Source organism: Callospermophilus lateralis, chromosome 20, assembly GCF_048772815.1.
Source record: "Callospermophilus lateralis isolate mCalLat2 chromosome 20, mCalLat2.hap1, whole genome shotgun sequence".
Lineage (NCBI taxonomy): Eukaryota > Metazoa > Chordata > Mammalia > Rodentia > Sciuridae > Callospermophilus > Callospermophilus lateralis.
This window is the reverse complement of record NC_135324.1, coordinates 11,371,819-11,660,176: the sequence shown is the minus strand read 5'-3', so window position 1 is coordinate 11,660,176 and position 288,358 is coordinate 11,371,819. Positions and strand designations below refer to the sequence as shown.

The window sequence follows — 288,358 nt, the reverse complement described above, 5'->3', positions numbered from 1 at the left end:
TCCCTCCTGCTACCCCGCCCCTCTTTTTTTGAGATGGGGTCTCACTAAGTCACTGAGGGTCTTGCTATATTTCTGGGCTGGCCTGGAACTTGCAATCCTCCTGCCTTCGCCTCCTGAGTCACTAGGATTACAGGCGTGCACTACTGTACCTGATTGTTCTTATTTTTTTTTTTAATCACCTTGCATGTATCTGCTCCTTATCTGTTAACATCATCCCTATTTTTCTCTTGAGAACAACATGTGATCTAGATTCAGTCCACATGGTTGGGGCGGATGTGCTTCATCTCTACCTCCATGGTGCATGTTTGACTCAGGCTTGACCAATGAGTGCATCTTATTGCTTTTGCCCCAGGAATGTGATACAATTCAGTCCATGGAGAGCAAGGTCCAAGACATTTTTTTTCCAAATTTAGACCCACAATGAAAAAAAATTCCTGAGAATAGCCAAATTAGGAGAATAAAGAGATGAAAGGTGGACACAGAAATGCTGAGTTCCTGAATCGAGCCACTCCTGAAAGCTAAGCTGAATTTTTCAGTTCATTACACAAGCCAGTACAGCCTTCATGCTTTCTCTATTTTTCATTTCTGACATGGATTGCTCTGTAACCAAAAAAAGTCACAGGAAAGAAAAACCTACAACACCGGCCTCAAGAAAGCGCTGAGTGGTTAGCTGCCTAGCCCCCCTCAACAGGCAGTATTCAGAGGGAGCTGAGACCTGCCTAGAAGCAGAGATGTAACACCCAGAGAGGCCTACGTTGGCCTTGTACATAGTACATTAAATGTAACCGCTGTGGGGTGTATGGAACAAAAGAGAAGGTTTTCTAGTGTCCTATAGAGATGATGAGGACTGGGCACTTTTCTGGATAGCCATCTCGCTACCCCAACATAGCCAGACCACAGATATTCACCCCTCAAGACCTTGACCAGAGTCTACTTACAGTCACTACACTTAGCGGGCTTCAGTGACAACATGAAGGAGTTAATCTTTACACATGCACCATTTAAAGTAACTCTTGGGCGGGCCCAGAACTTGCACTCCTCCTGCCTTTGCCTCCTGAGTCCCTGGGATTACAGATGTGCACCACTGTACCTGATTGTACAGACAAGAGGAAAAAATATAGCTCCACATTTTGCATGCCTCTGCAAAGACAGAATGAGCTCTGAGCTCCCACTCCCTGACATTCTGGTACACACAATTTCCTCTATCCTGACATTGGGCATATAAGTCCTTCCTCTCAGAATGTCCTCCCTCCTCAGCCCAGTTGTCCACATGCCAGTCATTTCTAAGACTCACCTTAGATTCACCTCCTCCAAAGAATCTTCCCTGGTCATTGCAGCCTTGACTCACAACTTCTTTGAGCTTCTATGATGCTTACCCCATACAACCTACATGGAATCCAGCAAAAGAGGTGAGTTTGCATATCTAGCTTGGGAAGAGACTCCTGAGGCTTTATTTCTGTAGTGCTGCTGCCCCGTGGGTGAACACTAAAAGATAAACTGGGGGCTCTTGGCAGATCTAGAAAGGCTCTGGATTTTAGTATAGCAAGGAGGGCGAGATAATATCCTAAGACTCGGCTGTTCTGTAGAGGGCATCCTGGGAAAGGATAAGTGTTCACCAGGAGCCAAAGGGTCTGGTCACTTAGGCCTTGAGTAAAGTAGGGAAGTCGCAGCTTCCTTAATTCCTCCCAAGAGTGAGAACTATGTAGATCTGGGGGTGCAGGGCTGTCAGGTGCCCTTCAGAGGAGATGTGAAAAGAAAGGCTAAACGTGCACTTGTTGAGAGCCCAGAAAGCCAGACTCTAGCAGACATCAAAGAGCCCATGAGATTGCTCTGATAGGCAAGTTCCTAGGAGCACTGCCAACCAGTAATGCACCCAGTGAGAGACGCCACAGAGAGCAGCTGCTGAGGTTGTGGCCACAAACAACAGGACATTCCTTCTTGGAGAGCTGCTTTTGTGAAGAGAACTAGACTCTAGCTAGAGGGTCCCACTGGGGAACTTTATGTGGCAAAGGCTCAACTCCTTACCCTGCAAGCATGCAAGGCTGTGTGGCATTGCCTTCAAGACATGGGTTCTGCACTGGCGGACCTGGGCTGGAATCATAGCTCTGTGGCTGAGTATTGCATGACCTTGAGGAAATCTCTTATCCACGCTGTGAGTCAGTATTATCCTTCATAAAATAGGGATGCAAAATTGTTGGGCAAATAGAACAGGAGAATGCACATGAAGGGTTTTCACTCCACACCTGGTGTGTGGTGGATGATGGCTCAGTAAGTGTTAGGCATCATTATTATGATTGCTGCTGTCCAGGGGAAGCCTGTAGGGATTGGAATCTGTCGGTGTGTCAAAACATCATTCATGGGAAAGAAGGTGTAAGAGAACGTGTTCCCCAGGAGTCTAGAGTATTTGGTAGCCCGGGATTGGCTGGGAGCTCCAGTTCACACTGATTCTTGAGAATTTGGACAGTAAAGACCTCATATTCCTATTGGGGATGTGATCTCTGAAGGAAAGTTTACAGAGATTCTTTCTTGAATTGCTTGTGAAACTTTCTACATTCCTTAGTTATGCTGGATCGCAAACTTCTACAACAGATAACCAAGTCTTTCACTTCTAATTAAATCCATTTAGGGTCTGTATCAAAGTCAAAAGGCCCATACAGATCAGCTGATTGACCCTAAGGGTCTAATGTGGGTAGCCACCATTACTCTCACATCGTCAGAAAAGCCTGCACACCATCAAGAAAATTGTCAGAAGAAGAGACAGCTCAAACAGAGAATGCAGCAATGGAATTGTCCAATGAAGAAATTAGGATTGGAAGCCTTAAAAATATGTGTATCTTTTGACATAGTGATTCCTTTCCTAAGAAACAATCCTACCAAAATAATGCACAGGGTAGATGAAATGTTAGGTGGAAAAGTCATTCTTCCAATAGAATATGTAATCAGGAAATTTTTAAAACAATCTAAATGTGTAAGAACAGAGAATACATTATATAAACTATGTATCTTCTTCCATGAAATGATTTATTAAAAATAATGCTTAAGCAGCATTTTAAAGGTTTAGTGTTTCTGACGTAATGTTTAACAGAAAAATTTTATACAAACTCTGATCTCAGGCTAAAATGCACAGAATATTAATGCTGGTTATTTGATTGGTGCAATCTGTGGTGGTTTTCATTTCTTTATCGATACTCTATATTTTCTATTTCCTAAGTTTTCTGAAACAATAAGGTATTGCTTTTGTAATCAGAAAAATGTTGGACTGTTACTTTACATGATGCATGTGTAAAGATTAACTCCTTCATGTTATCATTGGAGCTAGCTCAGTGTAGTGACTGTAAGTAGACTCTGGTCTTGAGGGGTTAATATCTGTGGTCTGGCCATGTTGGGGTAGCTAGATGGCTATCCAGAAAAGGTGCCCAGCCCTCATCATCTCTCTATAGGACACTAGAACATCAAAACAAAGACCTCTCAACACTCCTCCTGGAAAAGAGAAAAAAATTGATGTCAAACGAACAGGTCTCTCTCCTTCGCCATGGATCTCTCAGTCTGGTTCAGCTGCCATAGATCTTTCAGTGCTCAGACACAGAGCCCTCCACCAAACCCTTCTTGCCCTCTCCACAAAACACCTTTTCCAGATAAAGTTCTGGAAAGCTCCTAAGTGCCCAGAGGCCACAGGTCACCATCTTTGACCCTCTCATCAAAACTGTCTCTTTCAAATACCCACGACACCTGAAAATTAGGTGTATCATCAGTGTCTATGGTAATTACTGCTCTGTTCAAAATAATAAGGATAATAATAATGAATATCTAAAAAAAGAAGTAGACTCATGATATCCTCAGGTATCAGAACAGCTATATAAGATTGTGTATGTACTTATTGGAAACATTACAAATACATGCTTTGTCCTAACACCTCTTTGGAAAAACACAAAATATTTCATAAAATCATCTCTTCTCCTGATACACTTGTTTGACCATGTTTTCCTGATAATGTAGAACAGATGAAAAAGAATTTCTGATTTATTTGCTTTTTCCTTCAGAATTTCAAGAGATGTCCGTTGTGAATACTGATAAAAGGGTTCATTATTATTTTCCTAGATTTTGGTCATCTCTGTGTTAATCAATTCATTAAAAATTCAAGTTAAAAAAGAACGTTCATGGAGATAGAATGCTAATATGCCAGTGCAGAGAAAACAGCATACAATTATTTCTGCAGAAGATCAGTTAGAGAACTATCGAGAGACAGCAAGATATTCTAAAGCTGCTCCAAATACCCTTTCTGACCCTATGACTATTCTGAGCACAAACTCAGGATTTTGGCTTCCTTCACTAACACCTAATGATAAAAAAAAAATCCCCATGTATTATTTATGAGAGCAGAAAAGCAGATAAATAATAGCCTCCTGACACTTCAAAGGAAAATGAAGAAAATGTGAGTAAATATAAAATCAATTCATCAGATATGCTTTAAAATTACAACTGTCAGAGTTAGAAGGAATCTCAAAAGATCATTTTACTCCATCTGCTGATTTCTGCTGATAAGATACCACTCTATCCACAAGAGTGAAAAAATAGTCCCAGAAGGAAAGGAGAAATCTCACTGGTAACACAGCTGATCAGAACCAAAAAGCAAAACAAAGTTAGATCTCAGTCTCTACTACCCTCACATGGGTCCCAATCTACTTCTCTACAAAAAATTATCCTCTCTGGGATTGGGGCTGTGGCTCAGTGGTGGAGCGCTTGCCTTGCAGGTGTGAGGCCCTGGGTTCCATCCTCAGCACCACATAAAATAAATAAAATAAAGATACTGTGTCCATCTACAACTAAAAAATTGTTCTCTCTGGAGAATGTGTACATCATTACTATATTCATGCTACATTTTGAGCACATAATTTGGCCAGTCATTATGTTAGTTAGAAGGAATACAAAAAGAAAACTATATATATATACATATGTTTATATATAACTATATATATATTTTTAAATATATATAAAAGAAATATATATTACTTTATATATATAATGTATATATTATATTTATTATTATTTCTGCAGATCAGTTAGAGAACTATCTAGAGACAGAGAGATATTCTAAAGATGCACCAAAAAATATATGTCATAGGCGTGCGTGCCACATGCACACCCCATGTGTATCATGTGCACGCCATGTGTGTATCACGTGCGTGCCACACATATCATGTGAACCATGTGCGTTCACGTGCATGCCATGTGCATATCATGTGCATGCCATGTGCATTCCATGTGCATATCATGTGCACACCACTTGCATGTCATGTGTGCATCACGTGCATGCCACTTGCATATCACCTGCATGCCACATGTATGCCACGTGAATGGCACATGAATGACACATATATATTTATGTATATGTTTACATATATATGGTTTATATACATATACATTATCTATATATATATATATACACATATATATATATATATATATATATATTTTTTTTTTTTTATAGTCTTAGAAGACCTTACAATCCAGTGAGGCAAAAGTCAACATAAACTAGAGTACTATAGAACACACACACACAGCAATACAAGCAAAGCTCTGTGGGACCATAGAAAAGGGAGAAAGAAATTTCACTTTCAAAGTGCAAAGAAGGTTTCGAAGAGGAACTAAGCCCCGAAGGATGAGTAATAGGTATTCCAGGGTAAAGCAACCCCGAGGACAAAGGAATGGATGTGAATAACATATTTGAGAAGCAGCAAGCATAAAGTGTGAAAGATAGTCCACAGGCAAAGCCAGGCAGCCTTTGGTTTTCCCCAGACCTAATCTGATAAGGCCTCTCCGTCAGGCCCTGTAAAGGGCATCACTGTTTCTCCTCGCCTTTGTCTGGACTGCACCCTCTGTCAGGGAAGCCTTTTCTCTCTATGCCAACTCCCCATTGCTTTTCTTGATGGATCCCTAACTTTACCTCTTCTCCAGCCTCCCTGGGAGAGTTCCTTTGTTTTCCTATAACAATTTTTACATATTTTCTAGAGAGTGTTTTAATTATGTGTCTACATGCAAGTGCATCTCTCAAACAAGCCTGCAAAAGGTCTTAAAGACAATAGGCTTTTAAGTACTTATCTGTTTGATAAACATTTCGAATGAATGAATGCCTGCCCTTTTCTGTAGAAAGCTAGGTGCTGAGGGTGACACAGAGAGAATACACGAAATGAGTTCTTAAGGGAAATAGACACATAGATAAATCATAAGTGGAAGGATAATTTTCAGCATTGAAATCCCCAAGGAAGCATTTCAACCCAACTAAAGTCCAAACGTCAATCCAAAAACTTTCACGTACAACTGCTTTGGCATTGATTTAGAACTCTACCTAGACAGATTCATAAATTCAAATCCTTTCCTTGCTGCATTCTTAGAGCTCATAAAAGGTTATCTGAAAAGGCAGATCCTGGAGTATGATTTAGTTGTATTAAACAGAAGTATAAGAGAGAAAATTACTGTCTGGTCTTTCTTTCATCACTGGGCATGTAATCCATTATAAAGGTGTTAAACTCGTTGGATAGTGTGAAAATGAGAGGAAATGAGTCTACAGACAAAAAAAAAAATGCAATGAGACAGTAAACTAAAATTAATGCTTCGCAAATTCTCAGCTTCTCCACCTTATTGTCTCAGTTTGTTATTCTCATGAATTATCAGAAAGTGAAGCCTAGCCACTGCATCTAAAAATATAGATTTTATTAAACTTCATTATGCAGAAAAGCGCCTGAAGACATTGCTTCTCCTTTGACCTCCTGAGCTACTCAAACTACTCATTCCCGGGGTTAAAGAAAAGTCTCATTAGCTGTACCTGATGTCAGCAGCCGTGTTATTAAACTGCCTGTCACTCAAGCCCCAGGACCGAAAAATACCTAGGTCATCGGATGTTTTATGCCACCCACTTCTCTTTGCAATACAATAGAGAAAATGTAGTGCCAGGAATTGCTATTAATAATAATTACAAAAAAAAACCTTGGTTATTTCTGGGATACCTTTGAGTTAATGGGAAAAAAGCTACTATCTGCCAGGAAACTGCTACACACCAGAAAGAGATGATTGATAGGTAGACGAGAATGTATTAGTCTGCATGAGCTATGTCCTAATCCATTTGGCTGTCTATTACAAAAATATCATAAACTGGGTAGCTTATCAACCACAGAAACTTGGTTCTCACAGGTCTAGAGGCTGAGGAGTGTGCGATCAAGGCATTGGCCTTCTGGGCTTCCAATGAGGGTCTGCTTACTAGCTTACAGATGACCCCTCTTCCTTATGTCCTGACATGGTGAAGCGGCCTGAGAGCTCTCTGGGCTCTCTTTTATGAGGACACCAACCTTGTTCACAAGGGCTCTCCTCATGACCTCATCCCTTCCCCAATACCATCACCTTGAGGATTAGGTTTCAACATATAAATTTGGGGCGCAAACGGATATTCAGACCACGGGAGACTGTCATAACAAAATACCAGACTGAGGAACCCAAACAAAGGAAAACTTTTTTGCTCAGTTTTGAAGTCCAAGATCAAGGTACCAACAAGGTGACTTGTAGGTGGCTGTCTTCTTGCTACATCTTCAGATGACTTTTTCTCAGGGAACACCCAGGGGGAACTCTTCTGGTTTCTCTTCCTCTTCTGATAAAGAGTCCCCTCCTACTAGAGTATGGTACCACCCTTATGACTTCACTGAACCTTAATTAATTCCATAAAGGTCCCAGTTTCAAATACAATCACATTATGGTTAGGGACTCATCACAGAAATTGGGGGAAAAGGGACACGGTAAATAGACAAGGTAGAAGGGACTTGCTAAGGAGGTAGGATTAGGATCAGACTTGGTTGTGCAGAGAGTAAGCCACTGTGATATTAAAAACTGGAAAGTGTTAGAAAAGCCCCATAAAGCTCCAAAATGCTGTATTTGCACACACACACATGCACACACACACACACACACACACACACACACACTCACACACCACAGTGCTTAAAATTTTACATTAGGAGTTGTTGTTGTTGTTGTTTGGTACCAGGGATTGAACCCAGAGGCACTGAACCACTGAGCTACACCCCCAGCCCTTTATATATATATATTTTTTTTTTTTTGAGACAAGGTCTCACTAAGTTGCTTAAGGCCTCTCTGAGTTGCAATCCTCCTGCCTCAGTTTCCTGAGTTGCTGGGATTACAGGCATGTGCCACTGTTTCCGGCTCCTTAAAATTGTACATTAAGCTTTCAACAAACATTCATTGTACAAGAATTCTGTGTCTGGCACAAAAACTAGCTGTTTCTGGAGTATGGTTAACTGAATTCCCAGCTAAAGATACTTACATTCTAAGAAAGAAACTATGTTTTGAGAAAAGTTGTTTTTAACCTGTACTGCAGGTTGAAATTAAAAATTAATAAATACATATTCCATAATTGTTATCTTAAATCTAAATAGCATGAGTGGGTTTGGGGCATCTATATTTTATAGATATTTATTTATTTAAAAATCTCTCTAGGTGGGGATGGGTGTGGTGATGCATGTCTAATTAATCCCAGCTCTTCTGGAGGCTGAGGAAGGAGGATTGAAAATTGGAGGCTTGCCTCAGCAACTTATCGAGGACCTAAGCAACTTAGCTAAACTCTGTCTCAAAGTAAAAAAAAAAAAAAAAATTAAAAGGGGTGGGGATGTAGCTCAGTGGTTAAGTGTTCCTGGGTTCAATCCCCAGATCCCAAGTACAAAAACAAAAAGCAAACAAACGAGAAAATTCCAACATGTCTCCAGGTGATTCTGAAACACGGCCCATATGGAAAACCAGTTCAAACTAGGGCGATAAGCAGTGGCTTTTTCTTCTAAATACGGAGGCTTCTGGAAAATAATGTGAAGATACCACCACCTCATTGTAATTGAACTCTCTAGATGGCTAATAATAAATGACCAGTTCAACATGACATCCTACAGCCAATGTACCATGAGACTAATGGATGACAGAAGGCATAGGTGACTTAAAATAATGTACTGAAACTTAATAGAAGATAAGAAATCTCTTCTTGAAAATGTAAGAGATTACTACTGCCATTTGTGGTAGGTCACCATGACACAAGGCTGACCATTCCCCTTGAAGTGCTTCCCAATTTGGAACCAACGCCTATGTTTCTGTAACTCTCTTTTTTATGCTTTTCATTCCTTGCTTTTCTGTACAAGTTTTTAAGAAGAGGCTCCACAACTCTGTAGGTCTATGGCCACAGGTTCGTGGGGTGCCTGAGTATATGGGGACTAAGGATGATCAAGATAATTAGACTTAGGCCCACAAGTGGGTGGGAATCTAGAATTAACCTTGCCGTCATTTTCTTGGGATAAAGTGAATTACAAGCCTAGGGCAGTGTTGTGTTACAATCTTCCCCTTCACCTCATCCCCAAGCCCTACGTCTTACCTGTTAGATTTCTGTCTGGGTTTCCTGTTCTTTATTAGTGCCTGTAAGGAACCCTGGCCTGCTTGCTTGACCACTGAAATTCTGTCTTGCTATTGCTACCTGCACAGTATCCATCCAGCTAACTGCACTGTTGCTCTCTGTTCACTGGATTCCATCCCCTGTACAGCTAGGCAGGGCCTGGACTACATTTCACTCTTGACATACTCAGGTTGCTACACAGACTCCTTACTTAGACGTTGGTTCTCACTGGGAATGGTTCTGCCTCCACTGGCATGTTTTTGAAATTGTTGATGATACCTTTGGTTGTCACAGCTATAAAATCTGTTCACTTTTACTAGCATTTAGAGTGTGGTTGTCAGGGAAAAGGGACATTCTACAGCAAATGCACCAGATAGTCCACACAAGGATCAGTTGTACTTTGCTCCTCTGCATATTCATGTTGAAGAAAAATCTTTTTATTCATATCTGAGAGGGACTAGATGCTAACATTATTTTAATATAATCCCTAAGTCCTTTTTGTAGTAAGTTATAATATGCATCAAATTTCCCAGAATAGGCTTTAGGGATAGTAAAATCAAGACAAGAATCTAGTTGGAACGTTAGCAAAATGGTTCACTATCCTAAAAATCACTTCACCAATAATACAATGACATTCTTGAGATCTAAGTCACAGGTACAAAGCTCCTACATCCGTTTGCAATTGTTATTTCTACTCTTCCTTTAAGAACAAGTGACTGATTACTTCATCAAATATTTTAGTGTAAACAGCATCAAGCACTTTCATACTGAAACACACATTATGTTAGTTTTAATCACTTTACATTTGCTAAAACTTGATATTAAAATTAGGGAAGTATATTAACTTATTTTCTATGCAAAATTATGAATGTAGATAGAGTGCATTATCTACTGATTATATTTGAGAATGAAGAGGGCATTACCAAATATCTGTTGAAAGAGGAGATGTTAGGTCAGATAGGTTTGAGAGATCAATATTAGTATTTACTCAGGATAAAGTGACTATTCACATAAAACCTGTGTATCTCATTTCAAGGATATCCCAGTATGCCCTTCAACCAAACCTACCCAATGATATATTCCACCCTATAATTTAAAAAGAAATCATAAGTATTATTTGTGTAATTCATTTGAATTAAAAGCTACGTTCTTAAAACTAAAGGCATAGAAAGGATGGTTCATCATTTTTTTAAACCTGTATTTCAATAGTGCTTTCACATGTATTGATTTTACTTCAGATTTACAAAATAGACAGATAATAGAGAAATTGTGTATTTCTATCTCTGTCCTAAAAAAAAAAAAAAAAGAAGATTTCTTGAAGTTCTCAGAGTCTGACCAGTTCAAAGTCACAGAGCTAGCCAGAGAGAGCTGGAATTCGAGTCTACACACTCACAAGCCAAAAGCAGTGCCCTCTTCACATACATAATACTGTTTCTTGGGTGAGACAAATAATCACAGGTGAAAATCAGAAAAAGAACAAAATAAAAGGGATCACTATGAAATGTTAAAAATGCATAAAAACAACTAGGAAAAGGGTGATTTCTGAAAGTCTCAAAGAAAAAATTCAACCCTCTAATCTAAACTATGTGGCAAAGGTAGCTCTTTGGACACATGAATATAGTCTTCCTCTGCAACTCACCACAGCCCACATCTTTAAACCTCCTACAGGCCCAAGGTCATGTACAAATGACTCCCTAAGAAGACACTAGCTGTGCTGCCCTCTACTGTTGAAAAACAAAAAGACCAGGCAAGCAAATGGCCATCAGATTGGCTACCAGTGTCTCTGGCTGACATTAAATGGATATCAGCAGAGCTATAAATATCATTTCACTTTCATCAATGAGCAGTTCAATAATATTTTTTATTTGAATAAACATTGTTACTACACTGAGATCAAATAATTCTTTTGTCTTAAGACATAATCATTATTACAGTTTTTAATTGTTAATTAAAAATCAAAACCTGGATTCTATGCGTAAGAATAGTTGAATGGACATGAATAAACACTTAGTTCTTATAACTATTCTTCAGTTCTTATAAAGTCAGAGCTAAATGAACCTTAAAGATAACAGAGAGGAACCAGGCGCCATGGCCATATCTATAATCCTAGCAGCTTGGGAGGCTTAGGCAGTAGGATTACAAGTTCAAAGCAAGCCTCAGCAACTTAGTGAGGCCTCTAAGTAACTTAGCAAGACCCTGTCTTGAAATTTAAAATTTTTTTAAAAAGGAATGGGGATGTAGTTTATTGGTTGAGCACCCTTGAGTTCAATCCCTGGTACCAAAATAAATAAGTAAATAAAAATAACAGAGAGGCAGCCAAATGGATGTCTACACATGACAAATCAGAACCACAGGAAGCAGCTGTCTGGAGAAATGTGTAAATAAAAATTCTAACACTGTCTAGGATCAGTGAGAAAGAATGCCAGAATTGACTAGTAATGTCTTCCAAGGAAAAGAAAGTGAGATGATGTCCCACAGGCAGCGCTAACACTATCACTGGGTTAAAGCAGACCCCATCCCTAAGCTTGTCTGAGCCACTTATTTTATAGATGAGGAAGTCAAGGGCCAGTGAGATGTATAAAATAGAAATTATAAGAGTCCATTAGTTTGGACTGGACTCCTATATTAAGCAGCAGCCGACCAAACTAATATGGAGTTTAGTCACCAGAGCTGAGCTTTAAATTAATTGCGGAAAGCTGTATAACCAATTAACCTATAAGCAATTACGATGTCTCTATGCCTCACTTCTGTTTTCTCTAAATACTGTCAGATCCCATTGTTGGTTGGACTCCTTTGAACCTGCTTTGTTATTGAGGGTTGCCTGATTCACAAACAGTTTTTTTGTTTTGTTTTACTTTGTTTTGCTTTGTTTATAATTGCTCAGCTCCACTCTACTAAGTTTAATTGGTCCAAGGAATTTTCCTTCTAACAGATTGTCAAAGATCTCACCGATGCTGGAAATTAGGCTAGGTTAAGAATTCAAGCATCGTGTACTCTGGAACATTGTCTTGCCCTGAGATGTTTCTTAGTTAGAGTTCCAGTAAGAGAGCTCCAGACATTCCAGTTCAAACTTCAGAAAGTAAGAAGTAGTGTCTGTTCTCAATGAAGCTTTCAGATAATTCTTTGCTGGCACCAAGGAGCACATGTTCTCCCTCACATTGACTGAAAGCCTTTGTGAAAGGTAAGGGCGCAGGCAAAGCCTTTTCATCTTACAATTGATCTTTTTTGATGATTTGTTCCTAAGAAGCTAGAATTTCCCATTGTGGAGTCATTTCCATGGTTACCTATTGATTTCCTATAGGAAGCATGCTGTTTACACGGCCATCACGTCTTTTTTGTGGAAGGTAAATCACCTTCTGAGTTTTTGCTTTATTTGCAACCTGAGGCATGTAAAAAAAAAAAAAAATGAGCTCTGCAAAATTACCAGAACAAGATAAATAAATGATTCATGCAAGTTGGTTTTGCATGAATAAGTGATTAATCCTCTTTCAACCTTGCTAGTTGAAAATGCAGAATTAATGTCATTCTATGCAAATGGAAGCCCACTTTCCTGAATTCTGACCTAATTATAAGTATTTTGTGAGGCAAAACGTATGTGAAATTTCTCACAGTTTTTAAAAAATCTGATAAGACTGCTACTGAAAATCAGGAACCAAGCATCTCTTCATAAGCCTTAACTGCAGTTGCACATAATGAGATTTGCAATTTACCCTAAAGGTTCTTTCAAAACATACTGTATTTTAGCATTCCAAAGGCATATAACATTAGTGGTACAAATCAGGCCTTACCATCGCTTACCAGACAGCCTAGTCCTTGGTTTAAAACAGTAGCCTGAATGGATTACACTCTTGGAAGCAAGACGCACAGGACACCAGTGTCTCAGTGGACCATTCAATAAATCAATCAAACCTCTCAAGAATCCAAGACAACATCCACAAAATGAAACTCCCTTAACTCAGAGGCATACAATAACAATTTCAGTCTATAGCAATGTGCCTGAGATTTGTGCTAGAGGCTTAGGTCTCTGGCCACAGAGTAGGTAGGGACTGTAAACTTGGACTAATCATGCAATGCCATACAAATCATAAAAATTAAAAAAAAAACATAGGAGGAAAAGATCACCTTGGATTTGAAAATGGTCCAAAAGTCTTCTAGTATAGAAAGTAAGAAAAGTATATTTTGAATTTTTTGAGGAGCAGTGCAGAAGTAGTGAGATTTCAATAGGTGTAAGGGGAAAATTATAATAATTAACATTTAATATACAACAGATATTCCACTAAACACTTTATACTATTTTTTTTCTTTTTTTATAGTGCTGGGATAAAACTCGGGGCCTTGCAAGTGCTCGACCACTGAACTGCACTCCCAGTAATTTTTACTTATTTTTATGTTTTTAATATTTTTTTGTTATAACTGGACACAATATCTTTATTTTATTTATTTATTTTTATGTGGTGCTGAGGATCGAACCCAGGGCCTCACACATGCTAGGTGAGCACTCTACCGCTGAGCCACAATCCCAGCCCCAATTTTTATTTATTTTTTTATTTTGAAATAGGGTCTCACTAAGTTGACCTTGGTAGCCTCCAACTTATGATCCTCCTGCCTCAGCTTCCCAAGAGGCTGGAATTACACTCTTATTTCATCTTCACAACTATCCAATCGGGTGAGTCAGCTATTATGGTACCATTTTTAAAGGGGAAGAGCTGAAGTGAAACAGCTAGTGTCACAGAATCAGTGGCAATGATTTCAATGAAAACTGTTGCCTGAGTCTACAGCCATAACTTTACCATTCCAGGGAGAAACGGGGCACGTAGCAAATTACACAGCAAGAGAGTGGCAGAGGGTACATCACCCAGTGAAGAGACAAGTGGTGGTGACAGGGGAGAAACTGTGCGAGGCTGGATTATGAAGAGCTCTGAATGCCATTCTTGGTAGGAAAAGTCTGGAAAACCGAACCCCAACTGAGAAGGTGCCAATTAATTCAGGTGGTGATGACCTGTGAGACAGAGGCAGTCTTAATCACAAGAATACTAAATGCTCATTACCCAACCTTTTAATTAGCAAAGAAACTACCCAGCCCTGGAAGAGTTATCAGAAAAGAGCCAAGGTTTGATCACGCTGTTCAGGGAGAGAAAAGAAAAGAAATAAACAATCCTCTGATCTCTCCCAGGCAACAGATCTGTCTTTCAGATGTTTATTTATTTATTTATTTATTTTCCCTATCTTCCAGGTCCCTAGCGGAGACAAAAGAAGCAGAAGACAAGTGATAGAAAGAAAAAAAAAAAAAAAAGTAAGGCGGGGGGGGGGGGGGGGAGGGTGTGGCTAGAAGGAAACACACGGTGACTCTCTGCACTAGTTTTCAGTGGTAAGTGCCTGGATCGAGTATTGGTGGAGCTGGTGCCTGGCATGATCATACAGATCTCTTGGCAGAAAGCTTACCTTACAGAACCAGGTCAGGAATAAGGACCTGGGTGTGTGCATCAGCCCTGACGTAGGAAAATGTGGGACAGCCAGCCAGATTCTCTGCCATCGTCTTTAATTGGTGTATGTGGAAATGACACACCAGGGTGTCCACAGAGAGGGCATGGGGCTGGGAATCAGGCAGGTAGTCCTTCCTCCTGAGAAAGGATCACTGCATTTCCCCAAGGTGGCCTGATAAACCGTAGAGGACCCACATCATGTGCTTTTTTCTGTTCCTATGAACTTCAGAATGAGCCACAGTTTCCTGAAAGCCGGCTCTGCCCCTTATTGGATACACAACCTCAGGCAAGTTATTATCCTCTTTGCTATAAAGATACTGTTTTGGTCAGTTTTTTCACCACTGTGACCAAAAGACCTGACAAGACCAATTACAGGAGGGAAAGTTTATTTTGGGGATCATGGTTTCAGAGGTCTCAGTCCATAGATGGCCAGCTCCATTGCTCTGGGGCCAAAGTGGGGCAGAACATCATGGTGGAAGAGTATGGACGTGAGGATCAGGAAGCAGAGAAAGCCACATAGCTCCCCTCACCATGGACAGACTATAAACCCCTAAGGCACACCCCCTGTGACCCACCCATCTCCTCCAGTCACCCTCTACCTGCCTAGAGTCACCACCCAGTTAATCCATTCAAGTGGATTAACGCACTGATTAGGTGAAGGCTCTCATAACCCAATCATTTCAACTCTAAACTTTCTTGTGTTATCTCACACAAGAGCTTTTGGGGGACACCTCATTTCTAAACCACAACAGATAAATTAAAGAACTTCTTCACTCTCGACAACTCAGACAGGTAGGCCAGGTTGAATGGGTGGAGCCACCATTAAGGTCCTCAGCCTTCTGCCCAGCACCAGGCTTGGGCTATAATTACAACTAAAGGGTAGAATGCACCTCTTAGGGGAAGGGCCAGGCTCCTTTTTCCTAGCTGCTAGGGTTGCATTGATTGATTGGGGGAAAGGAAAGAAACTGAGACCGCACCTTCAATGCTACTCATATTTATTGAACATCCAAAGCTGTCCACTGTGCTTAGAGCTTTGTATGTGTCATCTCATTCAATCCCCCAAGAGTCCTGTGGATCATTATCTTTGCTGTACAGACAAGAAAACAGAATTTCAGGAAGATTAAGTGACTGGCCCAAATCCCCCTGGAACTGGCCCTGGCTCCAAGCCTCAGGTAAACCAGGGCGCTGTTCTGTGAACAACTACGCTCCTGCAGCCCTGACCAATCTCGGGACTGTTCGGTCCAGACAAGGATAGCCTGCAGCCTGTACATAGGTCCCAACCGAGAGGAGTCTGCCCCCGCCTTCCCTATGGAGCAGAATTTCTGAATGCCAATTCAATAAATTATGCCACCACTTTCCAATCATGAGGCGCTGAAGTGATGTGGCAATTACAGAGAAATAGGAGACGCCTCTCCTGTCCTCAAGGAGCTTGTGAACTAGCCTGAAGGTGGCAAGTAAACAGATCACCGCAAGCAAAGTCATCTTATGCTGAGATGTATTTGAGCAGAGCCGATATAGAAAGGAGGAAGGAAATGAATCAGGAAAGAGACACTGAGGGAATGTGTGAAGAAAGGAAGGGAGGAGGGAAGGGAGGGAAGAGAGGGAGGTAAGCAAGAGGCCTCTAAGCACATATGGAGGCTCCCCATTTCCTTACCCTCCATTCTCCCAACATTTGGTTGTAGATGCCCTTACTCCTCTCACAGCCCTGCTGCAAACCCTCCAGTGGTTTTTCTTAGGATGGCCTAGTCCTGCATGAACTGGCTCCAGACTTCCTCTCTGGCACAAATCCTCTCACACTGGCACCTTCACCGTGCCTTGAACACACACCGAGATCACTCCTGGTTCTCTCCACCCAAAAGGCTCCCCCACCCTCTGCAGTCACACATGCGCTCTGCTTATTACCCTCTCATCATTCTGGTCTCTAAAAACATGTTGCTGCTACAGAGTGGCTTTCCCTGACTCCTCTAAAACTCCCCTCCCACCCTCACTCTCCGTCTCCTCGCTCAATCGTATTTTCCCCTGAGGCACCAGTCACTACTTAACTTGATTTGTATTGGTTCCTTGTCTGTCTACCCACCTCTCTCCCAAACCGTCAGCTCCCTGAAGGCAGTGATGTCGTTTATTTTTATATATCCCCAGCGTTTAAATAGTACCTGGCAGATAATAACTGCTCAATTAAATGTTTATAAATACGCCAACAAACCTGTCTTTATGAACAAGGAAACTTGTTGGGTTCGTGAAAGTTCAAGTCACAAAGATGAACCTACCAACTTCAGGACATGGTTACACTCTTCCCTGCCTCATGCCTTAGGCCTCGAAATTCTGTCATTCTGAGACTCTGTTGACTGATCTATATGCATCCATCGCTTCAGAAGGGCCCTCTGGGGTCCTCCTGTTTAAAATTGCCCCACCCCACTCCCAAGAACCCTTTATCCCTTTACCCTATTTTATGTTCCCCATGACGCTTAGTGCTTCTGAAGTCATCTTGTTGTTTGTTTACTTTTTATTATCTTCCCTACTAAGATGTAAGCATCATGAGCAATGAGACCAATGGGACTACTTTGTTCTCATTCGCTGCCCACTTAGGGCAGAACAGTAGAGAGTAGGAAAAGCCATGAAAAACACACCAATAAATGAACGAGAGTGTGCACGTAGATCTCTTGGCACCATACTTAGCCCATAATCAGTGCTTACTCGCTATGAATTATTTATTTATTTTTTAGTAGTAGAGATGGTGAGAGTGGTCATACTAAAATTTTAATAGGAAAAGATCACAGAACAATTTCAAAGGCTAAAGGAATATTGTGAAATAAGTGTTGGCTTTTCTTAGACGGTATTCCCTAGGTAATTTTTACCCAGTAGTCTGTGTCCTGGGCAAAAATAGTGCAGTTTGGCCCCAGCCACAGGGCTTCCGAGAAACTCTTTCTTTTTTGGGTCAAAACTAGTGTGCTTCAACCAAGAACGCAGCTTCTGATACCTTCCTGTGCAATTCACATATTTATTAAGCACATAAACATTTCAATTGCAGGAATAGAATCTAATGTGCAATTTAATTTGGACTGAATTTCTTTACTCTCTACCCAGACCTGACAAGTGTAGCTATTTTCACATGCAACCAATGATTTTGTGGCGTTGTACATGACTACGCCTGACTGGCAGAAAGCAAAACACCAAGATCAAGGGCCATAAAACTGAAAATAAATAAAATGTGTGGCCTGAAACTTGTACATGTTTTTTTTTAATTCTAAAAAAATGTACAAGGTGTTCGTTTACATATCTTTGGGACATTTCCTTACTATTCCTGATCTCTTAGTTTGATTCTAGCTTGCCATAGCACCTTTTTTAAAATGTTTAAATTATTTTTTATTTAGTATTTGTTGTTTTAAGATATACATGACAGTAGGGTGTTTGACATATTATACATACATGGAGTGCAGCCCAGTCCAATGTGCATCCCATTCTTGCGGTGGTACATGATGTGGAGTTACATTGGTTATGTATTCATATATGAAATTGGGAAAATTATGTCCAATTCATTCTACTATCTTTCCTATTCTCCTCCCTCTTTCCTTCCCTTCATTCCTTATTGTCTAATCCAATGATCTTTATACTTACCCTCTCTATCCCCCCTTGTTATGGATTAGCATTGATGTATCAGAGAGAACATGGGGCCTTTGGTGTTTTGGAGATTGGCTTATTTCACTTAGCATGATAGTCTCCAGTTCCATCCATTTACTGGCAAATGCCATAATTTCATTCTTCTTTATGGCTGGGTAATATTCTGACTAACACGTTTTCTTTAATTTATTTCTTTTGCCTAATATCTCTGGCTAGGGTTTCAAGGACTATGTTAAATAGAAGTGGTGAAAAAGGGCATTCTTGTCTTATTCCAGTTTTTAGAGGGAATGCTTTCAATTTTTCTCCATTTAGAATCATGTTGCCCTTGGGTTTAGCATGCATAGTTTTTACAATGTTGAGATATGCTCCTACTATGCCTAGTTTTTCTAGTGTTTTGAACATGAACAAATGATGAATTTTATCAAATGCTTTTTCTACATCTATTGAGACAATCATGTGACTCTTGTCTTTAAGACTATTGATGTGATTATTTATTTCTATATGTTGAACCAAACTTGCATCCCTGGCATGAATCCCTCTTGATTATGGTGCACTATCTCTCTCTTTTTTTTTTGTATGTGATTTTATGGGATTTTGTTAAGAATTTTTTGGGGGGGTCTATGTTCATCAGGGATATTGGCCTGAAATTTTCTTTCCTTGATATGTCTTTGTCTGGTTTTGATATCAGGGTGATACTAGCCTCATAGAATGAATTTGGACAGGTTCCCCCATTTTTTATTTCATGGAATAAGAAGTATTTGTATAAGTTCTTCTTTCAAATTCTGGTAGAACTCTTCTGAGAATCCATCTAGTCCTAGGCTTTTCTTAGTTGGTAGACTTTTGATGGTGTCTTCAATTTCATTGCTTGAAATTGACCTGTTTAAATTTTCTATGTTCTCCTGTTTCAATTTGGGTAGTTCATGTGTCTTTAGAAATTTGTCGATATTATCGTGACTTTCTACTTCACTCAAGTATAGATTTTGAAAGTAGTTTTTGATTATTGTCTGTATTTCAGTAGTGTCCATGGTGATTTTCATCACAAATTTTAGTGATTTGAATTTTCTCTCTCATTTTCTTCATTAACTTGGTTAACGGTTTATCTATTTTATTTATTTTTTCAAAGAACCAACTTTTTGTTTCATCTATTTTTTTGCAAAATTTTTTGTTTCAATTTTATTGATTTGGGGTCTGATTTTAATTATTTCCTGTCTTCTACTACTTTTAGTGTTGATTTGTTCTTCTTTTTCTAGGGACTTGAGATGTAATGTTAAGTTATTTAATTGATGACTTTCTATTCTTTTAAAGAATGTGCTTAATGCAATGAACTTTCCTCTTAGAACAGCCTTCATAGTGTCCCAGAAATTTTGATAAGTTGTTTTGTGATTCTCATTTACCTCTAAGTATTTTTTAATTTTGTCTCTGATGTCTTCTACTATCCATTGGCCATTCAGTAATATCGTATTTAGTCTCCAGGTGTTAGAGTAGCTTCTATTTTTTATTTTATCATTAATTTCTAACTTCATTCAATTATGATCTGATAGAATGCAAAATAAATCACTATTTATTTTGTGCCATGGCATATTTTGAAACACATGTTGTATGTGATTTTTTTTTAAGGTTTAAATTTTGCCTTGGGATAGGTGCCTGTAGTTTTTATTGTATTGAGTAGTAACTAAGTTTGTATGTTAAGGAGTAACTTGAACTGCTGAATTCAAGATTAAAAAACATGCATATTTTTAATTCATAATCTAGGATAAGGTTTATTCTTCTAAAAGACAAAATTTAAAAAGTTAAATAACTTAAACAGTTAAAAAAAAACTTTAAAAGTTTTGATAAAATCACAGTCCTGGGGCTGGGGTTGTGGCTCAGTGGTAGAGCACTTTCCTAGCACGTGTGAGGCACTGGGTTCGATCCTCAGCACCACATAAAAGTAAATAAATAAAATAAAGGTCAAAAAAAGAATGCTTTAAAAAAATCACAGTCCTAATATACAGAAAAATGAAGATAACATTCATGTCTTCAAGATTCCTTTGCAACCGCTCAAAGAGGAGAGGGTTACTTCTGGACACTGGTATAGATCTTGTCTTTATTTGGGGTGATTGTTTGGACACAGCTTCTATTGCAAAGAATATTCCCTCTGTCCATGCATACCACACCCACCTCTGACACTCTTCACAACCATTCCTGAGAAAAAGAGGCCAGGAGGTAAAGAGTGCCATAGAGGGCAGTGAATCTGCAATAGCACCACCAGGATTCCATTCTTGACTTTGGAGCAGGTAAGATTGGAAGGATGGGGTAGGAGGACCAGAGTGTTGACTCTTTTCTCAAAGACCACTCCCCAGCTAACTACCTATCTTTGTTCTCTGTGCTTAACCATTTGACTTGAGAAGGAAAGTTTAATATGTCCCAAACTTTCTCTTGAATCAAGTCTCCAAGGAAAGAGACTGAATCTCTGTAAAGCACCAAGGAAACCTCCACTGGTTTAATGCTCAAGAGAACTAATCTTGGTGGATGGTGGCAAGTCTTGGGGACTCCTGTCCCGGAGCCTGTGATTCTGCCCATCATGGGGAGCAGAGGTTTTTTAAAGAGGAAATTTAGAGAAATGATATTAGAGAGGAGGCATCAGGAAGGAGAAGATCAGGGAGAAGAAGGTTAGGAAAAAGAAATTCGGGGAGGAGAGAGTCAGCGAAAAGAAAAAAAAAATCATTTGTTTTAAAGCTGTAAGGGATATAGTCATCAAAGCATCAAATGAACCCCTGTTACATTCCCCCACTGTCAATTTCTAGCTTCTACTTCTATGGAAAGTGAGTAATGACATCTCCAAGCTACTTTCTGTCAAAAAGGGAAGCTGAAGGGAGTCTGCAGAATGGAAGGTTTCTACTTGTTGTAGCCATTCTCTCTTCTGGGTTTTTGTGACATAAGTTGCAAAGGGAGGAACAGCATCAGAGCAGTAAACGGAATGACATACTCACAAGGCCATTTATGACAAGGGTACTTGGAATGAGGTAGAGAAGACCCAGTAAAATAGACTTAACACCTCTCGGTATCCAAGAGAAGAGGCTAGAGAACCAGTCAGTGAGGCCTATTCCCCATCCCATCCAGAATGGATGTGTGGTGGTCCAGGGTCTGTGGTAGCCAGGTTGCTCACTGCCTGATCTTTTCAATACCGGTCTCCACCTGTGAGGAGGTGGTGATATAAATGCAGCAGGAGGTATTAGCAATAGCACAAACTCTCCCTCGCCCAGCTGACAGAAAGTCCAATGCCATGAGGTTATCTAGAACCACCTTGGCCAAGGAGTCCGGAGAAGTCTGTAAATTTGAGATGGACAAGGCGGTGCCACTGGGCAAGGTGATCAAAGTTTTTGACAGATTCCGGAGGATGCAGTGGTGTGCCCCAATTCCCCAGAAGGGTAATAAATATTTATTTCATAACTTAAAATCTCTCTCCTCCCTCTTGGATCACGTGACCCTCTGGACAAAACATGTAGTGTGTGTGTGTGTGTGTGTGTGTGTGTGTGTGTGTGTGTTCCAAATGTCTCCATGTGTGCAATGTGTGTGTCTGTGTGTCCATGTGTGTTATAAATTTCCACTTACATTACATGGCATTTTGAGGTGGTAAAGGCACAGTCATATCTCCACAAAAGCCAGCTATGGTATTCTCAACACTACAAGCTTTTTATGACACCTAGGTGGAGACTACCAGGATGTCTGGAAGACTAATCAGGGCTACACAAGAATTTCCTGTGGCAGCATCTGTAGATCTATGGGAAGCTGTCTCTGTGTCTTACGGTATTGTCACAAGAGTCCGTGGATGTGTGGTTCCCTGTTCTTCCCAACTCCTCAGAGCTGGGCAGGCTCTTCAAATAGAAAAGCTTTCGAAATGATCCAGATTGTACCAGATCCCCTCCAGACACACATATTTCCTGAAGTAAATGGTGCTGAAAATCAGCCTATCATAGTACCATTATCAGAAAATGTGGAGTAAGGCCTGGCCTAATCTACAATCAAAGTTTCTGCCTCAGTTTCTTGATTGATACCACATTATCCTTTCCTGTCTATAGCCCTATCCATAATTCCAGAATAGCCCGATTTGCTATCAAATGTGGCTTGGGGCACAGGCCCACATGTTCCCCTCTGATCAGGACACAGCTAGCAGCAGAGCTGGGATTCGAAGTGAGCTCTCCAAGGTCCTGAACACGGAGTTCTTATGGGCTCATTTGTTTCTCTCCTCACCCACCAGCCCCACAAAAACGAGATATTTTTGAGTCAGAACCCACAATACATCAGAATGTGTTCTTATCTGGAGACAGGATCTTTACAGAGGTAATCAATTTAAAATGAGGTTGTTAGCATAGGCCCTAATCCATTATGAATAATGTCCTTATAAAAAAGGTAAAATTTGTACATCAATAGAGGGAAACTGATGTGAAAAGACACAATGAAAAAAACAAAACTCAGCCATCTACACTCCATGGAGAGATGTCTGGAATAGATCCTCCCCTTATAGCCCCCAGAAGGAACACATCCTGCCAGATTCTAGCCTCCGAACTGTGAAACAATATATTTCTGTTTTCTAAGCCATCCAAATGGTGGTACTTTGTTATAGCAGCCCAGAAATCTGGGTCCAGAGTTACAAATTGCAAGTGTATGTCCCTGGCTATCAGTTCCTTGCAGCTGTCCAAATGTACAGTTCACAGCTTAAGACGACTGTGTTCCCAGGGTCACATCATGGTATATTCTCACACCAGACAGCACATACTCTGCATGACCTCACACAGTGCTCCTGACCAATCTGAGGATGGACAGAGTCTAACACACAGAGCAGCCACAGAGATGGTCATAAAACACTTGTTCCACGTGATTAAACTTCAACTACAAATTTAGCTAAGTTATCCCCAAATTAAAAGACTATAAAAGAATGTTAGGAAGGCATTACTGGGTTTGATACAGTGCTTTTTAAAAGAGACAAAGTCATGGTGTACAGGTAATTTTGTAATCACTGAATTGCAAAATCAAAGAATGAATTTATGTTTAACCTATCAGGAAACTCATCTGATTATGATTGGGCAGATGTTTTAATTGTCTGTGGAAGGCTGCTGACTCTAGATACCCTGGATATATACAACACTGTTTTTTTTTTTTTAATTCCGAATGCCTAACAACTAAAACTGTCCCCAAATGGAAGGAGTTTCATCCTCTAACATTACTGGCACAGAGATTTTCAACTAAATATCCACTCTAGTTTATCCATCCTCCTGCATAACACTTATTGTGTAAAACAGGCAAAGTCCTGGGCATCAGAGGAGTAGAAAAAATAGTCAGAATCCTATCATTCTTGCTCTCGCAAAAAAGCTTAGATGCTTCTAGGAGAAATAAGATGGGCACATAGCAAACTACAGCATAGAACAGAAAATTATTAGTGTCACACACAAAAAGGAACAGCTAAAATGCCACAAGAGGTTGGAGGCATTTAGGAAGGAAGACACTGTGGGAGTGGTGACATTTTTCTAGATGAATGTCATTATTGGGGAGAGAAAATGGCATCAGCCAAGAAAGAAAGGCATTGAGGACTGACTGGAGTACAGGGCATGTTTAGAGGAGGCAGGAAATGCACTTAGAAAGGTCATCTCTATCTCATTTACAGAGGGTTTGAACAACTGCGTCAGGAAGGCAAGTTTTGCTCCAAAGAACAAAAGCAGCCAATCAAAAAAAAAAAAAAAAATGACCTACAGAGGTGCTGCCAGAGAAATTCCAGAGGTAAGAAGTCACCCCATGAGGTGTCTCCTTTTCAGACCACACGAGTCTCTGGATTCATGCTAAGGAAAGAGCAATCCTTCATCACAGACACAGACCACACAGTGCAGGGAAGCTATAACCTAATGAAAGCCCAGGTATGTCTTAAGTGCTCCACAGGGAATAGAAAATCCAAACCCAAGGCGACTCTTCCCTTGTCAATGATTCTCCTGGGCAGGAAGCCAGTTCAGAGAGGTCTTCAGCTTGTTTTCAAATCACAAATGACAATTTCTTAGCAGGAAGTAATATTTTTCCACTTTTTCTCACTCCTTGACACATAATTGGTAGACTCTCCCAATACCTGATGGTATCGTAAAAAAAAGAGCTGAAGGGAAAATAACGGCTGTGAGTTGGAAGGAATAACCTAAACTCTAGGATCTCTGACCTGATTAAAGGCATTTCCAGTGAAACGACTACTTACAAAGCAACTAGGAAAAACTTAGAAAATTTGTCATAAAGAAAGGTGGTACAAAGAAATGTTCCCCAAAACGGTGATTACAAAATGGCAAAGCCAGACCGAGAAAAGGTTTGTGTACTCTGTGGCCTTCTACCTAAAATCACCCCAGTCTGAGATCTCCATCTTTTCCTGCCTTACAAATTGGCTAACTCTATTGCTCTACATACATACTCTGTGCCCAAGGACAAACTTTAAGTGCGGTTTGCAGAAATGTGTCAGGAGGAAACATAAATATGCAAAGACAAGTGCAAGAGGATGTTTACTGAAGCATTACCTAAAATAGAGAAAGAGTGGAAACAATGTAACTATCCACCAGGAGAGGTTTGCTTAAGGATAGTATAGTAACAAAGAGATTCTCACTCAGCCAATAAGAATAAATTAGATGCACTAACAAGAAAAGGTGCTCAACTGTCGTCCATGAGTCCATTAAATAGGGATTAAAAAAATAGAATGAAAATAGTGTGTTACATGAACTTGGATCAAGTTAGAAATGATTGTCTTCTGGAGGGTTGGGAACTGGAGGGTTGCGAATCGCAGAGAATCCTTCATTTTCTAGTTTGTACAATTCCGAATGGTTTGAATTTTGTTACAATGAACATGTATTCTCTTTATGATTAGAAAAAGGGTATTTCTACCAGAAAAAAAGATTTTTTTAAAAAAGGAGAATGTAATCCTTCACTAAGATTTCCAGATGTAAACATTGCTTATATTTGAGATGATTTTAAGATCTTTTAAAGTGTGCTGAAAATAACAATGGAGTATAAAATAAGTTGCTCAGCATAGTGGAAAGAAAGCTGAACTGTGAGTCCAAAGTCTTCAGTTATGGGTCCCACTTCTCCATTCTCTCTCTCTGAGCTTCAGCTTTTCTCATAGATAAAGTAAGTTGCTACAGTTACTGACTCCCAAAGTCCCTGCAGGTATTAACATGTCATTATTCTAACTGGAAATAAACATATCATGGATTCAATTCTTCCTTGTTAAAAATGGTCCACAATGAGGCCACAAAACTGCTATAATTCAAACACAGGTGGGACTGGTCCGCCTGAGCACTCAGAAGAACTGAGTTCTACAGTGGAGTAAGTTTCCATCCTAGATTCCTGAGTCACAGCACATTCTAGGTCACTAAAGAATGTGAGGGTAAAGGGAGTCACATAATCAGAAGTTCTGCCAATAATTCTGGAGTCATCACCTTCCTCAACATGCACACATGTCATTTATTAGATCGCAAGCTAACACCAGAGAAGTCTAGGGACCTGTGCAAAGTCTCACAGTTAATGGGTAGAATATTCAGTAAGAGAAACATATCTTGACTGAGTCTAATACTCTTTCCATCTCACAAATTTCAGGCTAAGCAGATGAGGTAAGTTCTAAACAATGCTTTGATCTTCCTCCACAGCCCTCAATCTGATAAGTCTGTGATACCTCCTGAAGCTCAGTACATTTCTCTGAAACCGTAATACAGTAAAATAAAAAGTCCATTGAAAAAGAATGATTTCCATCCTGCACTTCCCACCCTCATACAGGTGGACACACTGCTATATACCTATTTCCTATTTTGAGGATCCACATTCAAGGTGTGGATCAGTTATCCTGTCACTTGCAAGGGTAAGAAAAAAAGTACTTTGAGGTTGACTTAAAAGTGTGAAGAGCTGTATTTAATAGAAAGATCATAAAAAGATAATCAATAGAAGACCTAGGTTTGAGTCTATGTTTGCCACTTAGTTGCTGTAGGACCATGATAGATGTAGTAAAGGTTTCCAGGGCTGGTTTCCATATATATAATCAGGAACCACTCTTCATTCATTCCACACATACTTGTGCCTCTGATTCCAGGCATAGCACTAGATGCAAGGGCCATAATGCTGAGTCACACCAGACCCATTCAGCTCATGCTGTCATGGAATTTGTGGTCTTGAGAAAGAGTTGAACATGAAAATCATGCAAACAAATGGATGATGATTGGAAGACAAAAAAAATTAATGAGCAAACAATGCTTCCAGTTGGATCTGATGGATGACTATTGATTAACTCAGTGAAAAAAAGGGAGAAGCCAAAAGGAAGTACATTTCAGGAAGAAGCAGCACCTTGTTCAAAGGCGCAGGGGTAGCAGGAAACAGCTAGTTTATAGAAATGGCCACTGGATAGTTTAAATCATGGGAGTGAGTGCTATAGCATATCTGTGAGATGATATAAAACAGGGCATAGAACATTGCTTTAATTATTAAAGCACAAGATGTAGTAGGTGTAATAGGAAGGTAAGAGTGTACAAATCATTTGAAAGAACTCTGCCCCTAACACAAAGACAGTACCGAAACATTCACTGGTACGGTTGAGTGACAAGGGTACTCTGATAATAAAGAGGGAATGGTTTTTAAAAGCACTAGTGACTTTTTTCAAGTTGAAATGTTTCAGCAGAAAAAAACCAAAGATATAGGTTTACCATGCATAAAAAAGGGCTTGCCTTTAGGGGAAATAAAAACCAGACAGCATGATTTGCCAGTGATATCTACTGCAGAAGCACCAAGGGATGTCAGCCCAGCATGATGCAGTTCGGGTGAAAACGCAGAACAGCCTTTATCAGCTTGTGCTCAAGTGTAGCTGCTTGGAAACCATTCAAAACCCAGAGTCATAGGTCAAGTCCCAATTACAGAAATTACAAGATGACTTTGTCACAGCTAAAATTTCTTCCACAAAGTGGATATTTTTACTTTGAACTTGCATGAAAGTTAAAGAAAGTTATCAAGAGAATTGATGGGTCTTTTCGACTTTCTTAAGAACACTGTTGGGGAAGGTACTAATGACTCATAAATGAGGGTGACAGAATGTCAGCTCCAGTAAGGATATTAATTAAAAGAAAATTGACTGTGGACTTTTCTGCAGGTTCAGACTGCTAGATCAGACCCAAACCCAAAGGAAGGCAGAAGGTCAAGGTGAAATTCTTTAAGCCAGAAAGTGGATTAAGGTTTTGAACAAGATATATGAAGTTGTAGACCTTGGACTTTTTTTTACTTATAAGAAACTCAAAAAAAAAATAACCATCTAAAACTTAAGTGGCAAGGAATTTATAGAAATAACATATCAGACAGCAATCCCATGACTTAATACAGAGTAGACCCATGTAAATTTTCTTTGACAACGTGTAAGGCCAAGTAAATAAAGGGAGCAAGGGTATAAAATCTATTTTGACTTTATCAGTCCTTTAAATTCTACAATGCATGCAGAACACCATGTAAGAGAAACACTAGACCATACCACAATGAGGTGGGGAGAAATTTATACTTGACACAAGAGTAGCTACACACCAGAATAAATTACCTTAAAAGATTTAAATATGCAAAAATAAAGCCATTCAAAAACCGAGTATGTACTACAAGCTTTAGAAAGGTAAATTGGAATTTTTTGTTTATTTTTATTTTTTTATTTTTGAAAAATTCTGAAAGAGATGCACTTACTGTTTCACCTGCAAATGAACACATTTCTGAATATCAAAAGCGTAACCCTCAACAGAGACCAAAAGCAGACTGGGGAAAACACTGGGGGCGGGGAGGGGGGAAACATGACACTATATTACCATTTTTAGAATAGAACAAGGTCAATAAGCTACCAATGGAGGGGGCTAGGTAAAGAATAATAAAGACAGTGGAATTAACACAAATGCCTGCTTGGCTGATGAGGTTTTGCTTACATCATTGCTTTGATACCTATGTGTATTTATTACTTATTGTAATATAAAAGTTAGGTCAAAGCAGCTTAAACAACTGCATGATTATTATCTCATAGTTGTGTGAAGTAGAGATCTAGAAGCAGCTGAGCTGGCTGGAGCATTAGTCATCTGCAGCGTTGATTGGGGTGAGAGGTTCCATTTCCAAGATGGCTCACATGCATGGAGGATGGCAGGGGCCCTCTACCTCACCACACAGACCTCTCCATAAGCTGCTGGAGTACCATGATTTTTTTTTAAGTATTTGTCAGGTGCCTTCAAACTGCTAGAACATTACCCTGGCAAAATCAATTTGAAACAGTAAACCTCATAGTCACAAAGAACACAAGAAATTGTAATATATTTCAAAACTAAGCAAGATGGGACATGCAATTTTCAAATTATGCTCTCACCTCTTCACTCCAGTATATCAATGAGCACTGCACTAATGGAAATATAAGAACTCTACTCGATAGCTGGAGGGCTGTCAATGGATGTCAAGATACTTCTAACCAACATCAGACCTATGTACAGTATGTCAAAACAAATTTCCAAACATGATCAGTAGTTTTCCAGCTAGGACCAACCCAAGAATCACCCACCAATGCTTGAAAAGCTTAGATTTGAAGTCTGAAAAAAATTTTGTAAATTATTTCAAGTCCATTCTATGTACAAAAGATGGTACTAGCCTATCACTCTGGAGTGTGAATTTTACAATCAACAAATGATTGTGGAGTATCTGTTAGAGGTCAGGCACCATATTGACTCTTGAAGAACAAATATTTTCTTCATAGGAAAAATAGGCAATGAACAGGCAAACAAATAAATAAACTAAATAAGACTTGTTCTAAGTGACAAAGGGGATAAGCAGAAGGCTGTGACAGACAAGGCTGGGAGGAGAGAAGGGGAATGGGGATAGGATGCCTCTTGGAGATGATATTTAAGCTGAGACGTAGAGGAGGCAGCCACCTACAAACCCAGGAAAACAGGCTCGGTCCAGTATTTCAGAGTGGCAAGTGGCAAGGCATGAAAATGCTGTTCAATATCCTGCATGAGTCAGATGGCAATTTGGCTGAATCAAGGAGCCAAGGAAACAGTCCCTCAAAGTAGAAATCAGAGGCAGGGGCCAACCTGTTCTGGATCAGGCTTTATGCTAAATAGAGTGGGAAACCAGCAGAAGGTTTTCATCAGGCAAGCACCAAGGTCAGATTTAAATTGTAGTTTGTGGCATAATCAATTAGATCTGTGTGTGTGTGTGTGTGTGAGAGAGAGAGAGAGAGAGAGAGAGAGAGAGAGAGAGAGAGAGAGCGCTGCTAGGGAGGAAGAACCAGGCAGCCTGATTTGGCCCACACAGGGATTAGACCCTTGCCCTTGTTCATTAGATTAATGCTATTTGCACTGGACTCTGAAATAAATGCAGCTCTTGCTACTGATGGTTAGTTTGTCCTCATTTACTTAAGGTGAAAGGTCTTATCTTCGTGACTCAGACACAAATCCTGCTGATCCTCCTAATTAAAAAGTTTTCAAACAATTGATATATTGGTTATGATGAGCCCAGAAACACCAGATAATCCTTCTGCCATCCATCTATATGCTAGGACTTCACTGCCACCATTCTCATCATTACGGGGGGTATTCTTTAGTCTGATTTTCATGACACCATCTGCCATGTTCTTTTCTCAATTTTTTTTTTGGTAAGGTGACTGCTCGGTGATTATGAATATCATATCTGAGATCTTTTTATAAATAAATCCCGGACAGTGACTCAAGGGGAAAGAGTCATAAAAATGTATTGACTGACAAGTTCTATGGACCACAGACTTAGGAATGCACTAGAGGTTAGCCTTGTTTTACACCAAAATCAATAATGCAAGTAACAATGGAGGTAAAGTGAATATGTGGTCATCTTAGTTTGCAGCAAATTGACTCATTTTAGCATCCTTTCTAAGCCTTATAATTTTTTCATCAGTATAACTGGTTATACGCTGTGATGTATTAAAGGTGGAAAGAGTGATTCTGAAATGAAACTCTCTCCACTCACCTTACCGCTATCTATCCAAGACCTTCAAAGCTCTGTTTCCTATGAGATAATGTCTCTAATTACTCCAATCACATAATTTATTCACTTTAAGTGAGATCATGTGGGTTTTGGCATGAGACCATTAGAAAACAAGCGTGTATCTTATTTTGTTTTTCATTTACCCTAACCCTCAAATAAATAAAAACACACAGAGACAAAGGACTTGGGTGCAAGGAGTTTATTTTGAAGAGACTCTCAGGAAGCAGCAGTTAGGGAATGGGGGAGAGGAGAAAAACAGAAAAATTGGAAGAAAAAACAGCAGCAGGTGCTGGTACTGGGTGTGGTGCTCAATTCAGTTGGGGGCTAATTCTCAAGGGACTGGGTAGAGTGTACCCAAGAATTTCCTTCTGAAGGACAAGAGGCCTAGACATTTCTTCCTTTGTCCATTGGCTGAAGTTTTCTCCAGGGCATTAACTCCCCCACAGTTCTATGCTGCCCAAAGGTAGCCTTCGACAGTTTCAGAGGCTTTAGGGAAAAACCTTGAAGCAAAAGTATAGATAAGCGGAAGGCACAGAAGATGGGAGGCAGCCATCTTGCCTGGTAACTGTCCAGCACAAAGGCAGCTGAAATCAGTGGTAGATGGAGGGCATGTGGCTTAGGGTACAAAAAGCGTCTGCTTACGGCACAGAAATGATGTTGGTAATAATAACACTGGAGATACAAACTAGCATTTCTCTTAGTATCACAGAAAGACTGGCTCATCATCTGATCAGGATCTGAGAACTGTCCCAGTGTTAAATGAGCCCTCTGTGAGCATTAGCTGGGACAATACAGAAAATAAAGACAAGGTGCCAAACTCTCAAGGAGCTTACAATCTTATAGGGATTCTCAACAAACCACAGACATAGGACTATATAACTGATGGTTTTGGATACAGAACAAGTAAAGAGGGTCATGAAACAGTAAAAGGATTTCATTCTGGAGTCAGAAAGACAGAACTAAAACAAGTCCAGGATCTGCAGTGCCACCCTGGACAAGGTGTGTACTGACCTCATGTCATAAGTTCTTCATATGACGACTGAAAACGTGATGTGTCTGCTGCTTGAGGTCCTGGGAGAATCAAGTGCCTGTAAAGCACTAATGGCAACGTCTGGCAAATAAACAGTAAGTGATGGTTATTTTTGTGAAAGTTAAAAAAGAAATTTCATGGAAGAATGAGATTTAGAGGAGAAAAGGTGGATTCATCTTCATGTCAGCCTCTCTTACTTAAATATAAATGTCCCTGAAGTTACATTATCTGAGGAAGAACTATTTATTTTAAGACTGGAAGGCAGGATTTTATTTAAAGTTTCAAAAATGCAGCACAAAAACTGCAGGGGCTTTGGAGGGACACCAACATGATTTCAAACCCAAGTATCATGCCACTGCATTACCTTGGGAAAATCTCATATGGCTCTGTCAGTCAGTTTTCTCATCTATAAAATGGGGGTGATGTCTTTCACCTGCTTCATAGGGCCACTGTGAAGAGCAAAAGAAAATATTTCTGTAGGGTTATCAACACTTTTTAGAGCCTCACAAGGGTTGTTTATTGCTACTCACTGTTCATTCAGTGGACACTGTTTAAGCACCTACTGCATGTAAGGCAATGTACTAGGTTCAAGGGGGAAAACAAAAGACAGGGTCCCAATAGTCAAAAATCTTCCAGGTTAATGTTATTAATACTTTAACAAGTCCAGCCATTTAAAAAGACCCAAACTTGCAAATCATCCTAATATCAAATACTATTATCCTAATATCAAATAGAGGGAGACAAGAAGTAAAGGAGGAAAGAAAGGAGAGAGGAAAGAAACTAAGCTGGTTATCTCTGCGACAAAGTTCCTGGACATGCAAGATAATGGGCTCTATATAAATTCACGTCTGCTCCAGGGTAATCAGAAATCAGCAAAGTGAACTGAATTCAGAGAAGGTACAGGGACCAAGAATATATAAGCCCAACCTGCCCTGGCTTTGGAACAATAACAATGCTGCTCTTTCTCAAATTTTTAATCCAAGTACAAACAGGATGAAATGTCTATCGTCGACTGCCTCGAAAGGAAATAATGTCATAAATTTGGTGCGGGAAGAGAAGAAAAACGAATTCTTACTATCTTGTTCCTAAGATATTGCCTTGCCAAAACAGAATGGGGCTACCCCCCAGCAGATAAATCTGAGCTAGCACCCCAATTTTCTTTCAATTAAGAATGACTCTCAGGATAAGCATGTTCTTGACAGTTGTACACTCTCCTTGGGGCCCTTCCTTCCTTCCATCTGCAGAAAAAACACTTGACAGTTCATAAATCACTTTAATGTCCTTTATCTCACAATTTTCACAAGAACCTGGAAACCCAAATCTGGTCCTGTTTCCAGGGCATTTTCCATACTTGTGTGTAGACTCTAAGGAAAAGGAAGATGGAAATCTGCAGAAGTGGAAAGCCCTGACGACAGGAAGCAATTTGTCCTCAGAGACCTTGCGGGCCTCTCTGAAAGCATAATTCCCAGCTAAAGAAGTGGTTGGTAGCTCTCACTCTGCACCTTCCTTCCAGGCAGTCAGATGTGAAATCCTTTATGAACATGGAGCCTGCTCCATGAACAGCATCATTAGAGTCAAGACAGTAAAATTCATTTGAAACTAATTGGTGAGTAATGAAGTTGCTAAGGTTTATGAGCCTTGCACTAACACTCATACAGAGGTACAGTGTCAACAATAAAAGTGTAACCACTGACAAAACTTGCCTTCTGTGGAGGGAAAAAAAACAAAAAGCAGGCCTTTTCCGTAGCCTGGAGGCAAACACAGCATTAGACAATTTCAGAAGCGACAAGATCACTTTCTCTTGCTTGGTCTTCATAGAAAGAACAGCTTCACCCTTAGAAATAAGCTTTGATGACTGGATAATGGGACAGAGCAGGGGGATGTGTATACATCTCCTCCAGTTAAGTCTCAAGCCTCGACAGAAGTGAGTGTGTCTATGTAACCATCCAGCCTCAAAAGCAGCCGTGGTCAGAGGTAAAAGTTCCTTTCCTCATTCAACTATCTGCTACCACAGGGGGATGCCAGAAGGGAAGGAGATTTTGAGCAAAAAAGGAACTACCTTCAGTGGGCTTATAAGAATGCACTAACCTCCTCTGCACATCCTTTTATGGTTTAGATATGAGAAGCTGCCCAAAAGCCTGTGTGTGAGACAAACAATGACTGGATTATAAAAGGTAAGACCTAATCAGTGCACTAATCCCCTGATAGGGATTACCTTGGTGGGAATTGTGGGCAGGTAGGGTAGGCTAGAGATGGTGGATCCCTGGGGGCGTGCCTTTAGGGTTTATGTTCTGTCCTTGTTGAGAAAACATAGTACAGGCTCTCTCGCTCGCTCTCTCTCTCTCTCTCTCTCTCTCTCTCTCTCTCTCTCTCTCTCTCTCTCCCCCTCCCCCTCCCCTTCCTGGGTACCATGTTCCCAGCTGTTTTCCTCAGTCACACACTTCTGCCTTGATGTTCTGCCTCGCTTTGTGCCCCGAGGAATGGAACCAGTTGTTTATGGACTGAGACTTCTGAAACTGTGAGCCCCCAAATAAACTTTTCCTCATCTAAAATTGTTCTTGTGAGGTCTTTTGGTCACAGCAGCAAAAAAAAAAAAAGAAAAAGAAAGAAAGCTGTTTAAAACACAGTCACCCCAGATAGCTGAGTAAATGAATTCCTTGAGTCCTGAGGAAAATCTATTACCAAACATTTACTTTTGTTTGTGCTTAGTAGGTATTGAGTTGTTTGCCTTAAGAGTATCGGCTAAGGAAACCAAATGTTTCTGAGCATCCGTCCTAGGCGGTTCTAGAAAGTTCTGGAATCCCCACTGAGGAGGAGCTGGTCTGCAGACTGCCTCTTGAGTCACGCAATCTAACACAAGTCACACACAGCTATTTAGCACTGAAACGTCGCCAGTCCCATTGACCCTTGGTAAGTATGAAAATCACACCAGATTTTGAAGTCTTAGCAAAAAAATAATGTAAAATATCACCATGACTACTTCTATGTTGATTATATGTTAAAATAATAATAGTTTGAATAGAGTGGTATAGCTAAAATAGATTACTGAATATATTATTAAAACTAATCCCACCTCTTTATACTTTTAAAAAATGTTTCAACTGGAAAAGATCCAAATTACAAGTGTAGTTTACATGTAGCTAAAGCATTATATTTCTATAGGAGTTGATGCTCTGTTGGGCATATACTTATTCCCCTCAAACACTATTAAGCCATTTAGATAAGTTTAAAAGAAAGATGGTATAAATGTCATGTTATAATTCCCTTGTATTCAAGTAAGTTGGAAATTGTTTACCTGCTCTCTGATGTGTTTTGAAGATAGAATACAAAACAGTATGTTTGTTTGCCTGGCTGTTTTCAGCAATTTGATCTTTCATTGGCTGCAGTAGGTACAATATCTGTTTAACGAATCTAGGGAGTCAGCATTGCATGATGGGATAGGTAGATGTTTAACTGCAACATTTCAGGAGAATACTCAGAGTTCAGCTCTTAAATGTGATGCTGATGAATCTAAGGTTAAGCATTCCACCCCCATCCAGACACACTTTGCTTAGCTTTTTTATTTATTTATTGAACCAGGGATGCACTATCAACCTAGATTTGCTTTCTTGCAAATGTTCATTCTTGGTCACAATAGGGTCAGTGAAATAATGGTACTGTGCACTTATCAAATCCATTACCACCTTTACATATAAAGAAAAACATAATTTTCGTTGGTATAAAAAGAGTTTTAAAAAAATGTGTTACAAGTCACACAAAGCCCAACTATTAGAAAAGGTGTTGTATCTGTTCCCTCATTTGTTTCAAAAAAAAAAAAAACACATTCTCAAGCTATGAAACATTTAGATTTGGGCCACTTAAATCTTATCTTCTTAGGAGATTTAGAAGATCATATAGAAAAGGATTCACTTACGTGCTATGGCTTCATATTGTTTTTCAAAAACTCACTATTAAGAAACTCAGTACACTAAATTCTTGCATTATTTTGATCCTTCAAATTGCCAACAGGCAGTGGCTATAATTGTGTATAGGAAAAACTAGAGTCCAGAGACCCAGACCAAAAGCTGACTCTGCACTGCCATCTCTGTGGAACTGGAACGGGACAGTTCATTTCCCTCTCTAGTTCTCAGGGTGCCCCAATGTAAAAGCATAGTCCAATCCTATAATGAAAGCACTCTAGCTGACCACCTTGAAGAGCCACGTCCAACATCAACTTCTCTTAATCCACTTTCCCTTTATTTCTCTTCCAGTGCAATCAAGGTGATGCCTCATGAATTTGGCTGACCTTCATTTTCAACAGCTGTGCCAGGCAGCTTTGGAGCCATCTCCCGTCTCCAGTGGCTTTTGCACCTGCAGACTGGCTGGCTTGAGATCCTGTTTTCTGCCTGCCTTGGCAGCGGGCTGGAAGTGAGAGCTGTTGCCTACGATTTTCTCTGAGCCTCCTGTCTCTGGTGACAGGGCCAGAAGATACCTAAGGGGCTTGTCAACAGCTAAGACTGTCTCTTTCTGCTCATAGCTCTGGGAATTATCTTGGCTAGGCCTAGCTGAAGATCTGCCTTCTGGAGTGAAGGTTGACCTTTTATAAATACTGACCTACAAGAAAGATAGAGAAAAGTGGTCCCACTCTAACTTCCCTACCTTAATGGATCAATAGAATCTGGACAGGAGGGCTAGAATAATCATACAAAAGGTAACAATGAGCACGTACTGCAGACTAGAAACTGTTAAGGACTATATGTGGATTTCTAATTTAATCTTTAAAACAAACCTATATCATAGGTATTACTATCATTTCCATTTTACAGATATGGAAGTGGAGGTGTAGAGGAATATTATAACTTCCCCACAGATTCATAGCTATTTAAGTGACAGAAGTAGGATTTAGAGATAATGTAAATTTGCTTGATTCTCGTCTTTAGATATAGGCCTACTTTACTATCAGGATTCTATTCCCCCTCAGAATGGATTTTTGGAAATCACTTTGCTGCAGAAAATGTTGGGTATGCTTGACTTGATCGTTTCTTCTGCCTGAGATGCCTAAAATACCTGAACAGTTGGGCATTGCTTCAAGTCCATTGTGAAAGCTAGATATCACCATTCATTTCTGAGATTCCTTCTAGTTTTGTGGCAGGGTGGCAGGGTGGCAGGGTGGCAGGGCGGGTGGGGGCGTGGCATACAGAAACCTCACCAGGAAGCAGACAATTCACAAATTTCTACACTTCAACCTTCAGTGCCAGTAGGCATAGAAAGTAGTGCTTCCCTAAGCGTGCCCCTGAAAATCTCCTTGGAAGACAGAGAAACCTAGGACATTTCTGCGTTTATACTCATCTGCCTATTTTTATCCTCTAAATGCATTTGATAGCTGCTCCTCCTTCCAAAGTAATTCAGATCATGCTACAGCCCCATGGACCATAAATCATTCTGAAACAGAACTCTTTCTGGGGCACGCCAATGTTTACTCAGGGGACCAACCTTGAAAAATTACCCACCAATTGTGTATTTCAGTAGTCTACTCCACACAGAGAACAACTTCACATAGAGAACAACCTTCAGCATTCACCCATTTTTTTAGCACCATATTCTGCTCAGCTTTCCAGAACTACCTTTGGAATCTCATCTTTCAGGAAGGAACCTGTACTTAGTAGAAGAAATAATAAGAAATCATGCTCACCAGCAGCTCTGCTAAGGAGAAAGCATGAAGATTATTAAACCTCCAACCCTCAAGATATGATTGCTTGACATGTGCCAAGTTCACCAGAACCTTACTGCATTTCTCAGATCCAGGACCCATCTCTGAGCCTTCTCCTAAGCTGGCGCTGACTTATCAGGTGGCGTCTGCCAACAGCCTGTGGCTCATATTTAAAAATGATTGAGGGCTTCTATGACAGCTTTCCACAATCAACTGCAATTTCACCACACCTAAGACCCTCTAGATCTGGACCCTCACTTAGAGAGACAGTAGAAGAACTGGTTATTGACAAATAATAATAACTACTTTATGTTTACTTGCTGCAGGCCAGACATTATATATATATATAAAAATCTCCATTCTGCTGACAACATAAGGAAGTAGGTATGATAACTTCCATTGCTTGAGCTGAGTGAATTAAAAATTAGATGATTTATCCAAGGTCATAATTCAGTACCCAATGGAGCACCATTTGAATGGAAGTCTCCCTGATTCCATATAATTCTGCTATATAGTTACTACCTCCAAATAGAAGGTAGGAAACTTGGTCCAAGTTCTAGAACTGACAGCTGGGAAATCTTAAGCAACCCTACTTAATTCACTCTGGGTCTTAATTGGTTCAGCTACAGAATGGAAATAATGCTATCGAGTTTTAGTTTAGGATGCAGTTCTGCGAATTAAATTGCCTGAGTAGAAAAATACATCCTTACAAGCTGGGCTACCTTGAAGAATTCAATTAGCTTTGTCTCTAAAATGGGAATAACAGGAGTATCTACGCCAGCAGATGTTGAAAGAACTAAGCAAGACAAAAGAAGTGGAGTATTTGGCTTTAGCATATGGTAAGCATTCTTCATCATCACCACCACCACCATCTTATCATTATAAGGATTTATTTTTCTATCTTACTTCACAAGATGTTTTTGAGAATGGAATAAGAACATGTAAAAACGTGTTGAAAACAACGAAGATCTATACAAATATAAGGAAATTACACACACACACACACACACACACACACACACACACACACACACTCCATGCATGGAACTTATAATAAGGACTTGGGCTGGGGCTGTGGCTCAGTGGTAGAGCGCTTGCCTAGTCTGTGCGAGTCCCTGGGTTTGATTCTCAGCACCACATATAAATAAATAAAATAAAGGTCTATTTTCAACTAAATAAATATTTTTTAAAAAAGGAACTTATAATAAGGATTTAATTGTAATTATGAGAAAGCTCTAGGCTCCTTATTTAAACTTCAGGAGTCTGTAATCTAATCTATTCCAGAATAAACAATACAAAATTCTTCTACTCTGTGCTTACGTATGAGTGAAAGAGAACAATTGGGTGACAACTTGAAAACTCTCTATGTTTTCTTGTCTTCCCCCTCCCCCGGCTTATATTTTTATTTTTTAATGTATGCATAGTTCTTGTACATATTTCTGGATTGTTAAATGATATTTTGGTACATGTATACAAAATGGAATCCAACCCCATTTTTCCTTTTCTTATTTGTTCTAAAATTAGTAATACATGAGAATAGAATGCATTTTGGTACAGCATACATGGATGGAGTATAATTCTTAATTCTTCTGGTCATACATGGTGTGGAATCCCACAGTTGTATGGTTATATATGCACACAGGGTAATAATGCCTACTTGATTCTACTGTCCTTCCTAACCCCATACACCCTCCCCTCTACATAAAGTAACTCTATTCTTCCCTGCCCCCCTCTTACTGTGAATTAGCATCTGCATGGCAGAGAAAATGTTTGGCCTTTGTTTTGGGGGGATTGGCTTATTTTTCTTAGCATGATATTCTCCAGCTCTATTCATTTACCAGCAAGTGTCCTAATTTCATTCTTCTTTAATGCTGAGTAATATTCCATCATATATATATGCGTATATCATTTTATTTATTCATTCATCTGCTGAAGAGCATCTAGATTTGTTCCAGAATTTAGCTGTTGTGAATTTAGCTGCTATAAACATCAATGTGGCTATATCCCTGTAATATGCTGATTTTAAGTCCTTCGGGTATAAACTGAGGAGTAGGATAGCTGAGTCAAAGGGTGGTTCCATTCCAAGTTTTTGAGGAATGTCAATACTGCTTTCCATATGGTTGTAACAATTTGCATTCCCACTAGCAATGTGTGAGTGAACCTCTTTCCCCAAATCCTCATCAACATTTATTGTTGTTTGTATTCTTGATGATTGCCATTCTGACTGGGGTGAGATGAAATGTTAGAATAGTTTTGATTTGCATTTCTCTAATCACTAAAGATGTTGAACATTTTTTCATGTATTTGTTGAATGGTTGTATTTCTTCTTCTGTGTAGTGTCTATTCAGTTCCTTGGCCCATTTATTGGCTGGGTTATTGTTTTTTTAGTGCTAAGTTTTTTTGAGGTCTTTTATATCTTGGAGATTAATGCTCTATCCTGAGGTAGATGTGGTAAAGATTTTCTCCCATTCTGTAGGCTCTTTCTTCACATTATTGATTGTTTTCTTTGCTGAGAAGAAGCTTTTTAGTGTGATATCATCCCATTTATTGATTTTGATTTTACTTCTTGCACTTTAGGATTCTTATTAATGAAGTCAGATCCTAGGTTCTAGAATTCATAAATGAATTCAGCAAAGTAGCAGGATATAAAATCAACACTGATAAATCAAACACATTCCTATATATCAGTGATGAATCTATTGAAAGAAAAATTAGGAAAACCACCCCATTCGCTGTAGCCTCAAAAAAAATATATTTGGGAATCAATCTAACAAAAGATGTGAAAGACCTCTACAAAGAAAACTATAGAACACTAAAGAAAGAAATTGAAGAAGACCTTAGAAGATGGAAAGACTTCCCATGCTCCTGCATAGGCAGAATTAATATTGTCAAAATGGCCATACTACCAAAAGCGTTATACAGAATTTGATGCAATTCCTATTAAAATACCAATAGCATTCTTCACAGAACTAGAAAAAGCAATTATGAACTTCATATGGAAAAATAAAAGACCCAAAATAGCCAAGGCAATCCTTATCAAGGAGAGTAAAGCAGGAGGCATCACAATACCAGAACTTAAACTATGCTACATGGCCTAATAACAAAAACAGCATGGCACTGGCCCCCATACAGACACATAGACCAATGTACAGAACAGAAGACACAGAGACAAACCCATATAAATAGTTATGTCATACTAGACAAAGGCGCCAAAAACATTGCCTATTCAACAAGTGGTGCTGGGAAAATTGGAAAGGCACGTGTAACAAAATGAAATTAAACTCCTATCTCTCACCCTCCATGAAAGTCAACTCAAAGTGGATCAAAGATTTAGGAACTGTGAACAGAGATCTTGTGCCTAATAAAAGAAAAAGGAGGCCCCAAACTCCGCATTTTAAAAATGATTTTCTTCTTTGCCTAGCTGAGGTGCCAGAGAGGCTCTATAATTATAATGGTATTTAGCTGGACATGGGAGAGCAGCCCAAATCCAAAGATGCATGATATCAGATGTTTCAGTTAGGGGTAAAGTGTGAAAGTTTTCAAGATCAGAAAAAATTCAAGTATCTCCATCTAAGAAGATGAAATTACAGGGGCCATAGAAGATGGAAGTTTTATACTACACTGTCAAATCCCAGCAAGTTCATTTATTGGTATCGAAGTTTCTTGTCTATCCAGCTGTTAATAGTACTGACCTCACAGTGTCACCAAGTGAGGTAAGGCACTCAGCCTAGAAAAGTAATAAATGATTCATAGACATGGTCATGCTATCTATTTGCTGAGGTAATTGTTCCTAATAATGTTTCCTCCAACTTCCAGTGAAATATTTGCCAGCAAAAAAAATGTTAAAAGGGAAAAAGATGTGAAATGAGGAAAAAGTTGTAAAACCAGCTGCAAGAAGGTGTTCGTGCCTCAATAAGACTTGGTCAGAAACATACATCTCTTGAGACAGACTTGAAGGTACTTGTTTGGTTCTCCGCCCTCCGGTGGAAAGTAAAATCTCCCAAGCTTCTAAATACACGCAGTTCATTTTCTTCTTTAAAGTTGTTCCAGGACATAAATACAGACAAGGGGTTCCTGGCACCAGCATGAGAGCTCATCTTACAGCTCAACGTCATGGAGGTCTAAACTAGGCATGTTCCGGAGATAACTGATCAGATTCAAATCCTAGCTTTTAATTTGATCACTATTAATTTGATCTTTGGAAAATTATTTAATCTAAGCCTCTCTTTTCTCCCCTATAATATGGGGATCATGAAACAGGGACACTAGGAGAATTCAAGGAGACAGCAAATGTGTAATAGGCACATTGCCACAAAATGTCCATGTCCCAATTCCCAGAACCTGTGAAAATATTGGAAAATACGTGCCAAAAAAGAGGTCCTATAAATGGAATCAAAATTTCACCGTTTCAAATAGGGATTATTGTCCTGGATTATTTGGGTAGATTCTATCTAATCACATGGGCCAAACAAAGTAAAAGAAAGCAGGAAAGTCGTCTAGAGAAGTGGCAGCACAGTTCCAAAGCAAAAGAGAGACTCAAGCCCGCCCCCCATTGGTGAGTTTGTGAACTGAAGGAGGAGGCAATGAGTCAAGGAATGTGGGTGACCTCTTTAAGCTGAGGATAGTCATCCGTTCATAGCAAGAAAAATGGGGACTTCAATCCTACAACGGCAAGGAACCAAATTCTGTTAACAACCTAAATTATCAGGAAGCAGATTCTCTCTTAGAACATCCAGCAAAAAATGCAGCCGTTCAGACACCTTGATTTTTTTTTTTTTTTTTTTTTTTTTTTTTTTTTTGCTCAATAACACCTGGGTTGGTCTTCTGGCTTTTTGAACTATATTAATAACATTTCTGTACGTTAAGCTCTAAGCGTGTGATAATCATGGTTGTGGTGGAAAAGTCGTACAGAATGTCAATACTTAGAATGTCAAGTACTTAGACTGGCCTTTATAGAGCAAAGTAAAAACTAATTAAAAATCCAGCAATTTGATGATAATGATGATGTTTGTCATCCAGAGGATGACCACAATGAACTTTTAGGTTCCATCTGAAGTTCTGAATATTAAACCTGCCTATAATCACAGTAGTAACACTTTTGAAGACTTCCCATTGGTTAGCTATTATACTGCATGTTTTACACACAACAAATTCTTTTATCAAAGCCTCATAATTGTCCTATGAAGTTCATATACAATTATCTCCACTTTGAGAATATAAAACTAGAACTCAGCATTCATTCCGTATTCTACTAGAATCTGCTCTGAGTGATCTGTGTATGCAGAACTGATCAAGGACATAAATTCCTAAGTGGGGGGGGATTCATAGTGTCCCCCAAAAGATGTAAATACAGCACAATGGGTTGTTTCTTTATTGGACACACATGCTTTCTATTCGTTTCTTTCTATTAATGCCTAAAGCCATACAGTTGGAGTTCTTTGAAATCAAGTTACACAGGGAGAAACAGTAGAACTTGAAATTCTTTAAGAGATAGAAAGAGAATTGTGCTCTTTGAGCAAGACAACCCTAGCTGTGTTCCTGCTGAGCCCAAAGCATGTAAGTTTTAAATAAGGGAACCAAGCCCAGATTCTCAGCAGCTTAGGAAACATGAAATGGAATTCACGTGGACTGAGACAGAGTTTAGAAATGGGATGAAATGTGCAGTCTCCTGTGATCAAAGTTTTACAGGATGATTTTACTCTTCTTTCCTCAAGCAGAATCAATCTTAAGTCTCTTGTTATATAATAAAAAGTTTTAATTAACAGGTGGACACCAGACAAGTTGGGTTCTCCATATACTGCAGCTAGTATTTTTTTAATGCTTATAACATTGTTATTTTTTTAATTTTAATTTGTTATATATGACAACAGAAATCATTACTATTCATATTACACATACAGAGCACAATTTTTCATATCTCTGGTTGTACACAAAGTAGAGTCACATCCTTTGTGTCTTCATACATGTACTTAGGGTAATGATGACCATCTGCAGATAGTATTAATGGTATAAAGGTAACAGGACTCTGGAAGATATTTTAAAGGACCATGGAAGGTATGTTAAAGAGGCAGGGTGTTTGGGATTTGAATGTATAGGATTGAAAAATGAATGCCTTGGTTGTGACTCTAAGCTATATAATGGTCTATGTGACATGTACAAAGTGACTTTATCTCCTGAAGATTTTTAAATATAAAATTTATAAAATGGAACAAATAATATTCATCAATAGGTTGTTTTAGCATCGTAGGAAGCACGATGTGTAAAACACATAGCCCAATACCTGGTACACAAGTCAGCTACTTAATGCTCATGAGAAGAATGAGGCACAAGAACATGTGTATGCGAGAGTTGTCATTCACACATAGAGATCTAGTGTGTAGATATTAATAAAGTCCTTTTATGCACAATAGCTTATTCAGGTCTTCTACAAACTGATTATCATTTTACTATTGTGTGGCTCTGCCATGGGAAAGATACTACCACTCCAGATGCCAGGGAGAGACCTATTCCCTGGATCACATTCTCATCAAGTCCTGCTGAGAATTTTCTGGCGATTGGTGGAAGGCAGAGGAGACTGGGAGGTTCTGGGGGGAGAAGATCTGCATGTGGAGCCCTGTAACTCCACTGACTAAAGGCAGCTGGAGAAGGCACTTTCTTACTCTGTCCCTTTGAAATGATACTCATAAATTAATCCATGAGGGAAAACAGAATTAGTAACCAAGAGCCGCTTGGACTACAGACATCTCACACAGCCCCACTGTGAGGAGACTCTAACATGAAAATTTGATGCTGAATGTCTGTCTCTATCACAACAAAGTGGAAGAGACTTGCTCAAAATAAACAAAGAAATAAAAAGCTAACGAATTATCAGAGTACTCAGACAAAGCAGAACTGGGAAGCTCTTTATTCCACTTGATGCTGGGGATCAGTGAGGCAGAAAGAAGAGGCCACAGTGAAAACACACACGGAGTCACATGGAAGTAGGTCACACTGACCTGGACACTCTGGGAGCTTCAGAGTATGAAGATGACAAGGTTCCAAAATAAACACAGCTGAAAATGTCCAAGGAGACACAAATCAGAGAGGTATATCACTAACAAAAGGAAAACAGGTACACTCAAGTATGCTCCAACTAGAATATAACGTAGGTATATTTGAAAGATTCAGATCTAACTGTACAGGAGAGTGACCCGTTGGCATGAGCAAGACACAATACGGAAGTAGAATGTATGGAAAAAACACTTTTATTTTCAAAGAATGAAGTCCTGTAGCAAAGGTGAAATCAAAATTGCATTTCAAAATTGTCTCTGCGGTCCTGATCTTCTCATTCTGGTCACCTTCATTTAATCTCTATAATAACACCTAACTGGTCTCCTTGTCCAGCTCCAATTTTAACTTCTCATATCTACCATGCTAGCATTCTTCCTAAAATATACAAGCGGCTAACCCACTGGAATAAAAGTTCCCACACACCATTGCAAGATGTGCCAATAAGGGATGGAACAATAGTAAATGCACAAGTTCTTGTACATTTCATAGAGGAAAACCAATTGTTTCCTTAAACTGATATGTGCCGAAGATGAATAAAATATATTATTTAAAGATAAAAATAGAGCCCCTAGAAAAACCAATAGTATAAACTTACCAAATTAGCAGTGGTGACTCATTACATATTCATATACACAAACGAATCAATAAAAACACAAACCACATAAAGCAAAGAAGACAGCAAAGGACATAAAAATAAATAAATAAAGATATGTGCTCATACAATAAAATGCAATAAAATGACAGCAAAACTAAGCATGTTTACTTACTATGGCAACAGATATAAATGCCATGAACTCAAATATTAAAGAAAAAGACTTTCAACTACGTTCAAAAACTTAATTCCAACTAAAATATTTTCTGCAGTCTGAGACATACATGTTTTAACATTCAACATTTCAGAACTCAAATGTTGGACATTTTATGTTCAGGTTTCGAGTAAAAATGAACCTTTGTTTTTTATGAATAATTGCTATTCAACTAATAATAAATTGTGTAATTCTGGGAATTTTAGAATATAGTAAATGCTGTCAGATTTAAAACAAAATGATTCAAAAAGATTCAGAGTGAAATGATGGCTAAGTTTTACCAAGCAAATGAAAATTAAAAGAGTACAGAAGTTGTGATATTAATAGCAGACAAAGCTGAATTCATGTAAAAAGAGCATTAAGGAGGATAAAGAGATTAACTTAATAATCCACAATTAAGACAGAAACTTGAACATCTATGAAACAAGCAGCATATTATAAATGTACTTAAATTTTGTTAAAAAGGAGACATTCACCTAAATACAATAGGAATGGAAAACATTGAAGCACATCCTTTAACTCCTGTGAGTTCAAATGAAAAAAATTAAGATAAAGAGTTGAAATAATGTAGGAAATACATTTCATCTAATATATCTCATAATCCCATAGTCTAAAAATGGCTCTATGATTTCTTTTAAGCATGCATAAGAAATTTATAAAAATTAAATTTATATGAATTAAAAAGGTAAGAAAGTCAAAATCCTCAAAATAATTGGTCCTGATGATTATAGCTATCAATAAAGTATTATGTACTTGAAAATTTATTGATAAAATAGATGGTAAGTATTCTCACCACCAAAAAGATAACTATCCAAGCTGATGGATATGTTATTAGCTTGTGATAATCATTTCACTATCTATACATCAAAAATATCAGAGTGTACTCCTTAAGTATATAGATTTTGTCAATTATACCCCAATAAATTTGGAGGAAAATAAATAAAATCAATGGCTCAAGTTATGTTACTCAGAATTAATCGATTCATGGACTCTTTATTTAATCCACTTTTTCAGGCCCTTTGCTACCAAAACTCATTCATTTTACAACATACTATGAGCTGTTCTTGGATAGGCAGAATTAATATTGTCAAAATGGCCATATTACCAAAAGCAGTGTACAGATTTAATGCAATTCCTATAAAAATTCCAATGACATTCTTCATACAAATAGAAAAAAACAATTATGTAATTCATTTGGAAAAATACAAGGCCCAGAATAGCCAAAGCAATCCCTAGCGAGAGAAGTATGGCAGGAGGCATCCCAATACCAGATCTTAAATAACAAAGCTATAGAAACAAAAACAATATGGTATTGGCACCAAAGCACATATGAAGATCAATGGAACTGAACAGAAGGCACAGAAACAAACACGCATAAATACAGTTATCTCATACTAGACAAAGGCGCCCTAAATATACACTGGAGAAAAGATAGCCTCTTCAACAAATGATGCTGGGAAAAGCGGAAATCCATATGTAGTAGAATGAAATTGAACTACTGTCTCTCTCTCACCCTGCACAAAACTCCACTCAAAGTGGGCCAAGGACCTAGGCATTAGACCAGAGGCCCTGCACCTACTAGAAGAAAAAGAAAGCCTAAATCTCCATCATGTTGGCTCAGGAATCGACTTCCTCCACAAGACTCCTAAAGTACAAAACGTGAAATCAAGAATCAATAAATGGGATGGCATCAAACTAAAAACCTCTTCACAGCAAAGAAAACAATCAAGAACATGAACAAAGAGCCTACTGAGTGGGAGAAAATTTTTGCCACCTTCACCTCAGATAGAGCATTAGTCTCAGGATATTCAAAAATACTTAACACCATAAAACAACTAACCCAATCAATAAATGGGCAAAGAACTAAACAGGCACTTCACAGAAGAAGAAATAAAATGTTCAACAAATATATGAAAAAAATGTTCGACGTTTTAACAATTGGAGCAATGCAAATCAAAACTACACTGAGATTGCATCTCACTTTCAGCAGAATGGCAATTATCAAGAACACATGGGGCTGGAGCTGTAGCTCAGTGGTAGAGCTCTTGCCTCACATGTGTGAGGCACTGGGTTCAATCCTCAGCACTACATAAAAATAAATAAATAAAGATATGTGTTCATTTACAACTAAAAAATATTTTTTAAAAAAGAATATAAATAACAATAAATGTTGGCAAAGATGTGGGGAAAATGGTTCACTCATACATTGCTGGTGGGGCTGCAAATTGGTACAACCACTCTGGAAAGCAGCATGAAGGTTTCTCAGAAAACTTGGAATGAAACCACCATTTGATCCAGTTATCCCATTCCTCAGTATATACCCAAAGGACTTAAAATCAGTATACTGTAGTGACACAGCCACATCAATGTTTATAGCAGCTCAATTCAAAATAGCTAAGCTATAGAACAAACGTAGGAGCCCTTCCACAGATGAAATAATAATTGTGGTATATATACACAATGGAATATTACTCAGCCATAAAAAGAAATTAGTTATGGCATTTGCCAGTAAATGGATGGAACTGGAGATTATCATGCTAAATGAAATAAGCCAATCTCCAAAACACCAAAGGCTCCATGTTCTCTCTGATACTCAGATGCTGACTTATAATAGGCCTACTGGCAGTGGGCTGTGAAGGTTCACTAGATTGGACAGGGGGAAGGGGGTAAGGCATGGAGGATGGCAATAGGAAAGACAGTAGAATGAATTGGACATAACTTTCCTGTGTTCATATATGAATACATGAGCAGTGTAACTCTGCATACAACCACAAAAATGGGAAGTTATACTCCACGTATGTATGATTATGCCAAGATACATTCTACTGTCATGTATCACTAAAAAGAACAAATAAAATTTTTTTTCTTTAAAAGCCAGCCTTAGCAACTTCATGATGCCTTATGCAACTCAGTGAGACACTGTCTCTAAATAAAATACAAAAAAAAAGGGGCTATAGCTCAGTGGTTGAGTGCCACTGGGTTTAATCCCTGGTACCAAAAAATACATACATAAATTAATTAATTAATTTGTCATGACAGTATAAAAACAGTCTGAGTAAAATGAAGTTTACCAGACACATAAATAGAAGATTGGATATAAAACCTATAGAAACTAAGATTTGATTTAGCAGCAGTAAGTCATGTGAAAATTACACACTGGAAACTGGTTTTAGTAGGTAGTAAGCTTAATATGATTCAACAGTGTGCAATGCTGTTGTCGAAAAAAACTAATCCCATGTTCCTGGGAGTTTGGTAACTAGAATCAGAGAAGCGATCTATTCCGATTTCAGCTTGGGAAGAGAAGTGTTTTTATTGACCTCCTTATAGAGTGAAGAGGGCACTGAGTTCCTTGTAACCAGAAATGTTTGAGGGGAGGCAGAGCTATGGTCTGGACCATTTTTTCACATTTCACAGGATTAACCCCACACTGGAATGTCCTGTGGTCTGCAGTTGACATCAATGGTCAAAGAGTGAGTGCCTCCCTGGGCACTCAGGTTCAGCCAATGCAACTGTTCCTTACCTGAGCACACCAGGGGACTAACTTCTTATTTCCTTTCAGGCCACACCCTGGGCAAGCTTGCGCCCACAGATCCTGGTCAGGGAGAAGCAGACTGCGTGGAAATTGCCACACAACAGCAGCAGTTGGTAAAATCTCTCTAATGCGACATATACCTGAGTTGTCTCAGACGCCTGGCATATTAATGGGCCTGACACCAGGGTGGGGAAGGAAAGTGGCTGGTCAGTAGCATATTCACAGGCAAGTGCCATTCCCAGGGTAGGGAAGACCTCTTACGAGACAAGGGCAATCAGGGGAGGCATCTCCAGCATGATGCTGGCTACCCACAAACTGCCTTCTTCTTTTGCCTTTTCTGCTAAGATAGAAGGAACATGGCCACTTATGGAAACTAGAAGCCAGGGCCTCTTTCCTCTTTGTATTTTCTCCCCCCCCCCCACGCAAAAAAGGGCCTGAATCACTGACATGGCTCTTTTAGACCACTTGAGTGGTGCTGTCTCAGGCTCCTCATCTGGAAGTTTTATGCCTTTACAAAGACATGGAGTCCGTCAAAACTACCTAAAATGCTGAATTAAGAAATATTCCAAGTGTGGTAGGAGAAAGTCTAGTCAACTTTGAGTCAAAAGAACTCTTATCCTTGTGAGTTTGGAGAAACAATTTTCCCCAATTCAGCCATCCTAGCCGTAAAAGGGGAGTAATAAAACCTATCTCGTTACCTTATTTGCTAGTTTCGAGAAGCAAATGAAGTAAGAGACATGAGGAAGGACTTACAAACTATAAAATGCCACACAAATATAAATTAATGAAACAAAGTAAACCCACTAAGTCATCTGATCTTCTTTCAACAACCCCAGGAAATGGACAAGTTATTATTCCCTTTTATTTGGCAAGAGGCAAAATAGAAACTAAAAAGGAACAGAGTATTTGCTTAAAATCCTTCAGCATGGAGGTTTCTCAGAAAACTTGGAATGGATCCAGTGGAACCATAAAGAACAGCCCTTTCCCTGTTCTTTATGGATCCAACAGCTGCCCAGCCCTCTCCCTGGCTCCTCTACCTTCTTCCTCTACCCCATATTTTATTCACCTGTAGTAAAGAATGTGTACTCTTGAGCTGTCTTGAGCTTCAGCAAGTAGGCTACCCAAGCAAGTTGAGCATCCTGTGTCCCATCCCCTCCCAGCCGGCCACCTGTACTGCAAATGCTTTTGGTTGTTTCCCCCAAATCAGCTTCCGCCCTTTTTTGGCGACACACAAGCCCCTTTTCCTCTGACCTCAGGTTGGAGGAGCTAATAGGACAACAACAACAGAAAGACCAGAAGGTGGGAAGAAACAGGGATTGGGACGTCTGTCCCCGGGAGCTCTCCCAGTCTCAGCACTGTAGAGCTGATAATGGCCGGATCCTCACAAGTTCAACTCTGGTCTAGAGCTCCTTCCACAGTGACAAGTCTCCTGGGACAGCATGGACACCACCAGGTCCTCATGCTCACCCCTTGCTCTTCAGACCTAAGCAGCATCATGAGTCTCTACCAGTGCTGATCCTTGGCACCCCATTATCTCTCTCTGGGTGCCTCAACCTAGTCCAACAAATCTCTAAGTTATGCCTTCATTCCCTTCACTTAAAATTTTCAGTTATAGCAGGTGCGGTGGCGTACACCTGAAATCCCAGCAGCTCGGGAGGCTGAGGCAGGAGGATTATGAGTTCAAAGCCAGCCTCAGCAACTTGGTGAGGCCCTAAGCAACTCAGGGAGATCCTGTCTCTAAGTAAAAAATAAAAAGGGCTGGAGATGTGGCTCAGTGGTAAAGAGCCCCGGGTTCAATCCCTGGTACAAAAAAAAAAAAAGAGAGAGAGAGAGAGAAAAGAAATTTCAGTTAGGCATGCCTTCTGTTTTCTGTTAGGTTTCTGCTGGAGAAACTCCTGTTTTCCAAACTACTTGTTCATAGGCCTCCTGGTACATTTTTACCACCATGTCTCCAATTCTTCTCTGAGCAAGTTCCTCACTTTGTTCAGATTCTACCAACAGGAAGCCACAAACCACTTCTTTCTCCCCCAGGTACCGGGTCGCCGTGGGTCTGCACCTGCCCTTTCCCTGTTCTTTATGGATCCAACAGCTGCCCAGCCCTCTCCTTGGCTCCTCTCCCTTCTTCCTCTATCCCATATTTTATTCACCTGTAGTAAAGAATGTGTACTCTTGAGCTGTCTGCTGTATAATTTGAGTTGAGAAACAGAGCATTAAGGCACTCTTTGTGTACCTCCGGGGAAACACATCCTATTCCAACACTGTGCTTCTTTCAACTCTAAATTTGTAAACTATCCTTTAAACAAAAAGGTAATTTCTGCAGAAAAGGATAAAAAAAAATTGACCACCCTATCAGTTTTGCCCTCAAGGTTACACCGACTATTCCTGCAATCAAGCCCATTCCTTCAAGACTAGATCACAACTGTTACTGGGCACAAGGGCTGCTAACTATCTCCAAGGCTGCAATAAATCAGTGGCAACGCTGTTTTCCACCATCAAAATTTACAGCGGACACAGACACAATAGTCATTTGGACCTCCAGGGTGCCTTCTCACTAAAGACCATGAGTTCGGTGGTTACACATAACCTGTAATAATGGCCTTGTCTTCCTAGAGTGTGATTGAAGAGAAAGAAATAAAAATACCCTTGACTCCTTTGCATCTAAAGGCTGACATAAAGTTCAGGATTTTAAGCCCTGTCTCCTCTCCTTGCTGTGAAAAATAATGATCTCTTGATCTCTGATTGTCATTCAAACCATGGGCCCACAAAGCCAGCATCTGTCACCTCATTGGCCTTTTCTTCCTAAATGTACAGCCTGTCACCAAAAGGGAAATGGGCACTGCTAGTGAGGCTTTCCAAACCGTGTTGGCCATGAAGCACTGACGATAATTACCAACAAAGTGAAACTTGTGCCTAAAATGTTGACTTCACTGGCCTACAAAATAACTGGTGTTTTTCTCCGGTTCGAGAGTCTGAGACTTTGTAAGTTATTTTATGACATTTTGGCTAGTGATCACAGGTACAAATCACCCATGCTCAATTAAGGAAAGATGAAAGTTCAGCTTTCTATAATTAAACCAATAACTTGTTCAGCCTTGGGGCTAGAATTAAATATTAAGGATTTGTGTGTCTTGCAATCCTCCACCAAGAATTAAAGAAGCAAATGCTGCTATCACAGGCTGACTTCATATCAAGACCTTAACCATATTGAAAATTATTCATGATGAGACTCTTAGACAATGAAATAAGTCATTCTCGTCCTCTGCTTGCAATAAACGACTTTCTTCTTCACTATGAGGTTTTGAATAGTGGATCACTCAGATCATTCTTGGTAAGTCAGTCCAAATATTTTCTTTAGATTATGCTGTGGATAATACATGAAATTTAAGGACTTAAAAAATACTTGACGAAATATTTTAGCTTAATAAATAAAGCCCAACGACCAATCTTGCAACTAATTATCCTTAGCTTTTATTTCCACACTTTTATTTCCACACTGGTAAAATGCCTTGTGATGGGAAGTTTCATGTGTCCCCTGTACTAGGCTGCTGTCCTCACTTATTCAATCAAACGCTGATCTAGGTATTGCTGTGAAGGTATTTTGTAGATCTGTTGACTTCAAAGCAATTATTCTAGAGAATCTAGGTGGGCCTGACTGAGTCAGTTGAAAGTCCTTAAAAATAGAAATGAAACTTCCCTAAGGAAAAACTCTTCCTATGCCTTCAACTCATGCCCTAAAATTACAGATTCCCCTTCCTGACAGTCCACCTCAAAGACTTAGGAATTGCTTAGCAGCCTCCACTTGTATAAGCCAATTCCTTACAATATATGTGTGCACCTACCCATCTTACTGGTTCTTTCTCTGGTTATATCCTGACTGATAAATAAGAATAATAATGCCTATTCTGTAGCAGTACTATGAGGATAAAATGAGATCATGCACATGAAAATTATGTTAACACAGAATAAAATCAGGAAACATATGTAGAATTACCATTTGATATGACTAACTCAAATCCAGCTAACAACTCCATATAAACACTACTCTTTCCTAAAAGATCAGACCAAATCATTGTAATTTCCAAATACTGCAAATCCTATTACATGCCAAGGCTACTTTGCAATACTACCAAACTCAGCTTCACAGATTTGAAGACCAAGACAGATTGTCACACCCAAAGCCACAAGCATCCAGATGTGGTAGTCCCAATGAAACCCAGTGAACTTGAGGCAGAGTGTCTTTGGGGATGGATATCAGAGGTCAAGTCTAAAGTGTAGGGGTAAGGTCTGTGTTCAAATAGGAATCTGGACAAGGCTGAGATGAAGACAGAGAACGAGTTCAGAGTCAGAGCTACAGGACTGAAAGTTAAATGAACTTGGTAAGGAAGAGGAAGGGATCTGCTTCCAGACATAGCTCGGCTCTCGAGGAGCTGGGCGAGGTGAGGGGCTGTGAAGGAAGGACTCCCAGCCCAAGTGCTAAGCCAAATGAACTTCAGGCTCAGGGGCTCCCATGCTAGGAATCTCATGACAAGTGGCACCTAACTCATTTCTTCCTCCAGGTCACACATCTAGGTTATGTGTCCAGCCTCCCGTGCATTAAGATCTGGGTGTGACACTGGGTTTTCACCAGTGGGAGACGGTGGAAGGGAGTTTTCCACTGGTGGAGCCCACACACACCTTCCCACAATTCCTCCGGCTCTTTGCTCCTCTGGTTGAGTAAATGGACCCAGCCCTGGGACAGTCTTAAAAGCCACATATGGAAAACAGAAGAGTCATGGAAAAAGCCTGAGGCCCTCAATCACTCCTGGGAGGAAAGTCATTCAGGAGAGCTAATCTGACTGAGAATGTGGGATATCAGATCATTAGATTATTAAAAAAAAAAATCAACTTTCATTGTATTCAGCCACTGGTAGTTTTTTTTTTTTTGGGGGGGGGTTATCTGCCAGATCAGCCAGCTAACAAAATCTATTACCAAATTTGGCATGCTGTTGCCACAAAAACTTAAAATGCACAGCATTGGTTTAGTCAGCAGATGGCAAAGAAATTGATAGTGGAATCAGAAAAGATAGAAACTCGTGCTCTTTAGTAACAAAACAACCTGGCGCTGAAGGGTATCATCTAAGCCAACCGCCAATTTAGAGGCTTGTCAGAATAAGACGATGGCCACCATTTAAATCTTTATGAAGGATTTCCCTCTTTCCTATCTATTTCCCACTCCCCACTTTACATTCTCTCGTCGGACTGCTTATCCCAGTGGATGCTCCCACCCTTTCCTCTTCCCATGCAAATCCTGTTCTTCCTCAAGGACAGAGCTGGCTTCATATCCTCACAGTACTTCCAGAATTCTTTAACCCATGGTGATCCTATCCCCTTCTAAATATACTATTTAAATCACGAATTTGAATATTAAATCACTGTCCTGCACTTTCTTGTGATACGCTAGTGAAGCTGTAAACTTGTTTGGGGAAGGGATCAAATCACATGGTAACTTTCCCCCACCTTGATCTTGGCAGAGCCTTGAAAGAGCATAGAGTGTTGTAAAAATGTATTGTAGTTCACTCTATATTTCGTTATAAGCAACAGTTAGCTGACATGTTGTGGAAGAAAAGATGGTGATATAACACACTGGGAAAGGCAAACAGATATCTTCTGAACACTAGTTCCAAAGGTGTGCCGATGTGGTTGCCTGGACCACTCTAACAAGATACTAAAGCCACACCCAAGCTCCAGGAGACAGAGTTGCATCATCTACTAGCAGTTTCTGCGAGGGCATTGGGTAGGGATGTGGCAGCATCAAGTTCTACTGCTTGGTATTATAACCAGTGAGTAGGTATCAAAACCTTCAAGGCTTGTGTAGCCGAGCACCTGACAACAGCAGATGTCACATTGGCACCTCATTTTACCTAATATTATATTCTTAATCTTATGTCCCCATATCTTCTCTTTTCCCAGTTTTCTTCATCTCAGTAAATGGCACTTGGTAAATTCAGCTGCTCAAGGGAAAATTCAGGGGTTTGCCCTTGATTATTCATTCCCTTTAGTCTCTCTCTCCCAATATCCTGCCAATTCCTCTCTTCCCCGTGTCTCTCTGGGTCTTAGGGATGGAACCCAGGGTGCTTTACCAGGAGTTACATCCCAGTGCTTCTTATACTTATATTGGCACAGGGTCTCACCAAGGTACCAAGGCTGGCCTTGAACTTGTGATCCTCCTGCCTCGGTCTCCCAAGTAGAGGGGATTACAGGTATATACCACTGCACTTGGCTGACACCCTATCACTTCCATCTCCAAGACAGAGATTCACTTTGTCCATTTTGTTTCCTCTCCTCCACTCTATCACCATCTCTCAACCAGACTACTGAAATAGACTCTTAACCGAAGTTTAAACTCCTAACTGGTCTCCCTGCTTCTATTCTATGTGAAACAGCAGAATGATCTTTTAAATCATTAATCAAGTTTTGTCACTCCGGCACTTGAAACTTCCCAGTAGGCTTGCTTAGCTTTGTCCTTACATTCCAATTTGAACTTCAGAAAGTGGCCTGAACCTTATACAGTTTGCCTTGCCCACCTCTCTCTGACCTCATCTCAAACCAATGTCACCCTGGGTCACTGGGCTTCTTCCACACTCCACTATAAACACATTAAGCATATTCCTCCCTTTCAAACTTTGACATTGAATTTCTTCCATCTGGAACACTGCTGCCTTAGATTTTTGCTGGTACCTTTAGATATTCCAAGTCTAGCCTTCAATGCCACCTCTTCCATGAAAACTCAAGCTCACTGTGTTCATCAATGTACCCTGTTCACCTTTGGAATTATTCTTTGGTTTTTTTTGCATTTTATCTGTCTCCCTCACAGTATCATTAGCTCCATAAGAGCAGGGGCCTTTCCCAATGTCTTCCTTGCTATATCCCCAGCACTGTGACCTTCGTCATCTCATTAGCCTTCTCAACCTTTCTGTTCACCATTTTTAAGATAAGGACTTGAGATTCCAAATTCAATAGAGACAGACTCTGACATTCTTTGCATCTGTGGTTCTAAGGAGAGTTTAGAGCCCAGAGCTTCCCAGATGTTAACATTTCTAAATGCATTTTTTAAATGGAGTCAACCCTCTTGGGCAGCCCAGTGGGGAGGTCATAGCCAGCCAGCAAGAAGGAAGTCGGGTAAGTTGAACTCACACAGTTCCTTTGCCATGCCTCTCCACCCCTACTGAGGAGATGCAGATCATTAGGTACTAAATGTGTAGTGACTTGTCACCATTAATTGGTGGGTATTAATACCATAAGGAAACAGTACATTTCAGGCTGGACTCAATGACATCAGCCCTTTGCAGTAAGACAAAGCATTAGGAGTTTGAATCTAAAGCAGTACCAAAAAAAAAAACCCAGAAATTATGTTTTCCTTACTGGTAAAAGTAAACGTTGGTTTCTAGTTATATTGAGCATTCCCTTAGTTTCTAGGATCTGTGCTAAACACTTTATGTACCTTTATCATTTAATACTTACCATAATCTCACAGAATAAGCCCTAATATCATCCTTTATGAGTGGGGTAACTTATATACAGAGAAAAGATGTACCTTGCCCACGTTCTCAGGACTAATAGTGATGGATCCTGGATTTGGACTGGAGCTGGTCTCATTCTGAACCCTGTGATCTTAGCTACCAAGTAATGCTGCACGTGTCTTATTATGATGATTTCATCACATAACCGCAACTCCTTTTATTGAAATGTTTTCCATTCCTCCAGTCTGAGCCAAAATGCCATTTATTCCATGAAGCCTTTCCTAGCTCTCCAGACAGACCCACTCTGCACTCACCATAGGGAACCAATCACTTAAGGAAAGAAGATCACTAACTAAATGTCATTGAACACATCCTATACGTAAGGCACTGTAATGGAAAAAAGCTTCTGTTAATCTCAGAAATGTCCTGTGAAAGAAGCATTAGTATCTTCTTTGGAAGTTAAATGACTTGAGAAAGGTAACAGAATCAGACTTCAAAGGAGCAGAATCAGACTTTAAACCAGGGTCTGCCTGATTATCAAGCTGAAAGCATTTCTTCAAAGTTGCTATGAGATCTTCATTATACCCCAGAAATAAATCCATCTGTTATAAACCCTGATAAGATCATGTAGCTCTTCTTTATTTTTGTAGTTCTTTTGCCAGTTATACTTTCACACATATTTGTATGATTGATTTAATTTTCTTTTTTAGGCCTAATTCCATGAGGAAATTACCATATTTCTTTAGCTCTGCTAAATCCTTAGCACTTGGCCAATTTAGGAGTCATGGACCTAAACAAATATGTTTTAATAACTAAATGACTGTGTACCTTTTATTGTCACATATATAAGTACAGCCCATCCTGGCTAGACTGTAAGTTCCCTGAGGCAGGTCACCTGCCTAATTTATCTGAGTCCCCCAGAATGTCCTGTACATCACAGAAACTCAATAAGCATTTATTAAATGACTTTGCTTATGAGTCTGTATCATTTGAATTCCTATATTAGTCAACGCTTCTAGGTGGGCGCTGGATAAAACCATAGAGTGAGGGGCTGTGGCTGTATCATTGGTAGAATGCCTACCTCGCACGGGTGAGGCACAGGATTCGATCCTCAGCGCCACATAAAAATAAATAAATAAAGATATTGTGTCCATCTACAACTAAACAATACTTTTAAAAAAATCATAGAGTAAGAAGGCCACATCATTCCTGTACAGAAGTTTGTAGTCTAACCGTTATAAGTCTGAAAATCAGGAGAAAGGAGCGGCGACATGAAACTCATATTGCACAATCGGAGCGGGTCAGAAGAGCATAAGTCCTGCTGCTTTTGTTAGGAACATCTTGTTGCATGAGAGGGAAGATGTGTTTCTCACACTGCATAGACATTGCAGGCTGGCGGAGGGTGTCGCTCTGTGCCATCCTACTTCCAGGACTCAAGCTAACAGTGTCACTCCTTGAGATGCCGGAAGAAAATGGAGCAAGGCAAATCGTGAACAGCTGTGAAAGCTTCCAGCTGTAGGCGGCTGACTCCGTCATGTTTGAGGAGGTGAGCAGCGCCCGCCCACTCCACAGCAGGAGTGGAAGCCAGAACACTGGGTGGGTGACACTCGTGACCTCCACAATAAAAGATTGCTTAGAAGGAAACGTTGAGAAGTGGTCCATTTAGAACCCAGCAAAAAATAGAACCAAAGCAACAAATTGTTTCTAAACCACTAAGATTGGTCATCTTTCCCTCAGCTCTTCAACAGTGGCTCTCTGGGCATGAGTGTCCTTGTGTGGAAAATGGGGGGTGAGGGATAGAATTTCAGAGCTATGAAAATGTGATGATATATATAAAATCGCCCATTTCAGGGCGTGACACCATTTATTCCTAATTATTAGTCTTTGGGGAAATTAGTATTGTCTTTGAGACACAGGAAATACTAATTCCTCCGGTTATTGAGGTAAAACTACCTGCTCACCTTCTAAGTTTGACGATTTTATTTTGTTGATATTAATGATCACCTACTTTCAATACCAGAACTCAGATAGTTTGGAAAGAGATAAATGTACCATATTCTAAGGCAACAGAAGATTCGGGGAAGGAAGGAAGTAGAAGAAAACTGTTAAAACAACTGGAAACCACCTGTCCGTCCCAGGTCGACCCAAACACCTCCGTATGGTAACTGTACACATTACCCCAATTCCTCTATCCTTCTGCTCCATCCCCTATCTTCACAGCCCTCCTGTGCACGGGGGCTCCGTGCAGGACCAAAGCTGTGCATATTCCCAAGGCTTCTTCTACAGCTAGGCCTCGGGAGCTACAACAAGAAGCAAGGGTTCTTGCTGAAGATGCACAGGGACACTGCTGTCCTGCCATCCTTGCTCAACCACATGTGTGATTCAGGAGTTTTAAAGGGCAAATAGTCCCAAATTAGATACTACTACATTCCCACTCCTATCCCTAAGTCCATAGGAATGTTCTCAGGATAAGGGAAGCATGGGTTAAAGTTGTGATCTTTTTAAATAGATGCGGGTAAATACCTGTGAAAGAGCAAGCACCCCAGTCTTTTCTTCCCTCACATTCTCACTGAGAGTCCTCAAGGATGCCAGGAAAGTAGGCTATGTCTGCTAGTGATGGCATAAGTCGGGCAATCAAAGACCACTGCTTACATGTTCTTCTCTGTCTTCTCTACCTTTTTTGGGGGTTGGGGGGAGGCAGCGCCAGGGATTGAATCCAAGGGTGCTTAACCATGGAGCCATATCCGCAACCCTTTTATTTTATGCTTTTTAAAAAATTTTGAGATAGGGCATCATTAATTCCTTAAGGCCTTGCCAAGTGGCTGAGGCTGGCTTTGAACTTACGATCCTGCTGCCTCAGCCTCCTGAGTCACTGGGATTACAGGCATGTGCCACCATGCTGGCTTCCTCTTTACACTAATGGAATGAGAGGAATGGAGACTGGCTCCCACCGAGAAGAGACCTGGCCTTATGGCTTCATTTTCCTTCCTTCTATCCCTGCAGTATAACTAGTAAAATGGCCCAAAAGTGAGTTCAATACTGAACTTAGTATAATGAGTGACACAGAACAAAAGAGAATCAACTAACCACCATGTGGCACTTTAATTTAGAAAATGTTTTTGATCTTCTGTCTCAGTCATCTGCATAGCAGCCTGTATTTGTTTCCCAGGGCTGCCCTATCAAAATTCCACTAACTGGTTGGCTTCAAATGATAGAAATGTATTCTCTCCTATTTCTGCAGAATGAGAAGTCCAAGATAAAAGCCCCGGAAAATTTGGTTTCCTGGTTTATAGATGGTTCTTCTTTGCTGTGTTCTCCCAGGGCAGCCCTCTGGGGGAGCCCATTCCTGAGGGGACCCCCACAACCCATTCACCTCCCAAAGACCCTACTTGCTAACATCATCATCGTAGGGGCTAGGACTTGAACCTGTGAATTTGGGGGTGGACACAAACATTCAGACCACAGCAAAAGGGGTGGTAAGTATCCTCCTCTTCCTGGAAATGACCTGTGAGTCAGAGCTAGCTCTCTGGTCTGGACACACAAGCTTGTTCCTCCTCCTATCAGATGCTTCTCAGAGAAAGTGCAGCTCCTGGATACTTGCAGGGACACTACTTTAACACCAAACTACTGGGGAAGCAAAGATGCTCCCCTTCAAATGCAAAATTCTTAATCTAGATGCTGATTTGAAAACACTGCTTAATAATCCATTATTTCATTGGCACCTGTAGTCTTCTGTTTTTGCACATAAAATCTGCTTCTCGCTGTACTGCTGAGAGACAGGCTGAAAAATTATTGTTTGAAAAATGAGAAAACAAGGATCAAAAAGGCCCAGAGGAATGCACAAATTTGCAATACAGTCAGTTTCGAAGTTAGGCTAGAATCCCGGAATCTCTTCTTCCTCTGAAAAGCCTCCATTACCCTCCTCTGTCCTCGGTGACATAACCTTGGAAATTGGAGAAAGAGTAGAGACATCCGTAAGATTTCAGAGTTAGAAGGAAATTAATCCTATTTCATACAGAAGGGAGAATGGAGGACAAACAACTCCCAAGACACATACTAAAATATTGAACAACTGTCACTGCCCCCACACAATCTGTGTCAGTTAATGATTTCACCTTTCTGGGCCTGGGAATTTTGAAATATGCATAAGCTTAGGGGAAAAAAAATAACAGCTATGAAATCCTTCCAACAAAAAGTAAAAGCTACATCATAATCACTGGCTCTGAAGTAATTTGGAAGTCCTACAGTCCCTATTCTGCAGGTTAAAAATGGCCATCCTTCACGAGATTAGTCTCTACCAAATCAATTTCCAAAACAATCAATAGTAACACACTCAAAAGAGGAGTGTCTGAGAAATAATAAAGACCGATAAAATGAATCACATCAGAGAAAACTCAAGCATGACCTTTTGAGCAATACCATTTGTTTAGTTGATGCTCTGTAAGATAAATAACTTTAAAATAAATGAACACGGACCAGTAGTGATAAAAAGACTGTATATGAGCATAATTTCAACACAGATCCCTAGATTAACTTTCAAAGCAATCACACCTTCCCCTGAAATAGCACAGCTTCAATTTAAAGAATGTATCACATAAATGAAAAAAAAAAAAACAATGTTTTAAAATTTCAATGTGGGGTCCAGTAATAATCAAAGAAAACTGAAAATTAGTAGAAACTGAAAAATTTGTTGACTGTAGCAAACAATCCCATGACGATCCACCACCTTGTCAAATAATATTTCTTTTATTGGAGCTCTAGCATCTGTTTGAAATCGGTCCAAAATGCCATAGCAAACAGTTCAATGTTTTATTCAGGTATATGTTTTTGTGCCTGATTTTAAAGAATCTTTACCCTCTGCCCTCCATTTATCTGTCACAGTCTCTTAGCATCAAGAACATGCCTCTTCCTGGCGTCATGTATTATTTATAAGATACATCATGCCCAACGCAGATAATGCACTGAAGGCCTGTCATCTCTATACCCAACCTTCTTGACCCAGAATCCCAGAGAAACTGATAAATAAGCAACTAGAGCAACAATAGCAATGACAATAATGATACTACTTAGCAAGTACTGAGCTTTTGCTTTGTTCCAGGCATCACATTAAGGATTGTATGCATAATGCTATTTCATCTGCACAACTGCTATACAGATATTTTAATTATCCAAATTTCACCCGGAAGAAAATTGAGACTCAGAAAAATCCTCAAGACCACACAACTGGCATACCCTCAGATCTTCCTGATCCCATTGCCTTAGGAACAGCATTAACCAATACACTGGGAGGCTTCCGTAGCCACCTCTTCTCAGGACCTGCGGGCGAAACAGATACTGCAGTGGAATGATGGCCCTTTCTTCACCCAGTGTGTTGCTGATGCCCTCCTGCTAACCTGCGGACTGCACACAGCAACAAAGAATTGGGAATGGCTGGAAAGTGCCATGGTGTGTGGCATCGACATAAAAAGAAATGGAAAAAATATGAAAAGGAGAAAAAAAAGTACAGACAAAATTAGAAAAACAATGTTAGCTCAATTTTATGAAGTGTTTACTAGATTCTAGATATTCTACTGAATTATTTTCCTGTGTTAATGAGCTGACTCCTCATGATAGCTCTGATTATTTACCTATATTGGAGGTTCTGCATCTCAGAATGGTGGAATAGGCCTTGCTGGGCTATCCCAAGGGGTTGGCAAGAATGGATTCCTTCCTGCAGGCTCTAAGGGAGAATCCATTATTTCACCTCCCAGGATCTCCATATCCCAGGGTTCTTACCCTCCTCCTCTGTCTTCAAAGCTAGCAACCTCAGACCAACTCTTCCTCATGCAACCATCTCTTTATTTTTTTCAGTTTCCTCTTACACTTTCAAGGACTCTTGTCCATATACTGGGCTTGTTTCTATAATCCAGGATACCCGTTTTTTCTGGTGGGCTGAGTAGTAATCTTAATTTTATCTGCAATATTAACTTTCCTTTGCCATGTAACCTAACACCTTGACAGGTCTGGGGGATTATGATATAGATGTCTTTGGGGTGCATTATTCTGTATACTATAGTCTGCCTTCTGACCTCCCCAAAATTCACATCTGCCCCAAGCTATAAATTCAATCATTCCCGTTATACAAGGATTATCTGAACTTTCTCTATTGGAGGCCCTGCCATCAAAACTCAGAAGCCAAGTCAATTCATTTGGCATAAAATAAACCAGAAGTTTAAATACTAAGATATTAACCGTGTTTATCTCTGGATGGTGGAATTGTGAGTGCTTTTGGTTTCCCTCTTACCATGTGTTCCATAATTTGTTATAACAAGCATGAATAGCTTTCATACTCAGCAAAAGTTATTAAAAAATAAAATAAGTCCAAATGAGAGCCAATAGAGGAATGTGCAGAGTAGCGAGGGAGCAATCAGAGTCGCACCACCAGCTTCCCTGAGGAAGGGAGGGAACTAAAAACCCTCACTTGAGAGTGGGTTTGCCAGGTGGACAAATGGTAGAGTCTTGTAAGCCAACCCAGACAAAAATGGTGTCAGGGAGATAAACTGCAGGGGCTGGAGGTTGGTTACTGGTGCAGTTTTGCCTCCCCTGGCTGTCACTCACTGCAACCAGCGTGAGTCAGGGGAGGAGAGTTGGCTCACAATGAGAGGCTTAGATCTGATGGAAACCACAGGAGGATCCAAGACCAGTGACGCACAGAGGTATGACAAAGGCCAAACTTGTAGATTTGTGCAAAACAGAAGAAAGAGCGCAGAGAAGCAAGTTCAAGTCCTGCCTTCACAATTTACAACTGTGCTAACTTGGGCCACTGTGGTCACCTCTCCAGCTCTCCATTTCCATAACTCTAAAACATCAATGAGACTGTCGCCCTATGCTCCACACGGGTGTCATGGGAACAAATTACACAGTGTGTGTGAAGAGCACTTACTGAACTGCACAGGGTCATCATGGAGGAGGAGGGAGGAATCTGTGACCCATAAAGTAGAAGCTAAAGTGGCCCAGTGGGGTGAGGAGTGGGGTGAGGAGGGAAGTTGCAGGTGAGTAGCAGGTAGACCCGCATGTGACTAACTGCTGAGGACAGATAACTTCAAAGATATCAACATGGAGAGGCTGATTAACTTGTCTCAAATTACACAACAATAAATGGTGGGGTTGGAACCTTTTGGCTGGGCTGGGCTGGGGTGTGGCTCAGTGGGAGAGCATCTGCCCAACAAACTGGAGGCCCTGGGTTCAATCCCTAGCCCCACAAAATGAATTCCTTGAACCCGCTGGCTTCAAATTCTGTACTCTTTTCTCTGTTTGTATCACTTTATGAAACAAGAAATTCAAGGGTTTGAGTGGCAGAGTAAGGATTAGAGACTAGATCTATAAATAAGTATAATGGGGTGTTTTCTCTGTTGTAAGCACTTTGTATAAAATAGTTCACTAAATTTCCCCCGTATCATATAAAATAATTGTCCCCATCTTTATAGAGGAGGATACTGAGGCCTCAAGAAATTAAATGTAACACAAGACCACAGAGATAGGAGGTGCTCATGCCAAGATTCAAATCCAGGATGTCACCAGAACTTGTGTTCACAAACACCAGGCTACACTGCTCATGAGCAGGTGTGCACACACATGCCTTCTGCCAGACTGCCCTACACCTACATCCATTATCAAGGGTCATATATATAAAAAGTGCTCTTGAAATATTTGTTAAGTTCAGAAAATGCTTTGTGCTGCAGGATTATCTTGGGTCATGGTACAAAATGAAGTTAGAGGAAGAAGTGGGACATTCTGGGTAACTGGGTATGGAAAACCCACATCCAGAAGGGACAATTGAAATGGCCAAGGAGGGACATGATAAAGAAGGTGTCGAGGTTCAAGAAACCAAGGGGAACAGGTGGATCCTTCCAGGATGGGGAGGGAGATGGGGTGGGTTAAAGGGAACCCAAGGCCAAGGAAAAGGAGGGATTGAGGAATCACATAGGAGATGAGTTCCTAGAGATAACATGGCAACTTAGTATCTCTAATTATACAAAAGAAAATACAAAACTGAAGAAAATGGGATTGTTGGAAACAAATTGGGTCAAGCATGGTTCCTCAAAAGACATTCTAGTAGAAGATAAGTTTTCAACACATATTCAAAAAAGATTTAAGCAAAAAACCCTCAGTAATTCTAACCATTGACCCAGTGCCCCTTTACCAGGCAGTCAGGTTTAGTTATTAGCTTTAATTCCACATTTCATTTTCAATTTATGAGATGTAAATCTGGGAGGCTTTGTTGGAAACCAAGGAGGTAAGATTACTCTAGCAATTACTCCCTAATAATATATGACTGCACTTGACAAAATAGGTAAATAAAAATGCTTTTCTTTTTACTAGAGAGGGAGCTGTAAAGAGGGCATTTAGGACAACATATTGGAAAGACTGGTTTCTCTGAGTATATACTACACTTTTATGAGCCATTTCTAAAGGCCTCTAGAAAAATCCCATGTTATGATTTGAATATGAGGTGTCCCCCAAAAGCTCAAGTGTGAGACAATACAAGAAGGTTTAGAGGAGAAATGATTGGGTCATGAGAGCCTTAACCCAGTAAACTAACCCCCTGATGGGATTAACTGCATGGTAACTAAAGGAAGGTAGGGTGTGGCTGGAGGGGGTCAGTCACTGGGGGCATGCCTTTGGTGTATATGTTTTGTATCTGGCGAGAAGAGATCTCTCTCTGCTTTCTGATATCACGTGAGCCGCATCCCTCCACCACACTCTCCCGCCATATTGTTCTGCCTCACCTTGAGCCCTGAGGAATGGAGCCTGCTCTATGTAGACTGAGAACTCTGTACCGTGAGCTCCCAAATACACTTTTCCTTCTCTAAAATTGTTCTTGTCAGATCTTTAAGTCACAGCCACAAGAAAGCTGACTAAAACATCCCACAAATATACTCGTGTTAAAATCAAACGGAAAGGCAGCACTGCATCCTCCAAAGAACTCCAGCCTGTCAAATTCAACAAGACACTAAGAGGGACAGACAATGCCACTCGGTAGGAGAGTCACATTGCCTTCACCGGAGCACCCAACATAACATGGTTTGCCATCTGAGGTTCCTAGAAAGCAGTGTACTTTCTCTACACGGTTGCCCACTTCAACTGCCCCTTCTATTTCCTGCAGGAAAACAGGCCCTTGGAAGTGGCCATTCTGGCAATGAACCCATAAGTCCTCCACCATCTTCTTTAATACATCTCAAAGGGCAACTTCACGATACTGAAGAAGATGGTGCAAATAGTTTGGGTAAGACTGATCACACAGACCTCTTCAAGCTCTACAAGTATTTCAGCAAAATGAAGAAGAAACATTGTAATGCGCCCCAAAGTCACTCATTTGTTTTATTCAACAAACTTACCTCTTACTGGGTGGCAGCCACTGTGGATATAGAATCAAATCAGTGAGCAAAAATGGAAACAACTCCTTCACTGAGTTCTAGTATGGAGGGAAGATGGGCATTTGTGTACTAATCACACAAATAAACATAAAACAGAAATTATCATTGTTTTATGAATTTAAAAGACATCTCTGTGGAAATACTTTTGAACCAAGCTCTGGTAAGTAAGTCACAGGACATCAGGGCATGGTAGGAGTGGAGTACTAGATAAGAAGAGTCTTCCTAGAAAAGGAAAGACCGTGTGCAATGGCTTTGCAGCCAAAAATACCAAGCTATATTCAAAGTGCAGGTTCCTGGAGCCCAGAAAGAATGAGGGGCTGGGGCATGAGCTGAGGCTGGAAGGAAGACATCGTCAAACCATGCCAAATGGAGGATTGGGGTTCTTCCAGAGCAGTAGGAAGGCACTGAAGAAGAGGTTGGTAGAGAAGGCCTGAGATGCATCAGATTCACATGGTAAAAAATCCTCCTGGCTGCTCAATGGTAAACAAATCGGTAGAGGCAAAAGAGAGTGACAGAGCAAAAGAGGTGGGGTTAGGATAGAGACCAAGGGGTTTCTGAACTCCCATGATCCCATGTGTACACAGAGTATCTAGACGGAGCAGTGGATGGCAGTCATTTAATCCGTGTTTGCTCATACAGAAGAGCACTGTATGGTGCTTGTCAGGACACAGGCTGGTAAAAGTACTGATGGTTCAGCCAGGATTTCTGGTTTTGAATCCCAGAAATGTCACTGTGCACACTTGTACAAGTTTTATAATCTCTCTGCCTCAGTTTCTTTTACCTATAAAATGAGATAGTGCTACAGGTTCCCAAAATCATCAGGGCCTCGGGTTTCTTAAAAATCACAACTTTTGGACTTTTAAAAGGTCTGATATTATACTAACTATTCTGTTAACACTTCCTGCAGAGTCTTGGGCAAGATCTCATAATCAAACACATTAATATGTTTTGAAGCAAAATGTATGATTACAAACACTATGTGGGCTAGATAAAGATCATAATAAATAGACTCATGTCACTTCAGATCAGGTTTTGCCATCAAATGAGTTTGCCTCAAAGTTTCTTTAGATTATGTTTTTTTCAGAATCTTTGGAAATTCAGCATTGCAAGTAAGGGACTATGAACCTATAGGATCTCCTTCCTAGAGTTTCTAGGAGGAATAACTTAGTCATTTTTGAGTTCCTTGGACCAGTGCCTATAGTAAATGCTATAGAAGCATCTGTGGAAGAAGTAAAGCTCTTGTGCACCAACTACTGGCTGTATGAACTTAGAAATTACTCATCTGTCAGACACAAGCCATGGTAGGATGACCTCTGAGGTCCGTCCATTCTCAAGTTCCCAAGACACTGGAGTACCCTGAGGAATGTCTATTTCCATCTCTCTGTGGAGAAGTCAGAGGAGGACCCTGAATGCACTCCTGACCCGATAGTGATGATGCCACAGCAATTTCACACCCTGCCCTCCCACAGCTTCTGCCCCACTGGTGGGTACAGTTACAATCAGACCCTACTCTGTATTTACTTCTCCTGTAAGGCCATCTAACTGTCATCCTCCTGGACCTCAGCCTGAACAGTCTTGGCGTCCCTCATGGTACCAGGCAGCCCTTGAATTCTAGTCACCAATATGTATCACCAGGCTCCCAGAAAGAAAGACCTCTTGGGCCGAGCACAACCCGAGCCCAGGAAATGGAAACCAGTAGCTATTCTCACTGTGCTTGCTATCAAAGGCACCAAGGATCGGGGCAAAGGTAGCATCAAGGAGCCTAGCCACAGGACTTTGGGAAAGTCAGACACTTAACTGTGAAGAACCTTCTTGGTTTCCTTAAGTGCAATGTCAGGATAATAATAATAATAACAGAACCCATTCTGCCTTCTTCATGAAGCTGCTATGAGCACCACACAAGGTATACTGTTAATAAAAGCAAACTTATAGATTGTGGTTTATTATTATCATCACCTGTTGCCTTACCCCTGAAATTCTTTCTGTAAGGAAAGATGTTCTAGTTATAGGTAATGTCCTGGGAAAAGAAAAATCTGCCTTTCAATGCTTTATTAAAGAAGGAAATGAACACAAATTGAGGCCTTGCCACAGGCCAGTCACTATTCTAGATTCTTTTCCATGTATGTTATCAGAAAACTTGCTTTTGTGGACAAAGTCATCATATGCTTCATGAAGTCAGGGACTCAGAGACAGAATCCAGGCGATGAAATGCATGTCTTTAACCACTGGACTCTCTGTGATCCTGAGACTCTGCCACAGATTTTTAATGAGCAAGTGCTAAGTGTCTTTGCTCAGATCATTTCTTCAAACTATCTCATCTGGAAGAAAGACAAAACAACATGGGACACAACAAAAAGTGATGGGCATCATTAAACCAGTGTCCAAAAGGAAGCACAGAGGAAGAGGCACCTAATGGTCATTTGCCATGTGGAAATGAAAAGGTAGCTGAACCCTGGTACAGCTCTCCGCCCTCCCCCACAAGTCTTCCCAGTAGCTCTGAGTTGGATATGTCAAGTTCTACAGCAGAAGGAAAATCAGCTCCTATGTGCCCGGCCTCACAATTCCCCCCTCCATGTCAGAGGTACTGGGGAAAGCGACCTTACAGACCTAATAGTTTCTGCCACGTTTCAGACGCTGTTTTTTCACTGCTTTTTGCTTCTTTGGGCTACAATGAGACAGAGAAGCAATTACCTCTCTGTCTGTTCATCTCGACGCCATGCTTCACTGGCCTAGAAAGAAGAGGAAATGGGAATAGGAAACTAAAACCAAAGACCTAGAACCTGAAGACGATGTACAAAGTGTTTAATTCAATGAGATTTGCATGGAAATCTGCAGTTAAAGTTTCTATCCTCCTCCGTTTCTTAGAAAAACTTAATTGCATCTGACTAAGGCAGGATGATTTTAAAATATAACACATTTAAGGTTCAGAGAGCCTAATGTATCTATATGTTGCATTTATAGAGTGATGTGCACTTAATAAAGCATATTTCATACATCATCTCATTTATTTCCTAATGTAGTGCTAATTCTTTAAGCAATCATTTGAATTTCTAATTTAAGAGGATTTGAGAGGGAAAAAAATAGATCATTTTGAGTGCCCACCAAGTGCTAGCCATTGTACTGAGTGATTTGCATTCATTATCTTTAGTTCTTCCAACAACTCAGCAAGGAAGACACATCAGTCAGGATCCCAGCAGAGTTTAAAATCTCCCAAGGACTGCAGAAGTAGCCGAGGCGAGTATCAACACTCAGGAACTCAAAGAAGGTAGAAAATGGCAGCAGGAGCTATGGCCTCCCATGAAGTGAAGGAGCCAACCCTTGTGATACAATAGGGAGAAACCCAGGAGCGTAGACACTGGGAACCCACTGAGCACCGGGCCTCTGATTACTGCTTCCCCTTCTCTCCCTCCCCTCTACTGGCTGAACACAATTGGAACAGGAGGACCAGGGATCCCAGTGAGGCAACCCTTCAGCCTCATGACCACAGAGGTAGGAAGGGGTGTAAGGTAGGAAGGGGTGAAAGCATATCTGGAAAAGAAACACAGTCCCCTCCTCCTCTAACACCAACCCCCTCCATCTATTTTTATCTTTCCTCCACTTGAAAAAATGCCAGATCCAGATGAGATGACGTCAATTGATTCCTCTTCCCAAATGACATCTAAAACCAGCGACTACCATGTTCTCACAAATATGAGAAGAATAAAAAGGAAGGAGGGGTAATATAAGGTCTGAAGTGATAAGCATAGCAGCCAGCCTTCCTCCACCACTGTTCCATGCTCCCCATACCCTTGACCTGCTTCTCCACTGGACAGCGTTCTTTACTGATAAGGTAACCCTAATCTTTATTTCTGAAGGATCTCAATTCTTGGGCAGTTTTGTCATTAATGCATTACTGTAGTTGCCCACCACCTAGGACAGTTGGGCAGAGTACCGCAGGCCCACAGTGAGTTCCAGACATCGTCCTCTTTGTACCCACTGTATAGCAATAACCCATTTCCCCCTGTCAGTCAGGATCTGCCCCTGAGTACAGTGACCCCTTGTCTGTATAATGGGTCAGCAACACAAAGATGTCCAAATGGCCAGGAGCAGATTCAATCTCCAGTTTACCAGAATCATGCTTCTGTCTCTTTTGGAAGCATTCTTTCTTAGGGCATTAGATCTTCAGCAGTTCTTCCAACAGGTTATTTGGTGTGTTTGTAAGTCAGGCCACTCCTATCTTTATTCTAGTTTCCCAGACCTGACCATAAGGCATGGCACCATATTTGGGCCATTAAGGCTTATATACCACACCATGGAGCATCCATCCTCACTGTCCAAACTCAACCTGAAATCAGGGCCAAAGATGCCCATTGACTTGGTGAATAGATTTTTCTCACAGAACACAGAACAGAGTAGAGATGAATGAAGAATACAACCAGAAGATAGAGGCATCCAGCTCTACATATATTAAATCCATTATTTTTTAGTAAAAGAAACTAAGACTCCAAAAGGCAGAATCATTTGCCTGAGGTCACACAGCTAGATGAGGAAACTGAGACTCAAATCTTTATTCTAATGCTTATGTTCTTATTTAAGATGCTAACACTATGTGGAAGAAGAGAAAGCCTCTCAACTTCCAGTCAAGGAGAATTAGGTTCATCTGAGATGCAAACCAATTACTAGCTTAAAACACTTCCTTACATTGGTAAGTAAAAATCCAAAGTTCCCTCCTGTGGTCACCAAAATTAAATCTTAAAGATTATGATGAGCAAGGGATTCAAAGAGCTCTATTATCTTGCTCAGTGGAATGTGTTCTTAAAAGATGGCTTTACCCCTAATCATCAGCCTTCACAATCAGTCTCTAGTACAGAGATGTCTAATGGGAATATAATGTGATCTATATTAGTAATTTCAAATTTTCTAGTGTCCTCTCTTTAAAAGGCAAAAAGAAAAAGATAAAGTTGATTTTAATAATGTACTTGAACTGAATACATTTAAAATATGGTGATGTGCTACCTAGTGGCCTTTTGTTTGTTTTGTAAAGCTGGGCCACTTCAATGTTTTTTTACAACTTAATAAAAAAAGAGAAGTTCTCTGGATAATTGCAGATACGTGTAAAGATGTGTGGAAGCACTTAGAAATATTAGTTGAAATGGAAGTTTTCCTAAATGATTTGTAGTCTTCAATGATAATAGGAGGTTAGTCTGAAACTGCTATCAAATCTGCATTTATACATTCGTCATTTTTAGGATTATTGGTAATAACATCCAAATATTGCACTGGGGACTCGGCAATATTTTTCACACCCAGAAGTAGCAGGCAAAAGGTGGCTTTCAGTTCAGAATGGGTTACATGGGCCTTCTTGAGATGTAAGCCCATTGGTCTAATGAATCTTTCATTTTTACCATAAAGCTGTCTCCAACAAGACAAGCTTCAGTAGCCATCGTCTTCCATACTTTCTTTCCTCTCTTTCTTTTACTTATGTGTTTTTGTATCTTTGAATGTTCATGAGGCCCTAAACCTTCCTCTTTTCTCTTTTTCTTTTCATGGTAATCCAAACTGTATCCATAGCATTTAGGTATAATTCAAGATAATCATTTTGTGACACGGTAAAAGACATAGAACCTCCAGGTAACCCTCTAGGGTATAAATATGCTCTCAGTTTTGAGGTTTCAGAGGCCAGCAGCTGACTCTTTCCAAAACAGGAAAGTCATAGTGACAGTTTGATCACCAAGGGACCTCATATACAACGGGGATCCTGCAAGATTATATCACCTTGTAACATATGCTCCGTCACGTTCACACAACAACAGGATTGCCCAACAACACATTTCTCAGTACTTATTCCTGCTGTTATGCAACACATAATGTATTACCATCTTGGCAGGTAATCAATATAAAAATGTTCTTGGGAATTTTATGCTAAATCTTCAAAATCCATTGTTTATTTTATAGTTAGAACCTCTCTATTCAAACTTGCCATGTTTTAAGTGCTCAATAGCTGCATGTCGCTCACAGCTACCTTATTGGACAACATCTTTCAAGACACAAGAAGGCCCTCTATTTGATGTGTGGAGGCAGTCCTGCACTGGGGCCTGAGCTCCTGCATGGATCTCACATTTTAATTAATTCTGCACTGGGCCACACAAATTATGTAGCCAGCCCTGTGGGCAAGCAGGCTCCCTTCCCCTTGCATCTACCTATGGCACACATTACTGATTGCATATGGCACTGTTTCCGGCTAAAGCCAAATAAGAATTTGGGAATCCTTCTCAAAGTAGCACTGCAAGAAGCAATCCAAATAGACACATGAGTTAAATATGTGGATGCCCCCCAAAACAAACCACGCACATAGAGGGGTACTAGCATTCCAGGAAAAGAAAATAACAGCTGGTGTGTGCCAGGGTACTGAATAGCTCAAGCTGCTGAACTACTTGAGAACTATCCATTGCCTATGAACACACCATCCTATCTCACATACCAAACAATATAACAAGAGTTAGTTTGACAAACCAGGTAACTAGACTCACATGAGTTGTGTGTGTCATTAGTTACAGAAATGACAGGATTTAGAGCTCTTTTTCACTCTATTAGAGCAAAAGACTTTAAAAGATATAATGCAATAAGTAATCAATACTTACAGGGAGATTATTATGTACTAGATGCTATTTTACTTTTTAAGTTTTATTTGCCTATATTAACACACTTAATCTGTGCAAAACCCCTGTGTACTGTGGCTATCTCATTTCTATAGATGAGGAAGCTACCAGTACATAGCTCACAGTCATCAGCCTGTCAATAGCAGGACCCCCGAAAGGGAAGATCCAATGTTTAAACTCTTAAATCTCTTCAAGGAGTCTCTGCAGAAGGTGTCTGTCAAAAATGCAGCCATGTTTTTCCAAAGTGCTGTGTATGGATGGGTTTCTTGTACACACAGGGAGAATGTCCTCCTCCATGTGATATATTTTTTTTTTTTTTTTTTGCCATTTGGACCCCAGAGCAGTTCTACTAGAGCTACCTTGTAATCCCTAATGAGCAATTTGCACTCCTTTCATCCCTTCCCACACTAACCACAGGCGTGCAAACTCAGTCCAAGAAATAATGGTAGTCATGACACCAGCTCAGAAGGCTAAAGTGCCCTGTATGCCAGTTTTATTAATATTCCTCCCTTCAATCCTTAAAACCAACTAGAATCTTTGAGCTGGAAGGGTCCTTAGAGATCATCTAATCCAGGGATAATAAAAAGGCTTATGTCACATGACCACTTTGGCCAGATTGACTGGTAGTGGGTCCTTGTAGCGACATGATGAGAATGATTTTCAGACTGTTTGGAGCTGCTGACCCTGGGCACATAACCGACTTTCAGGGATGAGAGTAGGGAGGGGAGAGCAGAGGCTCCTGCGCTATCCTGGCAGCATAGCCCAGCACTTGGGAATAGGGGATCTGGCGGCAGATTTCCTCGGATCAAAATCTTGCCTCACTGTTTGCTGATAGCAAACTATTAAACTTCTCTAACATCAGTGCTCTTATTTGCAAAATAAAGACAGTAAAATCTACCTCTTAGAAGAGTTGTGAGAATTTAATGAAATGATAATTAACACGCTTATTGGAGCATCTGGTTTACCTTAAATCCTCAACACAGTATTACTATGGATTGGCAATGAGCGATTCATGGTATCGGGCATGGTTTCTGAAGGTGACAGTAGCAGCAACAGTGGCATATTTATGCCACTTACGATCTAGTTCCACTTCTTAAAACATACAGATGAAGATGCTGGAGCTGCAGCAACTATGGCATTGTTCCCCAAATCACATATATTGTCTCCTTCAAAATTGGGGGCACTCAGGGAACACTGTGTGGAGCCCATGCCTATGATAACACCCAGTAATCCAATGCAATTCTGGAAAAGTCACTGTTCCCTGGACTTTAGTTTCCTCATCTGAAAAAATTAGACTCCAATTGATTTCACAGAGCATTTATTCCCAGAAGTTCTTTATGAACCCAGACATCTCATCACAAAATCATGAAAAGTTAATTTCTGTTTTACTATAAATTACTGAGATGTCTAAACTTGTTTGGAATTCCTGCCCATGCTCTGAACTCACCCTGGCTCTCCTTGACCAGACAACAACCCTCTCTAAAACCTTAGTGGTGCCTCATAAATCCTGGCTTCCCCTGACCAGATAACAACCCTCTCTGAAACTTCAGCGGCACCTCATAAATTCTGATGTTGGGATCTGAATTTACTCTCTACCTTGAAATATCATGCCATGTAGATCATTAGCCTACTATCTGCCTTTGTATTATGCTTGTCAAAATCCTTCTCAAGACACCCCCCTTTGCAACTTTTTGTGCTATAATACCTTGTTCCTGGAGAGCTGGGGTGCTGATCTCTAGCCCGGGTTCGGGAGAGACAGTCACAAGTGACCAGCTTTCTTTGTGTACACAATACAAGCTTGCTTTAATTTGATTTAAAATTGGAGTTGGTAGTTTTTTCTTTGCATGGTGGTTCATCAGTTCTGTATTTCCAGGAGTTGAGGATCACTCTTACCCATAGTTCAGGGGATACTACAAACCACAACCCTTTCCTTCCAGTTCTGACAGTTTTACTCTTAAATAATCACCTGGGTGTTCCTTGCACAAATACACATGCACATTCCATTCCCTTTGTTCTCAGAGTTCAGGTTTTATTAACAGTGGCCACAGCTGGACACCAAAGTGTTACACCATTAAATTTGCAGGATGCCTCTGGGGGTTCTACTGAACTATAACCTGCGACAGTCACATCAGCAGCCTTCTATTTCTTCTTCAGCAGGGGCCAAGCTTAGCTCCCCTCTCTCCCAAACTCAGACTTCTGCACCTATGATAAGACTTTCACTATTTTTTTTAATTGAGTTCATTACACAAGTCCACCACACTTCAAAATCCAAGGCAGAATCTTAAAACACTGGTCAAAATGAAGGTTTTTATTCATTTCTGATAGGTACCTACTTATCATTAAATGCCCAAATAATGTCAAAAAAGGGAGGGCAAAAAATCAGTATAAATTTAACATGATGTGTATATATGTGTGTATATATGCATACACACATATATATTATGTTTATGGCAGAAATAACTATGTATTATAAATTACATATTTTTACTAAACTATTTTATATCGCTATTTCAAACACTTTGTAGCTCAGGAATTGTAATACCGCCTTGGTAAGCCAGGGGTCATGCATTCAGATTTCATTAAGACCTTCCCTATGTACTTTGAAGAAATATAACACATATATTAAGAATCTGTACTCAAAAGCCACATTACCTGGGTTTAAATCCTGACTCTCACTTGCTACTTGTGACTGTGAGCAACTTTTTAAATTCTCTTATCTCTGTTTGCTCACCTGAAAAATGGGAGTAATGATGATGATGACCTCATCAGTTTTTTCAAGAACTCAATAAGGCGTTTATCCCAGGGACAGCCCATAATCAATAGAGATCGATCAGGTCAGCCCTCTGGAAAGGATGACCTTGGTCATCAACCTTTTTTTTTTTGCCTTCTATTTTGCTGACAAAGAAACTAAAGTTGAGAGGAGAGCTGCTGCTTGCCGTTTGAAGAGCAGGCTGAGATAGAACACTATGGAGTGGCAAAGCTAGAACCAAAATCCAGGTTTTATTCCAAACCTCGGAGTAACTGCTTTCCCCAAGCTGTGTTCATTCTGTCTCGTTTCGTGGAAAGACATCTGCCTACCTGCTTCACTGCCTGAGGAAGACGCATGTCATATTTTCAATGCCCAGCAAAATTCTAGTACATTCAAAATAAGGTCTGAACGAATCAAATTCATTCATCAGTTCTTCGCTTTGTACATCTGAGTTCTTTTGGATGTTACAAAGAAACTGAGAACCCGTTATTTCATTCTCAAGAAAACACTGTAGTGTAGTAGCTTAAAGAAAGAGCTCTGGAGCCCAGATAATATGCGCTCAAATTGTACTTCCACCACTTGCTCGTTAATTTGATCATAGCCAAATACAATATAAGATATAAAAAAAAACAGATAATAACACCTCTGTCACAGGCTTCTGAGTAATAAATTGGATAATATTTGATCGTCAGTTTTATGCATCAACTTGGCTAGACTGTAACACCCAGTAACCCAAACCCTTCCAGCTGTTGCTGCAAAAGTATTTCATAGAAGTGATCAACATCTACAATTGGCTCTCTTACAAATAAGGCATCATTTCCTTAACCCAGGTGACCTGATCCAGTTGAAGCCAGAATTAGATAGGAAGTCAGTATAGATAGGTAAATCGAGTCAGGTAGGATTAGGGAGGCCAATTTGAGTGAGTCCCAGAAGTTGGCTACTGCCCACTGAGGGATTGAAGGGTTAATTCCTTCCGAACTCTTCATCCACTCTATCAAGATAACCTGTGCCCATCCAACCTGTTGCTAAGGTCCTGGGCTGCTCCATCCTGCCCTTCCCCCTTCAGCCCACCTTTTTCCCACCTCGTGGCCATCCCATGGAGCATTTCCTGGGCCTAGTCACATAAGCAGGAAGGAGAGAGATAAGGGGAAGAGAGCAGGAGAACAGAGGAAGCCTAGGACATATAAAAAAGGAAGAACACCTTACTTCTCGGGATACCAGGATACCAGGTGTGGCCTCCTTCTCCCTCCTGGGAGAAGTCTGTTACCCCTTAAAATAAACCCTGCTCTATATGCTTGCCTCGATGTGCTTCTCTAATGTCATACTCCAACCTGTGAAGGAACAGAACTCCTCCCTGGTAACCATGGATATCACAGTCAGTTGAAAGACAATAAAAGCAGAACTGAGGTTGTTTAAGGAAGAAAATACACACACACACACACACACACACACACACACACACACACATCCACCCTGACTCTTTCTCTAGTAGAATTCTGATACAGTATGTAAAGCATATTCTGTGGCTCATAGCATGTAAAGAATGATAACTGCTAATAGTGTTAGCAATATTTTTATTTGTTGAACATGTAGCAAAAGCCTTCAACACAGTCATTGTAGATATTACAGGTATTTTTTTCCTAAAGTTTTCCTGAAGGAATCATGGCAGCAGCTAAGTAGAAAAAAATTTCACATAAATAGATATTGACAAAGCAAATTTAGGAAAATATTAACATTTAGAGATCTGGTGAGGATTCTTTGTAACACTTCTACTTTTTTAATATGTGAAATCATCTTCAGTCTGAGAATAGTAGTATATGTCTATAATACCAGCTACTCAGGAAACTGAGGCAGAAGAATCACAAATTCAATGCCAGCCTGGGCCCCTTAGTAAGACCCTGTCTCAAAATAAAAAATAAAAAAGGCTGGGGATGCTAGAATTTGCCTAGCATGAACAAGGCCCAGGACTCAATTCCCAGTACAAAAAAAAAAATAAATCATTTTAACATAAAATGTTACAAATTTTTTAATAACAAAAATTGAGAGAATTAAAATAAATTTTTTCAACAGATTTACTCTGTTGACAACCCAAGTTCTAAGAAATAAGGATGGTTGATGTGAACATGAATGAAAGAGATTAATAGAAAAGGTTTATTGTAAACATTTTAAATTTACTTTACTATTAAATAACCGATTCAATTGCCCGGTATTGCACAGTATTATCTCTATGAACTTTCAAGGAATAAAAGTTCAAAAAAAGAGAAAGTGATTATATCTTGTTTGGGGAGATTGGAGAGAGAATGGGTATCATTTCACTTAGGGGAAAAAAAGTGAAAGACGGGAAAGGAGGGTCTCTCAGACAATGGAAAGAGGCTGACTGAAGTCAGTCTATTTTAGATGATGAAATCTATTTAAACTCTTATTATAAGTGCCCAAGCAGATGAATGGCCAGACCTGCACACTGCCCAGCAGGGCTCTCTATATATTTGAGTCCCTCCTCCAAGCACAGGGCTAAGAAGTTTATTTAGAAAAATACCTAAATATCTCCTGGGTCTAGATACCCGAGACAGAGGCAGGCCCTTCTGTTGGATCAAAGCATGCCCTGTGGCTAAATGTGCCCAGACTGAAAAGGCAGAAATCCTGGGCCATCTGTTAGGGCACAGCTTTGTTCGCATGCTTCACTTTTGATTAAGAGATCACAAACTGACTTGTTATTAATATTGTAATTCCAACTTTGTTGGCGGCTACACAATTGGAACCTCACGGACAGCCTGCCTACCCTTTAAACATGACATTTGAGCTAATACCCTGTCCTTTCGCCAAGACACACATTACTGAAAATCACTGGAATCTGAAGGCAGTGAAAGTTCAGCAATCAAACCCAGAATCCTGATTGCCGTCAGTCAGTACCCAGGGTGAGATGTTCCATTTGAGCTTGTGAGCCGACGTCGGAGGACTCGAGCTCATCACCAGGGCACCCAAGACTGTGCCCCAGCATGACTGTCAAACAAAGAAAAGTCTATGGGCCTTGTCACTTCATCTAATTCCCCCAATCTTCTGCTATCGTTAGCTTCCATTTACAATCTGCTCCCAGGAGCGCATATTTCATCCAAAATTAGGGTTTTCAGTAGAACTTGTAACCTCTGACTTCTTTATTTCAAGTATTCAATGCCTTATTAGATACTGTACAAAGCTATTGAGACACCACTCTTACCCTCAAAGAATTTATGACCTGGGAGAGAGCTAAAACATAAACAGAACCAGACACAAGTATAACATCATCTTTGGCCCACGGGGTATTCCAGAAATGGACTTTGTATGGTATTGGCCATAAGATAATGGGTTTTCTCAGGTCAGATTTGGGACAATTTTTGACTTTTTATTTGTAATTTATACTTTAGTTAATATTTTTAAATATTTTTAGTTGTAGACGGACATAATACCTTTATTTTATTTATTTTATTTTTATGTGGTGCTGAGGATCAAACCCAGTGCCTCACACATTCAGGACTAGTATGCTACCACTGAGCCACAACTCCAGCCCACTTTGGTTAATTTTTTGATGGTAAATGTGACTCATTTTTACCAAAAAAAAAAAAAAGTTATTTAAAAGAAAAGGACCCACTGATGAAATGGAACATTTTTTTCTTTTTTTCCTCTCTTTTTTTAATAGGGCATTTTGGTTCTACATAATCATGGAGTTCATTTTGGCATACTGGCAAATGCACATAACATAATTTGCTCTTTTTCAATTCCCAGTACTATCATCTTTCCCTTCCTCCCCCTGATCCCTCCCCTTGGCTCTACTGTTCTTCTTTCTATTAATTTATTTATTAAATGGTGCATTATAGTCATACATAGAAGTGGAGTTCCTTGTGATATAGTCATACATGCACATACTTCAGTGATTTTTAGTCTACATTTTCTCTCCTTTCCCATTCCTCCCCTTTCCCACCTGATTTGCTTTCTCTCCTCCACTATTCTCCCTTCTATTTCCCTGAGATTCCCCTTTTTAAATTCTTTATTTCCCTCTTAGCTTCTACCTAGGAGAGCGAATATTCAACCCTGACCTTTTGAGACTGGCTTATTTGCCTCAGCATAATGTTCTACAGTTCCATCCACTTAACAGAAAATGAATTCCATCTTTCTTTATAGGCTAAAACTCTATCATGTCTATATACCACATTTTCTTTATCCATTCACCTGCTTAGGAACACCTAGTCTGGATCCATCATTTGGCTGTTATGAATTACAGTCTTAAACATTGGTATGTACGCATGTATCACTGTAGTATGTGGATGTTAGTTCTTTTGAATAAATACTGAGGAATAGGATAGCTGTCTCATATGGTACTTTCATTTGGGGTCTTTTGAGGAATATCCATACTGCTTCCCAGAGTGGCTGCACTAATTTGCAGTCCCATCACCAATGCATGAATTACCTTTCTCCACACAGCCTCACCAGCAATTATGGTTATCTGTATTCTTTTTTTTTAATATACCTTCATTTTATTTATTTATTTTTATGTGGTGTTGAGGATTGAACCCAGGGTCTCGCCTATGCTAGGTGAGCACTCTGCCACTGAGCCACAACCCCAGCCCCACTATCTGTGTTCTTGATGGTGCCATCCTAATGGGAGTGAGATGAAATATCAGTGAAGTTTTCATTTGATATGTTTTTGTATTCAATTTGCCAAAATTTTATTGAGAATTTTTGCATCTGTGTTCATTAGAGATATTGATCTGAAGTTTTCTTTCTTTGATGTGTCTTTGCCTGGTTTTAAAATCAGGGTGATATTGACCTCGTAGAATGAGTTTGGAAGTGCTGCCTCTTTTTCTATTTCCTGAAATAAATGGAAGAGTATTGGTATTAGTTCTTCCTTAAAGGTCTTATAGGACTTGGCTGTGTGTCCATCAAGTCCTGGGGTTTTCTTGGTTGGTAGACTTTTGATGGCGTTTTCTATTTTATACTTGAAATTGATCTGTTTAAATTGTGTATGTCATCCTGATTCAATTTGGGCAAATTATATGACTCTAGAAATTTTTCAATGCCTTCAATATCTTCTATTTTATTGGAGAACAAGTTTTCAAAGTAATTTCTAATTATCTTCTGTATTTCTCTAGTGTCTGTAGTGATATTTCCTTTTTCATCACGTATGTTAGTGATTTGAGTTTTCTCTCTCCTTCTCTTCCTTAGCATGACTAAGGGTCTGTCAATTTTATTTATTTTTTCAAAAGAACCAACTTTTTGTTCTGTCAATTTTTTCAATTGTTTCTTTTGTTTCAATTTCATTAATTTCAGCTCTGATTTTAATTATTTCCTGTCTTCTACTGCTTTTGCTGTTGATTTGTTCTTTTTCTAGGGCTTTGAGATGTAATGTTAAGTCATTTATTTGTTTACTTTTTCTTTTTTTAAGGAATGAACTCCATGAAATGAACTTTCCTCTTAGAACTGCCTGCATAATGTCCAAGAGATTTTGATATGTTGTATCTGTGTTCTCATTCACCTCTAAAAATTTTTTAATCTCCTCCTTGATGTCTTCTGCAACTCATTGCTCATTCAGTAGCATATTATTTAGCTTTTATTTCTTATTTTATCATTGGTTTCTAATTTCATTCCATTATGATCTGATAGAATGCAGGGTAGTATCTCTACATTTTTATATTTGCTAAGAGTTGCTTTTGGCATAATATATGGTCTATTTTAGAGAAGGATCCATGTGCTGCTGAGAGGAAAGTGTATTCTCTCGTCAAAGGATGAAACATTCTATATATGTTAGTTAAGTTTAAGTTGTTAATTGTATTATTGAGTTCTGTAGTTTCTTTGTTCAGCTTTTGTTTGGAAGATCTATCTAGCAGTGAAAGAGATGTATTGAAGTCACACAAAATTATTGTGTTGTGGTCTATTGATGAACGTAGATGCTCCATGGTGGGGGGCATATATATTTATAATTGTTAAGACTTGTTGGTATATGGTTCCCTTGAGCAATATATAGTGTCCTTCTTTATCCTTTTTAATTGACTTTAGCTTGAAGTCTACTTTATTTGATATGAAGATGGAAACCCCTGCTTGCTTCTACAGTCCATGTGAATGGTATGATTTTTCCTAACCCTTCACCTTCAGTCTGTGGATCTTTTCCTATGAGATGAGTCTCTTGGAGGAAGCATGTTGTTGGTTCTTCTTCTGTTTGTTTGTTTGTTTGTTTATCTAATCTGCGAGTCTATGTCTTTTGATTGGTGAGCCTAGGCCATCAACATTCAGGGTTATTATTGAAACATGATTTGTATTCCCAGCCATTTTTGTTTATTTTTGGTATTTAAAGTGACTTGGTTTCTCTTCTGATTAGATTTTCCTTTAGTGTAATACCTCCCTCTGCTGATTTTCATCATTGTTTTTCATTTCCTTTTCTTGAAATATTTTGCTGAGGATGTTCTGTAGTGCCGGCTTTCTAGCTATAAATTCTTTTAACTTTTGTTTATCATAAAGGGTATTTATTTCATCATCACATCTAAAGCTTAGTTTTGCTGAAAATAAGATTCTTGGTTGGCATCCACTTTCTTCAGAGCTTGGTATATGTTGTTCCAGGATCTCCGGGCTTTGAGGGTCTGGTTTGAAAAATCTGCTGAGATACGAATTGGTCTCCACCTATATGTGATCTGATTCCTCTCTCTTAAGGCTTTTAAGATTCTATCCTTATTCGGTAGCTAGGCATTTATTTTCATTCTAACGTGCCTTGGTGTGATCTGTTGTAATTTTGTATATTTGGTGTCCTATAAGCCTCTTGTATTTGGTTTTCCAATTTGTTCTTCATGCTTGGGAAGTTTTCTGATATTATCTCATTGAAGAGATTGTGCATTCCTTTGGTTTGAAACTCGGTGCCTTCCTCTGGTTTGAAACTCGGTGCCTTCCTCTATCCCAATAACTCTTAGATTTGTCCTTTTGATGCTGTCCCATAATTCTTGAATGTTCATGGTTTCTTACTATCTTCACTGTGTGATCAACTTTATTTTCCAGATTGTATACTTTGTCTCCGTTATTTGACTTTCTTTCTTCCAAGTTTTCTAGTCTGTTGGTGATGCTTTCTATTGAGTTTTTTATTTGGTTTATTGTATCCTTCATTTCAAGGATTTCTGACTGAAAGTTTTTGGTTTGTTTCTTGAGAGTATCTCTCTCTCTTGAAGTAATCTTTTGCTACCTGTATTTGCTCTCTTATCTCTTTGTCTGTATTTGCTCATTTAGGTCACTCTTTAATTCACAGATCATTTTATTTATGAACCTTCTTGACTCCTTCTCTGACATTTCATCAACTTCACAGTCCATGGGTTCTGTTATTATAGTGTCCTGGTTTGTTTGGGGCACTTTCCTCCCTTGTGTTTTCATGTTGTCTATGTGTCTTACTTTCTTGAAGCATGGATCTGAGATATTATAGTTTTTTCCCTGTGTTCTTGTAGTACCTGTGCAGATTGTCTGTACCTCACCTTGATGTTGGGCTTCCGGACCCTGCTGGTGTCCCTCAATGTATGATACTGCATCTAAATGTGGTGATGGCAATAGCTGAGGTAACTCGAAGTAATATTTAAGGTGCCCCAAGATGGAAGCAATGTCTTACAGAGATGGGGCTGAAAGGGTGGGCCTCACACTCTTTGGGATGCCTGCTCTCAGATGCAGCTGCTTCTAGGCCCTGTCTGTTGTCAAAAAGTTAGGGTCTACTGCATGGGGAAGGCTATGGCAATGACTGCCATGTTCCAAGATGGAAGTGGGTTAGGCTTAGACTCCCAGGTGAGGGGGAGGGGTGAACTTGAACCTACCCTGGACCTGGGTCCTGTACAAGTTGGTGTGAGCAGATCTGGGCTGGGCCTGGGCTCCTGCAGTAGTCTGCTGGTGGTGAGAGGCAGTCCTGTGCCCGAGGCTGGGCTCCAGTGGATGTCTGCCCCATCGGTAAAGGGGTAGACCCAGGCCTACTGTGAGCCTGGGTTCCACACAGGCTGCTGTGGGTGGATCTGCAACATTAGTTCTTCTTTAAAGGTCTGATAAAACTCAGCTGAGCATCCATCTGGTCCTGGGCTTTTCTTTGTTGGGAGGCTTTTAATTGTCACTTCAATCTCATTGCTTGATATTGGTCTGTTTAAGATTTCCATATCCTATTGGTTCAATTTGGGCAAGTCATGTGTGTCTAGAAATCTGTCAATATTCCCTAGATTTTCCAACTTACTGGAATGTAAGTTTTCAAAATGAGTTCCTAAAGACCTTCTGCATTCCAGCAATGTTTGTGGTGTTATCTCCTGTTTCATCTCTAATTATGTTGATTTGGGACTTGTCTTTTTTCTTTGGATTTGGTTGGCTAAGATTTGTTTATCTTTTCAAAGAACCAATTCTGTTGCATTGATCCTTTATATTTTTTTTATTCTCAATTTCATTAAATTTGCCTCTAATCTTCATTCTTTTCTGACTTCTTTAATTATTTCCTGGTTCTGATTTTAATTATTTCCTTTTGGAATTGGTTTGTTCTTGCTTTCCTAGGACCTTAAGATGTAACAACTGTAATCTCAGAAACCCCGGAAGCTGAGGCAGGATGATCACATGTTTAATACCAGCCTCAGCATCTTAGTGAGTCCCTAAGCAACTTAGTGAGACTCTGTTCCCAAAATAAAAAAATAGAACAGAGCTGGGATGCAGCTTAGTTGTAAAGGACCCCTGCATTCAAATACTGCCCCCCATCCCCCACAAAGTGTATCATTCAAGCTCCATGTGTTAAAACATTTTCTGTTATAATTTCATTTCTTTATGGCTTGATAAAATGCAAGAAATTATTTCAATATTTTATATTTCCTAAAACTTGTTTTGTGTCCTAAAATATGGTCTATTTTGGAGAAGGTTCCATGTATAGCTGAGAAGATAGTAAATTCATTTGTCAATGGATGAAATATTCTATACATGTCTGCTAGGTTCATTTGACTGACAGTATTTTTCAGATCTGAAAAGTCTTTACTTAGTTTATATCTGAATGACCTATGACCTATTTATTAGTGAGAGGGGGTGTGTTGAACTCACCCAATATTATTTTATCAGAGTCTATCTGGAACTTTATGTCAAGTAATGTTGGTTTTATGTAATTAGGTGCAACAATATTTGGGGTACAAACATTTGTGATCATTACATCTTCTTGTTGATAGAACCCTTTATCACTATGACTTTCCTTGTCTCTTCTGATCGATTTTGGCTTGTGGACTCCTTTGTCAGATCTGAGAATAGCTACTCTGGCTTGTTTTCAGTCTCCGTTTTATAGTATATCTTTTCCAACCTTTCATCTTCAGTCTGTGAATGTGTTTTCCTGTTATGTGAGTCTCTTGTGAACACCATATTTTTGGGTCCTGTTTTTTAATCCATTCTGCCAGTCTCTTTTAAATGGAGTGTTTAGACTATTTACATTCCGTAGAAAGAGATGATTATTATTTCCTGACATTTTGATTTATTTCTAATGTTTTATTCAGACTTGGCTCTCCTTTTCTAAGCTACTCTTCTAGTAAGATTCATTCATTTGCTGGCTCTGAAGTTTGACTTACATTACCTCTACATAAAATATTTCTTTAAATATTTACTGTAGTGCTGGTTTAGTAGTCATGAATTATTTTAGCTTATGCTTATATGGGAAGGTTTCTATTTTATCTTCAATTCTGAAGGATAGCTTTGTTGGATGAAGCAATCTTGGTTAGCAAACATTATCTTTCATAGCTTGGTATATATTATTCTAAGACTTTCTGGATTTTAAAAAATCTGGTCTGAGAGATCAATGGTGATTCATATTGGCTTACTTGTAAATGTGACCAGTTGTTTTCCTCTTGAACATCTAAAAATACTACTACCCTTATTCCATATATTAGACATTTAATTATAAGGTGTAGATGTCATAGAGATTACCTTTTTTGATCTTGTCTACTTGGAGTTCTGAATGTCTCTTGTATTTGAATATACATCTCAATCCGAAGATCTGGAAATTTTTCTGATTTAATTTCAATGAAAAGGATATACATGTTCTTGGTTTTTAATCTTACTGTCTTCTTCAATGCCAATGATTCTTATATTTTGTCTCTTCATGTCGTCCTGGATTTCTTGAATATTTTGGTCATGGTCTCTTATCATTTTTATTGTTAAGTTTTCAAGATTGTATGTCTTGTCTTCAAGATGTGAAAATTTGTCTTCTGCATGTTCTTTTTTTAAATTGATTTTTAAAAATAAAGTGAAATGCATGACAGTGAAATGCATTACAATTCTTATTACACATATATGCCACAATTTTTCATATACCTGTTTGATCTACTAGTGATACTTTGCACTGAAATTTTAATTTGACTTATTGATTTATTTAGTTCCAGGATATCTGTTTAGTTCCTTTTCAGGATATCTATGTCTTTATTGAAATTATCTTTTACCTCCTGTATTATCTCTCTTAGTTCATTATATCTTTTAGTTTGTTGTTCATTTTAACCATCAACTTCTTGAATCCTTTCCTGGCATTTCATCTACTTTGATATCTGAGGATTCAATTTTTGCTGGGTTATAGACTTTTGGAGGCATTTTATTTCCTTGCTTTCTCAAGTCTTCTGTATATCTAAGTTAAGATTTGCCAAATCTTCTGGGATAGATCGTTCTCCCACTGTTAACTGGAGGACTCTCTAGTAGGATGCTTTTACTTTATTATGTGTTACTAGTCAGGGAAATAAGTCTGTCAAAGAGTCCAATGTGTTCTCAGTATTTAATCAATCACCCCACTTTAAGGAGAGCTAATAATCATCTATAAATACAACTACAGAGTTTTTTTTTCTTCTTCTTCTTGGAAATGCCTAGGGCACTTCAGAAGCCTAGCTTCAGGGACAAAAGATCCAATCCCAGAGCCTGCAGAAAAGTGATGCGGCAACTGCAGGGTCTGGGTTTTCTGAGTGGAAGATGGCAGAATTAAAATGGCACTTTAAATACAAGTAACAACAAATGTTGGCGAGGGTATGGGGAAATGGGTATGCTCATACATTGCTGGTGAGACTGCAAATGGGAGTAACCACTCTGGAAAGCAGTATGGAGATGCCTCAGAAAACTTAGAATAGAACCACCATTTGACCCAGTTATCCCACTCCTAGATTTATACCCAACAGGACTTAAAATCAGAATACTATAGTGACATGGCCACATCAACATTTATAGCAGCTCAATTCACAATAGCTAAGCTATGGAACCATCCTAGGTGCCCTTCAACAGATTAATGGATAAAGAAAATGTGGTACACATTCACAGTGGAATATTACTCAGCCATAAAGAAGAATGAAATTATGGCATTTGCTTACGTGAATGGAACTGGAGACTATCGTGCTAAATAAAATAAGCCAATCCCAAAAAACCAAAAAAAAATGGCACTTTATAAGTGAATCTAATTTGAGTAGTAAAATTTAACCCCACTCTATAGCCTTTGGAAGTCATTATAGGAAGAAAGGCACCTCTTCCATAAACCTGGAGAAATTCACAACTCCCTGCTTCTTATTCTTAATTATTCTGTCAGTGAAGTCCAAAAACATGCAAAAGCATAAAAGCCGAGGACCTGAACCAATGGGCAGACTATGGAGGAGGGTACACAGGAGGACGTATTTTGAAAAACATTGTTTGCCAAAGAGAGAAATGTCAGCTAGCAAGTACTAGCTTGTGGCTCCAACCGGCCTGAAAGTGTCCCTTCACTTGATAGTCATTGAAGCTGATGGAATGATGTCTTCTTAGAGGAAATAATTCACCTCTACTACAGAGAATGTGCATGCAATGAAACTCTTCCAGACACAGATCCCTAGAAGAATATATGCTGAAATTATATGGCTGAAATAAAACAAAAGCTTTCCCAGAACCAAGGCAAAGGGCTGAAGTAGATTGAGAAACTGAACACTTAAATTTCTTCCTGATTTTGGCACTTAGACAATATGTGATCCAGGGAGCCGCTGTCAGGTTTAATTAGCAATATGGCTGTGTATGTTGGGAACATGATCACCTTGCTCTTATTAAAATTTTACAAGGTTAGATTTTAACTCTTGTTAAAGTTCTCAGTATCTTGCAAAAGCATATGGTTCATCCCTAGAGATGAGACAAACAGAGTGCCTTTATTCTTTAAAATGTCGATCCTAGCTTTCCCTGCTTTCAACATAAACAGGCCATGTTTCAAAAAAAAAATCTCAAATCTTCAAGTGTCCACAAGTCAGTGAAATGAAATTTGCACATTATATGTCTTAATTCATCCATTCAAGAAATTGGCATTGCCTGTCCATGCTCCGAGTATCCATTCTCTGTATATAGAAGACAGAAGATTAATTCTATAACAAAGACTCAGAAATAGATTAGGCATAAACCAACCACTTGAGTAATAAGGGCCCCATCAAATAGGGGAGCTGAAACATAGTTTTGGGGCACTGAGTGATTATTGCAAATGTGATGAGATCAAGAACACAAGTTTCACAGGAGTCCAGGTAGAAAACAATGTATGGGACTGGAAAGGATTACCTAATGAACTTCTTTGTGTGCTCTGTGAATCTCACAAAGACATAGCCAAAATGTCTGCTTTCTATGAAGGGTAGATTTGAGGAGCTCAAAGTGTGATTTTTGCCAACTGGACCATATACATTTGGGGGCTAGCACTTAGACAACAAAGATTAAGTTGGGGGTTGTCACTAGTGTGGATCTTTCTTCATTCTTACCCCATGCACAGCTCAAACTCTAAATGAACAAATACTCAAGTACATTTGTTAAAGAAGCATCAAGTTGTTAGCCTGAAATAGACACTCCCAGGTCTTGTTAACAGTCTCTTTTGTCACATTCCTGAAGTCTCAAGAACCCTAAGAGAACCACAGCCCATTCTCCCAGTCATTGAATCCTCCCCATGTTCTCTGCCCTTCTCTTAGACCACCTGGGACAGGACCAATGTCACATGACAACATGTGGAAAACAAGAACGCTAAAGAGACTTTGGGTTCTTTTTCTACTTTGTTCTCCTAATTTGTTTTTAATTAAAGAATTACATGCAACTTTTTATTAATTTATTATTTTAATCAGGTATATATGATAGCAGAATGCATTTCAATTCATTGTACACAATTGCAGCACAACTTTTCATTTCTCTGGTTGTGTACCATGTAGCAATATAGTGTCACACCATATTGCAGTCATTCATGTACCTGGGGTAATGATGTCTATCTCATTCTACCTGATCCTGTGCACCCTCCCCATCCCTTTCTCCCCTTTGCCCAACCAAAGGTCTTCCATTTTTCCCATGCCCCCCACCCCCATTATGGATCACCATTCATTTATCAGAGAGAACATTCGGCCTTTGGTTTTTTGGGATTGGCTTAGTTTGCTTAGCATAATATTCTCCAACTCCATTTATTTACCTGCAAATGCCATAATTTTAGTCTCTTTTAATGCTGACTAATATTCCATTGTTTATATATACCACAGTTTCTTTATCCATTCATCTACTGAAGGGCATCTAGCTTGCTTCCACAGTTTAGCGATGGTGAATTGATCTGCTATGAACATTGATGTAGCTATGTGCCGTGACCAGTGCAGCCAAACTAGCAGGTTCTGGTGAGAGGTGGTGGGAGATTGGAAGAATAAAGACTAACACAATCAGATCTGTTTAGCTGGGATCGGGTGGAGTGCTGCTCTCTGATAAAGCAGTGGATCTAAAGAATTATGCCAGCAATCTTTATTACATATGTCTCATTAATTAGATTAAAGACTACACAAGCATTATTCTTTGTCTTTGTGAAAGTTACGGAGTTAGCAACATTATGCAGCTTATTCCCCAGTTACATTCTACAGTTGCAATGTACAATGTTAGGAGCATTGTGTAGTTCTCAAGAAAGCCCATTGTTTAAAATTACTATTATGGGGGCAGGTTCAGGAGCAGCAGAGCCAGTGAAACATTGTGGTTGTCTTAGCAAGAGAATTCCTTCATTCCCAGGAGCTGTGTGCCTGAGAACAAGGTCAAGGCTGATAAGACTCTAGCACAGAGCCTCCTCATGGAGGGCATTACCATAGCAACCAGGCATCCTGCACCTTTGCACAGAAATTTTCCCAGACACCAAGCATGTCACAGCCATGAAAACATTAGGGACCCCAATCTTAGACACTGATCTCCCAATCACTGTCACTGCTCTCCACAGCTACACTACTATAGTATGCTGACATGCAACTGTTTTAATATAAAGCACCAAAGAGGATAGAAATATTATTTTTAGACAGTGAATTGTATGTCTTTTTTACAGAAAAAGAAAATGCTCCAACAATGCTCCATCAGTGATATTGATACCAATCATTCCTTCCCTCCTCCCTCTCTCTCTCTCTCTCTCTCTCTCTCTCTCTCTCTCTCTCCAAACAAACAAATATACAGACTACAGGATCTAACACAAAAAGTACATAAAATTGAAACTTGTAAGCATCTGAGGTAAAGTTCAGTCCTGAGAAACAATCAGTGTATCCCCTGGTGCAAGTTAACGCCTATTGCCTCCAACAAGATCAACAACTCAATGAGGCTGAGGTTTTAAACACCGAGAACACAAGAACAAGGGTTATTAAACAACCTAAGCTGATTAGGCAAAATGTACATCACTGAACCCATGATATTTAAAACACTAAAACAATAGCTCTGCCATGTGTATACAACCCAGAATCAGAAGGAAGTACAATTCTCTTCATTAAACTAGAGTACACAAAAACCTGTAACAAAGAAACCAAAAGAATCCCCCAAATCACACTTACTATTTAAGCTTCTTCTGCACCTCGTTCAGGTCCTCTGTGCCCTTGGAAAGTCAATTCACCTCTCTGGAACTCATTTTCCTCTGTGAAAGTAAGAGGTTAGATTAGATAATATTTACAATGCCAAACAGCTGCAAAATACAACACAAGAGACTTAGCCGCCCTGGCCTCTAACACCTGCTCTGTGTTTAACCTTCCCTGAGCCCCAGAATTCCTCATCTATTAAACGGAGACAAAATCACCTTCTCTGCTTTTTTTAATGGGCTAAACACCATCATATTGAAAGTGGCTAGAGAACGGTCAGATAAATATATGAACAAGAATTATTGTGATTGGGATATTAGAATTAAATAGAAAAGATCATATCTGCCCCCCCCCGTTAATTTCCAAAGGGAAATCACAAGGTGACAAATGGTTGATGAAGTTACTGGAGAGTCAAAGTAGGGTAGTGAGAATCAGGAGACAACTGCCAATAGATGCTCCAATAGCAACTTTCCAATAGACTTCCAACTTCCAATAGACTTTCTGTGTGACCTCAGGCAAGGCACTCCGTCTGATGACCTCAGCTTCCTGATCTCACTGATACGGAGCTGGGCAAATTATCATAGAGAAGCTTCGCTGAAAGCTTACGAGGGACCATGCTCTGCTTTCCCAGGCCTTCACTCAGTCACATCTCTAGGAGTCACAGCTCGAGGAGGCAGGAAAGATGACCACTCCTGCTTCACAGGTGACGTATCTGGCATTGCACAGGTATCTATCTTGATGAAGTCACCTGATGCTCAGTGACAAGCAGTAGGTCTGATTCTGTGCCCACGTGCTCCATCTCTAATCTGAAATTCTCAAATGTGTTGGCCTGAGGACTCCTAAAAATCATTGAGGACACTAAAGATCCTTGGCTTAGCGTTACACCTCCTGATGCTTATGATATTAGAAATAAAAATCAAAAAAATCAAATACTTAATTCATTTAAAAACAATAATAAACCATTATCTGGATTATTACTCAGCCATAAAGAAGAATGAAATTATGGCATTTGCCAATAAATGGATGGAACTAGAGAATATTGTGCTAAGTGAAATAAGCCGATCCCCAAAAACCAGATGCCAAATGTTCTCTCTGATATGTGGATGTTAGCCCACAATGAGGGAGGGTAAGGAGGGGAAGAATAAAAGTCCATTGTATTAGACAAAAGGTTAATGAAGGGCAGGGAGAGGGTAATTAATCAGACATAAATCTCCTACATTCATATATGAATACACAACCAGTGTAACTCCACAGCCTGTACAACTACAAGAATGCAAAATACATTATGCTGTAATATATAACTAAAAAAGAACAAATATTAAAAAATTCTTTTAACATTAACAACATGTTTTTTGGGAAAAAAACTATATTTTTCTCAAAAAGTAATATAGTCATTACAATGTCGTTATTTTGGTTTTACAACCCTCTTTAATGTCCAGCTTTATACAAGGCAATGAGGGAAGTGGCAGTTATCTCCCCACCCCATCCCCCAAATCCAGTAAAAACAAATATGATATAAGCAAACCGAAAGGAAACTAGAAAAAAGACAATTACAATTATACCAGCACCATTTTAACATTTATCTAATAAGCATCTTAAATTTCTAAATTAGAAGGTCACCATGTTTAGTGAGTGAAATGGAATACTAATCATAATGGGATTCTAAATTGCATTTTATACTTCAGTGATAATCCCAGACAAATCAACCGTTACTGGCAATTACTGATCATTTATTTTTTTGTTAACAGCTTGAAAAAGTTTCTAAAGGGGAATTAATGATCAGGAGCTTGACTGGGGGTGGGGGAATGCATATGCCTCTCTGATTCTAAGAAGGTGGAAAACAAATCTTCCTAAGCAGAAGTAAGACCTCAGGGAGAAAGTGATGACTGAATTGGATGGACCAGCCCGCAGGGTTTGGTTTGGCTTCCAGGTGACCTTTGAACTCAGTATTAGGTACGGGTCTCCCTGAACACCTGTGGCTGACTCCCATCACTTCCTCCCTAAGCCTGCGCCAGACCATCCCTTCTTCTCATCTCTTCCTTCCATACTCCATCCTCAGGCAGGATAAGTCTGCTTTTTTTTTTGGGGGGGGGGGTTTATTTTCTTAAATTTATTTGTTCCTTTTAGAGATACATGACAATAGTGTATTTTGACATATTATATATGCATGGAGTATCACTTATTCTAATTAGGATGCCATTCTTGTGGCTGTACATGATGTGGAGTTACCCTGGTTGTGTCATACGTGAACCTACAAAAATCAGGGGCAATTCATTCTACTGTCTCCCTATTCCCATCCCCCTCACTCCCCTTTATTCTCCTTTCTTTAATCCAATGAACTTCTATTCTTCCCTCCCCACCTTTTATTGTGTGATAGCATCCACACAGAGAAAACATCTGGCCTTTGATTTTGGGGGGGATTGGCTCATTTCACTTAGCATGATACTCTGTAGTTCCATTCATTTAATGGCAAAGGACCACATGTCATTCTTATTTTTGGCTGAGTAATATTCCATCGTGTGTAATTACCACATTCTCTTTATCCATTCATCTGTTGAAGGGCTTCTAGGTTGGTTCCATCGTTTGGCTATTGTGAATTGAGTTGCTATAAACACTGATGTGGCTGTGTCACTGTAGTATGCCGATTTTAAGTCCTTTGGGTATAAACCAAGGAGTAGGGATAACTGGGTCAAACGGTGGTTCCACTTCAAGTTTTCTAAGGAATCTCCATACTGCTTTCCAGGTAGTTGCCCCAATTTTCATTCCCAACAGCAATATGAGTGAACCTATTTCCCCCTACATCCTTACCAACATTGTTACTTGTATTCTTCATAATTGCCATTCTGACTGGAGTGAGATAAAATCTCATTGTAGTTTTAATTTGCATTTCTCTAAAGACTAGAGATGTTGAACATTTTTTTTCATATATTTGTTGACCATTTTGCTTTTTGCAGCACCATGAAATTGACATTGAACCTCAGGGAACAGGCAAAAATAATATTCTAGTTTCCTTTCCCTCTGAGATCCACGTTCACTGAAAGAGCATTTATTCACCCACCAAATGTTTTCTGAACAACTATCAAGTATTTTTATCTCCTCCAGGTCTTATGCAAATATCACTTAATAAGCAAGGTCCAGAGTCATGCGTTGATCACTGTGAACACCACCCACATCACACTTCCCTATTAATTCTCCCTTTCTTTTTGCTATAATATTTACTGATGGATCAGGTCTGTTCTGCTCTTCCTCCTCTCTTGGTGGAGAGTATTTAACTTTTCCTTAGTGAAGAGAATTTGACAAGAGAGTCTTCAAGTTGGCTAACCATGCAGACTCCCAGCCTGACTCCAATCTGACAGAGACTGGTGTAGGGGAAAATGAGAACATACAATGTACAGTCAAGAGCTTTATGTTCAAATTGTAGGACCCGTCCAGAACTCTAGTTAAATGTGTGTCTCACGGGATGGGGCAGAATGTCATTTAAAAAGAGAACACAATTCAAGTCTAGAGTGAGTCAAGAATTGGACTAAGAAAATCATGCACGTCAGGCCACTGATGTTAAGTTGATAAACTTTATGACACAAGTGGCCAAATGAGTGGATATAGAATAAGATATGGCTGATATAAATCTGGAAGAAATAATCAGGAAGTAAATTTGGGCCTATGCCTTCAAATTCTTCCATGAATAAGCCAAGATTTAGAGATAGATATTGATGAACATAGGCAGTACTTTGCAATTTCATAGCTTGGTTTCTGGCCCTGATTCTGTCATCCATAGTTGTACTCCTTGGATAAGTTACTACTGAGTCTGTACATTTCCTCTGTGTAGAACAGAGATATTATGGATTTCTTTGTCAGATGCCAATCACGGTGATTAAATTAAATTAGATTGAACAAGGTGATACCTAACACATAGCAAGTTTTCAATAAGTGTGTGCCCAAATTGATATCTGTTAAGAATTTATTATATACTAATTAATATTTGTTAAGAATTTATTATATACTAATCACTCTTAGGCCCAATAAAAGAGTGCAAAAAAAAAAGTCTCTGGCCTCAAGAAATCCTCAATGTGGAAGAGAAGCAGACTAGTCAATAATTCACTGGGATACATATAGTACCAGAACTTTACAAACACAGAGAGCAAATTCCTAAGAGTGGTTGATGAAAGAATAATGAAAAAAATTGCAAAGATAGCAAGCAATATTATGATAAGTCTAAAGGAATGAGTTAGAATATGCAGTATTAATAAAAAGAAGTTCTCTAAGCAGAATGAATATCACATGCAAAAGTATGGATATTTAAGGAACAATCTGGGAATTGCATAGTTCAGTGGTAGACGGAGTATAGACTATAAAGGGAAAAAAAACAGCAGAAGAAATAAATGGCTGGAAAAGTAAGAAACAACCAGATTTTGAACTTCATTATCTCCTCCTCCTCCTCCTCCTCCTCCTCCTCCTCCTCCTCCTCCTCCTCTTCTTCCTCAGTCCTTCATCTTCTTTTCCCCCCCTTTGCTGTACTGGTGATTAAACTCACAGCCTAAAACATGCTTAGCAAGTAGTAAGTGCTCTGCCGCTGAGCTATATCTCTACCCTAAAGACCTTGGTTTTTCACATAAAAGAATCAGATGAAGACAATTAATTCTAAAGTAGAGGAAAAAATTTCAAAAGGTTGAATTTATAAATTATAAATTATATTCTGTTAATAAAGTGGCCTTCGATGCCAGTTCAAGGAGTTCGAATTTCAACACAGGGGCTATTGCAAAGGTTACTTGGCTCTAAAATAGGGTAAAAAACATTGAAATTCCACTGCAGGTAAAGTGGGCAGGTATATGTTCAAAATGGGAATTGAGAAGAAATTCAAAACAAGGTAAAGAGCTATGAAGCTAGTGTACATCCAAGAAGAACAGAGTAAAGCCTTGGACCTGAATTGTGACCACGGGAATGAAGAAGACACAAATCCAATAGACACCTGAACAGATCTGATATTGAAAATAAATAAGAGAGAGAGAGAAAATTGCCTGTAGGACATAAGGTTTATGAAAGATGTGTGATGATGAGATCACATTGAGGGTAGACCATTTGTTAAGGGGGAAGAAACAGTAGAGTTGAGAAGGGTACCAGGCTTTTGGTGCTGAGATTTTTATTCATCCATTCATTCAAACAACACTATTCATTTGCACTCACCATGACAGGCTAATATGAAAGGGTGCTATAGACAGACAGACAGAGGGCATAAATACAGATCATGAGTCTGAACTTGGAGCCTAATAGGGGGGGATACAGGAGGTACCTAAGTAATTATTAAGACAAAGTAGAACATTATACATTTAATAAGAGAGATTTCCACGTTGTGAAAAAAAATGGCTTCCAATTGGGAAAATCAGAAAGGCATTATGGAAAAGTTATGATGTAAGCTGGGCTCTGAGGTTCATCAGACTTGGGGTGACTCTATGCCCCACTTTACCCAACGCAGTCCCAATTATGCCTTTTGTCAAGCATAAAGATCAAAAGCACCCCCCTTTTCACTCTCTAAATTGTGGTTAGTTTAAATAATAGATTATGTGGTTGCCCTAGGCATAGTTAAGGGGTACCAGCCTGTGCTCCTAATAAATGTCAATCGGGCTTGAAAACTAAACTCAAAAGTCTGTTAGCAACATATTGTCTACAGCTAGGGAGATAATGGCACTGCTCTTCTTGGTCCTGTTTATCTACTGATTTCTCTGTTCTCCTGTAGGATAGGGAACTAGATTCAAAGAGAGACCAAGTTGTGAGCTGACTCCAAGCTGGGTTAATGCTCATTTCAACCCAGAACCCTACTTTGAGAAAGCATCCGTAGAACCAATGGTCTACAGAACACACTTCAAGAAACATAGGACCTCTAATCAACTGACAGTTGGGGTGTGTACGTGTGTGTGTGCACATGTGTATGATGAGGTATTGATCATTAGTAAGGTGGTTCTATGTATAACAGGGTCTAGGTTAATTCTGTATCACCCACCATGTAAAGTACTTATGTGAGCTAAATCTGTCTAAAAAGCAAGTCTTAATACTTTCTTGGTTCCTCGATGAAATAGGTATGGAATCAAAACTGTAAGATTTTATACAGCCTCTAGTGTATCCACGGTCCTAAACTCTACATTTAAAACTCTACAATGGCTTAAAAAATCCTGACCATGGATACCATAAGTAACGGAACAAATGGTGTTCTGCTTTCTGGTTGAAAAAGATTATTGTCCAACCCGTGTCTATGAATGTAAATGCCAGAAATCTCAGCAGCTATAGAAAACCTAGTGCCTTTGAAAGTTTTCTTTTGAAAGCTCTAAAGAATGAGATTGATGATAGAATCCCTAATGTCTCTCTCTCTCTCACTCTTTTTTTTTTTTAAGTCACACCATACAAGATTTAAGAGCTAAGCCAGAAAACATCAAACGACATGTTCAGAATTGTTCAAGGAAAAACACTGATTTTTTTTCTTTTGCCACCAACAAGAAACACTAAAATTTTTACAAAAGGTAAAATGAGATATGACTAGCAGAACGTCTGCTAAAAGATGCTGTTATACCAACTGCCATAAGCAGATCAATAAAAAACAAATTCGTATTCCTGACTGCCTGGAAAGAAAAAGACCCTCACAAATCCATAGCACATGAAAGGAAAATAGTGTTAGCAAATAATGAATATAAAACTGGATCCCAGTGACCTCTGAGCCTATAAAAATCAAACACATTTTTATATAACCATTATTTCTTAGTGGAGCTGGTAGTAGGTGACTCTGGTATTCACTGAACAAAAAGATAGCAAGATATTCTTTTATCATTTTAAGGCTTGACTTGGCCAATACAGATATCTTTTGTGGTAACAGAATTTTCAGTCTTTAAAAGGGGAAACTACCTCACCATCAGCAACTACCACTGCTAAGCATATAAATGTATTGGGGATTCTATTGTTCACATTGCAAAGGCACAGCCCACCTTTCATGGGAACGTGTTATCTTAGATTTGTAATGTTCTTATGATCTTCTAAGCGAATTCATTGACATTATTACATTGGAGTTTCTCAGAAAACTTGTGAGGTAGTCAAGGCTCAGGAGACAAGAGCCACATCAGAGAAGAAGCCAAGCATGACCAACTCAATCCCATGCCTGAGAATGTACAGCAGGTGCAGTCAGGATGGCCACTCAGGGCCCCTAATTCCCCATCAGAGTCTTTCTCCAACACGAAAGCCGCCAAGCAACCGAGTTCTCTACACTTTCTCCCCAGTACCAAAATTGCTGCCTGCCTCTGTCATAATAAGTTCTAAAATGAAGAATACTTAAAGGTTTATCTTCACCTCATCCAACACTGGGTGAAAGTGGAGATGGGCAGCTTTTTGTAGGTCTCTGATACCAAGGTAGCAAACACCAGTGTCTGGGCTGAGTCTTCACACAGTCATATACATGCAGCCTCAGAATACAAAGAATCCAGATATTAGGTTACCATGAGAGCCAAGGTCATCAGGAAGCCACATGGCCACATGAGAAAGAGGGGTAAATGCTATAAAGATTAGACCATAGGAAAAACTCTGGAGGTATCTCAGCTGAGGGAGGGATCACAGGTAGGAAGTGTCTACAGAGACCAGGCAGCTAAGCTAGTGAGAGAAGCAGACTGGCTTGTCACTCACCGTGAACCAAGCAGCTCCAGCTAAGTGTTGCCATGCAAGATCCCGGGCTTCCTGCTGCCAAACCTTCCCCACCATTTTTTTTTTTTAAAGAGAAACTAGATTATTAGGAGGAATTTGATTTACAAATATTAGCAACTAACTTTTAAAAAATTAACACAGCATAGACCACACTAAACATGCTGTTGATTAAATCTGGCCTGTGAGTCAGACTCAGCCTGTGGACTGACAATTTTCAACTTCAAGTTTCAGTTTAAAGCTTCTGTTTTAATCAACAAAACGTCCTTAATCCCTTTTGGGTTTGTGATGGATTATATCTAATTGCTCAAAAATGTCCAATGCAGGGCTGATAAATGCACACTACAGCTTTTACCTGTTCACTGGGATGGGGGGATAGGGGAGGCAGCAGGAATCTATCTACTAGAAATTTATTCTTTCTTTAAAATACCTGGATTTATATTTAAAGTTCACACCGTTTTTGCCTTCTATTTCACAATGCCTTTGTTGATCCTTTTAGCTTCAAGGAAGACCGTTTTCACCCCAAATCTTCTAGTAAAATTGACTTCTAAGAAAAATGTGCCACATTTATTTTATGGCTACCCAAACCTCTGTTTTCAGAAAAACAGCCCTAGATTAAACCAGAATTCTCTCAAAAGTGCCACCCTTCCCCACCTCCAGCTGTCTTTGCACCTCCAGCGTTAGCTCCAGCTATCCATCAGAGTGACAACAGCCAAGGCCCAGGGGCTGATGTGGCATACACAAAGACAGACACATTCCCAAGCATTCTCAGGACTCACTCAAAATGCAGCCTGCTGGCCTTGCTTAATCTGATCAACACCCCGGCTGTTGTCAGAAACAATGGCCATGATTTTTCAGGCCTGGGCTGGCCTCTTGCCTTTCAAAACAATGCCACTGCCAAAAAAAGTCTGGAAGAATAACTCCTCTTGGCCCCAGGGTTCAGATTACAAAACTTCCTTTCTCTCACGTGGCCTCACTCCACTTTGATCTTTAATGCTGGTGTTCGCCAGGAAGTGGACTTTAGAATAACTCAGTGGGAGAGCGTCAGATGGAAGGTGAGGCTCCCCCCACCCCCCCAACAGTGTCCCTCAGGGCAGGTGCTGAGGGATGGCCCTTGCCAAGCCACACTTGGAGTCCTCTGGTCAGAGGAGCAAGAGAATTAGGAAATATCCTAAATACTTAGAAGCCCTGTCACTCCTAAATCAGCTGATGCCTCTAACAAGGTAAATTATGGACCAGCATACACACACATGTCAAGGCGACAGACATACACGAACACACAACATGCTACATTCAAATCTGGCCACGCCTGAAATATTATTTGTCTGCTCCACTTAAACTTTGCTTTTCAGTCTTCTACTTCTGAGCAGATTCTTTAAAATATTCCCCTTGTTATTCTCTATCTTCTAACACCAGAAATGCCCTTTGTGTGGCAATGACTGATGAATCCCAAAAGCAAAGAAACCTGTCTCCTAGGAAAGCTTTCTGGGCCCTTTTTTTTTTTTTTTTTTTTAATGCACAGTATTCTTTACCCTTGGAAGTTGCATGACCATGCTAGCTATATGTTGGTACAGAATTTTTACTTTGAGACCTTTGGGATGCTTCCCCTCTATCTGCCAAGAGCATTCAGCAGATAATTTATCCTTCATGGTTTCAAACCAAAAGAAAACAAAATTATATATTAGAGATTAAAAGTGCCAGAAAAGCAGAGTTAACTTACCTCCATTCACAGGCTAGAGAGGAAACCACAAAGGAATTTCTGACAATTGCAATTTGTCTTAAATATGCCAATACACTGTTCACATTCAAGACTCATTAAGCAGATTTGTAGCATTCACTTCACATCTGATGTACTAGAATTCAAGAAAATAGATTTTTTTAACCCATTTGTGACAATGAAGCAGACTTCAACCATTGCAGACCTGGGCAAAAAGAAAATCAAGCCTATTCTCTAGGAGTCTGGAGGCACTGTAAGAAGAGATGAGAATCTGTCCTGATATAGTATTCAGGTAATAGTGACTAGAATTTCTGCTTCCCAATCAGGAGATAGATGAAAACAGATAGTCGAAGACCTTAAACACCTCCTTATTATACACTTCCCCACCCCTTCCCCCAGTAAGATAATTGTAAGAGGCGGTAGGGGGTGCTAATCTGTGATTTGGAATCAAAGACTAGATTCTGTTTTAGTACTGATATCATATGGGGGGAGTTACTTTACTTCTCTGGGCTTAAATTTTTTCACCTTGGGCTGGGGATGTGGCTCAAGTGGTAGCGCGCTCGCCTGGCATGCGTGCGGCCCGGGTTCGATTCTCAGCACCACGTACAAAGATGTTGTATCCGCCGATAACTAAAAAATAAATATTAAAAAATTCTCTCTCTCTCTCTCTCTCTCCTCTCTCACTCTCTCTTAAAAAAATTTTTTTCACCTTTAGAAGGAACATAATATTACACACTTCGTAGGATTATTATAAAGATAAAATAAGATGGTGTACAATTAGCATCTGACATGTAGTAAATGCCCTGCAAATGTTTTTGTTATTGTGTGTGTTAACGGAGGGTTACTGAGATTCAAATGCTCTTCCAGGTTCCTAGGAACAATCTAGCTCTCTTCTGCAGCCTTCTCTCAAAAGTCCAACCAGGAGCCTCCAGTTACATTTTTCTGATTTGAGAGAATGTCAGTATTGTCCTAGGAGCCAATAAACGAACATTAAATCCTTTAGTGACCCTGTTAGATACTGCTTGGGTCACATGAAAAACCTGTGCCTGTGTTGCACAGGTGAGAAGTAAAAGAAAGTGCATCTTACACACTTTCATCTTCTTCTACTATCTTTTCTTTCACTCCCAGCCAAACTTCTCAGGAGTTGCTCATATTCATAACTTGTCCTCATTTCTCAACCAACTGCTACTTAAGGTGGAACTGTCTCAATAATCAACTAGACGCCATTACGTGTGTGAGTCAACACACAGAAAGTGCATAAATGTTGACGACTGATATCACTCACAGGCAGAAAGAAACCACTTTATAAATTATGGACAACAGCACAGGGTCCACCCTTCCTCCATTCATGGTTGCAGACATGTTTTATGCTGAGTATTACATGCCGTTTTTCTTTTTTTTTTTTTGTCTTTCTTTTTTTTTTTTTAACATGCCGTTTTTCAAGTAGGCCTCAGGATATTTTCCAGAAAGTGTCGACTGCTGTTTTCTCCTCTGTTCTCTGATTTCCTTTGATACTGCTTCATTGGCTAATTATTTTCTACCTATAATAACCATATCAGTACTGTTCAACACATAACCAACTACATGACTCTCTCCCATCTTTTTTGAATCCATAGAACTTTGATACAGATTTTTTTCAGAGAGAAGTGGAAAATATGGCCAGGTGTGATGGCACGAGCCAGTAATCCCAGCAGCTTGGGAGGCTAAGGCAGGAGGATCGCAAGTTCAAAGCCAACCTTAGCCAAAATGAGGTGCTAAGCAACTCAGTGAGACCCTGTCTCTAAATAAAACACAAAATAGGGCTGGGGATGTGGCTCAGTGGTCAAGTGCCCCTGAGTTCAATCCCCAGTACCAAAAAAAAAAGAAAAGAAAAGAAAGTGGAAAAATATGAGTTCTGCTGGAAAATTGAGTTTTACTTAAGATGTGTCTTGCATATCATCATTTCTGGTCTGTGCATCTTAATGTCATTAAATCTATGCAAAGCCTTTCCTGGTGCCAGGCTGTCATTCCAAACTTGATTCTGAAAGACCAGGTGCTTGTCAGAAGCACCAATGAGTTATGTTAGACAGAGCTTCATACTTGTAGGTGTTGATCTGGAAAGCTGTGAGAAACAGCTCAGGGCGGAGATGTCTCCAAGAAACCCTTAACTGAAGTAAGATTCTCCAGACTGACCTTTTGCAGGATATGGAAACCCCACGGCGGTAATAGCACAGTCGAGCCTTCCCTTTGCCTACATGGCCCATTCCCACCATGGCAAGGAGTGAGGGTGAATTCTTAATTTCTAGTCATTCATCAAAGTCTTCCTTGATAAGGTCTTGCTCCTTCTTCAAAGTTCATCTCACTCAAGTCTAAATAAGAAGAGGACTTAAACTACGGTTTTCTAATAGCTCTCACTATGTTCTCTATTGTGTAGCGTCATTGATGGAGTACTTACCATCATGGTTAGCATGTTTATCTGCCCGACCTTTGCGACTCTACCATAAGTTCTGGGAGGTCAGAGTTCACGTGCTGTCCATCCATGTGCACTCAGCACAGGATCTGGTAAATCCTCAATAAATTAATGTGGCTTAACTGATACAGTAAAGAAAGGAAGTAGGGGAGAAGAAGACAGCCAGGAAGGAAAGAAAGCAGAATGGGAGGAATGGAGGGAGGAAGGGACAGAAGGAAAAATGGATTCACATGCAATTCTAAGAATTTTTCAGAAAATTTTGTCTGTCCTCTGAAAGTACGTGACCTAGTTGAGTAAAGAGTAATATGTCTCTATAACAGGAGCCTCATACAAGGTGATGTACAATCACACAGTCTAGTGTCTGGTCTCTAAGAGGAGTGAAGGTGAAGGTCTATGGGGCTGCAGAACTCAAAGAAGACTTTTAAAAAAGAAGATAATTTTTTGCCGAACTTGAAAGAAGTGGAGAATGTCAAGTCCTACAACGCTCCTTGACTCTCTACCTCACTTCTTGTATAAGACATTAATAATTAATGACTGTTAATTCATGTGCTATAAATGAAAAACACGGTAACTGCGGCTTGGTTTTCCTGGACTTGAAGAATAACTTTCAACATGATAGAGAATACACTCTAACTTTTTTTTTCTTTTTAAAAAATTTATTAGTTCATTTTAATATTATTATATATTACAGTTGATTTTTTTTTAAATTAATTTTTATTGTAGGTTGTTCAAAACATTACATAGTTCTTGATATATCATATTTCACACTTTGATTCAAGTGGGATATGAGCTCCCATTTTTACCCCATATACAGATTGCAGAATCACATCCATTGCACAACCATTGATTTACATATTGCCATTCTGGTGTCTGTTGTATTCTGCTGCCTTTCCTATCCTCTACTATCCCCCCTCCCCCCTCCCCTCCCCTCTTCTCTCTCTACCCCCTCTACTGTAATTCATTTCTCCCCCTTATATTTTTCCTCCTTTCCCCTCACTTCCTCTTGTATGTAATTTTGTATACCCCTGAGGGTCTCCTTCCATTTACATGCAATTTCCCTTCTCTCTCCCTTTCCCTCCCACCTCTCATCCCTGTTTAATGTTAATCTTCTTATGCTCTTCCTCCCTACTCTGTTCTTAGTTACTCTCCTTATATCAAAGAAGACATTTGGCATTTGTTTTTAAGGGATTGGCTAGCTTCACTTAGCATAATCTGCTCTAATGCCATCCATTTCCCTCCAAATTCTATGATTTTGTCATTTCTTAATGCAGAGTAATACTTCATTGTGTATAAATGCCACATTTTTTTTATCCATTCGTCTATTGAAGGGCATCTAGGTTGGTTCCACAGTCTTGCTATTGTGAATTGTGCTGCTATGAACATGGATGTAGCAGTGTCCCTATGGGAGAATACACTCTAACTTTTAATGGATATGCTTATGACATGTCATGCTCTGTGCTGGAGGTTGAACAAGAATAATGTGATCTCATCCGTAGACAAACCACGATGATCATGTCTACTCTACAGGTAAGAAAATTGAACAGAGAGGCTAAGTACTTTGCTCCAGATCACATCACTGGAAACAGCGGATGTAAGAATAAACCCCTGATGCTTGGAAAATCTGGAAAAACAGAACCAGATCCTCCACTGTCCTCACACATTTTTTCATTCCAGTGATGAGAAGATGAGAGAGGGCGCCAGTATTTCCATTAAGGCCTCCAGATCCACTCTCCACTCTTTGTGTTGCTCTGTACCCCAGCACCTGACCTATGGAAAGTGCAGCTCTGTACCTGCTTTTGGCTTCTCGTTGTATCAGCCAGTAGAATGCATGGACAGAGGATTGGACAAAAGAGAGGTCAGGATGTGCATTCCCCAGGTCCCTGGGCATCCTCTACTAAGGTACAGAATTCTGCTAGTCAGTCTCTCTACGTATATACAGCTCTCTTTCTCCCTCCCAGCATGGCCTTACTCCCTGTCTCCCATGCCTCCCTGCTTTTTCAATGCTCAAATGTTTACTAAGAGTCCATTAATACCATTATGATCCAGCAATCCCACTTCTGTGTAAACATCCAAAGGAAGTGAAATGAGTATACCAAAGAGATCCCTACACCCGTGTTCACTGCAGCAGGCTGCAAAAGGCAAGATATGGATACCACCTAAGAATCCACCAGATGGATAAATGGATAAAGAAAATGTGGCCCACATACACGATGGATCATTCAGCTTTAAGAACGAAAGGAGATACGATTATTTGTGACTACATGGAAGTCATTATGCTGGCTGAAATAAGCCAGACACAGACAGACAAATTTGGCACCATCTTAATTGTGTGTACAATTAAAAACAGTCAAACTCATAGAAGCAGAGGGTAGGACGGTAATTAACAGAGATGGGGGTGGAGGGGATCAAAGGGTACAAAGCTTCTACTAGTAGGAATAAGTTTTTGAGATCTGTTGCACAGCACAATCACTATAGTTTATAACAAGGTAAGGTGTACTTCTTTTAAAAAAAATCCCTTTATTATCCTTCCTCAATTACACAACTTAAGTGTGCCATCTTTTTTGTAGGGACCCTGACTGATATGGGTGATGATATAGGAATTGAAATATTAATGTCCAGATTTGGGACACATTTTAAAAGATGTGACACACCAAGAGTAAAGGTTGACATAGAAAAGAGAATAACATTTTTTTAAAAAAAGTCATTCTGAGATTTTTCAGGCCTAGATAATCTGAAAAATGATGATATTGACAGAAATAGTGGCATTTTCAATGGGGGTTAGCAGTTTCTAGGATACTGTGACTATTTGTCTTTTCATTTGAATGTTTGTTTCAGAACTACAATTCTTCTGTTAAAAAGAAATATAATAATGCAGAAAATAATTGAAATATCCACATTCTAGTTCTATAGAAGGTTTTTATTTTATTATCAAATCTAAAGCTTAATTTTGCTGGATACAAGATTCTTGGTTGGCATCCATTTTCTTTCAGAGCTTGATACATGTTGATCTAGGATCTTCTAGCTTTCAGGGCCTGGTTTGAAAAATCTGCATATATCCTAATTGGTTTCCCCATATATGCAATCTGATTCCTTTCCCGTGTGACTTTTAATATTCTCCTTATTCTGTATATTAGGCATTTTCATTATAATGTGCCTTGGTGTGAATCTGTTGTGATTTTTTACATTTGGTATTCTGTAAGCCTCTTAAAATGGTTTTCCCATTCATTCTTTGTGTTGGGGAAATTATCTGACATTATTTCATTGAATAAAATGCTCATTCCTTTGGTTTGGAACTCTATGCCTTCCTCTATCTCAATAATTTTTTATTTGGTCTTTTTATGCTCTCCCATATTTCTTGAATATTCTGCTCATGGTTTCTTAGCATTTGCACTGTGTGATCTACATTCTTTTCAAGATAATATATTTTGTCTTCATTGTCTGATATCCTGTCTTCCCAGTGGTCTAATCTGTTGGTGGTGCTTTCAATTGAACTTTTAATTTGGTTTATTGTTTCTTTCATTTCAAGGATTTCTGGGTTTTTTTTTAAACTGTCATCTCCCTATTGAAGTCATCTTTTGCTTCCTGTATTTGTTTACATAGCTTTGTTGAAACAATCTTTTGCTGCCTGTATTTGCTCTCTTACATCATCCTTTAAGTCACAGAACATTTTAATTATGTACATCTTGAACTCCTTCTCTGTAATTTCTTCTGCTGCGCTGGACAATGATTCTAATAATGTGGTGTCTTGATTTGTTTGGGGCACTTTCCTCCCTTGTCTTTCATGTTGCTTGTATGTCTTCCCTTCTAGCACTGTGGATACAAGGATTCTGTTTTTACCCTGTAGGCTTATAGAGTCCCTGTAGGGTTCCACTACCTCTCCTTTGAGGGTAAGGACAATGTTAATAGATCCCAACATAAACAGTATACAACCTTAAAAACAATTAGTTGCTATTAAGATGTTTACACTTCTGTCACAATGTATAGCAATGGTGAATTTAATTATTATCTACAATATAATTAGCAAACTATAAAAGGGTTTATAGTTTCTGATGGTGGACAAAGAACCGAGAGTAAGGTATAGGATGATATGCTGAGCGGGTAGGAGGTGAGGATATAGAGTTATTATATCTTAGGAAGTGTGGAAGAGAAATCTAAAGAAGAAGGTTAGTAGCAGGAGACTAGAGAGGAAGTATTTTGGGTAGACAGGTAAATGGGAGGGCAGTAGAGTACATAAAACAAACACACATGTATATTAAGAAAAATAAAAAATGTTAAAATAGCAAAAATTGGAGGGAAAAAAGAATATACAACATAACTATAATCCCATTTTTGTGTAATCCCTTTTGTGTCCCAGTTCTCAAAATCCTAATTCACGCAAAGTACTTAGTTTTGCATATGTTGGGGATGTGGGTGTGGGAGAATAGGGAAGGAGAAGAAGAAAAAATCTTGAAACAAGGATTGTTTTGGTTGGAGAACAGTATCTTTCCTGCTTCCCTGCTCATTCAATAGATGGGATTGTCTGTTATTAGCTGCTATCTCTGCCCTCTGGATGGTGAAGGTAATCAGGGTGTCACAGTGCTGGGTTAGTGGCCACTGGGGAAAGGCAGGAGTTAAAAACTGGGTACCTGGCCAGCCAGAATTCCAAAGTGGGAATTGCCCCACTAAAGATGGTGATGAAGGTGGCCCAAGATGGAGGTGTCTGCTTTCAGCGGTGGGGTGTTGGGTCAGGTGGAGGGAGCCAGGTGATGGTGTTGGATGTGGATGATGTGTTCAGAGACAACTCTGTGGCGTGCAGCGTGTGGTTTTGGCTGTCTTCAGAGCCTGTGTGAAGTTCCCAGATGAAGGCAGGCTAACACGCAGAGGGGACTATCTTTGTTGCTGCAGAGTCCCAAGATGGAGGCAACCGGGGTAGCCCCACGTTGGTAGATGGAGGTCCACACAGGAGTGGGGCCAGAGTTCCTGCATGTGGGTAGCTGCTGTGTGTCCTGCATGGAAGCAGCATCTGGGATTTTTGCTCAGGTGGGTGGCCAAAAGTTCTGCGTGAGTGCTGATGCCGATGGTCCTACTTGGGCACCCAGTAGTGCTGCATGGGCGAGTAGTTGGGAGACCTACTCTGATGCTGAGGCCTAGAGCCCTGCATGGGCACAGTGGCTGTAATTCCTGTGTGGGAGCAGGAATATCACTTGCGGAGAAGCAATAGTCTCACTACTTGAGTCCCAGGTTCTATTCTACCCACCTCTTTTACCAAAGAAACATCTATCATGAATTTAACATATATCCTTAAAGTCTTTTAATTCTTTATATAAATACATGTATGCTAGTTCAATATGATTACTCATAATAATATGATTATAAAAACTTATGCATTAGATTAATACATGGGCAAATTACTATTTCTGTAACTTGAAAACTTGAGATTTTCACTTAAAATTGTGTGTTAGAGCTCTAGTCAAGTGAACATATACATTTATTTCCTTTCTTTTAACAGTTATGCAATAATCCAATATGAGTGTCATGTCTTCCTTGCTCTTCCACAGACTGATTTTTCACTTCAAAAAACAATACTTCACAAGCTGGCGTTGTGGCTCAGTTAGCAGAGCACTTGCCTGGCACCTGTGAGGCACTGAGTTCAATTGTTGGCACCACAAAAAAATGAAAATAAAGGCATTATGTCCGTCTACTAGGAAAAAAAAATTAAAAAATTCAGTGAACCTCCTTGAAATAAGTTTCCTCAGGAAAATTTCTCCAGAGTTCTTGAGTCATTGTTGGAATAAGTTTAGAAAAGGTACAAAATAAGTTTAGAAATCTTGATTTTGAGGTGCTGTACTCTTAGGCATCAAAATGGGATTTTAACAGTAATTAGAAAATATCAGTTCCCCAGAAGATAAAAGGACAAAGAACAGAAGATAAGGGTATTTGTGTTTGCAGTAATTTTTTTTTCCAACCAAAGGATCAGAATATCTCTTTATCAGGTGGTAAACTTGGACCCTTACAATTATTATCTCATTTAATCCTCATCTCTACCCTTCGTGAGATAACTGAAATTCACTAATGCCTTATTATAAATAATAGTCACTACTCCACTACAATTTCCATTTTTATCAGAAAAATCAGGTAGGAAATTCCAAATGTTTTCAGTGAATTCTTTTACAAAATCATCTTCTCCATTCTAAACACAAAGTAAAGCCAATGATAAATAAATAAATAACAAGTGAGATGTAATATGTGGAAAAAGTAAAAGCTAGATAACCCACAAACTAGTCAATCCCAGGAAAGATCAGATATTGACTGTACTTGAACTTTTAACATTAATTGTCCTCACAATGAGAGTTTCCTGATCTGAAGCAAAAATGTCTTTTCCGCCATTGACCATAGATGTCAACTTGCATCAGAAACCCTCAATAACTCCAAACAGTGAAATAAATCAAAATTACCCTAGGTAAACATGGGCCACATGTATTAGAATCCCAACAATAATGCTACATTTTCCCAGAACATGATAGTTTTAGGACAAATGCAAAATATTTTTTTAAAAAATACACACATGTCCCTCCAACGCATTCAGAAAGAAGGTCAATATTACTTAGAGAGGCTTTATGGGTTTTCATTTGTTTTCTGATGAGTTATTTCTTCAGTTCATTCTTCTGCCAGTTCTTAGCTTGGCCCCCCAGTGGGGGGAACAAAAGAGCATCACCTTAGGACCACCAGCATCAGCCAATGCCTCAGGAGTTGGGAATCATTCCCAGTCTGTGAACATGGAGAAAGCTGTAAAGGAGCTATGATTTGCCCATTTTTTCTCTGCTGCCCCAAGGATTACATGGGGAAGAGAATTTTCCTTAGGAGAGCAGTGTCCAGACTTAGCCTTAAGGATAGAGGCAGTAATAATAAAGCAATAACTAACATTTTTCAGTGGGTTATTACTTTATTTACTACTCACAGCAGCCCAGGGAGGGAGCTATCGTTGAGGTTCGTGGAGCTGCCCAAGGATGCAAAACCAGCAAATGTCAAAGCTGAGATTGACACTGAGGGCTCTGACTCTGATCCTTCTCACATAACACTGTCCTGCCCAGCCAGCCATTATGAGGTGTCTGGTAGATGTCTGTAAAAATAGGTCTTTCTGTATGAAGCGCTTGCATTCTGTGATTAGCCATTCAGCCCTCTCATGGAAGAAATACTCTCTACTCAACTGCACACATAAAGGGCCCATATTTGAAAAAAAATCTTCAACCTAGTAATTCCATTCTTAGGATTATTTAAACAAACAATAATGAGATATTTGGTGTAACATTTGTAGCACTATGTTCTGTAATAACAAAAAGAAGAGCCAGGAACACACTGGGAAGGCCAGGAATGGGATGAAAGGAAGAAGAAACAACTGCTGGAAATAACCCAAATGCCCAACAAGAGGGGATGGACTTCAGTATAGCAAAAGATAGAACAGTATTCTCCAAGCCACAAGTTATAATTCATAAGGGGTGAAAATATTACGGTGGGTCAAAGTCAGAAGGGTTTTTTTTTCCCTTCACAAAAGAAAATAGTATGAAATAGAAAAAAAAAACAGAAGAGAAAATAATCAAACTGCATCACACCTTGTGAGGTAAGAATTATCTCAAGAATCCTCTCTCTTTGTAAATACAGCTGTGCATGCATACATCAACAACTTTGTGGGTAAACATCAATAACTCTTCGTGTCTAAGAACACACATTGTTCTCACTTTACGGAATAGTGGGCTGGAGGGAATGAGAAGACATCTCAAGTTCACTCTTCTCTTTCTCCAGATGTTTCTACTCATGCTGCTCATGGGACTGTTACCTCCTGCCCCCTTTTGTTTCTTCCTTTCACTGTCAAACCCCCCAAGTTTAGCTTCTTCTTACCCAAAGTAACTCAGACTAGCTAAGGTGACTTCATGAAGTGTGTTCACTTGACATGGGTCTCATCCATCTTTATGTGGGTCACTTAAGGTGTTCTCCATGAAGCACAGCCGATTTTAAGCAAAATCATGGAGGGAAAATTCTAAATTATAAAACCAAGTACAATATAAAATATATATATATTTAGTGTGGGGCCCAGGCAAAAAAAATCAACTAAATACATTAGCCTAGGTTGTTATTCATTCATTAAAATTTACTTGCAAGAAATCCTGGAGGATGTATAACAATCTTAAGGAAAAAGTAGGTCACCACGTGGTACAAATATTACAATGGGAATTATTGAAAATATGAATGTATGTAGGTAGGTAGATGGGAGGAAAGGCATAAGCAAACAGCAAACCGCAGCTGTCCTGAAGAGACGTATGTGATTATTATCCCTGGTTGTATATTTTATTTCTAACTTGAGACCAATAGATCTTTCCATAATTAACTCCAGTTCAAATTTGCCTTAGACTCTGTCAATAATTCTAGTAAATACAACAAATCAGAATGCACTCCAAGCAGACCAAGAGCCAATCTGCTTAAGGAAACTTACATATGGAACTGGAATTCTAAGAACATAAAATCTGCTTGGTGGATGAAACATAACATTTCTAGAAGCAACAACATGTTTCTGTTCAAACATACGGCGGCTCTGGACATATGCAAATGCTGGGAGAGAGGACCAGTGGAGCTATCCATTGTTCATTTACACTTTAGTATGAGCTAGTGTACCTGGTCCCTTCCAATAAAAAATGTTAGCATGCATCAAGAGTGGATGAAACTTCTAACGGCTCCTAAACTAGTGAAAAGAAATTGTGAAAACAGGCACTGGAAGGTACTGAGATGTTTGTTTTCAGTGCCTACTCCTCCTTCTTTTCACTTTATAATTTTTCCTCCATGATTTTTTTTTTTTTGCTTAAAATTGGCTGTGCTTCATGGAGAACACCTTAAGTGACCCACATAAAGATGGATGAGACCCATGTCAAGTGAACACACTTCATGAAGTCACCTTAACTAGTCTGGAGTTGCTTTGGGTAAAAAGAAGCTAAACTTGGGGGGTCTGACAGTGAAAGGAAGAAACAAAAGGGGGCAGGAAGTAACAGGCCCATGAGCAGCATGAGTAGAAACATCTGGAGAAAGAGAAGAGTGAACTTGAGATGTCTTCTCATTCCCTCCACCTGACTACTCAATAAAGTGAGAACGATGTGTGTTTTCAGACACTAATAGTTACTGATGTTTCCTAGGAAGCGGTTGATGTTTACCATGAACTCAAGTCATTGTAAGACTGTTATGGTTCTTGCTACCCCACAGGATCTGGGTGAATCTTCTTATCAAGCAACTGAACACCAACCTGCAGAGTTCCAATAGCTAATGTACACGGCAGGATGAGGTCTTCCAGCCTCACATCCACTTATTTCCTTCTGGTCCTCATCACCGATGAAGAAGATATATTTTAGTAAAGCTGATTAAAAAGAGAGAATTTTAAAGGAAGAATGATGAAAAGGGGCCAATAACTAAGAGAAGACATGAAAGGCTTGTTTGGAAGATGTGCCACTCTGAAAACAACATGGAGTCAGCAGTCTCTCTTCATGTGGGACAATTAAATCTACCCCCATTCCTGGATCAGGATCCGGGGGGGGAAAAGGTCATCATGACCTTGATTTAGGGTGGGAGGATGGGAAAAAACCACTGAAAACTACTTCAAGATTCAAACACCTCCCCCAAAGCTAAGGTAACATACAAAACATATTTTCCTTCTCTAAATTTTCTTTAGACATGTGGAATATGGATATTTTCAAAGTAACCTATAAATATATATATACAAACACAAACATTAAAGGTCATCCTTGTATAAAAGCTACTATTAAAAAATGCTTAATGTACTTTTCCAGATCAACCTCATCTGTTGATTCTTGGTGGAAATTTTATAAGCTGAATTTCTTGGGTGGAGACGGGGAGACATCCCTGATTTAAACTGAGGAACTAAATATCTAAATTCAAGACCTAGCTTTCCTTGTTACACCTTGAACTTTTTGATCTAGGACAGATACTACCAATGAATAAAGAGAAAATTACTCACATTGGGGAAGGGCATTAAGTCTTTTGAGTGAGTGAGGTACCATGCAGAGATCTCAAAGGCAGAATCAAGGCTTTTATATTCTCTGTCGCACCCCATGTCATCTATAGTACCAACCCCTGGTGCAAAAAGAAAGAGGAAATGAGCCTAGATGCTCACGAAATGAAAGTACCTTTAAATTCTAAGTGTAATTTCCCACAGTTTAAGAAAGATGATTTTTTAAAAATTTAGTTTTGATGGAAGTGTACGTGTTCATGTGATCTCACCATTCTTAAGGAACAGCCCTCAGTGACCAAGACACCAACTGTCACTAGTCATTGTAAACTGCTGTTTGCATTTTATAATACCTTACATTTTAGAAATATATTAAATGACCATCATAAAGATTAATAAGACCCCTATCAAGCTAAACCACCTGATGAAGCTACGTCAGCCAGTCTGGAGTTACTTTGGAAAAGAAGAGGCTGAACTAGAGGAGGAGGGGCTGGAAGAAGTGTTTAACTTCTTGGTTAATATTACATGACACAGAAATATTAAAGAAATCATGTGCATTATTCACACACAGACACATGTACATTATACACACGCAATCACACACACTCACACACGTTTAGTTCATAAAAATATCAACTGCCTCTAAAATATTTTCCACCTATTTTAAAATATGTAGCCTTTGTTTATGGAAATAATATAGTCCTTGGACTAGCTGAGCAGAATGTTCATTTACTTCTTGCTGATTTTTTTTATGTTTTAGCTAACTACATTCTTTCCATTTTTGAGACCATTTTTGAATGAAATCGTCTTATGTTTTACTATAAATACCTTGATGCTATAAATTTTCTAGACATGAAACTATATTTTTAAAAAAACACTGAAAATCCATTTTTTAGACAAATAACTAAATCTGGAGAGATTTACCATTTGGGCTGGCAGATCTTCAATTGCAGAGCTCCAGCATGGAAAACAGTTTCTGGTGTTTAAATATTGAATTTGGTGAACAAGAGACCCTGGCATTTATCGGATTGAATGGAAACAAAAGAAGGTTATTGTTATTTTTCACAACCGCCTCATCTGCAGAGCTCTCAAAGTCTTTCCAAACCCCTTATAGCATTACGTCATTTGATTCTCAACATTTGTCCATAATGTAGGTCAAGCCAGGGTTAGCATCATTTCCAATTTATACATGAAGATACTGAAATACCAAGAGGATAGGTGACCCATACAAGGTCACACAGAAATTCAGAGAAAGGATCAAGCCAGCTCCCCTGGTTACTAACTTAATTGGTCTTCTAATACATTGCTTCCTTTCTCCCACATCAAGGACTACCTCTCTTAAACGTGCTTAAGAAATGTAAGTAAGAAGAGTGATGATCATTCCCCTGGATTCATCCTTCTCCTTTGCTCAGAATAAGTAATTTCCAGCTACTAACAGACCTGCAAATTTTCCCACGGATGCCCTGAAATTTTCAAAAGAGATATCCATTGCACAGGGAGGCCTGAGGATGCTTTTGGTTTTGTCTTCCCATGTCCTCGTTTGATCTATTAAATTTTGAACTCAATGTGTCTCTGAAGGTGTTTAAGATTCAGTGCTCAAATCCCAAATTTCTCAAGGGTCAGTGAGTCAAATTCATTTACACTTTATCCCTGAGTTTCTTTCCTTTTTATTCCCACTTTTATATGAAAAGCAATAAACCAGTGACCCATGCTTTTCACTCAGAGACACTTTGGTCTGTACTTTAATCACTCCTTATCCGGTGCTTCACTGTAGGGCATCGTGCTGGAAATAAGGATTACACAACTATTTACTTCTCTCTGGACTATTCCAGCAATTTCTATCAGGTCAGCTCAATACTAAGGTAGTTGGCAGTTATGAAATCATGAATCCAAATCTGCTACCACTTGGAAGGCAAATAAGGTCAAATATGCAGGATCACAAAGGACAAAACAAAATCTACTTGGGGTTTTGTATAAAACAAAGTTCAGGAACACCTAATAAATGCTGGGTGAGAAAAAAAAACTTATATGATTCTATATTTATGATTCTATATTTAGAATCATAAAATGGAAAAGTCTACAGTCATTAGAAAGAACGATATAAATCTAAGTTTACTGACCCAGAGGGTTGACAACTTTACAAAACTGCATATAGTGACTTCATCTTAAATGTTACCGTGCCTAAAAGAAAAATCTGGAATTTTTAATCCTCTCCTAGTAGGGGTAGTATGGATTGCTTTTATATGTTTAAATTTTTATTTATACTTTCTAGTTCTTCTCTAATGAATTTATTCTTTATTAGTTTGTAAAAATGGGAAGGTCAAAGCCAAGCTGTGGAAATTTAACTAAAGCAAAGGTGAACCGGGACATGGACTTCCCTTCCCCATCTTTCAGACATGGGAAGAGTTACAGACCAAAACAGATGTACAGGGAATGATTTCATAGCAGGAAATAAAAACTTATTGCTGGGGAGCAATTTTAATTTCTGATCCATGCTAATTAACACTAAGAAAATATAAATAAGTCAGCAGGAAGTTAAGGGGAGCATCTTCCTTATCTTTTCTGCAACTTATTTTCTTGGTCATTTCTTGATCGACGTTAGGAGCAAAGATGTGGCTCAACAGACAGAGCTCTGGACATGGATTCAGAAGGCCTTTGTCACTCTATCAGCCTCTCTTCTTCATTGGGAAAACACTTACTACCTCTCTGAGTTTTTATTTCTTTATCAAGAATGAGGACAATAACACCTAATTCTTGAAACTAATACAAGAACTCCCTGAGAAAACATGAGAAATTTCGGAACATGTAGCTAGAACTCCAAAGTGTAACTTACAGCTGGGCGCAGTGGCACATGCCTGTAATCCCAGCAGCTCACGAGGCCGAGGTAGGAGGATCACAAGTTCAAAGTCAGCCTCAGCAACTTAGTGAGGCTCTAAGAAACTCAGAAAGATCCTATCTCTAAATAAGACATTTAAAAGGGCGGGGGTGGCTGGGGATATGGCAAAGTGGTTAAGCACCCCTGGGTTCAATCCCCAGTATCAAAAAAAAAAAAAAAAGTAATGATTACATATGATTCTTTCTCCCGATTTTACTTTAGTTTTCTGCTCTGTCTGAAACAGAAATTAAGATATCATGACTATTATTAAATACATCAATTCTTTCTCAGTTTCTAGGATAGCATTGTCCTCTACTTCTCTTGGAGTTCAACACCAACATCACCACTGCTGGCTTTTCTTCTATATTACATTAAATTTTGATGTTCCCGCTTCAGTTATTCTCTTTTTACTCCTCGTCTTCTTGATGGATGACCTTGCTCCCAAATTTCAGCTGCCACTCTGTGAGCCAATGACTGCCAAATCTCCATCCCAAGAGCTACAGTTCCATTTGTTCCTATCTTCATCCAAAATCCTACAAACACCTCAAACTAAGCACCTGCAAATTTCTACTCATTATTTGCATATTACCCTCCACCCCCAAATCCCAAATCAAATCAGTCTCCTACATTTTTCATCCAACGTAATGACTGACAGCCCAGCTAGAATCCATGGGATCACTCTCAACTCTTTCCTCGACCTCCAGATCAGACAGAGCTTTCTACCCAGCCTGCCCTCTCTGTCGTAGCTTAGACCTGTCTGTTCTCTTCCCATGCTATTCTCTTCCTCCCCAATCCATCCTCTGCACTGCTGCCTGCAATCCCTCTAACAGTCAAATCTAATCTCATTCTCTCCTGCCTAAAACTATTCATTGGCTCCTTATCGGTACAATTTTCTTCTCTGGCCTTCATCATCTGATTCTAACTTATATTCCACACAATCTCTCCCAGGCACAATGGATGTGTTGGGCCTTTTTATCACTCTCTTCTGGTTCCACTGCCTAGAATTCTCCCCTCCGACTTCTACAAATACAAACTATTTCATCGAGGCCTGGATGAGATGTTATTTATTCTATAAAGACATGCAAAGAACATCCGCCCATGGCCCTGTGTCCTCATCCCCTGCAGGACAGGCTCTGGATCCGTGGGCTGAGCCCTACCACCACACACACCATTAATTTCTCAAAGTATTAGGTAACGGCTAAATACAGAACTTAACGGAAGTGGCTATACAGAGCAGGAACCCATTCAGCGTATTCTCAAACTGTTCTCCCTTGTTGCTGACTTCCCACAGGTTGTACAGCTATATCCTGATGCTACATCCTCTCGGGGAGTTGTATTCCAGAAAGAAGCTGCCATCTTGCCACATGGTCGCCGTCCTATACTTGGGCTGACATCACCATCTAGCTATGAGCAGGCTCTTCTGGTTCACAAACCAAACAGCCCCTGGGTAGGCATGTCCTCAAGAAGGGAGAACGCTGAGTCAGGGAGCAATGCTCCTGAGTAATGTCTCGCCTTCAGATTTCCAGTCACAAAAAGTCCATTTTCCGATACCACTCATATAAAGTTGCCAGTTTTGTATCATAACATATATTTATATCTGTCTTTGCCACTGAACTGTGAGCTTTCTGAAATCAAAGGCCATCTATTATTCATATTGGCACACTCTGGGACAAGCCCAGCATTTGGCACCTAGTAGGACACAATAAATTGTGTTGGAAGAGCAAACCTCATCATACACATTGCTTTCTGGAAAATGTGTTAGGTCTCAAAGTCTATTCGTAATTTTAGCTTTCTATAATTCGGTGAAGGATATAGGCTTTAGAAAAAGGTATTTCAAAGAGATAATCTTAGGCAGCTAAAATTACAGGATACTTGTGATGGTCTTGCACAACCCGGGCCTGGAATACCATCTTATGTGTGTTTCCTAGTGGGAAAATAATCATGATACTGCCTGGCCACCTGGAGTCACAATTACACCTGTGGGACACTCAGGTGAAAGAGCCAGTCAAAGAAGGCAAGGGTCCCTCTCCCACAGCAGGTTTTGGGTGGAGATGTCTACAGGTGGGGATTTCCAGGATGCTCTAAGGAGGATGTTTGGGCAAGGTGAGTCTGAGCAGGTCACTCTAGCTGGGCTCTCTGGGCTGCTGGCCCTATACTCAGGCCTCAAACCTGTGACATCAGGAACAGTCACAGTTTGAAGTCAGACATTCTTGGGTTCTAATTTTGGTTCCATTTACTAAGGATATGACCAGGGCACTCTGCCAAAAATCTGTGAACTTCTATATTTTTTTAATTAGGAAAATGCAGAATTATTATGAGGACACGAGATGAAGAATCTTACACACCTAGCATTTATTGGGTAATCAGTAGATGATAACCTAGGAAATATCTGAACTAGAAGAAGAACATATGTTATGGAAAAACACTGGAACAGACTTCAGACCCAGGTTACATACAGGAACACTGTGACCCTGGGCCTCTCACAAGATCACGAAGCAGGTGGCTCTCTCAACTGTATATTCAAGACATTAGTCTTGACTATTAAGGTTTGTGTTCCATCCATCACCTAGCATTATAGATTCCATATATTTAATTTTATTTCTAGTTTCATAAAGAACATAATTTTTAACAATAAAACAATTGAGGTCAGAATGATTAACTGACTTAGCCAAGCTCAAACAGCTAGGGAATTCCAAAAGATGGGAAGTAACATCTATGAATCTTTACAACGCACTAGGTTCCATGCACAATTCTTGGATCCCAATGGTCTCAAAATGGGAATTGTGCAGAAGTGATACCACAGTATAGCAGAGACTATATTAATAGAGGCACGCTATCCCATTATTCCTAGCTCCCTGCAAAGCTAAGTTCCATATTCCGCATTCAGTGGCCACTGAATAAATATTGCTGATGATCAGACAGAGATGGAGGAGTTAAATGGCATCCGAAAGTTTTGCTGAATTCGGTTTTGCCTTTTTTTTTTTTATTATTTTTGTTTCCAGTTTTATCTGTAGAAAGCAAGGCATTGGCCATAAAACATCCTTCCTGTTTCTCAGCTATAACTGCTGACAAGGCTTGAAATGAAACGCCTGTATAGTAGTTGTTGTATTGATCAAAGAGTTGGAAGAAAGAATTAAGGCATTTTCAAACTTTTGTGGTAAGCAGAAGTAGGAAAATAGCAGAGCGGAGGGGAAAAACCCCTGAACTGGCCCTTATGAGACCGCCATTCTGGCCCCACCCTTGTCCTAACATTCTGTACAAACGTGGGGAAGTCACCGCCACGGTTTGCACCTCAGTTTTCTCTGTACACTGTGGAAATGGACTACAGGCTCTCTGAGGGCTTTTTCTGGTTTGTGGTGTACACGGGATAGAAGAGGCTGGGATCCGAGTGGGAGTTTCAGCCACACAGCAGACATGCATCAGACATGGGGAACACGGCCAATGGCTGACTATGTGGTGATGGTTTCTCTGGGATCTAGACCTGCTTTCCCCATTTTTACATCCATGCTGGCACTTTTCAGATTCTGTTCCTTTTCTAGAAGCTCTGCTTTCCTCATTTATTCAAGGGAATGATGAAGACTCCTGCTGATATATTAGATAAGAAACTTTGGATTAAACAATAACCCCTCAGAAACTACATCAATTTCTCTCCCCCCACCCCTTTTCATTCTGAAAAATAAAAATCCCACTTCTGATCACATTAGCTTTACAGATCGCCTCCCTTGCACTTACGGAGACAGAATAAACAGATTTTTCTTTAAAACAGCATCAAGACTGTACAATTCCACCCTTAAGAAATTCATAAAAGCATGCATATGCCTGTTTAATTCCACGCTAGAAGGAGGATTTTTGCCTATGTCTTGAGAAGTAGGAGAAGATAATAAGTTCAGTTTGGTACAAATAACATTTGAAACACACTGTTGTTCTCCTTCCTATAAATACAGACTGCAAATCTCATTAATCAGACTTCATTTCCTCCCTTTGTGAATCTAAGATTTTAATTGTTCTAATCCCTTCCCTGTTGATTTCTTGCTGTAATTTTACGCAGCAGCAGGTCACCTCTTTCTTTTTTTCAGAAATACATTAACACTGTGCCGAAGTCCTAAATAATATATTTTTTAATTGGATGGAGAAAACAGAAAAAAAGAAAAAAAAAAGAGGAAATCAACTCTGAAGTTCAGGGACCTAAAAATAGGCTTATCCAAAAGGATACACGTTTATTCATTGAGAACTGATGTTAATTAGCTTTGGCCTTGACAACCAAAAAGAAAACCTCAAGATTCCATATTTACGAATATCTCTCCACAAAGAATCACTGTATTAAAAATTCTACATCTGTTTATTTGGTATCCAAAAATATTATCACAATGCTTAGTGTTTGTCTACTGGAAGGTAATACCTTTTACCCACTCATATACACATAAAGGGTTATTCTGTATAATACGGAATACATGAAAATTGCATTGACTGGAATTCCAACAACTATAATTTTCAGTTGTTATTCTGCTGATAACTGTGTGATGCTGAACAAATCATTGAGTTCCTTTAGGCCTCATTTTTATCATCTGTAAATAGCTATAAAACAGTAAAAGATCATCTTAGTAAACAATTTTATGATTTTCTCAAATGCGACTTTAAATACCTCTTAGCAAAATAGATGCTTTCCGTGTGTGTCGTGAAAAAAATTGGAGACGGTACAAAGCTATGCTATACAACAGTCACAGCCATCTGAGGCTATTTAAGCTTAATAAGAGTAAAAAGAAAACAGAATAAATTCAGTGCCTCGGATGAACTCGCCACATTTCATGTGCCTGGATAACTGCCGGTGATCAGTGGACAGAGCAGATGTTGAACATGTCCATCACTACAGATAGCTCCATTGGACAGCGGCTGGTATGAAATGACAGAGAAGGTACTGGGCTTTATTATCTTTACACAATCCTGGAAGAAATGCTTCTTTCAGTCCTTCAACTGAGTATTCCAATAGACATCAATCCACTGATGAATACCCACTTGGACATTCGACCAGTTACACATCTGCCAAACTTTACTTCTAATCTGCCAGCTTCCTCCTTCATATTCTTCAGAATGTCATGAGAGATATTATCAAATCCCCTCTTGAAATTCAAGTGCCCAATGTATGTTGTCAAAGGCTTTTGTAACTCTATTTTAAAAAAATAAATAAATTCAGAGTCTCTTCTGCACTTATCATGAAGCTATTCCAGGGTCTCACGCCCGACTTCTATGAAGGCACAAACCATCCCTAGAACTAGTTCTCCCACTGTCTTCCTCTGGTGAATACCGTGCTGACCAAACGTCTTTCAAAACTGTTTTTAAATCTGAACTATAAATATGTCTATTCCCTTTCCAGTTTCCCTCGTGTCCCAGGGCTCCTCACTGACAATCGTCCAGCCATTCCTTTGTACCCAGAGACATGATTTGTTGATTCTAGACCATTTTAAACTCAGTTAAAATTAGGTGCGCCTTTGTGGATTTCAGCTATTTCTTCTCCATGACTGTTCAAGTTTGAAAATAATATTCCTTCACATTTATTTTCTCTTCCCCATTAGTTTAGGTTTTCCTAAATTTTTCTGTTACTGATGTACAGTGATTCCCTTCCTTACTCTTCTCCCTCTAAACACAAGGATAAATAGAATTTTTTTTTCTTCTTATCCTTAGAACGCTTTGCAAATCTTGGTAAGTCTCAGCCTCGAACCCATCTGCCAGATTTCTTAGGTTTAATTCTTCGTTAATAAGCCTGTATTTGTTAAGATCGTGGTTGCACAATAAGAATGTAAGAATAAGGAACAAACACTTCACAGGAGAAGAAATACAAATGGTCAAAAAATATATAAAACAGTTCAACTACTTAAAACAATTTTTTTTAAAAAAAAGCAATGGCCAAAATAATAATCCTCAACATCTCTGGCAATTAAAGAAATGCAAACTAATACTACACTGAGATACCATCTCACTCTAGTCAGAATGGCAATTATCAAGAATATAAGTAAAAATAATTGTTGGTGAGGATGTAGGGAAAAAAAGTCTACTCATACATTGGGACTGCAAATTAGTGCAACCACTCTGGAAAGCAGTCTGGAGATTCCTGAGAATATTTGAAATGGAACCACTATTTGACCCAGTGATCCCACTCCTCAGTCTATACACAAAGGACTTAAAAAGCAGCATACTACAGTGACACAGCCACATCAATGTTTATAATGTTTATAACAGCTTAACTCACAATAGCCAAGCTATGGATCCTAGGTGTCCATCAACAGATGAATGGATAAAGAAAATGTGGTACATATACACAATGGAACATTACTCAGCCATAAAGAAGAATGAGATTATGGTATTTGCCAGTAAATGATGGAACTGGAGGCTATTATGCTAAGTGAAATAAGTCACTCCCAAAAAAAAACAAAGGCTGAATGTTCTCTGTGATTTGTGGATGCTAACCCAAAACAAGGGAGGTTGGGTAGGGGAATAATAGAAATTCACTGGACTAGACAAAGGGAAATGAAGGGAAGGGAGCGGGAGGGGAATAGGAAAGACAGTAGAATTAATGGGATATAATTTCGGAGCCTTGTATTTGAATACATGAGCAGGGCAACTCCACATTATGTACAACCACAAGAGTGTGAACCTAAATAGAATAAGTTATATTCCATGTATGCATAATTTTCCAAAATACATTCCACTGTTATGTATAACTAAAAAGAACTAATAAAAATAAGAATGTAAGAATACATGGATATTTCCCCCTCCACCTCCTAACAAGGTGAAGAATACAACTACTTCTCAGGGAGGACAAAAACTGACAGATGAATAGGGGTCAGATTTCAAAAAGGGCAAAAAGTCCTGCTTGTTTAAGGTACAATATAAAGAATATAAGAGACAAGTTAAATTAAAACTCTGAATTCATCATCATTAAAAGAAATATTTTTTTCAATCCTGTCAATATCAAAAGTGACTCACCAGCCCAGCATGGTGGCACGTACCTAAACTCCCAGCTGCTGGGGAGGCTGAGGCAGGAGGACGGCAAGTTCAAAGTCAGCCTCAGCCATTTAGCAAGTTCCTGAGCAACTTAGCAAGACTCTGTCTCAAATTTTAAAAAACTAAAAAGAAGGGTTAGGGATGTAACTCAGTGGTAAAGTGCCTATGGGTTAAGTACCCAGCACCAAAAAATAGAGTGACTCACCAAAAGCGGCAGTACTCTGACCCCTTAAGGTCCCATGTGTACTCACACTTTTATCTCTGGTATTCTTCCCTTAGAGATGAAAGGTCACCAACACTTACAAGAGGCTAATTGATTCCACATCTTAAGGAAGACCAAAGGTATAATTAGTTTAGAAATACACTGTTACAGAAGTGTAAGAATTCCTTTCAAGAATTCCAGAGGGCAAAGGAGCCAATTTTAAGAGGCTTATTACTGAAAATTTTGAATACATGATAATAATAACTAATTGAAACAGGTTGGAAGGTATAAAGGGCCCTGGGGTGGATTTGTCAAAGGCCGTTCCTGCATCTATCAAGATGATCATTTGATTCTTGTCCTGGGTTCTGTTTTATGTAGTGAAATACATTTACTGATTTGCATAAGTTGAACCAAACTTAGCTCCTTGCAATAAAACCCACTTGACCATCTTGTACTCTTTTCTTCAGAAAAATGTGGCTAAGATTTTATCTTTAAAAAAAAATTGGTATCAGAGATTATTCAACCCAGGGGTGCTTAACCACTGAGTCTTATCCTTTTTATATTTTATTTAGAGACACGGTGTCACTGAGTTGCTTAGGGCCTCACTAAGTTGCTGAGGCTGGCTTTGAACTCGTGATCCTCCTGCCTCAGCCTCCTGAGTCACTGGAATTACAGGTGTGAGCCACTTCCCCCAGCTTATTAAGGATTTTTACAACTATCCATCAGGAATTCTGGTCTGTGTCTTTGCTTCCTTGATGTGTCTGTTTCTGGTTTTGTCATCTGGGTGGTCCTGGCTTTTCTAGAATGTACTTGGGAGTGTTCCTTGCCTTTCAACTCCATGGTGAGGAAGATGCCATGGTGTTAGTCTTTTAAAGGTCTGGTGGAATTCTAGCTGAGACTCCCTCTGGTCCTGGGCTTTTCTTTGTTGAAAAGCTTTTAGTTGTTGCATCAATCTCACTGCTGGATATTGGTCTGCTTAGGTTTTCTCTATCTTCCAGGTTTAATTCGGACGGGTGACGTGTATCTAGAAATCTGTCAATGTCGTCTAGATTTTGCAGTTTATTGGAGTATAATTTTCAAAATACTTTCCACTGATTCTCTGGATTTCTGAAGTGTCTGTGGCGATGTCTCCTTTTTCATCTCCCAATTTTGTTGATTTGAGTCTCTCTCTCTCTCTCTCTCTCTCTCTCTCTCTCTTTCTCTCTCTACCTCTCTCTCTCTCTCTCTCTCTCTCTCTCTCTCTCTCTCTCTCTCTGTAAGTCGACTAAGGGTTCATCAATCTTGTTTATCTTTCAAAGATATATCAAGAAATATAACCAAGAATCAATAAGTGGAACAACATCAACAACTCTTTGCTGCATTGATCCTTTGTACATTTTCTTTTATTCTCAGTTTCATTAATTTTGTTTCTGATCTTATTTATTCCTTTCTTCTACTGATTCCACAGAGACAAACTAACATAGTTAAAGTCATATGATACTTGACAAAAGTGTCAAAAATATATGTTGGAGAGAAGATAGCTTTTTTAACAAATGGTGCTAAGAAAACCAGATATTCATATGTGGAAGAGTGAAACTAGGTCCCTGTTTCTCACCCTGAACAAAAGTCAACTCAAGGTGGATCAAAGACTTAGGAAATAGACCAGAAACTTTGCAACTACTGAAAAAAAAAAAACAGGGTCAACCATCCAACATACTGGTGTAGGCACTAACTTCCTGAACAAGATCTCTAATGCTCAAGAAATATAACCAAGAATCAATAAGTGGGACAGCATCAAATTTAAAAGCTTCTATATAAAAAAGGAAACAATTAAGAACACAAAAAGAACCTACAGAATGGGAGGAAATCTTTGCCAGCTACTCTTCCAACAGAGGAAGAGAATATTTAAAGAACTCAATAATAGGGGCTGGGGTTGTAGCTCAGTGGTAGAGTGCTTGCCCAGCACATGTGAGACACTGGGTTTTATCCTCAGCACCACATAAAAATAAATAAATAAAATATTGGTATTGTGTTCATCTACAACGGAAAAAAAAACTCAAAAATATCCAGAATATTTAAAGAACTCAAAAACATAAAATAAAATAAAATTAAGTAACCCAGTCAATAAGTGGGCAAAAGAGCTAAATGACATTTCTTAAAATAAATACAAATGGCCAACTAATACATGAAAAAATTTTCAGTTGGGCATGGTTGTGCATGCCTGTAATCCCAGCAGCTTAGGAGACTGAGGCTGGATCACAAGTTCACGGCCAGTCTCAGCAATGTGGAGTTGCCCTAAGCAACCTAGTGAGGCCCTATCACAAAATAAAAAGTAAAAAAGGGCTGGACATGTGGCTCAATTGGTAAAAGCACCTCAGGTTCAAATACCACTACCAAAAAGAAAAAAGAAAAAATGTTCAATATCTTTAGCAAATCAAAACTACAGAGATTCCATCTCATCCCTGTTGGGATGGCAATCATCAATAATACAAATAATAATAAATGTTGGCAAGGATGTTGAGGAAAAGTCCACTCATACATTGTTGGTATAACTGCAAATCAGTACAACCATTTTGGAAAGTGGTATGTAGATTCCTCAAAAGACCAGAAATAGAAGTACCATATGGCCCAGGTACACCACTCCTCAGTATTTATCCAAAAGAACTAAAATCAGCAAACTATAGTGATACAGACACATCAATATTTATAGCAGCACAATTCACAACACCAAATTATGGAACCAGCCCGGGTGCCCATCAACAGATGAATACATTAAGAAAATGTGGTGTATATACACAATGGAGTTCTACTCAGCCGTGAGAAGAAAAAAGTTATGGCATTTGCTAGTAAATTGATGGAAGTGGAGAACATCATGCCAAGTGAAATAAGCCAGGCTCAAGAAGTCAAAGTTGAATGTTTTCTCTCACATGTGAAGGCTAGAGTAAAGTAAGGGGGGAAAGGGGGTGACTTCTAGCTCACAAAAATAAAAAAATAAAAAGATCAGTGGAGTACAGAAAGAAAATTGAGGGGGAAGGAAGAGGGGCAAGAAAAGGGAAGAGATGAAGAATGAACTTGACAAAATCACACTATGCACATGTAGAAATATACTGCAGTGAATTTCACCTTTATACATATACACATGTGTGAATGTACACACACACACACACACACACACACACGTATGGTACCAATTTAAAACACAATAAATAGAAGGAAGACCAGTAGAGTAGAGGAAGGGAAATAGTCCCAGAGGGTAGAGGTCAGGGGAAGAGGAAATCCTGGAATTGGAATGGAAGAAATGAAATTCCTTGCACGTAGGACTATGTCAGATGAAACCCACTATTATGAATCCCTAAAATGCACTAATAAAAGCATTTTTAAAAAAGAATGAAAAGACAAAAAAAAGGCCATGGGTACATAATGATGCTCAAGCAATAAAAATTAAGGTAAAGAATGCAAAAACGGGGCTGGGGTTGTGGCTCAGTAGCAGAGCGCTTGTCTGGCATGTATGAGGCACTGGGTTCGATTCTCAGCACCACATATAAATAAAGAAAATAAAGGTCCATTGACAACTAAAAAGATATTTTTTAAAAAAAATGCAAAAACATAGTGATACAAATCTAGAGGGTTGAGATGGATGACAATCAAAACCAGAATTTCACCCAGAGAGTGGCTGATTACAAGGTAAATGGAATATCCGACCTCACAGGGTGCCCACTTCTATAGTGAGAGCATTAGTTCAGAAGCAGTGGGATCCTGAAACTGGAATGGGAACATATGGGAGGACCCTGATGAAACTGGGGACATTGAACCCTAAGCTTTTCATCACTAGTAGAAACAGTCTCTGCACAACTCTCTCTCTCTCTCTCTCTCTGTCTTTCTCTCTCTCTCTCTCTCTCTCTGTCTTTCTCTCTCTCTCTCTCTCTCTCTCTCTCTCTCTCTCTTTCTCTCTCTCTCTCTCTCTCTCTCTCTCTCTCTCTCTCTCTCACACACACACACACACACACACACACACCCCTGTTCTGAGGAGATTAACCATACATTGCCCGAGGAAACTTAAAGGCCTCTCCCAAGGAAGTCAAATTGCAAGACAGGGCTAATTCTCCCCTGGATCCAGACCCACCACTCTTCTCAGTTTCTAAATCTATAACTAGAGTCAAGACCCAGGAGGCCCCTAAAGAAGATGTACAGAGCAGACCTGGTGGTGCATACCTATAATCCCAAGGAATTGGGAGCCTGAGGCAGAAGGATCATGAATTCTGGGAATCAGCAATTTAAGCTGGGGATGTAGCTCAGCTCAGTTATAGAGTACCCATGGATTCATTCAATCTCCAGTACCAATAATAATAATAATAATAATAATAATAATAATAGAGAGCAAAGTGTGACCATCTATTAATATGAGGCCACCAAGCAGAGATTCTGCATTTAATGTTGCAGCTCAGGGAATCAGAAAGGATAGTGAATGACTGGTCAATTGGCTGAAATATGAAGCAAAGTGTGCTACGTGTAAATGAATTTGAAATGTCAGGGCTGCCTAGGATGAGAGGAAGAGATTCTAAGGCTTAGAAAGATTAGACTGGTGGAGTGCATATGTCTGTAAAGATCTACTCACTCACTCTGAGAAGGTCCAGGGGATACATGCTTCATCAATACTTTGAGAGAAAATTTGTGAGGGGAGCCCCAACATTCAGGAAGAACTTTATGATTCTCTTCCCTGGAGGCCAAAGTTTACAGCAGGCACTGCTGCCACCGAATTAGGAAACCTAAGTATCGTGTGATAACTGGGTCCCAGAGTGGGAAGGACCACATAATGGCACCCACTTTCAAAGGCAAGGTAGGCATGGTTATTGTAATAGACGACAGGGTCAAAAGAGCAATCAGCATCGTCTGACCTATGGTGTTGGCTGAGTTGGTCGCCGTGTTCCTAGAAGTGAAATAGATGGGAATCTGGAAGCACATGTTGGAGATGGCTTCGCCAAACTCCCTGTTCCAGATTCTCTCACAGATCATTGTCTAGGGGAAAAGATTCTCACAGATTGGCTCAGATCGCCTTCTCTGTTCCAACTTGCCATGCCCACAAAACAGAACCACTGAGGAATGAAATCGACAAATTATGCTACGTGCGTGTATAGATGTATCACAGTGAATCCCACAATTATGTAGAATCACAATGCATCAATAAAAAAAATAAAAAGAAAGAAAACAGAATCACATGTATAAAGAGTGTTTCTAGGAAGCCATGTCCATAGCTTTGAGAAAAAGTTAAGGGCTTCAGAATAAGGAAAGGTACCCTCTTATAATACAGCTACTTTCTCTGTACAAGCCTAAATTACTAAAAGTATTCCACGCAGTTTGCCTCTTTCCTTTAGATACTGAGACCACTATATTATAATTACAAGCTGTCTTTGAGAACTGTCATCCCTCTTGAGCCATTGTTTAGCATCTCAAAATCCTTTTACCAAGGATTCTTTATATCGGACTTCTTAAATTCTGGGGTTCAAATCTGGCTCTGACTAAACTCCTCTTGTCTATGGTAAACTCAAAGTAGGGTGAATAGATTTTTCCCAAGGTTCCTGCTCTGTGCCTAAAAGGCAACTTAATTTCAATAAGAATATAAAACCAGCAAATATGTCAATAACTGAACAACACTTGGAAAACTAGATGATGGAGATATAAAGCCCAAATGCCTTTGTTTAACTAATTCACATCATTAAATTGATGGCATAATAAAACCTAGCAACAGAAAACAGTTAAGTACAAGTGGAGACCATAAATGACAGAGTCCAACGTTAGCAATGCCTTTCCCCGCATGTCCCATGGAAATAATAGGGTTAGCCATTATAGAGTTCCATTAATGTATTTTGATTTCATGACAGAGTGCGATATTCAAACTTACTTTTTCTGCAAATGTTTTAAGTTGATTAAACTTCTTAAAGATGATTGGGATAAAGGAAAGCAGAAAACATCTTTTTCTTATTGTTTATGTGGTTTTTACTGAGACCATTCTACCAGATATAGTACTGATGCTTTTATTGTTATTAGTAGGTATCACTCTGCGGTTACTATTTTTATAAGCACAGAAACTTCCTTGATCAAAACAGACAGGTGTTCATCAAAAGTATTTTTGCAAATTAAATTGAGTTGAGGGGCTGGAGATATGACTCAAGCGGTAGCATGCTCGCCAGGCATGCGTGCGGCCCAGGTTCGATCCTCAGCACCACATACAAAGATGTTGTGTCCGCCAAAAACTAAAAAATAAATACTAAAAAATTCTCTCTCAAAAAAATATTGAGTTAAGACAGCCAGGATTCTAGGTACTGATTCAGAAAATGTTTATTTTACCTAGCATCTCACTAAAATTACAAAATTGATATGGTTGACACTTGAAAATTTTTAGTCTCAGAGTAACCTACCTACTTAACATAACATAACATGTTGTCAAAATTTATGTTATAAGTGGGTTTTGCTATGGAAATGAATTTTTTGCAGTTATGTCATTTTTAAGGAACTTGTTAGCAATTATAGTCATGTTATTCCTCATTCAGCTGGCATCTAGAAGACTTCGTTTGCCCTAGTTGAAGATGGTACACTGCTGTAAAAGAAAAGGACCATCTTGACAGTGGTGTGCCAGAGCTTGAATGTACTGTCTCAACAGGGACGATGGTTACATTTCTAGGAATTTTGAAAGACTGATGTCAAACACAACTATTATTAAAACAAACAAGAAATAGAACTTCCTCAACTTGATAAAGGACATATCCATAAAAACTGCACATTCTTACTCCAAAAAAAATCATCCTTATTTAAAGAATAAAACTTGCCCCCTAACATCAAAAATAAGACAAAATGTTCACTTTCCCTTAACTGCTTCTATTCAACATTGTACTAGAAGTTCTAGCCAGGACAATTTGGCAAGAAAAAGACATAAAAGGATTCAGATTATAAAGAAAGAAGTAAAACTATCTCTATTTGCAAACAATATGATTCTGCACATAGAAAATCCTAGGAAATACACACATACACAAAATTAGAACTAATAAGCAAATTCAGTTCTATACACAAAAACTAATTGTATGTCAGTACACTAGCAATGAACAATCCCAACACAGAATTGAGAAAACTTCTTACTTCAAATAGCATCAAAAAGAATAAATACTTAACCTATTTTGTCTCTTCATCCCAGATGTAGAATACCTATAAAAACTTAATTTGAGCAACAAATATACCACTTAATGGTAAATTCGAAGTACTTGAGTATTTATAATGCTTGCAGAACTGAAAATGTGGGTCTTGATGAGTTAAGAATAAATCTTTGGCACATGTCTATAATCCCAGCAACTGGAGAGGCTGAGGCAGGAGGATTATGGAGGCCAGCCTGGACAACTTAACGAGACCATCTCAAAATAAAAATTTTTATAAAGTTCTGGAGACATGGCTCAGCAGTAGAGTGCCCCTGGGGTTTAATCCCAAGTATCACAAAATAAACAAACAAACAAACTTTAAAATTTTTTAAGTCTTTGCAATGAAACATGTTAGAAAGAAATTAAAGACCTAATATATGGGAAAATGCCCTGTTTTCGTTAATCAGAAGATTTAATATTATTAAGATACTAGTACTACCTAAAGTGACCTACAGTTTCAACATAATCTCTATCAAAATCTGTGTGGTAAGAAGTTAACTTTATTCACAAAAAGGTCTAATCTTTATCCTCGGGTACAGGAAGTTCATCTTTATACTTCTGGAATGTTCTACCTATTAGGAGCATCTCTGTTTGCCTGGGGCTTTGACTAATGGGCTGTCTGTTATTGTGACTTGTGGTGGGGATATACTATTATCAGTTCCGAACAACAGAGAAAATGGAGACTAAAGGTGTCGGCCTGAACCTCCAGAAGGGGCTGCAGAACAGAAGTTAACAAAAGCATGTGATCAAGCCCCAGTAAAAACTCTGGACACCAAAGACTCAGTGATGAGCTTCATCGGTGGCAAGACCCTCTGAACACTGTCACTCATACATTGTAGTGGGAAGAAAGTAATGCTCTCTGAGACTCTAGAGGGAGAAGATGGCAAGAGATTTCATATGTGCACTCCTCCTAGATTACTCATCTCTTCCTTTGGCTGGTCCTAGTTTTTATCTTTTTGCTATAATAAAATGTAACCATAAGAACTTTCCTAAGTTCTATGCATCATTATTGAATTATAAAATCCGAGGCAGATATAAAAACCCTAAACTTTTAGCCAGCTTGTGTGCTGTTCTTAAGGCTCTTTATGTGCATTGTTTGGCATGTTGGGTTTATTATGTCATGGTATGATAACGAATACCTCTTCCCAACCTCTGTGTTGGTTAATTTTCTTTTATTACTTGAAATTGACTGTGTATTTATATTACAGAAATCAGCAAATGGCATGAATTTGATCTTAATTTTTTTTGCTGATAGTGAAACCATTAACAATACAAATTATACATAAAATTTTAGTTCATGTTTGGTATCGACTATAATGATACAGATCATTACATTGTGAATAGCATCAAAAGCCAGGAAATTCTCTTATTGATATTCAAAAATTATTATCCACAAAGGGGAATGAAGGAAAAGGAGGGAGGATGGGATTAGGAAAGACTGTAGAATGAATGGAACCTAACTTTCCTATGTTCATAAATGAATACACGACCAGTGAAACTCCACGTCATGTATAACCACAAGAATGGGTTCGAATTAAAATAACTCACACTCCATGTATGTGTGTCAGAATATACTCTACTGTCGTGTATATCTAAAAAGAACAAATTTTAAAAATTTTTAATTATTATCCAATTCAAGCAAAGAAATCACTGACATCATGACAAAAGAATAAATTTCAAACATTTCACTGTTTAAATTTCACATTACTCATTATTGTAAATGAAAATATCAACCAATGTTCAAGTCAGAACTGCACTCATTCATCAACTGCAATCATATGATTGCAAGCATTCAGAAAAAATCAACAACAGCATTCTGTGAAAATCAATTGGCTATATAAAATTTATAGTAGAGTATTATACATCTTATTATTAACTGTAAATTATATTCTGCACATATTTTATGTTAGCAAAATGCAAAGTAAATTTACATATGTGCATATACATTTAATACACACATGCACACACACATAATTTTGGGGGAGAGAGTCAGTTGTTAATCGTTTACCAGCATATTTTAGTGTTATTTTCCTAGAGGAAATAGGTCTAGTCGTTTGATAAACAATTGCACAATAAGTTTAATTGCACAATTGCCTTTAATAATTTCAAGATGTAGAAGACAGACTGACAAGTAAAACATTCACCTTTGATGTCTCCAAGTTCTCCAGCTTTTCTGAAAGATGATGATAGACTAGTTCTGCAATGACTTCAGCCTGCTTTTTAGACAGACTATAGAATTTATTGAATTATCTGAACATGTGCATGTGATATATGTACTTCAAAAACAAGAAATATTCTGTCTCTTTTAGCCACTCACACATATCCCCTTTGCAGGAGTCAAAAATAACTGAGTCATAAATGACCTAAGGCATTTCTGAAATTTCTCAATTCATTTTTCTCTTGCCTCTTGCTAGGCCACTATTTTTACCTACTTTAAAACTCTTGGCTCTGTGTCCTAATTCTAGCCAGATTCTAGTCCTTGGGCTGAAATTCATCCTAATAGAGATGGTTAGCAATCTGTAAAGACTAAAGTCAAAAACCATATTAGGAGTAGGGGAGAGGGGAAAAAATCCAAACCCTAGAAAACAGAAAACTTGCATTTCTTGGATTTTCTTTTTACCTGATAAGCAAATAAGGGACTATTTTAATACATTCTCCTGCTGACCTTTAAAACCATCCATCCTTATGTATGGCATTAGAAGCACATAATGAGATTAGTATTTAGAGATTTATGAGAATAGGTCAAGTTAGTCACAAGCACAGTTTCATTTTGGTTCACTGTATTTTCCGCCTTGGCATTTTGCAAAGCAAAATCTGTGTACTGGTTTCAAAGAAATGCAGCAGCGAGAGTATTGTGCTGACCTTTTATCTCATTTTTCCCCTAGTGTGGAGGTAACCATCAATAAGCATTGTATATATTGGAATTAGGCATGTGTGTAAACAAAAGGTCTCCTGAAATGGCCAAGAGGGAGAAGAAATTGAAATCCAATTCAGATGGTCTTTAAGATGACCCTCCCGAAAGGCAACCAGGATTGTGACCTTGCCACTTCCCAGAGGAAAACTGACCACAATGGAAGACAGCCACCCAGGACAGGAAGAACAGGATGTGCCTCATCTGACTCTTCATCAAGGGTTACTTAAATGCCAACTCAATTCAGGAAGTTGACATTGATGATGGCAGCTGAAGTCATCTCTCCTTCCTTGGAACACACTATCCTGCTTCTAGGGCACTTGGGGCACCAAAGGCCAAAAGTGTTTGGGTGAGCAGAAAAGTCCCCCCATTTTTTTTTTTTTTAATTTGAGGGGATTCGCAAATTAAACCATGCAGAAGTCTACCTTAAGTAACCACTAGAGTGGTTTTTCTCAGAAAACTTCCGACTCTAAATAAAGATCCACAATCTCAAACAAGGGAGGCTATTCCTTAGCCAATATCAAGTCCTAAGAACGCAGAGATTCAACCAGTAGAAATGTGAAAGACAGTCACCTCTTGCTCTGATAAACTTGGGGACTCTGGAGGTAAGGGCATCTCTGCACAGAGGTTATTTGTGTCCCTGAGCCTAGATCAGCTGTTTGTGCAAGGCTGGTAGAGGGGGGAATCATGTTTGCCTCAGGAGTTTATTGCAGGCAAATTATCCCTGGAAAATACAGCTAGGAAAAGTGCTGACCAAACAACATCTATATTTACAGTTAGATATTCATTAAAGCAGAAAATGCCCACTAAATTTAGAGAGATGCTAAGTGCCAGATTCAAGAACACACCAGTGCAGAAAAGTTGGCTCAAATTTGCCCCCAGTGTGTACCAGGGATGAATAAGTCACGTTGCACAGCAATAACTTCTCCCAGGTGACCCTGACTACAAGATTGTCAAATGTACCTTGCAGAAAACAAGCTTTGTTTTTTTCCCAAGGAACATGATGAGGTCAGATAGTAGGATTTTAGGCAAGGGTAGTACCAATTATGTCTGAACTGCTGCAATTTCGATGGGTGGGCCTCGACGAGAGTAATCTTCTAGTATCTGATATTCTCAATTGTTTTGACGTATTATGTGGCCAAATGGTATTGCAAGCCCTTTCTATGAAAGAAGCAATCATTTTGTGTATGTAGACTAGCCGAATCTTAGATTTGAGAACATGCAGAGAAAAGAAGCACTGATGTGTCTTCTTCCTTCTTACATAAGAGAAAACTAGGCCCAGGGAGGTAGGTAATTTCCCCAAGATCATAAAGTGAGAGTGTTCACAATTCCTCAACCGTCAAACTCTTTCTACTTAAATTATGATTCACGAAGCAGTAGCAGCTGTATCTGGGAGCGTGTTTATAATGCAGGATTTCACGTCCCACCCCAAACCTGCTGAATATTTAATCCACAGCCTAAAGAGAGCCACAGTGATGTGCACGTACAATAAAGCTCAAGACGCATCAGACCAAGCTGTATTGCCTCTTTCATGTGAACCCTGCTCTTACTATGTTCATAGTTTGGGAATCAGGTCCAAAGAAAAGAATGTTTGTGTTGAAGATGAGAGGCAATAGAAATAGAAGACTCTGGAGAGCCTGAGACACTTTAGAAAGGTAAAGGAAGATAAAAGATAAAGAGAACCATGGGAAATTTGGGCCCTGAGGGCACCATCACGTTTTAAATCCTATAAGAGAAGAAAATTCTAGATCTGGGCAAAGAAGGTAAAAATGGAATAAAGGGACCAGAGATAAATTTTCTCTTCTTTTTCAATTTTTTTCTACAGGCCTTATCATTAAAAATACAACTGTATTTCCATATTAAACCTTAAGAAAAACTAATGAGATTGGCAAATGCCTACTTCTCTCTAAGTCACTTGAGGCCATAACCAGCCAGCTTTCTTCTGATTTTTATAACTGATATTTAGAATGATGATTCTGTAGCGTGCAAAATCTACAAAGTCATCTGGCCATTATGTTTAGTATAATTCAATTATAAGTAAGTTTTGTTTTAATTCTTGAAAATCAGATATGTGTGACAGCTTCATTTATTTTCAGCTAATTAAAATCCCTGTTCCAAAAAACCTAACAAACCATGGAATTTTTTTTTTTTTTGGTACTTATGATTGAATCCAAGAATGATTTACCATTGAGCTACATCCTCCCCCCCTCCTCCTCCCTCCCTCTCTCTTAATTTTGAGACAGGGTCTCCCTAAGTTGCTGAGACTGACCTCAAACTTGCAATCCTCCTGCCTCAGCCTCCTGAGTCGATGGGATTAAAGGCATATGCCACCGTGCCTGACCATGGAATGATATGAGCAATCTTAAAAGATATTGATTATAGTCCCACATGTGATACCCGAATCCTCCAGACACATGTTCATTGCCGGGCCTCAGAACAGGAGAATGCTTGACATTGAATGGGTACTCAGTAAGTATTAGCTGAGTGAATGAATAAATCCCTCGAAGCTATCTTCCTCCCAGCTTCCCCTGAAATGGAAACTACATGATTCTGATACTTTGTGGGGAAAATCTGCTTATCAGAAATTCCTCCTTGACATTCTGCAAATCCTTCCTTCTTGCGGCTCATCTCTAATCACTCTGGTTCTGGACAGAACAAATCTGTTCCCTTGCCTATGTGACTACCTTGGGCTATAAGCAATTACAATGCCTGCCCAATCCACACCTAGACCACTTTTGGATTACCTCTGTCTATGTGTATCATGCACGGTTGACTCTTGATAGATATGAAGTTCATGGTCAATTTTTGCCTCAAGTCTTCTATGATTTCTTCATCCATGCACCAAAAACTAATGGAATATATTCAAACCTGGATCCAAGAGTTCTGGGGTTTCGGGTCTCTTGATGAATGGGTTCTGGTTGTTCCATATACAATACCGACAGAGGACAAGCATGAATCAGCAGGGGAGAAATATTTTAAGATCCTTCCCTTAAAAGGCTGCCCAGCCCCATTCATCTCTCCCTTTTTCCCCTTCTGCAGCATTAGGCACAGTTACAAAGAACCTCACTGATTCCAATTCCCTGAGTTCCATTTTCAGGAAGGCATATTATGATTGATCTCACTGTGGCTAACTGAGAGGGAAAATCCACTGGGTCTCCCTGGGCTGCCAATTGGGTCTCACTGTGAAGCCCTTATTCATTTCAGCCGACAGGTACTTGACCTTCCCAGGTCCTGAGACCGTCTAGCATTCTGCCTGAAACCACAAAGTCATAAGTGAACCCTGGGAGGGTTTTTAAACAAACCAGAGGGAAAAAAACAGAGCAAATGAGAGAGAGGAAAGAAACAAGAAAGGAAGACCACGGTGGAAACACACAGAGAATGAAGGGAGAGAGAAAATGAAGGGGGAGCAAAAATTGAAGGAACCCTTAGGGGAAGGAACAAGAGAGAGATGGGAGCTACCGTCTAAGAGGGAGAGTGACAGAATTTCCAATGGAGAGAGGGGTGGGGAAAAGACACACAGTAGAAGTCTAGCATTTTCCAGCCTTTGCAATGGAATCAACATGTCAGCATATGAAAAATTGGCCTAGAAAATTTGATAGTTGTAGATAGCGCCCAGGCTCTTGGGAGATCAGAAATCAAGACCCACATAAATCATCTGCCTAATCTCTCACTTTATAGGCAAGGAATCTTGAGACGTAGACAAAGGAAGTCCCTTAACTCAGCCAGCAGCTGCTTGGTATCAGCACAGACATAATAAATGACTCACCTAAAAAATTGCTTGTGGCCAGAATTTATAGCCTTTTCCTAGCCTTTCTGAACATGACCAGAGCTATGTGCCAAGGCTACCCAGAAATTATTTTAGAAAATAAACTACGGCCACATAGAGTGACTAACTTACTGCTGTGTGGAACCAGATGCTTCCTGATTATGGTCGTGATATAGGATGTAGATAAAAAGAACACCATTACCTCTTTTTCCTGTGCTCTGAAGCCAGCAGAATGATCACACCAATAAGGACTCGAATCAGAGATGGAAATAGTCCTATAATAAGCAATGATTTCCCCTTCCCTGATCATAAGTTAGCCAGCTAACCATGAGGCTTCTAAATTCGATGCCTCAGCAGGAATCAGCTAATGACATTTTTTTTTTTTTCCACCTCAAGATAAGCAGCCTGCACTATACTAGGAAATCTCACTCAACTCTATTCAGGGAAATTGAGGTTGGATGAAATATAAGCCTCCTATGCCATTTTTTTTTAATGAAGCATTTTTTTAAGTTTAATCACAAGGTTCAATATGAGCATCTCCACACATAGGTATGGCTCCTACCCGCTTCTTTGAACAACCATTTCTTTTAATCTAATCTGAAATCTTTGAATGCAGAATTAAATTTCCCCCTAGCTAATCAGGCAGAGAAAGGCTACTGCTGAGACAAGAGTTCAGATAACTATCTTTCTCTCCAGCCATAATCATTTGCAGAATTTCTCACCCAAGAGACGGGGGTTGATTTTTATGGGCCGTTTTGATATGGTTATAAGTAGTGTTTCATGGATTGTTTTTATAAAAGTTCTTGGCTTCAGTGTATTTGATGAAAAACAAGCACAAGGAACTAAGGTCAGAGTGCTTAGGCAGATGAACTATTTCCCCAGGCTCATCCAGAGAACTCCTGCCTCACAGAAAGCCATTCTATATGTAAGTGGATATGTATACACATGGTCTTATAAAATAATGATAATAATAATACAATAAAGCAGCTGGGTGCAATGACACCTGCCTATAATCCCAGCGGTTCAGGAGGCTGAGGCAGGAGGATGGCGAGTTCAAAGCCAGCCTCAGCAAAAGTGAGGTGCTAAGCAATTCAGTGAGATCCCATCTCTAAATAAAATACACAATAGGGCTGGGGATGTGGTTCATGGCCAAGTGCCCCTGAGTTCAGTCCCCAAGACCCCCCAAAACATACAATAAAATAAAATGATAATAACAGTAAAAGAGATGAGCAAACTGCTTCTTGTACCAGGCCAGATAGTAAATATATGAGCCATTTGGGGCCATGTGGGCCCAGTGAACCCAGGGGCACTGTACCTCTGAGCTGCAGTCCCAACCGTTTTTTAAAAAATTTTATTTTGAGATAGAGTCTCACTAAACTGCCCCGGGCAGCTTCAAACTTGAGATCCTCCTACCTTAGTCTCCTGGAATTAGAGGCTTATGCCACACTGCTCCAAGTAAGAGTTAACAATTTCTTAATCTGGATTACCATAGATCCACTTGGCAGAAACCACAAAATTTCATGTTTTAAAGGACCCTGACACAGGTAACACATCAAAGCGGAATTTACTTACCCAAAGTTAACTCTACATGCTATAAATCCAAAAAGAGAGAAGGAAAGGGAAAAAAAACTAACAAAGAGTATAGAAATTAACCTGTCATTCCATTTAGTTCAACCTAAGCAAGACGGAAACCCAAGATAAGAGGAGTGAGCTCTCCTGTTTGCTCAGTCACTAACTTTTCCTGATTCTACCCCTTGAGTTCCTCAGGAACTCTGGAACTCTCTAGAACTTTCATCCCATGAGTACTGTGTCCCCACAATTCTCTAGTTGCAGGGTTTAAGAATGCTACGTCACTTTCTTAGTGTGGGGCCCATGAACTACTTAATCTGGTGTTAAGCTGAAGAAGCAAACATCCATCATCTCCAAGGCTGGAAAGGAAGGGAGAATCACTGACCTCTCTGAAAAAAGTTCAGGGCTCCCCAAAATGGTGTCTCCTCAAAGGATTTTCAAGAGCAATTCTGACTCAACACCATTTTCTCCATCAGTGATTTTAAAGCCTACTCAGCATAAGATGCAATGCCCAGCTCTGTTCAATGCCTAAAACCTCTCTACCAAATCCCCACCCAGCTCACTGGGCTCATATAATGAGATAACAACCGTAATAGGAAGCGAATGACTTCTGGAGGCCATGTGTTCCTTTGGTGACCCACTTCATGGGGAATTTATTTCTCAGACTAATCACACATCTCTATGCTCCCAAAGCTTTGGCGGTACTACAGAAAATCCCCAAACAGCAAGCAACTGCCCCTGGCTTGGTACCATTGAAGTCTAAGGCTCTATATATATATATATATATATATATATATATATATATATATATATATATATATATTGCTATTTCCAAAATTTGCTGATAATAACACTATTTGGGGGTAAGGAAGGCTGGGAGCTCCCCACATATGGTATTGCTCCCTGGCCTGGGGATCTGCAGCTCTACTGTGGGCTTAGAGGAAAAACAGAGTTATGATAGCTGGAGGCCAATCGAGTTCTTGCTTTGGTTAATGCTAGGTCTCAACTGATTTATTTGTTCTGTGAGAAACTCATCTCTTCAGTAGGCCCACATTTATAACAGCGGATTTCCTGGGAGAGCTGAGATAGTTAAAAGTTAGCTTCTGGATATTTGGACTACTGATTTGTACGTTTAAATACCAAAGGAAGACTGCAGTGCATTGTGCAGCCTTACAGATGTCTGTAGATTAGAAACTGCTCTTGTGATTATCCCAATTTTATATCTAATAAGGAAAGAAAGCAACAGAGATGCCCATTCATCTATGCCTGATCAAAAGACGCACTTGGACTAGGGTTGGACAACCCTAAGCAGAACAGGCCTTCCCAGGTAATCATGGTGACCATATCACAGTCACTGTTATCTATTACCCTCAAAATACTCCTCTACTTGCTAGATGGCTTCTGAAGCTCTATTGATGAGGAAAATGTTTTTCCCCCTAATTTAAAGTATTAATGAGATAGAAATGCAAGCATTCGTGATCCAAGTTCATATATGAAATGCGTGAGATCCCTGTCCACTCCCCATGCCCAGCCCTACCCTCTCAAACCAAACCTCAGGAACTCCACCCAAAAGCACTACTGAGTAATGTCACTGTTGCTGGTGGACTTATGAGTACACAGAACATATTTCTAGAACTTCCTCTAAACCTCGAGCTCTCTCCCTGAAAATGTACTCAATTTCTCCAGCTTGCCTTTCCCTCAGAAATAAAAAATTCTGTCAGTTTGCAATCTCCACCCAACATAATAAAAGTTAGTTATAGGCATAAGCTAAGCAAAACTCTCATTTTTAACCTGGTCTTCTGAATACTTTAAACGAGCTCTTGGGACCCTGGGAGGTTATAGCTATACTTACTTTTGATGCTCAGAAGTCAGGTGGTTATGAACAATTCACCCTTCATTCTCACAGGGTATTGGCTCCAAGACCTCCAAACATAGCAGACCACAGATGCCCAAGTCCTTTATATAAAATGGTGTAGTATTTAAATTATATCCTCACATATACTTTCAATCATCTCTAGATTGCTTATACCACCTCATATACTGCAAATATTGTGTGAATAGTTGTCATCTTGTACTGTTTAGGGAATAATGACAAAGGAAAAAGTCCATGCATGTTCAATATAGATGCAATTTTTTTTCAAATATTTTTGGTCTTCAGATAGTTATTCCCAGACATGAAAGGTCAACTGTATATCAAAACATCATGTTATACACTTGAAATAAATCAAATGCATTTTTTTCTGATTTGTGCAGTTAACTTCACTCCAGATTTCTCCTTCACAGGCAAACATACTCAGTCAGTTACTTTAAGATTTCCTTTAGTAAGTCACTGTTCAATAGTAAAGGAATTTCCTATAAATAAAAATTACAAGTCAGCCCTAAAAACATATTTTTACCATCTTTGTTTATTTTAATCATTTCCTATAAATTGAAGTTTAAGACTCATGCCATTTCCTTATTCAAATGTAACTACAATACTATGCAACTTCTGTGTACAGTTACTATCGAACATATTCCATTTTTATATGTTACGGCCCATCAGTATGATTTCATAGGTGTTGGAGGGGGGGTTGTTTGTTTGGGTTTGTTTTTTTAGAGAGATAACATCAGACCCACAGGATTTTATTAAGCAATTTTGAATTTAAAAGAATATGGTGTTCTACATCAGATAGAACACTAATCTCCAGGATATATAAAGAACTCAAAAAACTTAACACCAAGAAAACAAACAAACCAATCAATAAATGGGCTAAGGAGCTGGACAGGACATTTCTCAGAAGAAGATATACATTCTATCAACAAATATATGAAAAATGTTCAACATCTCTACTAATTATAGAAATGCAAATCAAAACTATTCTAAGATTTCATCTCATACCAGTCAGAATGGCAGTTATCAAGTATACAGTCAACAATAAATGTTGGTGAGGACATGGGGGAAAAGACACACTCATACATTGCTGGTGGGACTGCAGATTGGTGTAACCAATCTGGAAAACAGTATGGAGATTCCTTAGAAAACTTGGAATGAAACCACCATTTGACCCAGCTATCCCACTCCTTGGTCTATACCCAAATAACTTAAAAACAACACGCTTATAGTAATGCAGCTACGTGAATATTTACAGCAGTTCAATTCACAATAGCAAAATTGTGGAAGCAAGCTAGATGACCCTCAATTGAAGAATAGATAAAGAAAATGTGGAATATATACATAATGAAATATTACTCAGCATTAAAGAGAATAAAATTATGGCATTTGCAGGTCAATGGATGGAGTTGGAGATTACTGTGCTAAGCAAAGTAAGCCAATCTCAAAAAAATCAAAGGCCAAAAGTTCTCTTTGATAAGTGGATGCTGATGCATAATGGGGAGAGGGCAGGCATGGGAAAAATGGAGGAACTGTGATTGGGCAAAGGGGATGGAGGGTGGGGAGGGTGCATGAAGGCAGGAAAGATGGTGGAATGAGATGGACATCATTACCCTAGGTAAGTGTGTGACTGCATATATGGTGCGATGCCACATCATGAACAACCGCTGCAATTGTGTACAATAAATCAAAATGCATTCTGCTGTCATATATACCTGATTAAAATAAATGAATTTTTAAAAGAATATCGTGTTCTTACTGGAATTATTTTCTAAATAATTTGATGTATATTAAATTAATATCATTCTTAAAAAAAGAAATGTGTGAAAAAAAATAATTCTAATGGGAGGCAGGGTATTCAAGTTCCATCCTCATCTTATCACTAAGGAAAGTGGAGCCTGGGTAAGCCATTTGCCGAGGCTCTCAGCTCTGGTTATACAATTTGGACAGTAGTCTTTTCATTCATTCCTTTAACTTGCAAAGATCAGGTAGTACAGTGGGTTGCTAGCGGCACAAGCCTAGCAGAGCCCTGTGACAGTGCTATGCCTGATGTAAATGACAGGGCACAGTGCCAACCCGGTCTGAGGAGTCAGGGAAGCTTTCTCAGAGGAAGAGGTGACTCCTGAGTGAGCCGTGTAGAATGCACAGAGGCACCCAGATGAAAAGTGGGCCAATTCTATAGAGAATTGGCACTCTGTGGGAAGGCACGAGGTGGAGATTCTGGGCCCAGCTTCAAGGGTTTCTGTTTTCCTTCACTAAGAATCACAGTGAATGACGCTAGTCCCTGGGAATCCCAACCAACCTGGAACCCATGAGGGGGCTCTCCAGCCATCAGTAGAATTTCTCACAGTACTCATTCATTCCTTCATTTATTCACCCAACCATGCACTAGTCATTTGACATATATTGTCTTTTCTGATCCTCGCCCCAAACCGGCAAAGTAGAGGATGTCTCCATTTTTCAAATAAACAAAAGAATTTTATCACCATTAAGTTAGTTGTCAAAGATCCCACAGCTATGAAGTAGCTGAAACAGAATTCTACCTATCCCCCTGACGTGGGTTCTTTCCAGGACTCCACACTACCTCCTTCATTTATTTAAAATATATACACTTGGGCTGGGGATGTGGCTCAAGCGGTAGCGCGCTCGCCTGGCATGCGTGCGACCCGGGTTCGATCCTCAGCACCACATACAAACAAAGATGTTGTGTCCGCCAATAACTAAAAAATAAATATTAAAAACTTCTCTCTCTCTCTCTCCCTCCCTCTCTCACACTCTCTCTAAAAATAAAAATAAAAAAATAAAATATATACACTTATTCTTTGCCTACTGTGTCCTTTCTGTTGTGGAAAACAGGTCCACAGATTCAGATTTTTTTTTTTTAAGCAAGAAAGAAACACAGATTTCGCTCGACTATCCTTCCTATTCCCACATCCCCTTCCCTCCCCTCCCTTCACTTCCCTCTACCCAATCTAAGGTAACTCTTTTCTTCCCTAGTGTCCCCTTCCTTATTGTAAATTAGCATCCGCATATTGGAGTAAACATTCGGCCTTTGGTTTCCTGGGGGATTGGCTTATTTTGCTTAGCATGATATTCTCCAACTCCAACCATTTTAAAACGAAAGTTTTGCTAGGGATATAAGTCAGTGGTAGTGCACGTGGTAAGTATGCACATGCCCCTAGGTTTGATTCCCGGGAACTTAGAAAGTAAAGAAAGGAAAAAATAAAATTGGTATTTTTCTAAGAATTGCATAGTAGGTAGGAAGGAAAGTGAAGGGTGCTCACTAACCAATAGCTGGGCAACCACCACATCCCAGTTCCAGAACACAGCAAAATAACAGCTCTTCTGAAGGGTGAGTACAACTTAACCAAGACTCTGAAAACCGGCCTGTGGTCAACAGGGAGGGAAGTAGCTGAGAACCCTGGAAGGAGAAAGAAGACTTCTGGGGCTCAGGAGAGAAGGGAAGTGAACTTTTTTAGTTCCTATGGGCAAACTTCAAAAAAGGCTATTTGAAAAGAACACAGGTGACATTCACTCGAAGGGGTACACGGCGTTGGTCCAGGGAAACATGGAGGACTTAATCTTTTTTGCTAAGACCTCAACTAAGTCTCTGTAGCTCCTGACATGAAACCTGTGAGGGAGAGGCTTTTACCTCACTCTGGAGGCTAAGGTCCATGCCAAGCACAGCACCAAGTGAGGGCTCAGAGGGAGAGGAGGACATTCTGTGGGGTCATAAAACACGTAACGGGTGTAGGAGATGGTGGCTGCTCCTTTCCAGAACTCCTTCCTGTGTTTGAGGAATCTCCATTTAAGAGGTTTTTATTGGGGGTCAAGGAGAAAAAAAATATCCTCATTTCTAAGAGCTAAAGATGCTTGGTACTTGCTTCCTCCGAATCTCTTGCCACAGGCAGATGATGTGCACATATCAGACACTGTCTTAGAATCTTTTGAAGAAAAGAGATGAGAGACGGCACCTCCCCTCCTGGCTACAATACATTAAAAAAAAAGTCACATCCATGAAGTGAAGAAAAAACAGCAGTGCAAACTGTGACTTCCAAGATTTAGTGGCGGCGGCAGGGGTTTTCTCTTCAGAGCCACACTATCGCATGATTTGGGTCTTTACAACAAATGCTCTTCAACATTGATTTAATAATCTAATTCCTTTTATGTGCAAGCCCGGAATTCTCTGTCGTTGGCATATAAAACCCTAGTGGATGCAATGGGCGTTTGCAGATCTGGTCTGTTTCACGTCTCTGAGCTGCTTCTGGTATCCTTATCCCTTTCCTGGGAGGGATTTGCTGTAACCCCCAATTAAACAGGAGATCAAAACCGGTGTACCTACCACAGAGGCTCTGCCTGTCCCTGCCCTCCACATATACTCTCCACATCTGAACAGTCGGCGCGTCACAGATGTCATTCCCCTAACATGGTGAAGTCTCTGGGTATGACACATGACCAAAGCTGAGCCCAACAGTCCAACCTCGGATTTTTGTTTCTTACTTGCAGTTATGAAGGGAAACTTGTACGACAGAGAACTCTAGCAGTTTGCCTTGTGAACTATAAAATGGCCTAGCGCCTTTGCCTTCTCATCACCATGAAGTAACCTGCTTCTAATATTTCTGACACATAGATTCCTGCAGAAAGGAAGAAAATGAGATTCATGGGAATTTTAAACTAGCCTTCTTCTCTCATTTGACAGATGAAGAACTTCAGACCCAGAGAGAGGAAGTGATTTGCCAAAGGCTACACATCCTTTAGACACCAGAACTCAAATCCTCTCTACCTCCTGCAAACACCTGCAAATGCTTTCTATCCTCAGGTATGCTTTAACCTTGCAGCTCTATTTAATACATAATGTAATTATATACATAATTATATAATGATAATATATAATATAATATGATATATAATATACACATAACAAATATATAACCTAATTATATATTATAGAATTAGATTATGTATCATATATTATATAATATATAATTATATAATAAATATTATATAAATATTATATGATTATATAATGTATAATTATATAATATATAATTATATAATGACATATAATCTAATTCTATAATATAAAATTAGATTATGTATTATTGATTATGTGTATATATATATATGTATATGTGTGTGTATATATATGTATATATATGCTAGAATAAAATCTTTCTGAGGCGAAGGGTACTCCTGTTTTGTTCTCCCCTGTATGTCTAGTGCATAGCAATATCCAGCACAGAGTAGACACTCAAAAAACATTTTAAATAAATTAATGAGTTCATTTTCCCCACCTTCTAGGTAAAATAGTGCAAACATGAGTGATTAAGACCACTAATTATAAAATGCATGTTTCACATGCAAATGAATTACAGCACTAAAATACTTTGAGAGTCTCTCATGTTTTTCAGAGTTCATCCAGCGAGAAGCCTTAGACACGTTTTGCCTGCATGTGTCTGTGCTGTGGCAGCCTCCCATGTCCAGAAAGCAACCTCGAGCCTTCATCCTGGTGGCTTGAAGTCAGTCACCCATCCCCTGTCCTGTGGGCCCACCCCCACCCACTTAATAGCCTGGTGTCTGGTTGTGTCAAAGGAATAGTTCAGGGAAAATAGTAAGTTGTTTAGCATCGCAAACATCTCCAACCTACATTCCTTACTTCCCTACCTCCCCACTGGGCCGATTCCTTTGGGTGTTCTTCATTCCCTTTAAGTTAGGAGCCACTGCAGGGAAGGGGACTTTATCTTCCCTCCCCATTTCCTATAGTATTAGTCCTTGAAAGTCACTCAAGGTTGCTTTCTAAGTGGACTGTTTATTATGCATGAGCTATGGTGGAGTATTTCTCAACATTTTGGTCATTATCCTCTCTCCACTTCATGTTGGAAAAAGTGATTTACTCTTCTTTCCCCAAAATATTCTGAATCAATGGTTTTCTTCTTTGTTTTTTGTTTTTGTTTTTGCCTTTTTTACTGTAGTATCTCATTTAATATTTATGTTTTAAATTTATTCTAATACGTTATACATGACAGACTGCGTTTCAATTCATATTACACATGTATAACACAATTTTTCATATCTCTGGTTATACACAATGTAGAGTCACACCAGAGCACTAATCTCTAAGATATTAAAGAATTCAAAAATCTTAACACCAAAAAAATAAATAACCCAATTAATAAATGAGCCAGGGAGCTGAACAGACACTTCTCAGAAGACAATATACAATCGATCAACAAATATATGAAAAAATGTTCATCATTGCTAGCAATTAGAGAAATGCAAATCAAAACTACTCTTAAGATTTCATCTCACTCCAGTCAGAATGGCAGCTATTATGAACACAAACAAGTGTTGGTGAGGATGTGGGGAAAAGGCACACTCATACACTGCAGCCAATATGGAAAGCAGTATGGAGATTCCTCAGAAAACTGGGAATGGAACCACAGTTTGACCCAGCTATCCCACTCCTCCATCTACACCCAAAGGACTTAGAAACAGCAAACTACAGGGACACAGCCACATCAATATTTATAGCAACACAATTCACAATAGCTAATTTGTAAAACCAACCTAGATGCCCTTCAGTAGATGAATGGATAAAGAAACTGGTATATATACACAATGGAATATTACTCAGAATTAAAAGAGAATAAAATCATGGCATTTGCAGGTAAATGGGTGGAGTTTGAGAACATAATGCTAAGTAAAATAAGCCAATCCCCAAAAAATCAAATGCCGAATATTTTCTCTGATATAAGGATGCTAATTCATAAAGGGGATGGGGGGTGGAGCATGGGAGGAATAGACGAATTCTAGATAGGGCAAAGGGGAGGGAGGGGGAGGAAGGGGGAATGGGAATAGAAAAGACAGTAAAATGAGATGGACATCATTACTCTTCTTTGTTTTAAGTCATTATATTTTATCTTCAGAGTCACTGTCTCAGAATCGCTCACAACAAAGAGAGGTCAATGTTGACTTGTAGATCATCCTGTTATAATTGGCCCAAGGAGTTGCTCCTCCCAGCATCCTACCCTCTGATCCTCAGGATGATTTATGTTCTAGTTCCACATGCCTCTGCTTATCCCTACACACTCCTCCATTAATTCCCTTTCCCAGCATAAGGCAATCAGGATGATACGTCCCTGTTGTATAAATGAGATAGAAAAGCATCTATTAGCAGTCATTTTTGTTACAACAGGCCTACATTCTAGAAATGACCACTTCTACCCTGTTATAAGCCAAAAACTATGTATCCTTCTGGGCATTAAGCTCACAGCATATTTTCATATTCAAGTCATATATCCCATATTGTATTCTCTATCTGCACTCTGTGGGCCTGGCAGCCCTGCCCAGTTCCTGGAATGAAGGAAATTGAATATGTCACCAAAAAGCATTGATTTCACTTTGGCTAATGTCTAATTGCTAGACAACCCAGGAGAATTCAATCCGATGGAGTTCAACTCAAGAAGCATCTATAGCCTGTACCAGGTATGGAATTCAGCATCCATTGCAATTATCAGTGGGACAAAAACACAATCAGTGCCTGCAGGGAGCTTATTCTGGTCTACACGTATACATACATAGCCAAGCTGCTGAGATACCCAAAAGAATGTGGCAAGTTACAATGGAGATATACACAAAGGTTCTGAAGCTAGTGAAGGAAAATTGAAAAATGGGGACTGCTTCACAAAGCTGCAGAGTCACCACTTTAGAGAACACTTCTGGCACTCCACAACTGTGAAGTTATTATTTAGCCCGAGTGGGCCAGCCCAAAGGGGAAGAATGCCCAGGATGGATCATAAATGTACAAGTGTCTGATGTAAAGTCACTGGGTATTGAATTGAGAAACAATCTGGAAAAATTCACTGCCTATCTCTCTGCCAAGGAAATACAGCCTCCGCCCTCCCTCCCCAGCAGACTGTGAGGGTTTCCAAGCCACTTCTGTTAGCTCACTGAATAGAAGATCACAAACACTAACAAACAATTCTCTCTCCTTGTTGTCATCACACCAAAGAAATGGACTCAATCTTCCTCCTGCATTTTTTTTTTCAACTTTTCTTTTCATGCAAACAAGATAGGAACTGAGGGAGGGAGCAAAGGAGGAGAAAGAGGGAAGGGAGGGAAGAAGGAAGGAGGGAGAGTTTATAGACTTTGTAGAGATGTAAGAAAATCTATTTAGTGATCTATGTAGCTCTCAAAGACCTTTTATGGGGCCCTCCTTCATTTTTCTTTGGTGATACTTGGTGTTCTTTTATTGATACCAATACGAAGCCACTTTCTGAAACATTTCTGTGAAACGACAGTCCTGCGGCTCCTTCATATGGGAGGAAACGGAAGTCTTAGGAAGGTAAGTGTAGGCTGGGGTGGAGTCCAAACAAGGACCAAGTTTTCCAGACTCCCCAATCTACGCTGCTCCAGCTCCATGGCTCCATATTGTACAGGGACATTAAGATTCGGTTGTGCTAAATTCTGTTTCTTAATTTTTAGGATCAGTCTTCCAACAGAGAGCTGTCATTCTTGTATTTCTCTATCCTGAATCATTTCCATCCTGAATTTTTCTATCCTGAATTATTCTCTAAAGAGATGGGGATAGCCATATTTATTCCACGTCGGAGACCACCTTGCCATGGAACACACACATACACACACACACACACACACACACACACACACAAGCCTGTACAGATTGAGTACACCTTACCTGAAATGTTTAGGCCAAATTTTAGGGTTTGTTGGTTGGTTGGTTAAGGGGTTTTATTTTTCCAGATTTTTTTCAGAGTATTTGCATATATATTATGAGACATGATGGACATGAGAACCAAGTCAGAACATGTAATTCATTCACATTTCATATACACTTAAATACAAAGCCAGATGGTCATTAATTTTACATAGTATTTTAGGGTGGCTGCAGTTTGATATCAACATTAAGTTCAATGTGAAATTTTCCACTTGGGATGTCATGTCAGTGCACAACAGGTTTCAGATTTTAGAGCATCTAGAGTTTATATTTTGGGGCTAGGGATGCTGGACCTGTGGCCAGAACCAACTGTGAGAGACCAAGTAAAAGTCTGCAACACTCTCAGAACCCATGGTACTCTGATGGATGGTACCAGTGGCAAACCAGAGAATATACTCTGCTCGTTTCTTCTACAGGGAGCACAGCAAAAAGGTCAAGTAACGAAGATCTGGGATTTGGCTTGCATTTCTAAGGAAGAAAAGGCGTAAGTCCCTTGGTAAGGACTATTTTTGATGTTGGGGAGTGGTAGACAGGGCATCTGCTGATCATTTTCTTCTCAGAAAGCCCAGTGTAGGACTGGGGTTGTAGCTCAATGGTAGAGCACTTGCCCAGCATGTGTGAGGCACTGGGTTTAATTCTCAGCACCACATTAAAAAAGAAAGAAAGAAAAGTCCATCAACAACTAAAAAATGAATAAATAGAAAAGAAAGAAAGAAAGCCCAGCATACAGGGAAGCCTTCCAATAACAGAGAACTAGAATTCTGTGCCCAGTTCTACCCAGAGTCTCTCAATGAGTATTTGTGGGGCTCACAGAGGTTTAGAACACTCTCGGATGTTTGGCAGGGACCATTATCCAACAGACAGAGCCTCTGCTTTTGGGGAGTTGTACAGTGTAGTAGATTATATTCCTTCAACCAGAGCGAGATTGACTGCTAACAAGAACTAGGAATGTCTCCCTTTCCAAATGTGATTGTAACCATCATATGCTAAGTGCTAGATTTTGGAACTAGTATATAAAAACCTCTGGTTATTACTGTCCCAATCTTTCCCAAACACTCCAAACTTCAATTTCATCATGCCTCTACCCTACTTAAATATCTCCAGAGATGCTGATTTGCCCAAGGATGAATATAAAACTTTATAGCCTGGAGTTCAGACCTTTTATGATGTGACGAAAGATGGGACAAGATCTGTCCTCTCTAGCACCAGCTCTGCTCAAGAGCAAGACTGTTTTCTACACTACTAATCATTAATCTGTTATAGAGTAGGTGGCCAATAAATATTATATGCAAATGAATTTCAGAATGAGATAAAAAACAGAACAGTAGTTAGAAACACAGGCCTTCTCTTCACTTACAATATATGCATTTTTCTGTGTGCATACCACAGTTAAATAAAAGAAAAAGTTTTAATGAGCTTCCAAACTAGTCTGAGATAAAGTCCCTGCACTGCCATTTTCTGACACTGAGCAAGTAGCTTCATATTCTACCCTTCTGAACTTCATCTGTTAAAAAGAAGATATGTTAGTATCCAGAGTTGTGGTAAGGATTTAGGGAGATGCATGTGAAGCATTTAGCACAGTAAGAGTTTAGCAAATAAAGGCCATAGTTAACATGCATGAATGAATGTTAATCTCCATCTTGACTCTAGATACGTCTTCCACTTACTAAACACACACTGTGTATCAGCAATTCTGTTAGACACTGATGCAGGAACTTTTGTTAAATTCTTACTGATTGCTTTAGGCTCTCCTAACATTTTCTATGCAAATAATTATTTTTTTCTCCCCTTTTACCCAAAACAAACAAACAAAATAGATTATCAAATTGAAGCTGTTGTCTGTTTCACTGAAGGAGGGCAAAGAAATCTCTGTGCACCTTTCCCAGAGGTAAATAATACATCTTGTACCAAGGAAAAAAGATAGTGCTTGCAAATTCATATGGGAAGTTTCTATCTAAAGAGCTACTGTTAAAACTAATTCCCTTCTTTCATCACTGATAAGTGATTTGTTTCAGTAAGACATTGGGTTTCTAACCCCCAGAGCTTGTCAATGCCACTTTATGAAAAATATAGGTTCACAGATGATCAGGTTAAGGTGATCCTAGGGTGAGTCTTAATTCAATATTACCAGTGTCCTGATGAAAAGGGAAGTTTTGGACACAGGGAAATACTCAAAGGGAAGACAATGTGAAGACACACAGGGAGAAGGGTCCACGTGACCAGAGGCATCTATAAGATAAGGAACAACAATGACTACCTAAAAACACCAGAAGCTATAAGGGGAAAGAAAAAAAAAATCCCCATTAATATTCCAAAGGCATTTTCACAGAAATATAAAATGTAATTGCAAAATGTTTATGTAACCACACACATACACAAATAAATAAATAAATAACCAAAGCAATCTTTAGCAAAAGAAACCAAATTGGAAGAATCACACCACCTGATGTCAAAATATACTACAAAGCTACAATAATCAAAATGGCATGATACTAAGATTGAACACACAGATCAATGAAACAGAGCAGAGAGCCTAGAAATAAATCAGGGTCAACTAATTGTTGAGAAGGGTATCAAGGACACACAACAGGGAGAGAAGAGTCTCCAATAACGGTGCTGGGAAAACTGGAGATCCCATGTAGAAGAACGAAATGAGACTCTATCTCACCACAGATACAAAAATTAACTCAAAATGGAGCAAAGACTTTAACACTGAAACTGTAAAAATGACTAGAAGAAAGCAGAAGAGAAAAACTGCATGACATTGTTCATCTATGGTAGTGCTACTACCATAGATGAACTAGCAATCCCACTAATCATTACATATCCAAAGGAAATTAGATCAGCATGTCAAAGAGGTGTCTGCATTGTATGTTCCTGGCAGCATCAATCACAACAGCCAAAACTGCAATCAGCCTAAGTTTCCACCAACAGATGAACAGATAAAGAAAATGTGGTGGTGTACATACACAGTGGAATACTGTTCTGCCTTAAAAAAAGAAACTGTGTCACTTTCAATAACATGGGGTGAAGTCTATGTATTTATTTGTGTATGTCAAAGGACACAAACTTTCAGTTAGACAGAAAGAATAAACTCTCAAGAGATCTATTTTATAACATGCTGACTATAATTAATAACAATGTTTACATCTAGAAATAGCTAACTGAGGATATGTTAAGTGCACCCAAAAAATTATGTGAAGTTATTTATATAATAATTACCTCAATTTAATCATGTTATGTATTTTTTTCTTGTGGAACTAGAGAATGAACCCAAGATTGCTCTACCACTGAGCCACACCCCCAGCCCTTTCAATTTTGTTTTTGTCTTGAGATAGGGTCTTGCTAAGTTGCCCAGACTGGCCTTGCCCTTGTGATGCTCCTGCCTCAGCCTCCCAGGTAGCTGGGATTACAGGTGTGCACCACCACACTCAGCCATAATGTGTACATATTTCAAAACATCATTTTGCACAGATAGATACAATTTTTTATTCATCAATTTAAAAAAAAATTCAAGTGAAGAGGAAGAAAAGATTCTTCTACAACTATCAGAGAAATCATAGCCTTGCGGTCATCTTAATTTTGGACTTTCAATTTCTAAAAGTGTGAGATAAATTTCTATTTCTTTCTTTTTTTGCATTACATTCATAATTTTTTGCATTATAATTCTTAATACACCTTAAAACCACAAATTTCTATTTTTTTAAGCCACACATTTCAGGGTACTTTTTCATGGTACCCCTAACAAACTAATGTACTCACCATTATGAATATCTTCTTTGGGGCTGATAATCTGCAGAGATTGAAAAGCTCCTATAGAATATGTCAAAAGCATAAGGGCTCACACAGGTGGCACACTCAAGAATGAGGCTAAATGACAAACAACAGCTTTTAAAGTAAATAACGGGCATTAAAGGCGAGCTAAAGTGAGGTGAGAATCTGACCTTACCATCAAAATGCACTGATAAAAGAATCTATCAGGATTTATTAACTAAGCCAGTCTCCTCTAGAAGTTTTAAAGAAGGTCTAAAATGATAAACCAGATCTCCAAGAGGAATGAAACAAACACCAAGGATGCCAGAGAGCTGAGAACAGAACCCAACAGAGGTTGGCAATATGGCCTACAGGACCAAAGCTGCTCACCAACTGTTATTATAAATAAAGTTTTATTGGAACACAGCTATGCTTATTTATTAATGTATTGTGGATGTCTGTTTCCAAGCTACCATGATAGAACTGAGTTATTGTAAGGGAGACTGTGACCTGCAAAGTCTGAAGTATACTGTCTGCCTCTCTTACAGAAAGAGTTTGCTGAAAAATGATATCAGTCAAATGGGCACCAGAATCAGCAGGAGGAATTGTTCAAATTCAGATTGTGGGGGGTTTCAAGATGGTGGAATAGAGAAGGTTGCTTTACTGGCTACTCCACAGCATGAAATTAAGAAAACAGATTGGCAGCCTCTCGGTAAGTGAGGTACTGGAGACCTTCAGGGACACTATAAGTCCACGGGGTAGAAACTACTGCCTCAGATCCACACTGTTAGATGGGCAGATGATGGAGTTGTCTGAGATCAAGGACTGTGGTGGAGCTGCAGATGTTAAGGAGTTAACATCCTCCGACCTCTTGGCAAGCCAGAGCAAGCAACAACAGTAGACTGTTCTCGGGACACACTCAGTTGACATGGTCAGACTTGCCATAAGTTCCTCTTGAGACTGTGGATTTGTTTCATGATTTTCCCTTGTGGTGGAGTTATTTTAGGGAGTGTTCCTGTTATCTTCTGCTTAGCTGCTAGCATAGATCTAGTGTAAAGATTAAGAAAATAAGTGTAAACATAGCATTGTTTTTAAAAAAGGTATTTTAGTATTTTGTCTGCCTAACCTCAAGGTTGCATTCCACAGTTGGAAACTTACTGTAAACTATAATATGCTGTGCTTGCCAATAATAAACATCCTTAGCTGCACCAAGCTTTGGAACCCCTGTGTCCCTTCTTTCGTCTCACTTGGCTCTTCAGTCCACATCAACAAGTAGATAAAATACAAACAATATGAAGTAGCAAGAGAAAAAACAAACCAAGATAATGCCAATAATAGAATACATTGGCACCACAGTGGAAGAAATGTCAGAGAAGGAGTTTAGAATGTACATAGTTAAGCAGATCTGCAAAGGAAAGGACAATGTAAGGTCTGAAATCAGAAAGAAAATACAGAAAGTGAAAGATCACCTCAATAAAGAAACAGAGATTCTGTAAAAAAAAATCAAGCAGAAATAATAAAAATGAAGGAATCAATAAACCAAATTAAAACTTCAATGGAAAGTATGTATCACCAACAGAGAAGATCACTTAGAAAACAGAGTTTCAGGCAATGAAGAAAAAATAGATAATTTTGAAAACAAAGTTGACCATGGAGAAAAAATATTAAAAGACCATGAACAGAACTTCTAAGAAACAATCTGAAAAGACCAAGTTTAAGATTCATTGGGATAGATGAAGGCTAGGAGATACAAACCAAAGGAATGCACAATCTTTTCAATGAAACGATATTGGAAAATTTCCCAAATCTAAAGAATAAAATGGAAAATAAAATACAGGAGAATTACAGGACCTCAGCTATTCAAACTTACAACAGACCCACAGTAAGGCATATTATTATGAAAATGCCTAAAATACAGAATAAGGATAGATTTTAAAAACCTGCCAGAGAAAAATGACAAGTTACATTTAGAGGGAATACAATCTGAAGCTCAGCTGATTTCTCAACTCACACCCTCAAAGCTAGGAGGTCTTGGAAAAATATATGCCACGCTCTAAAGAAAATGGATTCTAGCCAAGAATATTATGCCCAGCAAAATTAAGCTTCAGAATTGACAATAAAATAAAAATCTTTCATGATTGAAAAAAAAGTTAAAAAATTCACAACTAGAAATCCTGTTCTACAAAACATACTCAGTAATATATTTCATGAAGAAGAAATGAAAAGTAAAATTGAAAACCAGCAAAGGGAGTAACTACACTAGAATAATAGTCAATCAAAGGAAACTAATTCAAATTAAAAACCAGATAAATCTAAGTTACAGGGAATTTATTAAGAATAATAATTTATTGAGAATAATATTTCTCAATAATAGCATTGAATATAAGTGGCCTAAACTCATCAATCAAAAGACATAGGCTGGCAGATTGGAATAAAAACCAAGACCCAACAACATTCTGTCTCTAAGAGACTTACCTCATAGGCAAAGACATTCACAGATTGAAGGTAAAAAGATGGGGAAAAAACATATCACTCACATGGATCATGTAAATATGCAGGTGCTCTTAGCCTCATGTCAGATAAAGTGGACTTCAAGTCAAAGTTAATCACAAGGGACAAAGAAGGACATTTCATACTGCTTAAGGGAATTATACATCAACAAGCCATAATAATCATAAATATTTTTGCCCCAAACAATGGAGCATTTACATATATCAATCAAACCCTTCTCAATTTCAAGACTCAAATAGACCACAACACAACTATACTGGGTGATTTTAATACACTTCTCTCACCACTGGATAGATCCTCAAAACAAAAACTAAATAAAGCAATAAAACTAAAAAATACAATGAATAATTTAGACATAACAGATATACATACAGAATATTTCTTCCATCAATAACTGAATACACTTTCTTCTCAGTGGCACACAGATTCTTCTCTAAAACACACCATATCTTATGCCACAAAGCAATTCTTAGTAAATACAAAAAAAATAGAGATGATAACTTGCATTCTATCAGGTCATAAGGGAATGAAATTAGAAATCAATGATAAAATAAGAAATAGAAGCTAAACTAACACCTGGAGACTATATAACACACTATTGAAGGACCAATGGATAGCAGAAGAAATCAAGGATGAGGTAAATGAGAACACTGATACAATAAAGAAAAATCTCTGGGACACTATAAAGGTAGTGCTGAGAAGAAAGTTCATCACATTGAGCTCATTCATTAAAAATAAAGAAAGTAAACAAATGACCTAATATTACATCTCAAGGCCCTAGAAAAAGAAGAACAAATCAACACCAAAAGCAGTAGAAGACAATTAAAATCAGAGCTAAAAATCAATGAAATTAAAACAAAAGAAACAATCCAAAAAATTGACAAAACAAAAAGTTGGTTCATCAAAAAAATAAACACAATTGATAAACCCTTAGCCAAGCTAATGAAGAGAGAGAGAGAGAGAACTCAAATTGCTAAAATTCACAATAAAAAAGGAAATATCATAACAGATACTACTCAAATGCAGATGATAATCAGAAACTATTTTGAAAATTTGTACTGTAAAAAATACAAAATTTGAGGGGCTGGGGATGTGGCTCAAGCGGTAGCTTGCTCACCTGGCATGCGCGGTGCGCTGCGTTCAATCCTCAGAACCACATAAAAATAAAATAAAGATGTTGTGTCCACCGAAAAACTAAAAAATAAATATTAAAACTTTTCTCTCTCTTAAAAAAAAAATACAAAATTTCAAAACAGGTAAATTTCTTTTTTTTTTTATTTATTTATTTTTTTTCATCTTTCATACATTTGATTCATGTGAGTTATGCTTTTCCATTTTTACCCCAAATACAAATTGCAGAATCACATCAGTTATACATTCACAATGTTTACATAATGCCATATTAGTGACTGTTGTATTCTGCTGTCTTTCCTATCCCCTACTATCCCCCCTCCTCTCCCCTCCCATCTTCCCTCTCTACCTCATCTGTTGTTGTTCCATTCTCTCCCTCCCCCCCTTTTCCCCTCACAACCTCATATATGTGATTTCGTATAACGATGTGGTTTTCCTTCCGTTTCCATGCAATTTCCCTTCCCTCTCCCTTTCCCTCCCTTCATTCGTCTCAGCTTAATGTTAATCTTTTTCTCATGCTCTTTCCCCCTGTCAAAACAGGTAAATTTCTAGAGACACATGACCTACCCAAATTGAATTAGGAGGACATAGAAAAGATCAATTTCAAGCAGTAAAATTGAAAATCCATCAAAAGCCTAGCAACAAAGAAACGCCCAGGACTAGACAGATTTTCAGCTGAGTTCTACCAGACCTTTAAAGAAGAACTAGCACCAATCCTCTGAAATTATTCCATGAAATAGAAAAGGAGGGAACCCTTCCAAACTCATTCTATGAAGCAGGTATCACCCTGATACCAAAACCAAACATACATCAAGGAAAACTTCAGACCAATATCCCTGATGAACACAGATGTAAAAATTCTTCATAAAATACTGGCAAATCACATACAAAAACATATTTAAAAAATAGTGCACACAATCAAGTCAGGTTCATCCCACAAATGCAAGGTTGGTTCAAAATACAGAATTCAATAAACGTAATTCATCACGTCAATAGATTTAAAGACAAGAATCACATGATTCTCTCAATAGATGCAGAAAAAGCATTTGACAAAACACAGCATCCATTCATGTTCAAAACACTAGAAAAACTAGGGATAGTAGGAACATACCTCCACATTGTAAAACCAATATATGTCAAACCTAAGGCCAACATCATTCTAAATGAAGAAAAAAATGAAAGCACTCCCTCTAACAACTGAAACAAGACAGGGATGCCCTCTTTTACCACTTCTTTTCAACATACTCCTGGAAATTCTAGCCCAAGCAATTAGGCTAAAGAACAAAATTAAAGAAATTTAATTTAAATTTAAATTTAAAGGAATTATGATTTAATAAATTATAGGAAAGGAAGAGCTCAAACTATCCCTATTTGCTGATAACATGATTCGATATTTAGAAGACCCAAAATCTCCATTCATGAACTTCTAGAACTCATCAATGAATTCAGCAAAGTAGCAGGATATAAAATTAACACCCATTAATGAATTGTGATCCTGTACATCAGTGATGAACCAGCTGAAAGAGAAATTAGGTAAACTATCCCATTCACAATAGCCTTTAAAAATAAAATATTTGGGAATCAATCTACAAAAGAGGTGAAAGACTTCTTCAGTGAAAACTACAAAACACTAAAGAAATACGTTGAAGAAGATGGAAAAATCTCCCAAGTTCTTGGATTGTCAAAATGGCCATACTACCAAAAATCTATCCAGATTTAATACAATTCCTATTAAAATTTCAAGGAAGTTCCTCATAGGAATAGTAAAGGCAGTCATGAGATTCATTTGTAAAAATAAGAGATAAGTCCATTTGATGGAGTAGTAATTTGAATGGAATAATCCATGGTCACTGTAGGCAGGTAGCATGTGGCCAGAGGCAGTAGGTTGGTGGGGATGTGTCCTTGAGGGTAATATTGTGCCCCCTGTTCCTCCCTCTCTTTCTTTGCTTCTAGACGGCCATGAGCTAAGTAGCTTCCTTCTGCCATAATGTTCTGCCTCATCTTGGGCCTAGAGTAATGGACTCGGCTGACTATGGACTGAGACCTCTGAAACTGGGAACCAAATTAAACTTTTCCTCCTCTCAGTGGTTCGTAGTAAGCATTTTGGTCACGGCAACCAAAAGCTTACTAACACAAGATCCAAGTGTAAACACAAAACCACTGATGTTCATGTGCACCTCCTACTCATAGCCTAAAGGTAATTTTATGCAGTATTTTTAGTGTGGCTGCATTTTAACTGTGACCTGTCTCATAAGGTAAGGAGTGAAATGTACCCCTTGTGGCAGCCTGTTAGTGCCTATAAAGATTTGTATTTTGGAGCATTTCTGATTTCTGATTTTCAGTTGGGGATACTTAACCCGTACTCAGATATCCTGAAGGAGAGAGGCTATCCTGTATTCACATATTGCTGAATGAACACCTTGATCCATGTGACCCGCTTCCTCCATCACCATGCACAATTTTTGCCAACTACTAAAGATTTTGCCACAGTCAGCAACAAGGAATATTTGCAGATGCTTTGCAATCTATTCTGGGATTCTCTAACTCACAGGGAAGTCCTCTCATCATGCATTTGACAAAATGTTGATCAGCACCCAGGAGTCTGTAAGAAGTAGGTCCCCAGAACAGGAGATAAAGCAAAAATTAAAAGGTAAATCATCTTTGAGGTGTTGGTTAGTTGATAGTTAGACTTGAGTTTCATAGATGTGTCTAGATGGACCAAACAAATTATAGGCAAAATCATCAGAATGATTCAGGCTGAATGATTTCATCTAAATAAGGCAAGACAAAGAACTGAGTTGAAAATCACAAGAACAATTTTACTATTTACTTTCCTGAACGATGCAATTCGAGAAGTGATCTCTCGCTCTGAAGAGAACCCAAATGAACTTGGGGAGAGTATATCATCCTATGACATGGTAGCAACAGGAAGCGGAACACAGCTCTGCTCGTGCCTAGGAAACTGAACTAGGTCTTGAAGAGGGACTGGTGTTTCAGGTAGGTGGACTTGTGGGGTGAAGATGACATGGAGTCAGAAGAGTGGTCAGAAATGAGACTGGGGTCAGATTATGACGTCCTTCCAGGCCAGGCTGATGACAGCACACTCTGCCCTTTAAAAGCACCTTGAGGTCATTTTAAAAGAGTGACGTTTGTCAAGTGTGTATTTTAGAAAGATCACAGTGAAGGCAAATCATGGGTTGAATGTGGCAAGGACGGAGGCTGGGAGGCCAGTTAGAAGTTTCCTATAGGAAATAAGATTTCAAAGAGGACAGTGGCAACGTAAGGTTGGAGGGTACTTAAATTGAATGTTGATGTAATTTTAAATATTTGGGAAATTCAATCAGTAATATTTAGTAATTGCTTAGACTTAAGGAACCAGAGGAAATGGGAGTTGTTAAAGACGATTCTCAGATTTCTGGCTTGGGGAAATTGAATAGTGGCATCAGAACCAAGACTGTGCAGCTCACATAATCTGCATAACAACTCTGAGACACACATGATCATGAGCTGTTTCACAGATAGAAACGTGAGATTCAGACAGATTAAGTGATTTGCCTAAGGTCACACAGCTAAGAGTGAGTTTTATAGCCCACAGTTTTCATAATGATAGTTAGCCTAAATTCCTTATTTTACTAATAAGAAATTGTGACTCATGTGAAATTGTGTAGGCAGTTAGTATTAGGCAGGATCAGATTATGGTTACATAGTCTAGAAATTAAACTCAGCTTCCCCATGTGGATGGTAAGAATTCCACTAAAATTTAGTTCTCTTCAAGTATACAGGGAAAAAGAAGCTTGTAGTTCTCAACAAAAAATAATAATACATTTAATGCATTAATGCATTTAGTTAGTTCTGGGGGTTAGAAAATCAAGTATAAGAGTGAACGTGTATTTTAGGTAACTGCTATCCACATCACAAGATGACACAGGGAGTTTTTTCTTCACAGAGAATACTGGAAGAAAAAACTAGGGTGCTGCCAGGAGTGTCTTCCTTTAGTGCTCCCAGTTGAGGGTGGTCCTCTGACTTGTGCTTGGTAAATGTATTAGCCAGGGTTCTCTAGAGGAACAGAATCAACAGGAAGCGTAATCACGAAAAGGGAGTTTTATTAGACTGGCTTATGCAACCAGAAGCTGGAGAGTCCACAGTGGCCGTATGCAGGCTGCAGAGCTGGAGGAACCAGCAGCTGCGCAGTCCAAGAGGCTGAAGCCCCAGAACTAGAGGGCTCAGTGGTGCTACCCTAGTCAGAGACCAAAGGCTTCTGGAGGATCACTGGCAGAGTCCACTTTAGAGGAGTGAAGAAGCCAGCGTCTTATATCCTCAGAGGATCCAAGCAGCAATCAAGAACCCCTTCAAGAAGAATCAAGCTTGCATCTGCTCTGCTTCCTTGTTTTTCCAACTTTCCAAGCCATCATCCTACTGGACAGCACTGCCCATGCTTAGGGAGGGTCTCCATTTCAATTGGCTATCCCACATGCCAATCATTCCTGGACACACCCTCATTGACATAAGCCTCTTAATCATTGACATCTCTTAATCCAATCAAGTTGACAATTCGAATCATTACAGTAAATGACACCCTTTAATTCATGCTTTCCTTCATTTTATGTCGTCAGTTAGAGCATTTGTTGCAGGGAGCCCCCTCCTCCCCACCTCCACTCCCTTACTCATTCCTGGTTAGCACCATGCCAGGACAAAACCACTGCCACCAGGGCTCCCAGCTAAAAACCACTAACTAGTGATTGAAAAGACTGCCTGAACAACACTCTGAAATCTAAGAAGCAATACAAAATAACCTTCATGTTTGGGGATTTCACTATATTTAAAGCAGCTGGACAGAAAGGAAAGGAAAGTCTGAGCCCCAGTTTTAGCTCTGCCACTGGCTAGGGGTGTGACCTTGGGATAAGCACATAAATTCTCTGCATCTCAATTGCTTTGCTTGTAAAATGAAGGTCTGGACCAAATGATGTCCAAATTCCCTTCCAGTTTTTAATTCTATGATTCATGAGATTCCCAGTACCTCTCTTTATTTCTATACAAGAGGGTCACCTATCCTGGGTCCCATATTTAAATGGCCCTGGGACTAACTGAATGAGCCTACACTTGGACCTGCTCCAAACAGCTAGGACTCCAGAAGTCTCTGGTGGTGTAGGCTCAAATTTCCACATGCATGCATATGAGGGCCTCAGAGGACCAGGTAGACTGGGATTGGGAAGCACAGACCACTGACTCTGCTACTGAATGGTACCCTGAGGAGCCCAGAACTCAACTTTCCAGGTCATTACAACATCTATTAATGGAAGGGAATAGAATGTATTTAATAGCCCAATTTTCAACTTTGAAATATTTAGGAATACAGTGAGTGGGCTTCCATTTGCATTTTTACCTAGGGCTCTGAAAATGTTAAAGACTGCCCCAGAAATCTGTATTCAACTGTCTTCCTCCTAAACGTGGCACCATGGTACACCCCTGTATCCCCAGCTACTTGGGAGGCTGAAGTAGGAGGATCACTTGAGCCCAGGAGTGCAAAGCCAGCCTGTGTAACATAATGAGACCCTATCTCTAAATAAAATAAAATAAAGAAACTGGCTTTCCAGAGTTCTGTAAGTTTTAGTCAGTACAAGGTATGAATAAATTTGCAGGGTGTGGTGGGCACAGGGTAGATGGGGTATACATACATTAACTCAGAGTCTCAAATGGTCATGTATCTTTCAAAAATAAAATATTATGTGTTATGGTTTAGATATGAGGTGTTCCCAAAAAGCCTGTGTATGAGACAATGCAGGAAAGTTTTGAGGTAGTAATCCCTGATAAGGATTCAAGGAGTGGTAACTGTAGGCAGGAAGGGTGCCGCTGGAGGAGGTGGATCATTGGGGGTGTGTCTTTGGGGTATATATTTTTTTAGCTGAGCTTAGACTCTCTCTGATTCCTGGTACCATGTCCCCAGCTGCTTTCCTCTACCACACACTTCTGCCATAATAGTCAGCCTCATCCTGGGCCCCAAAGAATGGAGCCAGCTGTCTATGGACTGAAATCGGGAGCCCCCAATAAACTGTTCTTCCTCTAAAATTGTTCTTCTCTGGTTGTTTGGTCACAGAAATGAAAAACCTGACTGCAACACTCTGCTTATTCTTAAACCTCCTAAGTTATTTTATGGCCTTTCCACAGAACTCACTGTAAATCACTAATCTGTGCATTGTAAATCTAACCTCAGAGTAGTATCATTAATGAAGTGTTGAAAGCTATTTATACAATTATTCTCTTTCCCACTCCCTTTGTCAAAAGGCAAACAGAAAATTGAGTTCAGTGGGTGAAATCTGGGGCTCCAGACATGCACTTCCACTAAATGATAAGAAAATCCTAAGGATCCCAAGGAACAAGAATAAATTCAACAGGCTTTGTTTTGTAATATACCCTCCTCCAACTCCCCAAATACCCATCTTCATATTCTCCTCACTCTTGCTCTCATTCTGACTTTTACATTCTTTTCATACCTTAGACATCAGCCTCTAAGCAGAGAAGATTCGCCTGAGAAACTCCTTAATGCTACCTGGTCCCAACATCTTATCCTGGCTCTCAAATCACTCCAGCTACAGTCAGTCCTCCATATCCTCTGGTACAATAAATGTGTATTCAATCAACCTTGGTTCAAAAATATGCGAAGAAATAACTGCATCTGTACCAAACATGGACATATTTTGTTCTTGTTATTATTTCATAAATAACAACTATTTATATAGTATTTACTTTGTATTAGGCATTGTAAGTAATCTAGAGGTTTAAGTATACAGGAGGATGTGCATAGATCATATGCAAATACCCATTTTACATGAGGGATTTGAGCTTACACATAGTTTGGTACAAAGGGGGCCCTGGAACCAATCCACCAAGGATACCAATGGACTATGTTAGATTATGTCCGTAGCTCTCAGCCTTACTCTGTACACCTTTCTGCCCATCCTCCTACTCCCATTTTTTATTTTATTTTCTTCCTGGGCTACTCCCTGCTCCCTGTAATCTTAAGTATTTCATTATATTCACTAATATTAAAATGTTAAGGGCCAATAGTAATGCTATCACACCACTGATATTTTTCAACAGAAGTTCCAATACCTCATTTGGGTGTTCTCAACATTAATGTGCTGAAAAGTTGCCGAGAGAGCTTGTTAAAATTCAGATTTCCTAACTGGGAATGGAACCACCATTTGACCCAGCTATCCCTCTCCTCAATCTATACCCAAAGGACTTAAAATCAGCACACTACAGAGACACAGCCATATCAATGTTTGTGGCAGCACAATTCACAATAGCTAAGTTGTGGAACCAACCTAGATGCCCTTCAGTAGATTAAAGGATAAAAAATATGGTATATATACACAATGGAACATTACTTAGCAATAAAAGAGAATAAAATCATGGCATTTGCAGGTAAATGGATGGAGTTAGAGAATACAATGCTAAATGAAGTTAGTCAATCCCAAAAAACCAAATGCCAAATATTTTCTCTGATATAAGGAGACTGATTCATAGTAGGAAGGGGGAACAGGGGAGAAATAGATGAATTCTAGATAGGGCAAAGGAGTGAGAAGGTAAGGGAGGGAGCATGGGGTTAGAAATGATGGTGGAATGAGATGGACATCATTATCCAAAGTACAGCATCCCTTTATGTTCAAAACACTAGAAAAACTAGGGATAACAGGAACTTACCTCAACATTGTAAAAGCTATATATGCTAAGCCTCAGGCTAGCATCATTCTAAATGGAGAAAAACTGAAGGCATTCCCTCTAAAATCTGGAACAAGACAGGGATGCCCTCTCTCACCACTTCTATTTAATTTAGTCCTTGAAACACTAGCCAGAGCAATTAGACAGACAAAAGAAATTAAAGGCATAAAAATAGGAAAAAAAGAACTTAAAATATCACTATTTGCGGACGACATGATCCTATACCTAGAAGACCCAAAAGGGTCTACAAAGAAACTACTAGAACTAGTAAATGAATTCAGCAAAGTGGCAGGATATAAAATCAACACGCATAAATCAAAGGCATTCCTGTATATCAGCAACAAAACTTCTGAAACGGAAATGAGGAAAACCACCCCATTTACAATATCCTCAAAAAAAAATAAAATACTTGGGAATCAACCTAACAAAAGAGGTGAAAGATTTATACAATGAAAACTACAGAACCCTAAAGAGAGAGATAGAGGAAGATCTTAGAAGATGGAAAAATGTACCCTGTTCATGGATAGGCAGAACCAACATCATCAAAATGGCGATATTACCCAAAGTTCTCTACAGGTTCAATGCAATGCCAATCAAAATCCCAACAGCATTTCTTGTAGAAATAGATAAAGCTATCATGAAATTCATGTGGAAAAACAAAAGACCCAGAATAGCAAAAGCAATTCTAAGCAGGAAGTGTGAATCGGGAGGTATAGCGATACCAGATTTCAAACTGTACTACAGAGCAATAGTAATAAAAACAGCATGGTACTGGTACCAAAACAGGCAGGTGGACCAATGGTACAGAATAGAGGACACAGAGACCAATCCATAAAATTACAACTTTCTTATATTTGATAAAGGCGCTAAAAGCATGCAATGGAGAAAGGATAGCATCTTCAACAAATGGTGCTGGGAAAACTGGAAATCCATATGCAACAAAATGAAGCTGAACCCCTTTCTCTCGCCATGCACAAAAGTTAACTCAAAATGGATCAAAGAGCTTGATATCAAATCAGAGACTCTGCACCTGATAGAAGAAAAAGTTGGCTCCAATCTACATATTGTGGGGTCGGGCTCCAAATTCCTTAATAGGACGCCCATAGCCCAAGAGTTAATTACAAGAATAAACAAATGGGACTTACTTAAACTGAAAAGTTTTTTCTCAGCAAGAGAAACAATAAGAGAGGTAAATAGGGAACCTACATCCTGGGAACAAATTTTTACCCCTCACACTTCAGATAGAGCCCTAATATCCAGAATATACAAAGAACTCAAAAAATTAAACAATAAGATAACAAATAACCCTATCAACAAATGGGCCAAGGACCTGAACAGACACTTCTCAGAGGAGGACATACAATCAATCAATAAGTACATGAAAAAATGCTCACCATCTCTAGCAGTCAGAGAAATGCAAATCAAAACCACCCTAAGGTACCATCTCACTCCAGTAAGATTGGCAGCCACTATGAAGTCAAACAACAATAAGTGCTGGCGAGGATGTGGGGAAAAGGGTACACTTGTACATTGCTGGTGGGACTGCAAATTGGTGCAGCCAATCTGGAAAGCAGTATGGAGATTCCTGGGAAAGCTGGGAATGGAACCACCATTTGACCCAGCTATCGCCCTTCTCAGTCTATTCCCTGAGGACTTTAAAAGAGCATACTATAGGGATACTGCCACATCAATGATCATAGCAGCACAATTCACAATAGCTAGACTCTGGAATCAAACTATATGCCCTTCAATAGATAAATGGATAAAAAAAATGTGGCATTTATACACAATGGAGTATTACACAGCACTAAAAAACGACAAAATCATGGATTTTGCAGGGAAATGGGTGGCATTAGAACAGATTATGCTAAGTGAAGCTAGCCAATCCTTAAAAAACAAATGCCAAATGTCTTCTCTGATATAAAGAGAGCAACTAAGAACAGAACAGGGAAGAAGAGCACGAGGAAAAGATTAACATTAAACAGAGACGAGTGGGGGGAGAGAAAGGGAGAGAGAAGGGAAACTATGAAAATGGAAGGAGACCCTCATTGTTACACAAAATTACATATAAGAGGTTGTGAGGGGAAAGGGGAAAAAAACAAGGGAGAGAATTAAGCCACAGCAGATGGGGTAGAGAGGGAAGATGAGAGGGAAGGGGAGGGGGGATAGTAGGGGTTAGGAAAGGTAGCAGAATACAACAGTCATTAATATGGTATTATGTGAAAATGTGGATGTGTAACCAATGTGATTCTGCAACTTGTATTTGGGGTAAAAATGGGAGTTCATAACCCACTTGAATCAAATGTATGAAAGATGATGTGTCATGAGCTTTGTAATGTTGTGAACAACAACAACAACAACAAAAGTACATGTATGAAAACAGGAATGGTGTGAATATACTTTATATACAAGTGAAGATATGAAAAATTGTGCTGTATAGGTGTAATATGAATAGTAATGCATTCTGCTGTCATATGTAACAAATTAGAATTTAAATTTTTTTAAAAAAATTCAGATTTCCTCAGTCCCAGTATATAGGTTCTATTATTGAAGGCCAGGGGCAAGATCTAGGGGTCTGTATGTTCTATAAAGTATCTGAAAGGGCTCAATGAGACATAATAACTTATAGAAATTATTTTTATAGTGCAAATTTCAACATGATGGCAAATGGCAAGACAATGGGAAGATTTTCAGTGTTTTTATTAGTGCATTATAGTGACACATAAAAGTGGAGTTCATTTTGACATAATAATACGTGCATCAAATATCACTTGTCCCACTTCAATCCCCAGTAGTTCCACTTTCCCTTCCCTGTTTCCTTCCTCTACTCTAGTGATCTTTCTCCTGTTTATTTATTGTTAGATATGCATAAATGTGGGATTCACTATGGTATGTTCGCATGTGTACAAAGCATGCCTTGGTCAATTTCACTCCACCGTCTTCATATCCCTCATCCCCTTCCTCCATGCCACTGATCTCCCTTCTATTTTCAAGGGATCCTCCACACCCCATTTGCCCCCCGTCGATCTCATGTTTTCTGCATATGAGAGAAAACATTCCACTTTGGACTTTCTGAGTCTTATGTCACTTAGCATGATGTTCTCCAGTTCCATCCACTTACTGGCAAATGACATAATTTCATTCTTTTCATGACTGAGTAAAATCCTCTTGTGTATATATACCACATTTTTTACCCGTTTTTTGTATTGATGGGCATATGGGATGATTTGATAACGTGGCTGTGTGAATTGGGCTGCTATAAAATTGCCTATATCACTGTAGTGTACTGATTTTAGTTCATTTAGGTAAACATCAAGGGGTGAAATAGCTGGGTCATATGGTAGTGCCATTCCTTATCTTTTGAGGAATTTCCATACTGATTTCCAAAGTGCTTGTACTACCCCCCAAATCCTCTACAACACTTATTATCATCTGTATTCTTTTTTTTAATTTTTTTTTTTTAATTTTCGGTGGACACAACATCTTTATTTTAGTTTATATGGTGCTGAGGATTGAACCCAGTGCCCCGCGCATGCCAGGCAAGCGCGCTACCTCTTGAGCCACATCCCCAGCCCCATCATCTGTATTCTTAATGATTGCTATTCCAACTGAAGTGAAATAAAATCTCAATGTAGTTTTGACATAAAATTTCTGATTGCTAAGTACATTTAACTTTTTTTATATATTTTTGGCCATTTCTTCTTTTGAGTAATGTCTGTTTAGTTATCCTCCCCTTTTTTTAAATTGGGTTGTTTGTTCTTGTGTGTGTGTGTGTGTGTGTGTGTGTATGTGTGTGTTAAGTATTTTGAGTTTTTTTAATAAATTCTGGATTTAATCCCCTGTTGGAGAAGCAGCCGGCATAGATCTTCTCTCATTCTGTAGGCTCTTTCTTCACATTCTTGTTTCCTTTGCTGTGAATAATCTTTTAAATTTGACATCATCCTGCTTATTGTTTCTTGGTTTATTTCTTTTTTTTAAGAGAGAGAGAGAGAGAAGAGAGAGAGAATTTTAATATTTATTTTTTAGTTTTTGAGTTTTGGGCGGACACAACATCTTTGTTTTGTATGTGGTGCTGAGGATCGAACCCGGGCCGCACGCATGCCAGGTGAACAGGCTACCGCTTGAGCCACATCCCCAGCCCTCTTGCTTTATTTCTTGAACTTTAGGAATCTCATTAAGGAAATCAGTGGCTGTGCCAATAGGTCAGAGTTTTGATTCTATGTTTCTTCCCAACAGTTGCAAAGTTTCTGGTCTAATTTCTAAGTCTTTGAACCACTCTGATTTGAGTCTTATTCAGGGTGAGAGATAGAAATCTAGTTTCATTCTTCTACATATGGATATCCATTTTTACCAGAACCATTTGTTTAAAAAAAATGCTATCTTTTTGAGGCTGGGATTGTGGCTCAATGATAGAGTACTCACCTAGAACGGGTGGGACCCAGGTTCCATCCTCAGCACCACATAAAAATAAAGGCATTGTGTTGTGTCCATCTACACCTAAAAATATATATTTTAAAAATAAAAAATAAAAAAGCTATCTTTTCTACAGTGTATGATCTTAGCTCCTTTGTTGAGATGACTATATGGGTTGGTCACTGTGTGTTCTGTTCTATTACATTGATTTTCATATCTGTTTTTGGGATGCCTCCTGCATGGGTTCTTCTTACTCAGGATTGCATTAGCTATATTTTTTTTCTTTCATATGAAATTTAGGACTTTTTCTAGTTCTGTGAAGAATTTCATTGGTATCTTGACGGGGTCTGCATTGAAAGTGTGTATCATTTTCAGTAATATGGCCATTTTGAGAGGTGTCTACCCAAGAATGTGAGAGGTCTCTTGGTCTTGTAAGGTCTTCATCAATATCTTTCTTCAATATTCAATTATTCCACTGTAGAGATCTTTTACCTCCTTAGTTAGCTTTATTTATTCCCAATTATTTTTTTAATGTTATGGTGAACAGATAGTTTTCCTGAGTTCTTTCTCAGCGAGATCATCACTGGAGTATAGTGAACCTATTGATTTATGTATGGGTTAATCTTATGTCCTGCTATTTTGCTGAATTTATCATTTCTAGAAGTCTTCTGGTGGAGTTTTTTTGGGGTCTTCTAGATATAGAATCATGTCATCAGCAAACAGAGATAAGTTGATGACTTCTTTTCCCATTTATCCCTTTAATTTCTTTCCCTTGCCTGATTGCCCGGCGAGTTTTGAGACCAATTTATTGAGTAGGAGTGGTGAGAGTGAACATCCTTATCTTGTTCCTGACTTTTGAGAAAATTCTTTCAGCTTTTCTTCATTCAGTGTGATGTTGGCTTTGGGTTTGTCATATATAGTGATTACATTGAGGTAAAAATTTCTTCTCTCCCTAGTTTCTTCGGCATTTTTAACATGAAAGGATCCTGGATGCTATTGAAGGCTTTTCCTGCATTTATTGAGATCATCATGGGATTCTTGTCCTTAATTCTATTTACATTTACAGATTTGCAGGTATCAAACCAACCTTCCACCCTGGGAAGAAACCCACTTGATCATGGTATACTATCTTCTTATTGTATTTTTTAAAGTGGCTTGCTAATATTTTATTAAGTATTTTTACATCTACGTTCATCAGGGTTACTGGTCTGTAGTTTTCTTTCCTTGATGTGTCTTTTTCTGGTTTGGCTATCAGGATGATACTGGCTTCACTGAACGAGTTTGAGAGTGTTCCCTACCTTTCTATTTCATGGAATAATTTGAGAAAATTGACATTAATTTTTTTTAAATTCTGGTAGAATTCAGCTGAGAACCCATCTGGTTCTGGGTTTTTCTTTGTTGAAAGGCTTTTAATTGCACTTCAATTTCATTTCTGGGTATTGTTCTGTTTAGGTTTTCTGTACCCTCTTGGCTCACTTTGGGCAGGTCTTATGTGTCTAGAAATTTGTCAATATCTTCTAGACTTTCAAGTGTATTGGAGTATAAATTTTCAAAAGAGTTCCTAATGATTCTCTTGATTTCAACAATATCTGTGGTGCTATCTCCTTTTTTATCTGTAGTGTTGTTGATTTGGATCTTTCTTTTGGTTAGTTTGGCTAACCAAACTAACCCATTAACACATTAACCTTGTGTATCCTTTCAAAGAAACAACTCTGTTGCACTGATCCTATGTAATTTTTTTAATTCTCAATTTTATTAATTTTGGCTCTGGTCTTAACTATTTCTTGTCTTCTACTGGTTTTGTAATGAGTTTGCTCTTGCTTTTCTAGGCCCTTGAGACCCCAGATGATTATTCATTGGGGATCTTTCTGGTTTTGGAACACTTGAATGCAAGTATTCAATTCTTTACACTTTCCTCTTAGAACTGCCTTTATACTGTCCCAGAGATTTTGATATGCTATATCTCAGTCCTCATTTGTTTCTGAGAATTTTTTAAATTTCTCCTGATCTCTTCAATGACACATTCCTCCTTCAAAAGTGTATTAGTCACTTATTAAGATGGTTTCTGTTGGTCAGTATTAGTACCATGCTTTAACAAAAAAGGCTCACATCCTCAATGGAGAACACTTATCACAATGACCACTTATCACCATTTTTCATATGAGGAAGACTGAGGCACCATACAGGTAGCTCAGCAACTCGGGTGGCCCAGGTCATGAGTTTCCAAGTGGTCCTTCTGTCATTCCTAAGACAGAGTCGTCCCAGGGTTTATCTTGGACTAAGAGCTCTGGTGCATAATTTGCTTGAGAAGTTAGAATGTGAATGCTTACTTCCTGCCACCAGTAAACTGGAATGAGGGAATTTGTTGGTTTGGGAATTTGCCTCAATTACCCAAAGAAGTATTCCATTCCAGGTACCCAAAGGAATTATGCTTATGTTGAAGGAGCAGATTAGAAACTGCAAGCTTGATGTCAGAGGCAAGGCCAGTTCAATGTACTACAGTCCCATTGTATGGAGTTAAATATAATTAGTAAATAACATTGTATGGGGCTTTGAAATCATTGCAGCCAGATTAAAATAAAAATATAATACAGTAAAAACAAAAGCAAGTTCATTAAAATCTAATCATGTCCTTCTCCTTTATGTATTAAAATTGGAAGCTGTGAGTGATGCCTTTAATTACAGTCCTGATGTTTTAGCTGCTGAGCAGTTTATTTAAAGTGACAGAGTCATTTTCTTAGTACATAATTACTCCTACTGAATTTGTTATGTAAACAACTAGGAGACTAATAATTCAGAAACAGAAGTAAAATTGATAGCACCCACTAGATAATAATCTTAATGTATTTATTGCAGATTGCTGATTCAGACCTAATTTAGTTTGAGAGTTAACTAATTAGAAAAGTGCTACAAGCTCATGTCTTCAACAAGATTTGTACCTAAAATCTCATGGTGTTAAAAGCAAAAATATCCATGAAAACACTGGGAAAAAACCATTGAAAATCAATACCAGTATGATTTCTCTATTCTCTGTAAACCTACCTATATGATTCACCATATCTAAGACCAAAGAGAGGAGGTTAAATGCAAATCAAGTCCTCATTTTAAAAAATGGGTGTTGGTCCATAAGTTAATGAACTAATTTATCAGTAGTGATACCCCAACAAAAGAGTCATTAAAGAAAAAAAGGTGAGAAAGTAGATTCTCACACTGAGTGAGAGGCATGGTTTCAAGATGGTCCTGAAGATGGCTTTAATAGTCTACAATCAATCTCATATTCAGATCATAATTAATTAACTTCAGTTTCACTTCTCTGTATTTATGAAAAGCAATTTTATCTGGCTTTAAAAATATGCTAGATATTTCCCTATATGCTTTTAAAATCAAATCCAAAATGCTCTGCAAACTGCTTTCTGATTTAAAAAAAATTATATGGGATTGGGAATAGAGTGATATTTACCTAGCATGTATGAGATTAGTGGTATGATCCCTAGCAATTCCAAAATTAAAATAAAATAAGATGTGGTCATCCTATGTCATACAAGGAGACTTTGTTGGTAAAATTTTGTCATGAGGTGGTTTAGACCCATGATGCACTCATATGGTTTTACAGTAAAGAGTTAGGACTTTTACATGTTATGCTCCTTTTATGTCAGTGAATTTTCCCAGAGAAATCACATACACAGATTTCAAAGGCATGGTGCCTGGTGACTAAACAATCCACAGCTGAAATTTTTTAGAGAGATTATCTGAACATCATATATAATCCCACCTTACTATTTTTACATGTTCAAAATGTTGGCATAAAAACTCAAAATAACCAATAATGGGCAAATAATGATCTTTCAGCTATAGGAAATGGTGATGGACTTGTTTCATTTTTCCATTGTTTCTTTGAACCTAATGACAACCAAAGATGCTGGTGAATTACTTGATATGCGATGCATCATCCTACTTCAGTCCAGTAACTATAAAGAATGCTTTCATGCTTTCTGTTTTCAACAGATATCGACTGAGAGTCTACAGTGTTCTCAGCTTTGGTTCTAGCAAACAGAAAAACCTCCCTTCTTCCAATTGGATAGTACACATTTTGGAGGCCACTCCAAAATTAATATCAATGGTGAACGTTAATATTTAGAAGAGAAACAACAAAAGTAATGAGAGATGTCACAATTAACTGCCATAAAGTTTACGATGATTATAAATAGTTCAATTGTAATAAATGCTGAAATAGTGAGAATATAACTTTCTGATAAAAAAGAAGAAAAAGGTTTTATACATATTTCATAATTGCAGGTATGTGTGAATTACTGGGGTTATAAGTTATGCTGGCTTAAATGGATCTTCTTGTGCTTTTTCAAAAAATATTTTTAATTGTAGATGAACACAATACCTTTATTTTATTTATTTATTTTTATGTGCTACTGAGTATTGAACCCACTGCCTTACACGTGCTAGGCAAGCGCTCTACCACTGAGCCACAACCCCAGCCCCAATCTTCTTGTTCTTGTGTAGCCAGGAATGCTCCTTCATGGAAAAAGCTGTAGTAGGTGGAACAAAATGGAGCATTCTCAAACTCAACTGGATGGAGCCCTAGATGCATCACAGGCATCCAGTTTTTCGCTGGCTCTCTCAAACCACTTTGACCGGGGTTCATTTTTCCTTTCCTTTCATTTTCTCACAGATTATCTCTTTCTCACAGATGACTGACCATGCAGAATTGAATGTATTCAATTCTAGCGGCTCTGGAGGCTGAGACAGGAAGATCACAAATTCAAAGGCAGCCTCAACAACTTAGCCAGGCCCTAAGCAACTCATCTACTCAGGAAGATCCTGTCTCTAAAGTTAAAAAAAAAAGGCTGAAGATGTGGCTCAGTGGTTAAATGCCCATAGGTCCAGTTTCCAGTACAAAAAACAAAAAGAAATGCATTGAAGACATTGCAAGTTTTATATTTAATAAATATAGTGTGTTTATAATGTTGGCACCAAGACATTATGATGGTCTGATGGAGCTAAAGGTTCATGCTAATGGGCAATGCAGTATGACACAAGATACCAAGATCCTTCAAGAACATAATCAGAACCTGAAGATCAACATCATGAAATTGGAGATCAAATTTGTTGACAGGTTCAATTCTACCATTTTTTTTTCAATATGATTCTAGTGATGTGGGCTATTACAATTAATAGGAAGAGTTGAACTGGAAGCGAAATATAAAATGAGGAGCAGACACATAATCAATACAGTGGTTTATTATTATTTGTTGTTTAAGTCTACACAAATTCAAATACATCTTACTCAGTAAAAAATTAACAGTAATAATAATAATTTAAATGATGTAAGCAATTCAGCCTACAGTTTTACTGAGCAAGTATGTGGCCAAGAGTGAATAGGAGGTAAAATGCATGGATTGATTGTTCTCATTTCCTTCATACTGAAAAAAAAATGATTAAGAACAATTATATTGGGTGTTCAGAGATAACACCCAAAATTCTACCTTACCTGCTGACCACAGAAGATCACTTATGTGAGATGCAAACTCACTATTCAAACTCTGTTTTAGTCAGCTTTTTCACTATGATCAAAAGACCTGACAAGAACAATTAGAGGAGGAAAAGTTTGTTTTAATTCTCACAGTGGTTTCAGAGGTCTCAGTCCACAACAGCCAGCTCCATTCCTTGGGGCCTGGGATGGAGCAGAACATCATGGTAAAAGGATGTGGAGGAGGAGAGGAGGTAGGACATACCAATCAGCAAGACGAGTGAGCTCCACTCTCCAGGGACAAAATATAAAACCCTAAGTCAGACACCCAATGACCCACCTCATCCAGCCACACCCTCTCTGCCTTCAGTTACCATTCAGTTAATCCCTATCAGGAGATTGATTCACTGGTTGGATTAAGGCTCTCATAACCCAATCATTTCACCTCTAAACCTTCCTACATTGTCTCACACATGAGCTTTTGGAGGACACCTCACAACCAGACCACAACATTGATCAAAAACGTGAAAAAGTAAATAGTCCATTCACAGAACGTCATATATTCATAATCTGAGGAGAATTGCTAGAGATGTACCCATTCACGCTCTGCTTTCTTCTTTATGTTACACTGATATAATTTTACATATTTCTAGTGAAAATTTAGATCTACTCCGAAATCAGATACCAACTAAAAATCACCCTGCAGGTAATACCAATATGTTAATAGCACCTTTCAGCAGCTGATCTGTTGGGACTATATGATAAGATGGTGGATCATTGATCTACCCAAAGAATTAAGTTGTAATGTAACACAGACATACACCTTCACATCAGGAAGCACCCAAGTTAACCTTCCTTCCTTTATTCTAAGACTTGCACTGTACTGAAACATGGATTTTCTTATTCAGACATTTGAATTCTTGGTCAAACATGATTATTCATAATACTATGAGTTTCTTAAGGCTGGGGAGTAAGTCTTGTTCACTGACATGATTCCAAGTGCCTGGCAATCGTAGATACTCAGTAAGTGTTCAGTGAACCAGTGAACAGAATGGTGAAGTTAAAACTGAAGATGATAGAATTTGGTTGGGTTGGGGGTCCTGATAAATGAAAATCAAAGTTGCCTTCAGTGTGCAAGTGCAGAAAACCCTGCAGCTATGCACACCCACCACTGGTAATACGAAATATAGCATATCTAACTGTTTGATTGAGTACCTGTGGACTCATAAATTTACAGACTCATAAATTTCTTCTAATTTTAAATATGGTGTCCAATGATAATTTGCCTTAAACTTCTTTTGAACCTCACAGCACCAAAATATTTTTTTAATTGAACAGTATTTTCTGACCATACACCCAGACCTAAATATGTATTTCACTGTGATAGCATAATGTTGGTTATCTTTTGAGTGAGGTTGATGCTGATCCCTCATGATAAAACTTTTAAAATAAAAATAACTATTTTTTAAGAGAAGTTTTAGGTTCACAATGAAGCTGAGAGGAACACACCAAGATTTCCCAAGTAACCCTGATCTCCCTCCAACACGCTTAGCCCATTACCCATCGACATCTCCCCACCAGGGTGCTCTATCTGTTGCAACAGATGAATTGACATTGACACGTTATAAGCACCAGAGTTTACATTAGGGTTCAATCCTAGAGTTATGCATTCTATAGGTCTGAACAAATGTATAACAGCACGTATCTACCATTTTAGTATCAGATAGAGTAGTTTCACTGCCCTAATAATCCTCTGTGCTTTACCTGTTCAACCATTCTCCACCCTAACCTATGATAAAACTTCTTTTTTGTACATGTTTTTATTTCTCCAGAAAATCTCATTCAGGCTGGGCCTGATGGTGCATGCCTATAATCCCAGCAACTTCGGAGGCTGAGGCAGGAAGATCACAAGTTCAAAGCCAGCCTCAGCAACTTAGAGAAGCCCTCAGCAATTTAGTGAGACCCTATCTTAAAATAAAACATAAAAAGGGCTGGGGATGTAGCTCAGTGGTGAAGCCCCTTTGGGTTCAATTCATGATACTATTTAAAAAAATTAAAAACAACTCATTCAGGACAGACTTCTTGGCAGCAGGTTTCCACAAAACATTCATTTAATGAGGTTACAAAGGTCATAGTCTGAGACTATACAAGGCAGTGTAGTGTAGCGTTTAAGAGCACAGACTGGCAAAAAGAAGAACAAATTTATGTCATTTTCAGGTAAATGGATGGTCTAGAGAACATCATGTTAATGAAATAAATCAGTCAAGGGTTGTATGATTTCTCTTATATGTGGAAGCTAGAGAGAAAAATGGGTGGAAACAGGTTTTATAAAAATAAATGGGGAACTAGTAGAGGATAGGAGTTGGGGGAAGGGAGGAGAAAAGATAAAGAGCAATAAAATTGGCCAAACTATGTTTTGGGCATATATTAATATTTAACAACAAATCCCACTATTGTGTTAATTATAAAGCATCAATAAAAAGTACAACATAAAAATAAAAATAAAGATCACAGGCTGGAGGAAAAACTGTTCAGGGTCATATCCTGGCTCATCTCTTAACACCGATTCGCCATGAGTAATTTGCTTAACCTCTGTGAGCCTCATTTCCTTATCCATAAAATGAAGATAATAAGAACAATGACCTCAAAAAGTGTTTTGAGGATTAAGTGAGCTCACTCATGTAAAGCATTTTGAATAGTGGAACATGGTACATTCTAATTGTACCACAGGCTATCTTAAATGCTTTGCTTTTATGAATTTGAATAAACACAACTAATAAATGCTACATGGAATAAATGTTAGCTATTATTATTAAAGTTTAACTACATAAATTATCAATCCTTCACCATCTAACCCATAAAAATAATAATTTTTATGAGTTTGATCTGATGTTTTATGAGTTGCAGATATATAAGTAATTTGTTTAAAACAGCTCTGATAAAACAGAAAACAGAGGAATAAGATAAATATATCAAGTCCAAAATATTAATCCATTTGTAACTGTCTCTGAGTACATAGGATAAGCATTCCTAATCCAACAACACAAAAAATAAAACTCTTTGAGCACTCACATGATAACCACAAGTAGAAAATTCTATACCGGTGACACTTTGTTTCATGTCCGAAATTATTTAAAATAGTGTATAAATTACCTTTAGATTACATGTACAAAGTATTTGTGAAACATGAATGAATTTCATTTTTAGGCTTGAGTTCTATCCCCAAGATTTTCTCATTGTGTATATGAAAATATTCTGTAAAAATCTGAAATGAGAAACAGCTCTGCACCTAAGCATTTCAGATAAGAGATAGTACACTTGAAATACCCTGGGGGTCACATTGTGTTTGCATCTCCCAATCCAGGACAGCGATAGTAAAGTCAGGTTGGGAGGATACAAAATTGGAAGAGGAAGAAATATTCCTTTTGCAGCACCTGCCTGCATTTCTCTGACTATTCTCATATCATTGCCCATTAACCAACTCAAGTTCACTTTGTCCATCTAGGCAGTTGGTGAATGCCCATGGGGAGTGATCCCAGGGAAATTTTGAAAAGGTAGGTATCTTAAAATCTCTAAAACTGAAACTTGAAATCATCATCATATGGGGGTCAGGAATAATATTCCCAGAGGATTCTGGATAAATATACATCTACCTTAGCAAGATCATACTTTATCCATTCAGTGACCACTACACAGAGTCTCAGCTTAGCTAAGAGACTGCTGATGGGATCTGTGAAGGAGATGCATACCTTGTGATGAAAAACTTAATGACAAAAGTTAAAATACACAAACTAGGGTGAAATAACGGGAGATTCTGGACTAAAGACTGAAAGTGGGAGTAAGGGGAGAAAAATAAAATTAAATGACCTCACCTTACCTGGGTGGACACTATCTCCTTGTGCTCACCCTAATCCTGTCTACCTCTTTTTTTTTTATTGATTTTATTTTTTAAATACACCACAGCAGAATGCATTACAATTCTTATTATACATATAGAGCACATTTTTCATATCTTTGTATATAAAGTATGTTCACACCAATTCATGTCTTTATATATATACTTTGGGGTTTTTGCATTACAATTCTTATTACACATATATACCACAACTTTTCATATCTCTGTTTGTATATAAAGTATGTTGACACCCAATTCGAGTCTTCATACATGTACTTAGGATAATGATGTCCATCACATTCCACCGTCCTTGCTGATCCACCCTTTAGATCAGAGAGAACACCTTTCCAGTCCTCCCACTAAGTGCCTATTCTTCGGCTGATCTAAAATCGCCCTTTGCCTAAACTGAGATTACCCCAACTGCCTTCTTCTGACTAATATAAAGTGGTTGCTTTCATCTGAGCATCTGCAAAATCAATTTTCTTCACCCTTCACTTTGGAACACATGGTTAAATCTAGCTACAGTAGCTGTTGTGCTTAACACCAGGGAACTGCACTCAAGTCTAACTTTTCCAAATAACCATGGATAATTGTAAAGATTCTCGGTCCCACCCTAGAAAAAAGTTCCTCTGCTGAATGATTAACAATTTTTTAAAAATAAGAAACAAGTCTTCTCTGAGCTTTAAACAGTTTTTAAATGAACTTCAGAATCCTTATTGGGAGTATTTTTTTAAATGAACTGAATGCAAGCATTAACACAGAAACAGCTGGATGCTAATCATTTAGCTGGCAAAAAGTATATTACATGACTGATAGAAACACCAGGGAAGCACGGGGGAAATAAGAACTATGTGTTGGCAACAGCAACATGTCTGTAGGTGGCTCCAAGTTACCAAGTAGGCTTTCATTACGAAAAGCAGTCAGAAGCAAAGGAGTTGTTACAGCATCCTTCTAACCTCTGGAGAGTTTACCATTTGAGGAATCTCACCCCTTGAAGTCTGGTAAGGAGGAGCTTTGACAATTCTGAGGAGTACACCACTAATAGAAGCTCCATAGGCATGTTCAGCAGAAAAGTGACCAAGGATAAAAGTAACAGTTCTCAACATTCATAGAGTACTGTACCCACCGCCCTCCTTTTATCTTGTCAAGAACAAAGAGGTTCAAGGATATTAAGGGACTTGTTCCAAGGTTGAATAGGTAACAAATGACAGAGGCCAAATTTAATTCAATAAAACTAAATGAACTTCTATTGACTTCCTACTCTGTGCTAGCAACTTACAGCACAGATATAAAAAAAATAATAATAAGTCACAGTGCCTGCCTTCAGAGAGTTTGTTGCCTGCTGAAAACAATGCATATGCATTCATGCAACCACTGTATACTGAGGGTCTATTATATTCCCTGAGTGACTGGGTTGCTGGGAAATAAGCAATGTCCAAAGCACACCCAGTTCCTGCTACCCTGGAGCATGCACTCTAGAGAGGTCAGCAAAAGGCCAAGAAATAAACAAAAGGGTTGAGTGATACCAACTCAATAAAACAAGGTAGCACCATGGAGCTGGGAAGGTGCTACTATGGATCAAGAAAGGTCCTTCTGAGGAGATGACAGTTTATCCAGGTTTAACAGACACGGAGCCTGAAGATCCTGCATCAATCTTGTTGGAAGGAAAACACCAGAAAACTTGGCTTGAGGCTGCATTTGTATAGAAAGCAAGTTGTCTTGCCTTGATTTTGCCTCCATTTGGAATGGGTTTGGGGGAAGCTAATGAGGAACACGGGAATAGGAGAGAGGCCAAAAGTTCCTCCCTCCCAGCACATTCACACCACAAAGCACCCCCTGGGTGTGGTCACACAAAGAAACCAACCTGGTGTGTTTGAGAAACAAAAATCAAGAGGCAAAGCCTAGCAAGCAAGGAAGCCATGTACAAAATGAAGGAGAAATAGGCTGCTGGCACAGGTGCTTGCCAGCCATGATATGATATCTGCCCTTTGTCCCATTAAGAAAAGAAACCAGCAGAGGATTTTGAGGTAGGAATGGTCCAATCTGCTTCACCTTTTAAAAGGAGAATGCAAACTACTGCATGAGAATAGATTGAAAAGAAGCAAGACTAGAGGCAGGCAGACAGTTAGGAGGTGAAAGATGAAGGTGTGGCAACATATTTCAGCAATAAAACAAAGGACTTGCTATAAATAAGGTGTGTGCAAGATGAAGAGGAAACCAGGTGATTTCTAGATTTCTGAGTGGAACATATTGGTCCGTGGTGATGGTCTATCGGGACTGAGAAGACAGAGAAGAAAGAATAGGATTGTTTTTTAGCAAGAGTGGATCAAGAAATCTGTTAAGACTGGAGATGTCTATTTGATGTGTGTAAAGGAATTAGAGTACAGATTGAGAACTGCTACTGAGATGGAGGCATATTCGGAATCATGTGAAACTCGGAGGGAAGAGAGGTAAACTTGGAGAAGGGAGGTCACGGAAGGTTTCACAGAGTTTATGCTTGTACATTTGAAAACACTTAAGAAAGGGGCCAGGGGGTGAGAACTGAAATTTGAGGCAGAGGGAACAACATATGCTCAAAGGCAGGAGGCACACAAACATGGTTCAGACGGCGCTTTGCCCATGTCCCACATCTGTCTCCTCAGAGCAGCCTGGGGCTTCTAGGCCCAGGAAATCAGTGAGAAAAGAATGCAAAAGGAAGTTCACCACCAGAGAGTGCTCCAGGAGGAGCTGGCAAGAGTACTAAATGTGAAGTGAAAAGCCCTGGGTTCCAGTTCCAGTACTACCACAAACCAGCTGGGCAAGGGACTTCCTTTGTCTGGGTTTATTTTTGCAACTGTAAAATAGGTTGTAAAGAGGGCTGGGGTTGTGGCTTAGTGGTAGAGCACTCGCTTAGCATGTGTGAGGCACTGAGTTCGATTCTCAGCACTGCATATAAATAAATGAATAAAATAAAGGTCCATCAACATCTAAAAAATTTTTTTAATAAATAAATAAATAAGTGGTAAGGCCCAGTTGTTTGTAAGGCAACCTTGAGGTGGAGAAATCCATATAACAATGCTTAGTAGTCATCTAGTGTCTCTCACACACAGATACTCTCCCTGCCTCTCTCTGTCTGTCTTTGTGTGTGTGTGTGTGTGTGTACATATATACATAAACATTAAATATATACAAACACAAATAAATTAATCCTCCATCTCATTTCAAAAAAAGATTTGAGGCAATCTAAAGAAATGCTTACTGTTGTGTAATAAAGACTCTGTCTAGCTTTGGTTGGCTCCTGGGGAATCACTTCTAAATCCTTGGAATTTTCTGAGATAGAAATGACTCCTTGCATCAGACCTCTTGTATGCTGATGAGATGACTCTAGGCATAGATCCCTGGAAAGGCCAGTTATGAGATTAGAGGGTTAGAGATTGGAGTCAGTCCAACCTCCAGGGAGGGGAGGAGAACTAAAGATTAAGTTCAGTCACAGAACCAGATTTTCAGTTAATCAATGCAATGGCCACAGTTTGGATCTGTAACGTTCCCCACCCCCCCAGGCTTGGTCCACAGCCTGGTACTTTGAGAGATGGGGCCTAGTGGGAGGTCTTAGGTCACTGGGGGCCTAAGAGAATATTGGAACTCCACTCTCTTCCTCTTTCTTCACTTCCTAGCCTCCTGGAGGTAAGCATCTTCTTCGGTCATATATTCCCATGATGTCCATGGACTGAAACCTCCAAAAGTGAGGTTCAAAATAAATCTTTCCTCTTTTTAAGTTATCTCAGGTGTTTTGTTACAGTAATGCAAAGCTAATACAGAAATAAAATCCCAGTTAAAACTCTGGAAATCAAAGCTTATGTAAGCTTCCTGGTTGGTGAACATATCAATGTATCAGGAAGCTGATGGGTCCTGTTTCCAAGAGGACAGATATGGAAACTCTGCATCAAGGACCCTCCCAGACCACACCCTTTGTCTCTTTAATGAGCTGGTAGGCAGCCTTTATAGTAAAACTATTGTAATTTTAAGTACAGCATTTTTCTAAATTTGTGAATCATTCTAGAAAATTATCAGACCTGAGGGGGGGTCATAGGAATGCTTGAAGAAATTGCAAGCATGTGAAGTGATGACCATCTTTTAGGGGGACAGTGCCCTTGACTTGTGGAGCCTGGACTAACTTCAGTTAGCATCAGAATTTTATCACAGCATTGTAATAACATACATGAAATTAATAGCTACAGCCCAGAGAAAGAAGGACATAGAAATAAAGTGATAAAAGTAAGGCAGTTACTACTCATATTGCAAAATAAATTTGAAAGCAACTTCATAGTGATTTTAGAAGTAGCATGATATGATGGTTATGAACACAGATTTCATCCAAACTTATAGGACTCAAATGCTGTCTCCCGATAACCACAGGTTAGTAACTTCACCTCTCAGAGATTTCTTACCATTATCTACAACATGGAAATGATAATAATACCTATTTTGTGGAATTTTTAAAAAATTAATCAATTCATAAAAAGTGTTTAGAACAGTGTCTGTAACATAAGAACATGCAATACTACATTAGCTATCATTATTAGGAAAAACCATAACATAGGTCAGTGTCAACACATTAAAACACAATTTAGTCAAAGTATTCTTTAAATGCGCTCCAAATATGAAACACTCTGTCTACTGTAGCATTCTCAAATAGAACTTTCTGCAGTATAATGTTCTATATCTGTGATTTCCACTCTGAGAGCCCCCAGTCATGCATAGAAACTGAACACCTATGAGTATTATAACTGAGAAAGTTCATCCATCAGGCATAAGCCCAGAGAAGAGGCCACCATCCAGCACATGTAGGTGAGCCAAGGTAATATTTGCAGATATGGATAAGTGTAAGTTTTTCCCTCAGAAAATAGTCTGGGGTCTGGTGATATAGCTTAGTGGTAAAGCACTTGCTCAGCATGTGCAATGTGCCCAATATAATCACCAATACAAGGAAAGAATCCACAGTTTACCACAATTTATAATAATAAGAGATCCCAAAGTTTTATATGTTCTTATCATATCGTGTTACAAATTAAAAGAGGAAAATGCATATAATTGCTTGGCACATTGCCTTGCATAGCAAATAGATTTTTAGCTCTTATTATCATTATGGTCATAATTATTCTATGATATAAAATATGTCTGCAATAATTACAACCTAAAATAAAATCATGGAAGCAGATATTTAAAAGCTCAATACATTGCACATAATCTCAGGCTGGGGTGTAGCTCAGTTGGTAGAGAACTTGCCTAGCATAAGTGGGGCCCAGAGTTTGATTCCTAGCACTCCTGTTAATAATAATAATACAGAATCTCAAGTAATGTTATTACTAATGAACTTTTCAAGATCAGCTAGTGGTAAAATGTAACCTGTAGGAAGTAAGTGAGTTAACATTTTTGCATAGGATTTTTAGATCTTGGCCAATTAAGTGCTAGTGAACCTTTGCCAAAACTGATGATTTAGCCATAAAAGCAACTTATTTAAAGTAAGGTAATTAGATCACAGGGCCACTGTCTATGGAGGCTACTGTAAATTTAAGAAAATAGAACTATATCATCAGCATTTGAGCAAATGCTTATCTGTCTTTTTTCTACTGCAGAGTAGCATGATTTGGCTCATCCAGGAATAATATAGAGTCATTAAGATACACATTAAAAAAAAAGAGTCTGAAACATATTGTGTTGTTTCTCTTTAGAGATAGCTAATCTGTTGAGAAACTGTCTCTAATGACCTGGATTCTGGAAGTGGTATTAGGAGACAAGGTACAACTTCCACATAAGTAGCCAGGGGTATATATCTAGGGCATAACTAATTCCTGTGCATAAGCCAAGAGAAGGTCAATAAAATCAACATTTTCAAGGTTCTCAAAAAACTGAAGCACAAACTGATGAAGCTTTTATTATACTAGTCAATGAGGCAAGAATTCTGCCTAACGCCCAGATGTTTTTCCTACAAAATATTGTCCTGAGACACCCAGACCTGCTGTTTACCAAAAAAGGAACTGGCCTACATTTAAATGGAATAATTTGGAGGAAACAGAAAGCATTTTTAGTAGAATCACTAAGTATGGTTCTAGGCAGGTATTTACTCCTAGGTAACAAGAGGAATATAGACCCGGAGGTGAGCACATCACAGAGAGCAGTGCCAAATATTCCAAAGGCAAATGCCTTCTGCCCGCCCGTGCTCTATGTAATCAGAGACTATTACTAGGACCCGGATGAAGGTCTAATTTCAAGGCAATTGGTGAAGGTTTTTCAAGTTGGGAGTGTTGTTCAACATCACTCTTGTTGAACACTAAGAAATGAACAAAGAATCCTACGGTATTCATTTCCTCTGCCTTGCTTATCAACTCTGAAGCACACCAAGATCAACAGGGCAGCAGTGTGGTAAAGAAGAATGAAGAGATTGGTGCTTTGAGGTACCAAACACCACATAGAATAATTTAGGGCATGTCAGTTATAGAACAATAAAAACCACCACATAATTAAATGGTGCATCAATCAGAAATATAAAATACAAGGGAAACATGCCAATGGAATGTTTACATATATTAAAAGGAAAATTTCTTTGACCAAGTAAATTTAGAGTTTATTTGAGCCAAGGAAAACAAAAACAGACCCAGCAAAAGGTTTGCAGAACCTCAACCAACCACAGGATCAGATAGCAAGGCATAGAAATCAACTTAACTGGTGATAGCCTAGTTGACCAGTCATTTAGTTACAGCTTAACTAGTTACTTGTTTGCAAGCTAATCAGGCAGGTGGCTATAGGGCCTTCTGCAACCAGCCAAAGCTCAATTACTGTCATTAAACTCTGTTGGTTAAGTCTGTTGTACCCAATACAGATGCCTAGTCCAAATCCATGGCCTCTCACAATTTTTATTTCACAAATATTAAGAACTTATTTTTTTCTCACATAAAAGGAAGTTCAGAAGCATGCAATTGTGGGTTCAGGTTTAATTCACTCCAGAGCCTCTGAATTGCCCTGTTATCTCCCTCATGGCCCCAGGTTGGCTGCTACAACTCCAACCACAAGGTCACATTCCAGCCTAATGGAGAAAGAAGGAGAAAAGGTGGCGCCTATTAACAGTCCATTCCTGAACCAAAACTCTATGCATGGTCACTGAGGTCTAACCATAGGCAATTGCCTGGCAGGCTTCATGGGGGTGGGGGAACTTCCCTTCGCATACCAGACATGACACACAGCCAGTGCATTCCAATTTTCTGGAAGGAGTTGCAATCAAGGAGGATGTTGCGGTACAGGGCTAAGATGTGCCCTCCCACTCCCATCCCAGCCAGCCATACCTATAGGCATATCTGCATTCCTAGCCCAGGCACCCCCAATTCAGAGGCCTCTTTTTCAGAGGCTGTGGCTGAGACTTCCCAGGCACTTCCATCAAGATGTCTTTAGGAGGGGCCTTGACACTTTTCTCCACTTTGACTTAGTACTTTTCTACTCCTATCCCTTCCCTTTCCCTGGACCCCTGTGTCCATAAAACAGCAGGACTCTTCTGTTTAGGCCTCTTCAGCAACAAAAGAATTCCCCCAAATGCATGCATCCTTGCTCTATGCTGTGCCAAAGGACGGGGGAGCAGTATAAGGGAGCCAGCTCCACTTTTTGCCTCTTGCTTGCCATCACAACAAAGACTTAATTGTTACTCTCCGCTTGCCTCATTGCCCTAATTGGCCACTTAAAATATGGCAGCTGGATGGGACAACAAACCTTCTCAGAGACCCCCACAGCCAACTTCCACTCCAGCCTCACTGGCCTGAACTGAGACACACATAGCTGCCCTTAGATGAATCGTGTCTATGTGAGAAAACATTGATCAACCATCAGTGAATGCCAGAATTTGGAAACATGGAATTAGGAGTTCAGAAAAGAAAGACGTTTAGGCTGAGCTGCAAGGAGATGGTTTCACAGAAAAGGTTAAACTTTAAACTGTGCTCCAAAAGATAAATAAGGTTTAGAGATGAGAGGGCATGACAGATGAAATAGACAGATTAGGGAAAGGTTCTGAGGAAGGAATGCACTCCTGGGACAGAAGAAACCACTCTGCTTCTCTGGAAAAGAAAAAGTCCAAGAAAGTTTTGGGGGTTTTGTTGTGAGGCTCTGGGGACGGAGCTCAGGGACATTCTACATCTGAGCTACACTCCCAGAACTTTTGGCTTTGTGACTAAGTTGCCCAGGCTGTCCTGGAATTTGCAATCCTCCTGCCTCTGTCTCCTGATTCTCTGGGATCACAGGCATGTGCCACCACGCCTGGCAGAAATGTTTGATTTGGGAAGTCGAATACAGTTGCCCTCCAGGGGATGGCAGAGCATGCCACTCATTGGAGAATCTTTAGCAAGTCTTACACTGGAAGAGTAAACTAAGAAATGCCTGTGAAAGAGCTGCTATTGTCTCTCCACACACGTCAGTAAACATTTATGCACAAGAAGTGGCCTTAATACGTGCAGATTACACTTTTCAGGAAAAAAAAAAAAAACAAAGTAAAACACAGCAGTGGGATCCAATGAAGAGAGCATCATTCTGCCACCGGCTGGGCTTTGCCTCCCACTGTGATCCACAGGGTATCTACTCACAGAACCAAAGCAACATATGGCCTTGGAAATGCAAGCCTCTGATCTTAGAATCAACAGAGGACTCTTTAAATTAAAATATCAAATCAAAAATGCCCCTGAATAACTATGTGTTTGAGTTGTGTTTCAGGCGTGTGTGTGTGTGTGTGTGTGTGTGTGTGTGTGTGTGTGTGTGTAAAGAGAAATGGGGGCATTGGCCAAATGAAAAAAGTGTATTCAATCATTAGAGCAGATAAGATCAAGGCGATGTTTTCCCCTAAGAGAGTGTTTCTCCGGCTCCTTATTAATTGGCAGTGAAGGTAGAAACAAACAGTGGTAATAAAACCAGGGAATGGGGTTCTTTCATGACTCTTGTTACAACTCCTACGGAGTAACATACGGATAGACACCAAGAAAACTCAACGGCCAACATCTTTTCTGCCACACCTAAGTGAGCTCTCCCCCAGAAGGGAGTAGAATCTCGGCAGAGGTCACTCCTGAAGCAAATCCTCTACTGATTTACAAGAGCTTGCCTTCAGGACGGTTCCCAACAGTCTCATTTTAAAGAAGAGGCTTTTCTAACCCCAATTGGCAAAGTGACTGTTCCCGAAAAATGAAAACGTGGGATGCGGTCATTATGCAACCATGCTGGAGGTGGACGGAAATAAAGCATAAGCCTACAACCGTCACCTCTGAAAAATGAAGAGTCTGACATTGGTTCAGCAAAAAGAAGACATTTTAATTACTATGCCTCCCTGTGGCCTTGTCTTTCTTGTTGTGTGCTCAGCTGGAGTGGTTAGAGGAAAACCTGAGGGACGCCTCCCCCAGAAGCCTCCCCGGGCCTCACTCTTCACTAGCAACCGTCTTCACCCAGGAAGAGAATCAGCATGATGTCCATCTGCTCTGGGGGCATCATCCCTCCAACCACCACCAGGAACTACACTGTTTTTGTTTCTTTCTTTTTTTTTTTTTTTTTTTTAAATAGCAAATTCTACTCATCTTAAAGGAAACAAAAAGAAGCGATCATTTATAAAGAAATCCAAGTTAGTCTCACTGGTGATTCAACTCCCTCTTCTGAGATTTATCCTTATTTAAAAACGTTGCCTATGTCAAATATACTACTGTAAAATTCACCCACTTGACGTGTACAAGTAAAATGAGTTCTGATAAATGTACACAGTTGTGCAACCATCACCACAATCAAGCTTTAGAACATTTCCGTCACTCAAAAAGTCCCCTAGCATCCATCTGCCATCAATCCCTGTTCCTGTTCCCAGCTCCGGGCAACCAATGATCTTTCTGTCTCTGCCAATGATCTCTCTCCATAATTTGGCCTGTTGTATAAATTTCGTATACATGGAATGATGCAGTAATGTACTCTTCCGTGTGTGTCTAGTTGCTCCTACTTAGCCTGTTTTTGAACTTTATCCACACCATTACATTTACAAGTAGTCTGTTCCTTTTTATGACTGAAGGATATTCCGCGGTACAAAAAAGCCACATTTTGTTGATCTATTTGCCACTTGGTGAACACTTGGACTATTTCTGATTTGGAGATTTGATGAATAACAGAAACATTCAGGGCTGGGGATGTGGCTCAAGCGGTAGCATGCTCGCCTGGCATGCTTGTGGCCGGGGTTCGATCCTCAGCACCACATACAAAGATGTTGTGTCTGCCGAAAACTAAAAAATAAATATTAAAAAATAAAAAATTCTCTCTCTCTCTCTCTCTCTCTCTCTCTCTCTCTCTCTGTCTCTCTCTCTCTCTCTCTAAAAAAAAAAAAAACATTCAAATACAAGGCTCTGTGTGAACACATGATTTCATTTCTCTTAGGCAGGTGTATAGAAAAGAAATTCCTGGCTTATATTGTAATTATTTGCTCAACTCTCTAGGAAACTTCCAGGTAATTTTTCAAAGTGTTGTACATTTTCCATTTTCATCAGCAATGTGTGAGACTTCTTCTTCATTATCTCATTTTCTTTATAATCTTTATAACATTTGACATATTGTGTCTCTTTCCTATTACATATATTTTGGTGACTGTATAGTGATAATTCACTGGGATCTCAATTTGTGTTTCCCTAATACTATGATGTTGAACATCTTTTGTTACTCACAGATCTTTTCTGGTGAAATTTCTAGTCAAATTATTGGCCTTTTTATAATTGGATGACATATCTTTCAAGTATTTAATTCTGTGTTCTTTTCATATTCTAGACAAGAGTCCTTTATCAGATATATAATTTTCAAATATTTTCTCCCATTCTTTTTGTTTTCCCCCCATTTTTCTAATGACATCTTCTGTAGAGCAGAAGTCTGAATTTATCTACTATTGTTCATGTTTCTTTGTGAGTCCTAAGAAATATCTGCCTAATCCAAGGTCACACATTTTTTTCTCCCTTCTTTTATTCTAGAGGTAACTATCCTTCTAACTCCTACATGTAGCTCTTGGATCCAATTTGAATAGAATTTTGTGAAATAAGTGTCAAGGTTTGTTTTATTTTGTTTTATTTTATTTGGATATAGGTACTGTAATGATTAATCTCAGGTGTCAATTTGATTGAATTAAGAGAAATCTAAATGGCTGGTAAAACATTATTTCCAGGAACACTTGTTGGGGTACTCCCAGAGGAAATCAGGCTATGACCAGGTGGACTGAGTGGAGGAAGATCTGCCCCCAAAAAAACTTTATTGTAAATTCTGAAAACCAGGTAACCATTCAAACTGCATGTGGTATAGACAGAACAAAGGAGCAAAAGAAAAAAAATGAATTCACTTTTTCTTTTCTAGAATTAGCATACCCTTTTTTCTTTTGCCCATGGACAACAGAATTCCAGGTTCTCCAGCCTTTGGACTCTGAGACTTACACTAGTGGCACCCAGGTTCTATAGATTTTAGCCTCAGTCTAAGCTAAACCATTCATTTCTCTGGGTCTGGAGCCTTCAGGTGTGGACTAAGCCATGCTACCAGCTTCTCAGATTCGCTAGCTTTTAGACAGCCTATTGTGGGACTTCTCAGCCTCTGTAAACATGGAAGTCAATGTTCCCAATAAATCTATATATTTGGAGATATATATCTCTCTGTGTGTGTGTGTGTATACATGCAAATGCAAAACATGTATCTATACATATACATATAATATTCCTTTTTCATAATGCCATATTATTCAGCTATAGATAGGTGGATGGATGGATACTTAGATAGATAGGCAGAAGATAGAGAAAACCAATGGGATATATACATATTTCATATTGGTTCTGTCTCTCTGAAGAACCCTGACAATACAAGCACTCAATTATTCCAGCATCATTTATTGAAGACTATTTTTCCACTGATTTCCCCTTGTAATTATGTCAAAAAAGTGATTATATATGCATAGGTTTATTTCTGGGCTCTATTCTGTTCCATTGATCTATAGTTTATGATGCTAACGAAACTGTCTTGATCACCATAGCTTTATAGTAAACTTTGAATACCAAGGAGCCTAAATCCTCCAACATTGTTCTGTTTTAAATTTTTTTGTTGCTTATTCTAGGTACTTGGCATTTTCATTTAAATGTTAGGATTTGTCAATTTTTATTAAAAGCCTGTTGGGATTTTTATAGAAATTACCTTGAATCTATAGCTCAATCTGAGGAGAACTTTAACTAAAATGAATCTACAGTCCATAAACACACTGTATCTCTCCACTTGTTTAGGTCTTCATTAATTTCTCCTAGCAGTGTTTTATAGTTTTCAATGTATAGTTCTTGTAATTTTGTTAAATTTTTGCCGAAGTATTATATTCTTTTTTGTTTCATAGTAATTGATATTATTTCCTTAATTTTAGTTTTGGATTTTTAATTCCTAGAATATAGAAATACAGTTGATTTTTTCCATATTTATCTTGTACCTTGTGACCCTGCTAAACTTGCTTATTAATCCAGGTAGCTTTTTGGAGGATTCCTTAAGATTTCCTACATACAAATTATATTACATGTGAATGAAGAGAGTATTACTTCTTACCTTCTAATCCAGATGTCTTTAATTTCTTATCTTGTCTTATCACACCAACCAGAGTCTCCAGTGCAAAAGTGAATAAAAGTGGCAAGAGAGGCATTCTTGTATCCTTTCAAAGGAGAGAAAACATTTAGGCTATTAATATTAAGCATGATGCTATCTTGTGGCTCTTTACCAAATTGAGGAAACTGTCATCTCCAGTAACCTGAATCCCACCCCATTATTCAAAGTTCAACTTCCTACAGTTTTAACTACCCACAGTCAGTTGACTTCTGGAAATATTAATATTATCATGACTCTTTTGAGAGAGACCACATTCACATAAATATTACAGTGTATTTTTATAATTGTTTTATTTTATTAGTTATTGTTGTTAAATGCAAAACATAAACTAAGCTTCTTATGTACACATAAGAAAAAATTATATATAAATTATATATATTTTTATATATGTATATACATATGTGTATACATATATAAAAATACATATACATATATGGATACATATACATATATGGACCCTGTATAAGGGTCCAATACTATCCGCAGTTTCACGCATGCATGGAGGTCTTACAACATAATCCCAATGAATAGGGGAATTACTGTGTTCCTCATTTGTCAAAAAAGAAATATACCATGAATACATATTGGATATTTCAAATGTTCTACTGTTTCTGTTGAGATTATTATATGGATTTTGTCCTTTGTTCTATCAACATGATGCATTATACCATTTGATTTTTTGATAATAAGTTAACCTTGCCACGTAAATAGATGAGAAGTCACCACTCCATCCTAACAACAAGTAAAAGGCCAGACAAACTGAAAAATCAACAACTCTTCTTAGATCCATCAGAGAAGTGAGGTCACAAGGCAAACCGATGCCTTCCAAACTAGAGGACACAAAGGGAGATACAGAGAAGCACAATTTACTAGAGCAGAAACCAGTATCCAGACAGGAAAACCTGAAGCATAATTGAAAATTGTTGGGGGCTCAGTATGGCCAAGTCTAACAGTTCAGATCTCCAGAGGGCCAGATGCAGTGGCACATGCCCATCATCCCAGCAGCTTGGGAGGCTGAAGCAGGAGGCTTATAAGTTCAAAGTCAGCCTTAGCAACTTAGCAAACCCCTAAGCAACTTAGTGAGACCCTGTGTCACAATAAAAAGGGTTAAGCACCTCTGGGTTCAATTCCTGGTACCAAAAAAAAAAAAAACAAAAAAAGCAAAACACTCCAGGGGGGCGCCATGCTTTTCTAAATTTTATCTACAGAAGCTCTACCAAGTTCTCACAGTGAAGACCGAAGAAAAATTCCCTCATGCTTCCAACAGAGGAAGGGAAATGTATCATTTTGAAAATGTGCAAAGCATTTTGTTCTTAATAAAACCTGCCCTCAAGAAAAACTATTCTATCAGACCCAACCAGCTGAGATTTTACTGGAGCCAAACTATCTGAGGAAAAAAAAGATACCCAATTTCAGCCAAGGCCTAGCCTTCCATATGGGGAAAGAGAGATATCTAACTCCAACCCCTCTAGCCATCCTATCCCACCTAAAGGGTGGGGGAGGACTGAGAAGCAGTCCAAGTTCAGAGACACAGTCTCAGAAGAAGGCTGAGGACTACTTGTAGGACTAAAGATTGTTTCCCAGCTCCCTACATCTTACCACTACATTTCCAAATGCCTGTTTAAATCAGTTCCTTTTACTCAAGACATCATGTCCATCTAGTTTTTAATACAAAATTACAAGGCATACTGTAAGGCAAAAAAAAAAGAAAAAAAAAATTTTTTTGAACAACTAGAATAAGCATCAGAACTAGAGACAGAGATAGCAAAAGTATTGAAATGTATCAGACCAGAAATCCTCTTGAAACTATTGTTAATATGCTAGAATATTTAATGAAAAAAGTAATCATCATGAATGAACAGATGAATCATATAAGCAAAGAAATGGAAAATCTAAGAAAAAATAAAAAAGAAATGCTATAGAGGGGCTGGGGTTATGACGCAGTGGTAGAGTGTTTGCCTTGCATGTGTGAAGCACTGGGTTAAATCCCCAGCACCACATAAAAATAAATAAATAAATAAAATAAAGGTATTGTGTCTATATATAACTAAAAAAATTATTAAAAAATGAAGACCAAAGCACTGTAATGGAAATGAAGAATAACTTTGATGGGCTCATTAGTAAATTGGGCATGACTGAAGAAAGAATCACTGACAGAATCACTAAAGAATCACTAAACAGACCTATAAATTCAATATAATCCAAATCAAAATTAAACTAAAGGATTGGCAATAGCCTCCCAAGTAGCTGAGATTATGGGCATGTGCTGTCTCACCTGGCATCTCAGATCTGTTTTCTGAATTTGTGTATAGCGATATCATTTGCTCTTCAATATTTCATAGAGTTCTCCAATTAAACCATCTGGATATGAATACTGCTTTGTGGAATATTATTCTTTTGATGACTCAATTTAATAAATCTTTATTGGGCACCTGTCTTCTGTGTAGCCTTGTATTTGTCTTTGGGGATATATAACCTCCTGTTTTTACAACATTTACGCTCTAATATAAATAAAAACGTCCCACAAACACCAATCAATCAGGTCCTAACACAAGGTACTATGTGGTTATGCATAAAAACCATGATGGACAAAGTATTAAATTAAAATTTTATTCATATTCAGCTTCTATCATTACCTGGTAGTTTGACCTTTATCAAATGTTTATCAATTAAACATCCTAAGTCAGTTTCTTCACTGCAAAATGAGAGGATTCGGCTAACATCTAAGATCCTTCCAGTATTTAAATGTGTTGGAAGAGCATGAGAAGAAGATTAACATTAAACAGGGATGAGAGGTGGGAGGGAAAGGGAGGGAGAAGGGAAATTGCATGGAAATGGAAGGAGACCCTCAGGGTTATACAAAATTACATACAAGAGGAAGCGAGGGGAAAGGGAAAAATAATACAAGGGGGAGATATGAACTGCAGAAGAGGGGGTAGAGAGAGAAGAGGGGAGGGGAGGGGAGGGGAGGGGAGGGGGATAGGAAAGGATAGGAAAGGCAGCAGAATACAACAGACACTAGTATGGCAATATATAAATCAATGGAAGTGTAACTGATGTGATTCTGCAATTTGTATACGGGGTAAAAATGGGAGTTCATAACCCACTTGAATCAAAGTGTGAAATATGATATATCAAGAACTATGTAATGTTTTGAACAACCAACAATAAAAAAAAACTTGTCATGAAAGGTGTAACACTTGTAAAACATTTATTTTTATAAATATGAATTCAGATTGCACCAAATAAAAAAGCAGCATAAATCATAAAAAAAAAATGACAATCTAAGAAAGCTTCTTGTAACTCATACTACAGACAAAATTATTCCAAATGTATGTGAAGGTCTGAAAGGTTGAGAAAGATAAACCCAGAATACCATAGAAAATTAAAAGCCAAGTGCCACAGAAAATAAACACCACATAGCCCTAAGACACATGAAAAGTTTTTCAACAAACCAACTGTACATTAACAACAGGCATCTGAAAAAATATAATTTTAAAAAGAAAAAAATTAAATAGCAGTAAAAGATGTCAAATATTGAAAATTACAAAACATTGCTGAGAGAAATTAAAGAAAGCCTAAATAAATATTTATGGATTGAAAAACTGAGAAATTCTAAAACTTTCAATTTTCCTTAAACAGACCTATAAATTCAATATAATCCAAATCAAAATTCCGGCAGGGATTTTCTTTTTTTTAAATTAATTTATTTTTTTAGATATAAATGACAGTAGAGTGTATTTGTATACATATGTAAAACATAACTTATTTGAATTAGGATCCCATTCTTGTGATTGTACATGATGTGGAGTTTCACTGGTCATATATTCATTTATGAACATAGGAAACTTATGCATGATCCATTGTAATATCTTTCCTATTCCCATCCCCCAACCCTTCCCTTCATTCCCTTTCTGTCTAATTTAATGAACTTCTATTCTTTCCTCTATCCTTTATTGTGTGTTAGTATCTGCATATCAGAGAGAAAATTCAGACTTTGTTTTATGGGATTGAGTTATTTCACATAGCATGATAGTCTCCATTTCCATCCATTTGCAGAAAATGCCATAATTTCATTTTTCTTTTGGGCTGAATAATATTCTGTTGTATATATATACCATATTTTCTTTATCTGTTCATCTATTGAAGGGCACGTAGGTTGGTTCCTTAGCTTTGCTATAGTGACCTGAACTGCTGTAAACATTGATGTGGCTGCATCACTGTAGCATGCTAACTTTATGTCCTTTGGATATATACCAAGGAGTAGGAATCTCCACACTGCTTTCCAGAGTGGTTGCACCAATTTGCAGTTCTACTAGTAATGTATGAGTGTACCCTTTTCCCCACATCCTCACCAGCAATTTTGTAGCTTGTATACTTGATAATTGCCATTCTGACTGGAATGAGATGAAATCTCAATATAGTTTTAATTTGCATTTCTCTAATTGCGAGGAATGTTGAACATTTTTTTCATATATTTGTTGACCATTCATATTTCTTCTTCTGTGAAGTGCCTGTTCCGTTCCTTTGCCCATTTATTGATTAGGTTATTTATGTTTTTGATATTAAGTTTTTTGACTTATTTGTATATCTGGAGATTAATGCTCTGAGTTGCAGGTGGCAAAGATTTTCTACCATTCTAAAGGTGCTGTCTTCACATTCTTGATTATTTCCTTTGCTGTGAAGAAGCTTTTTCATTTGATGTTATTCCACTTATTTATTTTTGATTTTACTTCTTGTGCTTTAAGAGTCTTGTTGAAGAATTCAGTTCCTAAACCTATATGATGAAGATTTGAGCCTATTTTTTTCTACAAGGTGCAGGGTCTCTTTTCTAATGCCTAGGTCCTTGATTCACTTTGAGTTTTGTGCAGTGTGAGAGATAGGGGTTCAATTTCATTGTACTCCATTTGGATTTCCAGCTTTACCCAGCACCATTTGTTGAAGAGGCTATCTTTCTTCAGTGTGTGTTTATGGCACCTTTGTCTAATACAAGATAACTCTATATGAGTTTGTCTTTGTGCTTTCTATTCTGCTCCATTTGTCTTCATGTCTGTTTTGGGGCCAATACCATGTCATTTTGTTACTATAGCTCCATAGTATAATTTAAGTTCTGGTATTGTGATGCCTCCTGTTTCACTTTTCTTGATAAGGATTGCTTTGGCTATTTTGAACCTCTTATTTTTCCAAATGAATTTCATGACTGCCTTTTCTATTTCCATGAAGAACATCATTGGGATTTTAAAATGATTTGCTTTAAATCTGTATAGCACTTTAGGTAGTATGGCCATTTGGATAATATTAATTCTATCTATCCGAGAACAAGGGAGATCTTTCCATCTTCTAAAGTTGTCTTTAATTTTTTCTTTAGTGCTCTGTAGTTTTCATTGTAGAGGTCTTTCACCTCTTTTGTTAGATTGATTTTTGAGGCTATTGTGAATGGGATAGTTTTCCTAATTTCTCTTTCAGCTGATTCATCATTGGTGTATAGGAAAACACTTCTACTTTGCTGAATTCATTGATGAGTTCTAGAAATCTTCTGAGTCTTCTAAATATAGAATCATGTTGTGGGAAAATAAGGATAGTTTGAGCTATTCCTTTCCTATTTGTATCTGTTTAATTTCTTTCTTTTGTTTAATTGCTTGAGCTAGGGTTTTAAGGACTGTGTTGAATAGAAGTGGTAAAATAGGGCATCCCTGTCTTGTTTCAGTTTTTAGAGGGAATGCTTTCAGTTTTTCCATTCAGAGTGATGCTGGCCTTGGGTTGGTTTTTGTTTTTGAAATATTTTTTAGTTGTCAATGGACCTTTATTTTATTTATTTTTATGTGGTGCTGAGAATCAAACCCAGTGCCTCCCACATGCTAGACAAGCGCTCTACCACTAAGTCTCAACCCCAGCCCCAGTCTTGGGTTTTTATATAGCTTTTACATGTTGAGGTATGTTCCTCTATCCCTAACTTTTCTAGTGTTTTGAATATGAATGGATTCAGCAGGGATTTTCTACACACACTGTGAAATATACACAAATATGCAAAAGACCTAGGCAAGCAAATACAATTTTTGAAAAAAAAAAAAGTGGAGGATTTACATAATCAGATATCAATACACAGGAAACAACTACAATGACTAAGGCTACGTGGTATGCGTACCATTGAACAGAATAAAGAGCCCAGAAATAAATTCACACATAATGGTCATCCATTTGCAGAAAACACTCCACTACAGTTTAGAAGGAGAAAATTATTCTCTTTCTCCTTTGTAAATGGTGTTGAATCATTAGATGTCTATACTGGGAAGGATGAACCTTGACCCCGGATGTCTACCCTGCACAAAAATTAATTTTAGAGGGATCATAGACTTAAATATGAAACAAATCACAATAAAACTTCAGAAGAGAACAAACATCTTTGTGATCCTGGAATAAACAAACATTTCTTAGATAAGACACAGAAAACACCAACCATCTGGCTGAAAAAAAAATCTCAGACCTGTACAATGGAATACTATATAATTGTAAAGAGAGAGTGAAAGATAAAGAGTCTTTTTACATATTGATATGTGATGTATGAAATATTATCCAATCATAAAATCATGAATTTGAAAAAAAAATAAAAGAAGAAGCGGGAGATGTCCACATACTAATAGGAACCACTGTACTGGTATGGAGAGATCTCTAGGATATATTATCAAGCAGAAAAAAATAGTTTAGAACACTGAATATATAATACAACATTTTGAGTTTTAATAAAGCAGAAAATAAGAACATATATTCTCATTGTCTTCTATGTACATAAAAGAAATGTACAACAAAGAAATTAATGAAAATTATTAATTAGCCCCAAAGGATGAGGGAATAGAAGAACATGGTAGATGATCCCAGGACCTAAGAAATTTCTCAACATGTACTATTTGGAATCATTTTGACCTTTGGACAATGTAAATATCTTACTTATTAAAAAAAAAAATAAGGGATTAAAAAATAAATTTTAAAAAATAAGATGTATCCATAACTACTGCTACTGAAGTTCATCAGGGAAATAAATTTAGAGGAAAATTGAAAAACAATTTAGAGAAAAAAACAGAATTTCATGTGTTTTTTGCAAGATAGGTAATGTCTGATTTTTGGATACTTAATGTCACTTTTCGGCACCTGGGTAAGAACCTCACTTTGAAATCCTTTGGTCAAAGTATTCTGTCTACCATCATGTTATTTGCCTAAGTGGTCATGTGTGTGAAGATAGGGAGAGACGCACAGATGGAGTGGGAAGAATTTCATAGGAGTTTGAACTGCATTTATGATTAATTTCTTTAACAAAATACACATGAAGAGACAACCATGCAAAGACACTTTAAAAAGACAGCCATTGACAAAACTGAGTTAAATCTTAAAAGAAACCAGCCCTGTCTTTCTGATATCTTGACCCTGAACTTGGTAGCCTCCTGAATTGTGATAAAATAAATGTCTGCTGTTTAAACCACCCACAAAATTATAATAAAATATAAGCAAAAGGAAGGATAAATATGAACACACACCTTGCCCTACAGGATTAGTTTCTCATTGCAATTATCCTCCTGAGCAAGATTATTTGGGGCAAAGGTGAAAAGAATAGAAGATAAAAAAAAGAGAGAGAGACTTTAAATAAACATATTTCATAACGACAAAATGCAAAGATTTATTAAATCTGGGTGGTGGAAGAAAAAAAGAGTTTGGAGTGTCCTTTTTACTGAAGATTCCATAGTCCTCTGAGAACAATAGATTTTTTTCTTTTTCAGACAAAGAATTTTATGGTTTTCTGTGAACAAGAAAAACAGGGGGAAAAAATAAAACATGTCTGGAGCCAAAAACACAGTACATTTAGAAGCCTCTGGCTCATCAAGAAGTCACAATAAAGCCAGCTAAGGTCTTACTAAGCTGAGGGTGTTCAAAACAAAACAAATCCTGGCCTGCTTAAGTGCCGGCTCCCGTGAATGGAGGCCAGGCCAGAGCGTGAAATGTCAGACTTCACGTGAGGGCAACAGTTCCTGAACACCCCAGAAGGCTATTGTTCTTGACTCTGTAGGCAATGAGCATAGCTTCCAAATTGAACACTAGACCAAGTAACAATGGCACCTTCAAAGACAAGGTTTTGTATACGTTTCGTGATTTCTTTTTAAGGAAATGCACAAGGACTAATTAAATCAGCTGTTTATTCTCATTAGCCTTTTGGGTTTTCAGCATGTGTAGGTTTTCTTAAGCTTTCTCACTGTTAAACTCAGCCAAATTCAGACTCAGAGAGAAAGTCAGATTCCAGTATGCAGCTCTACAGCAGATCTCCAAGTTACCAAATCCCCCGGGTAATCCAAAACATTCTGTCGGCTGTTATGTGTCTTTTTTTTTTTTCCTCTTCTGCAAAAAAAGCAGTAACAAGATTAATGTCAACACACACTCTCCCCCAAGGTTTAGCCTGTTTGACTGCAATCACTCTCCTTGGAAAGATTCTTTTGTGCCACTTGTCAAAGGTGAAAGTCATGATGAAACAGTCTATTAATATAAACAAACACAAAGCATCTTATATGCTTCAATACCTTCCAAATTCCAAAACATCTGTTTAATCCTCACAAATCAATGAAGACATAGGGCAGGTATCATTATGCCCATTTTACAGAGGAGGAAAGTTAGGCTCTGGAAAGTTTAGCAGCTAACCAAAAGGTTACACAGCTCCTAAGTGGGTAGAACCCACATTCCCATCCTCTGAACCTATGGCACTATGCCATAGACACCAGCTAAAAAATTATTGATTTAACTGAAAATTCCTTTCCATCTATCCATAAATTGCAAATTCTCTGACCATCATGGCTGTCTGATGTATTCAATTCCTATATGATCTGGAGATCAATCTTTCCCCAAATCTCTCTCCCCGCCCTCTGGCCTGCTATGGATCTGAATTTTCTTCATTTTAGGTCATTCCTCTGATTAAAGAGCTGGTCTTCGCCCTGCAGGCCAGTTTTTCTCAGTGCTGTTCCCGGGGGGCCTACATCAGAAATACACTGGGAAGGAACATGGTAAAAATATAAATTCCCGGGCATCACCCCAGAACCATGGAATCAGAGTCTCTCTGGGGAGTGTGTTTGGGAATTTGCATTTTTCACAAGCTCCCCCACAATGCTACCAGCTTTAAAGTTGAGAACCACTGCTTTCAGCAACGAAAAGCCTGAGGTTTTGGAGCCGGAGACTAGAAGTATCAAAGGGATATTTTAAGAAGATAACATGGAAGCCATATTTAGTATAGGCCGGAATGGAAAGAGATGAAGTCAAGAACCGTCTGAGATCACTACAGTAGCCCAGCTTGAGAGGTGGGAGAGGTGGATTAGGAAGGAAGGTTAAATATAGGAATAAAAAAGAAACCTGTAAAGGGGCTTAGGATAAGTCACTATTATGTCTTTGTTTCTTGAAAATATCTATACTTCATGTATGTTTTTTTTCTTTCATTTTATCTAGCCATTACGCAGAAGCCGAGTTAATTCTGCAAGCATATTTCACCAGGGCCACAGCTTAGCTCCTGTGTGTGCTAAGCTTCATACAAGGGGATTTAGCTACGGTTCAAACTAGACTGCTTAATTAGTCTCCTGTGACTCAGACCGAGTTCCTTTGCTAAATTCATTTAGATTAGAAGAAAAGGCGGTAAGCTGCCAACGCTGACGTCCAAAGCATTTCGAGTTCAGTTCCAAAACTGCAACCTTCCAGGTTTTTCATGTGTACTGAAGAAGTTCAAGGGAGCTTCCCTTTCTAAATCATTGTGTGACTCTCATTTTCTTCCCTAGAAGCTGAAACCATAGAACGAGAACCTAGGAAGGCTTCATTTTCATTTGCTTTCTTGATCTCACTCCTCTCTCCTCTCCTCCTTCTGCCCTTCCTCCTCCTCCTCCTTCTCTCCCTCATAGATCTCACATTGAAATGATGGTCTCGTGTTGTATTGGGGTGCTTTAAATTTTTATCTTTCTCACGGCAGATGCTCAGAAATCCCATCCAGAGCTCTGGTTCCAGTTTTACCACTGACTTGCTATAGGACCCGGAGTAGCCACCCTCCCCGTCGGAGCTCAGTTTAGTTGTCTGTAAAATTGAGAAGGCTGGAACAGCTGGTATCCAAGGTCACTCCAATCCGAACAGCCTACATTTCCAGCCTGACTTCTCCAGATCCCCTACAGCAACATGAAAGTTTAAAACCTCCAGATCCAAATGACCCTGGTTCATCTGCATCCAGAGCCCTTAAAATGTCTAGAAGAGTTTGCGATGGAGTCTTGCAGTACCCAGTGGGGCTGTGACGAAGTTATTTAACTGCCTGCCTCTATGCGTTTTTCACTACAAATTCTTTAATGAGGACTAGTGAAACTCGATAATGGAGGGAAACATTAACGAAATAAGCCTTCATATTGGCATCTGGTGACATCGGAGAAGTGTCACGTGCCTTCTGTTCACCCAGGTCCTCTCTGTAGGTAATTTCCCATCACCTTCCTCCTCTTGTCATCACACTCACCAAGAAACATGTGTTGGTGCCAAAGACCCATCTGGCACTACTCAGAGGGACAAGACAGGCTCCTTGCCTTCCTATACAGCCAGCTAGAGACATGGGGACAGTGATAGAAGAAGGTGGTTTAAGTTGCCATAAATCCTAACAGACAAAATGTGGCCCAAAATGCAACTTTTCACAAAGTTAAAAGAAGCAAACAGTTTAGGGGGCTTTGTTTTGCTTGCTTGCTTTGCATGTTTTGTTTTTAATGCATTGACATGAAACATACATAAGCAAAGATCTCTCACCTGTGTCCACAGGTCTCAGCGTCCTGTCTCAGCTCCCAGCAATTACATCCTACTGTCTCCTGATCAAGATCCATCACAGATTTGACCTGCCATGCACTCACTCTATAAACACTTACTAAATGAATGCTTACTATATGCTGTTCTGGACACTAGGACACAGTCTCTCTCCTCATGATGCTTAAATATCTGTGAGGGGAGGGTGGTTGAGACTGTGTTTTCCTTTGGTGCTGGGCATTGAACTCAGGGCCTTGAGCATGCTGAGCACCCCTCCACCACTGAGCTGCACCCCCAGCTGGGTGTGAGATAGTAATCAGATGTCTATGAGTATAACATGTAATATGTTACATATATATGTTTTACACACATATACTTGGGGAAAAGTCAGAGGTATACACACTCAAATGAAAATGGTAAGAATTGCTGAGGAATAGAATTATGGATTTCTTTTCTTCTTTCTAATGTTTTGTATATTCTCTGATATTTTTTGCAAGCTTTACAATTTCATAATGAGGAAAAAAGCAATTTTCATCATAAAGACTGTATGCTTTTGAAGATTTATTGACACAGGAAAATGTCATATATTGCTAAAAAAAAATCTAAGATTGCAAAACAGCATGTATAATACGATTTCATTTTGAGTACATGATGCAAATAAGAAACTGAAAGAGCATATACCAAAATACTAATAGCAATTATCTCTGATAGAGTAAGAGACAATTTTTAATTTCATGCTTTTTTTAATTACCCAAGATTTCTGCATCGAGCATGTACATTTTTACTTCTTGAAATCGCACCACCTCTGGGAAGCCATCTCTGATCACCACCTTCTACTGAAACTCCCAGAAAACTTGTTGAATTTTTTGCCTCCCTAACACCAAGCAGGAGATGCTGCTCATCATTATTTCTCTCATGAGCTCTGAGAGGAAGGCCTTAGGTGTTTGATTTCTTTCACCCACGCCAACATTTGATCATGTTCAGCAAACGCAAGTAGCTTCATTGATTACTCTCAAATGCTGCAATGGCTTTCTGCTGCCCAGGTTTAGGGTTGGGCTGTAAGGTATGCAGGCAGCAGAACTGCCCCCAGCAGCCCTTACACTCTGTTCCGACTCTCTCCCAGAGCCAATGAGTGAATGTCGCTTCCTCAGCCCACACAGAGTGCACCTTGGAGAGATCCAAGCTCATTTCTAAACACTTTTTCATCCTCAGCCTATCAAGGTTTGCTGTGAAAAGTAGACCCACCAGATGGAACAGAAGGAGAGAGCTCATTATTACAGAACATAATTTATTACCCACAGGATCCCTGAGTCACTGCCAGAGGGCGCGGAAGTAGAGATTCGGAGACTGTTGAGCCTGGAGCGGAGGCTGCAGAAACTCAAGCTTACCCATGCAGACACTGGGTGCAGAGATAATAAGCGACACCCCCACAAGAAGTTGGTGACAGACTCATTTCTCCCACTGCCACAATCTAAGAGATAAATGAAATACAAAATCATCTACACAGAATGATGGAACAAGGATGGGAGGGAGAAAGTTCCACATTTGGCTCTGAGTCTGTACGGCTTGCATGTTTAAAGGGAAACCGAACAATATTTACAAATGGATGAACTAATGTCCGAACCTAACAAAGACATACCTTTTTTAAAAAATATATATATCTGTCAAACAGAATGACTTTTACTAAGATCTTGGCTTCATGGGCAGATTTCTGGGACCGCCTATTTGGCCTTACTACATTCATGCCATACCCTCCAGCATCGAAGCATGTGATTAAGACAGAGAATACATTTTGAGGTCCAGACAGGTTCAAGTTTCAATGTAAACTTTATTTCTTACCAAAAACAAAAAGAAGATGAAGAAGAAGAGGAGGAGGAGGAGGAGGAAGAGGAGAAATAATCTTACTGTGTGACGTTGGAAAATCAATTAACCCCCTGTACCCTGTTTCAGAGGCAGTGGAGAACAAAGCTCACAGGGTCACCATAAGAATTAAGATACCATGACAGTCCTGGGAACCTAGCCTTGGAGCCTAGCAGCTGCTCACTTTGCTGACTCATTTTTTTGCATCATCTCTCTGGTTGTGGCTGGTTTCAGCTACCACCAGGCTGCTTTTGTGATGCAGGACAGAAGATAAGCCATTGTCGTTCAGCCACTTTACTCAGGTGGCTCCTGATCCCTAGGAAGGGCCTCCTCTCTTCTTTTGCCCCCTTAAAGGCCTGAATTTTCTTCCAGAATCAACTCAAGGTTCGCCTCTCTAAATTCATTCTCAAAGCACCATCACACAAATACTCCTCTCTCCAAGTTGTGACAGAGTGTTGGGAGAGTGGCGATGATATTTAAATGTAAGAGGACATACAGGGAGAGAAAACAGGCAAGAGGAAAGAATCTGAGCTTCAGGGTCAAGAGGCTCTGACTAGAAGCTGGTCATCTGCCAATGACCAGCTGTGTGACCCAGAACAAATCACCTTGAACCCTGAGCTCCCATCTCTTCGTCTGTTAAATAAGCATAATAATTCCTCTTAGCCATTTCTTCTGCCAAGAAGAGTCCAGTAAGTTAGGAATAAGGATAAGGAGGAGGGGGAAAGGAAGATTCAAGGTAGAAAGGGGGACCATGATAAAAAGGACATGGGGAACTTTGGGCAGATGAAGATGGAAGAGATTAGTGGAGAGGGAGAATGCAAGGACCCCATGTCCACATCAAGAGCAAGATTGGTTGTGATGCCTGTGGGTAGAGTCAGAGGGGCCTCATGCCACCAGATTAGTGAAGACAATACTCTGTATCCTAGAACAAAGCAGTAGGTTTGGCATTAGTTAGGACATGGAAGGACATAGAAGGACATACAAGGCAACCACTCACCCTTACGAGTGGCAATAGGCAGCCTGTCTGGGATGCTTAGTTGCCAACTGTGTGGCCAGGGACTGTTGTATATTAAATTCAACCACAGAATGTTCAAGGCCTATTTCAATGGTGATAATGTTGGGATCCCTAGCACATTCCCCACCCCCTTCTCCACAGCAATGCCATGTGTCCTACCACCCGCGCTCTGGGCTCACAGAAAAGACAGATGACCCAGATCTGGTCCATCAGAACAGCACATTTTCAGAGCTGCTACTCAAAATATTTCACAACTAGAACAGCAAGAATGCCACTTGTGAGGATGGGCTCCTGCCACAGATAACTAGTACAGCCAGGCTGGACGCCGGCCTGCCCACTCCTGTGGGCTTAGGATGAGGCTGGCGGTGGACCCAAGACCAAGTAAGGTCAATCAGGTCCTCCTCTAGGAATGAAAAATGGATCTTAGGAATAAGAAGGAAGGTTCTTTTTTTAAAATATTATTTTAGTTGTAGATGGACACAATACCTTTATGTTATTTATTTATTTTTATGTGGTGCTGAGGATCAAACCCAGTGCCTCAGACACACAGGGCAAGCCCTCCACCACTGAGTCACAACGCCAGCCCCAAAAGGAAGGTTCTTGACATTCAGATAGGCAGGATATGAAACCTGAGACAAGAGAGCAAAATGAAACCAGAGTAAAACCAGAGTAACAGAAATGGGAAAGAAGATGGTGGTAAATGGTATCCCTGGTCCTGCAGTTCTTTCTTGAATTCCATGGGCTACACCACCATCCATCCCAGTTACCTGAGCCAATCAACTCTATTTTTTTCTTCAGCTTGTTCAAATTGGCTTTGTCACGTACAATCAAGGGTCGTGACAAAAACTCCTTTGTTCACAGTGGCAAACCTTAGCTGTGTACAAGAAAGAGCCACGTGCCAAATTAATCATAATAGAGACATAAGAGATCATTAGGAGAAAGGAAGGAAAGGCCCTGGGGACTCAACCCTGGATGAAGAAATCTCTACCCTCGCTCGGCTCCTCTGATCTCTGGTGATGGCTAACTTCAGACAAGCATCTGCTGAAAACTGAGCTGGGGGCCCCAGGGACCCCTGCTTGTCACAGGCTAACTCCTCAGACCTCAGGTGTTTGGTCTGCTTCAAGTTAATGCACTTTCTCCTGTGCTGGGATATCCCTGGCCCCAGGTTGTCTTAAATTCCACTGTGGCCATCTATTATTCTCTGAACATTCCCCAGGAATACAGTCTCTGGGCTTGCATACAGATAACACCCAGTAAGTGCTCACACCATGAAAGAGAGTGGCGATGTACAATGACATCAAGTTCCTGGTCTCCCACCTAACCAGGCAGGACAGCTGTCTCTTCATGCAGTTTGAGCCCAGCAGAATAAACATACAGGAAAATATCACTGGCTACTCTTCTAATTCCTTTGCCACCAGAGCACAAGTGACCGAAGCTTGTGGGTTTTGTCAGATCCACATGAGTGACCTTTATCATGAACAGTGAATGGAGAAGGACACCTGAGGTTATAAAACTTTCAGTAGGCTCTTTGCATTTAAGAAAAATCCCTGAAGTGCAAATACTCAAAAATGCAGAATTCAGTAAAAGACTAAATAGAGAACACCTATAACTAATCTTACCTGAAAAAAAAAAAAGTTAATCAAAATGGTCAGAAAGCCCTTGCCAGACATCATGAGGCTTACAGTGCTTGGGACTTTCTATCCAGCTATGCATGATGGGCAGCCAGGAAGATAGGAACATGTGGGACGGACAGCTCATCAGAGGACAGGAAGGTGGGAGCAGGCACAGAGTAGCAGGCAGGACACACACACATTCTTCCAGGTCATACACATGTCTGCTCAGCCTCATGGTCTCCTCTCCTAGGGAAGCTTTTGGCCCACTCCAAATAAACAGGATCTATTCACTCTCTGTTGTAAGCAATAATAGTAGACATTCAATAACTGCTAGCTGGGTAACAGGCACCATGCTAGACACTTTGTATGCATTAGACAACTTAACACTGGGTAAAAAAAGCTAGACTGTGGAAGCAACCTAGATGCCCTTCAATAGATGAATGAATAAAGAAACTGTGGTATATATACACAATGGAATATTACTCAGCATTAAAAGAGAATAAAATCACGACATTTGCAGGTAAAAGGATGGAGTTGGAGAATATCATGCTAAGTGAAGTAAGCCAATCCCAAAAAAAAACAAAGGCTGAATGTTTTCTCTGATATGTGGTTGCTGATCCATAAGGGGTGGGGTGGGGGGAGTGTGGGAGGAATGGAGGAACTTTGGATAGGGCAAACAGGAGGGAGGAGAAGGGAAGGGGCAGAGGGTAGAAAAGATGGTGAAATAAGATGGACATCATTACCCTGAGTACATGTATGAAGACAGGAATGGTGTGGCTCTACTTTGTGTACAATTAGAGAAATGAAAAATTGTGCTCCATTTGTGTACTATGAACTGTAATGCATTCTGCTGTCATGTAGAACAAATTAGAACAAATAATTTTTTTTAAAAATCTGACACAAGTGTTTAGATACCTAGTAAGGGCTTCCTAGATGTTAAGTATCATTATCACCATTTTTAATCTTCACAGTATTTCCATGAGCTAGGTACTATCTGTTAGTAGTTATTTTATAGATCATAAATCAGAAGCTGCTATAGTTTGGAACTTGAATGTCCCCCAAAGACCTATGTCTTGAAGGCTTGGTTCTCAGCCTGTGGTGCTACTAAGAGGTGGTGGAACCTTTAGGGGGTCTAATGGAAGGAAACTAAATCATTGGGAAATGTTCCCTGGAAGGGGATGTCAGGACCCCAGCCCCTTCCTGTCTCTTTTACTTCCCAGCCTACATGAGGTAAGTCACACAGTCCCATTATGATGTAGTCCCATCACAGGTTCAGAAGCAAGGAGGCCAATCAACCATGAACTAAAACCTCCAAAACCGTGAACCACAATAAACCTTTCCTCCTTATAAGTTGATTATCTCAGATATTTTGTCACAGTGAACAAAAGCTGACTAATACAGAGACTTAAGAGAGATTGAGTGAGTAGTATGAAGTTACTCAATAAGCAGAGGGGTCAGGATTATAAACCAGACAACCTAGTTCAAGAGCTCTTAAACCACAAAGCATGGTGGCACACCTGTAATGCTAGTTACTCCTGAAGCTGAGGAAAGAGGATCGCAAATTGAAGGCCAGCCTGAGCAACTTAGAGAGACCTCATGTTAAAATACAATTTTAAAATGGCTAGGGATGTAGCTTGGTAATATAATGTTTGCCTGGCATGCACAAGGTTTGATCCCCAGCTCCTGGAGGAAACAAAAACTCTTAATCATTAAGCTCCAGCACAAAGTACATGTATGAAGACTTGAATTGGGTGTCAACATACCTTATATACAGAGATATGAAAAAGTGTGCTCTATATGTGTAATAAGGATTGTAATGCATTCTACTGTTGTCATGTACTTAAGAAAATAATGAAATCAATTTTTTAAAAAAGGAGTCTCAGAAGAGATAGGGAACAGTTTTCTGCCAGTAATTTTCATATGCTACAAATGTGTAAGCTTGACCTTCTCACTCCTTCCTATCTGGTACTCCAGTGGTTCTCAAGTATTATCATGCATCAAAATCACCTTGCAGGCTTATTGAAATAGAGATTTCTGAGTCCTGTCCCCAGAGTTTCTGAGGCAGGAGATGCAAGGTTGGAGCTGAGAACCTGCAGTTCTAGCAAGTTCCTTGGTGGTGCTAATGCCGCTAGTATAGGCACCATACATTAATAAACACTGCCAAGTTCTTGCTTTCAGTTCCTGGGTCTATGGATCATTGAAATGGTCAACTTCCCCCAAGAAGCACTCTAAAGTTTCTTCCTATATGAGGATCTGTTCACAAAACAGTCTTCTCCCACATTTTCATTTTGTTGCCGAATTCACTCATTCATTGTACACATAATTACCAAACTCCTACTATGCTCCACCTACAGACACTGGGAATAGAGCCATGAATGGTGCAGAATTGATTTTCAACCTGGAGGAGCACACAGCAGATATGTACCAAATAAAGACACAAAATATACTAAATTTCAACTTGGACAATTGCTACACAGACCAGGAGCTGGGTTCTTTAAGAGAAAACCACAAGGGAGGCTACAGTGGAGGCTCTTGGCTTTTGTCTATTCAGTATGCATTCCTCCATTCCTCCCCACCACAGCCTCCCACCTCCTGTTCTCCACATTGCTCTGGAAGCATGATCTCAAATGTAGGGCTCCATGCCCTCCCTTCACCCAGGTTAAGCCAAGACAGCAAAGAAAGACATGAGATGGTCTCCAACCAGGACTCCCTTTTGCCCTGCCTCATGATGGAAATCAGTTCCCAGGTGGGAAAAAAAAATGGGCACAATGAGTGACAGGTAAGAGGTAGGAGGGAAAAAGCAGAGCTAGAATGCAGGTAGCATTGTTGGGAATTCCTGGATCCAGTCACACCTAAGGTCAGCTGCTTCCCTGGCCAACTCAAAGACCAACTGATTCCTTATTCTGCCGAATTTTCATTATTTTATTGAAGATAACAATGATAAGCACAGGAATCTAACTTATTGAGAGGGATACTTTGGGGGACAAGTAACGGTTAGATGGAGGCCTAAAGACTGAGTAGGAGTAGCCAAGAGGCGAGTTGGAATTATAGTTCCAACAAAGAAAACAAGAGATACAAAGGACGTGGAGTGGGAAAAACACTTCCTGCAGGACTTGGAAGCAGAGGCGGTCTGGGGGGACCAGCGTGCTGGGAGAGGAGGTGGAAGAAGTAGTCAGATCATGCAGGCTGTGTAAAAGCCTTTGTAACTCATTTTAAATAAATGGACCATAACAATCAATCTACAGTTAATCTTCCAACTTAAAACTAAAATAACTTTCCTTTAACCAAAGTTTCCCTCCACACCTACTCCAACTTGAAACAGTTATACACACACCCTACCACCCTATGACATCTCCTTCACCTCTTTTTTTTTTTTTATTAAGTATTTCCTACTGCATTCAATTGACTCTGGGCCCAAATCCTCCTCTCCTAGACTAGAGAAAAAAAAAAAAAAAAAAAAAAGCAGACATCCTCTGATAGCAGATGGCACGGGACAGAATTCTCCGGGTAACACTGCCATTTTGATAACTAAGTCATGGAAAGTAGACCCCATGGGGCCAATTAGCACCAACTCTAACTACCAGCAGAGGTCCCGTTCTCAGATTTGCTCTTCCCTTTATAGAGCTTTGCTTACTACTTCACGACCTCAGATAGAAGGGCACTTGGGGAGGTGAAAAGTGTCCTTACTGAGGAGTTCAAACACCTGCTCCCTCTGAGGAAGGACATTTACTCTTCCTTCCTCCAGCATTCCAAGGTCCCAATCCTAAAAACGACACTGTAAATTCTTAGAACCCTGACATACGAGTTCTTTTAAATGGATTACTTTAGTTACTAATGGACATCTCAGGGGCAGCAGCAGCGGCAGCAGATGTCTCGGGCACCCATCACTAGATGTCAAACATCGAGAAGTACCCCTGTGTGTGAGGTTACTCTGTTTTTCCAAATTACCTAGAACTGAGGCTCAGAAAGGTGAGTGGTGACTAAAGATGGCCAACAGTTAAAGGTAGTAAATGAGAATGGAAACTGAGTGCCAAAGCATGGGCCCATAACCACTGTGCTATGCGACCTTCATCATCAGGAAACTGTGCGGACTGGTCTACAGAGCTATTAGATCAAGACAACCACTATCCTCCAGTAGTGTAAACACCCAGTAAAATAAAACAAGGTCACACAAAGAGATAAGCAAAATGCCAAGCCAATAAACACAACTGTGTTTCTCACTGGCTGGTTCAAACCTAGAGCTCAAGAGAAGCCATAGTTCTTCCTGCACTCTCCCCTGGTTGTCACATGGATCTACTGCCCACCTGGCCAATCATCCTCCATAATGTGCTAGCATCTGGCTGCATAAATTTCATTTCTCTGAAATCCTCTGACAATCCACCTTTTTCATAAATATCCACAGCGCCAAAAATCAAGAAGAGAAATCACTGCAACTTATCTTAATCGCGTTGTTTCTCCTTAGAGTTTGGTTCCACTCCGTATTAACTGGGTAATTTAAGGCAAAGTATTTAACCTTTCTGAGCCTTAGTTCTCTCATCTATGAAATTACCTTCCTTCTGGGGCTGCTGCAAGGAATATGAGAAATAATTCATACACAGCATTTGGCTTAGGGCACAGTGCCTGACATGTAATAAACACTTAATAAATTTCAACTATTTGGGCCATATTAGTATGTATAATCTGATATGGATATTATTATGTATAATGTGATGTCTAAAAATTCAGAATTTTCAAATAGATAAAGATCATTGATTATATTAAAAGAAACTATTTTACAAGAATTTATCATAGAATCCTTCCTTTCTTCTTTCCTTCCTTCCTTACTTTCCTCTTATTTCTTTTGTTGTTGTTGTTGTTGTTATTTTTAATTAATTTTTTATTTGTTTTCCTCTTGTTTCTATTTATAACACTCCGACACCAAATTTGTTGGGTTATTCCTCACACCAACTAATTCTCCCACTCTCCAGGACTGAACGTCCTTTAATCCAATTCTGACACCAACTAACCAGAGTTAGTGTCAGACTCCACAGGCCTAAGGGTTCAGTCTTGTAGGGCTGCACTCACTTCAGATTCCAATCCCAACTACTTGACTTGGCAACTGTATTGGTTAGCTTTCCATTACTGAAACAAAATACCTCAGATCTATCCTTTACAAAGAAGAAAGGTTCATTTGGGCTCACAGTTTTGGAGGTTTCAGTCCATGGCCAACTGGGTCCATTGCTTGGGGCCTGTGGTGGCACATCATGGAGGCATCACATGGGGGAGAAAGCCCATGTGTCTCATGGCTAGGTACCACAGAGAGGGGAAGTGACCAGAGTCCCACAGTCCCCTCCAAGGTCATGGCCTTAAGGACTGAAAGACCTTCCACTTGGCCCCACCTCTTAAAGCTCACATCACCTCCCAACAGTACCACCTAGAAACTCCGCCTTCAACACGTGGGCCTGGAGAGGACATTCCAGATCTAAACTATAGCAACTACAGACGGGAAGGTTCCTCAGGACCTAGGTTCCTTTTTTTAATAAAGGATACAACTCAGGAACAGAGAAAAGAGATGCAGAAAGGAAGAGGTAAGGTGCATAGAGTTTCCCAGGCCCTCTCCAATCGCTCTAGCCTCTCAGCACCTCAATGAGTTCCCCAACCCAGAAGCTCTCTGAACACCATCACTTAGGAGTTTTTCTAGAGGTTTCACTCCTAGGTATTATTGATTAAGTCATCTTGGTCACCAGTGATTGTGTCAATCTCCAGCCACTCTCCCCTCCACAGAGGTTGGAGTGGTGAGGCTGAAAGTTGCAACCCTCTAGTCATCATGCCTCGGTCTTTCTGGTGACTATCTCTGATGCTGAAGCTCTCTAGGGGTTGCCAGCCACCAGACATCTGATTAGTCAGGGATAACAGCCTTCTCCTAAGAAATCACCATACCTTCATAACATATAGCCCTTCATGTTGGAAAAATCATTACATTTATCCAAGGAGTATGCCAATAGCAGCATGCTATTCTCCAAACAAGGGAGAATCCTGGCAAAGGGAGGTAAATAGGTAAGCTACATGGGAATATAGGATATAAAAATAATTCTACCTTTATGCCACAGTCACAAGGAATTTATCACCTCTCAGGGTGACCTTATTACAGAGGAATTCATTGCATGTTTTATTGAGTCTAGCAAAGATAGGCATTTCTTAATCTGACAAGTAGCAAAGGGTACAGGACATTAGAACTGGCTTAGTAATTAGTACAAGTGACAAAAACTAGAGAGTGTCTCAGTTACATTCCTCCTGGAGCCTCACTGGTCCATGTAAATGGAGTCCATTTTAGGCTGCTAGAGTGAGACGTCAAAGCTCTTAGTTATAAGCAACAGCACTGATCACTTCATCAGAAGCAAACATTTTGGGGAGAGAGAATATCACAGAGCTAATGGGAGCCTGGAGGAGCAGGCTGAATACCATGAATCAACCCTGGGAACTCCAGGGATGCAGAAGTGGCAAGTCCCACGAGCACATTGGCGACCAAGAGGTGACTGCAGCTGCTCCCCATGATGAGTGATATCCAGGTATCCTTATGTCCTTCAATCACTTGCTCAAGATTCAAAGTCCCAAGAAAGAGAATCGATTGCTAGAGTTGGTCACATGCCAGTCTCCTGAGAACAGAGAGTAAAAAGGCTCTGGTTTCTTCCAGTTCCATGGAGGTAGACGGCCACTGAACATTGACCCTGCCAGAAATGCCACACAAAATCGTGAAGGTCAGTCTCTCAGAGGAAATCAGTGTGCTATGAAGGAAGATTTCATGTTTGCTTGCAACCAAAAGAAAAAGAAAGTTGAAAACAACAGAGCTATGCATGTGTTTATTTATCATTTAATAAGCACGTCATATGATTCTATCGTGAAGGAAATCCCAGGGCATAGAAGATCGCATCAGCCAAAAAGTGTGATATCTAACACACTCTCAGGGCCTTGGATATCCTAAGCTATTGTACATTAAGAAAGAAAGAGATTCCAAATTCCAATAAGATTGATAGGCCTATGACTCAAAATACAATGCCCAAGGACGTGGTGGCTGAACAATTTCCCATAAAGTCACTGGGTTCTTTTTCTCCTTTTCCTCCTCTTTTTTTTTTTTTTTTTTTTTTTGGTACTGGGAATGGAACTCAGTGGCACTCAACCACTGGGCCACATCCCCATCCCTATTTTGTATTTTATTTAGAGATAGGGTCTCACTGAGTTGCTGAGGCTGGCTTTGAACTTGTGATCCTCCTGCCTCAGCCTCCTGAGTCACTGGGATTCCTCCCTCTTTTAAAGAGGGGTTTGAAAAAAAAAAAAAACAACTCAGGTTTCACCAGAAGTCCCTGATTTTCTAATTCAGATACCTCCTAGGTGTGGCTGCAGATAACAAAAGCCTATGGTTTTAAGGAAGGCAAATATCTGTACCCTCTCCTAAGCCAGGTTTTCAACAGTGAGTCCAAAACAAATGGTCCCGACTTAGAAGTCTCATCCTTAGATCCCAGGCAAAAAGCAGGGTTTGGCAGCAGCACATTCTTTGTAGATTCGTAGGCAAACGCTACACCTTCTCGGAAAGTGTGGCCAGCAATCATTCTGAGATCTGCAGGTGGCATCATGAGAAATGTCACCATGGCTTATCACATCAATGTGACTTGATGTGTATTGAAAACCACCTACTTTGAATCTCCCTACTCTGCTGAATGATGAGGTAAGGGGTTCAGAGAAAAAAAAACTTCTTTTAGGGAATTTTGACCTATAGAAGGCAATTGCCTTATTTTTTATAAGCCGCATTCATTTTTTTTTAACATAAAATTCTCACAAGCTCTTCTTCCTATTCCATGAGGAAAGAGTTGATCTGGGTGTTTTCACTGAGTAACTACTAAATTATTAAATAATAATTATAATGATAAGCACCACCAAGCTCTTTTGGTATATGTACATTTTTTAAAAACAGCCACTAAAGGCTACTCTGTTCTACTAAGAAAACACAATGAATTTGAATTCTCTAAAGTAAGCTTTCAATTCAGCAAAGCCTTGAAATACCACACTACCATTTCAAAATGTTTGAGCCATGAGAGACTTTGGACACGGATGAGCAGACATGAAATGCTGCTATAGACGTTTCTCAAAAGAGTGCCTGAACCTGCGAAGTTAGGTGAGGATGTGAGTTATAAAACAAAGTCAATGCTAAATATGCTCACAAAAGAAAGTTAAGTGGTCAAAAGCAGGGCACTACTCTTCCCCAAAATAAAAGCATCCATTTTATGTCCACTGATGTACTAAGTAAATGCTCAGTTGTGGCCAGAGGTGCCCCAACATTTGCTAGGTTCCCCCAGGAACTGGGTCAATCCTGCCTAATTAGTAATGAACTCTTTGCAGCTCATTGGTAGCCCATATGTACTGTACTACCTCCTCTCCTGAAGAATCTGATCATTTTTCTAAAGGTACGCAAATTGGGAACCTGGCTCATCTTGCACAGGATGCCAATGCTAACCGTTCCATGGCGTTTAGTTCATACACAGCAACCCAGAGTCAACAGGCCAGGATCTGGTCCTGACTGTTTCTAGAACAAGTCACGTAAACTTTCTGACCCACCGTTCCTCAGTTTCAAAGTCAAGAATTGAATACAGGGATGAATTTTAGCATAAGATATTTCTATTTTATAGAAGTAAATTAGCACTGGAAAAAGGGAACCGAATTATCTAAAGTCAAAGAAGACATGAATTATCACCTGTCTTCCTTACTTCCGGGGAACTTCACCTTCAGGTATTAAATGTTTTCTTTCATGCAGCTGCTGTTATTTGTTTTTTCCTGTAAATGATCCCTATGTAGATGAATGGAGTGTTTCCATTTCTCATGCTCACTCATGTATTCATTCACAAATGCTGGTGTGTATGTGCATGTGTTTCAATGCATATGTGTACACACACACACACACACACACACACACATATACATACATATCACATACATAAAACTCAGTTTAGTAGAGTCATTTGTGCAAATAAGATCTACTACAGTCTGATATATGCCCTGATAGAAGAAGTAAAAATTGACCTGTGAGTGGTACCTAACCCAACCTTTAGTGATCAAAGAAAAACAGGGAGAAAGAAATATTCAAGTCAAACAGAGTTGCAGAAAACAAGAATGAGTTACCAGTTGAAGAGGGGTAGAGGGAATATTTCAGGCCAAATAGCTTCTATGACATTCCAGAAGCCAATGAGAGCAACTGGCGTAGTCAGGGAAAAGAAATTCTAGCAGAAGATGAGGTTAATTAGGTCAGTAGGTACATCATAAAAAGGCATTTGTATGAATATATTTACATACATGTATGCACATATGTGTGTCCATATATCCATACACACACATAATGTGTGTGCGTATACAAAAGACTTAAGCAAGAGAGTAACATTAATCAGATATGTATTTTCAAAAGATCACTCTGGCTCAGCTCACTGAGTGAATTTGAAGAGAGGATCAGAGGAGAAATAGAAACCAGACAGAAAGCAGTTGCAATAATCCAGCTTAGGAAACATGGCGTGAATATACTTTATATACAACCAGAGATATGAAAAAATGTGCTCTATATGTGTAATAAGAATTGCAATACATTCTGTTGTCATATATAAATTTTAAAAAGAAAGAAAATTATGTAACCCTAAAAAAAAAGAAGAAAACATGGTGTCCCATAAGAACAACAGAGCAGCAGAGACAGAGAAAAGTGAATGGAACTATAAAAAAATGTAGCAGAGTGCTTCAGTAGAATTTGACGATTGATTGGACATGGGGGAATGAGTGAAAGGGAGGTGTCAAGGTTGATGCCCCATTTTCTTGCCTGACCCATTGTTTGGTCGTGGTCTTGTTCATTGTAATTTTAAAGATTAACAAGTTCTGGAAGGAACTTGAATTTCATAAATTTGAGGCACCTGCTCAGGAGAGCAATTACGAGGCTAGATTGGAAGTACAGATTTAGGCATCACCCACCTATTGAAAGCGAGATCACCTTGGGAGAATGTGCCAGGAAAGGAGGGCCTATATGGGAAGAAGGATAAGCTATTGGTAAATGGCCAAATTAACTGTTATACAACTTTACAGAAATTATGAGTAGTAAAAATTGTAATTAGGAAAAAAGCTTTATTATACTGTGTTGCATTTAAGAGGTCAATCATAAAGCCAAAACCTATTAGTATTATGTTCTTATGGGGCACCCTGGGTCCTTCTCTGGGCATCGTTAGGAACCTTATGCCCTCGTGTTTCTTCTGATAGTGCAAGGCTGGAGCAGGTAGCAACAAGTGCTAGCTGCTTACTGTTTTTTATTTGTGAGCAGCTCAGATCTTTCCAAACTGACATTGCTAGAATAGGAGTACTATCTCCTCCCGTTGTCTGGTTGCCTTACTCGGGTCGCCCTGAATTGGAATGTACCTCCCTGCCTCCTCATCTCTGAGCTCGTTTCCATGGCAATGACGAAGAACTGAGGAGGAAAAACAAACACACCACTATCCCAAGGCATACAACACATTAAAATGAAGATATCAAAAATATAGTTTGAAAGCTACAAAGAAAACTTAGTAGAAAACCCATATATCCAACAAAAAATTGACAGGGGATAATAAATGTGAGCTAAATTCCTCATCTTTTTTTTTTTTCTTTTAAAAGGTTTCAGTCAAACTTACCAAAGCTGAGAAATCAAGGACTGGAGATAAAAATATCTTACCAACTACCAAAACTAAAAAGAGAAACGAGGAATGGCAAAGATGGATTATTTTCTAAAGAGTGGGCCTATAAAAACAGGAAAAAGGGGCATGTTTTAAAAACTATACTTTATTTTCTAAAGGAGTTTTAGATTCACTGCAAAACAGTGTAGAAAGCGGAGTTCTCATACATCCCATGTCCCCCACATATGAAGTGTCTCCAGCACTGAAACATCCTGTACCAGAGTGGTACCTCTAACTGTTGTTGAGCCCACACAGACACTCCCTTAAAGCCTAGTCCACAGTTTACATAAGGGTTCATGCGCTGGTGTTGTGCATCTCATGGATTTTGACAAATGTATAATGACATACATCCACCATTATGACATAATACAGAATGGTTTTTGCTACTCTCAAAATTTCTCTGTGTTTAGCCAGGTGCAGTGGCACATGCCTATAATCCTATTGACTTGAGAGGCTAAGGCAGGAGGCTGTCAAATTCAAGGTCAACCTCAGCAAATTTTAGTCTCAAAATAAAAAAATAAAAATGGCTAGGGATGTAGCTGAGTGGCAGCTACACACCCCTGGGTCCAAAACTCAGTAACACAATAAGTAATAATAATAATAAAACATTCTCTGGGTTCTACTGAACCCTCCTTCCCCACTAAACCCTAGCGATCACTGATCTTTATACCATCCATCTCCACAGTTTTTGTTTTGCCAGAATGACATACAATTAGAATTAAACAGCATGTAGCCATTTCAGATTGACCTCTTTCACATCATAATATAAACTTAAAATCTACCCATGTCTTTTCATACATGGCTTGGTAGCTCATTTATTTATATGGCTGAATAATATTCCATTATATAAGTGTATTATAGTTTATTGATCCATCCACCAACTAAAGAACATCTTGGTTGCTTCCAAGTTTTTAATTATGACATAATATAGAATAGTTTTTGCTACTCTAAAAATTTATCTGTGTTTATCCAGGTTTTACTAGAAACATCTGTGGGCCAGTTTGGGTGAACATAGTTTTCAACTCATTTAGGTAAATACTAAGGAGTGAGGTTGTTGAATGGTATGGTAAAAGTTTTGTAAGCAACTGCCAAATTGTCTTCAAAGTGACTGTAGCATTTTGCATTTCTACCAATAAGAAGTGGAAAGTTCCTGTTGCTCTACATCCTTACCAGCATTTTATACTGTCTATGCTCTAAATTTTACCACCCCAGTAGATGTGTATTGATATCATATTGTTTTAATGTATAATTTCCTAGTGACATATGACAATTAATTTTTGTTTGCTATCTGTATATTTTCTTGGGTCTTTTATCTTCAGATCTTTTGCTTGTTTTTATTTGGATTGTTCCTTTTCTTATTGTTGCAATTTGAGTCCCTAATACATCTGGATAACATTCCTTTACCAGAAATTCTGCAACTTGCAAATACTGTGACTTTTATTGTCATTCTGACAACATCTTTGGCAGAGTAGATGATTTAATTTTAATGTAGTGTAACTTATCAATTATTTCTTTCATAGACTATGCCTTTGGTGTTGAATATAAAGTCTTCACCAAATCCAAGGTTATCCAGATTTTCTTCTGTTATCTTCTAGAGGTTTTACAATTGTGCATTTTACATGTAGATCCATGACCCATTTTTCAATTAGTTTTGTGACAATTAAAAAAAAAAGTTTTGAATGTTTATTTTGAATGCTTTGTTACTTTTCTGTTTATTTTATTTTTAGATAATTTTCAAAAATCAATATCCAAGAGCCTGATAATTTTTAAATAAATAAGTTTATTTTCATTGACTTATTTGACCAGGAGCCAAGAAAAGGAGTACAAAATTGTTGAGAAGAAGTTTGAATCTATTACCTCTGAAACTCTAAAGAAATTTATTCAGGTTCTGCTTTGGGGTTGACACTGGGTTACAGAAATGTGCTCTACAAGGACCCCAATGAAGGTATCAGGAGAGCAAACCTCATGTTCCAGAACAACTGGAACCCGAGCCAATGTAATGTCAGATGTGGGCTGACAACTTCATGAGTCAGTCATTCATCCAGAGGCAAAATATTGAGAAAATGGGAAACTGGTTCTTCATGAGTAATTTCAGACAAATGAAGTCAGAAGAAGTCAGTGCACCACACAGATGGTGCTCAACATGCCACAGGATCAGGACCAGGACCAGAGAGCACCACGATGTCCTTTGCTTCTTTTCAGATCGCTGTTGTATTGACCGTCCTACTGTTACAGGTTGGGGTCTTCCAGGAAACTGAGGCAGTACAAGGGCTCCCTACAAGCCCCAATTCATGCAATCAAGTCAGAAAATATCCAGACATGTCAGCCAGAGTAGCAGGCATGAATTTATTAGAAGGATAGGAAAGAGGCGATGGGGGGACACTCTCATGGCTCCGTAGCTCATTTATTTATATGGCTAAATAATATTCCATTAAATGAATGTATTATAGTCTTCTAAGAGGGGAGAGGGATGGTGTACTCCTCTTGCCCTCCAGTTTTATTTGGGGGCGTGGGTCCCTGATTTTTCTAGAAAGTTTCTAGAGTCACACCCAAGTCCACCTTTTGACTTTTGACTGACAGCCTCGGAGCTGCATGGACCACCTCCAAGAGAGGATGCTGTGACCCTCTTAGAGTAGGATAAACCTAACATTTTAACTTCTAAGAATTTACCCTAAGAAAATTTGGATAAGCTTATTTGGATAAGCTGTTTATCCAACACCATTTATGATAGTGGGAAAAGTACATGAATAGTTCAAATATATTATATCCATACGATAGAATGTTATGAACCTATTTAAAATAATGCCTTAAAATAACTTTTATTTTCCTGGAAAGAATTACACCAAATATTATCAGTAGGATATTTATACTTTATTCCTCGTACCTTTTCGTATGATGTATATTAGTTTTATAATCAGAAAAAAAATTAAGTTTTTTTCCTCAGGGACTTGAAGTATCAAGTAGCCTTTTAAAAGAGTTACATTAAAGGGTCCACAAAATAACTAGTGACAATTTTCCAGATTCTGGACCAAAACAAAGATATGATGTCCAGTCTTCCTGTTACCACAAAATAGGTTTAAGCACTGAAAACACACATAAAACTTTCCAGCAGAAATCAGCGAGACATAATTAGTAAAGGTTGGTTTACTAGAAAGAAAATTTAGATAATTAGAAGGGAGATCTGGGGGTTTCAGAATTACAGGGGAAGGATAAATGATAGAATTATAACCAGGAACCAGAAAAGGCTCTTCAAATATTTCTGTGAAAGGCAATCTGTTAGCAGACAGAAAGGAATCTTCAACAACTGTGTGGTAAGCTATTACTGCATCTAGTCCATCCTGATGTCTGTCTTTCTCTTCGTCATGGGACAGGGAGCTAACACATGAAATTTTGCAGATCATTTTTCCCAAATAATTTGTCTACTTTCAGAAGAAACATCTTGTTATTTGTGGTGTAGGTCCTGGACTAAAGGTCCAAGTTTAAGTCACAACTCAATGGGTATGATGTGAATAAGTCACAGAGCCAATGTGAGATAGCTGTCTTATTTATTATGATACCAGCTCTGTCTCTATCACAGAGTCATCATGAAGATCAAGAGAGATCATGTACATGACAGTAAAGAAGTGCTAAACAAACAGGATGTCTTTTATAGTAAGATAATTCTCATCCTACCAACAATTCATTGTTTGGCCTCTAGTAGCAATTCAAGAAGATCAAAAATTAAAGCCATCGTCTAAAGGGCAACTGACTAATGTGGCTGCCTAGCGAAGCAACCTCTCACCCCTGGCTACTGTGTGTGCTGTACTCCTGAATCTGGGCCCAGGGTCCACAGTGTCAGATGACTTTCTGCATTCAGGTAGACAAGGGTCATTCTTCAACTGCAGTTAACATGTGGCTATGCTTCCAAACTAGACCTACCAAACTAGACCTACTCTCGAATGCACCACCAGCCACCACTTCTGTGTTGCATTGCTATGTCTGTTCATTCATCTATCCATTGAGAAAAGATTATGTGCCAAGCTTTGGCAAAAAAAAAAAAAGAACAGGAGTCAGACAAAACCCTGCCCATATGGAACCCACACCAAGGGGGAAAACATATTAATCACAGAATATGTACATAAATATGAAATGAAAGTTGTGATGATAAATAAAAGAGATATTCAGAGCTTGTAAGAATATTTAGATAGAAGGGTTTATCTGGACAAATGGGTATGGAGAAGTCTTTCCTGAGTGGTGATGGAAGAGATGAATAAATGGGGAGATAAGACTAAATGGGCCATGTAGAAGGATCAGCATGATAAAAAGGTCCTGTGGCATAATAAAATACATTCAAGAAAATGAAAAGAAGACAGTATCTCTAGAACAGAGATCAGGAAAAGGAATGGAATACAAGATGACAGAGGAAGGTAGACTACTCTAAGGTTTGCTATCTTTAATTTGAGAGTAATGGCAGCCATTGAAAGATTCTGATCAGAGAAGTGACCAAATTCAATTTGTATTTTGAAAGATAATTCTGACCATAATGTATCAGGATGCCAGGTCACTCCACATGAGATTTACATACAATTTTTTCCACATACACAGTTATATATAGGGTCCTACAGTTGAAAAGTTTCTATTAAAGTTCTAACTGTAAAAGAACACATGATGCCAAATGTAGTGGGGAACACCTGTAATCCCAGCAGCTCAGGAGGTTTAGACAGGAGGATCAAAAGTTCAAGACCAGCCTTAGCAACTTAGCAAGGCCCTAAGCAACTTAGTGAGACCCTATCTTAAAATAAAAATTAAAAAGGCTGGGGATGTGGCTCAGTTGTAAAAGTGCCTCTGGGTTCAATCCCCAATAGTCCCCTCCTCGCAAAAAAGACCACACTATTTTCTTAACCCTATTTCTATAAGACAATATTGATGAGCAAAACAACAAGACATTATTGACAAATCCTACCTTAAGCAATACTGCCTGGGAGGAAATAATAAAAGGTAATGAGTTTCAGCCTCATTTTCCTCATCCTTTTCCAACATGGCATATCAACATGTCTTGGTTAATGAAAAAGATAAAATAGATTAAAACAGGAAAAAGCCAAGTCTAGAAAAACTGGAAAATTCTGACAAGCATTGTGAAGTTAAGCCACAACATCTAGAATAAATCTTACCCACATTATTAAGATATGCTAACATGCAGATCAACAGCAAGATATCCAAAGTATCCAGATTCTAATAATATCAATATTACCCAAGTACTGAAGTTAGTGGATGATTGATTTCTTTGTAGATATCCCTGCAATCACTTCACTGTCTCTCGAAATCATTCTGAAAGGTTTTCTTGACTGGAAGAGAAAGGCACTGTGACATTAAGCCTGCACAGTTCACAGACTCTCTCATTTGTGCGAGAAATTTCACTGACTTAGCACTAATATATCATTGGTTGTTGAAACTATTTTAACTATGTAACCTATAGTTTTATTTTTTCACTTTTTTCTTACACAGGCATACATTCTTAGTAATAAAGTTAACACAAATTAAGAACGTGAATAATAATGATACACATGTTTATCCAGCGATGAACAATAATGATCCTAAGGGCATTTCTGTGAGTAACAACATAACAATTAAAATTTCTAGGTCAAAAACTGCATGACAGTACAAGTGAACTTTGTAGTGATGCTAGTCATGCAAATAATATACTTTAAAACTTAAAACTGTAAGTTTTATAATCATTACAAGGTATTTTCTGCTTATTTGTTGATGGGATGTACTGGCTTATTTCATCACCTAGTAAAGCATAACTCCTAAAGTAAAGATGAAAATGAGATTATTCATGTGAATTGATTTTCCTATATAAATTATAATTTGACATTATAAAATTGGCAAATATATTGTTGACATGCCAGCAAATTAGGGCAATGAATGACATGCCAAATGGATATAAATTAGTGACACTACATGCTTGCTTTGCATTTCATCTAACTCTGAATGCACTTGTAGAAGGGTGAGATGCATGGCAGCAACATCTGTCTTATGCATCCTGTCACAATAAAGTATGACATCCGGGAGCCTTGACAAGGCAGAGTGAAGAAGGCAGTCCAGGTTAGAGATACAGAAGATCAGCACACATTAAGAAGGAATAAGCAGGCATCCAAGGGTCACAGAATTCTGGCTTTTAGCACAATGAACACATAGCGAGAGACCAGAGATGTCAGCCAAGAGCAAGGATGTCAGTTAGAAAACAGGGAACACAGAAGCAGTGATCCAGGCAGCCAGAGTGACCAAATGAAATGGGAGGCTCAATGAAGTAAACTGGAACCAGAGATCAAATTCTGAGAAGCAGAGCAGAGGAAGGGAGCGGTGAGGAATCTGACTTGAGCCTTGATTGTGGGCTCCTATCTCAATGCCTGAGGACAAAGCTGTGTGCTGGTAGCCTCGGAGGGACATGTGCTTCTTATAACCAGAGAACTTAACCTCCTAAGAAAATCTAACGTAGAGGCCCAGAAAAGTCAGGAGAACTCTACAAAGAACAGAGCCCTAACTAGAAAATTTCCATTGTGTGAGCCAGGATGGGGAATGAGAATCACCCCTGGGTTCAAATTCTGGCTCTATACCAACAGTTTGCATTTAGGACAGTTATTTAATCTCCGTGCACTTTGGTTTCCTTCTCTATACAAGATAGATAGGCCTACTAAATCTCATTTCTCAAAGCTGTTAAGAAGATTAAATAGGAGACTCTATGTGAAAGAACCATGGACCCTGGCAAAATAAATGTCCACTTCTGGATCTTCTCCCTCATATCTGCCAGCACCTCTTACCTTTCTCCAACAGGGTGACTCTGCTGCTTTCTGTTCCACGTGCACAGGGTGGCCTTTTCTACATGACTTTGTTAATCCCTCCCTTATTTTACACAATGCTCCTTTCCTTTCTACATGTGACCATTGAACAATATTCTTAGTCTTAGGGATGAGTGCTTATTGTTTTAAATAATCTCTTCACTATGAGAACAGTGTGGTTATGGGGGTCAGGGGGGGCAACTGAAAATGCCCCCTGGTCCACAACTCTCCTTTTGGCCAAGCTGACCTCAGTGCTGGAGCAGTTAATTTGCTCCAGCGGCCTTGTTTCAAATGAGAGGCAAAAGAAGCAACTAGATCATACCAACTCCAAACCATGTCGTTTCTTAAAAAAAAAAAAAAAAAAAAACTCTGCTAATTTTTGTATAAATGGCATCAAATGCAAATAAGCAGAGCTCACTGATAATGTCAAGTGAATACTGGCATTGTCTAAAGAGATCCACTTGGGAACAGCAGATTTCCGGAATGCATTTAGAAAATGAGGGATTTTTTTTTTTTCTGGTACTAAGGATTGAACACACAGATGCTCTACCATTGAGCTACATCCTCAGCCCCTTTTATTTTTTTATTTTGATTTGGAGTCTCACTGAAGTTGCCAGGATCGTCCTCAAACTTGTGACCCAACTGCCTTAGCCTCCCAAATTGCGGGATTACAGGGATGCTCCAAATGTACCCAGAAAAAAATGGGAGATTAAATTTAAAAAGGTTAATTGTAACAGTGTTTAGGTGACTACAACCTATATATTTTAGAAGTAAATATATCCCTTTTTCCACAACTATCACTTTAAAATATCAAACCCTAAAATCAGTTCTGAAAGTTCTATCACTTCCATCAATTTGTGCTCCGAACCTAGCCAGCCAACAATCGATCAAAGCAAATGTAAAACTACAGGTATTACAATAACAAATCCCTGTATTTCCATTGTAATTATTGACTGATTCAGTCAGTCATTCAATTTAACAAACAGTTATTGAGTGCCTGCCACATATACAACCTTATGATACATAACAGATAGTAAATTTTGTCCTTCAAATTAAAAGATGAAACATAAAAGCAAAGACATTGAGAGTCTAAAGGGAGAAAATGGGAAACACAGTATCCCAATGAATCAAATTATTTTAAATTACTTTATCTTAAGTGACAGTGTATGTCTCTCTCATCCAACTCTATTTCAAATCGCTAACTCTTATAAGACTTAAATAATTCTGAAAACCAATTTACTGAAATCTTGATCCCATTCTCTTAGCAAAGTTTTATCTATTTCTAGGGTCTCTTCACATTTTTGGTAATTATCAGAACCTTCTCTGTTCTGGAATATACTGGGAACAAACTCTTGATTTGTATTATTTCTGCTGAAGACATCTGACTTTCTTTCTATCTGCATAAACAGACAATAATTAAAACACTATTAAATTAAGTTGAAATAATGTCAAATACTTCTTCTATACCCCACAATTTTTAAAAACAAAAATTTTGTCCACTTAAATTATGAGATTTTCCTATCTTTGGCTACAACTATATGAGTTCTGGCCTCGGTATGTGATCTTATGATGTAGGGATTCATTAGAAACTCCTGGACTCATTCAACTCTTTTTTTAAATGCCATTGTCACATAAGTGTTTTGCTTTTCTGTGTTTCCTGGTATCTATTATTTGAAGATATTTCACAAAATGCCAAGAAAAGTGGTTGAGATACCAGCTTTAAATACTTATCCCCAAATCTGACATTTCCATGTTCCCATGATACAAGAATAAGAAAATAAATAATAGTAACCTGAAGTAGTAGAGCTCTAATTCTGTAGGTCACGCATCCATTTCTTTTAATTATATATTTTTTAACACATCATTTTTTTTGGTGGGGGAGAGAGTACCGGGGATTGAATTCAGGGTCACTCGATCACTGAGCCACATCCCCAGCCCTATTTTGTATTTTATTTAGAGGCAGGGTCTCACTGAGTTGCTTAGGGCCTCACTTTTGCTGAGGTTGGCTTTGAACTCAACATCCTCCTGTCTCAGCCTCCCAAGCCACTGGGATTATAGGTGCGCATAACACATAAATTATTTTTGTTAAGTTCAATCAATTTTTTTCAGGGATTATGAGTCCCTAACAATTATGCACTTCTAAGCATATATCATGTGCAATTGGTTTCAAAGCATATCCATGATGTGACTTCATGTTTTAAGTATTAATTTCTACCCTTCTATTTAAATGAATTCTGTGCAAAGATAAAACTATAGGACATCACATGGCACAGTAAGTGTATATTTTGCACTGCCCCATTGCTTAGATGGTCAAACAGTGAATCAGCAGCAGAAAGTGGGATTCGAGTCAAGGTCAACCAAATAATCCACTGTGCAATTTCCAATGCATAAAGGTGGTAGAATTTAGGAGCATGTGTTCTACAATTTTCACTTGTGTCCCTATCTACTCAAAGCTAATACGTCCTTGATATTTCTAAGAACAGCAAAAACCATTAATTCAAATCTTCAACTATATGCTAAACTGAAATCAACAGGCCCCAAAATACCAATAAAGATTTCTATGTAAAGCTATTAAATTAGGTTCTGAAATTAGAATTCAAGATTTTGCAAAGTGGCAGTGTTCACTATTCACTACATTAATCATTCAGGAAATCTGATTATAATCTACCAGAGTACATTAGTACTATATGAAGGAGGAGCAGAGGGAGTGAGAAACCCAGCTGGAGAGCTGGAATACTGGGGGAGGCCAGGCAGGAGACTGGCTTAGATTTATTGGAGACTGAGTAAGAAATGAGTCGGAGCAAGCAGCTGACATCCAGACTAAAATTAGAGGAGCAAGCTTCATTACAGACAGGGGGACTCGGCCAAACACCAAAGGAAGAATAGCAGTCCGCTAGCCACACAAGGATATCAAGCAGAAAAATGCAATGACCCAGACAAGTCTATGTAAGACCTATTGATCCAGAAACCAAGACTCCAATTAAGTGCAAAGAGTGCTTGGGATCACTCAGTTCTCGTCTGGAATCGAAAACTCAAGATATGTTTCCTAGGGATATCTCCTTGATCTGAGTCCTAACCCTTCATACAAAGTAGGAATTTTTAAAAACTAACTTATAAAGTTATGAACAGAATTATTTCATCAGAAAATGGTTTGTGAAAAGCAAATTGACACACAAATGTTTTGAAGTTGTGGCAGTGTTATTTTCATGGCTTTTGATATTTCTAGTGTTAACTGAGTGGAAAAACATTTGAATAAGGACTGACAAACTTTCATCCGGGTCAGTTTGTTGCCCCATGATCCCTTGCCACTGAGGCTGAAGCATCTACTGCTGGCTGGCAGAACCAACTTGAAAACAAAAAGTCATTGCTCAGCCCTGACTTTCAAAACAGACGATTTTAAATAATAAAAGGCATAGCACACAGGACAGTAAATGTTTTAACTATAAGAATCATGAGTCTCTGCTTCTTGATCACCATGATGTGAGCTGCTTCCCGCTACCACATTCTTCCACCATATTGTTCAGTCTCCAGCCCTGAGAAATGGAGCCAGCCTTCTATAGACTAAGACCTCTGAAATTGTGAGCTCCCAAATAAAATTTTTCTCCTTACAAAAAAAAGAAATCATGAACTTAAGAGGAAGGGGGTTGTTTTCTGAATTCCAGAAGCTTCCCTTTATATTAAAAACCAGCGCCTAATTAAAGACATAGAGCTTTGTTTGTTTGTTTCCTATCAGAAGTATAAGAGAAAAGATAGAGGACACAAAAGGAAAGATCCTCAGAACTACTCCTAGGCTGGATTAAAGAACTGCAAGAAGAAAAAAAAACAAAACAGTAGAAGTTAGATGTGCCAGGGCTTCTGCCACTTCCTCCACATCCCCACACACCTGAGGTTTCACTCCTGGAATAGGAGAAAGGGAACTAGAAATGCCTCTTCCCCTCCCCTGTGCTTTGAGGTCCCAGGAGTGGGAGGGACATTTTTCCTGCTTCTCCCTGGAATCCCAGGAGAATGCAGTCTTTTGGAGTAGACTCCACCACCATGAGGTAGCTGCAGCAAAGAAGAGGCAAGTAGGTACAGGCAGAGAAAGGGTCCCCGAGAGCAACATGGAGTGTGCAGGGAAAGCAGCCATTCCCAACTGCCCCACTGGAGCCTGGAGACTCACTGAGCGAGTCAGTGGACCCAGAGAAACCCAACATGGGATCAAGGAGAAAGACAGACCACCAGGGGCCGTGGCAGATCATGAGCATGGGCTTTCATCCCTTCTCCCCTTCTCACTGAGTGGCAGCTGCTGGTGTGCCTGGAACCACCCATGCAGGTGGGAAAGGAGGTCTCCCACCTCTGCCTCGGGAGATGTCTTCCTAATGGACTGGCAGACAAAAACTAACAAGGAAAATAGGCTGTGTTCTCTAGCAGACTCAGTGCCATTTGTCTTTGACATTTAGCAAACCCAATATCAAAGTAATTCTAGGCATTGTACCAAGCTCCAAACCCAAATATAATACATGTACATATATATATATATATATATATATATATATATATGTACATGTATATACACATACAAGTACATATAGCATACATACATACATTATACATATATTTTATCTATATAACATATGTACATACATTATATTTGAGTTTGGAGCTCAATACAATAAATACATAAATATATCTTTCTGTGGCTCCTTCCTGACCCCCCATTGGTTGATCCCTTTCCGCCTCTAGGCCCTTCCCCCGTGATGTGCTGCTGCACGGTGGACCCAGAGCAGGGGAGCCAGTTATCTATGACCTCTGAAGGCGTCAGCCCCAAATAAACTTTTCCTTCTCTAAAGTGTTCTTGACGTATACTTTGGTCACAGTGACACAAAAAACAACTAAAGCAAGGGGAGGGGTCCTTTGGTTTTCTATCCCCTTTTTTTTCCCTCCACACTTGGGGTTCTAATTTGTTCCTCTATTGCCACAGTAGCCAACAGTCACAGAACACAGACTTCTGACAGTTGGCCCTTCTTAGGTACTGGATTTGGGATCCGAAGGACTTCAGACATCCTGTTTATGCCTCAGGAGTTGGCAGCATCTCTTTCACAAGGGCCAGGTGTGACAAAGCCTGCAAATGTGAGTGTGTATGTTTGTTTGTGTGTGTGTGTGTGTGTGTGTGTGTGTGTGTGAGAGAGAGAGAGAGAGAGAGAGAGAGAGATTGAGAGAGAGAAAGAGAAAGTGATTGTGTATTCTCTTCCCTATTGACTTGCTGGAGCATCATGTGAAAATGCTGGACTAAGGATACCATCAGATGGTGGGGGGATGGGTATTTAAATATCTGTATTTGTTCTGGAAAGAAATTAAGTATCAAATATCATAACTTTAATATATTTGTAATCTTTGATCCAATAATCCAACCTATAGGACTATGTAAAGACAGAAATTTTCAGATAAGGGGGTTTACTAATATTAATAAGACCATTATTAGTGGTCTTAATCATCTAAGGGTCATTGATCACCTAACTTAATGGTCATTAATAGGTGATCACCAAAAAGAGTTAATGAAAAAGTGGTTAAAAATTAAAGAAGCGGGGTGCGGTGACGCACATCTGTAATTCCAGCGGCTTGGGAGGCTGAGGCAGGAAGATCAGGAGTTCAAAGTCAGCTTCAACAACTTAGCGAGGCCCTAAGCAACTCAGTGAGACCCTGTCTCTAAATAAAATACAAAAATATAAAAGGAGCCAGGCATGGTGGCGCATGCCTGTAATCCCAACAGCTAAGGCAGGAGGATCACAAATTCAAAGCTATCCTCAGCAATGGCATGGCACTAGCCAAGAAACTCAGTGAGACGCTGTCTCTAAATAAAATACAAAATAGGACTGGGGATGTGGCTCAGTGGTCGACAGCCCCTGAGTTCAATCCCTGGTACCTCCCCCCGAAAAAAAGGGTTAGAGAATAGCCATATACATGTTTTCTGTAAGCTGTGCCATAAAATTTAGTAATCTCACTTTCTTTGATGTGACATCTACATTTTTAAGGATGTGCACATACATGTACAATCCATAGATTGATAGTTGGATGGATGGATGGATAGATAGAAGATATAAAGAAAGAGAAGATTATAAATAAATTTATCAAACTCTTTTGCTGGTGGTTATCATTCCCCTGGAGATGCTCAGTGCAGAGGGTTATTACACAATAGAAAAAGTTTTTAAAGAGAAAGAACTGCCTCTTGTGTCCTTGACTAGAGAGTACAAATACAGGATGCACTTCTGCCACAGTGAGAAAGTTGTGAATGGAAAAAAGGAATGGGTACTATTTGCTAAAGTACATGACTCTTCCCAATAGCAGCTATTAATGTTTTTCTTTTGAAGTTTTCAGTGTTGAAGGACACTGGGCATTTGAGCCCTTGAACTCCATGGAAGACTCATCTTCCAGAAGCAACTCCCCTGACATGGAGCACTGCATTTCGAAATCCAAATCCAACCAGAGTGTCTCAGTGAGCTATTTCCCCCATGAGGACAGCATTGAGTGTGAGGATACCGTACCCTGTGAAGAGTTGACTTCTGAGGGTTTTCCCTGCCACTTCCTCCCTCCTGTCCAAGGGGGATGGGGAACCAAAAGTATAAAGAGACCCACGGGGAGGCAAAATCAAATTCAGGACAACCCAGAGGAACTTGGCGAAGAAGCCATCATTGAGGTCTTGGATGCCTATCTGGGCTGCCACCATGAAGACTCAGTAGCTAATGCTCTGAGTGAAGACAACCAGAGGATGCACCAGTGCCCACAGAGGAGGACCAACCAGACCCTCTGGAACCTAGATGATCTAATGAAAAATCTTAAGGCCTTTCTAGACAATGAGAAAGATGACAAGGACGATGACACTGTGGTCTCTGATTCTCAGGAGGAAGATCTCCAGCTGTCCAACAGGATCTCTCCCCATATGGATCAGGTCAGTCATCAAGAACATGAAGCTTGTCAGGACTTACCCCCGTGTTGCCCACCAGAAGAGAGAGACATCGACCAGTTCCTGGAAATGCCTCCTGGGCTTGAGGATGATGAAATTGTTGAGGTGAGCACAGAGCTGCCTCACTGCAGAGCAAGGCATGGGCCCAGGGTGGGGTGCCAGGTTGGACAGCATGGAGTCCCCGCACCTGCTGTGAAGCAGAGGTGGACCCCAGTGTCTGCACAGATTTGCAATAGGAGAAGGATGACAGTAAGGAAAGGAGCCGAGCCGGGGACGAAGTGTGGGGAAAATGCCAAGGAGCAATGAGAGAGGCAAGAGAGGGGAGAAGCAGAGAAGGAGTAATGATTATACAAACGTGTGTGTGTTTAATGATTAATGAGTAATGAAACTTTGCATTTACAGTTGGCTAGTTTGGGTAAAAAATTAAATTAGATATCCATGAATGACTAAGTATTGACTCCGTTGCTGCTGACACGGTATGTCTCTAACTCATCCTCTTCGCCTTGACATATGCAAAGCCAGGAGACTGGCACGGCAGAGACAGCCTCAATCTCCCCCAAGCAGTCAAAGGAAGGGAACAAAGGGGACGTGTCCTCAGATAAGGAAACCACGTTCTGTGGGAATTTCCAGTTCAGCTTCCAGTGGTTCAGAAAGCAACTGGGCTCCTGCCTGCCAGGGAGGAAGCACCCTGAGAGGGCCAACAAGGGGCTCATTCTGCTGGCACTAAAGAGAAGACATTTGGGGGGAGGCAACAGAATCCTACCTCAAGAATCCCCCTAGTTAGGAAACCCTACATATCCAGAATTTTAACAGTTTTGATAGCCCCTATTGTACATTACCATGTTTTTATGTTTTCCCAATAAGCAAATATATATATATGTATATCCCAATTTCCTCACAGTTTTCACTGTCACCAACATTGGTGGACTGTGAGGAAATTGGGATATCCCTAAGTAAAAAGAGAAATGGGTTGGGCCGGGGGTATAGCTCAGTTGGTAGAGTGCTTGTCTTGCATGCACAAGGCCCTGGGTTCAATCCCCCACCCCCCCAAAAAAAGAAATGTGTGATACTGAAAAAATTATCACCAGTTTCTGAGAATTATCTTAATCTCCTACAAAATATGTAGAATCTAGAAAATGGACACAGATGAAGTGTGTGAACTATATCCCTTTCTTCTCTTTGGGCCACGTAAGTGTTGCTTCTAGGATACCCCAAGTCCCTGAAAAGTCAATTAGAAAGTAGCAAATAATAGTTTTGCAGAAGGTTTTGGATTCCTCTTGAAATGCATGCACGTGCATACGCACGTACACACACACACACACACACACACACACACACACCCCACAGGCTGTTTAAAAACATTTGCACAACCTGCCCCAATTGTCTATCATCCCAAAATAGAAAAATAAAGTAATTCCTAAATAGATTCACCCTTTGAAACTTCTGAACTTTTGAATATTGAAAAATAAAACCCTGAGTGGCAGAAGTGGGGAATGAAGGCAGCCAAGCTCATTACCAGCCTTCCTTTTGCCTTTTTTACAGGTACAATGAAACTTAAAGGTCTCAGGGAGAGAACAAAAACGAGGAAAATTGAAAGTTACAACCTCAAGCAGTTTCTGTCAAACTACTTTCTTACCAATTTGCTACATGCATCCACCCAACCCCTTCAATGAAGGGGAAAATCCATTCTTTTGCCAGATACAGGGAAATAGTGGCAAAGCAAAAAATTCTCCCTCCAAGAATAAATACTGCAAACTGCCTGACTTGGTGAAATTAAAGGCAATCAGTAGATAAGCCAAAATTGTACCTCGTTTTTATTTTTAAGCACAAAAATGCACCTCAAAACAAACATGCTCATGGTGTGTATCCTTAACTAAAATGACACCAATCCATTGCTCTTCTGAAACCAGCTACGAAGGACATTTGACTCAGATCCTGTAACTTTGATTGCAATTTATCACCAATGAGACTTTATGATGTGCTTCTCCACAAAGGTTTCTAGATTTTTAAAAAATGAGCTAAAGGACTGGGGTTGTAGTGTTGAGGCCCTGGGTTTGATCCTCAGCAGTACATGGGAACAGATAAAGAAAATAAAGATATTTTTAAAAAAGCTCTATAATTTGTTCAACACGTTGGAATGTAATATTTTAAAAAAAGACATGAGTTCCATTGTATAACTAACACTTGGTTTGCTTCAAAAAGTATCTTAATTTGAATATGAACCTTCTTATCTCTAACAATGCTTCTCCCCAATATTCTTGAACTTTCGTGGCTACTGCATTTTTAATTTAAATTAATGTCATCCTATTTGACCTATATATTATAAAAGGTAAAAACAGTTTCCAGGGAATCTGCAATTGTTTAAGATGATATGATCGTTCAGCACATTACGAAAATTTCAAATGTGACTTTTTTTATATGATTTTCAGACTTTGCATTGAAGTAATATTTGAATTAGATATAGGCTATCTGACTTTTCTAGATTGTAGTTTGATTTTTATTTTCCTTTTTTTCCTATCAAATCCCAGCTGCTTGCCTTCTGGTTTATAAGCAGGTCTGAACAATCTAAGAAGGGAATTGCATGTCTCAAAATACCAAGCAAGGAATAATTCTCCATTCAACTCTCTTTTCAGTAATAGTAGCACAAAGCCTAACAGAAAAATAAAAGATGTTTTCAAAATAAATAATTTCTATTACATTTTTTTTCAGATTGTAGAAGTGTCATTTAGACTAAGGATAACTGGAAGAATCATTTCCAAAAGGAAGACATTAAAACAACCCTAAATTCACTACCTAAAAACTAGAGTAAATGTACGTTTTAATGTCATTATTTTTAAGCCCTGATTATTGCAGATTGAGATGCATCTGGGTTGCACCTAGGCGACGTTCTTAATTTGTAAAATGGTTCTGGATAGATACTAAGCCTCCACAAACAGAATCTAATAATGATAGAGCTTAGGATTTACTATATGGTAGGCAGATTAATGCTACCCCTGCCCCCCGCACCACACACACACATAAAGATGCACATGGCCTCATCATCAGTACCTATGAATATGTTACCTTACATGGCAAAAGGGACTTAACAGATATCATTAAAAACTTCAAGATGGGAAGATCATCCTGGATCAACCTGATGATCTCAATCTAATCACGTGAGTCCTTAAAAACAGAAGAGGAAGGCAGAATAGTAGATCAGAAAGTTGAGACATAAGAACTTTTCCCTCCCTCCATTACTGGCTTTGAAGATGGAAGAAGGGGTAGACAAGCCAAGGGACAGTGACCTCTAGAAACTGGAAAAGCCTAGTAATGAACTCTTTTCTAGAGCTTCCCGGAAGGAACATGGTCTCACTGACAACACCCTGATTTTAGCCCAGTGGACCAAGATCATGCTGGACTTCTGATCTACAGAAATTTCAGGGGGAAAAAAAATTGTGCACTGAGTCACAAATTTGTTATAATTTGTTACTGGAAACAATAACAAACTAACACACAGACCCTAGTCTGACATTTTACATATGGGAAACTCAGGTCCACAGAGTATGAAGTTAAAGCTACAAAGAGAGTACTTCTCAAGATTCCAGCCCACTGATTGTCCCACTGTGCCAGTCTGCCTTGATTGCTTTTGTGTTTGTCTTTATGTAATTTTCTCATATGGGTGGAATGAATAGCATTCAGAGAAAGAGAGGGATTCTGTTTAACTAGGACTTAACTTGAAATCATAATGTTTGGATAGAGATTCAGAGCTAGATAAGAGGAAGAGTAAGGAAAAGAAAGGAGGAGACATGTATTCAGATGAAAAACAAAAAGCTGCTCTCCTATGTAAAATCAGCCTACCTTTTTATTGTTATTTAAATGCCTGTCTTTGATCCTTTACTGTCTAACTAGTTTGGAATTTGCAGAAATTAAAACAGCTTGGGTATGGGTTGCATGTCCTGCTGTCTCTGGAGGATTTGTAAGGATCTGTTATCCCAGGGATTATGCACATTTTCTGTTGGCTTAGGTGTCAACCATCTGCAGTATAACTAGAGCTGTGATATGCCTGCCGAGATCATGATTACAATCACAGCTCCACGGCAACAGCAATGCCAGAGTCAGCAGCGTGAAGGACATCAGAGCTCAAGCTTGCTTCAAAAATCTCTCCACGTTCACTCCGGCTTCCCTTTCTGGTGTGTAACAGAAGACCAGCATCAACTCCACAAAGAGACTTCTCCCACAGGTCTCACAACGAGGGTTCCTCCTATGGTCAAAAAGACAACTGGTAGGAAGAGGAGATGCCTCTGTCTTTTTGTCCTAAAAGTCCACAAGAATCCCATTCCATTTCTATAAACAGCCCACAGGCTGACCTTTCAGGATGTCTTTGTTGCTCATGTTAGCTGGGTTTCATCAGGAAAAAAAAAAAAAAAAAAAAACTGGGATGACAATAAAGCACAAGCATATAACATGATCTGCGCTCTTCTCAAAAATAGCAAAATGGACCACAACTTTAATCTGATTTGTGCACATGCAAAGTCTATAATCAAAAGTATCTGCGGTCATGCCTCATCCAAGGAAAATAGCTGAAAGGTAGGGCAGCTCCTCCCACCCTCCATTTATAAATGGAGGACCTGGAGGATACCTGGAACTGCCCATTCCTTTGGCCAAGGAGGGAGAAGCACACTGCTCTCAGCACAACCTCCAGGGTGTGACAGGGAGAGATAAGCCTAATATTACAAAACAACCAAGCCGTCCTGCAAAGCTCTTCAGAAATCCCTTCTCCAGTATTATGACTTCCCAGGCCATGTCAGCTCAGTGACTGCCTCCTTCCTCTGAGTTTAAGCCCTAACACCCCCAAGCATTTCTCTCTATGCATCTGTCAGTGACAGAAACACAATCCAAAATAGCTAAAGCAAGACATAATTATTGGCCGACAAAACTAAAACATCCGGGACCATAAGACTAACTTCAGGTATAGCTGGTGCTCAAGCAAGGCCATCAGAAAGCTATGTTTCTCTGGCTCTTGGGTCAATTTCCCCACATAGCCTGAGAGGACTTTGTTTCTCCAAGGAAAATCAAAGTGCTAGTAAGGGGGAAAGGAATGAATGACAGGCCAGCAAAAACAACCAAAGTCCAACTGGGCCCTAACCCAGGACCAAAACGATGGTAGTAGCTCTGTGACAGGAGGAGAGTGTTTCCCCTTCTGTTTACAAATTTCTGCAATGTTATTATGTTGCCTTTATTTTTTAAATAGGAGTGGAGTAAAGGAAAGGCAAAGCAAAGCTAAGTGTTAAATAAACGTAGATATGATAATGTAAAGGTCAAGGGGTTTCCTTCGGAATATGAGGATCTCCCAGTTGTAATAGATGTTATCCTTTTTAATGCCTCTCCATGTGTATAATCTCATTTGATCAGTTTTAAAAGTCACTCCTTCCAAAGATGACTAAATAAGACAAATGACATCATGAACTGCCTTTCCAAATGATTTCTGCTCCACTAAAATGGATTACTCTGAAACCAAACGCATAACTCCAAAACAATTCAAGGCAAAGGTGTGTGATACTTTTTAAAAAGCAAAGGAAGAACTATTTCAACTGGTTCTAAATTCTATGATAAGAGATCTAGTAAAGCATCTTAGCCTAGCGGATCAAGACCCTCCCTGATGCAGCCCCAATCTGGTTCTCGAGCTCCACCTCCTAGTAAATCCAATCACATACCCCTCCACATCAACACTGGTCCATTTCTTTTCCAGCACCAACCAACCTTTCTCTTGACTACTGTCATCTTCCAGCCATTTCACTGTCTGGAAATGCCTTCAGTCTAATTTTTGCCTACAAAACTCTCCTCAACTTTAAAGGCCCAACAACACCACATTTTCATTATATATATATATATATATATATATATATATATATATATATATATATATATATTATATGCTTTTTAGTTGTTGATATACCTTTATTTTCATTCATATGCAGTGCTAAGAATCAAAGCCAGAGCCTCATACATGCTAGGCAAGCCCTCTACCACTGAGCCCCAACCCCAGCCCAACATCACGTTGTCTAGGAAGCATTCTCTGATTCACTTACTAAGATCCCTGAGCTCTCAGAGCATATTATGAATATTCCTCTCTGGCCCTTATTTCATTCCGCCTTATGTTCTAGTTACTTACAGGGTCTCAGTGAACAAGGCTGTGTCATTTTCTACATATTTATTACCTTTTCCTCTAACTGAAGATCAAAATTGAATTGTTAATCTTACTTTGTCTCCTTTTATTTATTACATCACTAAGTGAAAGAAGGCCCTCAGAAAAGAAGACAAAGGTGCTCCTCCAAAAGCTATAGACAAGAAAGAAAATAATCTTTAGTATTGCACACAACATTTTCCAGGGAAGTCTATCGTTTTATGTCCTTTTCCTAGTGCAAAGAGAAGAGGGAAATGGTTACGACCCCTACATCGAGTAGGAAAAAAGGTCTAAGAATGAGGCTGAGCTCTACCCACTATAATCTGACTTCAGCAATCATGTAAAATGGACTAAATTTAAAAATAAAGCTCTCGCCTAAAAGGCCACCAGGATACAACCCAGTTAGGCTGATACAGCATCTTTCCAGAGACATTTCCCAGGCGGGTAAAGATAGCCATGCCTGTCCTCTGGGCCTGAGCCTGCAGCTAATTAGGCCGTCTGGAAGGTACAATGAGACTTTCAAAAAAAGAGCTATCCCCAAGTCATAGCATTGACAAGATGCCTCTTCAAAATGCCCGAGTTCCGTCCTCACCATGGGACATCACCATACCGATTAGCATGGGAAGGGCAGGTGTAGGGGGACGCAGATCTCAGGAGCTCTGGGATCTTCCTATCATTCTCAGCAACCAGAGCACTTTTTATAAAGGAAGCACAGCAAGGAAACGCTCACATTTTATTTTTCCACAGATATGACTTGTAAACGTCTAACTCAGCTGCCCTTTGACTCTCTTAAAGTGTTTTGTTTTTTTTTTTTTTCCTGAGAGAAAATTCCCATTTAGGCTTTCCATCAAGTTTGATTAATTAGGTGATAAAATGGATACTTCTACAAAGTACACCAGCAAAAAGCAGGCTCATTGTAAGTGGTGAGATATGTCAAAGAGGGAGAGCCCGGCCTCTCTCGGGCTATAAAAGTGATGTTTCACTACCTAATATCACACATCATTACAGCGGCCATTTCCAACAAGTCTGACCCCAACTCTCATCAATTCATACATAGGACACAAATGTGTCCTATATATCTGGAAGGAGCAGGGAAAGTCGTGGTTGTAAAAATACAGTGTTGATTTTTCCTAAAGATAACACACCCAAACCTTTTCACTCAAAGATCATAAATTTGTAGGCCGCATTTTTCTTCCTTTAAAATTCCCATAGTGATTTACTTTGGCAATTTCAAGTATATACAAATAGCACTTAATAGTTTATGAAACACTTTTTCACACATATTATTTAAAATTCCACACTCTTTCTGCTACATGCTCCCAGCTTACCTAACTACTCCCTAAATCACAGTATTTCCCAACAATATTTTAAATACTCCCAATTTATTTTTAAGTAACAAAATGAAATACTTCTCTTTTAAATAATGAGGGAATTATTGGATCATAATTTAGAAAACTGAGTGCTTGATTAATCCATTACTAGCAATATGTACTTATCAAAGGCCTAAAATGTACTGGACCCATAGCATTCTGAATTTTCAAGTCCTAAGTGCAAAAATAAAATTTTAATCTAGGTTTAGTCATGCATCATAATTAAAGGGTGTACAGTAGACACATGCAAATAAGCAATATTAACAAAAGTGCCATATTTCAAATTACTTGGTATGCACAGAAAATAGGGCCGTACTAACAAGGGAGGGAAGAGTTGATAATGGCCAGAAGTAGGAGAAAGAAAGAATGAATGGGTAAAGCATTACACTGACAATCAAAAATTCACATTTCCTTAAATCCATCAGTCATGCCCAAAGGCAAAACAAGCAAATTCCTTATGTGGAGCATCTTAGGAAGAAGCTAACAACAGCACTTCCATTTGACTATTTTAATGCCTGAAACTGCACTGGAAATGCATCCCTTCTGTTTGAGGATTTGGCCCTATTAAATTCTCATCCTTTGGGGGATGCTCCAGGAAACATAGGGCACACAATACAAGCTACTTCTAGTTACTTATACTCTGTGTAACTGACAATCTGAAAAAAAAAGGAAAAATTTGAAGGTAAAAAGCTGATAATAAGTGTCTGTTAAAGTGCTAAGCATTTTATAGCTACCACCTCACGCACGCAGTTCAGTGCTGCGAGTATTCTTAACCACATTTCATGTAGAAGAAAGCCAAGACCCAGAAAAGTTAGATCATTTACCCATGGTTCAGGGGCAATAGATGAATAACCCGGGGTCAGAGCAGAACCATCAGGGAAGCTAGACGGATTCTGCAATCGTGCAGAGTCAAAGGCCTGCAATCCTTAAGGAGCCTCCATGCTGAAAGAATTAATTGCTGACACATGACAGGCAACTGGGGATAAAGTGGACCCAGGCAGGAATTAGGAAGCAAAAAGGAAGGAAAACCAAGTGGAAAAGAAGTCTCTCCCTTCCCTTTCCTTCCTTCTTTTCTCTTTCTCTTTCTCTGTCCCTCCCTCTCCCTCTCCCTCTCTCCCTCCATCACTCTTACACAGGTGTCCATGCACACGTACCAACACACACTTCTTTTGAAGCACATTGTTAGAGAAACTTCAACAAATAAAGAAGGCATTTATAATTAAACCTTCTAATTTTGTAAGCTTTGGCCACAACCAGGGTCTATATTTATAGAGACGAAGGGAATGGAGTGTAAAGGGAATATTAATTTATGGAGAAGAGGCAGTCAAAAGAAACAAATGGCACTGAACTTTGCCTTAGATTTCCACAAAGAATACTAGAATGTGAGAGGCTCCCTCAATGTATCCTTTATTAAATACTAAGATATTTACTGGTTTTGCCAGGCAAAAGTATTAATAATTTAGTACCAATATTAACAAAGATGGAGAAGTTAGTTGGTTGTCACTTTGCTAAGAACTTCCCTGGAGGGTTTGATATTCTTAAGCAACAGAATTTCACCCAGGAGAAGAGTTTTGGAGATCACAGAGTTAAACTGAATCATGCAAAATGGAAACTGGTCCACCAGCTCCGACTGTCCCATGCAAGTTGTCAAGGTCACAAAGAGGAAATATCTTTAAATCTGAATAGTTACACATATCAGAAACACAGCAACATTAGAAATGACTGGAGATGCAGAGGGAAAAACAACAGTCCTGGAATATGCCAGATTCAGAGTTTCTGATGACTGGTTGACCATGCTCATATCTGTCGCCAGTCACCCTCCATGAGGATCGTACAGTGTTTTTCTCTCTGAATAAAATTTTTAGCTCCCTGAAAAACAGAATTAACTAAATTCCTAAAACAGAAGAAAAGGAGCAAAGCATAGTAAGGGAAAAAATTAGATAAATTTTAGTCAAGGTTTTCCTTAGCACTACTAGATGGACCACTTCAAGTCTCAGACACCATGTATTCCTACCCACAAAATAAGGGGTTGGCCTTGTGTGATGGCCCATGCCTGTAATCCCAGCAGCTCGGGAGGCATAGGCAGGAGGATTGTGAGTTCAAAGCCAGCCTCAGCAATTTAGCAAGGTGCTAAGCAACTCTGTGAGACCCTGTCTCTAAATAAAATATAAAATAGGGCTCAGGATGTGGCTCAGTGGTTGAGCACCTTTGAGTTCAATTCCTGGTACCAAAAAAAAAAAAAAAGTGGGGTGTTAAGCAAGACAAACTCTGGAGTCTAACATTCTCTGATTTTATAAAGTCAACCCTTCTCTGAATTTTTAAAAATCTATTTTAAAGACTGGTAGTATAGTTTACTGGCAGAATACTTAACATGAGTAAGGCCCTGGGTTAAGCCCCAGTACCACAATATAAATTAAAAACAAATTCATTTTATTCAAATGCTTCTATACCATCAATTTAAACATTAATTAATTAAAAATTAAAACCAACTAACTCAGATGTCCCTAAAAAGGGTTTCCCAAAATTCTGCCTCGGAGTAGAATGAAGTATGTGTGTGTGTATATATACATGTATCTCCTACTGACCTTTGGTTGATAAAGGATGAACCAACAAAAAATATTTTGTTTTTAAGAACAAAGTGCTGGGAATTTCTGTGATAATTAAATTCTTTATTCTCTCCTCGTGGCTGCAATTTTAACTAGCATTTCACTGCCCTCTCTTGGTAGAAACTGGGATAACTATCAAGAAGCTGATTCCTTTGACAAGGATTAAAATGTGGCTTTGGGCTTGAATATAATACTGATTCTACTTAAAAAGGTTGGAATAAATGCAATCTGTAATATTTAAAAGATAGCAATATGTTTCTCTAAATGTTGGTTTCCTCAGAGATGAACAGTAACATGCAGAAAGCTTATTGGGAAGTGCATCGGGGCTCAAACCTTCTTCAGGGGGAAGGGATGAGCCCAGCAGGGGTTGGGCTGTGATGTGGTTCCAACAAAGGCCTTCACTGATCCCTCAGAGAGCTCTGAAGCTAGCTGGTCCTTCAGAGTTGTCCTGGGTTTGGGTAAGAACCCTGGGCTTTGACAGGTTTCAACCAGACACTGGATACAGACTGTTCTATCAACCAGCCACTGGATACAGGCTCAAGGGGTCATGACCCTGAGCAGGATGACTCTTCCTACAGTGGCCTTGAGCACTCAGAGGTGGAAGGTTAGACCTGAGGGAGAACTCAGGTGTGGCATCCCAATGTCTGTTGCATAATTACTCTCCACCATTCTTAATGACTCTGTTTCTTAATAAACACCATGGCAAACACCACATAAATATACTTAAACAAATACAAAAATCAAAGGTAATAAATACAGGAAGTGAAGTGGCCACCTGGAAAGCAATGTAGCTGATTCTTTAAAAATTAAATACACCTTATAATCCAATAATTCCACTCCTAGTTGGAAGAGAATAAAAACATGTCCACACAAATACTTATAAAGGAAAAATCATAACAGCATCATTTCTAATAGGCAAATATGGAAGGAAGGAGAACAAAGGAGGAAGGGAGGGAGGGGAATGGTGGAGGTAGCATAAACCAAGGGGTGGGATTTCTTAGAAAATGGGACACAGAGTTAAAATGGAGTTAAAATAATGGACTGGTCTGCATCTGTCTGATCATCTCTGGTCCCTGAACCTCAACATTAGTAACTAAATTCACTTTGGGGAAAGCTCAGCATAGACAGTGCTCATAATCATAATCTCATAAGTAAGACAGACACCTCCCCACGGCAGCTGGGTTGGTATAGTTTCAGTATATTACAAACAAAAACTAACAGGCAGACAGACCACTCTGAGACACATGCAGTTGATATACCTATAAAAATCTCCGTCTCCACCCAGTCTGACAAATAGAACTGTTCTCACTTCCACATATGCTCCGGGCTCAGTAATCCTGTTTGATCTATTCTTCAGGATCCCTCTTGATATCCATTCTAACCTGATTTCACCAACACAACACTCACAGGAGGCAAAGGGAGAAGTGGGTATGGGAAGGGAAAAGACAGAGGGGTCCCAGCCCTGTTCAGACATACTCAGCTCAGAACCATCCTGGTGACTCCTCATACACGAGGCCACTTAATCTATGAGGGTTCTGTGGAGGGGATGTTATCATTCATACGAAGTCATCCATCATGGTAATCAGGTGACCAAGGAGAGTCACCATGGTGGTACATGCCTGTAATCCCAATGACTCAGAATTGTTGATGCAGGAGGATCACAACTTTGAGGTCAGTCTAGCCCACTTGGCAAGACCCTATCTCAGAATTTTTTAAAAAAATGATCTGGGAATGTGAATCCAGAGTACCCCTAGATTCAATCCCTAGTAATGAAAAAGAAATGGGGAAAAGGGCACAGATAAGGCTGTCTAAACCAGGTGAATCACAAAGACCAGGCTACTTCATGATTGTCTTTTTTTAATATTTATTTTTTAGTTGTAGTTAGACACAATACATTTATTTTATTTATTTATTTTTATGTGGTGCTGAGGATCGAACCCAGGGCCTCGCATGTGCTAGGCAAATGCTCTACAGCTGAGCCACAACCCCAGCCCCTCATGATTATCTTTTTAGAGTTGTGTAGCCAGACTCTGCCGCTATGGATATGGATGAGGTTTTCCATATAAAAACTGAATACCCCAGGTTGGGGCTGGGGCTCAATGGCAGAATGCTTGCCTCTCATGGGTGAGGCACTGGGTTCAATCCTAAGCATCACATAAAAATAAAGAAAGAAATAAAGATATCGTGTTCATCTACAACCAAAAAAAAAATATATTTTAAAAACATCTGAATACCCCACTGTAAAACATCCTGAGACGTTTTTCCTAACCAAAAATATATTTCTGCAAATTAAGCCCTTCTCAGTGGTCACATTTTTCAAGGAGATCGGGAATAGCCTAGGGAGATGAGCTGCTTCTGGCTACAGAGATGCAGGACAGAAGAGAATGGGAAAGTGATGTCTGCAGTCACAGAAGCAGCTGCTGAGATGGTGTTTAGGATGCAAGATATTTACTAGGAAACAATACCAGTGAAAGAAAGGACAGGAGTCAGGACTGGAAGGAGGAAGAAGTTCAAATGTGATGCAGGCCTGACAAAGCCCTGACCCACCCGCTGGAAATTTCCAGAGCAAGAAACACCCACTGCCAGCTGTACCGCTCTTCTGTATTTATCCTAGAGAATGAAAGTCATCACCCTACAATGACACGTGCACAGTCATATTGGTAGTAGCACAACTCTCAGAAGCCAAACTATGGAACCAACCTAGGTGTCCATCAACATCAATGGATGAATGGAAAAAGAAAATGTGGTATATACACACAGTGGAGTTTTATTCATCCATAAAGAAAAAGGAAATAATGTCATTTGCAGGGAAATGGATGGAACTTGAGATTGCTGTGTTTAACAAAATAAGCCAAACTCAGAAGGTCAAGTGTCCTATGTTTTCTCTCATATGTAGAAGCTACAGAGGGAAAAGAAGAAGAAAGATGGGGGGTGATTATATGAAAAGAAAGGGAGATCAGTAGAAGAGAGGAAAGGGACAAGAGAGAGAGAGAGGCTCTGAAGGAGGGGGGAAGCACTGGGGAGCAATACTGGCCAAATTAACTTGTTATATTGTGTGCTGTACTAATGCATAACCACAATTCCCACCATTATGCACAACTATAACGTACCATTTAGGGGCTGGGTGTGGTGGCACATACCTATAATCCCAGGGACCTGGGAGGCTGAGGCAGCGAGATCACAAGTTCAAAGCCAGTCTCAGCTACTTAGCAGGTCCCAAGCAACTTAGCCAGACCCTGTCTCAAAATTTAAAAAAATGAAATAGGCTGGGGATGTGGCTCAGTAGTTAAGCATTCCTGGGTTCAATCCCTGGCACCAAAAAATAATGTACCAGTTAAAAAAGGAACTAAAATAAAAAAAGGAACAGTGAATGTGAAGAACATAGTTAGTACTCAATAAAATGGAGGAAAAAAGAGGAGAGGAAGAGGAAGAAGAAGAAAGGAAGGAGAAAGAGGAGAAGAAGAAAGAAGAGAGGAAGAGGAAAAAGAAGAAGAAATACCCATTAGAGTTTCCTGTGTCCCATCTCTGTGTTAAATAAACCGAGGAAGAGACCCTAAAGTTGGCTCAGGTTTATAAGCAATTATTCTTCTCATTGTACAACCCTTTTTATTATAGTCTGGCCTCAGTGGTGATGAGAGAAATTAGAAAAAGAATCTATGGCCCTGCTAGAATAATAGGTAGAAGAGAGATAGTGGTCAGAATGACTTCGGCTGCAAGAACAGACTGTTTCAATTTGTTGGAATCATGTGCATTGTCTCACACACAAGGACATGCAAAGGCAGAACAACTCCAGAGTTAGAGTAGTCAAGGCTTCCTCTCCCTGTGATGACCTCTCCTCTTCCTCCTTGTGCTGGCAGAAAAGTAGAAGATGGTTCCAGATGTAACATTCCAACAGGACAATGTCAAGAGGCAGAAGAGGATGGCTTCTACGGTGTCCTTCATGAGAACAAGAAAACCTTTCCTGGGACCCCCAACTCCACCCCCACAGACATGACCTCCCACCTTACTGGCCAAAATGAGTCATATGCACCAGTAAACCAACCACTGGTAAGTGATCCATTTGGAATAATCATGACTGTCTTAGTCTAAACGGGACACATCTGATCAAACTAGGCACAAGCTAACTTTCTTTCCCTGAAGACTTTAAAGGATTCGAAGGGTGGACATTTGTACAAAATCAGAATCCTCTCAGGAAGAAGAGAAGGGCAAAAGGTTGGTTGGGCATGAAACCACCATTATTCCCTACATAAGAGCTTTATTACTAATATCAGCAAATGTCACCTAGATCAAAAAAATAAATAAAATAAAATTATAGGGCCAGTGTCAAGAATAGCAGAAGCACCAGCTAGGAATTGGAACAGAGAAAATCACATTGGTTTGTTTCTGCCCATATCCTAAGGTCCTAAGAAATATGTCTTTTAAATAAAACCAAACAAGCCCCCTAGAAAAACAATTTCCCAAACCAATTTCACTGGTGTTCTAGTTAGCCTATACAAGATGGATTAGTCAACTTTTTTAATCACTGTGACCAAAGTAACTGACAAGAATAACTTAAAAGAGGAAAAGTTTATTTTGGATCATGGTTTCAGCGGTTTTCGGACATGGCTGGCTGCCTCTATGCCTCTGAACCTGAGGTGAGGCAGAACATTAAGGCTGAAAAATGCAATGGAGGAGGGATGCTTAACTCATGACAGCCTGAGAAGAAAGAACAGAGAAAGGGCCAAGGACACAATGTAGTCCCCAAGGGCACACCCCACAGTAGCCTGTTTCCTCCAACCATGCCCCACCTATCTTTCACCTCTTCCCAGTAATCCATTTAATTAATGCACTAAATGGATTAATCTACTGATAAGGTGATAGTCCTCACAATCCAATGGACATGGCTACATTGGGGACCAAGCCCCCAGTGTATTTTGGGGGGGGGGGGGGGGATATTCCAGATCTATAGCATAACACATGACAAAATATCTGATCTGTCTGACTCCCAAGTTCATTGGTTCAAGCATGACACACTAATTTTTCTCAGATCTCAAATAATAACATTTGGGGAATTTGCTGGCCACAAATCCACACTCATGGCCCCACAAATTCTTTAACAAGAGATTTGAAGGGATCTTATTATACAGGAGAGAAGAGAGATGCCTAACTGCTATGAGAATGGGAAGAAAATATTACTCATTGTACTTCCTAAAACGGGGACTATGTGACAATACATTATGAATCTGCCAGTTGACTTAAATAGCCTGAAAAGACTTTATGTGACTCACCCAAACAATAAACATTTAACAGATGTCTCTAAACACTATTATTGGATGAAAAAAAAATGTCACTGCCTTTCACTATGACAAAAGAGTAGCACTGAGCAAAATTAAAATCAGCAGACTACTTCAATACTTTGTTGTAGCTGTAGTTTTGTTTCCATTGTAAGAAGAAAACAGAAGAAATTCTGTTCTTATGATCACCATCTGACAGAGTTATCCCATTCTTCGGTATATACCCAAAGGAGTTAAAATTAGCATACTGCAGAGAAGCAGCCACTTCAATGTTTATAGCAGCTCAATTCACAATAGCCAAGCTATGGAACCTTCCACAGATGGATAAAGAAGTATATACCCAATGGAATATTACTCAGCCACACATACACAAAAATGAAATTATGGCATTTGCTGGTAAATAGATGGAACTGGAGACTATATATGCTAAGTGAAATAAGCCAATCCCAAAAAACCAAAGGCCGAATGTTCTCTCTGACATGTGGGTGCTAACACACAACAAGGGAGGGGAAGAATAGAAGTTCATTAGATTAAACAAAGGGGAATGAAGGGAAAGGAAAGGAGACAGGAATAGGAAAGATAGTAGAATGAATCAAACATATATGAATACACAACCAGTGTAAATCCACATCATGTACAACGACAAGAATGGGATCCTAATTGGAACAATTATACTAATTCCATGTATAATATATCAAAATACACTCTACTATCATGTATATCTAGAAAGAAAGAAAGAAAAATGAATAAACAAATAAATGGAATTAGGGAATTTCCTGGGTTTTTTCTCCATAAGTAATCACTCTCCTGATTTGGGTAGTTATTGTTTCTATGAACACCTTTATACTTTTGCTTGGTTTGTATGAATCTCTGAACAATATATATAATTCCTTTGTCATAATAAATAGTATGTTACTATCTAAAAAAAAAGTAATTCTATTCGTAAGAAAATTGTTAACTCCAGCTCAACACTCATTGAATGAGAGTCTTATGTTCTTGGGATGTCCTCCTTTCTTCATTTACAAAATGTAGATGATTCTTAGGTTTCTTCTAAATCTCACAACCTTGCAAGACAGAAATGATTCCAGGAATCACTCATATTAGGTGATGTCATAAATTCTGTATGGTTCTTGGAAGCAACAAGCTATTTCTTTTTGCCTTCTTATTTTTCCCAAATACAGTTCCATAAGAACTAGGTCTGTAAAGTATATCTTTCTTTCATAGCATTGTATTTTCTAGGCTAATTACAAAACCGTGCATTTTATTTTTAGTCACTGAGTTAAACTGAGTTGTTTTGTAAAGCATAGGAATGTTCAGGAGCTATAACAAAATAATTAGATGAATCAGAGCACAGTGACAATCCCCACTGCTTTACATAATCCACACTTTCAGCTTCCAGGACTTTCTGATGGAAGGTGGGGAAGGGGGAAAGTAGAGATAGAGGAGATTAAGAATCAGACACATGATTCCAGAAATGAAAAAATGAAAAACACTTCAGAGATAAACTAATTCAGTAATTCTCAAACCTTGATATGTATTCTATTACATCTGAAATTTATATAAAATGAATTATCCTCCTCATTCCCATTCTCCTTTACCCTAAAGAAACTCAGGAGTTTTGATAAATGGTGAAACTGGCCACCAGTAATTTTATCAAGTTCCTCAGGTTCTTCAGAAGCACAGGTGGGTTTAGGAATCACTGATATAGTCCACTGACATTATATAAAGTGAGAAAAATAAAATTTGTATAAAGAACAAGAGCAAAATGGAAGTGCCCAAGTTTCCTATGCCAAAAGACTTCTTTCCATTACCTAATCTATATACATCATAATCGTATAAAATATTGTGCTTAATATTAAACTGAGAACCAGATATCATTTTTGGATCCAAGGGAAAAGATTACTCAAGATTACTAATTTGTGGAAAGAGTCAGGTTGCAACAAGACCTAGAAACAGTAGTACAAGACCTCCACTAACAAAAGTAGGCCATAACCAGGTCACTGGTGCCACAGAAAGCACTTCCTCTGAGGGTTTACCATTTCTGGGCAACTACCTTTAAGAGAAGCCCATCCGGCTGGGCGTGGTAGAGCATACCTGAAATCCCAGAGGCTTGGGAGGTTGAAACAGGAGGATCACAAGTTCAAAGACAGCCCCAGCAAACTTAGCTAGTTGTTTAGATCCTAAACAACTGGCTGAAGCAAGAGGATCATGAGACCCTATCTCTAAATAAAGTACAAAACAGGGCTGGGGATGGGGCTCAGTGATTAAGCACCCCTGGGTCCAATCCCTGGTACCAAAAAAAAAAAGAGAGAGAGAAATAAAAGGAAGAAAAGCCCACCCAAAGTTTAAAGGTATTAAAAATGATGGTTTAATCAAATCACCATCATCATTATCATCATCAATTCATGAATGTTGAAATATACTGATTATCAAAAGGAAAAATTCTGTAAAGGAAATTTGCACTATAAAGGAAGTTCTTATTTAGCTGAGATATAAGAAAGCAGTTTGGTTCCAAGTATTTAAAGATGTTAATTGCATACCCAGACTTGCTTATTTGTCTGACATCTTTTGCATTTTAAATTTTAATATTTTCATAAAAAAAGACCTCAATGTCTTTTTGATGGCAGATGAGATCAAAGGACAATAGAAAACTTGAAAAGCTTGGAAGAACATTATGACATGTTCTATAATTTACCAATAATTATCAGTGAAAGAGGTGACAGGCTTTAAAGCACTGGAGACTGAACCCATGGCCCTATACATGCTGGGCAATTACTCTACCACTGAGCTACGTGATGACCATGATGTTGTACCAAACACTATATTCTTTTGATAAAACTTTAAAAATATTATTTTTTCCATTCAAAGGGGATCCATCCCCAAGAAATTCATACACCTCAGACATAATATTTTCATTGAATGGTCATATAAAGCAAGCTTATTATTTCGACCGGCCGGGCTGCCTCTCCCTCCCAAAATGGCGGGAACAAGACAGCACCCCAGCTTTCCTGCAGCCCAGCTTTATAGCCCAGAAAGTTACACAAAGCGGGGTTACAGATAACAGAACTCTGACGAGCATCACACTAATGGTAGTTTACATTTTTTTTGCTGGTCCCATCATCAGAATTTATGAGGACCATTAGAGCCTCAGAGAGGGTCGTTGTCTGGCCAGGGAAGGCCAAGATTTGTGAGGCATCACTAAAGTTTCAGAGAGGGCTGCTATCTGGTCAGAGAGCCAGACATGGTTGAGTTCAAGGCATGGGCAGGCATTCCAAGCAGGTTCAGAATTTGCAGTAATTTATAGTAAAGCCGAAATTATCTTTTCATGGCTTTGTGGCAAGATGCCCAATTTTAAGAAAAGATCAGGTTGGGTCTATCATTTTTAAGCAGAAATTTAAAAGGAATATCTTGAACTTGCTAACCTTGTTTTGAAATTTCTTGAACAGTCATCAAATACTTTTGAGAGTCTGGTTTCTCTAATTGTAGTGTCTACAAAACAGACCATAGAAATAATGTATATACTCATTATTTCTTACAAGTAGAACTGTCATCAATCCAACTAAGATTAGATAAATTAACAAGCAAAAAGCAAATGTATTTGTCACATTGAAAATGTTGTATCTTGATGATGTATATGGTATTACTTCAAAATGGGTATTATAGGCATCTGGCACTTGGAAACACTGTTCCATTTATAACATTTTGTATAACTATGATGATGAAACAGCAAACCATTCTGAACATAATTGAAATCCTCCATATGAGTTGTTCTCAAAGTTTTTAGTCCATTTCACATCTGAAAAATGATTGAGGGACTGGGAGTGCAACTCAGTAGTAGAGCACATGCTTAGCAGGCATGAGACCTGGACTTCAAGTGGAAAGAAGAAAGGAAGGAGAAAAAAGTAAAGAAGGAGAAAAAGAAAGGAAAAAAGACTGGGAGTGGTGGCATACTGTAATCCCAGCAGCTCCGGTGGCTGAGGCAGAAGGAGCGTGAGTTCAAAGAAGCAACTCAGTGAGACTCTGTCTCTAAATAAAATACAAAATAGGGCTGGGGAGGTGGCTCAGTAGTTGAGTACCCCTGAGTTCAGTCCCTAGTACAAACAGGAAGGAAGGAAGGAAGGAAGGAAGGAAGGAAGGAAGGAAGGAAGGAAGGAAGGAAGGAAAAAATGATTGTGGATGCCAACCACAATTTAAGAACAATTGCTCTATACTAAATCATATGGGCTTTGTATTTTATAGGTATTCTTTAAAATTCATTCCCAGTAATTTGCTTTTCTACATTTTAGAAAAGTACTGGTCTGCAGAGAACTGAACTTTAAAAAAAAAAAAAAAAAAAGCAAACAAAACCTCTCTTACCACAGAGAGAGTGAGAAAAATTGCTCTAATTCAACCTGCACAACTAAGACATTCCTATTTCAATACTGAATGAGTCATCAGCCATTCAGTTGACAGATTAAGTTGATTAGCATTACACTGAAGTACTACATGAAAGTCATGACAACCTAAAATAGCTCATTAAAAGCCAGGTATGTGAATAAAATTATCCAAATGCTCTTAACCTTTTTATTCTGTCAATTCAAAATTTCAGAATGTAAAAATAAAAGGTCAAGGCCTTTCAAGAGGTCAAATGTGTATTTTTAATTGAATGGAAACAGCCTACCTGTCCATCACAATTAGATGTCCATATAACAGAATACTATAAAGTCATGATGAAGAATTAGTTTCATGGATGCTGATGCACAATTATTGCTAAGATATTAGAAAGTTCACAAGCAAGTCACAGAGAATATATGCTGCAATTCTATTTATCCTGAGGGATATATACATGTCTCTATGCTTACAGCTGAAGAAATTTTTCTGCAAGAATTCAGAACAACCAGGCAATAGTGGTTGCCTTCTAAATGGATGGGGACTTGGGCTTTGAAATGGGAAAAGATGTTATCATATTCTCATTTGCCATATATATTTAATATATGCATATGATTATAACAAAAAAGATAATTAACTTTATAAATTCCTTAACTAGGGCTAGGGGTGTGGCTCAAGCGGTAGCTCGCTCGCTTGGCATGCGTGCGGCCCGGTTCGATCCTCAGCACCACATACATAAAAGATGTTGTGTCTGCCAAGTACTAAAAAAATAAATATTAAAATTCTCTCTCTCTCTCCCTTCTTTCTCACTCTCTCTCACTCTTTCTTTAAAAAAAAAAATAAAATAAAATAAATTCCTTAACTAAAAGAGAAAGAAAGAGAGGCCAAATTAGAAATCTAGAGAAACTACTGCTGCTAAAGCATCCTTAAAGGAGAAGATAGCACCCACTCAGGACAGTCTATGTCTCCAGGCTGGAGAGCTATACTTCACAAAGTCTTAAGACAACTGAAGGTGATAAATGACCCTTGATAAGATCCTGGGTTAAAAAATTGGGGAACCTAAAGCACAAAAAGCTACAAAAACGAGGTAAGCTGTACATCATGAAAATTTAACACTGTGTACAACAGAAGGCACTATGAAGAAAGTGAAAAGACAACCCACAGAATAAGAGAAAATATTTGCAACCATACAACCAAGAAGGATCAGCATAAAGTACAAATACAGAAGGGAATGGAAGAGAGGTCACCAGAACCCAGGAAGGACTGGAGTTGGGGGGCACCTAGTTCAACAATTTACAGCAAAACAGTGGAGGAATTACACCTGTCTTTTCTTGAACACAGTAGGGTTAAGGCCACCTATGATGTGTTTCAAAATGACTAGAAAAGAAGAGTATAAAATCCCAACACATAAAAATGATTAATGTTTGAAGAAATGGGAATGCTTATTATCCTGATTTGATTGTTAGATACTGTATACATACATTGAATTACCAAAATATACAACTATTATGTCTCAATTAAAAAAAAAGAATGAGACACTCCTATAACTCAACAATTAAAAAAAACAATTTAAAAAACAGACGAAGGATTGGAATAGGTATTCTTTCAAAGAAGTACATAGAGAGGCTCAGCATCATTAGTCATCAGGGAAATGCAAATTAAAGCTGCCATGAGATAAGCACTTCACACTCACTAGGATGGCTATATTAAAAAGACAGAAAATAGCAAGTGTTAACAAAGATGTGGGAAAAAAAATAGAACACTCCTATATTGCTAGTGGGAATGTGAAATAGTGCCATCGCTTTGTGAAACAGCTTGGCAGTTCCTCAAAAAGTTAAACAGAGTTTCCATATGACCCAGCAATTCCTCTAGTAGGCATGAACCCAGAGAGAACTGGAAACACATGATTACACAACAACTTGAACACGAATGTCCACAGCAGCATTATTTATGAGTCAAAAAGTAGAAGCAAGCCCAATTCGTCAGTGGATGAACAGATAAACAAAATGTTGTGTCCATACAATGGACTATGATTCTGCTTTCCATTAAAATATAGCACGGGTGCATGCTACAATACGGGTAAACCCTGAAAATGTTAACACCAAGTGAAAGAAATCAGACACAAAGAGTTAGATGCTATTTGATGTCATTTATAAGAAATATGCAGCTATAAAGACAGTAGATGAGTGGTTGCCAGGGACTGGGAAAAGAAGGAAAGGAGAATGTCTACAAATGACTACAAATATTAGGAGGTTTCTCTTTTCAGGGTGATGAAAATGAGACAGTGGTGATGGTTGGACAACCTGGCAAATAAACTAAAAAGCAATGGAGGCTGAGGTGGGAGGATCACCTGTTGGAGAGCTGAGGGGCAACACAGTGAGACCATGTCTCAGAACAAACAAACAAGAAACCCAATGAATTGTACCCTTAAAAGGAAATAGGCAGGCAGACAAGCAGGCAAATACAACAGACCATCAGCTATTACTAGAGAGAGAGAGAGAATGAATGAATGAATGAATGAATGAATGAAAAAATAGGGGCTGACTTCTTTTTTACCACAGGCAGACATCGGACTAGACAATGAATTTGCTGACTTGATATTATCGATTTTGCGGGGAAAGAGCATTAGATAGATATGGTATGACTGCCATATTGGAAAAGGGCTAACTCTGCTCCCTCTACCAAGTAACCAGTTCCTAATAAACAGTATAAAAAATGGATCCCATTCATGCCTGCGAGAGAAAGTAGATAGAACTAGGGGCTACATTCTTGATGAGGATCACCACAGCCCAGGGCAAAAAGAATGTGACATGGTGCTGCTGACTGGAATCAACCAGAGAATGTAGCCAAGCCCTGAAAGGACCTTCATTGTCCAGAGGACATTAGACATGAACATATCAAAGAGTGGGACACTTGTCAGCATAGACTCTGGAAGCAACTATACTTTCTATGGAGCTCAGTAACCAGAGTGGTTAAGGCTAAAAATCTGTAAATTAGAGATGAGATTGAGGATTTTAAATGAAAAGGACTGAGCTTTCAAGAAATGGAATGAGGCTGTTCTAATCAGAGTGCCTGAAAAGTTATGCAATTGAGCTATGGCTGCATTCTCTGTGGGAGGTAGAGGTTCATCACAGCAGAGCTGGAGGCTATAAATGCAAAAAAGAAAAAAAAAAAAGAAAACCATTTTGTGTTTATACTCTGAGAGGGGACTCATAATATGATCCAAGCTACATATGCCACCTCTGCAGGCTGGAAGATAATTTTTGAAATGGGACCACTTTCTCCCAGCTCCTGGCTTTATTTAGGGAGCCAATTTCCTAAGATTCTCAACTTCAGAATGCATAAAAATTAGTGTACCAGATGGTATGCACACCAAAAAACTGCATGTACTATATTTTATGAGATATTTAAAAGGATTTTTAAAGGTAATTTTAACTATATCATAGAGCTGACTTTAAAGAATCCCCAAAGCTGTATTCTTTAAAAAGTGTGACCCAACTGTAGTAAAACATACACATAAGAGAGGACACTAGTCATCTATTAAAAAAAAAAAAAGCAATTCCAATTTTGAAGATTATTGAGAATAATTCTCAGTGTTCTCACCATCAAAAAATGCTAATTATATGAGCGGAGATGAAATGTTAATTAGCTCTATTAAGCCATTTCTCAATGTATATGCATTTCAAAGTATCATGTTATAAATATTTATAAATTTATCAATTAAAGTTTGTTAATTTAATTTTAAAAAAAGAACAATGTCAAGAATCATTTTATAAAAGCACTGCTTATGGAATCTACGATCTAATCAAAAACACCTGAGGCTTTAAAAAAAAAAAAAAAAACAACTTTAGACTACTCAATTCATTGAACTTGGATTTGCTTGGTCCATACTATGTATTATGGACCACTGGGATTTTAAAGATGAAAAGACAGAATGCTTCCCCTTGAGTATCTCATGGTAGAGGTATTTAACTTAACATGCCTTAATTTAAATTTTTAAATAAAACAAGATAATCTAATAGAGAAAATAACAAAAAAGATAGGCAGGAATCTCTTATGTGGAAAGACTTGATAAAGAAGGTAGGTACTTGAGATAAAAGTGTAAAAGCTTTGTATATTGGTTTCCTGGGCTGCCCTATCAACACACCACAAATTGAGTAACTTAAAAACAGAAATGTATTATGTCACAGTTCTGGAGAGTGGAAACCTATGATCAAATGTGTGCAAAGCCATTCTCTCTCTCTCTCTGAAGTGAGCAAAGGAAGGATCTATCCCAGGCTTCTTCTACCTAGCTTTTGGTAGTTCTCAGCTTCTGGCAGGATAACTGCAATCTTCAAGTAGAATTTTCCTTGGGTGTGGGCTTGTGTGTGTATGTGTGTGTCCAAATTTTCCCCTTTTATAAAGACAGTGGATTAAGGCCCACCCCAATGATCTCATCTTAACTCAATCATCTGCAAAGACCCTATTTCCAAAAAAGCTCCCACTCACAGGTATTGAGGGTTAGGACAGGAACGTTGGTAGTGGAGGGTAGGGGACACAATTCAACTCCTAACAACTTGACAAGTAGATGAGCAGAGAATGAGAACTCTGGGCAGGCAGAAAAGCATGTGTGGTGGAGCAGGCAAGAATGAGGCTGCACAGGTAGGAAGAGCCTCCATCATTGAGAATCTCACCCGCCCATGAAGCGTATCCTTCATGAGGGAGATGCAAGACACAGAAAGACCTACACCTGCAGTGTGAGGGACAGACAGACGTACAGGAGCTCTATTATAAATAAGGACATTCTCTGTGAGGATACTGCACTTTTGATTCAGAGAAAGGATGACAGAAGGTGTTGATTTCACTGTGGGAGAGGGAAAAAGCCAGACGAACAGGATGTTTACTTACTCACATACTTAGTAAGTAGCAGGGCCAGCAATGAAAACAAAAAAGGCTTCTCCGAAAAAGTCAAAATAAATATCGGGACAACAGTTACGAGTCAAGGGTGAGAGAAATATTTGGAAGAAATAACAACTAGAACTGTTCAGAGAAATCTGTATGTTAAGTGAACTCGGCGTATTAAAAATGAGGATGGAAAGGAGAATAAATACATGTATTTACATAAAGAAAAATTCGAAGGATTTACAAGAAACTATTAAAAGTTACTGCCCAGAGGATAAAGTGTTGAGAATAGAGAAGGAAGAGAAGCAGGAACTGGGCCAGTGGTGAGGGGTTGGATGAGACTCCTTAACACATACTTTCTATATTCTTTTAAGTTTTTATTCATTTGAACATTCTTCCCTTTCAAACAACAATATAAAACATTTTGTAAAGGAAGAGCAATTCAGTAGAACAGCACAGACAAGCCAGAATACAGAAGATTATATAGGTACTTAGAAACGGGCTTTAATCTTTTGGCAAAAATCTACAACCTTAATTTTGTTTTCTTAGCATGACTGATTCGTCGTTATCATTACACGTTTTATTTAACGTTGTTTAGAGAAAACATCTTTAAAGACTTAGCATGGGTTTTAAAAAAGACAGCTAAATCCAATAACAATGTAGAAAAATTAGAATCAGTAATCCCTATTATCATTTTGTTAAACCACTAATCTCCATGAAACATAAAATCAATGTACTTATCCAGCCCCAGAAAAAAATCACATTCAAATGAATAGGAGGAAAAAAAAAGGCTTCATTGCAGTTTTACCAGAAAGAATGCCTGGCTACAATGAGATATAATACTAAGACTTTAAAATGTTATTTTTTAAGGCAAAGAAACGTACAGGGGAAATGAATGTGGAGTTAATGTGTGGCTATTCCTGTATAATTTCTACAGTCATTAATTAGAATCAAAATCGATTCACCTAAACTTTCCACAATGTCTCTACTCCCCAATTCCTACCTTATCAGAGCAAAGAAAAAAAAAATGCAACTGAGAGTAGCAAAAAAAAAAAAAAAAAAAAAAATCCTTATGGCAACATGAATATCTCTTAGACCCTTTTCACTAAATTTCAACCCTTTCATACTAAATGACACTTTTCAGTGAAAATAATGATACCCTCACAAGAGTGGGAGGTGGGAGAAACGTCTCTCAGCCAATTTGTACCTAGAAGAAGATTCTGAAAAAAAAAATCTTATTTTGAAACTATGGTCATAAAACTCTTCTCTTAAAATAAGGTGTCTGATTTTTGTCCTGCATCGATCAATCATATATCCCTTTCCCCGTCACTGACTTTCAAGACTTAATATCTCCAAACACCCTGCCCAATAAGAAATCCAAAAATGCTTTCAATGATTGGATATTCCATCCAATGAAAAATTACTTTCTTATTGGAAATGGCTGTCAAGCTATTTTTATTGCTCTCCTAAAGGCTCAATCTGTGATCATGTACTATACTTCTCTACTCCGAGAACAAAATGAATTAGATGACTGCCTCTTTTGTTCAGATTACATATTTTGTCATTTTGAGAGCTCAGACTGTGGGCCCAAAAGGTATGGATACTCTGAATTGGTGCCTTTCCCCTGAGCATCTTTAGACTATTAGTGACAGGAGAAGAAGTCTGTAAACATGTGGACCCAGTTTGTTCCTCTTAGTGTAAATCTCTTAAGAAAACTGCCCCCATGTTCAACTTCTGAAGGCATCAATAGAGTACACAAAACCTCACGAAAGGTTCCAAGTGCCTCTGTGTGTCCAAAGACACCAACGGCATTCCCTCTTCTATTACTGTCAAAACAGAAGTATATGTTCAACTAGAACCAACTGGCTGGGTTTGTTTGTTTGTTTTCCGACTGGCTGTTGATAGGACAAACCAAAGGGCCTTAAATGTTGGCCCTGTCTCCAACTCGCCAGAAATTTCAACCTCATGTACTTATGTTTTCTTGGAATAGAGCTCTGCATCTATAGAAATTGTCCATTAAATTTCAAATAAAAGTGAAATGTTAACAAGTTAAAATATTCTAAGTAACTAATGTCTTTAAAGGGATCATTGGTTTATTTTCCAATGTAGCAATAAAAAAAATAGCCAACAAGGGCTGGGGCTGGGGCTTAGTGGTAGAGCGCTCGCCTAGCACACGTGAGGCACTGGTTTGATCCTTGGCACCATATAAAATAAAATAAAGGTTATTGTGTTCAACTACAACTAAAACAAATACTTTTTTAAAAAAAAAAAAAGAAAGAAAGTAGCCAATAGTGTGGGTAAATTTTGATTAAAGGAAAAAGTACTAGCATTCAATAACATCTAGAGAAAGCAGGGGTAAGTGTTACTACCAGAAGGGAACTGGCTTGGTCTATTCAAGATGCATAGAGAATGCCATAAGCTGATGGCTTATAAATAACAAGAAATTATTGCTCATAGTTCTAGAAGCCAGGAAGACAAGATCAAGATGTTAGTAGATATGAAATTGGGCGAGGGCCACTTGCTGGTTCAGAGGTAGTGGCTTCTTGCTGTGTCCTCACATGGAGGAAGGATAAGGCATCTCTCTTGGGCCTTTATCATAGGTGCATTAATCCCCCCATTCAGGAGCCCTCTGCCCTCCTGACCTAATCTCCTTTCAACCATCTCCCCTATACCATCACTTTGGGAATTATGATTTCTACATGTCAATTGGGGAAGGGGAAGACACAAACATTCCGATCATAGCAGGCACTCTAGGAAAAATACCAGGGGAAGCTAAGAATGGGAGAAGGCTTGCTCTGCTTTTCTGTTTGACACACAGCCAGCCCTGCCCTGCCATCTACTTCCCCTTACCTGGATGTGAATGATCCAAGTTAATCCGATCCTTCACATATCTTTCACACCTGTGAGATATTTTTTTTTGCCACCAAAAATGTCTTACAGTAGGTTCCTCCAAGGAATTTGTACTAGTATCAGTAATTACTTCAAATTGGAGGAAGATGGAGTGCAGATAAATCTCCTAGGGGGAAAAGAGGTACCACAGATTCCAACAAAAAACATGAAGAAGCATTTGCTATTTGGGGTTATGTCCTCTTTTAAATGAGAAAAGATAAGGGAAAGAAATATATTACTTTGACTGTAAATGTAATTTCTTAAAAATATAAAGATTTACGTGACTTTTATATGAACGTGATGGATTTGCTAAACTTGCAATCCTGTGTAAAATACTCTAAGAATCACCTGATAGTCCTCTCAAGTAAAATGAGGTTAACTTCTGTTTCTGAACTGAATTTATCACATTTGTAGAACTCTATGTGGATGAGAGTCGCCTGTTCCTAAGCGACCAAGTGATGGTGTTTCATATTTGGGGCACAACTGTAAAGTTACCCCCATAAGCATAGCCAAACCATTACTATTCATAAAATAACTTGTGGCTACAGTAACCTAATAGTATTTCCTTCCCCAAGATCACTAATAGCAAGGGCTTTACATTATTTTTTACATTATTCTTAGAATTGTGCCCAGAATGAGTACCTCTACATACTACGCTTCCAATAGAGCTACTTAAAATAATGAAGTGGCTAAGACCAAACATCAAAATACTAATAGTGGTAATTTGTTATGTAAAATTACAACTGATTTTTCTTCTTCTTTTTTTTTTTTAAGGTGGACACAATATCTTTATTTTATTTGTATGTAGTGCTGAGAATTGAAACCAGTGCCTCATGCATGCTAGGCGAGCACACCACCACTTGAGCCACATCCCCAGCCCCCTGATTTTTCTTCTTTATGACTCTCTAGAGTTTATGAATTTTTCACAATGAGGATACATGATTACAATAAGAAAAAATACATATGGCTATTTTTAATTCTGACAATGAAATTTCCCAAGCAAAATTAGTATCTTTACATGAGTGCAAATTGTATGTTATTAATACTTCTTTTCTAGTATTCAGTACTTTCTTTCACATATCCTACATGCTTGTGTAGATACGTCATGGATTATAAGCTCTCTAAGGATATATGCTGGCCCTTATTCATATTCATACCCTCCCACAGTACCTCATAGTGCCTCATATTTGGTAAGTGGTCAGTAGTTATTTGAGAAATACATGACATTTCCAAGATGCAAAAAATTCCAGTTGATTATCAGAGCATATCACGAAAATAAGTCTAAAATTGTCCACCTATACTAGTGAAAAATGAGAAATAACTGCAAAAATATCCACCTCTCTGGCCCACAATATAGTATACAGCAAGAATATATTACACCTTCTTTGTAAGACTCCTTAAGATCCATCATACCTATCATTAACATAATACTTAATATTCATTTATAACACTGTGGACTGCAAATAAGAGTCATCAAGCACTTTCTGACAATAAAAATAAAGGTTATAATGAAAAACTGTTTGTTTATTTATTTTGGTACCAGGGATTGAACCCAGGGGCGCTCAACCACTAAGCCACATCCCCAGCTCTTTTTTGCATTTTATTTAAAGACAGAGTCTCCCTGAGTTGCTTGAGGTGGGCTTTGAACTTGCAGTCCTCCTGCCTTGCTCCCAAACAGCTGGTATTATAGGTACCTGACATCATATCTGCTGATAATATAATTTTTTTCAGTTCTTTCAATGTACCAAACCCTAAAACTTCATCAAATGATATTTGCTAAGCTCAATGGTCTAAAAAAATGCTCAAAACTAAACTTTTAAATATAATATTCCAAAAAAGTGATTTTCACAATTTACTTGAACCATAGAGATGGAATATAGATGCTCCTCAATTTATGATGTTGTTATATACAAACAAACCCATTGAAAGTTGGAAACACCACAAGAGTTGAAAATACATTCGACACATCTCACTTCCTGAACATCACAGCTGAAGACAGTACACTGCAGAGTAGCAATTGTGTGCCCTATGATCCCTGGACTCACACGGAACTGTACTTGGCTACCACCCAGCGTCCTGAGAGAGGATTGTACTACATATCACTGGCCCCAGAAAAGATCAAAATTCAGAATTTAAAGTGCTGTTTCTACTGAACGTATATGACTTTTACAGTATTAGAATGTCAACTTCAAAAACTGTGGCCCAATTATATATAGAGAAATTTCAAATGGTATTTATAAGGACCAGGAAAAAAATTAATGTAAATTCTGTTAGTTTAACAGAAGCCAGGAAAAGATTTAGAAAAATGAACAAGATCACTGACATAAATAGTCTCCTACTTATTTAAACTATATATCAATTCACCTTTTTAGAAAACAACCAGTTATAATCACCAAGAATATAAAATGTACAATATCTTTGGTGTAACAATTCTATTTCTAGGATTCTGACCAACCAAATCCTCTTATTTACATATAAGATACAAATATAAGAATATTCATTAAGGGCTGAGGCTGTAGCTCAGTGGTAGAGCGCCCGCCTTGCACGTGTGAAGCACTGGGTTTGATCCTCAGCACCACATAAAAATAAATAAAGATATTGTGTCCAACTACAACTAAAAAATGTTTTAAAAAAAGAATATTCATTAAGACCATATTTGGACTACAAAAAGCCACAAACATCCTAAAATCTCCTAAAGGAAAATGAGTTCAAATAAATTACAATAGAAATATCTAATGGAATTCTGTGCAACCATTAAAAAGAATGAGATAGTTTAAAGGATGTATTGACATGAAATAATTCCATTTGGGGAAGGGAAATAGTACTTACATATATTTATACATAAAATTAAAAAGTTCATAGCTAGGCGCGGTGGCACACACTCGTAATCCCAGAGGTTCAGAAGACAGGAGGATTGCAAGTTCAGAGCTAGCCTCATCAACTCAGTGAGAACCTTTCTCTAAATAAAATACAAAATAGGGCTGAGGGTGTGGCTCAGTGGTCGAGTGTCTCTGAGTTCAATCCCCAGTACCAAAAACAAAGTTCTAGACATTAACTTGGAGACATGGGATGAACATAAAAGGACTTTAGGTATTTTTGCATTAATAGATTTGTTGGGCTTTTGTTTTGTTTTGGGTTTGTTTTTTGTTTTTTTTTCTGGTACCAGGGATTAAACCTAGGGGCATTTAACCACTGAACCACATCCCAGTCCTTTTTTAATTTTTTTTATTTTGAGACAGAGTCTCACTAAGTTGCTTAGGGCCTTGATAAGTTGCTAAGGCTTGCTTCAAACTTGCCATCCTCCTGCCTCAGCCTCTCCAGCCACTGGAATTACAGGTGTGCACCACCATGCCTGGAGCATTAATCAAATTTTTATAACCATATACTAATCTTTCATTCATAAAGCATATATACATGTGTATAAGCCACTAAGACATTTTTGTACACTACACTTAAAAAGTTCAAATATTAGTGATAAAATTAACTTGGGGAAATGGGATACAATTATGAATGATTTCAACTTTTCCTCTCTGTTAACCCTTCTTTCCACAACATACATGGCATATCTACAAAAGCAGAAAGCATTAAAATTACTAAATAAAAATTTCAGTGAAAAAATTAGAGGTCTCCCAGATAAGCTGACTGAAAAGTCAAGGTACATTACAATAATATGACCTCATTTTCCTAAAGCAGGGCCCACCCCCAGCCTTGTATATTAATAAATCATCATGCTACATGTCCTTGAAAAAAATGCAAGGAGACACGTTAGATTGCCACTGCCTCCCCTGGAAGGGGAGGAGAAGAGAAGTTACAGGGCTTGAGGAAATGGAAAAAATACTTTTTAAAACAGGTTTGTGATCACATGTGTAAAATATCTATTTATTAGATAAAATAATAAAGAAAAATAAAAAAGCTTTTAAGAAGGAAAAAAGCCACCAAAAACTGCATTTAAAATTGATTTAAATTATAGAATGAGAAAGTTTTTTTGTTCATGATGACTCTTAGCAACTGATGTCATGATGTCCAGAGGCCCAAAGAAATACCTGAGTGTTATTAGTCCCAAGCAACTTAATAACCATGTTTGTCCTAAGCAAGAATACCCATTTGGAAGGATAATTTGCATAAAGTACAAAAATTATTCTTAACCACATTTACTTACTAATGGGATGTGTGTTTATTGGTCAATTGACAACTTCTCTAACCTTGGAATCAGGTTGGATGCTATCACTCATTTCCTATGCCACATTGATTTTTAGTGGTACTTGCTTTGTATCATAGCAATCACCAAAACCCAGCACCCAAAGAACTCAGGGGTGCTTTACCACTGTCGTTCATGATGTAAAATAAATAATTTATGCCTCATTTTGCTCTTGAAGAAAGGAAAGGACCCAACACTGATAGGAAGATCAGTGTTGAAACTGTGAACTATCTACACCTAGCAATTTGCACAGATACTAAGTACTATTGTGTTTCCCTTGAATATTTAAAATATCCTACAGAAAACCTGTAAATCTCCTTCTGAGGCCCAAGAGACCTAAGTGCAACTTGGGAACAATGGATTCTTTCAGCATAGAATGGTCTTCCCTGTTACCTTGTTGGTTCTACATTAGCCACTTATTTATGCTTAGAAAATTCTACTATATGAGCTAGGCATGGTGGTGCACACCTATAATCCCAGCGGCTGGGGAAGCTAAGGCAGGAGGATCTCAAGTTCAAAGCCAGCCTCAGAAATTTATCAAGGTACTTAGCAACTCAGTGAGACCCTGTCTCTAAATAAAATATAAAAAAGGGCTCAGTGGTAAAGCACCCCTGAGTTCAATCCCTGGTACAAAAAGTTAAAAAAAAAAAAAAAGAAAGAAAGAAAAAGAAATTCTACTATATGACAAGTGTGGTGGTGCACACCTATAATTCTAGCAACTCTGGAGGCTGAGGAAGGAGGATCACAAGTTCAAAGCCAGTCTCAGAAACTTAGCGAGTCCCTGGGCAACTTAAGACCCTATATCAAAACAAAAAATGTTGGGGATGACTCAGTGGTTAAGTGTCCCTATGTCCAATTCCTGGTGCCAAAAAAAGAAAAAGAAAATTCTACCATATCAACTAAGCAAAGAGTAAAATAAATTAGCAAACCTTGCAGTACAGGGAAATAGGATGCTTTTTAAGCCTCTCTGATAATTAACAGATTTGGATAATTCATGATGCTCTTCTGGCATCTACAGTTCCTCCCCCCACCCTTGTCTTTGAGCTCCTTCATCTAACTCTACAGGGGCATGAAAAATTTTATAGTGATTCCAAGTAAAAGTAAAATCACAACTCCTGAGAGCTCAGGCACCTGTTATCTTCAGTTCACATCTATGACTATTTAGCACCACATCACAAGAAAACACCTAGGAAAGGTGAGGAATATTTAATAATATTAACCAAGTTCCTGATTGCTTCATCACTGATGCATAAATACCAGTTTCCTAATTTCAGTGCATATATCTAAGCAGTAAGCAAATAGTCCTGACAAGGGGGAGAATTATGCAAGGACTGAATATTCCTCCTGGCTTAGTATAAAAATAACTTCAGCTTTAGGCAAAGAATTAAGAACCGGAAATTATTATTTTTGTGTACTTCTTCACTTAAAAAAATAAATATGATAAAGCTTTTGAGTGGATATAGAAGCATTCTGAAAGAATTATTGTGATTGGCCTCCATCCCCAAACCAGCTGTTTCCATAAGGTTAACATCTAATTAGTCCCCCTGACCTGGCTCAGTATCACAACATAGTCGCCTCATTCAAAGTCGAGAAGCTGTGGAGCACTGTATTTCTAAATAAAATCTAATTTCCACCCTCCAAGGAAGATGATCTGGGGACTTTGCAAAGTTCCCTTTATTGACTCCCTCCTTATTTACTGTTTTTCTATGAGAATCAAGAAGGACCTCGGGCCATAAGGGTGTCACTGTTCTTTCTACCAACTGCACCTCATCATTCATTATCTTGCAGCTTTTTCCACTCTAGTCCATAGCATAATTTGCTCCTGGTGGGATATAATGCCACTGCATTCAGAGTGAGGGCTATTTTAAACTTCATCCCAGGCTCAACGAATCCAAACCAAAATTGAAATATGTTAAAAACAAGTGGGGGGTGGAGGAGGAGATGGAGAGATGGGCAGTGACAGAGAGGAAGCCTGAGAAAGAAACAGGAGGTGAAAGAGCAGCTGGAGGCAGAACACTCTCCCTTGGGGTTGGGCAGGAATCCACAGATCTCCCCTCTGTCTTGGCACTTAAAAAGTTGTTTACCATTCCCAAAGCATGTCCTGCATTGCCTGCCTAATTAAGTGTTCAGGTCTATTGTAGGAGACTGGCATTATTTATCAATCCCATTTTACGGGTGAGGAAGCAGGCTCTATAAGAGCAAGGACTACACTGGGCCCCTGTGATGCAAACTGGAAACTCAGGATACCTTGAGGGCTGTTCTGACATAACCGCACCAACATTTAGAAACTTGAAGAAAGGAAAGGAACCTAAGAGTCAGGGCTTTCGCTCTTATCCTCAAGCAAATATGTCTCAATTCTGTCACTTCTGTTCTTGAAGCTGTGCTGGGAAATCACCCCTTCCACCTCCCATTCCAATCCTTCTTCTGATCTACCATCTGTCTTAATTCAAACCCATTTTCTTTGTTACTATTATCTCCATGGGTTAAAATGTGTGATTGTAAAGTTCTAACTAGAGCACTCTGAGAGTTAAATGACCACTCAAAATATCACTGAGGACAATGGCCAACACACAGCAGATGTTTAATAAACATGTGTTGAATAACCAAATGAACAACTGATAAAGGAAAACTTTCTTATTGTAAATGACTCTAGCATCAAATTAAATGTGTGACAGATAAAAAAGACTTAACTTGTATCACAACTGTTCAAGTTGTATTTTTGCAACTACTGGAAGATATAAACATAAAGAAATCCAGATATAAGTCATAATGAGCAAATCTCATGTGGTATAGTGACAGGCACACTGTAGCCATTCAAATCTAGTGAACGAATTTAAATTATGCTGGTTTGAGTTTTTAAATCACAGGGAAACTTAACGACATTCCTGATTCTTATTTATTCTCAAATAAAACCTGTTCCCTAGTTTCATATCTCTGTACAGCATCTTATATCTTTGTCAGACTCATTCACTCGGTCATCTTAGAATTTCATACATTATCAAGCTATCACATATTTCTCTTAGATTGTGTAAATGTGTAAATTCTCTAAACATAACACAGCAAAAGAAATAATTTCCCTGAAATTTCTCATCACAATTCCTACAATCATTTTTTTTAACTCTTTCCTCAATTCTAATAAGGAAAAAACGTCCTGTCTGTTTCACATAAAATGGGTATTTTATCATTTGCAGCTAAAAGGAGAAAAAAAAAACGGGGTTATTGCACCACCTTGTGGTTCCGTAGGGTATTCCCATACAGAGCCAAGGCATATTTTAAGAATAAGATGAACACTGAAGGTTGGTTGTTCATGTTTTCCCCACACCTTCCAGTTTGTCTGCCCCCATTTCTACATCTCCAAATCTCACCCATTCCTCAAAACATACTTAAATAGCCCAATCATAGAACCTTCTCTAACAGCAAATGAAAATGGCCAAGAAATAACTAAAAGAAACTATGCTCAAAACATCCATGCCACTTTATCTGGTTCCTCTTATTTTCTTCATATTATAATAGTCTTACCTCCTCTACTAGATTCCAAGTATTTTGAGGGTATGTGGACAACCACCTTCAGAAGTGTGCAGAAGGCACTCTAGTCATATATACTGATGCTAAGATTAATGCTAAAGTTTAATATTCAGAAAATTTTGCAAGTCTGTTGTTAAACCATTGTAGGCTTGAAATAAACCACGTGGATTTACACAGTGGAAATCAGAAAACATTGCCAATGAGAACCACTAAAAATTTGTTTACCAACTTTAGCGTGTCCACAAACTCACTTTTTCTACATGTAACATGCAGGGGGGAGAGGAGGTGATATTGTATACCTCACAGGAGTGTTGTGAAGATTTTTTTAAAAATAGTCCACATAAAAGGCTTTGTCTAGTGACTAGTATATAGCTTATGCCCAGTAAGTATAATAAAAACAATCCCCATAATCCTAGCCTAGTGCTTTGCAAGTAGTGCATCTCAAATGCTTAATTATTAAGTATAGATAAAATCAGGAATTTCAAGGGGGGATTTTCAGATATGTTAACATTGATAGTAGTTTCAGATTAACAACAGGCTAAATCATTACAAGGATGTAAGCTGTTTACTTAGAAATCATTCAGACATTTTTTTCTTCCCTGTCCTCTCATCCTATCCCTGCTCTCAGGCTCTCCCCCACTCCTTCCTCACCCCCTTTTAGCTCTAACTAGCTCCAGATAACCTTCTGCATTTCTCTCCCATTCTGATTCACTCCCAAGTGCCTTCCTCTTTCCTTATTTTCACCACTGTCATTCATAATGCAAAATAAATAATTTATGCCTCATTTTGCTCCATGAAAGGTTTGCAGTGAATAATAGATAACTTGGTTTTATGTTTAGTGAGCAAGCATTTTATATTTCTCCAAGGAAAGAAAATAAAGTAGTTTTTTTACCACTTTTGCATTGATTCCATGCTCCTGCTTGGTCCTTGGCAGAAAATGGGTTCTTTGTATTGACCTTTGGGGACAGGCAAAATTAAGTTTCCAAGTGCAAAGTTGAAAACTGAATTGCCTGAATTCCAGATACTTTTTAAAAAAAGAAAACAAGAAATACCTTTGTCTTTTAAGGTTGTATAAGCCTTATTCCCAAGTGCATGCTGTCTCCCTGCTTCTCTGATCTGGATTAAAATGGTTTGTACGTTCCATTTCTACCAAAGGTCTCTTGCATGCCCTCCTCTGGGACTTCTCTCCCTGCTCCCTCTCACCTCTCTTCACCTACCTCACCCCACTCCTAACATGGTATTTCTTTAGCTACCAGATGGCTTCCAATAGCTAACTATGTTTAAGAACCTTCCAGTAGCTTCATTTGCTTGCTAAAAAACAAAACTGAAAATTGAAACAACTCATTAGTTGCAAAAACAGGCCTAGAATATGATTTACTCCAGATGGCTTAGAATAAAATTACAATTGTTCAAATGTAAATGTATTCATCTAAAATAAAATTTCTTAATTATTATGAATTGGTACAGAGATGTTTTTAATTCAGGGGGAAAAAATCAAGTATAGATTTTTCTCTAAGATGATTACTTGCCCTAGAATATACAAATGCTGTCCAGTTACTTCTCCTTTAAAAATTACAGACAGGCTGAAACAAAGAACATATCATCAAGGCGTTGGTCAAATATTAGGCATTTTGTTTGGTAGAATATCTACTTCAGTGCTGATTTACGGAGTGTCTGACCCCAGAATATGTAGACGATGCAGTGCATCAGAGGAAGAGGCTTCACCCAAGAAGCGGAAATAAGATAGGTGAGTCAGATATTAAAATTCCAACTAATACACAGGCATCTAGAAGATTAGGTAACATAGTATTTGATTCATCTCTTGTTCTGTCCCCAAGGACCCTGTCAAACACAATGATTCTATTCCCCACCAACTGTCACCACCAAGTTGGCTATACTCTGTACTTTATCTTTTGTGTCTGAAAGCCAAACCTACAACAGATGGCTGGACTTAGTGCCAGAGAAAAGGTAAAATTGGCTGTCTCACCTGAACAGGTGCTGCCAGATTTGATTAAGGTGAAAGTCCCAGCAACAAATACCTATAAAAATCAAGGGTTTAGCAAGCACTATCTGAACTTCTTTTAATTCACCAACTAGAAACAAAAAACTTCTTTGGGGGAAAATTTTCTCTAATTGGCAAAGAGATAAAGAAAAACTCATATATTTCGTTTACAGTGAGAACTGGTTTCCTGTGTCATCAACCCTGTAATTTCTAGGCTGTGTAAAAAACACATTATATTCAATGTTCTCCAAAGCTGAGCACATGGATGGATTCCAGAACATGAAATTTAATCCTCCAGAGCTGAAACTTCACTACAGCAAATATATTTGAAAATATTTGGTTTTTTTTTTTTAAACAAATCACTGCAAGTTAAAATTTAGAGCTAAATGAAAAGTGAGAGTTTCCAACAAGGGATTAAAACCAGAATCAGAATTAGAAGAGAGAATTCAGTGCTGAATGATATGATCAATCATTGATTAGCCATATAATGTAGCTATAATATATAACAGAAAGTGGAAAAGTTTAAAAAAAAAATTCGTCCTGAAGTTCATTTTCCCATAAAAATAACCTCCTGGCCTTCCACACTAAAGCTGAAAGGTTCTGGAGTTCGAAGAGCCACCTATGTTAGCTGAGTGAAATAGTCACAGAGCAGTATTACCTCCATCTACTTATTTTAAAAGGACAAAACAATAAAGAGAATAGAATTAGAAATCATTTCCATGGCCATTCATAAATTGATGATTTTCTCAGCATTTTTACTACTGCCAAGAGAGACATAATCATACATTCAGTAGATTTATACCATTCAGCCCCCTTGGCTCTCAATTAGTTAAATCATAGTTAATAACAGTCGAATGTCACAAGGCAGAAACCTCAGTTGGTTAATGGACTGTTCTCAGTAGTCAGGCTCCAAAACTAGAATATTAAGTAGTGAGATCAATGTTGCCTTTGAGGCGATGAACCTGATTGTATTTTTCAAAGCCCAAGGGCAAGCCCTTAAGAAAAGCATCTCTCGAGTTACATAATGCCTTTCACTACATAAAATTACTGTACATTCAAATAAGATAGAAAAATTGCATGCATTTTTTAATTTTATGATTTCTAATCCCTTACTTCCTCCACAGCAACCAGAAGGCAGCCTCTGAATATGGCTGAGGCTTAGCAATACAGAGAGCAACTTTATCTTTAGAAAGCCAGAGTTTCAGATCTGGGCCCAAACCCCAATCTACCACTCATGTACATGGGATACTTAAAAAAATTACTTAAATTTATCTGAGTTTCAGTTCCCAGATATTGTGCAATAAGGTGATAAGACTGCCTACTTGATGGAACTGTGGTGAGGATTAAATTTAAAATTTATGTAATGATTTGTACAGTATCTAGAAGTGTGTTGTCTTATACAGAAGCTACTAGCTATATGTATCTATTTAAATTAATTAAAATTGATTTCTCTATTATAGTAGCCACATTTTACATATCCAATAGTCAGAGTGGCTGGTGGCTATTGCATTGAACAACATGGACACAAAACAATTTTATCCTCAGAAAAATCTTTTGGATAAAACTAAAAAATGGGGCAAGTGTTCAATAAATTTGATATGATGATCATGTTTTTCCTCCTAATCGATTTCTCTAAATTCTCATGCTTGCCCCAGGTGTTACTTTGTCAAAAGGAAACCAATGATAAAATAGAAGTATATTTATTGTTATTTTTTCACTCCCAAGAATACTGGAGTTCTAAAAGAACATGAGATGGAGAAAGCAGTACTTACCTCAAAATCTATCAAATAGAACTTTCCTCATTTGATGGGGATTTTAGACCTTGTAGTCAAACACTAAAGATCTTGTGCAATGAGGTAATAAGACTGCCTGCCTAATTCATGGAACTGTCTATATACTTATTGGACTGTGAGTCTAGGGATAGGGGAAAAAAAGTCTTCATATGTAAAGATCCACCTACTTACAGCAGGGATGTTGACTTCAACACATTAACACTTACTAAGATAGCAAAAAAAGAAAAGGGCCTTTCCACTGTATAATTATTTTCATACCAAATTTTTTCCTGGTTTGCTTTACACCATACTTTTTCCTGCTTGAAATATCTAAAAAAAAATATATCTCTTTTCCAGAGATATTTTCACCAAGTTAGTCTTGGAAACTTGAGCAAAATGCTTTGCATTTGTTTCTTATTTGTTTGTTTACTTGGTTGGTTGGTTTCATTCCCTTTTACTTTGTGTCAGCTGCTAGGCAGGAACTTTTAGAAGCAAATGCCTATGCTTGGTGGTTGGCGGCTGCCCCTTTTGATGACTTTTAATATCCCTTCAAGCTGTTTTGTTTGTTTCAGATAAAGCCTTCCAGACTTAACCACAAGGAACCAGCCAAATCCTGGAGGCACTCCAAGGCATTCTTCTAGGTGGCTTAGAGTGATTTCTGCTCATTATAATCTCATAATGCTGAATTCTCCATCCAGGAGGCATTCTGTCTGCCATCTTTGAACATGGGATGCATACAGTAGTACAATCTCCAACAGAGCATACTCAGAAATGTGCCCACCCCTATGTGTGATGGGAGTCTCTCCAAAATGAATATGCATACATTTCCCTAATAAAATCCCCTTGCCACCTGTGTTGAGGGAGATGGCTACTGTGGGAGCTATCTGGCTGCAAAGTAACAAACCTTCCTTCACTTTTTATCTCCTCGTTGTGCTTATTGCCTCTATGCTCAACAAGGGGTGAATGTAACTGTGTGTGTGTTTCTTTTCAGTTCCAAATGCCAAAACTGTAGCTGGGAAGCTACCAGAATGCAAAGGATGCTAAGAATCTATAAGTTAAGAGACTCTTTGATTATAAAAAGAAATATGTTCTTAGGTGATACTTCGAGGTATCTTCTGAAATAATTGTATAGACACTTACAGAAGTAGGTTAGATGTTTGGGTGAATTACTTTGTAACATGACTAAAAAATACAATTTAAAAATACACACACACACACACCCCAAACTTCAAAAGATACACATCTTTGCTTTCAAAATTACATGTAAGCCAGGTGCAACGGTGCACACCTGTAATCCCAGTGACTCCAGAGGCTGAAGCAAGTGGATTGCAAGTTCAAACCCTCAGCAACTCAGTGAGGCCCTAAGCAACTCAGCAAGACCCTGTCTCTAAATAAAATATAAAAAGAGCCGGGGTTGTGGCTCAGTGGTTAAGCATCCCTGGATTCAATACCTGGTACCAAAAAACAAACAAACAACAACCACAACAAAAAAACTATATGTAGGCTGGGTGGCACACGCCTATAATTCCAGCAGCTCGGAAGGCTGAGGCAGGAGAATCACGAGTTCAAAGCCAGCCTCAGCAACAGTGAGGCACTAAGCAACTCAGTGAGATCCTGTCTCTAAATAAAATACAAAATAGTGCTGGGGATGTGGTTCAGTGGCCAAGTGCACTTGAGTTCAATCCCTGGTACTGCCCCCCACCAAAACAACAACAACAACAAAAAAACTACATGACTATATGTAGAGGAGACTGTCTGGGTATCTTATTATACATGAGAAGGAAGTGCCAATTATAAGTTGGAAGATCCAATTTTAAAAATTCAAAAGTTCTCTTTATAGGTGAAAATGTTCAGGTATTATGAAAAGCTTACTATCTAGAATATGAAATGAAAGTGAAAATAACTCCAAGCTGTGCTTTTCAAGGTCAAGTTGTAAATAGGGCAACTCCATTCTCAGAGTCTTGGCAGAGTCTGAATATAAATTTGTTCATAGGTTTCTCATGAGTGAAATTAATTCCTTGCTGATGCCATTTGAGGTTAAATAAATACATAATTCCCTTCTTTTACCCCTTCACCAATTATCAAACAATCTCCACTTGACAGCACACCATTACGGAATATTCTATAATCATCAACCCTGGATATGACAGCTAATGTACTCACACTAACAATATTCTGACCATGATTTTATCTTTATGTTTTTGCTGTCATATTGTCATGGGAAATTATGGATTTCATAAAACCATAATGCAAGATAAAAACACAGGACAAGATGCAAGAGTTTTTTATTCTGCTAAAAGCGTATTTACTAGCAGCCTAAACATAAAGTACTACATTTTGGAAAGCATAAATTACATAGGATCATAATTTTGGAAGACACAATTCTCAAGTTATTTTAATAAGTTGCCATGTTTTTTTCTTATGGTAAAATGATCCATATACCCTACACTCTGACAAAAAGTTTCAGTTACTAAAAAGATATTATTTTCTGAACAATTTACTTTACACTTTTGCTAGTTTTCAACAATACTGGGCACAAATTGTGTGCAATGTAACTATTAACTGTCATTACTATATAGTTATATTTTCCACTAGATACAAATTCCATAGTTTTTATTACTTTTTGTTGTAAATTTCTTTCCATATTATTTGGGAGGTGGGGGTTCTTTGATGAGAAAGGCAAAGTGATTTTTTTAAAAGCATAGCTCACCATTACAGTGAACAAAAATTCATAGACATAACTAACTTCTCTAAAGAGCTTAAAACAGACACTAGTATGGCAGTATGTGTAAATGTGGCTGTATAACCAATGTGATCCTGCAATCTGTACATGTGGGAAAAATTAAAATTCATACCCCATTGAATCAAATATATAATATATGATATGTCAAGATCATTGTAATGTTTTGAGCAACTAATAAAAAAGATAAATCATCAAATTAAAAGTTTTTTAAAAACTAATTATCTAGACCCTACTCTTAAATAATAATAATGGTAAAACTGTCATCATAAGTGTACATAATACCTTTACTGGTCAAAATTCTTTAAGTAAAGTAAGAATAATCACTGACTTCACCTAAACTTAAAGAAAAATTTTGTTGTAAGAATATAAGGGTGATAAACAGACACTTCAAAGAAAAAGAAATACAAATAGACAACAAATGTGAAAAAAATGTTCAACATCTCTAGCAATCAGAGAAATGCAAATTAAAACTGCACAGTCAGAATGGCAATTATCAAGAATACAAGTAACAATAAATGTTGACAAGGATGTGGGGAAAAGGCACTCTCAGATATTGTTGGTGGTACTGCAAATTGGTGCAACCACTATGAAAAGCAGTATTGAAATTCCTCAAAAAAATTTGGAATTGAACCACCATTTGACCCAATTATCCCACTCCTTAGTATGCACCAAAGGACTTAAAATCAGCATGCTACAGCGACACAGCCACATCAATGTTTATAGCAGCTCAATTTACAATAGCTAAGCTATGGAACCAACCAAGGTGCCCTTCAATAGATGAATGGATAAAGAAAAGTGTGGTATATATATATACCCAAGAGAATATTACTCAGGCACAAAGAATTACTTTATGACAATAACTAGTAAATGGATGAATCTAGAGAGTATTGGGCTAAGTGAAATAAGCCAGTCCCCAAAAGCCAAAGCGAATGTTTTCTCTGATGGAAGGTAACCCACAATAAGGGGAAGAAAAGAAGTTCAGTAAATTAGACAATGGGAAATGGAGGGAAGGAGGGGATAGGAAAAGGAAAGACAGTTGAATTAATCTGATATAATTTCCCTATGTACATTTATGAAAACATCGTAGTGAATCCCATCATCATGTATATCCACAGAATGGGGTCCTAACTAGAATAAGATATATTCCACGCTTATATAATTATATCAAAATTGATTCTAATGTCACATATAACAAAAAGAACCAATAAAAAACAAATACAGCCAGGTGCATTCCTGTAATCCCAGCAGCTTGGGAGGCTGAGACAGGGGAATCAACAAGTTCAAAACCAGCCTCAGCACAAAGTGAGGCACTAAGCAATTCAGTGAGACTCTGTCTCTAGACAAAATTCAAAATAGGGCTGGAAATGTGGCAGTGGTTGAGTGCCCCTGAGTTCAATCCTTGGCACACACACAAAAAAAGAATCCAAGTATACCATGTGAATCAAAAAGGGACTAGAATTTGAGGCAGCTGCCAATGACTAAAAAATTTCCTTTCGAAAAAAGGACTTTCATCTACTTCTCCATACATATAAAGCTACTTCTCAGCTACCAAATCAGTATTAGCTCTTATTTGGTCTCACCTCATAAAAAGAATCATGTGTGCACCTAGAGGCCAAACTCATGGGCCAGGGGTTAGGAGTTAATCATATTAGATAAACATAACTGCCAGGTAACACACCTCTGTGAGATGGGTTGGGAGGGGACTTGCACATTCTCATAGGGAAATAGGCACAAAGTTGGAGAGAAATCCCCCAAAGTATCATCTATTTTGCATTGTTCTATTCCTAATGATTTCATTTACACAATTTTATTTGATAAAAGGATGCAGTGCCTATCTATGCCCACTTAATATGTAGTTATGCTAGTTCCTATTGGAAAGCTGATGTTCCACACTATACTATTCTTGCTGTCATCGACACTAACTGATATATAACTTCTGCTAACTTTAGTCCTTTTATTACTAGCCATACAGAATATTCCAGAAGATTAACTTCAGATAATTCTTATGAAATTTTGATGAAAGAATGACTTCTGAATATAGTTCTGCAGAACTTCATAAAAGCCCGTGCCCTGCCCTCTAAAAAGCAATGGCTAAAACATCTCAAAGGCCACTTTTGTTGAAAAAAATAACAACAGGTCAGACAGTTACATCCCATAATCTAGATAATTCCTCAAAGATAATTTGACCTATAAGAGGTTAGTTTTACTATATTGCATTGCTTTCTTTTTATTTATTTATTTTTCTCTATTACTGAGCAGATTAATTTCTGTTCTGCCAGTGAAAAGCAATTTGGATAGCCGATGTGATATTCAAGTCCAAGGCCCATTTATAGCAATCAATTTGGAAAACTGATTAATGTAGAGGGATACAGGTTTTTCACCATCCAGCTCTAATGGTTTTCAGAACAAATTCTGATGATCAAGGCTCCAGGTCAGTAAAGAGCAGGTGTCCAGAGAAAACAAGATAGGTTTTTAGACCTAGAAAAGATGAAAGACATTCTGCATGGCATTCCGAAGATTGGTTATATCAGCCTGCAAACAGCCTCTCATTATTTTAATCTCACACTCTATAAAATACATTTGGATTCTTCACCAGCAAGATAAAAACAAATTAAACTGAAGGACCAACATGTACTGAATATCTTATTGTGATAGCACCATCACTGACAGCTTCATAAAAAAAAATAAAATGGATCCTTCTAAATATTTTTCCAAACAGCAGACAGTATTACCAAGAAAAGAGACAAAAAAAAAAAAAGCAGCATAATGGATTACAAATACCAGAGTGAGGTTCTCCTCACTGTTCCTATAATTCTTTCTATAATGTTCTTACTGTCCTTAATATTTTCTGTATGTATGTAGTTATTTGTTAGATTGCAGGCTTTCCTAATTCCCCATGTCTTTTTCATGTGTGTATTCCCCAAACTGGTAAACAGCACTGTGCATATAATCAGTGTGCAGAAGCTTTTCCTAAAATGAAACAACAGCATCTTCTTTGAATATATGCAACATTCCCTGTGGTTCATAATTCCTGAAAAATGAAATGAACATATCTTCAGTCAATCAGAAATTCCTCTTTCCTATACACACTTTTCTCTTCATTCCTTTGCCCCTGAAGTTCCTTCTACCTGGAATGTCCTTTCCTAACTGACCCAAATCCTAACCAGCCTTCAAGCCTATGACAAATAGCCTCTTCTCCATGAAGCTTTCATGGGTCTCCCAAGTTAGAATATTTACCATTTCTGAGGTTCCATAACACTTTACCAAAACCTCTCTATGACTCTAAAGCAGAAAATTGTATTCTGTAAGTGACCATCTCCCCTTTCAATGAAAAGCAATTGCACAACTCTACCTGATAAAATAATTACTAGGTGACACCTGAAATCTGTGCCTCCTTTACAGTCAGGCTTCTTATTCAGGGTTCTCTCATGCTCAGATCCCATTAATGAGGATCTTTTCTCCTTGCAATTGAACCACTTGCTAAAAGGATAAAGAAAAAAGCCCTCAGGTAGCTCTGTGATCTACTGTGTGGATAGCTCCAAGTAGTATACTCACAGAAAAGGGACATCTGAGGCCTCTGCTGCTAGGCTGTGGCTCCTGCCCTATAAACTTAGAGTGAACCTAATGCCAAGCATGGCCAATGATAGTCCTGTTAGTCTGAACATTTAGTTGAATTAAAATGACTCTATGGTAGGACACTAAGTAATTAGGTGGGTTAGTATGTATAACATTCTTAAACAGTCTCTAGCACATAATAATAACTCAATAAATTTTAGCTGTTATCCATGATCAGAAACTGACAGAGTAGTAGACTATGAAGTTAGGCATGTCCTAGTCCAGATCCTGTGATCCTCATCATTACACTCTGGTTCTTTTCTTATAGAATCTACTCCCCATCTTCCTCTCTACATTTGCTCTCATAAAAAGGAGTTTTTATTCAGATGTGAACTTCAGTGCAAAATTAAGTGACTGTATTACCTGCCCATAGATACCCACCTTTATAAGTCTGATCATTTTTTTAGTTGTAGACGGACACCTTTATTTATTCTTTAAATGTGGTGCTAAGGATCAAATCCAGTGCCTCACATGTGCTACGCGAGTGCTCCACCACTGAGCTACAACCCCATCCCTAGAAGTCTGACCTTTTTTGGTACCCAGGATGAACCACATCCCCAGCCCTATTTTGTATTTAACTTAGAGAGAGGGTCTCACTGACTTACTTAGTGTCTTGCTGTTGCTGAGATTGGCTTTGAACTCTCTCCATCTTCCTGTCTCACCACATCTGGCTTATAAGTCTGATCTTAATGTACTCTCCCAAAACTATTAATGCCAGGTATAACCATTATTACAATTACCTGAGGAAATAATGATGAATTATGAGTGCAAAGAGTTCTGTCCTTTAAGAAAACTAAACTGGAACACTCTGAAAAGATTTAGGAAAAAAGCAAGTCACCGATGTTATGCTATTGAAGTGAGTGTGGGTGAGAAAAGCACAAAAGATGCAGTGAGGGTCGTGATCTCAGATTGCTTTGTTACTTTTTACTTCCTGCCTCACTTTTTACTGGTTTTTTTTTTTTTTTTGGGGGGGGGGGGTTCAGTGCTAGGAATTAGACCTAGGTCCTTGAATACTTTAGGCTCCACCATTGAGCTACTCCCAGCTCTTTCCCCATTAAAGATAAAAACCAGATCCCTGAAAAAGCATACCATTGAATGCTAATAAGTAACCATATACATACTCACATACAAACTCATGACCAAATATCAAAAGACCAGCAGATATATGTACCGAAATTGCTTATGGTGAAACAAAATGATTTTTTCTCCACTACCCACTCTGTCGTTCAATAAGAGGGCTTTGCCTGTGAGTATATTAAGGAGTTGCAGGGACTATGAGAAATGGCATAGAAAGTGAAAGAACTCAGGAAGTTTTGAGCTTGAGGAACCTACAGGAGAGAAAGTAGGAATGCCCACTAATTAGGAGGAAATGTGTAACTGGGAGAAAAAAACATGGGGATTGAAGACTGACCTCCTAATCCTTTATATCCGAAGGTATGTGAATAGATTTTTTTACAGGGACGGTGAGAAAATGACCAAATCTGAGTGACATCCACATTTGAGAGAGGCTGGTGGGAAAATGATAAAAGGATGCTGTTGATAAAAATTTTAGGAGTCCGTTGTTTTGGACTAAGCTTCTGCACTGGGCCACAAGGGACTAGACTATAAATAAAAATGGAGTCAGTTGCAGTGGCTCCTCTCTGTAATGCCAGCTACCTTGGGGGCTGAAACAGGAGGATGGCAAGTTCAGGACCAGACTTGGCAACTTAACAAGACTCTGTCTCCGCATAAACTAAGAAGGGCTGGGGACATAGGCCAGTGGTGCGATGCATGTACAGAGAGTCTGAGATTCAATCTCCAGTAAAAAGATAAAAATAAAATGGAGTCAGTCATCCTAAAGGTGCATGTCACTCAGCTGAAACTAAGCTGCTTATCTCCTTTTCTGGAGAAAACAAGGATGGGAGAGAACAGCCAAATATCTATAAGGATTTTCCTTTTCCTTAATCTTTACAACACACACAGAGTAACCTGATTTAACTAATCGGTTACTTTTCTATTGTTCTTGTAGCCAAAGTAACTTTGAATGACCAATTGGTTTTTGCTCATTGTTTCCTTTTCCCAGCCCTTCTCTGTAAAAACAATCTCTTCTGCTCAGCCCATCAGAATGCTTATGTTTATTCTATTGTATGGAATGAAGTGCGGCCCAATTCTGGGATCAAATAAATAAATAAATAAATAAAACTCATAAAGATCTTCAACCTGCTGTAATTGTGTCTTTTGACAAAACTAAGATGAAAAAGCCAGCAAGAGGGACTGGAGTTGTAGCTCAGCAGTTCGGCGCTTGCCTAGTACCAGTGGGGCACTGGGTTCCATCCTCAGCCCCACATAAAAATAAATAAAGGCACTGTGTCCATATACAAGTAAAAAAAATAAACTAATAAACAAATAGATAAATAGGTAGATAGATAAATAATGCCAGCAAGACCCAATCGCGCTCAAGTCGCTGGTCCTACAGCAATGGCCAGGGAAGGTTTCCAGGAGAAGCTGGGCGAGGTGGCGCATACCTGTCATCCCAGCGACTCAGGAGGCTGAGGCAGGAGGACTGCAGGTTCGAAGGCAGCCTCAGCAATTTAGCAAGGTCCTAAGCAACCTAGTGAGACCCTGTCTCAAAATAGAAATTTAAAAAAAATAAATTAAAAAGGGCTGGGGACGTGGCTCAGTCGTTAAGAGGCCTTGGGTTCAATCCCTGGTATCCGCCCCCCAAAAAAAAAATAAGTGTCCAGGAGAAGCAAGACATCAGGAAAGATAAGCTAAGGCTTCAAACAGTCCACTGGAGGCAGAGATTTGGAGGTTCCCCAGGTCCTTCGCTACCTTTTTTGCGCCGGTCAGGGAGCGGACACCCCCACCAGAGAGGGGGCGGTACCCTCACAAATTCCTCAAGGGACCCCAAAAGTCTATTCGGACCCCTGGGCGCAAACACTAGCTGCCGTCTTCCCACTGCCCAGCGAGTCCCGGGTCTTCAAACCCGGGGCGCCCGTCTCCCGCCTCACCCCGTCTCCTCAGCCCTCCTCCACGCCCGCGCCCCGACAAGGCCCCTCCCGCGCTCAGGAGAAACTCAACACGTCCTTCCGTGCTCCCCAAGTTTTGCCCGTACCTCACACGGTTTTGTTACTAGCGGCTAGGCTTTGGGCTCAGAACAAGGGGGAGCCAGACCAAAGCCTCGGAGGAAAGCTGAGAGAAGAGGCGGGAAAACCACAACTCCCATGAGGCAGTGGGGGCGCGGGAACCACCGCTCCCAGCATCCTCCGCGGGGCTCCAGCCCGGCACCGCCGGTGGCGCCGCGTGAGACGGCTAAGTGTTCGTGGAAGTTGTGGCGAAGAAGCGGCCTTTCGGGATGGCAGCGTCTAAGGAAGAGACTGAGGCCCTGACAGGATTGCTGGATGTGGCGCGCGGCCTGGAGAACTTGCCAGTGAGCGCCTGGCCCCCGGGGGCGAGGCCGGCGCCCTTCCAGGTAGGAGCGGGGCTAGACGGCCGTGAGAGAGCTGAGGGCAGGGGCGGGGATAGACGGCCTAGAGCTGAAGACAAGGGCGGGGATAGACGGCCTAGAGCTGAGGGCAGGGGCGGACCTAGGCGGCCGAGAAAGCTGGTGGCAAGGGCGGAGCCAGACGGCCGAGAGAGCTGAGGGCAGGGGCGGGGCTAGACGACCAAGAGAGCTGAAGGCAGGGGCGGGGCTAGACGATCGAGAGAGCTCAGGGCAAAGGCGAGGCTACGCGGTTGAGGGGAGAAGGGGCGGGGCTAAACGGCCTAGCGCTGGGGCAGGGGCGGGGCTAGACGGCTGATGGAGTGGAGGAGGGGCGGGGCTAAACGGTCTGGAGCTGAGGGCAGTCTCGGGGGCGGGACTAGGAGGCCGAGAGAGCTGAGGGCCGGGGCGGGGCTAGGCGGCCCAGAGAGCTGAGGGCAGCCGCCAGGGGCGGGGCCGGTGCCCTTCCAGTTCGGGGCGGGGCTAGATGTCTGCGACAGGTAGTCGCGCAGGTCCCCCACCTGGTGGCACTTCTCAAACTTACTGGAATTGCCGGTAGTGTGGATCTTTTTTCTTACCTAGCCACACAGTTATTGGCTCCGGGGAAAAGTTTAGAAATGCACAGGCTTGGGTCTTTTTCTATAAACCTGTCGTTAAGACCTTAGGAAGAATTTTGTCCTCTTCTGTCCCTCTGTCCCTAGACTGGCAATTGTCTGGCGTGGAAAATCAGAGGCTTCCTGAGGTCCCTTGGAAAGCTCCCTTACAGTCTGGCTTTTTGTTCAGGCCTGTCCTCAGAATGCAGTGAGACACCCAGAGAAGATAAAATCAGTTACCTCTCTGGTCTTAGGTGCCTGTGTGTAAGATAAGGCTTAAGACCTAGTAAAGGATCTCAGCCCCAAATTGAAAACAGCCCCTAAAATCTTGGCTGAGGGATCCCTCATGCTGTGAGGTCTTGAGCAAATACAAATTACCTTGTGAAACCTCAAAACCCTCCAGTGTTCAGTTTAAATAATAGCACCTCTGTTCCCAATGGCTTTGAGAATTAACATTAAAATTATTGGTTTGCTGCTAGAACTCAATAATGCTCACTACTATTACTATCCGGAAGACCTCTGTTTAACTTTCACACCACTCTGATCTTGGCATAAAAGTTGCCTGAGGAATTCAGAATGACAAAAATTTTAAATAGAAACCAAAGTATGTCAAAGTCAAGAGGTTGATATTGAGAGATCTAGATTCAGATAGAGCTTAGCCATCTTAGTTATTTAAGAGCCTTAGTTTCTTCATCTGCAATAATTTAAATATTTATAGCCCTTTCACATCCAGTATTAACATTGAGTCCTATGTGCCTTTTCTTCTTCCTGGAGCTATTGTGAATTTCAAATGAGATGACAAATTCAATGGCAATTTTCAAAGAGCATGTAGGATATTAATGTTAGAAATGGTTATTATTCTCTCAAACAATAGTTTATGGCTAATAATACAACTGTCAATATTTGTAGTGGCAGGTTATGGTTAATAATACAAGTGGCTGGTGCCATATGAAACACTAATCCCTGAAAGATTATTGAAGACCAAACATTGCTGAATGCAGTTCTGGTCAGAACACTGACGTGTGTTTCTTCATTCAGCAATAAGGAAGTGCCTATAGTGTGCCATGTACTGTTAGGCCAGGCCCAGAAGCTGAGATGCTGAATCAGTTTCCACCTTAGGGCTATAGAAAGTGCTTGGGTGTCTTTATGGTTTTGGCATTTTACTTAGAGCTTCTAACATGATAAATGCAGTTCTATTCTATTAATTATTATAGCAAATAGTTATTGAAAATGAAATGTATGTAAAGTGGTGAGTTGAACCTCAGAGAACACAATGAGCAAAGAAATGTATTTCTGGCCCTCAAAGATTTAACAACTGAGTAATCTTTTATTAGATTATTAGTATTTTATTTTACTAGTATTTCTGCAACTTCAAACTGAGTGTGGGGGTGGTGTTTCTATAATCCCAAGCAGCTCAGGAGGCTGAAGCAGGAGATTGACAAGTTCAACCTGGGCAACATAGCAAGACCTCATCTCAAAAAATAAAATAATTCACCTTAAGGATGAAATTAACACAAGAATAAATTAATTCACATATCTTCTTAGAATCCTCATAATCATTAATGTTCATAAATCATGGGGTTTGACATGCTAGTTATAGTTTTCAAAATGCACATTAAAATAAATACTTGTCTGTTTTCAAATGGGGGTGGGAAGGAGACAAAGGGAAGCCTTATGATTGATCTCAGACACACAGCTGACAGCAAAAATGAAAATCAAGAGACTGAAACACACTCCAGCAGTATTGTAGCTATTTGTGTATGTGCACAACTCTTGGCAGGGAGTATTACAAGAAGATAGGATACTTTCCTCAAGGAATATAGTCTTACCAAGAAGCTAAAATATGCTTGATACATTTGAAAGACAAGCCTTACAGTATGTTCAACTAATGGTTTTGCATGTGATTCTAGGGATGGAACCCAGGACCTGGCACATGCTAGGCAAGTACTCCACCTCTGAGCTCCAGCCCAGCCCACCTCAGCTAATTGTTTTTCCATATATTCAGGGAACAAAAACCAGTCTTATAAAAGGTCAAAACAGCTTGCTTTTGCCAAACCCTTTCTTCACAAAAGTATGCACACAAAAGAATTAAGGCATGAAAAATGCAAGGTAAAAATAACTTTGTGTCTGGTTTGCTTTTGGGTATTGTGCAAAAAGGCAAAAAGAACATTCAAATATTCACATTGGAAACAAGCACATCATAATGTCATTGGTGTTGAAAGCCAAGTAGAAAATAAATTAATTGATTTTCTTAAGCTGAGAGTCAGATGTAATCATTTTTTAGGTCTCTGAAATCAGCTTCAAACATTATTTTTAAGATCTCAACTGGACCTTGATGAGAATTATCTGGCTCACAGTCTCCTAATAACTGCTTGGAGCAAAAACAAACTTATGAGGCTAGAGGCCAAGTACAAAGATTCTTGTAGCTAGGGTTTCAACACAACCAAAAAAGGAAAGAAGATTTGCACAACACTTTTTGAGATTCAGAATAGAGGCACAGGTTTTAAGCCCAGGATATCATACAGTGTCATATTTCAGTTTCTAGGGCTTTGATACAGAATGTGACTCAAAAAGCCAAACTTCCAGTTAAAGGTTTTATCAAGAGCTGCAATCAAACAATCATGAAATATCTCTGCAGCTCCTGCTCTGTGCCCAGGATTCTGGATAGGTACCCACTCCATCACCAGGCCATATCCCAAACCTGATGACCATACCTGTCCTATTTGTTTAAAAGACAAGACCTTCACACTAAGTACAACTAGAGGGCCCTACAGTCTGTGACACTCAAACCCTGAAGTTCATGCTGTTAATAAATGCTGATCTACTTCAGAGAAGGAAGAAATAATGTGGACAAGAGTAGCCAAAGTATATTTGCTCTTCAACTTGCTGTTTCCTGTTTCCATTTTGGCTTCTTGGGCAATTATTGTTTTATTTATTTATTTTTTTTTAATTCTCTTCAATTTTCTTTAAAAAAAAGCTTGAAATCTCCACCCAGTGTTTCAAGGATCTGGTTTCTAGGGCATCATTTTGTACTGACCATTTTGCATGTTCCCTACTCTTTCCTGAGCAATTCAGTACTCTGATACATAAAAATAAAAATAAAAAAAAATTGTGACAATGCAAAAATGATAAAAGTCCCATTCTTAATGTTCTCCTTTATATTTTTCTGGGTGGTCCCACATCCCAGCACATGTATATGAGAGGTATTAAAGCAGTATTTGTTGATGAATGAAAGAAGTCTGGACTGGGTCAGCTCTTGGCTTTTCAACACACCTAATGTATAAGCAATAGAAAACTAATTCCCAGGCACAGTTTTGGCTTAAATATGTCTGAAGCTGGAGAGTATAACTCCAGAACTTTCTCCTTTACCATCCTAGTAAACTGCCTGTGTGTTTTTTATTGAACACTGATGTGACAGCCACTAGAGTAAACTTTTTACATGGAATCTTTCACTTTATTTTGCTTTACAGCCACCTATGAGACAGATCAAGAAGTATTTAGAGGGGTTAAGTAATTTGCCAGAAATATTATAAATATTACATCTAAATATAGTATCAAGAAGAATTGGGAGAAGCTAAAATTTTAAAAGAAGTGCTGGCACTGAATACAGTGTTTACTTCCAGTTCATGATAACCACCCCAAGAATGAGTATCATCCCATCTTATTATTGCTCATCCATCCAAAGCTTAGCAAGTCATCTGCCCAGTCACCATGCTAATGAGCCTTGTTCTGTATACATCTCCTTCAGGACAAGCCATGTTCTGCACTAGAAGCTTTCCACCACTTGACCAGTATTCCCAACCACAGTCATGGGTTTTCTTTTTATTTCTTTTTTCTTTTGGATCTGGGGATTGAACCTAAAGGTGCTTTACCACAAGCTGCATCTCCAGCTGTCGCATTCCATGCAACAAAAACATTCATGGTCACTCCTGGTGAACTGGGCTGCACGAAATAACCCTATAAGAAAGAGATACCTTTTTCTTTGGGATCCTGTGATGGCTCCTCTGACCTTAAGGGTCTGCAGAAAGAGAGAAAGAGAGAGAGAGAGATCTAGCATGTGCTTGAATCCTTCCCCCCCCCCCAGAAGCCATTCAAATGAGGCAAGGGGTCAGGTTTCAGGGGGTTGAGTCTAGCTTCATGATGTCTGCTGTCAGCAGGTTGACTGACATCTAGGAAGGCCACACCCAAAGGCAGAGCAAGAGAAGGAGACACACAAAGGGCGTTTCCGTGGAACATTCTATCCAATCAGGGCAAAGGGTAGTATTACAAAGGAATAGGTGAATGTAGCTCATCTCCATGGGTGACTTGCCTACATCTGAAGACACGCCCTCAAACTTCCTGGACGGGGCAATATCCAGATCATTATGAGATGTACTGACCGGTCAAAGCCTTTCCGCTCCAGGATGGGAGGCGCGAACCATTCAGAGTGGCTCCCCACACCCAGCCCCTTTTATTTTTAGACAGGGCCTCACTAAGTTGCTGAGGTTGGCCTTGAATTTGCTATCCTCCTGCCTCAGCCTCCTGAGCCGGGATTATAGGCATGTGCTATCACTACTGGAAGTCACATATGCTACGCAAGCACTCTACCACTAAGCCACAACCTCAGCCACCACATTTTAGTCTTTTAAATTAAGATTTTAATCTAAGATTTCCAAAAATTTTTTAGATTCTTATTTTTTTAATTTGTAAGTAAAAATAAGCAAATTTTTTCAGCAAGAAATAATATGGTCTTCTAGTTAGAACACTGCAGTAAGTCAAACTTTATTTTAAAAGGCATTATCTATGTCAAAAATATTTTAGTGATTTATGAAGTACATTAAAAATGTGTACACCTTGAAGAACAAATCAATTTAAAATAATTCTTTGTGAAAACTTTACAAAGAGATGGTGAAATCTTCATTTCACAAGTTCCTCTTGTTAAATGTGATACACACCTCTAATCCAAGTGACTCAGGAAGCTGAGGCAGGAGAATTGTCAAGTTCAAAGCCAGCCTCAGCAACTTAGAAAGACCTTGACTCAAAATTAATAAATAAATTAAATTAAAGGCTAGGGAAATAGGTCAGTGTCAAAGCTCCCTAGGTTCAATCCTTAGTAATGCAAAGATGGGGGGCAGGGAGATGCCTGGGTAACCATTTACATTTCAACATTGAATCTTTAAAAAGCCAGAGGTAACTTCTGCGTGAGAAGGCACTCATTGAATTTGACTGATAGAGGCATCTTTTCCCAAGCCTTCGTTCATCCCTTTAGAACATCCCTGCTGAGCTAAAACTGTAAGAAACACCAACAGGTCTTTCACTCTGCACCCCCAAATCACTTTTTAAGCAGAGTGTTGGCCTGCCCCCACAGGTTCTCCCACGCATCACCTCCTCATCTCTCACCAGAGATGTCAATCCTCCCCCACCCCCAGTTTAGCATTTTTTCTTAAGCATAGGGTTCTGCACTTAACTGCATAGCTCCACTGAGGCCTCCACAGGGTATAGCTACATGCTGTTCAGTGCCTTTCCTGGGTGGGAGACATAGTGTCAATGGAGAGCTGGCTCCATAAATGAAGGATGTGCAGTAGGAACATTCCTCTAGGAGCTCCAAAGTCTGTTCTCAAAGGAAAGGCTGTGCTGCTGGTGCCTTTCGGAACTGCCCTTACTCAGCTACATGGGACAGCATGCCAGTGGACTTTATTAAGGGTCAGAAGAAAATCATCCCTGGAAACCACTTCCTAGAAAAGAATGGTTTGGAAGAACATGGGTGAAAGTTTTCTCTGGTGCCAAAACTGGGAGGTCAGTGCTGTATCTGAACACTGAAATTATTCCTTACACAGAGAACAAGCCTTACATCTGATCATATGTCCATCTTGGAAATTGCTGCACTCAGATGGAGCTGAGAGCCTGCTTCTATTACTCACATTGTTATGTCTAGGATCAATGGATTGGCTTGGTTTTATTTCCCGTCTCACTTTGTATTAGTCAGCTTTCTGCTACTGTTACAAAATACCTAAGATAATAAACTTTTTATAAAGAAAGGTTAATTTTGGCTCACAGTTTTGGAGGTTTTGGTGTGTGCTTCAGTGGCTCCGTTGCTTTTTGGCCTGTAACAAGATAGAACATCATGGTGGGAGCACATCATAGAGGAGGGTACTCACCTCATGGCAGTGACTAAAGAGGGACAAGAAGAGGCTGAAGTCCCAATAACTCCCACACATACCCCTATGACCTCCCAGTAGGCCCCACTCTTAGAGGTCCCACCACCTCCCAAAAGCACAGCAGGCTGGGACCAAGCACTGAACACACGGGCCTCTGGGGTACATTTATCAAGCCCATAGCATACCTCATCTTCTCAATTGTTGTTCATTTATCTTACCTTTGTGAATCTCATTAAGTCCTTTTTGGAAGAAGCAGTGTAAATAAGTGAGTTAAATTCCATATAAGAATTATTCTACATGTAAATAAATGTGCTCGGCTCCTGAGGGCTACTCCAGTCTTCAGGGTTTGAAAACAGGCTTCATGGTGATGGTGAGGAAGTAACCAGAGACCAGCACTCACACAGACTCTAGCCTTAGGGTTTCCTTCTTTCTCCATAACATTTTATAAACATGTTTTGAAAGTACAAGTACTTTTTAAAGACCAAGAAGTATTAAATATTTTCATATTATCCCTTTATCCCTTTCTCATTTAATAAGAACAGAATTCACATATATATTCCATTTATAATGAATTTATCTATTATCTATGTGAAAAATACCATTTTTTGAAATTTTGTCTGCAATTGACTTCTCATTTATACCCCTGAAAAGGATCTGAAGTAAATGACAATAAAAATATGTACATGCACTGTCTGATAAAGGTAACAGCAAAATCTAAGCTAAAACACTGAAGTGCATGTATGTAGACATTAAATTCAGAGAAAGCACATTTTTCTTGTTGTTATCCTTAATCCTAAAATAAAACCACACACATTTAAATCTAAAACTTGATATCTTTTAAATTGGAGAGACAGCTTTTGGGGCAGTATTTTGGTGTATTATGTTTTGTTTGCTTTGTTTTGTTCTGCCCTAAATTTTATGTAGGCTAGAAAGAGGAAGTATCCAAGCCAAAAGCTATATGATGTCATAGGTATATGACGTGTCAGGTAGCTTTTCACTATCTGATGTGACGTGTGTGTGAGTGTGTGTGTGCACATGACCTGCCAGATCGACTTGCAGTGTTTTTTTGCAGTATACTCCTGATCATGTCGTGGGACCTGGAGCAGACATCGATCCCACTGAAATAACCTTTCCTGGGTGCACATGTGTTACCACTCCCTGCGTCCCTGGCACTTGCTCCTGTCTCCGCCATGAAGAGAACTACGATGGCAGTCAGTGCCTTAGAGACATGGGATCATCGGAAACCACGTATGCCCGGCCTGTCTTCGAATGTAACATCCTGTGCCAGTGTGGCGAGCACTGCAGAAACCGAGTGGTGCAGAGGGGTCTGGAGTTCCACCTCCAGGTGTTCAAGACGGAGAAGAAGGGCTGGGGACTTCGCACCCTGGAATTCATACCAAAGGGAAGGTTCGTCTGTGAATATGCCGGGGAGGTTCTGGGATTCTCTGAAATACAGAGGAGAGTTCGCTTACAGACAGCACAGGACTCAAATTACATCATAGCTGTCAGGGAACACGTTTGTGACGGGCAGGTGATGGAGACCTTTGTTGACCCCACCTATGTGGGGAATGCAGGAAGGTTCCTGAATCATTCTTGTGAGCCCAACCTGTTGATGATTCCTGTCCGAATCGACTCCATGGTACCCAAGTTGGCACTTTTTGCAGCCAAAGACATTTGGCCAGGAGAAGAACTCTCCTATGACTATTCGGGAAGATTTCTGAATCTAATGGACAGGGAAGCCAAGGAAAGGCTACATGATGAGAAACTGAGAAAACCATGTCACTGTGGCGCCAAGTCATGCCTTGCCTTCCTGCCTTACGACAGTTCACTATACTGTCCCTTGGAAAAGCCGGACAGCAATTAGGAAGGCAGTTGCCACCCAATGCTTCCCTCCAGGGGCAGGAGTCCAAGGGCAGTGGGCACATGGGGCTCAACTCACTTCTACTTTCCTCTCCGTAAGCAGCTTCCACTCTAGGCAGGTCTGCTCAGTGCCCAGCAGCTTGCCAGGAGGGCAGTGGTTCTCTGCTTGGCTGTAGTAAGTTAAATTCAGGAATTGGCAGAGACTGCAAGTTGTCCACCAATATCCTCCCCTCCTCCCCGCCCTACTTTTATAATAGAATCCTCATTTTTACTTAGTTACATGACTAACCAGAGTACTTGTCTTCCTAGTTAGATGTGGCTAGGTGATTGTGTTAAAGCTTACAGGATAGAAGCAAAAATGGTGTGTCCTTAAGTGGAGATATCCTGTCCTTCCCCCTCTTTCATCCTGTAAGCTGGAATGTATACATGAAGACTGGAGCCAGGGCAACCATCCTGAACTCCAAAATGACCCCAGGAAAGGGTCACAAATAGCAAATCAACATGAAAGAGGAGCATGGATGTCTGGTAATGTAGAAAATTCCACCGGTTATGATCAGACCCCTTTGGAGACTTGTAGGTGAGAAATAGTCTCTCCCTTATTTAAGCTACTCTTATTGTGCACTCGAAAGAACCTAATCATGATTCAGGTTGCACACCTTGCCCTAGGATCTAAAGTTGGTCCTTTTCAACAGATTTTATCAGTAATAAAACTAATTGTTTTCTGACACCTGCATCTTGTATCTCATTTGTTTTTAAACATGGATTAAGGAAAAGGCATTATTAATTATTACCTGTTTAAACCCTAATAATAATCACCAATGACAAAAAAAAAAAGTAACCATGAAGGTGACTTCGTGTCATACCTAAAAGTCAGAAAAGGAAGCACACTGTAAAATTTTCACTCTACAGTTGGCTGTACTCTAGAGCTTGTCAGCCTCCCTTCTTCATGTATCAATAACACAAAAATAACTTTGTCACCACCACAAAAGGCTTGGAGATTTCATCTCTTGTAAGCTTTTGAGGAAACAAAGATCTTTGCCTTCCTTACAACAAGAATATTGCAAAAATAAAATTACTATGGAGGGGCTGGGGATATGGCTCAGCGGTAGAATGCTTGCCTAGCAGGTGCAAGGCCCTTGGTTCGATCCTCAGCACCACATAAAAATAAATAAACAAAGGTATTGTGTACAACTAAAACAATAAATAATAAAAAAATTACTATGGACGTTAGACATTTTGAAAGACAATTATTTGAGGCCCTACAGTATTATTTAATAAATAACTTGGTTTCTTCCGTGGTACATTTCAACCCTACCTCTTGCCAGGAGGAGGCCCTGCACTTTAATTTAAAAGGGAAATCACAGATATCCATCTGAGGTAGAACACCCTATTCCTGCGTAATATCATGTTAGCTGTGTGCTTTAACTTATAGTGAAATGATATGTGAATCCTATTTCAGTAAAGCTGCTTTTTTCCAGTAGTTAACATGCTCTCATAGCATTATCAGGAGTGATTCCCCGTAGAATGAGACAGCAAATCTCCTTAAAATGCCCCCAACTACAAATGTATAATGTCAAAGTCTTCCTCCAAACTAAGAGCCTTCCTTTCCAACCTGCAAAGCTTCCTTTGATTTCTGAGAAGCAGTCCAATTTTTTATAAGTCAACTCGTAACCTTTCCTCCAAAATGGCCTTTCTCCTCGTAACTGAGTACTTCAGAAACAATAAGGAGATGGTCAGAAAGAAAATGTCTGCCTATTTCCTACTTCCTCTCACCCTCATATATGGTGGGAATATCACCATCTATGATCCAGGGATATTCACAAAGGACAATCTTCCAGTCAAGAGAAGTGGATACAAACACTACCAGCCGTAGAAAGGAATTTTTTTGGTTTTTGTCCTCCTGCACTAGTTTATTCCTAGGCCTGGAATTCCAGTTCCTAAGGT

At 39.1% G+C, this 288,358-nt stretch overlaps 1 protein-coding gene and 1 long non-coding RNA gene across 2 annotated transcripts; one reads left to right on the top strand and one right to left on the bottom strand.

Annotated features, from left to right (window-relative positions):
* Nucleotides 1–89,757: 89,757 nt before the first annotated feature.
* Nucleotides 89,758–277,528, bottom strand: LOC143385677 (uncharacterized). Its single transcript, XR_013089508.1, has 4 exons — nucleotides 277,459–277,528; nucleotides 276,869–276,965; nucleotides 189,163–189,265; nucleotides 89,758–89,818 (listed from the first exon to the last, which is right to left on the bottom strand). It is a non-coding gene; the product is annotated as an uncharacterized LOC143385677 (long non-coding RNA).
* A 102-nt stretch (nucleotides 277,529–277,630) lies between these two features.
* On the top strand, nucleotides 277,631–287,452 carry LOC143385583 (histone-lysine N-methyltransferase SETMAR). Its single transcript, XM_076841047.1, has 2 exons — nucleotides 277,631–277,815; nucleotides 285,627–287,452. Exons 1-2 carry the CDS (start codon nucleotides 277,699–277,701, stop codon nucleotides 286,416–286,418), a joined length of 909 nt encoding a protein of 302 aa, XP_076697162.1. The 5' UTR covers nucleotides 277,631–277,698; the 3' UTR covers nucleotides 286,419–287,452.
* Nucleotides 287,453–288,358: the final 906 nt, after the last annotated feature.

Coding starts and splice junctions, on each gene's coding strand:
- LOC143385583 (XM_076841047.1), top strand. CDS start 277,699: ATGGCAGCGTCTAAGGAAGAGACTGAGGCCCTGACAGGATTGCTGGAT. Junction 277,816..285,626: donor CGAGGCCGGCGCCCTTCCAG/GTAGGAGCGGGG, acceptor GTTTTTTTGCAG/TATACTCCTGATCATGTCGT.